Below are 240,834 nucleotides of genomic sequence, written 5' to 3'. Positions count from 1 at the left end.
ACTTGGGCTTCTGAAACTACACTAGCCCCTTCTTATCAAGGACCTAAAAGATTATAATAACTGTCTAGTAGATAGTTCTACCTAGGTAGAAGCCAGTACTCAAAACTTGAATCCTCACTAGCTCTCTGATCTGTCAGGACCTCCACTCATGCATAAAGTTAGCTTTGATTGTCTGATTGCCTCCCCACACACCAAAGGCCCTGTCAGACATTACACTTATGGCACAATGACTGGGTTAATTGCAACATAAATTGTAACATGCCACACATTCAGCCAATTTATGGTGCAATACAATGGCAAACCAGCCCTATAACATAGAACATCTTTGTGGCTGGTTTGCATTGTGCTTATATCCCAGATTCAAGGTTGCCTTTGCCACTGCCCCATCCTGAAAACCAGATGATTGCCAGGATAGAACGTGAGTTGCCACAGGGTCAGGTATACAGCTGCCCCATGCCTGATCCATTTTGGCATCTGGGGCCTGGAATTATCACCTACAATTTCTGGAGGCAGCCAGAACAGGGGCTACCTCTCCCTGTTGAAAGGCACACCAGTGCAACCTAGAATCAGGGAACTGGTTCCCCAATGCTGGGTTGCACCAGTGCTATTGGCATCCTGGCAGTCATAAATTTTATCAAGTCACAATTGTATCTCCAGTTCCAAAGATCTTGTGTCCTACCAGGTCAGATGTGCGTGGCAGGACACACAATTCTTGGGTTTGGGCCTAAAATTCCTCAGATACCATTTGCTTGGTCACATTAATGTCTGCTTAGAGGCCTTTAGTGTTTCTTTTTTAGTATCAAGTTCACAGCTCCCTCCCTTAGTGTTTCTATCCAAAGTGATCAGCAGATGAACTAGTGTCTTTTTACTTGGTTTGGTTAATAAGAAGGCCAGTGAGGCCCAGATTCACCATTCAGGTTGGGGGTAAGTTTTAGTCATTTTGTTACTGATCTGTATTGTCATTAGGTACAGTACAAGGCAGATGTAGGTATCCATGGTCTACATGGGCTTCAGTTCCCTTACATCACCATTCTTTTATTCCTTGTTTTGTATATGATCTGTGTCTCTGAATCATTCAAATGTGTCCATGCACATTGCTGGGGTTATCTGAGAAAAAGGTAAATGAAAACAATACTTTGCACTTAGCATCTGAGAAACTCTGTCTTACAAATATTAATAATGAAACCTCACAACACCTAGTAGGTATGAAAATGATGTTGTGTTAATTCAGGAAACTCTGACAGTTCTGTAGTAGGTTTTATATTCTCTACAGGCTGCAGTGGTAGAGTGTGACATGATCAGAAATGCTTTTTGGAGACATTTGTATGCTAACTTGATACACTATTTGGATACTAAAAGGCAACATCTTTATGTGTGTTCTCTCTCTCTCAAGTTGCGGACACACAAACCAATTGTTATGGAGTAATTTATCCTGAATTTTACTGTATAGTACATTTTTACTGCATAGTAAGGAGCTTTCTCAAGATGGTTTCCTACAGCACATGCTATTACAGCAACTGATCACAATGTGGAGGGGAAGTGGTTTGCATTGAACACATGGCTATCTCAGGATGAAATAGAGTAGAGAAGTGGACACACAACCAGTACTCTGGTATATGGTTACTTCTCATTTTTTGAGGAGTAATGTTACTCTGGAGTGGAATGACTGAAACTGGCATAAGACTGTGTGTCATGTGTGCCCTCTGGTTTTACTGTGGAGAAAAGTAAATTTATTGTAGCACACATTGTGTATCCACTCTCTCACATGAGCAACTTAGGTATCTGATCTATTTGATCAAGCAGTGGGATAGCCAAATCGTAAGGATGGCCAAACTATTCTCTTTTCCTCCATCTATTAAGAAGTCATTAATAGCAAGTGCTTTACATAGATTTTGGAGTAGGAAATCATATATTGGAACCTTAGTTCTGAATTTCTAAGGCAGAGCAAACTAGCCTGTGAAAACGTAATGAACCACTAAGTTAGCGACTACAGGAATCGCAGCTGGCTTCTTGCACATGACAATAGTGGGCTCCTGGAAGAAACAGTCTGTTCAGCCTCATCTGATGCTAAGATCAGTGCGAGCTCACTTGCCCATCCCTGCTCGTCCACTGGCAGGGACATTAATTTTCCAAGTGACATATTTTGCTGAATGCTTCTCTCTCTGGATTAGGACACTTGAAACATTATTTTGTTCAGGGCTAGCTTCCAGCTCTCCCATAAAGGATCCATTAAAAATGTACAGCATTTCCAGGCCTGAGAAACCCACTCATTTAATTCAAAACCAAACAACACTGCCTTTTACACAGAGAATTTCCTGCTGAAACCATGGGCTGTTTCAAGCTTTAATGAGGCGCAAAGCTGTTTTGTTGTGAGAAAAAAGGGATCCAGTGATGCATACATTGGATACACTGGCTGATGTAAGTGACTCCAGTAGTAGCAGAAGCTGGCTACTTTGGCTAGTAAATAAACAAGATAATTTTACAGTGTAAATGAAAGGTTATCAACCAAATGTTTATTGGCAGGTACAGGTTGGATAGAGGAATCGTGCTTTCCCCAGACTATCTTTTTAATAATTTGGTGCAGGCCCTTATTAGGGTAATGAAATACGTGCATAACTTGGATCACCAGACTAGACTGTGTAGTTTGTTCCTTACTTTTTAAAACATTGCACTCATCATAACTACTTTTTTTAATGAACATACTTTATGCAGGTAACCACTTGGTCTCATCAGATTTTGTTGTCTGCTCTTACAGCTGATTTACCTGGTCTACTCTGGCCTGTTGCAGCCTTGCTAACAGATTTCCCCTCTCCTCCTTTAGTTGCTGAAAAGAAGTGCTGCTTTTGGATATGCTGGGTTGCTATAGGGAGAACAAGGCCTGGGGCAGAAATGGAAGGACAGTAATGCTCTAACAGGCATGTTTGCTTTTAGGGTTTGACCTATCATTTGAAATAGTGTGATCTAATGGATGGGACACTGGATTAGAAGCAGAAGGCCTTGGAGCTATTCCATACTCTGCCACTGACTAGCTGCATAACCTTTGGCAAGGCACTTTACCTCTTGCCCTTTGTTTGTCTGTTTGGGCCAGTACTCTGTCTTACAGCGTGTGTATGATGACACACGGTGAGTTGCCATTTCAGTTGGAGTCTCTAGAGCAGGGGTGGGCAGTTACCTGGGCTGGAGGGCTGCATAAGGAGTTTTAGTGAGCTGTTCTGGGCTGTGTGGGGAGGGTTACTGATCTGGCCCAGGGCAGTGGGGGAGGGGCAGTTGATCCTATCTGGCCCTGGGCCCGTCTATCCCGCACTCACCGCCAGAGGCGCTGGACAGAATGGGCGGGCGAGATGTCTATAGCCTGGGATGCCCATGGACAGGGCACACTTGGCTGTGTGGATGGAATGCGATTACAGATGGGCAGGGAGTGGTGTCTGGGAGCAGGACAAGGGGAAAGGGGGCCAGGATCATGAGGTAGCGACAGTGTGGAGCTGGGGCCTGGGGCAGAGCCACAATCTGCTCCCTGCACGTCCCTGCAATGGGTGCTGGTTCTGTGGGCAGGCATGGGTGGGGAGCAGATTACAGCTCTGCCCTGGGCCCCAGCCCCATGCTCTCACCACCCTGTGATTCCAGTCCTGGCACCCAAACGCCACTTCCTACCCACCTGTGGCCCCAACCCATCTGCCTGGCCAAGTGTACCCTGCCCACAGGGGTCCAGGGCCAGGCTCCATGGAGACCCCACCTGCCCATCCTGCTCTTTCTGGCACTTCCAGCAGTGGGTGCGCGAAGGATGGGCCAGGTCCAGGACCGGCAGCAGTGGCATGGGCAGCAGCAGGCAGGCAGAATGAACTACGACTGCAGGGGCTGCTGGGAAGCAGAGTCCATTTACCACATGCATCAGGGCCCAGGCTGCCCTTGTACCTGGGCTGAGTGGGGCTGAGGGACCTACTGAAGGCCAGATCCAACCTGCAGGCAGTATTTTGCCCACCCCTGCTCTAGAAACTGTCATGTAATTTCTACAACTCTAATCAGTTTTAATAATCCTGCATTCCTGGAGTATGACAAACACCCATTGACTTCACTGGAAATCTTGGATGCACTTAAAATGTGCTTTGCGTGGACAGCTGCCATTTCACAGTAAAGTTTAAAACCCATTTTGTAGGAGAAACATTCTGCTTGTAGATCATTATTTGTGTTCCTTCTTGATGCGGCAGGACGTGGAAACAGAATTTTAACAAAGTTTATTTTGAAGCAACCTTCTACTATCTTCTCTTAGGCGGTTCTTATGGGAAGTTTTCATGCGTCAAATGGAAGAGTCTAGCTTTACTGGGTTTTTTTAATTTTACAGATTATTTAAAAATATATTTTAAGTCATTAAAAACTGGTAAGTAATCTTATCTTTAGATCAGAATTCCCGAGTCCGGTTTACAGGGTTTAGCATAAGAAAAACTACAGAAAAAAAATCATACTTGCATGCAAAACAGTTTCTATAAATCGGTTTCAATTTTAAAGAACCAGATATTGTTTAAATAAACCAGCTCCCACTCTATCATCCTTAATCCCTGGCATGAGTCCTTTGCTTTGTGGACACCTCCCATAGTCTACATAAGAGAGGTAGTCTGTATTCCATTCCGATGCACTGACCTCTCTCTCATGAAACCGTCAAAGCTGATGCCTTATGAGAGGTGATCCTGAAGAATGAATGTTCCTCGTATTCAGTGGTGTAGGTCATGCATTATATCAGATCCAGTAAATTTTTTAAGGAGTAGGATTTTCTATTGAGATGAGAACGTTCTTCTTTCAGGTTTTTCCCATTAACTGTAATGGTTATATGAAGCTCAAGTGTTGCAAACACTTAAGCATGTCATAAGTTCACTCATGTTAGTAGTGCCATTTAACGTAAGTGAATGAAGACATCAAAGAATTAAGTGTCTGCAGGTCTGGGACCTTAGTGATCACATAGTATGCAAAAGCCTACTCTAGCCTTGAGAGATTACAGTCATTTTGCAGCCAGACACTCATCCCTCGGGATGGCCTTGCAATTGATGTTTTGCACTTGGACTCGAGGATCTGTGCTCTATTTCCTGTTCTGCCATAGACTTTCTGTGTGTGCAAGTGTGTGGCCTTGGACTAATCACGACATGCCTGCCCTATAGTTGCAGATGTGCTGCCTTGTCGCATGCTTGGGTATATGCAACTACCTTTAATCTACCTAGCCTAGGTGACAATACCTGTGAAAACTCAGAAAAAAAGGCTTTTGTTCAAGTAAGACCAACCAGAACCAGTGTGCTCAGATCACCAACCTCGGTCATCATATCTTTGCCAGTGTTGGTATCCAGCAGAGTAGATAGGATCTTTTGAGGTAAGGTACAGCCCTGAGGCAGGCCTTTCCCTTGCCCCCAGTACATGGAATCCCTTGGGAGCTTCTAACTGGGGGTGGGGAGGGGGGCGTGTTGCCCTGGGCAGGAGCTGCTCTTGGGATGAAGTGCACCTTGCATGGGAGATAAGAATCTGATGGGGTTGGGTCTGCGACTAGTGTTAGGTGAAATGTTGCCTCTGGCTACTTATTGGCCCACAAACAGAGGGCAGACCAGAGCAATAGCTCCTTTTTCCTCCCTCCCTCTGTATCCAAACCCTGGTCATGCTGCCTTGATTCACGCCAAAACAAACATGCCTATCCATTCTGCAGTCTCACCCTGAGTGCCTGTGTGCCTCAGTGACATAGGGATTATATCTCTTCCCTGACCTCCCAGGGACAATGGAAGGATCAGTTTATGAATTTATGGGAAGTACTCAGACAGGTGGCTTTATAATACTTAAGAATTGGTCAGTACATGTAAAATGTTCAAACTGCTTAACACTGCTCCTATTGGTGCAACAGCAGAGTGATTAAGATGTCTTGCTACAAATCCAGAGGGCCTAAGTCAGATGTGTGTGTGTCTCTTTTTTTTTTTTAATCTTCTAATGGAAAGTAGCTGCAGGACTTCAGATATTCCCTACACTCCATTTTAGCCCACAAGAGGTAAAGGCTGAGAGATTAGCTCTATTGCTAGCTATTGCCTCCCTCCCTCCCTCCCTCTTTGTCAGTTGCTGCAGTCCTCTCTTGGTCCTTTGTCCCTGCTGCTGCTGTCTGCCAAGGGTGAGACAGGCAGGTGAGTGGAGCACAAGGGAGGAGTCTGGTGACAGGCTCTAGCAGATGCATGTTAATAGATTCCCCAGCCTGTCACCAGGCATTTGATTTGATTCGCTCCAGCCCTCTGGGGCTACTGTGTAGGGCCTGGAATGAGGATGATGCCATTGTCTGCTGCATCTGGGATGGTGGCTGCTACAGCTGCTTCCACCACTGCTGTCTCAGCCACCATCGCCTTCCCTAATCTATCACGGCACTTTGCACCTTTCCCCAATGCCTGAACTTCCTGCCTAATAAAGGTGTCCGTGTTTCCACGGCAATATGAGAAGGAAACTGCCAGTCACAATACAATGCAAGTGCTGCACGTTTCCAGTCTTCCCTGATGTATTAGACTGCACAAGGAAGACGCTAAGCAGGTAGCTTTGTAAATATGATGTGTCTCAGTACAACAGCAATTGCAGTCTGATTGCAATAAACTGGTTCCAAAAAACGTCTTGTGTGCAAATGAAAATGCTCAATTCCCTAATGCTGGTGGCTTGGAAGTATAAAGTGTGGGAAATTGCTCCAGCATGAAAAGAAATAAGAGCGTGCAACCAGGATAAAGTAGTTTTTATAGTGTTATATGGTGACCCAGTTTGGAATGTGAACAAAACAAATAACCAGATAGGGATAAGAGGTTAACCAAATACAAACTGGACCTCTATAAAAGGAACAAATGCAGATTATGAATAAACTTTGTTAAAGGTGGTATGTATGGTAACAACAAAATAAAAAGTTAAACAAAGAAAACAGGCTAAGTCATAATCACCAAGTCCTTGATAGTAAATGCCGTGCTACATATGGGATAGTTTGCAGATTCATTAGATTCTCTCTTCTGTTTTCCCATCCCCAAACACACACACACACTCTCTAATCTCCTCAGGGAGCTGTTCCAGTATGGGGAACCAAATGTGCATGGGGGAGGGGGGTAGCAGAAGGAATAATATGGAAAAAGGATGACAACAGAGAGGGTGCTGCCTGCTGGGAAAGGCATCCAGGGCAAAGCTCCTGACTGCTGGCACCTGGGGCATCAGATTTTATTTCTTACAGAAAACATAGTAAGTAGGTTTTCCAAAACCTTTTTTAGAAAATAACTATGGTGCCAAGCATTTTGCAAACAATATTGACAGCATTCTGTGTCTCTGGCAGCAAAATTTTGGATTTATTCATTAATTCCCCCCCCCTTCCATTAATAAATTGAAAGCTGAAATAACTGCAGAAATAACCATTTATAGGCTTTTTCCTGTCAGAAGTAGGAATTTATACAATAAGGAAAAATGTTTGGGAGAAGCAGCTACTTTCCATTGGAAGATAAAAAATAAAAAAAAAGATGTGGGTTGAATGAAACATTTCCACAGCTTCTGTTTCATATAAAAGACACAGATGTGCAAACTCTGGGGCAGGTGGACTTTGAAGTGAGCAAGTTGGCTCATGGGCTTTCCCCAGATGGAAAGGAAAAAAGGACTAAGGCCCTAATCCTGAACACACATGTATATGCCTAACTTTATTATGGAGAGCAATCTATTGAATACACAGTAGTACATGTAAATATGCATGTAAGTATTTGCAGGATAGAGGACTGTTGTCAAGGTGATCTAAACCAATTTTGATATATTCTGATTTGTGTTTTGAAGATCTGCATGCAGAATGAGAAATAGGTCTTAGAAGTATGAACCCTCTTTAGCCATTAAGGCAAGTGTTGACTCTGAAACCTAACAAGGGTAATGTAAGACTCAACTTTAGCAATTTCACTGGTAACCATGTAAATAGAAGTATTCATGTAATGTACCAGGTCCTCAGCTGGTTTAAATGAGCATAACTGCATTCAAGCCAATGGACGTATGACAACTTTCATCAGCTCTGGATCTGGCCCAAAGTGTTTATCCCATGTTACTGGATACCACAGAGTTTGTGTAGCAGCTGCTCTTGTTATGTAAGGCTATGGGGTGTGACTGCAGAGACCAATCACCAGCCTGTGTTTTAGAAAGAAGGGTGTAGGCTGGAGGGGACAGAACAGGCCCTGGCTGGCAGAAACTTACACCAGGCTCTGATGGCTGTGTTATGCAATGTTTGAATGGCAATAAAAAAGCTGTTAAAGATTGGCTGCTGCTGCTTCCATAAGAAAATCAGCACAGAAATTAGAGATGGAAATGACTGTTCTGTCAGATCACGCAGCCCCCAAACTGGAGGCTGCCCTCAATTGCAGTGTCGCTCTGTGGGGGTGAGTGGAGTATGGCAAAAACAGGAAGAGCAGCTGGTAGGCAACGAGTAGTGCAAGGCTGCCAGCCCTCACAATTTTATCATGAGCCTTGTGGTATTTGATGCTGCCTTTTCTTTTTAAAGCCTCAGTTACTGATATCATGGGATGGTATCCAAATATCAGCTTTTACTTACAAGATGAGCAGTACCGTGGCAAGAAAGTTTGGCACCTGGGGTAAAGTCCGCAGCGACAGCCTGCCTTCACCCCGCACACAGATCCAGGGGGCACACACTCCCCTGCATGCTTGCCTGGGAGTGCATGCAGCAGCAAGAGCCACCCTCTTCCCTCCCCCTGTCCCCCTCCCAAATAACACAAGCTCCATCATGCACCCCACCCCAGCTTGGCAGCACCTGTTGGCATCCCTTCGCTTCAGCACCTGGCGCGGTTGCCTCACTCGTTCTCCTCACCCTTGCTACGGCACTGAAGGCAAGTTCCTGGTGGGGAAAAGTTTGAAAGTGTGTGCCATAAAGCCTGAAAAAGACAGCAAAAGATTACATTATTTTAACTCTTTTTTAAATCATGCTTATGATTTGGGGGTTTGGGCTCATGATGGTTGAATGCTATTGCTACATGGTCATCAGTTAGGCTAGATGACAGCTACACCTGGCTTGGGAACATTATAGACGGTCCATCCTGTAACTTGTGAGGCTGAATACTATCTGCCTGAACATTTTTACCCTACTGTCAGATTGGTATGGATTGCAGTTTTTTTCTTCCTTCCTCCATAGCAGAGGGGGTGGCTCCCTACATGGGAATTCTTGATCATACATTAACAATCTTTTACCAAACCTTTTACAAGATGCTGCCATGGTCTCCTTGTTCTAGTTGTGGAAGGTTTAGTTGTGGAAGAGGTTACATCTTATGTTGTGTCAGGATTTACGGTAGTTTTACTAAGACGTTAGATTATGGATGGTTTAGGATGGGTTAGGTGGGGATGATCGTGCCTCAGGGGGTTGGACTACTAGATGATCCCTGAAGGTCACTTTGAGCCTTACTTCTCTGATTCTGCAGAATTGGAGATTTTCAACAGCTGTCTGACTTCTGTGTACTTGAGAGTATTAAAATTTGAAACCTGTTTGCCCAGGGTATGACAAGTTGAAGCAGCAGAGGCCCACTTCAGTTGCAGCTGCCAGGGGAGTCTAAAGAAGAGTCTTGAGTTGTAGATTCCAGGGAGTGGAGTGGAGGGAGTATGAGAGCATTGCCAGCAGCTGGCTGAATAGATGATACCTGGAACAAGCAGCTTTTCCCCCCGGGGACAGGTTCAGCCAGATGACCTTCTCCACTTTACAAGATACCAGTAATACTAAAGAAATATGTGTGTGTCCTTTTGGTGAATGAACCATGAAGCTTCAAGATAAGATTCATGTGTTCTACTACTTGGATGTTTCCAAGAAGAAAACATACTCTTGCTTTCACCCAAACCCGGAGGATTTGAGGTCAAGTATCACATCGGGTCAACTCTTTTAGAATATTAATTGCTTCTGGTACATGTTCCACTATGGAAACGTTTTTCTTGCTTAGTGACCAGAACAGAATTCTGGGAGAGGGCTTATTTTGTGCAAGCTTATATGGATACATCTTGGATTTGTGAACAGTCTGTTTTCTGTCCTGAATCTGAGCTAATCAAAACACTGCTATTGCTGGACTACCAGCTTAGCCTTTCACCTTCACAATGCATGTGGTTCTTGATCAAAAAAGCTAACTGTCAAGAAGTTGATTTTTGAAAAGCAGTGCCAGTTTTTCTGGTAATGATTTTTCTGTGCTGCCCTGAAGACACATTCTGTCTTCCTATTGGTTCTTTGAAACTGTCCGTGCTTACAGGATTCTGTAATTAAAAAACAGCTGGATGCCTTTTGCTCTGATTTAAAATCATGCTAAATAGAAGAAGTTCTAAATTAGTTGTAGGATTGAGCTCCAGACAAGTTTCCAGTGCAGCCTTCTGAGACACAAAGGTTGTGCAGTTCTGCTGTCCTCCAAGAAGCAGCTGCTTCCTTTCCATCACAAGCCGGAAGTGGCTTGTACAGAACAACAGTTACTCATCAATATTTCAATAAACTTCTGTCATTAATGGAAGAAGAATTTGTTCTAAGAACAGAGGAAACTCGCTGCTAGGGTAACATTAAAGTAGTATTGTCGTTAGGAAGAAGTAGAAAGAAAAGTTATTTTCCTTATTAATTATTTACTGGTCAAATCCTGGCATGTGATCAAAGACTTGCAGAAATGGAAAGCTACCAAACTGATGTATGTCCATCATGTTGCCTTTAATATTGACACTTCAGTTCAGGAACCCAACTCCTGGCACTGTAGGTGACTCTAAAAAGTGTGGGAGTTTAAATTACCTTTTACCATTGTTTCATAATTTGCCAGTTCTTCTGGGTATTGAAGTACAGAACATTTTCAGACCTTCTCTAAGGAGTTCAGTAAATCTTGTACCATCTCTCACTTTGTTTGCCTTGCCTTCCTCTCTGACATTTCAAGATTTTTGTTTTACTATCATGTGAGTCTGCAACTCGCTAGCTAATTTTTGGCTAAAGCTTTAAGTCACCTCCTCTAAAACATACCTACCAAACACAATCAAGATTTATACTGAATGAGTTTTAAATGGCATTGCTGTTTTCAAGCAGTGTGTAGGCAGAATGTGGGTGAGTGTTTTTGTGTGCTGGGTATTTTCTGAAGGTCTGTGAAGCATGAGGCATAGCTGAATGATTGGTATTTTCTTCAAATGATGAGTGGGTGAATCTTGAATCCTTGTGCTGCTTTTATTTTCATTAGAATTGTGTGGGTTGACAACATGACTCAGTATTTTCTCTTCAGATGCAAAGATCACACTGTCAATTCTGGATACGCTTTGGGTATTTTCATGTTAAGAATCAGGAAAATTCTTATTACAGAGCCTTTGCTTGCTTTCTGGCTGCTTAAAGTAAAATGGGTTTGAAAAATGATGAAAAGTGGGAAAAATGTTGTGAAATGTGCAAACATACTTTGGAAAATGATTTAGACTGATTAATTCTTTCAACTTTTCCCTGGAAATATCAAAATAAATGTTGTTTTCTGAAAAAGGTCCATAATTCCTGATTTTACTAATTCTACTTAATGTTCCCAGCTATTAATCTACCTGTTATTAATCTACCTCTTAATTTACTCAGTAGATCATCTTCAATGTTCAGAGGTGACCGCTTATGCCTGTCTGAACCAGTTAGTCTCTGCCTGCCCTGCCTTTTGCCTGATTGCAAATTAACATGGCTAACTACCATGCTGCAATATTTATGTGTAACCAGTGTTTCCTGCCAACCCCAGCACTACTATCTAGGGTAGGGGTGCTCAACCTCCAACCTGCAGAGCTATGGCATCTGGTGCGTGAGACTCCCCATGGGTCAGGAAATGTGGCAGCAAGGGAGCTTTGGCAATACCACCACCCTCCCTCACTTCCAAATTGCCTTCTCCTACAGAGCCTGGTTGGAGCTGAACTGTGCTCCCTTCTCCCATCCCTCCACTCACTGGGGCTGGGCCATGCACTACCCCCTCTTCTGTGGGGCCCAGCCACGCCCCCTTCCCAACCCTTACAAGGCTGGGTCAGGGTTGGGCCACAACCCCTCCCCTCACTGCCACCCCCCGGGGCCTGGGCTATGCCCCCTCCCCTTCCCCCCCATATGGCCGGATTAGGCTTCACCTTGCCTGCCCCAGGCACCAGATCAGGACTGTGGCCTGGATTCAGCCTGAAGACAGACCAGGCACTGTCCATCCAGCCTGCCAGGCAAAAAGGTTGGGCACCACTGATCTAGATGCATAAGGCCTAAATTCTGTACACACTTTCATTGTTTCCTTTTCTGCTGTGAATAAAATACATGCATAAGCTATTGGAAGATCAAATCCCATCTAAGGACCACATCTAGTTTGCCTAATATAGTTGCTCAGACTTTTTTTGTACATTGCTGTCCTGCAATTATATTTGTACTGTGTATTTAATAAAATTGTTAAATATCAGTGCTGATAAGTACATTTATTGAAGGTGGCTTTTTGTAAGTCATATATTGTATGATCTTTGCTTTCTTTAAGCTGCTGAATATTCATGAATTACGCAGCTTGTTTAGTTGGAATCTGACAGAGAGAAGATAGCTGTGAAACAGCAGAGCTAGAGGTAGCTGGGAATATTTTATGCCTCCTTTGATTTCCCCCCCCGAAAATAAACTACTTTCTCCCTCTTTCATCACCCCCCCATCCTTCAGAAAGTAACTACACATCGGATTTAGACAGCATTATCTTCTTATCCTAAGTTACAATAACAGGAGCAAGGAGCTACCATGTGTAGTAGTATTCAACAGCCCTAAATTTGCATGATAGTCTTTTCACAGTTAAGGTTGTAGCTAAGTCCCTTATAAAAACCTTGTGGAGTTGCTAGGGGGGCCTCTAAAGTTTGTAAAGTCAATGTTGTAGCAAAGGGTGGGATAGCAGGGTTTTCTGCTGAGTGCTAAAATATACTGCTTGGGTTAATATGAGCCTTGCCTGGTCCTCTGCTGTTTAAGTTCCAAAACTATTGTCTACCATTGGCTGAACTGGACCCCAGTTAATACCACCCCAGCAATAAATGCTGGTCACTCCTGCCACGCAATAAATTAACATTATGCAGCTATATTCTGGTAAATCAATTTATGGTACCCCCCCCCCCACACACACACACGCACACAGTCCTTCTCCTGAGGGACCAAGAGAGGCTAGCTAGAGAGTTTCCACATACAGAGCTCTTTGCCCTGATGGTGACTACATTTTAGAGTTTGGGGGGCAGGGTCTAAACAGCCCACCCTAAACCAGGAAGAAACAGATTTAGGATCAGAAAAATCCTGACCTTGACTTAAGGATCAGCTAGCTCATGGCACGTGCAAAGTTGTGGGCCGAGTGCCCTGTGGGCCACATGCCTGTAGGCCATAGCAAGATGAGTCACAGGGTGCCCAGGACTGCATGCTACATGGACAGGCTCTTGCTGCGCTGTGTGCACCCTCTTTCACTGCAGTTCTGTGCACTTGTGGCCCCAGTCTCATGGTGGTGCATCCCTCTTCCCGCACAGGATGTGGATGAAGGCCCCACCCCCACACAGTCTTCTGCTACGTAACATTTGCTTTTTATTTCAGGGAGTTTCAGTGAGAGTGTCCCAACTGCTGGGTTCGTAACACGTCAACTTTACGAAAAAATTCGAGCAAAGCTAGTTTCTGAAGGTGCTGGAGAGACAACTGAGAGTGGGAATCTCTGGTACAGACGTCTAGGATTTTGAAAAGTGGGGTGAAGCAGATGCAACCAACACCACAGGGGTATCTGCAGTCTCCCCCTTTTTCCCCCTCCAGCTGCTTGCACAACCCCTTCTCTCCCACCATCTCCTCACTTGATTGGTCCCATGGCTGCCTCCAGTTTGAGCTGTTCAGGCTGGAGGCTCCACTTTCTCATGGCCCTGGACACCTGGGGTCCCTGTGGAGTCTGAGCCCTAGAAAGTGAGCCCACTGCGGGGGGGGGGGGGGGGGAATGGGACAAGGTATGGCTAAAGCGCCTAGACCAGTGTGAGGGGGACACTTGGGGGATGGGTAGGGAACAGCTGCAGAAAGGGGGGACCTACCCTCCACTATCCCCAGCTGACCCAGGGCCAGAGTGTGTGTTGTGGGTGGGGAGGGAGTCCCAGTGCTGCTTCTGGCCTGCTCCCACTGAAATCTTCAGGGAACAGCTATGCTGGGTGGGACACAGCCAGGGAAACCATTTTAAAAACATCTTCATGTGCTGCATGTTTTGTAAAAAGATCCAACTCTGAGGTTTACAACTTAACACTGCTGTTTTGTTAACATGTCTTATCCTTTTCCTGTATTTACCTTGTCATTAGTTCTGATTACCAAGAAACATGATTTTCTCTTTTGTTGTTGTTTGCTTAAAATTGCTTTGCTGCACAATTTCTTCTCTGGCATCACCATCATCAAGGTCTGCCACCCTACGTAAATGTTAGCATTACCTTGCTTTATGATAACAGCCTGAAGATATTTATTCTGTAATTTTCCTTAGCTGAACAAAAGATTTTTTTGTAGGTTCTTGTTGTGTATGACACAGGATGCAAAACAAAAGGTTGGACTGATGGCTATTTTATTTTACCTATACTTGTAGTAGTAGGCACTGCAGCACATTTTATTATTATTACTGTACTGTTAACTTTCTATAATTAGGGTGTAAGAAAAGACCAGGGGGGTAGGTCGCCATAGTAGAATCATAATCCACAGCCCTCTTGAGACTCCAGCTGCCTACTAGCAGACTGAAAAAATTGGTTTTGCAAGCAGATGGAAAAGCAAGGCTAATAAAAATACTTTCTGGGATTTTCTAACTGCTTCACTGTCAGGATGGTAACAACTGTAGGAAACAGGTGATTCCATGGAGGCTGAAATATCTGGATTTAAACAAAATATTCCTTCCCCAGAGTGACATATCAGATGTCAATGTTCCTTCTGTGCTATGAAATCAAGGATAACTGTATGGTATGGAATAACTCTGAAAACATATGTAACAACAGTTATAACCATTAGTCATTATAACAAAGAACAGTTTAACTATTATTAAACCAACCCAACACCACAAAAGCAATAAGCTTCTCTTGGTCCTTATAAATCAGATATGCCTCAGTTGTTACAGACCTCTAAAGAAAAGCGTTTTCCCAAACCCATTATAGCCCTATAATGATCCAGTTGTGGTTTGAGGAGTTAAAACAATCCCACTTGGCCTTGTGAGCTCTCCAAAACATGCACAAAGATAATGTTGTTTCATTGATTTTTCCATGATTCCCCCTTGGTTCCTCAGCCAATTTCACTGAACCCACGTGATGAACAAATAATAGTTTGACAGTTTAGGAAAATACTCCCTTGAGTCTCTCCAGGTTCCATACCCAGAAGAAATAAAAAGGACCCCTTGGCTCCTAGCAGCCACTAAGAACCGATGACTGGAAATTGTGTTTATGATCTGTTCAGCGACATAGGAGAGGAATATTGTAGCTGTGATGGTCCAGGAATTATGCAAGTGGCAAGACTTTCTTGGGGTATTATCTTTTATTGGATCAACTGTATAGTTGGGATCGAATTAGACAGGATATGAATGTAAGACATTCTTTACTAGGGGCCCTGATGAAGAATGTCTTGCATTCAAAAGTTTGCCTAACTCTATCCCAACTATACAGTTGGTCCAATAAACGATACCACCCTAAGCCTTTCCTCTTGCATAGGAGAAGAGGACAGGGGAAGCATTAGACACTCCCCAAGCAGGTGCCACTGACAAGCTTCAGGTGGCTTCGCAGAGGTCAGTCTCCCTTCTGCAAACAGGGTGGAAGAGTTTCCCTGGGTGGAGGAAAAAAGGTCTGGAGCTTCCCAGACATCGTCTCCTTTAGTTCTGTTTGCTTGACCCTGTTTATGTGTTTGTCTTCTCTGCTTGTTGTCAGCACTCAGCTCTGGACATCTGCACTCCCCAGGATGGGAGTTTCAACAAAGTTTCAGATTTTCACACGGCATCTGTATGTGGGAGCAGAGTAAGGAGCATCTATGCCACCGGTAGCAGATATATCTATATCTAAGATTGCAACCGGTTTGTATTTTCTGAGGTTCTAAGAGGTTTTTTTGTTTAAAAATATACTGTCCTGTAACATAACATACCCAAACCATGCTTATGGGCTTCCAACTTATAAGTTTTTTTTAGATTAATATTGAACAACTCATTGTGTTGTTGCAGTTCTTAAATTGTATGAAATATTGTAAAACCCTGTGCATTTAAAGCAAACACATCTATCCAAAACGTCCTGTTTTGCTGCTGCTTCTCTGAAACTTATTCCAGACCATACACTGTATACTACTTTCTCCTATAACTTCCTCCTATTTCAAATGGTTTCCTGAGATATTAGGCAATCTGAAGCATTATGAACACACCACAGAAATTTGCTCTCTTCCTCTCGTGTATGGTTTCTGGGGAGTAAGGGAGGGATCATATGCACTGGTTCAAAAACAAAACAAACCCAACCAACCAACTGAAAACCAAACAAACAAAAAAACCCAAACCCAGGATCTTTTGTAAACTGTAACAGCTTTCCTTTGCCCTAGAAAGAAATGCTTAAGAAAAACATTAAGATTATATCAGGAAGAAAGCCAAAGTGCCTGGCGTCAACCAGGGCTGCATAATTATCGGACTTCTCTGGATAACAATCAGGTGCTGCTTATAAAATCCTGACACAGGGGCAGAAGGAAAGATGGATTTTTGTACCTCATTGGAAAACAGAGGTGTAGAGTGGGCTGAGGTTTTTAAAATTGGTGTATATTATCTCATTTCTGTGTGTTACAAAGCAAAACAAAAAATGCTTGATAAATGACAGGGAGGTGGCAGTGTCCTTCCTGGGCTGGTGAAGTCCTTCACCTTCCTTTGGAAGGTGGTTAGTTTCACTGGTACTTAGCAGAAGCATCATAGGTGTTGGCCATCCCTTGATGTGAGAAGGATTTCTACCATGGCTCATTGATGGCTCTTGAGGTGACTTAGGAGGGACCACAGAAGTTGCAGGTCTTTCTGTGGGGAAGAATAGGCTGGGGACCAGGATCTCTCTCTTTCTCCTTTGGATATGTCATGGAAAGGCCTGATGGCACCAGGCTTAATTGAAAGCTTCCCTTCAGGATGGGATGGCAGTAACTTCCCAAGCACAAATAAAGTCCTGAACTAGGACAGTGAAATAACAGCTGTGTATTTGGAGATGCCACTTGACACCTTCAGGACCCTAACCCTAGACTATGGCCCTGGGGGTGGTGGGGTGGGTATGGAGAATGAGCTATTTGTGCTTATAGAAACTTTTGTGGAGTCCCCACTTCGCTTACATGCAGCCGCTGGGCGCCTTTGTCCCATGGAGGGATGTGCAGTTCATTGCACGATGAGGAAGAGGGGCCACTTGTTCCTCCCCACCTTGTCCTCTCTGCCTCACTGCCCAGGAGGGCCAGGCTTGCCCCTCTACTGGCCGGGCTACACATTCATATGAAAGTGGGATGGAAACCAGCACGGACAGAGGTGTTACACCCTGTCAAGCACAAACTTTGTAGCCCCGTTGGCTTTTTTAGAGCGGCCGGTCCTTTTTATGGCATGATAATTACTTTGCCCAAGTGGCCAGTCTAACATTTATTGCAGGATCACTAGGCAATCGCATCGCGGGTAACAGGGGACTCGTGTAAGGGCTGGGGGAGGAATCCTGCACTCCAGGTGTCTGGCTGACAACCGCCTCGTGTGTGTGCCTGTGTGCGTCTGACAACCGCCTCCCGTGTGTGTGACAACCCCGTCCTGTGCGCGGGTCTGACAACCACCTCCCGTGTGCATGTGTTGAACAACCACCTCTCATGCATGTGTATGTCTGACAACCACCTCGTGTGTGTGTGTGTGTGGGGGGGGGGGCTGACAACCAGTGTGTGCCCCCGCCGCCCTGTCCTCGAGAGGTGAAAAACAAAGTGGGGCGCTTCGGGCGCAGCCGGAGGCCGTCGGCAGTTTCCGGCCGGCGGCGGCGGCCCCCCACGGGGTTACATAAGGCGGCCCCGCCGGCTCCAGCTTTCTGTGTCCTCACAACACCCCGCGCTTACGCCCTCCCCCCGCCCACCCGCGCGTGACAGCTCTGGGCGAAGGGGCGGGCCGGGCCATTGGCCCCGCCTCCCGAGCGCCTAGGCCTGTCCGTTCCGTTCCCGTCCGGTCCTGTTCTGTTGGGGGCGGGGGGGCTTTACAGCACGTGCTCCAGGCTCGGGGCCTCCAATCCGGTGCGGCCGGGCCCGAGGCGCAGGCGCAGTGCGGGGGCCGGTTGAACAGGGGGGAGGAGGAGGAGGCGGAGCTTTCCCCCCAGACAGTGTTGTGCGCCGGCTGTGGCGCCTCCCCGAGCCGCGCGCTCGGGGGCTCCGCACGCGCGCGGCTGCCATTGGTGCCGCGCGGGGGCGGGGCGGGGCCGCGCGGGGGGGGGGGGCAGCTCGGGCTAGTCCCGGAGTTCTTTAAAGATGGCCGGAGCGGCGGCGGCGGCGCCCGTGTACTGCGTGTGCCGGGAGCCCTACGACGTGAGCCGCTTCATGATCGAGTGCGACATCTGCAAGGACTGGTTCCACGGCAGGTGGGTGCGGGCCGCGCCAGGCCGGCCGCCACAACAATGCCCCCCCCCCTTTTCGCCCCCCCTCCCCGCGCGGCCGTTGGGCAGAAGTTGTTGCCCCCCCTCCCCCGGGCGGGGCCTGGCGGGGGCCGTAGACAAAGGCGCGGCGGGGGGGTTCGGGTGATTGACAGCAGGACGTTTAAATCCCCCCGTGAGCGACAACAACAGCCCGGCGAGCAGGCGCGCGCCCCCTGCCGGCGGCGGGCCGGGCCGGGGCCCCTCGCAGGTGCGGGGGTCGGGCCGGTCCCGTTTCCGCGCCTCGGCCACCTGCCCGGCTCGTGCTGCGAGCCCGGGGCCGTGGCACCTTGCCCTGGGCATGGATCTTCTCACTTCGCCGTGTGGTTTTATCACGCTGGCGAATGGCACCGTCTTCCCTTGGGCTGTGCTCAGCTGTTCAGGGCAAAGGCTGCCTAGAAAAACAAACAAAGTTGGTTGGCACTGTGATTTTTTTTCTTTTGTTTTTTAATTTTTTTATTTTTTTTTAAAATTCTGGTGACTTGCCCTAAGTCTGTGTTAAAGGTTGTTGCCTAAGAAGACAAGCAGTCAGTGTGCTTTAGGCAGTATCTCTTACTAGACAAGCTAAACAGTTGCAAGGAAAAAATGTTTCTTTTTTGGGAAGGTTTTGGGCACATGTGCCCTTCCTCAGGCAGAGGAGGTTGCAGAGATGGTCACATGGCCAGCAAGGTTGTTTGGGTAGATATGATCTCTGTGGTTGGAGCAAAGTTCCCTGGAAGCTCTCAGGCACGAGCACTTTTCATCAGGCGTAGGGAGACTGCTGTTGTAAAATCTCCAAGATCATAAAATACCTCCCAGGTAGGAATGAAAAAGGTGGATGGGGGCACCCTGAAATATAGGCTTTTGAGGTTTCAAGTGTGGGGGGGGAAAAAGATGAAGTTTTGGTTGTCTGTTTAACTGGAGTGGTTTAGCACAACTTTGTTGTTGTTTCCCCCCTGGCGGAGCAGGAGGCAGGTGTTCTCTCCGAGCTGGGTTGTGTTTCAGGAGACTGTTAGCTGCCAAAGGATTATGATGGAAGATGAAGGGACAAAAAAACCTTTCGCTCCTCTTTGCATATAATCTGCTAACAGGGGAAAAAAAGTTACCGGCCCCATGAAGTAACTGTTTCTTTGTCTTGCTGGGCTGATTGGGATACTGGTGGATTAGGGAAAATAGCAAAAAAACCCCGATTTGTAAGTGAAGCTAGAGGCATGACAGCCTTTTATGTCATTTAGTCACACAATGTATGCCCCCTAAAATTAAAATTCAAGCTGTTTGGGGTATGTACTAATGCGGTTACAAATTTCCAAACAGTGTAAGTGATAAATTATAACTTTTTTTTTCTAGTATACAGTAAATTGCAGATCTTTATAATTTCTTGGTTCTGAATATTTACCTTAAATTGGTTACTGGTATACTTTTAAGGTTTGAGTTATTGCATGCAAGAACTGAAGGAATTAAATTTACCTATTTCTGAAAATTTGTAAAGAAGGAAGTGTTGGCTGAGAGCATTGAACCACAGTCTCTGAGCCAACTGGTTGTCTCTGCCCTCTTCGTACCTTTGTCTTTCTGTCGTTAAGGTGGGAATGCTGTGAAGTTAATATCTCTACATTGCTTTGACAGCTTTAAATTTAAGAACATACACAGCAGTTTGTCTGTATTCATGGTGCCCTCACATCCTCTCATGTAACAAAAACCAATAATGTTTAATATTTTAGCAGAAACCCAACCAGACAGATATCTGTAGAAACCCTTTCCTTCTCTTTAAAAGCACTGTAAAAATATTTTCTGCATGGCCAGAAGGTCCCCAAATGTGATATTTCAGACCAAGGTGAGCAGCAAGCAGATCAAAGAAAAGTTATCTCCTTTATTTATTTTTTAATGGAAATGGATCCAACTTGGATGCTTCTGCTGACTGCAGTTGTGCTAGTATAGCTTGGGGAAAGAGAGAATCTCTTGGGAGGTCTGGCCACTTAAAGTTTTATAGGTGATAACCAACAGCTTAACTTCACTCAGAGCCCAGTGGGCAGTTCATGAAGATCCTAACAAAATGTTCTGCTCAGTATGCAAGCTGGTGTGTTTTGCACTGGATTTGAGTCTCCAAGTAGTTTTAAGGTACAACTCTATGCTTAGTGCTGTGTAATAGTCTAACCATTGATTTAAAGCTTCTGTACTAGTGCAAAGGTCTAATTATATTTAAGATGCTGTTTTTAATTGCTGCATGGGAAAACTTCCCCCCAATCTAATCTTTAATATGTTCTCTGGGTGAAGCCAGAAACTGCTCTTTGCAGTCTATCTTGAGGTTCTTGTGTTCATCAGTGTGGCATGTGAGTGCTTTATTGTGGGTGTTGGGTACCTGTACTCCCTTCCCTGTGCGGGTCCAAAGCGACCCAAGTAACTGTCTGTTAAAAGAGGGTGAAAAGCCTTTCTCTTGTCTAAACTATCACTAAAGATTTGACTTCTACATTGCACAAGCCTTTTCTTCTGAAAAAAATTTCTACACTTTTAAAAAGCTGTGTTTGGGTCCAATTTTGATTGATTGGGTGCTTTCGAAAGAATTGGTTTGAGGCAAATGGTCAAATGAATCGAACAAATGTGTTTACCTTTGTAACATTTTATTTCTTTTGGCTACTTTTTCATTTAAAAAACTTCCTTTTTGGTGTCTCTGGTGTATAGTCTTCCTTTATTCCATTTGGCATGCAACAGAGAAACTCCTCTATTTTACCTACTCCTATAACAACATCCAGCTGTTAAATCTCTTCAGTGGCTGTCTACAAGTATTTGAGCTCCTTGACTTTTTTCTCATACCCTTACATACAAACCAGTTGTAGTTCATCCTTATCTTTTTGCCCATGTTGTCTTTTTACTTGTCATTCTACCTGGTGCACTGACTTAACTGCCTCTTCTTTTATTTTCTATGACTTTTTAGTGCAGCAGCTGAGTGCCTGAAACTTCTTTTTGAACTTAATCTGCAGTGTCAGCATCTTCCTCCACATAGTTTTGTAGTTAGTAGGGTCGGAAGGGACCTGAGCAGATCATCAAGTCTGACCCCCTGCCATCGCAGGAAAGAGTACTGGGGTCAGACAGCCCCAGCAAGGTGATTGTCTAGCTTTGTCTTCAAGACCCCCAAGGTAGGAGCCAGCACCACTTTGCTTGGAAGTTGGTTCCAGATCCTAGCTGCCCTGACCGTGAAGTAGTGCCTCCTGGTGTCTAATCTGAATTTACCCTCTGCCAGCTTGTGACTGTTAATTCTAGTCACTTCTGCTAGTGCTCGGGGGAACAGGGACTCCCCCAATGCCTGCTGGTCCCCTCTGACTAGTATCTTTTCTCAAAACACAGTTCTGCAAGGCCTATTCAAGTCCTATCCTTGTCCCTTAAGGTTTGGCCTGTTTTCTCAATGGTGCCTGCCACAACAGCTCTATCTTTGTGTGCGTATGAACAGCATAGGCTTCCCTTGTTCTTCTAGCATCTGGTCACCTGCTGTTGTGGTTCAGTGAGCCATGTGGGAGACCCGGTTCGATTCGTGGAAATGCGTGTAACTATAGCCATTGAGGCACCGAATGTCCAGATTTGGTCTGGCCTTTGGATACCGTCTTAATGGTGTAAAGCAGGGAATAAAAGGTCTGGCCAGTCTCCACTCCTCCATACTCCTGCCAGGCATACGCGTCAAAGGTCCTAGTGACCTCTCATACATAACACAGTGATCCAGAAGGATCAGTGGTTGCATACTACGGTAACTGTTTGTACCTCAGAGGTATAGGTGATAAATTTCTTGGAACACTGAATTCATTTTTTGTCTACATTGTCGCATACATCTCTACTACAATAGAAACAAATGGCTACATTATGCAATATTCCTTTTGGTCTTTTTCCTTTGAGTTTTTTTTGCAGTTGAATAATTGAGAAACTGTATTGGGTATAAAACGAACACAAACAATTTAGTCACAAATGACTAGATTTTAAGTTACTGTGCCTGCTTCTGAGTTTTTTTTCCCTGTTGGTTTGTTTGTTTTTTGCACTTTACTGTTCAAGTTACAGTGAGTCTCACAAACTGGATCATGGGAAACAATTTGTATGTTAGCTTCTATGTGAAGTAAAACTAAAAACCAGTTAGTAATCTTTCATTCAGAAAGAGGTGGAAAGGTGTTCTTAAGCTGACACTGTGTTCTTTGAGCTAAGTGGTTTTCATGGAAAATTTCAGTAGCTGTATTAGAAGGAAAATTACTTGTTGTAAATTGTCCTAAATGGATACAGTTTTTTTGAAAATCCTTGTGTTCTCTTTGCTTTTGATCCTAATAGTATTGTGTGGTGTCTAGTTATCCAAAAAGAGCCTTGGTTACTACCAATTTGGATTACTTCAAAACAGGAGCTGTTTTATGTTTGTTTTGGTGGCTGAATAAATGCAGTTTAATTTTTAACTCTGAGTGAAACCTTTTAGTTAGGCTTGGGGCATATTTTAACGTATAGGTCAATTTCAAAATGAAAGTATCATCTTGAAATGAGTAGGGCTTAAAAAGGTGTGTGTAGGTCCCTGGATTTGGCAAAAACTATGCAGCCCCCATAACCGAATTTAACATTCACCAAAAAACCCCTCACCTTTGCCAAATACTACTTACATCTGGACTTCTGTTTCTTTCGGCTCTAATTTAAATGTTAACATTCATATCTGTTTCAGTTGTTCATGTTTTCACAAGTAGAAGCAGAACAGTGACTGCTTTAAAATAAAAGATTTGAGTACCTTCAACAGGTCCTAATGTAGCAATTTATCTAGGTTACCACTCCAAAATTCTGCCACTTTATTATATCTCTGGTCTTTACCAGGTGCTCTAGTAACATTTTATATGAAACAGGAAGGTGGTTAATATATTCTGTTTACTGAAAGTGCAGAAGCCTATCTCTGTTACCTTAAATTGATATATTTTTTTTTGTTTTTTGGTTTTTTTTTTTTGTTTGTTTAAGGACCAAATTAATAGAGATGCTTCACGTTAACTTTAAAAAAAACAAAACAAAACAAAAAACTTTTATTAAATGGTAACTTTGTCTTGTAGTCCTGAGGATGGATGATATCTGCTTTCAGAGAGAGTAATATATTCTGAGCCATTAATTTTAATGCAATCTTAACCTCAAAACCAGGTTTATTTATTTCTGCGGCCATTAATCTCAAAGTACCTTGATAACTCTTGAGCAGCTTAAAGATGAGGGGTTTTTTTATTTGTGGTTCAGGAGAGAACATACAAGGATTATGATAGTTATTTCACCTGAATTCACTGTCCAGTGTAGGATACTAGTCATCAGAATGCAGGTAGGTATAAGTGTCTGTTTAAAATGACAGGTCCATGTATTGTTTTAGGGCCAGACCTAGTTTTGCATTGGAATGACCTACATATTAGCATTTCAGCATCTAAAATCTAGCATAGGAGAGTGATGCACTTTGGCCATATTTGGGCACCTTATGCAGTCAGTGGAAACATTTGGATACTCCCAAAATGTGATCTAGTTTGACTGAGGTTATGTGCTTTTATATAGAGTACAGAAAGAGGTATACATGTTCTGGAGCATATTTACCTGACTAAGGTTGCACATTAAGCGCCTTCGATCACTTCAGAAGTTCTGCTTCTAAAGTAGAAACATGTGTGACTGGTGAGTCTGGTACCTTTGCCTTAACAATAAAGGTTAGAGCATGTGCCTAGGATTTGGGACGCACATGATCTAGGCAGTCCAATTTGAGGATTTAAATCCATCTCTACTTGCTATTTTTTAAATCGGAATACAATGCTGTCTGTGAGTTGGACATCCTTGAAACACACTGAACTGCTGAGGTCCCTAGCAGACAAGTGCATAATCCATTTAACTGTATCACAAAATGCTGGTCCTGTTTTGTTTCCTCTCATTTGTAATCAACTCATTTTCTGTATAATAAGTTAAGTGCATAAACAGTTCAAGTGTACAGGAACAGTGGGCACCACCGTCTAACTTGTGGCATACTTTAAGTCTATAACTGGTGAAACTGGAACAAATAAAGAGCTTTAATTAGGTGCAAATAGCTTAGTGCATGCTATTGTTGTAGTTAATGAGCACTGTCTACCCTGAGTTTGGCTAAGTGTATGTTCTAGGTAAGTGCATTAGTTGCAGGGCCAAGATTATACACTTAAAATTTATTATAATCCTCATTGCCATCTAGATAAGTTGGAATACTTTGTTTTACTTCCCTCTCTCTCTTTGATGCGCAGTAATTTTATTTAAACATCAAATGGGTCAGTTAGATTAAGAGTTCCTTTTGTTGTTGTCATAGATGTGGGGGTCTTGTCACTTACTATCACAAATTCATTATTTTTACATCTGTGAACTATAGAGGTAGCTGGAGTCCAGGCAGGAAGAGGGCCGTTGTTGCTCAGGATAACAGCGCATATGAAAACACTTAATTGTCTTTCATATAGTGAAAGTGTAAGATTTGTAAGTGTAGGATTTACAAGATGTGGACTTTTAACTGTCAGCAGGTGCAAAAAAGGTTCAGAGGACTTGTTTGTTTTCAATTAGTGTCAACTATTGAATGTTTAAGTTATGCATTTCCTCTTCTAGCATATAGTAGCAAAATGGGTACAGTCTTGCTATAGTTTCGTTTTTGTACAGCGTTTGCTTTGTTCACTGCCAGTTAATTATGCTTGTAGGTCTTTGTGATTTCTAACACTTTGTATTAGTGAAAGACTATTGGGTAGAATTCTTTTTTCACTATATGAAAGACAGTAGAATATGAGGTCTCTGTTTCTTTTTTTATATGACTACTTGCCCAAGTGTAGTAAGCAAACTACTCTACTTATACTTCCTTTTGAAGTGAAGGACTGGTGCATTAAACAGCTTTGACTAATCTGTGAAGACTTTCATATATGCAGTACAAATGCTTGGAAGTTGCTGTTGCATGGGCCTAAACAGAATTTTTTAATGAACTTTAGTGACAATTCAAGTAAGCAGATACAACAGTACTATTGCCATTAACCTGTTAGTGACAAGTAGGAACTATTAAACTCTTAAATCTTTTGGTGAGTTTAGATTTGCTAAACCATATCTCAGTTATTGGTCTTTTTCTCTCTCTGCATTGTGACATTGGCATATGAATATAGAGAATTCATTTAATTTTGGAAGCTTTAAGTGTCTTCATATGCCTGCTTCATGTTGGTAACAGGGATTTAAATGGTTAATTATCCTTCCAGGTCAGTTCTTTTTGAATTGAATTAATATTTAATACCATTTTCTCCGTTACATTGGCACTAAGTAAAGTAGACTTTAAATTGGTCTTTCTTGCTGTAAATGTTCATTCTTGCTCAGTAGGGCATAAATGCTGATGTCTGTCACAAATGCAAAAAGCTTCTGCAGAAATTCTTCATTTTTCTAAAAGCCAATGAGAATGAGTTTTAAATTTTTAATATGTTGCGGTATTAAATCTATTTATTTTCATTTGAAACTGTCAGCTTGACAGACTGCAACTAGTCTGCTGAACTTGGATCATACATTTAATTATGTTGCCTCCATTTACATTAATGTTTTATTTGACTGACTTAAAGACAGTTTCACTGAATGAAAGTAGGGGCACAGAAAGGTGATATTTGAAAATATAAACTTTTATAGTACCTTTTTAGACATGGGATAGATCTGGATCATTCCTTAGAATCAGCTCTTAACACTTTTCAAACTGACCTTCTTGCATCTATAGTTTTGGGGTAGTGCTGTTGTTCTAGTGGACTAAAGGTTAAGGCAAAATTGGGTCAGTGAGAAGTAGGCAAAAGAATTGCTTTGTTGGGCTACCCAGTTCTTGTAAAACTGTAGCATACCAAAGGTGTCGGTTCCAAGGTTTGCCTTGACAGTGACAGTACCAGAAGCTTTCCAGGGGTCGCACAGCATGTCTTTTTCTTATTTATACAGGAGCCAAAGCTGAAAGCAGTTGGGTAGCTCCTGTGTGAGAGAATTTTAAGTAAACAATTTAGGACATAAGTGACTTGGGCACTTAATTTCAGGGTATATGGGATTATATAATTGCAGAATTAATTTGGATCTGTATACATGGATTATCCCAACCTAGTCCAAGTAATCCCAACCTAGTCCATGTAATGAGCAGCTGTGTGGCAAAATGGTATTAAATTTATGGTCTTCTCACTGTTGCTGTTCTCACCTGTGTATTGCTTAGATTTTTTGGGGGCAACATACCAGGTCCTTAACTTAACAAGATAAGCTGTTCTGATTCCTACCTCTAAACATAGGCAAAATAGTCTGACCTCCTGAGTTCCCCTGGGAGATTGTGGGAAGGCATTCTGTAGTTATCAGCACTCTGCAGCAAGAACGCAGGCTGCAGTCACCAAAATGGGTAGCTTATTTAGCTGGATGAAGGAGATACCGCCATTTCTACCTTGTACTCCACAGCCAGGCTAGGCAGACTGATTTAAAAACATTACCAGATCAAGTGAGGACTTGGGTTTTCCCTTTAACTCCACTCACATCTACACAAGTTAGAGAACACGTTCCATTACAGAGTTTAACCCATAGGTGCTTTCTATAATATAGACCTCTGTTGCATAAGTAGTTGCTAGGAATACTGTGTGTTCTAATTTTGTTTGTCTTTTGGAAGAGAGGTATATGGGGGAGCCTTGCAAGAGATGAGAACTAACAGTCCTTTGCCATCCTCCTCATGGTAATGATTTTACTTAACATTTAAAAAGAATTCTGCCACAGGCTATTGATTGAATAAAATGATATGATTCTTTAGTCTAGTGCTTTATTTTTTGGTGATGGATACTTATATGAGACCTGCATCCACAATCAGAAGGCTGGATTCTGATATAGTTAAAGTCAATTTCAGTACCGGTACTCAAGTCTTTGATTTTACTTTTGCTCTTGCTCTTACTCACTTATCAGAAAAAAACAAGTTATACATGCTACTGCTTGTGAGTGCTTCCCTTCCTTTCTCATTCTCTCTACCCCTGGAGTGTTACAAGAATAAACAGTTTTCTTAAATTCTTTTCCTTGAGCAATTATATACACTATAGGACCTGGAAGTGCAGAGTTTTGGCACATGCCATGGTTTCCACCCTCCTCCCCCCTGACAAGGGTCCCGATTAATCTGCTTTGATATTTTTTTTGCCACAAAATAAACCAGATTCTGCAGAAACTAAGCTTTTATTTTAATGTATGTAAATTTTTAGTACTTGCAATGGTGAAGAAAATTTTCCTATTTGAGCAATGTAACCAATTCCCTGTTAACTTCCTGAGACCTCATAAAACCTAAACCAATTATATGTTGGCTTTTAAGCAACAGCAGGTAATGCTTGTAGGTTTTTTCAGGTTTTCTGGATCTATGAGGCTGATTTAGGGGTGAACAGTTTACTTTGGAAAAACTTTATTGAGGCTAGGAACAGACATTACCTTTGTCCCTGGATAAGATGTGCTTGCATTTATTGCCCTTCTAATTTGGGTATAGTGAGTGGCTGAATGCAGTGCTGCTTTTCTGCCATTGGTTCAATGATGCAAGCCCAAGATAACTATACAGCTGTACTTTGAAATATCCTGGGATAAACTGTTACTACATCTTATCTGGGAAATTTTTAGGATTTTTCTTGGGACAATGAATATGGACGGCTATAGGACTGCACTTTGTCCCTAGGGCAAAATGGTTTATCCTGAGATAAGTGTGATGCCTCTTTGCAGCCTGATATCTGGAGCCTTTTGAAAAGTCACATGTTCAATTACTTGGGTTGCAGACTTTAGGCTTTTCTTCTTTTTCTAGTCTAGAAATTGGTATACTATGTTTCATCGCCTAGAAAGTAATTGTTATAGTTACTATAATGTCTGTACTAGGCCTTATAGATTTTCTAAAGTTATGGGTATCAATTGTTAAATTTGCAGGGGAGAAAAAGACCTCGATTATAATTAGGACTAATGGATTTTATCCAGATTTTAGTTTCTGGGTCAGGTTATTGTAGAGGAGGAATATTGCAGTATTTTTTTAAAATAAAAAATGAAAATAGTCTGAACTATCTTGTTTATATTCTTGCATAATAGAAAAATATTCTCTTCCTAGTGAAATTCTCAATGTGAACCAGATTTGTATTTAATTTTAGTGAAACTAGGAAGAGATCAGTCAGAATACCAGTTATAATGGAAAGTTAAGTTTCAGCCTTTGCTCTGAATTTCTGAAAGCTAAATGAAACTTGTTAGACAAAAGCAGAAGGCTAAATGGGGAACTTTATTTATAGTGATACAAGATAGCCAGTGATGCCTCTAGTTAAGACTGCTGAACAGTTTCTATTAAGATCCGTTTATTCATTTCCTTACAACCCTGCCAAAGTGTTTGGACTGAAATTTATATTGGGTGTCTGCCTTGGGCTAAGTCTTTTTGGGAATGCTTACTTAAATAGCCAGGTCACATCTAAGAACGAAGTTGCCAGGGCTTAAAAATGCCTGCAGCAGTTTGCCAAGAAGCTCAAGCATCTTGATGTTTTTAGAGCAGTGACTTGATATATAAAGCAAGGACATTTCCTTGGATTGTTTGTAAAAACCCACCCATGTTTAGAAGAACTTGTTATTATTTGAATATGCTCAGAAAATGTTTATTAGAGGCTGGCAATAACATTCTAATATTTCTGTACTGACTATGCTCTGCTTTGAGAGCCCCATGTAAGATGCAATTCAGCATCTGAGCTGAACTTTCCTTGCAGCTACTCCTTGTGTATGATATTGGATTCCAGAACTGAAATCTGGAATATTTTCCTGCTTTTACTGTTTCCATTGCAGATGCCCAGGCAGAGTGGAAGATGGGGGGCGGGGATGGGCAGGCTCTGGGTATGGATGAGAACAAGAGCAAAAGAATGAGAAATACTGAAGGGGACAGTAACAAAGGAGGGTGGATAGCGTACGGGAACAGAATGACTTGAAGCTAAAAAAGCCTGCTTTCTCCAGAAACTAGAACAGGATTTGAATTAAGTCTAAACATTTATCTGCTGTCAACACTTAACTTCAAAACCCAGTGGTAAGATGTGTTGTCCCCTTCCCTTGCCTGGTTCTCTTGAAAGGCAAGACCATTAAAAGACATCAGTTACTCCCTTAGGTGAAGTGGGAGAAATCGACACTGGATTCATAACTTCTAGTGCTGCTGCTAATGTGTATAAGAGTTGTGATGGTTTGTTTGCTAAAATAGTTTCCCTTAACACACGCACACGCCCCCCCCCCCGAAACTTGCAGAACTAACTAAAAACACTGAGGTTGTAAAGTCAAGCACTCAAGTTTATAAAATGCCTGAATTAAGGTTGCTTGTGTGACCTTAATTTGGTCCCTTGTGCATATATGTCATAAGCCAGTCTTTGATACGATGGTCTCATACTGTATTTTTTTTTTTTTTTAACAGAAGCCTGGCCTTTTTCATTGCACATCATAGTTATTGCTCAGGCAGCAACAGTTTTCTGAAGTGAATGTGACCTTTCATTCTTTGAGTTAGAGTATGGTGAATAAGATGGGACTACAGGATGAGTGATTTTGTAAATTAGGTAGTTAAATACTGTGACAGATATAGTAACGGATAATTCAGTTCTTCAGTACTCGATTATCTGCCACCAAGTTCTCTGTAATGCCTGTTAAGTCATTAAGTTGTCATGTTCACAAGTGCCCACTGTGTGTGTACCTAATCTCTCTTTTGGATGCATGGCTTAAATCACTTGGTTTCTGACTCAGAGAAGTGCTGGGCACGCATAACTGCAAGTGAAGCTGTATTTTGGACTTGTAAAATACTGTATAGAATACCAGGTTTTCTGGAAAATTGTGTCCTAGGCAACTCAAGTTGGTAACATGAAGGTAATGGGCACTTGATATCTTATTTTCCCTTTGTATCCTGAGACTGATACCACCTTGGGGGTGATGTGAAGATAAATCTGGCAATGATTGTGAAGTATTTAGATACTGTAGTTATGAGTACCATAAAAAGGGAAATCAATAGGTCTTTATTTAGTGAAGGGGTTGGGTAATGCCTAATAAATAAAACCTGGGGTTGTATACTGCATATAAACAGAAATATTAAATAGCTGTTAATTAATGAACCCCTTTGCTACTTTATAGTGAAAGTAGCATGTGGCTTGGAGATAGGAAGAGTGGTATGGATTAAAAAAAGTGACTAAAGAATGAATCGTGCATACACATAAGGGACCCAAGCAAAGGTTCATGTGCGACTTCAATTCTCATGTTTTCTAATTCTCTTGAATACCTTACGATGCAATCTGAGCACTGTAATATTTTATAATTTAATATGCAGCTATGGATGTTCCGAGTTAAGAAAAGTAAAAACTGATTCATGTGGAAGGCTAATTTGGGCAATCTCTAAGTTTTTAATGTAGTATTAATTATATTGGTGGAAGAAACATACTACCCCCAGAAGAAAAACTAGGGAAATCAAATTATCATCATTTAAAAAAAAAAAAAAATCTCATGCAGCATCTGTGTTTTTCCCAGTGCCTTGTTAGCACAAACAAATTAGCTGAAAGATAACTTGTGTTCTAAAGTTGACAATTAAAGCCAGGTTTGAATAAGATAACAATCCCATATCTTGTATTCAGTGAATCATTGAATTCATTAAAGTTCTGTGTGAGATCAGTGACCTCCAAAGCTGTATCTAGGAGACGCTTATGGTTAAGGCTCTGGATAGCAGATTCTCATGCAAAGCACTTATTAGCTTTCACTAATTATTCAGGAGGAAAACTTTTTGGAGAGCCTCTTGATATAGTAGCAATGTCAGCAGAGAAAACAAAGCATTCTCTACCATCTGCAAAATAGAAAAGGGCCTTTAAGCCTTATAATAAAAACAGACATCACTTTCAGTTGAATTCAAGCTTAATATGAATCCAGTATTTGCTGGGTCAGGGGGGAGAGGAGGAGTACAAACTAGAAAAAGACAAAATTCAATACATCCAGAAATAACACATGAATTATTCTGAGTACTCAAAGTTGGCATGTTTGTAGTTAACAGGTTGTTCTGGTTATTAAAGAATAGTATAATGGAAAGTTGTTTATATAACTGTTAAACAGTTTTTCTTTCAGCCTCAAAAAGTGGTAGATGTAGTGTGCTTTCATTGCTATACATTTCAGATTAACTTTAGAGGAAGCCACTTGTTAAAATAAGATAGGACTAGACTAAACAATTTAAGAATTTATAAGCAAAAGCTGTTTGAAATTATTAAAATATAATTATAAAATATAATGGTGTAATAAAAATTGGATCTAAATAATCCAAATTGTGTACCTGCCCTTTTATTGGTGGGGATGGAAGAAGAAACCTTGTGAAAAGGTTTCACAAGGTTCTTCTCTTAGCTTTGTGAAAAGACATCAAACAACCTCATCACAGAGGGGAAAAAATAATGACTTGGGAAGGAGCACCTAATACAACAAGGCTGTCCAGATTATTTAGACAGAGGCCTACCTAAAAAGGTTTAGTCGGACGGTTATTTACAGTACCTCTTGCCAGAGACACATAGTATCTCTTGGTCTCACTCATACCTTCCTGTGTGCCTTTGACATTTCTGACTTGGAAAGTAATGCGATTCTAAGCAGCTCTTCAGCTATCTCTAATCTACAAACAGGCTGCTTAAGTTCTTGGAGGCAATGTTGTTTAATGGGGATCTCTGAGTAGCTGAGATCCATAGGGGTATGGTGTGTAGTCAGATTGGCACCTCTTGTAAGTTTGACCCCTGCTATTCTTTAAAAGAATGGAGGCCATCCCTTTCTTTCAGGTATACCACAATGTATCCCTGCAGCCTCCTTAACTGACACACTGATTCCCTTCCCTCTGCCTGATCTGCTGCTCTGTTTTCTGCTTCCTAGCCTGTGCTCCTTGCCCAGTGTCCCTGCTCTGTCTGCTGCTGTGCTGCCTGTTCCCTCCGGAGCGTGCTCCTGCCACATGTACAAGCTACCCGTGCCACTTATGATACAGGTGCTGTAGTCTGGCCACCTCTGCCCTAAAATATCCAGTAAAATAGTTTTTTCTCTTGTCACTGTCAAACTTCCTGAAGTCACAGAACCCCTTTATATCACTTCTGCAGTGGAATACCTACTCATATTCTAAAGACTGATGTAGAGCCAGGAGGCTTGCTGCCTCCTGCCCTGCTCTGCCATTACCCCTGATCTCTTTAAAGAACCCTTGATGACCTGTCAAAGAACCCCAGGGTTCTGTGAAACAGTTTGAAAAACACTGGTTTAGTAGAAACACTAGCAGCAGGTACTGTATAGAAACTCAATTCTGCAGGGGATGACTCATACATTTTCAAATATCAAGACTCATTACAACATGAGAAGCAATATTCTGTTTAATATTAAAGTAAAATAGGGCTTGAAAAGTTAACACCACTGCCTACTAATCTGAAGAATAAATCTTCTTGCTTAAATTAAGTCCATATGTGCCCCTGCAGTTTAAAGGAATAAAACGTTTATAAACTGCAATTATAGTGTTATCAACCTTAACATTTTTTAAGTGTACTGTTACTTATATTTAATCTACATTTTTTTCCTGGCTTCAGTCCACTTATCTCTCTTGTCTTAACAGATGCATCTTTTTAGTGTGCTTGTCTTTTTTTTATCTTTATCCCTGTTTTCTGTTCTGTTCTCTTCCATCTACCACTATATTCTTTCCTTTTCCCTCTTTGTTCCTTCACCCTTGGTTTTGAGTTGATATAATTGTGTGCGTTTACATGTGGAATAAGACATACAGATATGAACACCTTCATACTGGTGTAATTGTGTGCACATTAGGGAGATGGTACTATTTAATTACTGCAGTATAATTATAGCAGTAAAACTTGAGTGTAGACAAGGCCTAGCCCTTTGGCTAGTCTGTATAGGATGCTTAGTTTTCAGTAAGCTAGGACATGAATTTACAGTGTACAATCTACTCTCCCCTCTACACGAAGTTACTAGTGTAGAATAAAATAAGCTTCCATGTACTAAGTACGTGTACACTGCCTCCTTGCACCATAACTTTGCATCCTAGCTTACTGTGCATAGAGCTAAATATAGACAGTCAAAAAGCGTGAGGCTGAAATGAGTCAGTCTTTGCAGGTTAGTCTAAACTGAACAGATTGAACTGATCAATAAATGAACACACACTCGCTTTTGATTCAGGAAATGGAGCCACATGACTGCAGTGGCTCATGCCAGAAATAGCGGGGTGCAGAGCACACTTGCCAGCCACTGCCAAAGGGGAGGAAAGACAGAAGCCCTCCAAGACTTCTCCCCCCACTTCCCTGCTGGAGTGGAGGGGGTGTGGCCAGGCCCCAGCCCATGCTCTGCGTGGGCAGAGGAGGAAGGTAGTGGCATTAAGTTCATAAAAGCGTGAACAAGAATAGTTCTTTCTCTGAAGAACTATAAACACAGCATGGGCTGTGTACTTGCTTATTCTTCCTGCTGCTCCTGAGGTCTTTGGGATTTTCAGTCCAAAATCAGAGCAGCAGGACTCTGCAGGGTTGCTTGTTACTTCCTCTTCCTGCTTCCAGGTGCCTCTGGGATTTGTAGTCCACAGTCACAGCCAGCACCTAGTAAGCCAGCAGGTCAGGGCAGCTCTATAGTCGGGGGAAGGCAAGTTTAACTTCAGTCTCTGGTCCCAGACCCCAGCTGGGGCTAGCCGGGGGGGGGGGGGGGGCAGTGAGCTGGCCAGTGAGCCAACTCTCACTGTGCCAGCTAGGGAGCTGAGGAATGGAGCTAGCCCTGCTCTCTGGAGCAGATAGCACAGCCCAGCCCAGTGCTGCAAAGCATGCTGGGGGACTGATTTTATCTTGATTGAACCAGGAAGGGGTCTGGGACAGAAATTTAATAACTTGGCTTGCCCTAAATCAGTTAAGTCTGATACTACATTCAACCAGGTTTATTTTAAACCAGTTTCAGCCATTTTGAAACTGATTTATGTGCACTGAGTTTCTGTTCTGTTACAGGTTTAAACCAGTTTCTGATCACTTAAATCTGTTTGTGTAACTTCTGTCCCTAGCCCTAGCAAGTATATCCAAGAAAGGATCTAGTAACCTATGGTTAGGTCGGGGGTTCTTATCCGGGGGTATATGTTCCCCCAGGGATAGCTAGAAAGGTTTTTGGGGGTACATGCAGGCAGGGATGGAGCATGCCCTGGGGTGCGGCAGTGATTGAACCCTACAGACTTGGGCTCCTTCATTCACTCAGTCTTCACAGGCCCATGTACCTTGCATTCCTTCCTGCATAGTGATGCAACTTAAACAGAAGGGGTGGAAAGTGTCCTTACACCAGCCTACTGTGGGGCTGCTGTGAGCCTCACAACCTTGGTGTTATTAGCACTGCTGTAACCCAGTGTGCTACAGTGCATTGACTACTTGTAGTTAAAGCAGCTGACAAATAGAACCAATGTGGAATTCTTATACTTCTTCATGACTAAGAAGACTATATATTTTATGAAAAGGATACCTCCTGGAAAAGTGCTTGGAATGCTGGACAACAAGCAAAGAACAATTTTTTTTTTTTTTTTTGAGGTTCACAGGTTTTAGTTAAAGAAAAAAGCTATGGGGAGATGGATAAATAAAGTGTAAAATGGGGGAAAGAATTTGGAAACACCTTTGAAAAAAGTTAGTATTTTCTTAAGTTGAGAGAGTGTAAATTACCTGGATTTCAGGTGGGGGGAGTTTCACATCAGAACCGTCTCCACAAGAGCTCAAATCATGTACAGCAGAAGCATGAAAGATCCAGATCTAGCCTGTGGGTTGTCCCATGGAGCCCTACCACCTGGCCTGCAGTGTTGCCTGCGCATCATGGACTAGTTTGTGTGCCACATGCAGTATGTGCTGCCCTTGGCCTTGGACCCACATTCTGCACATGGTGTATAAAGCCAATCTGGCTCAGGCTGCATGTGGCATGAGAACTGGAGTCGGTATGCACTGGGCTGGTCAGGGACATGTGGTGCCTGTGCTGGACCAGCCCTGCACACTGGGTCTGTGGCTGATTTGGACTGAGTCCACAGACCAGCCACATGTGCTGGATAAAGCATGCAGGGCCACTCTGGCATGGGTGCCACCTGCTGCATGCAGAGCATGGGTCCAGGTTAGGCTGCATGCTGCATATGGTGTCAAGTCCTGGCCCTGCACACTGGATCCAGCTAGACTGGATCCAGGGCTGGTCTGGAGCAGGCCTGTAGACTGACCCCACATGCCAGATACAGTACATAGGGCCATGGACCAGTCTTTAGCTTGAGGGGCTGGTGTGTGCCACATGCTGGGTGTAGGGCTGGGGTTAAGGAGATGCAAGCAGCACGTGGGGCCAATCTGGGGCGCACATCGCATGTGACGTCTGCACCAGACTGACCTGTGGGGCTGGTCTTTGGGCCTGATGCAGACCGGCCCTGCACCGTCATTCTGCCTGCCCATTTACCACCCTTCACATAGGGAGTTTTGGCCTGAAGAGAGAATCCCTGAACACAGGTTGGTATATGAATGCAAAAACATTCAGTGGAGGTTCCTGCAGGTGGGGTCTCCAATGCAACAAGGGCCAGTCCCATTCATGTCAAAGCAATAAGGGTAGTTTGAATTCCAGGTGCTGTTTGATAACCAGACAGTTTAAAGAATGCATAATAAGTTGACTATGATACTGATTTGTTCATGCGTTTGAGCTGTTGTGTTGCTGCATTCTGAACAAGCTGCAAGGAGATCAGCTTCCCCAATAATCTAGGTAAAGGAATTACAATAACTGAACCTTGAGTTTACAAGACCATGCATTGCTGCTGTTGGGCTGTCTTAAGATAACGGTATAACTTACGTGAATGTTGTAGGTGAAAGTCATATTTCAGACCCATGTCTGGGACATCCAGTTCTGTGAATGGGGAATGATGATAATTAAAAAACAAACCAAACCAGAAAACTGACTTTCAGCTTACAAATAAATCACTTCAGCTTGAAGAGACACGGAAAGGAGTATACCATCTTGTTAAAAATGATACCAAAATAACAGTGCTGCTTTCTTTTCAAGGTTGAGGAGGAGATAATTTTGAAAGTGGTTTGGAAATGTGGCTTTGAGCTATGTAATTTGTGCAGGCTATAGCTTTATTTATCTTGCGACATGCTGGTGACAGCATACATGCTCTTGTGACCTCGAGGCTCAATTATTGTAATTCCCTTTTCACTGGGTTATCGGAGAAGCTGATTTGCAGCTAAGAGAGGTGTTGATAATCACTGGGAACCATGGCTCTACTGTCCTGGCACTTGCCTTAAGTAACTATGATGGACAGTCAGGGTGCATTTTTTTTTTTTCTTTTTTAAATTGAGACCATTTAAATCAGCCATGTAAATCATGATTTAAATTACCGAGTGGAAAGCTTCAGTTTAAATAATTTATTTTAATCAACTCTTCTACTTGTGCTTTGGCTATTTTTCTAAAGGAAGGTATATTTTCATTGGCTGACATAACCATAAAAATATGTAGGTTTTGGTTTTACAGTGAATTTGGTACATCTTTTTCCTAAATAGGAGAGTGGGATTATAATAGATTTACTTAAGCAATTGCAACTTAATAGTTCAGGTTTTTTATTAGTAAAAACAGCGCTATATTAGATAATGGTGAATATGCTGTTTATTACTAGATAATTAACTTCTCTCACGCTTTTGCATTCAGCATCTGCATTGTCATGGTAGAAACAATGTGTAACTGCATAAACACTTATTTTTATTAAGCAAAATAAATGTGTTGGATACATTAAACTTTCGCTGAAAACTTTCACATGTGTAGCTAAACATTTGATTGAAGAAGGGATTAGCCTGGAAAAAACTTGAAAATGTGCTTAAGTGCATGTAACTAGAATGCAAGTTCCAATTCATCTGTCTATTGAAAATGAGACAGTTTTCTAAGTTACGTAGATCAGAGATGCTTAACCTTATGGCTCTGCAGGCTAGATGAGTGGCCCACTGTGAGCCAGATCAAGCCAGGATTGGGCCTTGGGGCTCAGCACTGCCCCCAGTTGCCCTGTACACTGGGATTGGGCTCTGGGGACCCAGGACAGCACCCCTTCCCATGTATGCCAGGTTTGGATCCCAGCGGTCTGGTGCCACCCCCTCTTGCCCCCATCCAGTCCTGCACGTGAGGTACGGTGACTGCTTGAGTATGCAGGGTCTAGGGTTTTCCATGGATCCAGAAGTTTTGCAGCTGGGGAGCCCCACGGGCTGCATTCGGCCTGCAGGTGGGGTTAAGCACACCTCATGTAGACTGTTTCTTAAACGTTTACAGCTAGTAGATATCATGCCTTCTCTCACTATGTTGACGGACTAGAAGGAGACATGTTTTTCATGTTTGTTTTGGGGTGTCTTAAAATTTCCAATCTATTTCTCACCTCTTGACTGAATTAGTCCAAAATAAGAAAATTTATTCTTTCTGTGTCTGTGGAAGAGACCACATCTGTCAATGTAGTTGAGGCCTTGTAATGACTAGTGCCATTTTTTTTTTTTTGTAGCCAGCAACACAGGATCCAACTTTTTTAATATTCAGTACCCAATTTGTTTGTTTATCTAACTAGATATAGATAGAGGCAGAGAGGGAGACAACCTCACTGGAGAGGGAACAAATAATGACTTGGGAAGGTGGATTATTCAAACAGAGGCCTACCCAAAAAGTTAATTTTTTTTTTTTTTTATAGCATTTCCTGCCAAGTAGCATCTCTTGGTCTTACTCATTCCTTTGAAATTTCAGACTTGGAAAATAATGAGATTCTAAACAGCTCTTCAACTATCTCTAAGCTACAAACAGGCTGCTTAAGTTCTTGGAGGCAGTGCTTTTTAATGGGGATCTGAGTAGCTAAGATTCACTGAGGTATAGTTTCGAATTAAGCTGCTTGCAGATGTGTAAAAAAAACAACAAAAACAAACCCAAAAAACCAGTGCTTTACTTTAAACTCAACATCTTCCCAGCACTTGCTCAGAAGAGGCAGCACATGAGTTGCACCCAGCTTTCCCACCGCCTGTATAGATCAGATGCTTTAGTGGGGCTTTTTTAGCACTTTTATCTGATAGCTGATTGGATCAGCTTTAGCTAAAGCACCAAAAAGTCCTGCTGAAGGACCTGATCTCTACAGACGCTGTGGAGCCAGGTCAAAGTAACCTGCTGCTGTTTCCGATAAAGTGCATTTTTGTTTGTTTGGTTATTTCATTCGTTTTTCCCCCTCTTCACCCCTTCTGTCAGCACAGTGAGTCTCAGTTTCTGTCCTAAATCTGATAGTCTGCTGGTAAAAATGACTAATCTCTCTTCCCCTAATTGGATGAATAACCCCTGTATATATCTGTATGTGTAAGCACACATCTACATAATTGGATAACAAGACCAATAATAAATCTGGTAATACATCCAAAATTTAAGATTTATATTGACCCTGGTCAAGAAAATCTGAGGACTCCAGATATTGCTAGTATGTCTTTCTCTTTTAATTTCTGAGTTTTAACGAAAAGATTCAGGTTAAGGCTGAGTAGTAATTTTCGGGGGCTGATCTAAATGGAGATATTTAGGCCAATTGAGGTAGATCAATCAAGTGTGAAGATAGTGCATGATTGCATTAAACACAATGTGGATGTTCCAAATTAGGTTTATGTGGCTTTATTTTTATTTTATTCTTGGAGGGGTTGTGGGTGGCTTTTTTTGTGAATGAGGGTCTAATTGTCTTTTGAGATGTTGATATCCTTCTCTTTTGTAGTGAGGCACTGATGGACTCCACTAACAAAACCAGTGTGTCCACAAAAGATCTTATTCTTTAACAGGGTAAAAGTTTTTACTTGCATGGTAGCTGGAATATCTTGCAATAAGTTCAAGTTCTTAGCTTCTTGAGCAGAGAGCAATTTTTAAAAAATGCCTAGTAACATTTGACACATTTATATTAACTGTAGGCACACACAACAATAACAGAAAACTGGAGCTTTCTACATCGTGTTTTAGTTTAGGAATCACTGGTGGGTTATATGAGCCAGCTACTGAGGCACAGTCTGGTTTGTCCTTTCTTTTTAGGTTTCATTTGCTCAACCGTAGAAGCATGTTCATTGGGAAACTCATGAAGCAAGAGCAGCCTGGTGTCTTTTCCTAGAGAGGGCCTCTTATTGCTGACAGAGAATTTGTAATCAAACTTCATAAACTGTTAAGATTTTTACTACTAAGAAGCTTTCTTTGGCCTGAGGGGAACTGAAACAAGGAAGGGGTAGAGGCAGTTTTAAGACCCTGATCCTTCAAGAAGAAGGTGGAGACAGCTGAGAGCCTGCTATTTTGCTCAGGTTTATGCTAATTGCAGTTGCCTCATTTGAGATGGAATATGAATTTCTCACAGGTCAGGATTGGTATAGATCAAGGGTGAATCAAAATATGGCTTGTGGACTGGATCTGGATGGCCAAGGGATTTTATTTTAGTCCCTGGTGGGTCACTTGGCTCCACCTAGCCCATGCTTGGTATGCAGCCAGGGCTGCAGTGCATACAGCTGGTCTGGCTGCCCCGGGCACACAGCAGGCTTGGGTGGCACAGTGACTGGACTCCTCTTCCCAGCAACCCTGGTGGTGATGGCTCCTTCTGGCTGCTACTATTGCCTGTTGCCACCACTTACTGGACTGGCCCCTGCTGTCTGGGAACCCCAGGCTGTCCACCATTCACTCGCCACCAGGGGTGTTGAAAGGAGTGGGCAGGTGGGGTCTCCATGAAGACTGTCCCAGGACCATCATGGGCAGGACAGGTTCAAATGGGCAGGTGGGATTGGGCTGGGGGTGGGGGAGGGGACAAGTGGGCCGGGCCAGGATCATGGGGTGGTGACAGCATGGAGCTGGGACAGAACTGGGTTCTGCTCCTGGCCTGACCCAGAAGGGAGGTGGAGCGTATGCCCATGTGCTAGCCCCTGTTGTCCCCTTCCCAGCATAAGCACATGCTGGCAGCCCTGATATAGCATGGCTGTAGAGTGGCATAGCCTAGCAGCTTGGAAAGCCTATTGTAGTCATGATTAGTCGGGCCCTGCTTCTCCTGCTCCCAAACACCTCTCTGCCCACCCATGGCCTCATCCTACCTGCTGAGCTAAGTGTGCTCTGTCCACGGTGATCTTGGGCTGGCCTCCACGGAGACCCCACCTGCCTGCTTTATCCAGTGCCCCTGCACTGTCTAGTAATTTATCACTTAAGGTAGGAGTGGGCAGTTATTTTGGGCCAAGGGCCATTTACGGAGTTTTGGCAAGCCATTGAGGGCTGCATGACAGGCAGCCAGGGGCAGATAAATATTAATTTTATAAATTTTTTAGGGGCCCCCTAGGCTGGATAGAATGGCCTGATAGGCAGCATCTGGCCCATGGGCTGCATTTTGCCACCCCTGACTTAAGGAGTATTGGTGGCCAGGGGAGAGAGAGGGAGGGGAGTGCTGATCTGGCTTGCAACAGCTTGCCAAAACTCTCTGCCTCTCTGCCGTTGCCCCTCTGCCACCCTCCTTCAGACTAATTTGGCTAACTGTGTCTCTGCTCACGGGTAACTTGCTTAATCAGTGCTGTGCCATTGGGAGCGTATTGGAAAAAGATGGTACTTTTGTGTGCCGTTTTGGGGGGGGATGGGGAGAAGAGGGAGTCACCCTTTAGTTTTCTAGGATTATAATACTTGGTGTAAATAATGGCTTTATGTTTACCTATCCAGTGTTTCGATTAATTTGTAATATGTAATATGCCAGATCTATAACATAACAGCAAAAATTACCATTCATAAAAATGATTCTGAAAGAGACTGTGCTGGTAGGCAAGAAAGAGAATGGCAAAAAACAATTTTATCTAATTTAGGTCAACCTTTTATTAATGCAGCAACATGATACTGTAGTGATACCACTCAGTTAAGGTGGTCTAGGTCAGTTGGGGTCAGTCTTTTTTGGACTGCCTTCCCAGTACCATTCCAAATCCCTTTCGCCTGCCCCATCTGTTACTCTGCTTTCAGCTCTCTGCACCCCAGGCTGTCCACAGGCTTATCTGTTGCTGTGTTCCCTGCTCTTCTGATCTGCTGTATGCCACACAGACAAGCTCCTGGTGTCAGAGGCTGGCCACTCTTGGTCTGATTATCTTACCTGTGCATTTCAATTTCTTATGTTTGGATTCCTTTTAAGTTTATCTTTTGGCTCTTAATTTTTTTTGGATTTATCATGCATATTTAGGGTATAACTTGAACATACATGGGGTAATTTACATTAAATTAGAGATGCATGCTTAAGTTTAGCTCCAGTTTAAACTTTAATCTTAAGTGCACATAATAGCCAAACTTCTGTACTGTGTTTTTCATAAACAGTGATGGTTAGGATTGTGCACATGTACTTTGACATATAAAGGTTTGGGATGAGATGTTGAAGTAGAAGCTCTAATTCCCTTGGGTCCCTTTTTAATAACTTAAGGAAAAGTCCATTATAATGATAAAGTAAACCAACTTTCCCTCAAGACTCTTCCCCTAAGAGCAGCATGCACACTTATAAATCCAGTACCTTTTCTGCAAACAGGTTGAGCTCAGAGGAGAAGCAAACTAGTATACAAAGTTAATATAATATGTTCCTGTCTGAGCAGAGAAAGGTAGGTAGTTGTGTTAGTCTGAAGTCAGGCGGAAGAGACTATGAAATAATGGTTTGTATTTGTGTTGTATGCAAATTGCTTTACCTGTTTGATAGTCTGCTCTGTGCATGTCCTTTTATAGCAGATGATGAAGTAAGGGCTATTGCTCAGGGAAGCGTATACGTTTCTGATTCAGTTAGTTTATAAGGTGCGTCTCTGCCCTGCCTCCTGATTCTGTGATATTTTTTTGATGTCATGATAACTGTGTTAAACAATAGCCATCTGTATTTACGTGTGCACACCTTAAAGTTCTGGAGCACAAATTTCTATGCTTATAATGCAATCCCAAAACCATAGTTACTCAAATTAATAGTGCCAGACCCGGACTCCACTCTTACCTGCTACAAAACCAATCCTGTGCTAAGGACAACAGAATCCCTCTGATCATCACCTACTTTTTGCCCCCTGTTTTATAAGTTACTCTGTTCCCCTGCTGTAAGCTGCCCTGAGCCTCTGTTGGGAAGCATAGCATATAATCAAATTCCATAATTTAACATATAGAGCACCTTGGACACATCATTAATGCCCCTCCCCCCCCCCCCGGAAATTACAACAATCTCAAGCTATCCTTGGGGGGACAAGGCAGTTCTGGTTTACAGGTAGCCCTGCAACCTCAAATATTGTCTCTCCAGTAACAGACTATCTAATTCTAGCTGTTGCCAAGCCACCAGGTCTTGCCACAGATTCAGATGCCGGCTGTGCCCAGTTCATGTCAACAGTGGAACAAAACATGGTTTATAACATCTGAGGTTCATTCAGCTGTTCCTGTACCAATGTCGTGTGCCATCACCTGCTTACAGTGACTCTCTTTTGTCTGTATTGGGTAGATGGGGCAGTCTGTGCATTAAAGAATAAATTGACATCAAGTCCAGAAATCCACAGAAGCCTGACAGAACAGTTTAACCTCTCTGGACAGTCCGTAACTGTCCTCAGAAGTAATCTGCGGACTGGAGTGTTAAGTAAGGTTTCAACAGATAGTCCAGGTAATGGGATAAAAATCCATACTAGCTTTTATTAATCCTTATCCCTCTATGGGTTAATTGCCTTGTTTATTCCTATGGACCTATTCAGTCCTCCTGTGCCTCTTAGCACTCCCCCCCGCTCTTCTTTGTATTTAAATTGGCTTCTCTTCAGGCCCCCTGCTTTCTTCAAGTTTTTAGCATATCACAAAAGAGATGCCTATGAAAGCTTCTGCTGCTGAACCAGTTTGTCTTAAGGTATTATCCTGCCCTGCCTTCTATCTGTATATACATTGTTAGTTTGGTGGCTGTAATTGTTTTGTTGTACTTAGGGTTTTTCACTTGTATTATATTAAACTCTCTTATGCTGTAGTTTAGAAATTGTGTAACTGTGGTCATATTGTATGATGTCATAGTTTTATTGTTTTGGTCATTGTTTCTGTTTAGGTTTGTCCTTAGGTTTCATAATTTTCTCTGACAAGATACTTGAATTCAGGTTCAGTGGATCCCCATTTTGCAAATACATATCACTCCGTTCTAAATGTTGAAGGTTAGCTACTTGGTAGATGCACAACTTGTACTACTTCTCCTGCTACTTTTATAGGAAAGAAAGAGAAGAGCAGCAGTGGGCAGGGGAAATGATGGTGGGAGTGGTGGTGGTGGTGGTGGCAGGAGCAAAGCAGCAGCTGGATGGAAGCATGGAGCCTGTGCTGGTGCCCTGGGGCTGGGGCTAGCTGGGACCCAGGTTGGGACAGCAGGAGCTCAGAGCCTGGGCTGGTGGGGGTGTGGGGATTGCCTGCAGTTGCCAAGTTCTCGACTCAAGCCACGTTCCCCCATCATACAGATGTATCCACAACCCCCACACCCTTCCAGCCACCCTCTTCCTCCACAAACCCCATAACTCCCAACCCATACCCTGCTTCACATCTACCTAGACCCCACCCAACTCCATACCCACACCCTCCTGCACACCTCACATATACCACCCCCCCACAATATACAAGAGTAAGACTTCATTTTTGAGCTATTTTGTAATTATCTCTATATACATGTTGGGGTAACCGAACACCGAGTGAATTGGGCCCCAAGGTCATGGTGGGCCGGGGTGGCAATTGGAATACGAACAGGTGGGATTAGCGGCGGTGGAGTGTGAGCTGTACGGGAAGTTTAAACAAAGATGATTTATTTACTCACGCTTGGGAAGTGGAGGCTCAGATATTTCTTCAGTTACAGTATAGCGAACAAAGGGGTCTGTTGGCCCATGGGGTTCACTAGTGAGCCCTTGCTTTCTACCCCCTGAGGGATAGGTGCGGCTGCCCACTAGCTAGTCCCAGGGCTGGTCAACAGCTCATGAACGGGATAACAAACAACAAAAACTGTAACGTAGTGAGTTGAGGAACGGGGTCGTGACGCCAGTCCAAAAGACAGTCCATAAACCGAGATCGGAGATGAGAAGCCAGAACGAAGTAAGCCGAAGTCAAAATCGAAGCCAAACAATCCCGTAACCGAGATCGAAAAGACGAGTTGCTCCACCCGCCGCCCGCAGCCTCTGCTCACAGGATCGTTCTCTCCCTGTGAGACAGTCCCTGCAAAGGCAGCCTCTGCTCACAGGATCGAGCACAGTCTCTCCTCCAAAACACACACACACTACCTCACCACACCCGGGTGGCGGCTCACAAAACTTTTATAAGAATTTAGTGGCCAATCAGAACGCTCTTCACAGAGAAATTTCTAGTCAAATTACATCGTGTGAACTGAGCATGTGCGTTAGATCAGATTACCTCATGCTCTGTGATTGACAAGCCTCCAGGTCACCCAGAGGGCACATTCTGGGGGCCTGTCAGTAGTTTCAACTCCCTGTGATGGCAGCACCAAACTTAAGATTTTTCCTTGACAATACGTAGAAGAAACCCACCCAAATCAGGACAAAGTTTTTAAAATAAAATTAAAATATGTTACTGTAGATGTTTAACTTTTAGTATATAATTTAGTTTTCTTTCCAGTTGCAAGATGGCAAACCCCATTCTCAAAAGGAGTACTTTTGGGGGCAAGGGGAGGGACTTCTGGTGGCAAAGGTCATGGGTTAGGGATGGGATTTATGGTCCCAAGATGGTAACCAGGGCTACCCTTGCAGCCCTTAACAGCTCACCAAAATGTGCTAAGTGGCCCTTTAGCCGATTATAAATGCCCACCCTGGTCATAAGAGATCCTTATTACTAGTCCTGCAAGTTAATCTTGCAGCAGTCAGAGTTAATGTGATTATTTTTGGTGGGGTCCAGGCACATGAAAACATGGTTCCTTCCCTAAGATCTTAATACTTAGAAGAAGAAGGGTTATTTACAGACAGGTGCAACTGTCTAAATCAGTGATTCTCAACCAGGGTGCAGTGTCACCCTTGATTTTCTTAACGGTGCCACAGGGTGCTGATTAGCTAGACATAATTCACAAAATAAACCCAGCTATTTCAAATATAAATTAATTGTGTCAAATACGGTCTGGACCTGTTGTGGTCTTTCAGTGTTTTTTTGCAATGAAGAATTGCTCTATTATTTTTCTGTAATAAATGCATGAAAGCTAACAGCTGGCATTTTCCAAGGGATGCCATGAGTCCAACAAGGTTGAGAACCACTAGTTTAGAGTCATTTTTCTGGCATCCATAAAGAGCCTATTTGAATTGTAGTTACAGGTAAGAAACTTTTTTTTGGTGATGGATATACATAAATAGAAATACTAATGGCCTCAAATACATTTTTACTTTTAGTTGTCTGTGTGCTTCATTTGCTTGTCATAGGATGACCTAGTTCATTGCTCTTTGTTGACAGTTTTTTAAAGAAATGAGACAAAGTGCAATCAACACATATTTCTGTTATCCTTGATAACTCATATATAATATAATGTTTGGAATTACACTGGATGTGGTAGGACAAAGGTTTGACTAAATACCTTCCCTCCTTTCCTCCTCAAAAATAAAGGAACCTTCTTTTTGGTTACATTTTTGCGTCGTACTAATAAAAAGTTACTTTTTATTTTCCTCTGAAACCTTTGTTTTCAGGTTATTTTGTCAGTCGGCTCTAGCTTCTGCTTAAGGTTTAAATGATGCAGATTATTGCAATTCAAGAGGGGTTAAATTGTTTTAGACTTGCCTATAAATTATTAACTTTTAATCGACTTTCTTTTTCTCTTTGGATGGAAATATTTGTGTATGACAGGAATTTCTAAAATCTATTTCTCACTCTCTTCTCTGTAGTGTTTTTTTTTTTCCCCCCTAATAAAGCGCTTTAATTTCTTCCTTGAAAGAGTGACAGATTGTGACTTCTATAGAATGTAGTTCCAGAGCCATTTGGTGGCTTGAGATAGTGACATCTTTAGCACTTCTATTGTTTTAATCTTCAAATATTGCTTACTTGGCATCCTTTTGACACTTGCAAAGAATAGATTTGAATTAATGACTAACCAGAAATCCATGGGACCTGCCAGACTGACTCTTTGCTTCCACCCCTGCAAGGAGAAAAGTGCTCATATTTGCATTCTTTTCTAGGAAGAAGAGTGGGAGGGGTTATTCTTTGCTTATCTTGCAGTAGTTGAAAGCCAGGTCTGGTAATAAAGATACTAAAATGCTCATCTGGCATGTACAACCTAAGTACACACATGGGGGGAGGGGTGTGTGTGGGGGTTGGGTGGGGGGGGGAGATCCTGTCATAGGAAAAAATACAACATTTTGCAAATACATTTAATAAATATTTTACAGAGGAGATCTATGGATATCTTTTGATTTGAAACTTAATGCCCTATATTTTAAAAAGGTATATTCCAATGTTTAATGTGTATATCAGTTGCAAACACAGGCTGTCAAAGCTGACATTTTTCCCCTCCTTTTGTTTAGCAACATTTTTGAAGAGCCAAAATTAGTCTATACACACCTTTTTTTTTAAAAAAAAAAAAGTTTACAATAAACTTTGAAAACAAATATCGCAAGTATTTTGTTTCCATTACATAAGATCTTCGGTTTTTGATAATCTTTGTAAGAATATGAAAAGCTTTTAAATAAACCCTGTACCTATTTTAGTCATGTTTTTTAACATTTGTTACAGGGAATAAGGAGATATTTGTAATCAGTAGCTAGCACTTTTCACTGTGGAAACCGTTTCCTGGAGACTTCATTTAATTGTGTCTCATCTTCTGTTCTGTGCCATGTTTCAGTGGGCAAAAAAGTTGTCCTAACTATTTATAAAACTTTTTATATCTTTATTTCTTCAATTATTTATTGTCAAAGAATCAGTTAAACTGAATAGAAGTGTCCAAAAAAAAAAAAAGGGCTGATCGCTGCTCTTTGATGCCTTGCTGACTAGAGAATCTCTTTATAAAGGAATCTGCTGCATTCTTTTTAACTGTTTCTAGTCATTCAGATTGCAAGGGAAAAACCTTGGAAACATGAACAGCCAGGGTAAACCCAATGTCTTGGTGTTTGAGCTTGCAGATCTCCTCAGACGGAAGTCTTTTGTATACATGGATATATATAATTTTTTTGTTTTGCTTGTGTCCTATACTTGTAAAATTTAACTTATGATTAATTGAATCTGTCTGCACCCAGGAAACCTTTGCTGTTTCCCTGACCAAAGGCAAAAAGGATGGAGGGGTCCTAAATGACAGACTGGTTTCTTCTTTGCAGCCTGTGGCAGCAAGATAGAAATGCTGCTGCTTTGCCTGCTTCTTTCTGTATTTTGCTAGCATTACTGTTAGCTTGTTAGCATTCCCAATTAATCTTCATTCTGTCCATTGGCTCAGGAGAAAACACACCTCTTTCAGTCACTTAATTATAGGTTAGAACCCCAAGTCTTTGAGCAGGGACTCCAGTAGTTAAGGCTGAAGCAAAACTCATGCCATCCAAAATCCGCAACCTCCTTTCTCCAGCTTCAAGCACTGCTGATGCTTAAACATGGGAGTTCCAGGATCATCCTTTATTTATTTAAACAGCATTTCATATGCCACTTCTCTGTACATCCTTAACCTAGAGAGCTCTGTTTAACTGTTCATCTTCAAGTGCTTTATGCAAGTATCCTTCGACACACAAAGGAAGGGTGTCACTAGACCCGAAACCTTCATTCTCAGCCTATGAATTCCGTTGCAAGTGGTTTAACTCAGACTGCCTGCGGTACACTGAACAGGTGGCTCCAGTCCCAATTACCTGCCTCCATTCTGTCCTTGATGACAGAGGAGGGTTGGAAGGAGAACTGCTTGCAAGATGAACAGACAGATGCAAGTCTTTTCCTGTGTTGCCTTTGGACTGCAGGCGTAAGTTATCCGTTGTCTCGCTTATCTTGGGCTCAATGTAAAAGGTTTTTCTGGCATCCAGGCACCAGTCCTTAAGGTAAGAACAGCTTGCAGATTTTAGTAGACATCACTTTCTATGTACTGAACATTTAGTACTGGTGCTATTAATACCTGTTCCTTCTGTACCCAATATATTGGAACCATGTTCCTCAGGATCTACTATATTAGTACTGAGTGAGTCTAGCTGTGAGCCAGAGGTTGAAGATAATGGTAGGCTGCACATTGATGTCCAGATTTCAGGTAGGTCTCTCAGGAAGAGACTTAATTTCTTGTTTATTTAGTGAACATGCATTTGTGATTGGATGGCTTTGCCTTTAAAAGTGGCATATACTTTTTCCTTGTCCCTGTTCATATGCAGTGGGTAGCTATAAGTGGCAGAAGGGAGGGGCTCAGTCCCCGCAAATGCCATGGTAGCCCAGCTGCAGGCTGCTGGAGCAGGGGGAGGGGCTTGCCAGGATCGCAGCTGGCCCAGCATGCCAGTAAGTTTCTTTTGACTGCCTGGGCTTGTGGGAGGCAGATCAAGACCCCCAACAGTGCAGGAGGGAGTGGAGTAGGGGCAGGGGTGAATCATTCACCCCTGCCCCCACTCTGCTGCACTGTGGGGATTGTCCCATGACCTGTCCTGGCCTGGGCCCCAATCATGGGGAATGCGGACCCAGCTGGGCCGGGTCATGGGGCAGTGGAAGCCAGCAGCTTGTCCAGGGGTGTGAGTGGGTGACTTCCACCCCTGTGCGCACCACAGGGGAGTCAGGGAGTGGGGCATGTTCTTCTCCCCCTGGCTCCCCTGTGCTGTGCCCTTGGACGAGCCACTGAGTTCTGATTGCCCCATGACCTGTCCCAGTCGGGGCCATGCTCACAGTGAATGGGGCCCCAGCTGGGTCATGGGACAATTGGAGCCTGGTAGCTCTTCCAGAGCTGTGGTGCAGGGTAACCAAGGGGGAGGAGGGTGTGGCCCTGATCTTTGCATGGGGCAAGAGTGGGCTGCAGCTGAGCTCCGCCTGCTCCCCCCTCCACACCTCACTAAAGCCTTTGAAAGTGGTGCCATGTGCCTCGCTGCTTGGCTCGCTTGTTGATGGGGTGCACACGGTGCTGCGCCACTTTCAAAGGCTGCAATGAGACGTGGAGGTGAGGAGCAGGAAGAGCACAGCTATAGCCTGCCCTTGCCCTGTGCAAAGATTGGCTCTCTGGCGCCGTGGCTCTGGAGGAGCCACTGGACTCTTCCCAGTGCAGGGTGGACATGGGTGTCCCGGTGGCTCCATCCCCTCTGGCCCTGTGGCACAGCTGAGGCTGGCCCCGCTTGAGGTTTATGGTGTGGGACTGGGGCCTGGCCAGGGCCGGTGCGGAGAGGCAGCCAGAGAAGGTGAGGCACTGGGGGCGGGTGGATGCCGGTGCTGGGCAGTGACCGCTGGTACAGTTGGAGCGGGAGCCATAGGTACGAATTTTAATAGATTTCATAGATATTCGGGCTGGAACGGACCTCAGGAGATCGAGTCCAGCCCCCTGCCCCAAAGGCAGGAAGTCAGCTAGGGTCAGAGGACCCCAGCAAGATAAGCATCCAAATGCTTCTTAAAGGAGTCCGGAGTAGGTGCTTGAACCACATTTGGAGGAAGCCTATTCCAGGCCTTGGGGGCTCAGACAGTAAAGAAGTTTTTCCTTATGCCCAGCTTAAAATGGTCTTGGAGGAGTTTGTGACTGTTGTGAATGTCTGTTCACCCTTGCGGCGCTCTGGTGAACAGACTTTCCTCCAGATCCTGATATACACCCCTGATGTACTTATAGGTGGCCACCAGATCACCCTGAGCCTGTGCTTTTCCAGGCTGAAGAGTCCCATTACTGTCAGCCTCTCTTCATAGGGCCTATTCTCCTGTCCTCTGATCATGCGCGTGGCTCTCCTCTGGACTCTCTCAAGCTTCTCCACGTTCTTCTTGAATTTTGGAGCCCAGAATTGGATGCAGTACTCCAGCTGCAGCCTCACCAAGGCTGAGTACAGTGGGAGGATGACATCCTGGGATTTACTTGAGAAGCATCTATGGATGCAAGCTAGAGTTTTTTGTTTGCTTTACCAGCTGTGGCAGCAGTTAGGCTCCAGAGCAGCGAGAGATGCACAGGTGAAAGCCCATTGAGCCCCCACTTCCCCGAAGCCCCCCAGAGACTCCCCCCAGCCACTGCAGAGCTCCCTGTTGACCCCCAGCACAGCCGTAGGTAAGCAGGGCTGTGGTGGGAGGAGGTTAACCCCTTAGTGAGTGGGAGGAGGCAGCTGAGTGGAGCTGGGCCGGGTCTTGCCCCTCCCAGGCCCCTACTTTGCCCAGCCCCCCAGGGAGCCATGCGACCGGAGCTGCATGAACAGGCATGCTTGTCTGCCGGCATGCAAGTTAGCGCAGAGGTTGTGCAGGAGGGTGCGCCTGTGAGCCCCTCCCAGGGTAGACGGTCCCAGCTGTAGCCAGCCTACCAGTGGCATGATGCGGATGGGCACGTACTGCACCTCCTGGGTCCCCTCGGGGTCTGCGGCCCCTCCTCTGGCACCTCAGAGACGGCCACCCAGATGGAGCCCATGGTTCCAGGCTCCATGTAGACGGAGCCTCTGGCTCTCGGCTGTGGGGGCTGCCTGTCCCCTTTTCAGGCTCTGGTGGCCAGTAGCATGGCCATATCCCCATGTGGGGTCTACTCCCTTTTGGGGTCTCTGGCGCACCAGCTGGAGGAGCTCCAGGTCGCAGTCCAGAGACTGCTGTGCCATCAGGGACTGTGAGCAGGAGAGAGACTTCTGCTGCCAGATCCTTCTCCCCCAGGAGGTGGAGGGTAGACCACGGTCTCCCTCCAGGACAAGGGAGGACTTTGGGACCTCCCACTTTGTCCAGACAGGGGCATGGACCAAGGTGGTCAAGGGTCCTAAGGCCCGCCACACCAAGGTCCCTGCCCCGCCGGAGCTCAGCAGCAGGCACACACCTCTTGTTGCTCCAGCAGAACCTGCTGAATTGCCAGCTCCTGCAGGTAACACGGTTTCAACTGCAGCTATCGGCCCTGCTCTCCCCATGACAAAAAGTAAGGTGTTTGTTGTGGGAGACTCCATCCTGAGGGGGTAATCTGCCCTGACCCCTTAGCCTGGGAAGTCTGCTGCTTCCCAGGGGCCCGCATCTGGGATATTGCAGAGAGGATCCCTAAGCTCCTCCAGCCCACAGACCACTATCCCATGCTCCTTATTCATGTGGGCATCAATGACACGCCTTGGAGCGCTTCCAGCCGGGTCATGAGGCACTACAGGGATTTGGGAGTGGGGCTAAAGGGTCTGGGGGCACAGGTGGTGTTCTCTTTGATCCTCCCAGTATCGGGCTATGGGCTGAGGAGGGAGAGGAGGATCCGCATAGTGATCCAAAGACTGTGGGACTGGTGTCATCGGGAGGGCTTTGGCTTCCATGACCACAGCCTGCTCTTTGGCAAGAGAGGCAGTGAGCTGCTCAGAAGAGATGGCCTTCACCTCTCTCCCCTGGGGAGGAGGCTCTTCTCAGCCAGATTGGCTGACCTGCTCCACTGGGCTTTAAACTAAGCCTGCTGGGGGGTGGTGGGACTACTGCCACTGCTGGTCTGCTGAGCAACCCTTGCAAAGCCAGCAGGCCAAGGCACTTAAGGGAGCCCACCCCTGCCCCAGCTCTGGTACAGTCTGTGGGCAAGGCAAGAGCCCCCAAGGGGACACTCACCTGCCTGTACACAAATGCCAGGAGCTTGGGGAAGAAACAGGAGGAGCTCGTCCTCCTGTTTAATGCAACTAATTATGATATCATAGGGATAACAGAGACCTGGTGGGAATCCACCCATGACTGGACCACGGGTATAGATGGCTATACCCTGTACAGGAGGGATAGTGTAGATAAAAGGGGGTGGGAGTGTAGCTCTCTATATTAAGGAAAGCTACGTGTCCCTGCAAGCTGATATTGGTGAGCAGGGTGGACAACTGGAGACCCTCTGGGTTAAAATTCATGGGGAACACGGCACAGGGGACACAATGGTGGGAGTCTACTATAGAGCTTGACCAGGAGTTTGCCCGGGAACTGGCTGAGGCCGCATGTTCCAGGACCATGGTTGTCACGGGTGATTTCAATTACCTGGACATCTCGTGGGAGGATCACTCAGCAAAATCCGAGCAGTCGCAAAGCTCCTCTTGTGTGTGGATGACCTCTACCTGACTCAAGAAGTCTATGGGCCAACAAGAGGCAAAGCACTGCTTGACCTGGTACTAGCTACTGGGGATGACCTAATCGGCGACCTAGTGATCAATGGGGAGCTGGGTGACCGCGACCATGAGCTGATCACCTTCACCATCTGCTGTAAAGCTGGCAAGTCAGTCAGCAACATGAAGTCCCTGACTTCGGGAAAGCTGACTCTGACAAGCTCAGGAGGCTTGTCTGAGGCCCTAAGGAACCATGACCCCAGGGAGATGGGAGTTCAAGAAGAGTGGTCGCTTCTCAGGGAAGCGATCCTCAGTGCACAAGCTAAATCTATTCCAACACGGAGGAAAGGCAGCAAGAGGGCACAGCAGCCCCCCTGGCTCTCCGGGGATCTAGCTAACCTCCTGAGGCTAAAAAGAAAGGCCTACAAAGGTTGGAGGATGGGATTCACCTCCAAGGGGGAATATTCTGCGCTGGTCCGGTCCTGCAGGAAGCAGACCAGGAAAGCCAAGGCTGCAACTGAACTCCAACTAGCTTTGAGTATCAAGGACAATAAAAAGTCCTTTTTTCAGATATGAGGGGGGAGCCGGAGGAAAAGCAAGGGCAACATTGGACCCCTGCTAAACCAGATGGGGCAACTGACAACTGATGCCCAGGAAAAAGCCAACGTATTAAATGGGTACGTTTGCGTCGGTCTTTCATCAGTCCCATGGGACGCCCATGCCCGCCATGGGACAGCGCGGTCTGGATGAGTGAGATCCCCTGCCCTCCATTAATGCTGACCTCATGAAGGAACACCTTGAGAGGCTGGATACCTTCAAGTCAGCCGGCCCTGACAATCTACATCCCAGGGTACTCAAGGAGCTAGCGAGCATAATAGCCCAGCCCCTGGCACGGATCTTTGAAAACTCCTGGCGCTCTGGTGTAGTGCCCGAAGACTGGAAGAAGGCCAGTGTGGTGCCGATCTTCAAGAAAGGGAGGAAAGCAGATCTGGCTAACTATAGGCCCATCAGCCTGACTTCTATCCTGGGGAAGATCTTAGAAAAGTTTATTAAAGAGGCCATCCTTAATGGACTGGCCGACGCCAACATCCTAAGGGATAGCCAGCACAGGTTTGTTGTGGGTAGGTCTTGCTTGACCAATCTCACTTCCTTCTACGACCGGGTGACCTATCACTTGGACAAGGGAGAAGAGATTGATGTCATACATCTTGACTTCAAAAAAGCCTTCAATCTGGTATCCCATGATCACCCCTTGGCAGAGCTGGCCAGTTGTGGCCTTGGGTCCACCCAATCCTCTGGTTGGAAAATTGACTCGGTGGTCAGACCCAGAGGGTAGTAATTGATGGAAGTCACTCATCATGGTGTCCTGTGACCAGTGGGGTCCCCCAAGGCTCTGTCCTTGGACCCATATTGTTTAACATCTTCATTAATGATGTGGACATTGAAGTCAGGAGCGGACTGGCCAAGTTCACCGATGACACCAAACTTTGGGGCAAAGCATCCACACCAGAAGACAGGTAGGTGATCCAGGCTGACTTGGACAGGCTCAGCAAATGGGCAGATGAGAACCTGATGGTGTTTAACATAGAAAAATGCAAGGTTCTCCACCTTGGGAGGAAAAACCTGCAGCATCCTTTTAGGCTCGGCAGTGCTACGCTGGGTAGCACTATGGAAGAAAGAGACTTGTGGGTCGTCATTGACCACAAGATGAACATGATCCTGCAATGTGATGCTGTTGCTAGTAAAGTGACCAAAACGCTGGCTTGCATCTATAGATGCATCTCAAGCAAATCCCGGGACGTCATTCTCCCCTTGTACTCGGCCTTGGTGAGGCTGCAGCTGGAGTACTGCATCCAGTTTTGGGCTCCACAATCCAAAAAGGATGTGGAGAAGCTTGAGAGAGTCCAGAGAAGAGCCACGCACATGATCAGAGGTCAGGAAAACAGACCTTATGACAACAGGCTGAGAGCCATGGGGCTCTTCAGCCTGGAAAAGCGCAAGCTCAGGGGTGATCTGGTGGCCACCTATAAATTTATCAGGGGTGATCACCAGGATCTGGGGGAACGTTTGTTCACTAGAGCGCCCCAAGAGATGACGAGGTCAAACGGTTATAAACTACTGCAAGAGTGTTTCAGGCTGGACATAAGGAAGAACTTCTTTACTGTCTGAGTCCCCAAGGTCTGGAACAGCCTGCCATCGGAGGTGGTTCAGGCACCTGCATTGAACACCTTCAAGAGCAAATTGGATGCTTATCTTGCTGGGATCCTATGACCCCAGCTGACTTCCTGCCCTTTGGGCGGGGGGCTTGACTCAATGATCTTCTGAGGTCCCTTCCAGCCCTAATGTCTGAAGTCTATGGAATCACATTAATGGCTCATGTTCACTTTGTGATCAGTCGTGACCTGCAAGTCTTTCAACCATGATGCTAGCGACTGTAGCACTGCCAAGCTTATAAGTGTGCTGCAGTTTAATGCGCTAACTTAATGCACTGTAATTGGTGTTACTGTGTAGTAGTGCCAGTGTACATTGTTTTCTATGTGATGCTAATGCAGATTAGCATGGCTCTTGCTGTGACTTGCTAATGGGCAGTAGAATTGGTCTACTGCATTTTTAGGGTCTTTTGTAGACGTTCCCTGAGTTGTCAGAAAGTAACCTTGTGTTCACAAAAAAACACGGAGCAGGGGTGGGCAAAATCTGGCCTGCAGCGGATCTCTTGGTCCCACCTGGCTCAGGCAGTGTCCAGCTGTGGCACATCCTGCTGCCCTCTGGGCATGCAGTGGGACTAGGGTGGCTCCATGGCTGGTCTGCCTTTCTAGGCAGCCCAGGTGGTGGCAGGTCTTTCTGGCTGCCACTGCTGCTGGACCAGCCCCATGGTACCAGTGGGGATCCAAGCTGCACAGCCCCAGCTCTTTGCCTGCTTTGGGCTCACCCACCCAGGCTCAGCAGCAGCACAGGACAGAAGCTGTTGCTCAGTGTGGGGTGGGGGTGGGGGTGGGTGGGAAGTGGCCCCTCCCCTTTGCCGCTGCTGGCTGTTCCTGCTGTAGCTGCCTGGAGCCTGCGCCAGGCTGCTCCTGTGTCTATGCCACCATCACCACTGCCTCTGGGCTGCCCAGCTGGCTCAGGCTCTAGGCAGCTGCAGCAGGAATGGCTGGCAGTAGCAAGGAGTGGGAGCAGTTTCTGTCCTGTGCTGCCGCTGCTGAGTCTAGGCAGGTAAGCCTGGAGCAGGAGCAGGTGCAGGGCTGGGGCTGTGCAGCATGAGTGCCCACTGGTACCACAGGACTGGAAGAAGCTGGTGTCACCTGGGCTGCCTAGAGAGGCAGTCTAGATGCAGAGTCCCCCCCAGTCCCACTGTGCGCTTGGAGGGGCAGCAGGACATGCCATGGGCATCATTATGGAGCAGGCATGGGGCGGGCTGGGTTAAGGCTGTGTTCGGGTTTTGGCTGCTCTGTTCTGATGGGGGTGAGTCTGAAGTGGGCATGGAGTGGGGCTGGAGTGCACGGTGTTAGCAGTGACAGGGAAGCACCACAGAGCACATGGGCTCCTGGCTGTTGTGGGGCTGGGATGGGTGCTGACCGGCTTGGGGGAGGCATGCACGGGGGGTTCCTATGCACACCCCACCATAACCGCACTCTCCCCCATACAATCCCACACTGCACCCCCCCCACTTGTCTGGGGGGAGCCCTACTCACTGATACCTCCCACCCTCTACCACACGCACGCAACCACACGAACACCCTCAGCTACCCTATCTCTCCACTTCCCCCACAAAATACAGGAGTAAGACTTCATTTTAATCTATTCTGCAGTTACCTCTATATACACCACACATTGGGAGAAAAATATATATATTTTTAATAAAATTAAAATGTTATTGTCAATATTTGGTATTTTGTGTGTGTGTATGGAGACGGGGAGATATGGGGCAGGAAGAATCTCTCAAGCTGTTGGGTATCTTGTCATCTTTTAGTGCCTGACAGGTTTATGATATCAATAAATTAGGTGATTAGAGCTTACAAAATATGTGGCACACGGCGTTTTCACTTAGTGGTCATGTCCTAGTATGTTACCAAGAAAGAGCAAATTGTTTTCCAGGGGTTTGAGTGCATTTACGTCCACTCCACTAGGATTGCTTCTAGTAGTTTATAGGTCAAAGCTGAAGGGGGTTCCTAAAATTCACACCCAGGGAGAAAGGCCAAAAGAAACTAAACCTAGTTGGATAAAATGTCTGCCAACATGGAGATGTGCATAACTGAATAGTGTTGTCTAAATATGGTTATTTGAATTGGGACAAATGGTCTTGGTTTGTGGACAAATTATTGCAAGAACATGGAAGGGCATTAAAGGCTTTAATGACCAGGGATCAGCAGAGAGCCTGTACTACCTTGTAAGTACATGCTGCTGTCAGCACAGCTATGGCTATATTTAAGATCTTCAAATCTCTGGTACTTGGGGATTCCGATGGAGATTCAGACCACACTTTGGTGACCTTTTCCAGGGCAATGACTTTGATTTAGAAGCTTGAAGGACTTCAGGGTGCCTGTGTACTTTCTGGGCTTGTATGTTTGAGCTCCACAAAAGAAAATAATGTAAGAAAATATGACTAGTCTTCCTTCAGGCAGCATCTGTTTGTGTACTATTACCTTCCTTCAAGCCGCTAAGGCAGAAGTAGAGGTTCCAGTGACAATGACCCATCACATCTTCCTTTTGATGTGAACAGACAGTGAAGAGCAAATATGTCTTCAATCAGGTGGCTGATTTGATGTCCCTGGTGCAAGAGCTCTAGAAATTCACAAAGGTGGCTTTATCTGATTTTTAGTCTCTTCTTATTTCCTTTTCCCCATTCGTCTCTAAGAGATTTATTTATTTTTTTTCTCATGGGAAACAGGTACAACTAGAAGTGCTTTCTTTTCTACCGCTGCAGCTTTGAGTAATGGATGCTGTGCCCAGGTCCCCACGTTCTAAGGAGGTGTTTTTTAGTCCCCAAAAATAATTTTAGTCACTTGTCATGACCAAATTCATTCATGGTTTCAAATTCAGGGTTGTGACTCTGGCCAGTGTATACCCTTTGTTGGTACTAGTTTGCAGCTCTCATCCTTCAAGTTGCCTGTTTTCACACCATTCTTTCTTTTGTCTAAGCCACCGGAAATACCTCAGAGCCCTGCTACAAATCTTTCACTAGCAATACATGGCTCTACCCAATAATATTTCTGTAGTATTGAGGCCATTCGCCCACTTTTTGGCCTTGTATAGAGTAGCAAAGTAGGCCTGGGAAGGACCTCAAGAGGCTAAACGCAAGATCATCCCTATCCAACCTATCCCATGGTTTTCCACATTGCAAGCTTAAAAGCCAGGGCCGTTGACCAAAGCTGGTTAAGGTTGATTCTTAAATTGGGGATATTTTCAATTAGGCTTAATTGAGAGATTGAGGGAAACAACTGAGAACAGTTGTAGGCCTGTTTAGTTATTTGAGGCATTTGAGAGAATAGCATAGATAATTTGAGAGGTGGCATTGCCTTTTGGAGGCTTATTATTTATAAACTAAGATGCAACAACAGAGCCATCAGGCTGTTCTACATCAGAAGAGCTGTCAAGACTTTCTTGCAGGTTAGCACGTACTGATTTAAAAAAAGTTGGGGCCAACACTACTTTTAGAATTTGGTATCTTGCCAAACCTTCAGTAAACCTTTTAGCATAACCTTGGAGGACATCAGAGGCTTTTTGTGCTACAGTATCTTTCAGCATCCTGTCTAACATCCCTATGGCTTGCAATATTCGCAGAGGAGAGTATCTGCTAACTTAAAAAAAGGTTGAAGGGAAATTAGCATTCTCAGTGCCTATATAAAAGGGAAGGTCATTGTGTGTCTATTAGATAGACCGGACACTCCTTTCACAGTAGTCTTTTGACTCTCAGGAGGCATTATCTAAGCCAGTGGTTCTCAAACTTTTTTTTTTTCCCCATGGACCACTTGAAAATTGCTGAGAGTCTTGGTGGACCACTTAATAAACTTTTTTTGTTCCAATCTCTGTTGTCAGAAAAAATAAATCAAGTGCAGGGCCAAGTACAGATATTCTCAATTGTTCCGCAACCTTTCTGCGGACCACCTGAATGGAGCTTGTGGACCAGTGGTGGTCCGTGGACCACAGTTTGAGAACCTCTGATCTAAGCCTTATTTATATTTGAGTTGAGTAATCCACTGGAGGTCTGAAACTAGAGGCAGGACAGTATGTGATGATAAAATCATTAAATGTGGGAGGGGAGGTTGTCAAGTGAGGGGTCCATTTATAATCCTTCCAAAAAATATTGAAATGGGTGGTACTAAACAATACACTGTCAAGATTTAAATAGACTTGTAATCTTAGTCTTCTGTACGACCCCCTCATTAGTGGCATGACTAGTTTTGGGGATTATAAAGACTATAATTTGGGTTGGATCAGTTGTGGAAAGAAGTACCTAGGGATGAGTATAGAACAATGTCTGTGGAATCATCAAAACTAGGCCTGTAGCTTGCGTTTGCATTATAACTATTCCAGATAAAATCTGGTTTGTTAGGATAGTCTTCCTCTGTGGTCTTTTCTTTAGTTGCATGTAAGGTCATCATAAGCACATACAAACACGCACTGCTAGTAGAAATGCTTCCCAGATGATTCCTATTTCTGTAGTTCTGTAGGATTTATAATAGCTGCTGCCATGCAGGTACGGAGTAGTCCGGAAACTCTGCAAAAATCCCAATCCAAGATGATTGTGGTGGGGATTTTTGCCAGAAAATGCTTGGTGAAATATCACTAGGGAGGAAATCTTGTTAGTGCATTTTTGGCAAGAGGGCTCTTGGCAGCAAAATTCAAGTGCAGCTGTTGCCTTGATTACCTTCACCTCCTAGATCAGGGGTTGTCAGCTGGGGGGTATGCATACCCCTGGAGGTACTTGGGAAGGCCCCAGGGGGTATGTGGCAACACTGTGGAGAAGTGGGGGGCTGGGGCCGCCAGCACTTTGTGCTACTGTGTGCTATCAACACTTTCGGTTTCACTGCTGTGCAGGTGTGTGGGGATTCCCCCCCTCCCTCCCCATTGATCCGCCACCAGGGGACTCCCTGCTTCTTGACTAGCCACTGGGCATACACTGACCAAGAAAGGTTGAAAACACCTGTCCTAGATTATGGCAATAAAGGTTCAAACTTTTGTGCTACTTCTTACTGGCCTTGCTGTAACCAGCAAGAACATGTGTTCACTGCCCTACCAGTTAATTTTGTGTTATGAACTGCAGCTTTTGCCTCCAGCTGAACCAAACAGTGTGGGAGTAGTACAACTAGGGGTGGGCAAGTCGGCTTCTGGTGTTGATTTTAGAGGGGGCACCTGAACGGTGGCCCTCTGGGTAGTCTTTGCTGTGTCAGCAGCAGCTGCCAGGTAGCAATAACGTTCTGGTTGCTTGTGTCCAGGGTGTGAAACAGCATTAAAAACTCTCTTTTTTATGCTATCCTGGTAGCTAGTTTGGAGAGTTGGTCTCCTTTTTGCAGAACACCACAGGCTATTTTGCTCACTTTTTGTACAAGGTGTTTGCTTTTAGTTGCTCCTCTTACTGCAAATGTTACCACCCTTGCTTCTGTACGCGCACACACGCACGCTCTCTTTGTCCTGGCCAGCTCTGTTTTGCTGCTTGCTCTCTGCTTTTGGGTGTTCTTGCTTGCTTTTGTGACCTTTTCCTTTAGAGTTCTTCTGAAGCTCCCTATTTATAGCACTGACAGCAGACAGGGAACAGTGTTTGCCTTCACTGTATTTCAGCCAAGCTGTCTTTCAGCCAAAGCTAACTCTGTGTACTGAGTTTCTGGAGCCATCCTAAAAGGTTGTGTGGAATAGTAAATAATCTTCTAAATCTGAGGCAGTGAGAGCATTTTATTTCTTGCTATGCCTAACAAATTTTTTGCTTTAGTTTTAGACTACCTCTAGTGTAAAGTTGCAGATCCTGAAGTAGAATTATGGCAAAATTAGCTGTTTTTTTAAACCTGTTCAAAAGCAAAAAGCTGCACCCTGTGGAGTTTTAACTGTGATTGAAGAACACACACATTCTATATAGAATTTCTGGTAGAATGTGGATTTGGTTAACCGCTGTTGAAAGTGCAGTGGATAACAGACACAACTGTTTTCCTCTGAGACAAGCCACAGATCTTTCATTAAGCTATTATGTTAGTTGACAGCCCTTCCTGGTTAACAGCAGTCCTGGACCCGTTCCTTTCCTTATGCTCTTTAGAACTCACTTTTTCTGCCATGATTTGAGCTGAAGTGGATATTAAAAGTGATAGGCATATTCTATAAATATCGGTACACAGTAACCATCCTGTGGATTATGAATATTTTAAGACGAGGACAGCTGAGGATTGCAAATCTGACTGGCAAGATGATGGATGTGCTACAAATAAAATATCCAGTAAAATATGCCAGTTACCATACCATCAAAAACTAGTTGTGTTTTTCAGTATAGATGTCTCCAAGTCCATCAAAGTAATGGGATCTCTCAAATAGATTTTATTTTTAATCTGCTTTCTGGCTTTGATCTTTTAAGATCCATGTTTTCATCCTTTTCTCTGCAATAGACTAGAGATCTGTAATGGATCTTCCAAGGTTGCTTCCACCCTTGCAATGTATGAACCAATCTATTATAGACATTATTATTTTTTATGTCTTTATTTTTTTATTTTATAATGCTTAGAGCTGAAGTTTTAAGACAGAATTGAATAGGAATTAGGTGAGAGAGTGGGATGACTGTTCAAAACCATACTTGTATATGTGAATATTTACGGGGGAACTTTGGACAATTGCTTGTCAAGTTTGTGATTGGTACACTGACAAGCAAGTCAGACCTTTTGGTTTTTAAGGGTGTAGTTCAATATATTGTTCAGGCTGTAAGTATTTGTGTTGACTGGTGCTAACCAGGGTTTTATTGGTTTTATGACTTAAACTTCAAAAGGTATTTTATAGGCTTGATATTGATTACTATTAAGAAATTTCAGCATGTAACCATGGCTCTCGGTAGAAGTGAAATAATCAATAGAAGATGGAAGTAAAATATTCAGCTTTTATTAAATTGAAACGGGTAACTTGTGACTGAATGTGGTAAAGGGTGCCTAGGAAGTAGTGATTTTTATGGGTATTAATTAACTTTGATGGTTGTCTTCTTGACAGGTCAATTATGGCACCACCCGCTTGGGCTATTCTAACCAGTTATCTTTCCTGCTTGGTGCCAGGGGCTGGATCTGATGATCTTCTGAGGTCCCTTCCAGCCTTACAATCTATGAACCAATCTACTATAGATGTTGTGTCTTATAACATGTTGCTATTGGTTGTTGGAGGCTGTGTTGCATTATATTGCCTAAATGTGCTACCAGCCTATTTTACATGTCAGTAGTATCAATAAATCTAATGCAACTAGATTATTACTATCACAGATATTACTCTTGTTCATCTTATTAACCTCTGGATGTAAAAAAAAAAATCCACATTGTTTTAGTGTTCTTAATGAACAAACAAGTCTTATTCTTTGAGGGTGGGGGGGGGGAACAATTTGGCAGAATTTGATGCCTACCAGAAAAAATAGTTTAAAGATAATCGGCAAAGTATTCTAAATAAACAGTGCCTCACTATTTAGTCAATCTCCAGTGATTTTGAAACTTTTGCAAAATATCACTGGCAATAGTTCCTTTGATATCTAGCTACCTTGAACAGACAGGCTAATCTTTTCTTCCCCTGCTGTTCTTTTAAATCCATCATTTTGTTGATATCCTTCTAAGAAAGGAAGTAATACATTGTAACATTTAGTCCAGATACCAGATTATTTCTAAATATCCTACTGTTGGTATTTTTATAACTAGTATTATAAAATGAACAGTGCCACAAATCCCACTTTTATCTTGGAAAAAGTATATGCTACCTGAGTTAAGTCCTTCAAATGGTCCTTGAAATGTCTACTTTTTCTTTTGAAAGAAATGCACATTTTCTGGTGTGATTTTTTTTTTTTTTTTTGCTCTTTAAACAGCTACTATTACAAAGGAAAGAATTAGGAAAAAATGAATATTGTACCTTATTTCCTGTTGATTATTTGAGGGAATAGTCATCCATGCGCTTTTTTGCAGTATACAAGAAGACACATGCTGCCACATGGGAAGCAGTAAAGCTTCCTTGATGTTTTCTGTAAATTACCAGCACTTAGACTTCAGTAATACAATTTTTTTCTGGCTTTGCTTTTATAAAGAGAATTGCTTTAATTGCCCTGCACACCCTGTTTCCTGTAATTAAGATCAAAGCTCTGATGTTTGTTTCTTTCTGCAGCTACCTTGTGGACTCTGGTTAAAAGTTTGAAAGAATCTGTTTCCCTTTGGTTATTTTATCAGATACTTTAAGTGGTATTCCCGGTTACATTTTGAATCCATGATTTACACACTGTTAAAGTAGTTATGCAGATGTTCAAAGTGACAGATACCGTGTGGTAGCTTTGGTATGCTGTCTTGTTGAAGTTCTGAATGAATAGAGCTATAGTCTGCTCTATTCAATGTTGTTAGACTAATTTTTTGATTGTGAGAATGAATGGATTTATACTCTTGACTTTTTTTTTTCCCTTGTTCTCATTACTAATTTAATTTTTTCAGTTGTGTTGGCGTAGAGGAGCACCATGCTGTTGACATTGATTTGTACCACTGTCCTAACTGTGCACTTCTTCATGGAACCTCCTTAAGTAAGTATTAAGTGTTCAGAGTTTAAATTTGAATTACCATATGCTTTGCTTTTTAATTGAAAATTTGAAAAAGATTATTGAGAAGAACTTCCCAATAAATGTGATTGTTTAACAGGCTATGTTTAATATTAAACTGAAAAAAAATAGTTAAGAAAAATAAAAAAGCTCTGGAAGGTAACTCGATGCCTGGAGGCAGGTGTGTGCGCAAGCATGTGGATAACCCAGTTGTTATATTTTATAGTTTTGTTTGATTAAAGCAAAAGTAGAGAAATTTTTACAAGAGTAGTTGAGTGCCCAGAGCCAATAGGGAGAGGTACGTATGGTGAAATACTTGGAACTTGGGAAGGATTGAAGATCAGTTTCTACTTTCAAATTGAAAAACTCTGAATTAAAAGAAGAGCCCAGCAGGACCCATGTCTTCCCCTTCTTGCATGAATGACAGGATTTACATAAAGGCAGTCCAATGAAATGTTGAGAGCTACAACCTAAATTGGATCTCGCCACTTGTGTCCTCGGAACTTTTGTTCATGCTTCCTTGCGTTCCAGGGTTTGATTTGCACGTAAATTTCCACACAGGGTCACATGTAATCCTGTAGCTTCTTGGAAATATAATAAAGTGCCATTCAAATTGGCAGCGGAGAGTTCTTTTCAGCCCCATTCTCTCCTCGTGAAATCCATTTGAAGCATAAGTCATAAGTGAGTGGAATGCTGGAAAATCTCCCTTCTGGTAGTATTTGATGTTAATGTCAGCAATAGAAGCTAACACTATTACCTTCGTTAATAGTAAACCAGATGAAAATACAGCTTTGCTAAAATAACCGTGTGCTTAGAGTGGAGAACAGAAGTAGAAAGAAAAAAAAATTAAGAACTGTTTCTGCCAGTAGATGTCAAATGAATGTTATTCCATTCAGCTCCTTGACTTCCCCTGGATGTTTAGCATCTATGCCTAAATGAAGCAAGATGAAAATTATTATAGCCTTTTCAACAGTGAATTATGGTTTGTGTTCTTCCTTCAGAAGTAAAGGAAACATTCTGTATGCAGTACACTTCTAAGCTTGAGTGAAGTGCACCATGTGTGCAGTTTGCCTGATGTTATAGGCATTTCTGGTCACAGATGAATTAGGTTGAACCTTATCAGAGTAGCTGAATTTGTTTTAAACTACATTGATTTTTTTTTTTTTTTTTTTTTTTTTGCTACATCTTGTCTGTGTTCTTTCAAGGTATTAATGAAATGATAAAGCCTTCTTTTTTAAAGAGGTAAATATGTCAATTTTTTGAGAAGTAAGTCTGATAGATGTGCTATTGTATATTGGTTACTTAATTGTGTGGTTACATTGGCTGAAGAATCATTTCCCTTGTTCTTCACATGAGCACAACTAGATGCATGGAGTTTCTGCAGAGTGAAAGAGGAGATGTGGTATTTGTGTTTTAACAAGAAAATTAAATCTTCACTTTTATGAATTTGAAGGGAAGAAAATATTTTTTTCACTCTTTTAATTCTAATTTTGTGGAGGTGGCAGTGGGCAGTTGTCTTAAACACTGAAACAATAATTTTTCCCTGTGTTAGGTAGCATTGGATAAATGCTTCAGTCAGTTACTTCCTACCTTGTAAGCCTGACTTCTGTGCAATACGACTTTTAAATTTCTTGTTAGTGTGTTATACCAAAATTTGTGCGTAGTATATGCTGTTACACAGATCAAATCTTAGTATTGTACAAGTTTAAATATTTTGGTTTTTATAAACATTACTGTTTATCAATCATGGCAATTTGGCAGAGGATAGATGGATAAAAGGAACATCATGAGGTTCTTTAGGAGAAGTGTCAAGTCCTGCACTTGGGACGGAACTACCCTACGCACCAGTACAGGCTGGGAAGCGACTGGTGGGACAGCAGCTCTGTAGAAAAGGACCTGGGGGTAGGGCTGTGCGAAACAGCAGCATTCCCTTATGATGTTTTGATGGAACAATGTTCCATTTTTAATTTTGTTTAGAGTCAAAACAGCTGGCTTGTTCTGTTCCGTTGAAACAGTTCCCCCTTTTGACATTTTGCCCATAGGATATAATGGGGAAGGACAAAACAGCCTATAACTTTGTAATTTCTGCCCTGATTTGGATGAATCTTGCAGGTCTGCTAGCCCCTTCTGAGGGCATGAAGCCTGCCAAGTTTCAAGGAGATGAGTGCAGGGGGTTTGGAGAAATGGCACCCCAAAGTCTTGAAAGCAAAACTTGCATCACGTGTATGTGTTAAGCCACAGCAGAGTCAAAACTGCAGGCATCCTAGCCCCTGTGGAGGCCACAAAGCCTGCCAAATATCAAGGAGATAAGTGCAGGGGTTTGGGAGAAACTACCTCAAGCTGAGGACAAGCAAAACTCATGACATGGGTGACACTGTCAAGGCATAGCAGGGTGAAAGCTGCAGGGATGGTAGCTCCTGGTGAGGCCACAAAGCCTGCCAGCTGTCAAGGAGATTGGTGCCAGAGTGTTCTGGGCCCTCCACCCCTAGCTGCTGACAGGCAAAACTCATGACATGGGTGCTTGTGCAACTTGATTTTTTTGCTACATCTGGTCTGTATTCTTTCAAGCTAATAATGAAATGATAACGCCTTCCGTTTCAATGAGGTAAATGTCAATTTTTTTTGCATCTCAATTGATGCATTTCCAGCAAAACTAGCCATCTGCACCAATCAGGAAAGACAACTGGGGGTCAGGTGGCCCCAGCAAAGTGACTGTCTGGTCTCCTTTTGAAGCTTTCCAGGGTAGATGATCGCACCACCTCTGGAGGGAGCTTATTCCGGTCTGGACACCCTAGTTGTGAAGTAGTTTTTCCTAATATTGAGCCCGAAACTATCTTCCAGGAGTTTGTGACCATTACTCGTAGTTTTCCCCAAGGGTGTCTTGGGGAACAGTTGTTCACCGAGCCGTAGATGTAGGCTTCTGATATAGTGGTAAGCTGCTACCAAGTCCCTTCTTGCCTTCTTTTTTTTTCAGGATGAAGAATCCCAGGTCCCTCAGCCTTTCCTTGTATGGCTTGCCATGCAAGTCTCTGATCATATGTGTGGCCCTTCTCTGGACTCTCTCAAGCTTTACCACATCCCTGGTAAAGTGCGGAACCCAGAACTGTACGCAGTACTCCAACTGCAGTCTCACCAATGCTGAGTGGAGCAGGAGAATCACTTCTTTGCAATGATTTTTCTGGTTTTGCTGGGGATGCATCAATTGATGCATGCCAGAGTATTGATGGCCCTGCTGGCTGCAGCATCACACTCCTGGCTCATGTTCACACTGTGGTCAGTTATTACTGTGGTCTCAAGTTGCAGCAAGAAAAGTTTAAGTTAGATATTAGGAAAAGCTTTTTCACCAGAAGGGTAGTAAAGCACTGGAACAGGTTACCCAGAAAGGCTATGAAATCTTCATCCTTGGAGGTTTGTAAGACCTGGCTAGACAAGGGATGATCTAGTTTGGGAGTGGAAGGAAGGGGGGGAGGGAGAAGGTCTTGCTTTGAGCAGGCACTTGAACTAGATGGCCTCCTGAGGCCTCTTCCAACCCTAATTTTCTATGATTCAGCCCTGGAAATAACTCAGGCTAGCCTACTTGTTTGAGTGTATTGAATTAAAAACCACAATTTTTTTTTTTTTTTTTTTAAATTTCAGAATGGGGGTAAGTCTGGTATTAATGCATAACTGGATGGCAATGAAACATGGGCATATGTTGAGCTTGAGGCAGTGGGACAATTTAATAATCTAATTCACCAGTAATATAATGGTAATACAGCAGTATGTATACATTAATACAACAGGTAATTGCATTTTTTTCAGATCTCTTCACTTGAATTTATTTCTGAATCCGTGTAGTTATTATATGGCTTGCAACATGCTGTCTCAGCACTTGCAGCCAGGAGTGCATGGCACATTAACCTGCTTCTGCACGAGCGTGCTGGTCCCCAGTATCCTGTCTTGCACTAGCAACTTGTTATCCAGAGGTATTCTGCTAAAAATGGTTCAGGTGTATTTTGATAGGAACATAACCATTGTTTACAGCTTGCCAACCACATTGGTCAGCTGATGGTAATGATGGATTAGGCTTTGATATTTGGCTTGATTTACATGTTGCACAAGAGAGTTGTATGTAGGCAGAAGTTTATCCAGAGCTTTTCCTTGATGGAATAATTTCACTCTAACGTCCAGAAGGGTTGTCAAAGATGTTGATGACTGATAACAGCAACACAACAGACTCTTCTACACAACTGTACAAATCCTTATCAACATTGGGCCTACATCCTAGTTCTATCCAATAGATGTAGATGTTGAATGAACGCTTTCTAAGGAGTTTTCTTAGTGTGATCACTGAACTGGCTGGTGGTGTCACAATCAGTAATGCTGTGGAGTCCAGTTAGAAATGTGTGGACTGGCTCAAGCAATTCTGACAATATCATGAACTAGAATGAATCTCTTACTAGGTTGCTTCTCTTTATCCAGACCTTGGGCGCAAGATTGTTATAGAATGGTGTTTCTCAACCCAATCTTATGAAAGGGTCAAACTTAAAAAAATGGATTATCCTTTAAAGGAGAAAAACATGGGAAATCGTGGGTTTTTCCCTTGCAGATTGGCAGAGTTTCAGCCTGCAAGGGGTGCTTGGGGTCCACCGTACCCTACACACTGAGTTGGGGGCAGGAGGCAGTGGGTCAAGAGTGAGGCGCACTGCGTCAGGACTGGCCATCGATGTTTGCAAATGGGTTCTGCTACAAAAAAAGGTTGAGAACCACTGCCATAGAAGAAGGACCACTCTATACATGTCATTGCAGGAAAGTACCAGATAGGAGTATCTCTGACTGTATGGTTGCCATGTAAGAGCATTCTTTTTTCCACCTCTTGCTGTGAATGAAGTTGTGAAGGGTCACATGAGTTGTAGTGCTCTGCTTTTCCATCGGCGAAATGATTACCAATTTGGAAACATTGGCACAATTCCTTAAGAAGCTTCTCACTTCGAAAATTTACTAAGTTTTCTTTGTTTGCTGGTAAGGATATGAAACTACTCCATGATGCCAGTAATGTAAGAGACCTGCTGCTAATGATTCTATGGATTAGCCTAGTATCTTGAGTCCTTAACTGAGTCATTTCAATTGCACCTTGTGGAATAGTTGGCAAACACTTGTTGCAGAAAGGAATCGGCCAAATCTCCAAATGTTCATGCTGTTTTCAGGTTTCCTAGTCTCTGTACAAGAGCCATGCCTTTGATAATAACAGCTGATTTCTCAGAAGTAGTATCTGGCAGAACAGTTACTGTTTTATCTCCAATTAAGATCTGTGACAAGGCTTCCCTGTTGGCCACACTGAGTGTTTTTTGGGTTTAAAAAGTGATGCAGGGTATCCAGACAGCTCATGCTGTAGGAGAGAGTCCACATCAGACCTTCTATGCGCTGCAGTCGCTGCAAGTAGCCTTTGCTGGATCTTTGCATTCTATGTCTGCGTTAAATTTTTCTGCGCTGCCCCACAGTTGATGTTACGTTCTTGAAAGTTTTCAGTTTTGATTTGGTTATGTTTGCATAGAAGCTCTTGTTAACATCTGCAGTAAGACACTTCTGGATAATGGTGTTCACGATCTCTCTCCCTTTGTCACGTGCATTCAAAATGTCTAAGTCCAAGTTCTCACTTCATTTGTTTGTGTGGTCAGAAGACATTTACCACCTTCATCTTCTATTAAATGGCTATGTCTTTCGGACTGTACTCATTTTTCTGTGTAGAACCGGCATGTACTTCATCAGTTGCTTGATGCCATGCACTCGCTTCAGGAGAGAGAAGAATATCTTTTTGTGCAAACCCCACGTGCAAATGGGAATAAGAGACTTGTTGTTTTCTGTGCTCCTCCTGCCTGCATTCAGGATGGTAGGATGCCTCAGTAGCTATTAGATCTTCAACACCAATTTGGCAATGCAACACTTCAGTCTTCTCTGTCAGCTTTGTGTATTGCATTCACTGATTCGAGTGACAGCACTTAACTCGGTCTCTTTTGATTGGAACATTTCTGGCTGAATATGTACGTCCTCCAGTGAACTGCTAGAGTAGACTTGCTTGATGTCCTAGTATGTTCTTTACTTGATATTGATAGTTTCCCTTTCACCTTCTACCTTGCATGACTTTCTTAACACTCTCTCAATATATCCTTTGTGTGAAATCTAGCAAGAATGGTGCCAATTGAGGCTTTTGGAATTTTGTAACATAAGATCAACACCACTTGATAGTCTGTCAAGAATACTGCCATAACAAATGTCAAATTCAGCAACTGTCCTACATTGAACGAGTTCCTTATTTATTTGCATAATCCCCGCAGGTGCACTTTGGCTAATCATTGGCTGAGAACTTACCTTGAGACCTGATCCAGCTTGTTGATTCCAGGTTGTACTTCTGTGCTTTGCTGAACTTAGTGGTGCTGTCGGCTCCATTGTGACACTTGTTTAAGGGTAATAAGGGCAAGTTTGTAGTCAACAATCTCCATCAACTGTTTTCATGTCTAGGTAATCTGAAACGCAACACAGTTGATGTAACAATTTTGCAAGCCTTTTTGGGTATCTAATAATGAAGAAAACTGTAAATTCGTAGCAGTTGTGTTGGAATCCAGTATGACTACCACAAAGGAGATGGTTCATACAATGTTGGTTTCATCATTGGAATTAATTTTCTAACCCTAGTAGGGGCTGAAATATTGACCAAAATGTGAATTGACAGCAGCCATCTTGGATTCCACTACTTACCATATTTGGCAACATGACTTTTTTTTTTTTTCTGACCCAGGTAGACCACCTCTACCTGAAACACAGCTGCTGCTTGTGGCAATGAGTTGGCCACAGGGTGACACCTTTACTTTTTACTGTATTATTAAGCCTTTGAGTTCCTTCCCATTCCCCTTCCTCCCCCAAAATTAACTGTTTCTGACCTTTTTTTTAGCATATATACTTGTTTATCCCCAAGAGTTTCATGAGCACTTGCACTGTATGGTAAAAGCCCTATGCATCCTATGCAATTTAACATCAGAAATTGCTCTCATGGCCCTGAAGTCTTGCGCAAACTACTCTTATGCTCTGGGATGACTTAAATTCATAGGTGCTTAGCCAAGCACCTGAAAAGCCTATCATATAATAACAACAACAACAACAACAAAAACTTTTTTCATTTCTGTATCTTCATATATTTCTTCAGCAAGGCAAATTACTTTGTCAGTAATTGTATGTTAAGTGACTGAATCTTGAAACACCATTTGATAATTGTGATATTACACAGTAAGTTGTCGGGTTTTTTTTTCTTTTTTTTACCCACAGATTGTTGACCTTAAGAGATTTGTTATAGTGCCTGGAGTGACAATAAACAGACTTTTTTTTCATTATTACATGGGGAAACTGATCATTGATGTTGGAAGGTTTGATAATAGACTAATTGCGATATAAAGAGGGGTGATATTATTTGGGTTCTGGGTTTGACTGTACTTAAAAAACTAAACAAAACAAAAAAACCCCAAAACACAAAAAACAACAGAAATGCTGCTCTGTGTTTGAGTCTAAAAGATCAAATTTACAAATACCGGCAAATTGCTTTATTTTTCTTGTTTCAGACAGAATTAAATAGACCTTTGGTAAGGAGAGCACCAAATACACATGACTGCTTGGAGAAGCATCTGTGTATGTAGGGGGCCCAAATTTTCAAGCCTATGCTGCTAACTTGATGATGTGCAACATTGTGGGCATGCAGTTTGAACATGTGAGGTTTTTTTTTTTATTCTCAGATTGCTTCTGAAAATTTGGGACAAACATACCATGTAGACCAGTAGATCACTCACTGCAGATGCAGTCCAGTGGGAGGGTCATTGTTGTGCTAATATGAAGCATTAAGATATGAGTAATAGGGTGGTGTGAAGCTTTGGGTGCTGATTCAATTCAGAGGAGATTCAGCCCAGTTTGGCGGCTGAATCTCCAATTCCAAATTGAATTGGGAGACCAATTAAAAAGGTCCAAACCGATTTGGTGATTCTGGCAGTCCCTGCTTGCTGCTGCTGGGAGCTGGACCCAGACTCTGTGCTGGTAAGTAGGGGGAAGGGGGGGGGGCTGAAGGAGGAGCGAAGGGACCATGGAGGGAACCCTGCCAGGCCCCCTGAGTGCCTTTCTGACCCCAGCCCCATCAATAGCTGCCCTTCCCAGTCCTAATATCCTGGCTTTCACCCCCCCCCCCCCCCCCATCCTGCACTCACTGACTCTTGCCAGGTGGGTGTGGGGGCAATCCCCAGTGCCCCATGCTGCATGTGGGGCTCTGCCATGAGCCTCCATCCCTTGCCTGTTTGCCCAGCCCCAGTGTCCTTGGTTTTTTTTAGCCCTGCACTCACTGGCTGCTGCAGTAGCCTTGGGGCTTTTGGGGACTTGTGGCAGAGCCCCCCCACGCAGCACAGAGCAGTGAGGGGGGCAGTGGGGATTGCCCCCTCCCTGGCAGGAGCTGGTGAGTGCAGGGTTTTTTGTTTTTTTTTAAAGTGCTGGGATTCTGGGGCCAGGTGGAACATCCATTGACAGGGTTGGGAGAGTGGGTAGGGGGTGGAGCCTGTTTGATTTGGAGATTTGGCCAACCTTCGGCAGCAGCCAGATCTCCAAATCAGTTTTGGCTGAATCGATTTGGGGCAGTGACTTGAATCACTGTCCCCTAAATCAGCCAAATTTAAATATGAAGTGAATACTAGCTACTTTGCACAGGCCTAATGAGTAATTAGTAGCCTAAAAGGTAAAAATGAAGTAAGCAGAAAGCAGGGCAGAAAATGACTGATTTCAGAGGCACAAACTCTTGTAGATAATGGCATACTTCATCAGATGCTATGAGTGGATTACTTCAAAAAGGTAATGCAACATGTTTTCTAGTGTACAGTAAAAGCTGAGTTATCTGGCACCTTAATAGCCTACATGCTCTATTAACGGGCATGCCAGCTTGTAAGGTAAAAGTGAAATTGGAAGCGTCTGCTGTGGCACTTCTGGTTTCACTGAGCCCCCATGGCCCCGGGCAAAGCATCTTCCCTGTCCTGCGGGGCCTGCAGGAGGGGCAGTGGCCCATTATATCTAAGCCTGTTTGGGCTCCTCGGTTAACTGGCGTAGTTTGTTAACCAGCACCCCCTATGGGGAAATTTTTTTTTTTTTTTTAATCTAGCTTTGGTGCATATTAACACATTCTTGTGTGTGTTGGGGGGTGGGGTGGGAATTAATCTTATAAAATACGGTGCATTGTGCAATCTTTCCTGTTCCTACTTGTTTTGAAAACTTTAATTTACGCTTTTTGTCATTTTCAAGAGCATCTGTAACCTTTAGAGGTAAAAATTTAATGTTGAAGCGTTTGACTCCAGGATCTGTAGCTTTTTTAAAAGAAAAAATATAATTAAATATGGCAACTGTTGGCAATACTACAGATGTCTTTCTTGCATCTTTTTTCCCCATCTTATTTCAACTCCTAATCGGATCCCATGTTATATGACAGGAGAAAACAGCTGATTATACCACTGGAGATCTTATGCAGGGATTAGGGTCTCATAATACAATCAGCATTTATGAACCCAGTGCTAAACACTGCACTTTGTGAGAGGCGAACAAAAAACATGAAGAGGAGGATATGCAAGAATAGTATAGTTTGTCACAGCGGGGTCACTGTCCTGATGTGTTGAACATAAACAGAATTTACAAGCTAGCTCCCTACTTTACTGTGCATAGGTAAACTTCTGGTTGAATTCACCTAGCTTGTTTTCCTGTCCCACTTCTAACTCTGATTTTTTTTTTTTTTAAATTTTTTTTCAATATTTTAACTTTTTCAGTGTTTCATATAAAGGAATTTGTTCAGTGAAGTTACTTAGTTTCTCATCTGCTTGTATATCATTCATTATATCCAAGCCATACTGGATTGTAACAACCATAGAAAATTATTTAACAGACTAGTAAACAAGAAACTTCTCTTCATACTGCCTTGTGTTCTCAAATATTCTTCTTGTGGATATATAAAGCACCATTTCAGCTATCAAGTGGTATACTAAAGAATTAACTGAAAGAGAATTTTACTGGTAGCTGTCAAATATTTTAAAAGACCTATTTTTAAACAACAGTTCTGCATCGTAAAATTAAAAACCCTATGCAATTGCTACATTTTTTTCAGCTGTAGTAGATTATTGTATCACGCATTTGATGACTTTCTGTATGTTGTAAATCAGGATTAGCTGCTAATTTGTTACATTATCACATATTATTTATGATTAAGGAAATGGCTTTAAAATGTACTTCATAAATAAACAGGTAAGTTCAATTATTACCAAAAAACATTTGAATAGCTTACCCCTGAAACTAGCTCTACAACCCCGATTTTTAGTAAGTTACTACAAACATTGTGTTTTAATTGAGCCAATTTATTTTCCTAAGCATCTTTTAGAAGGTACAGTTTATTAGCTCTGCAGAAAAGAAGATATAATTAGGAATAATTGCCTGTCATGTTTAATGGCTGGGAGATGTATATTAAAAAAAATAGTTGTCAATCATTGGTGGACAGTAGCTGGCATTGGCAATAGTAGAAAATTCTATAGTTAAAAAAATCCTATCTCTAATTGAAGCGCTACAGTATTTTACAATTTTGCTAAAATTCATTGTAGTTTGGATATAATGAAACTTCTTTGCATGTTTGAAGAGCCTATCTTAAATGTATCTCATGTTTTTAATGAATTTTGTTTTGCTTGGGATTGTAAATGTAAGAACCTGTAGTATTATTGTATTTCAATCAGGACTGTCCAACTTAGTGGCCAGAGGGCCTCGTGCATGGGTAGCACCAAGAAGGGCTGTGTGCTGCGGGAGCTGCGCCAGCACAGGTCATGGCTCCCCTGGTCTCAGGTGTACTTTTTGCTGTACTGAGCATGTGGATACTCCTCCACATAGGCTCTGTGCACAGGTGCCAGTGACTCGGCCGCACCTTTGGCGCCCTAGGCATGAGCTTCTGTGCTGCACTGCACTCTTCTGGTATCCCATGTCGTGGGCTTCCCTGGCACTGCAGGCTGTGCTGGACTGGTCTGCTCCACACTGTGGCCACAGTGGGGTGGAAGCCAGAACCTGTGGTTTCTGCTGCAGCCAGAGCACTTTGTGGAATGGCAGCCAGGTGAGAGCTCAGGGACTGCAAACTGGCCCCTTGTGGGCTACCAGTTGGACAGCGGTGGCTTAGATTGATATCTGTTTTATCAGCCAGATAATTTTGTGTCTATTTTATGACCTATTCATTCATACACAAAAATAATACTAGCTCTTTCATTGCCGATATGCTAAGTTCCTGCTTTGCATTAATTGTTATATTAGAGATGATCTCGGCATGTATCTTGGAACAGCTGCCTTTTAATAGCAGGTAACAAAATAGCTGAGCTTGGTTTGGCGTAGTTTTTCATTTTTATAAGTAATCCAAAGATAAAACATGGATAAGCCTGAGGCTTTAAATTTTTTTTTTTTTCTTTCATTTTCCCTTAAGTGGTTAATGGTACATTGGAGGTACCATTAAAGGTGGCGATAACCTGGGGCTGAGTTCATCAGAAGTTCCTTCCAAGCTGATAGATTAATGATCCTTTTTACTGAAGCACGTGGCTGGAAATTTAATTATAGTTCTTAGCTTCATGAATAATAGGCGAACGCAGGAAACTCGTATTCATCTTAAATGTTCTACATTGTCAAATTCACGGATGGGCAAACTTCCTTCTAAAGAAAACCACAACTTTATATATAGTCTCCCTCAATTACCATGTGAAGCAATTGATAGACATTAAGTATTATTCATAAAAGGATGAAATGAGGTAAGTGAGACAGGGTAAGAAATAATAGTTTGAATTAGTCGGACTGAATTTTCATGTTGCTCTAGTACCCAGCAGAATGTGATTATAGTGTATTGATACTAAATGAATACTAATATTAAGTGGTATTTTCTTAAAACAGAGGACTGATGATGAGAACCTGAATTATATTCCTGGACCTATTATACATTTAGACATGGATTCTAATCTGCCTTTAAAATGTCTAAATTGCACTTTTAGATATCTACAAATATCCTTTCAGTGACCATAAAAGCACTAAAATGCATAGACTTATTACATGCCCATGTTTTGGACTGAAAAGGTTCCCAGCCACCTACAGTTCTATAGTAGTCTGTGCTCAGAAGCCATCAGGTTGCCCATCTTTGTGTCCGTGTCTAACTTACATGTAATAATATTGGTTGCAGTCTAGTTCTGTCTAGATTTTTCTGTTGCAGTCTAATTCTGCATAAACTGATGACTAAATCCTTGGTTCCTTATGTGGAGGGAAAAACCACGCGAAGGGACTGTATGTGTGTACACATGTGGGCTTTAATGCGCAGTAGCCTATCTTACTGTGCCTTGGAATGTCACAACAAAAACTGCTACCGTGCAGTAAAATTAGGCTACTGCGCATTAAGCGTTGCTAAAAAAGCATGCGTTTTTGCTACTGCACATTAAGGCAGCCTAATGTGTATTTAGTTAGTACCTCATATTAGATGTACTAAATGTAATGTGTTTTCGCTACTGAGCATTAACGAATGTGTAGCTATACCCTGTTTGAAGCTGAGATCGTGCATGCAGCTTAGTGACAGGAGGAGGAGGACTTGCTTATCTTTTTGCCGTGGTAATCTAGTGCAGTGATTCCCAGTCAGGATGCCATATCACACAGGGGTGCTGTGAGATCATTTGAGGGGTGCTGCAAGATGTGTGAGGGGTAAACCAGATAAGGGCACCCTTGGGCTTTCCCTGCCTTGTCACTTCCCTGCTCCACTGCCTAGCCTCTTTGCGGGCTGGTAAGCACTATAATAAATTGGCTTTTGAAATGGTGTGTTCTTCAATTCACAAAAGTCACAGAGGAGTGTCTTAATTCTAAAAAGGTTGGTGACCACTGGTCTAGTGGTTAAAACATTGTCCAGGAAGTGGGAGACCTGAATTCTAGCCCCTCCTCAGCCTGAGGACACCTGAGCCCATCTCTCTCGCTTTCTACGGATCTGCCTAGTCTGACCCTCTGTTGGAACAGTGAATTTGTCTTTGTGACATCAGCATTAACTAATTTTAAGTTTTTTAATCCTTTAGTGAAGAAGAGGAGGAACTGGCACAGACATGACTACACAGAATATGATGATGGTTCCAAACCAGTCCAAGCTGGAACAGGGACGTTTGTTAAACAACTACAAGCTCGTTCATTCCCAAGGTGTGGAAACTTACTTAGATGTCAGATTGAACGGGCCAAAGCCTTGGGTGTTGAATATGTCTGCAAGCCCCATCCCCTTATCAATACTCCAGCCTCATCTGCTTCCCCGTAACCCACCAGCTCCTTTCCTTCCTGAGAATTCAAGTTTTTCCATTTCTTCAGCATTTCAGGTCCATATAAGTGCCTCTTAGTCACTATGTTGTAACTCATTGTTATGCCCATGGAGTTGCTACTTCCTACTTATTACTACAAAATTACTGATTTCCTAATGGAATCTATTGACATTGCCTCAAATCACTTAGAAGTCCCTAAATAATTAGCAGTGCAGTTCTTTCAGCATTCTCAGCCTTCCCAATTTTTTTTTTTTTGTTGGGGGGGGGTGGGAAACGACACTTACATATTATTCCCCAGTTTCTGTCCTGATAGCATTTCAGAGAATGATGAAGGAAGAAGGCCACAATGTGTTTTTTGTTGTTTTTTGTTTTTTTAATTATCCAGAAGATAATGGTTAGCTACTTCTTTAAAGCATGTTTTTTTTCCTACTGTACTTTTGTGATCATTATCCATAAAACTGCCTTTCTCAAATTCTCTTAAAGTTGTGACTTTTTTAATTCTTCTTGTATATGAAAGTATTAGCTTTAAATGTGTTGTCTTTTTAAAGTTTTACTACATGTAATCAGTAGGCTTGTCATCCTGTTGAAAACTTAAATTCACAAAACTGGATCCATTTATTAGCCTTGTTTAGATTATGTCTGCAACTGAAATGTGAGGTTCTACTTAAGTGAATGTATCTTCTGCTAATTTGTTATTCAAAAAGATGTTGCATTTCAGTGCTAATGCCTTTATTTTCAACCCCCATCAGTGCTGATGAAATCATTTTGAAAATGCATGGCAGCCAGCTAACACACCGATACCTGGAGAAACATGGATTTGATGTTCCTATAATGGTTCCTAAACTAGATGGCCTAGGGCTTAGACTTCCTCCTCCTACTTTTTCTGTTTTGGATGTGGAACGCTATGTGGGTAAGGGTCTCCGCAATATGTATAAATGCTCTAAATATATGTTGATTTAAGTAAAGTGCAAATACTTGCACAGCTGTTAATAGCTTCAGGGATGTCAAATGTATGTGGTCTTAGCTGAACACTTCTTACCAGAAGACCAGCAAAGGATAATATTAAACCTCCAACTTGGATTTTGTTTGTTTGGTATAAATATGATAAAGATGCATTCAGCTCTCAATACTCAATTTTTCAGTGGATGATACCAAGTAAATGTGCAACATCTGTTCCTTCTACATCATGCCATAAACACTAGATTATGGGGTTTTTATCTGGATGGTTCTCTTGCTTGGTGAGCAAACAGACCAGTGTTTTTGTACTAGCAATACATTAATTCTTGAGGTGGGGCCAGTCTAAAATTTTAATAGCTTAGGTCCTGGGGCAGTTAGTGTGCAGCAAGCTATATAGTGTTGGCCTTTACAGTAAGGTGGCTGTTCCAAAACTGATTCCCTGTATGAACATTGCTAATACATACTAAATACGAGAGAGTACTTTACTTATAGGCACAGAGACCCAGTTCTATAACGGGGATCTCAGGACATCTGTACTCCCTGTTGCAGAACCAGGAGCAATGTCTCCCAGGCTCCTGATCAGCCCAGCAGGGGTCCTGGAAACTCTGATTTTGTTTTCTGCTTTTAGAAGAGTAGACTGTAGAACAGGGGTAGGCAACTATTTGGGCCCACAGGCCACTGGACCCAGCCTGTCTGCCCGTGACCTCACCTCAGCCACCGGGCTGAAGACCCAGCCCCCATGGGTCCCACCCACTTTGATAGATGTCCGGTGGAAAGGACAGGGTGCCCAGGCAGCAGGCCTGGGTTCAGTGGCAGCAGCAGCAGCTGGAAGGAGTTGGCGCCACTGAGGCTGCTGGGAAGTAGAGTCTAGCTGCCACATTGCTCCAGCCCCACTGCGCATCTGGGGGTGGCGAGATTGGAAGCATGTCCCATGGCCCAGGCTGCGCACCGCCCCCCCCCCCCACCCCAAGTGTCTTAGTGGGCCAGATTTGCCCCATGGGCCGTACTTTTTTTACACCCTTGCTCCAGCAGCACCTGATCTTTGCAGCCGAGAAATCCACCAGGAATGTAGTTAATGTTTCTTCAGTATTCTTTTTTGGATTTAGTAAAATTTGTTGAACTTGAGACTATATTTGGATGAAACGTTTTGGGTTAAGTGAATTGACACTTTTCCAGTGAAACTTTTGTCAGAAATTTCAGTCTAGCTCTGTTCATAATTGTTATCCTGGACGGGTGGAGAAGGATGGGAGTCAGAAACCCAAAGGGCTACATCCAAGAGGATTTGCTACTCCATCAGGCCTGCTGGCAGTCCCTGACCTCCAGAATACCACATGAATAGATGGTGAAGGGGTACAATGAAACTGAGCCCCCTGCAATCTCGAGTTTACTGTATAATGCGATACTTTTGAGAGCTCTGTGCATGCACTTTTTCTTTGCTGATGTGAGGGAGGTAGCATACTGAAGTGAACTAAAAACTAGGACTTTTGCCTCTGTCAGCATTTTATAATGGCTCTTGAATGTAGGAAATACGTAGTGTTGGATGTTGTAACCATACTATAGATTACAAACGAGCTGTTTGCCTTGATTGACTGCTCAGTAGAATGGTTAGCACGTCAACTATTTTGTCATTTGAATTTGGTTGTTAGGTGCCAGAACAACCAAATTTTGGCCTGGCCCGGTTTCAGGTTCAGGTGTGACATTCTAATGCCCCATATGGTATGTTCCTATTACTGCAGCTGTGAAATAGGAAAGCTGTCTAGATATCAAATACTAGAAATGAATTTCAGTGTTTAATTGTTTGTGTGTATGTTTCAAGATTTGTAAGTTACTTGCATTTGGTGCTCTTAATAGTGTTAGTGAATACTTTGCATGTGCAACTGACTTGGTTGTATCTGTCTTTGGGTAGTGTAACTTATCTTTTTATACCGCTTTCTTGTTAACCCCCTTCACAAGGCTGACTTTATATGCTAGCAGTGACTTTTGCTGAGGATAACGATATAGGAATCCCTTTAGAGTTTACTGTTCCACAACCTGCCACAGGGATTGTTATTGGGATACATTATATTAATGTTGTTAATATTAATTTAATGTATCTTAATGTCTTTTATCTCGACTGAAACTTGATAGTTCCTGACTCTGTCAGTTCCGCAGGTTTGTCATTAAAACTACTTAAACGTGGGCCACAAACCTAAGGAAACTTAAATATATGTGTAACTTTATACATGTGAGTAATTTAATTCAGTGGTGTTGCTCAAGTGCTTAAAGTTTCATGTATGTGCTTAAGCATATATAGGACAGGGGCCACAAGCTGTATTACTTTTTTAAAGAGATGCATGTTTTGAGTTCAAGAACTTGGGTTCTATGCTGATGACCAATAGAGCAATAAATCTGTCTTCGATAACTTCCTCTACACTTTTTTTTTTCTTTGAGTGACAGAAGCCACAAAATGATATATAAACTAGCCACAGTCATATTAGGCTCTTCCTTTTCCCTTTGGTTTACTGCCAGTGACTTGTTTTAAAAACATCTAGCTTCAGTTATATCCTTGAGCCAACAGTAACCATTTAAGCTGGAACTAGATAAGATATGGGGTTTATTCTTATCCGTTTCTAATCTGAATAGATGAGAGTAGTAGAAATTGATTATCGTATCTTGCAAAAAAGTTTAAACATCAATCTTTTAAAATGCTAAATGGATACTTGTCTACAATGAGATTTAAGAGTATTATTTTTACAGGTGGTGACAAAGTGATAGACGTGATTGATGTGGCAAGGCAGGCAGACAGTAAAATGAAGCTTCATAATTATGTTAAGTATTTCATGAACCCTGATCGACCAAAAGTATTAAATGTGATCAGTCTGGAGTTCTCAGACACAAAGTGAGTAAACTATTTTGAAGTCGCTTGACTTGGATTCCTGTGAAGTAAAAAGTGGTTTTTCACTAAAGTAAAGTTACATGTAAAAACATAATGCAATGGTTGGAAAATGGGTAACAAATGTTGGAAGTTATAAGTGAGTTTGATTTTGGAGACAGTGTGACACCAGGATACAAATACACATTTTTACAACTTGAAGTTAGTAACCTTGGTTTCAGGAAAGTTTAACATTTTAAAAGTGTCAGTTTTTAGTAGTATGTGCTTGTTTTGGATTTTACTTCCCTTTTCCTTTTTTTTTTTTTTTTTTTTTTTTTTTTTTTTTTTTTTTTTTTAGGATGTCTGAATTGGTGGAAGTCCCTGCCATTGCCAGAAAGCTTTCCTGGGTAGAAAACTACTGGCCAGATGATTCTGTCTTCCCTAAGCCTTTTGTTCAAAAATATTGCTTGATGGGAGTCCAGGACAGCTACACTGATTTTCATATAGATTTTGGGGGCACATCAGTTTGGTACCATGTTCTCTGGGTAAGAAGGCTCTTCATTTCTGAGCATTTGGGGAAAAAAGTGCAGCCCAGCATGTAGCTTTCTGCCATGAAAGAAACCTGTGTTTGGGAATTTCTTTGCATACTTGAGTGAAATTGTTTGCTTGGGAGGCTGGGGGGGCGAAGAAGAATTACTGATGATGCCACTATTTTTAAGCATTCTATCTTAGCTGACCTCTAGACCGAAACTAACAGTCTTGGATCATGTTACTAGGCTAATGGGCACTGTACTGATGATCGTTTGGCAGAAAAAGATGTTCCATGATCTGTTCTACCCCCACTTCTTCCCTGTTTCTTCCTCCTCTCTTTTCTGTGGTTATGTATGTGCCTTTTAACATTTTTCATAGAACTAAGGATTTTTCACACTCTGCTAGAACTTCTCTTAACGTCATTTTGCAAAACTCTCTGAATTGCAGCACCTATCTAGCAGAGGATGACTGGACACTAATTTCATCCTGAACTATTAAACAGTTCTGTAATGTGGCATTGTTTGTTCTGCAAAACCAACAGAGTGGAATATACTACACTCAGATTTTGGTGGATTGAGGAGTGAGATATTAGTGTTGAAAAAACATGGGTGATACTGCAGTGTGTAAAGCTTGTGTCAAAGTGGATAATATTATTATAAGGCCACAAGTCCAGCCTAACATAAACGCAACTTATATAAAGGTATCAGAAGTTATATGCTATACCTCATATTGAACTATTTTGTCAATAGGGTGAAAAGATCTTTTACTTGATCAAACCTACAGATGAAAATCTGGCTATTTATGAATCTTGGAGTTCATCAGTCACTCAGAGTGAAGTATATTTTGGGAACAAGGTGGACAAATGTTACAAATGTGTGGTAAAGCAAGGACACACTTTATTTGTTCCAACAGGTAAGATTTTTATTGTTTCATTTCAGAACTTGGTATCCTTCTATATTTCCTCTTATATTTTTATCTGCAGTGAATTCATGATATCATAAGAGATGCATTATACGTTCAGTATTTAGATGTTATCCTAAAATGTTAAGGAATCAATTATCATATTTATTCAAATCCAAGATGTGGCTTTTTTCCCCCATTTAATGCTGAGGGGTTGGAGGTGGAACCCTTTGGTCTTGGATTAGAGTATGAGGTCGGGAGTGGCAGGTAGATGCTCCACAGCCCCACTGCTTCTGCCTCCAAGTCCTACTCCCCCACCATCTACAACTTGCCTGTTTCCCCTACTACCTTCCCCCTGCCACTGCTTTCCCTGTTGTAACGGTGGTGGGTGGGGGATGAATTTTAAGATGGCTGTCCACTACTTAGATTCTGTACATCAGTGGTCACCAACCAGTGGATCTCAATCTACTGGTAGATCTCAGAGCCTCTTGTAGTAGATCTGAGGCTGGGGTGGGGTCTGAGTGCCCACATGCATGCACATGCTCCAGCCCAGCAGGTCAGCCCATGGGGGAGGGAAGGGGCGGGGGCTAGATCAAGGCCCCCATGGTCAGGGCAGGAGCAGGGGCAAATTGAGTGGGGCCCCGCTGAGTACGACTGACCTGCTGGGGAGGTGTGCCCCCAAATTAATTTTTTCTCTCTCTGCCTTGATCTGCTCCCCCAATCCCTTTTCTTCCCCACAGACTTACCTGCTGGGCAGGGGGTGGTGGCAGTGCACAGTAGATCTTGGGTTGCTTTTAAATGCCAAAGGTGATCTCCTCCTGTTTGAAAAGGTTGGAGTTCACTGCTCTACATGGAAAATTATAACACAGTTTTATATATTTTCTCTGTCTGCAATCTAATTACTGAGGGGTTGTCTTAAATTCAAGCTTGTCATTGATTCGGGTAAATATGGTAAATTTTAAAAAATGTGTTTGAAATACCTAGTCTGAAAAGGCAGAATATTAGCTCTGAATCCTAAAGAATATGTAGTCTCTTAAGAAAATGTAGATAATTTGCTTTATGCTTTTGTTGCTTGGTTAATTGTGATGGTGGCAGGAGACCTGACAATAGCAAGTTTAATTTGAGAGTGGGGGAAATGAGTAACGTTTTCCACTCCATACAGAGTACATCATCCAACATGTATGCATTTGGAAAGTTCCCAAAATTGAATTCTTATGTTGTAAGAGATCATTGCTGTATTATCAAATTTAACTTATTGTTTAAGCAGATCGTGAGACCCTATGTACCCAGCTTCTGTTCCATAACCAAAATAACACTGTATAAGTAGTGCTGTCGGTATTGTATAGCATAGAGGTCATTCGGAATATTTTTAGGATTGCTAGTGTTCTTCTGCATTAGTTGTCCATGCACATACATGTTCAGCATCATTGAAGTTCTCCCAAAAAATAATGAAAAGATGGCTAAACTGGGTTTGAATTTACTTTTCTGTTTGTAGCAGGAGGATGCCTATAGAAATAGGCCAGGGGTTGGCAACCTGTGGCACATGTACGTGGTACACGAGGCCCTTTTGCTCGGCACATCACAGCCCGCCCAGGCTCTGGGCAGCTGCTGCTAGCCTTGGAGTCTGGGCTGCTTGCAGTCTTCTGGTCACCTGCTGTGAGCAGCCCAGGCATGCAACCCTGGCCCTGCTGCCACCTCCTCGGCAGGTGCGTGCGCACCTCCATCACCATAGAGCCCCACCAAGGCTCTGAAGCCTGATGCAGCTGTTTGCAGCCTCCCAGCTGCCTGCCACAGCTGGCCTAGGCTTTGGGCAGCTGCAGCAGGTGGTGGGTGGGCTGCCAGTAGCTGTATTGAGCTCCAGAGCCCTGGCACCAGCTTCATGTTTGCAAGAGCAGCACAATTATTTCAGGGCAAAAGGCAGGGAAGGGGCTGGGGCAGCATTGCCCAGGCCTCTCCTCTGCCATCTGCCCAGAGGTGTGTGCAGCTGCCGCCAACAACAAGGACAGGCCCCTTGCTGCTTTGCTGTGGTCTGCCCCTGCCATGCCAAGTTGAGGCATGGGTTGAGGTTGGGGTGTTTTTGGCACTGGCCAAAAACATTGCTGATCCCTGAAATTGGCTTTAGCTAGCTTAAATGTTCATAGCCTGTGTACTTTTTTTTCTCCTGCCTGAATACTGTAGCTTCCTCTTATTCCCTTCTCTTGTGCCCTTTTTGTCAAAGTATAAGATCAGCAAATGGCTGGAGGTTAGAGTTAGGAAAGTTTGGATTAGAAACGAGCACAGTTCTAACAGTAAGTCTTTGAAAATGCATATCCAGGATTTTTTGGATAATCTGTCACTAGAAATATCTGTGTTAGGATTTGGATTTTTTTCTAGAAGTTTTTTAAGCTCTGATTTCAAGTATGGCTGTTGAACTTGAAACGGGAACTAATAGATGGAAGTTGAACTGCCTGTGTTCTATTGGAGGCCAGGGTAGAATATTGCAATGGTCTCCCTTGGTCTTCAAGTGAATTAATTTGGCATCTAGCACAGGGTTTGTCAACCCTTATTAGCTAATTGCTGGCAGGACCTGCCATATACTTCAAGTTATTCCTCAGAACCTCAAGTTTGTATAACTTTCGCATGATAATTCTAAGTGCATCTAAACATTTTTTTCAGTGTTTTGTTAACGACCTAATCTTTTTCATGTGAAATCTAGATTTTTAATTCACAGAATTGTAGAAAGGTAGGGCTGGAAGGACCTCAGGGGGTCTAGTCCAACTGCTTGAGGCAGGATCCCTGATTTTAATAATCTCAGACAAGTGTTTGCCTAATGTGCTCTTAAACTTAACAAGATTTGGAGATTCCTCTACCTCGATGAAGCCTGTTTTTTAAATGTTTAACCACTCACATAGTTAGAAAGTTCTTCCTGATATACAACCTAAATTTCCCTTGCTGCAATTTTAAGACCATTGTTCCTTGTTCTGTCCCACTCCTTTCGGCCACATAGTTTATCTTCGCTAGTTTTTTTAGAGCTATCCTTCAGGTGTTTTGAAGACTTATCAAATTCCCCCTCAGTCTTTCTCTAACTAAATAATCCTAGATATTTTAGCCTTTTATCATAAGTCAAGATCCAGACCTGAGGAAGAACACACTGTTGCAGAGCTTGTTTAATATCTTTCACAAGTATACAGTTGGTCCATTAAGTGAGATCCAAAAAAAATCACAATACTCCCAAAGTACTCATAAGCATGGATCTAGGTTTTCCATTTGCCATGGAAAACCAGCATATCAGGGCCACAAAGTTGTGGGAGGGACAGCCACAGCTGCACCCGGGTTCTGCTGAGGTGAAGGGAGCAAGGGGAGCCCTGATTTTTCGATGATAAAAACAAAAACCCAAAACAAAATGAAATGCCAGAATTTACAGGCATTAGAATTTTTTTATTACAATTTTTGAGACACTGATAGGCATCCAAACTGTAAATATGTCAATAAAATGTTATATTCAACTGATACCTACATATAGTTGCATTTCATTTTAGTTGCAGAAACATGTGGATTTTTGGGGGTTTTATTGGAGGATTTTGGATTTTTAAGCAGAAAACCGGGATCCCCGCTCATAGGTAATAGGTCTGTTTCCCAGACCTTGAATCATTTTTGTGCTCTCCACTGGACTCTTCAAGAAATATATGGACAAGTTAGAAAGTGTGGGGTCCAAAGCTGCCCATATTACTCCAGGCAAAGCCTCACTGGTGCAGCAGAATCCCTTCTCTTGACTTGCACCCAGTGATCATTAATACAGCTCAGTGTGCTATTGGCTTTCTGCAACAAGAAGTCTTATGATGGTTCATATTCAACTTACCATCCACTGTAACCCCCAAGTCCATTTTTTTTTCCAGTAATGCAACCTAGCCAGTCATTCATTCATTCAATTTCAGACTACTCGTCAACTTGGTCAAAGTCTTTTGGCACCCTGACCCTACCCTCTAGTGTGTTTGCAAGTCCACTCAACTTGGTGTTGTCTGCAGACTTGCTAAGTGTGTACTCAATCCCATCCTCCAAACTGTTAAAGACATTAAACAATACTGGGCCCAGAGCAAGTCCCTGGGGAACCCTATTTGATAACCCCTCCCAGCTAGAAATTGAGCCACTGGCTATTTTTTTGGGCATGATGATCCAACTAGTTACAGTACTTTCTCAATAGCAAGCTAAGGATGTACAACCTAAAGTAGGGGTGGGCAATTATTTTGGGTGGAGGGCCACTTAAGTTCTGGTGAGCTATTGAGAGCTGCATGGTTAGTCTGCCCTTTGACAGTTGCCCTGCTCCCTTGTTGGCATCTTGGGACCGGAAGTCCTTCCCCTGGGGCGGGGGGGGAATGGATGACCCAAATATTCCTTTTGTGGGGGGTTGCCATCTTAGAACCAGGAAAAAACCAAATCATACACTAGAACTCAAACACCTACTAGAACATTTTTTATTTTATTTTATTACAGAAAATATTTTTGTTGTTATTTGTATTTGCATACTGTGTATAGAGGTGATTGCATAATAACTTAAAAATAAATCCTTAGTTTTGTATATTGTGTGTGTGGTAGGGTGTGTATATGTGTGGGGGCAGGGTGTGGGTGTGAGGAAGGTTGGGGGTGTGGGGACCCCCCTACATGTCCCGCATGGTGCAGCAGCTGGGCACAGGTGCCCAGTGGGGCGTGCCTGCGGCCAACACATCACATTGCAGCAAGGGGTGCAGCCTCCCCTGGGCTGTCTATATTGGCAGTGCTCCCTGCTAGCACAGCAGAAGAGGGAAGCTCTGGAGGCTGGAGCCCATTGCCTTCACCACCGGGGCTGTGCTACAGAGGAAGGAAGCCCCAGGTACCTTTGCCTAGTGGGTGGGGAAGGCAGGCAGCTCCAGCCCATGGAGCTTCTCTCCTGTGCTGTGCAGCCCTGGCAGGGAAGGCACCTGGATCCAGCATGTGGGGTTTTCCTCCCATGCTGTGTTAGTGCAGGAGCTGTGTGTGTGGTGGAGGGCACTGGCAATACAGGCAGCCTGGGGGAGGCTGCATGCCTTGTAGCACTGGCTGGAATTGTGCCCCGCTGGGCACCTGTGCCCTCCCTGCTGCTGCTGGTGCTGCCACTGCCTGCCGGGGCTGCATGCTATAGGTGACTGTGGGAGCGTCCCTACAGCCGCCCACCCTAGCTCCGCGCTGCTGCCAGCCCCAGCCCCATGCTCTGGGCTTCCTCCCAGCTGCAGCCTCATTCCTGCTGCTTCCCTACCTGCTATCCAGAGCCAGCAGGAGACCTGGGAAGCAGAGCGGGTCCCTGGGGTCTGCAGCAGCAGCTCCACACGGAAGCTGTGTGCTGGCTGAGCTGGCCCTTCCACCCATGAGGGTGGGAGTAAGGCCAATAGGATATGTTTGGGGGGCAGGTGTACACATGGGCGCCTTGCTCCCACCCTCGTGGGCAGAAGGGCTGGGCAGGGCACAACTTGTTGGGTGCTTGGCAGGCCGTATTTTGCCCACTCCTGACCTAGAAGAATGTCATAGGAGAAAATGTCAAAAGCCTTGCTGAAATCAAGATGCATCACATCCACTACTTTTCCACCATCCATAGAGCTTGTCCCCTTGGTATAGAAGAAAATCAGCTGGTTCAGGGGTGGCTTTTATTTTTGATGAATCCGTATTGGTTATTCCTCATTACCTTATTCTCCTCCAGGTGCTTAGAAATAGATTCCTTGATGATCTGCTCCATGAGCTTGTTGGGTATGAGGTCAGACTGACCTTTCTTCTGGGCGGCTAGAGTCATTTGAATATAGTCTTAAAAATACTTGTACAAGGAGTGCAGTCTTCCAGTGGTATTACAAATGGGTATAATGAGTATAATTTAAAAGTTTGGGGTTTAATGTAATTAGTTTTAATGGGCTATTTAGAGTGGTGGCATTGGAATAATCAATGGACTTACTTCATTCTTACGTGAATATCTTTAGTAGCTGTACCAACTTGTTTACACATTGGACAGATGCGTCTATCTGAAAATTGTATTTCTAGGTGTCACTTGTAACAACAGTAATTGAAAGAGGTTTTTTTTCTTTAAATTGCATTTGCTTTGTACATCAGTTTAAAGTCAATTTCCCTTCAGTTTTGTGGCTTTTTTACAAAGTAGCAGAAAGGGAAATTTTGCTTTAGTAGTAAAATTGTGATCTTAAAACTAAAGAAATCCTTAGGGTAGAGAGAGACACTATTGAAATGACTTCTAACTTCTCTGTTTGTTTTGTTTCTTTAAAAAGAAAGGAAAATGGGCTGGGGAAGGGCAAAGTAGATCTTTAGATTGACATTGACATTGTCTCTCTTCCTTGCATTTTGGTGAACATTTTTTCCTCGGTGGCTCTGAATAACTTTTAGGTTTGTAAATCCATCCCTTCTCCTCCTCCTGATCAATGTATAACATTTTGTAGTGTGTGCATGTTAAGTTTTCTGTTTTTATAATTTCAGGGTGGATTCATGCTGTGCTCACATCTCAGGATTGTATGGCTTTTGGAGGAAACTTTTTGCACAACCTCAATATTGGCATGCAGCTCAGGTTTGTCTTAACTCTCTCTTTTGACTATACTCTTCCCTCTAAGTAGGAAATTCTTTTTGTTAGGTCTTTCATTGTGCTTTTTGTATGATGTCAGATAGTTACTGGCTCTGATAATGACAAGACTGACTTTTTTTTTTTTTTTTCTTAGCTTGAATCAGGACTAGATTTTTGTAAGTTGCTTCTACAGGAGCTGTTTTCAAAGCAAAATAAATGTTTTGCACACATTTAATTGTATCATAAAATCAGACATGCTGTAATTTGGAGATTACTGCAAAAGAGGTAAACTAAAAATGGTGAAGCCTGGCTGTGTAACACAAAACTGAAAAGAGGAATGTTAAGTCAGGACTGCCCTGAAGGCACATGTATCTGTTGTTGTCCAACATATGGAGCTGTCTTCTAAATATACCGTTTTTATTCATTAGAGTGGAATCTTGATCAAATGCTATTTAAAAAAAATACCAACCACATTGGATTTGTATCCTAGTTTTATGATGTCTTAACTTTTTTTTTTATGGTTCTTGTACTTGTTTTGCTTGATAAGGTGATTTTTATCTCTCTAAATCTTGTCTCAATTGGATAATACATTGGGTGATTCTAAAAATACAACTAGAATAATCTTAAATTTATTTATTTAGGTGTTATGAAATGGAGAAAAGGCTAAAAACCCCAGATCTTTTCAAATTCCCTTTCTTTGAAGCCATCTGTTGGTTTGTGGCTAAAAACTTACTGGAAACTTTGAAAGGTAATTCACTTGTTTTGGTAAGATTTTGAGTATTTGTTTGTTTATTTATTTTCACTTTGAAAGGTCCAGGTTCCCAATCTCATGATCAATGTACAATTTCTGGAAGTTTTTCAAGAGAAGTTGGCTTTAATCCTTAATTGGGGAAAGCCAGTGCAGTATCTTTGCCAAATCAAAGAGATTTTGGTAAACACTACACTGTTACCATTCTTGATTTATTCTTCTTTTTAATAAATCATGATTATGAAATTACTTTGTAACATAATGGTGTCTGGTAGAACTCTCAGCTTGCAAAGTTGAAGACTGTCTAGTGATAACTCGCATGTTTTTAGGTATATGAATGGAAACTTGAAAATTGTTTTCAGATGCAGACAGTGAAAATATTTTTTTCTTAGAACATTCAGTTTGAATACCCTGGGTAACTAAGATCTTAGGGCAGTTCAACCTTCCTTGGATAGCTTGACCTTTTATTCTTCTCTTACCACTAGACTTCTGTTGATGGGGATGCAAGTACTGTTTTAAAAGATGAAAGTCATAGATGGCAATTTCCTTTAGATGCCGTGGGTTTGCCATCACTTTCCACCTGAAGGGGAGAGGGAGACTTAATTCTGCTTGGGAATAAAGTCAGATAATCGGGTCATCTTTTCCTCCAAATGAAAATAATGTTAGCTGAACCTTTATATGTTCCCTTTTCAACTGAACAGGGCTATTTTGATGTGAAAATGACACATTCATTCCTTATCAGATTCTTTGGAGGTTCCAGTTGATTCATTCTTGAAAGAAAAAGTCTTATAAAATGTTCAAAAAATTGTATCAAATCTAGGGCAGATTACTTTTTCAAATTTGGTTCATCATTCTGGAACTTCCGTTCTGACTGGTCTGATGCTAAGATTTAAAATCTTCAAAAGTACCTAAATGAAATCCCAGTGAAAGTAAGTGAGATTTAGGCTTTTAAACTTTTGAGGAACATTGAACTGGTAGGGGCCTCCTGGGCCAGAGTCCAGTCCATTGTGATTGCAGGTAATTGTTGACTGAAGGAGTCCCTAAAAAGTCTTATGCACATTCAAAAACTTTACTTAAGAACTTGATCCTAGCTGATGGAATAGCAGCTCCAAGAACTGAGGATTGGACGCTTGAGGACTGTATTTAAAGAGGGATCCAGAATCCTTCTCCCTTACTCTGTATTGAAGTGGCAAATGTTCTTAACTCGTATTGGCCCCACTTTCTCGTTTTTTCTTTTTGCAGAAGAGCAGCCATAAAGAGTGGAAGAAGGGTGAGGGGGGGGACAGGACATGGATAGGGACAGATGCTTCTCTTTCAGTAGAAAGTAACGTTCTATCTATAATGTTATTTATGGAACTAAGTTTTTTATCAAACCTGTTTTCTGTAGCACAAATCAGTATGACAGTTGGGTTTTGCTTGCCTGTTCTAGGAACAACCTTGTTCGAGCCTCTCTTAAAGGTGGATTTTGTTGAACCTGTAGGAAAGAAAATCTAAAGACTTTCATAGGCATAATAAAATTTAGTTGGCCATAATATATTATCTAGAAATTCTATGATCCTCTCCCTGAATATCCCTGCAATGGACTCTGGTTTTGTGGGTAGGGTCATGCAGGGAACAGATTGTGTCTCTGTTCTGTCACTACCTGGTGATCTTGAAATCAGTCCCACTGGCTTGTCCTGCTCGTGCCACTTCTTGTGGCCCCATCCCATCCATGTGACCTGCCGACATGGGTCCCGGCCAGTCTCCGTGGAGATACCAGGATCTCTGCAGTGACAGCGCAGGGCTGGTGCCCAGGGCAGAGCCACAATCTGCTCCCTGGCTTCAGAACCAGTGCCTGTTGCAGAGGTTTGTGGGGAACGGATCGTGGCTCGGCCCCAGCCCTGTGTTGCCACGGCCCCAATCCCAGCCCTGGCCTCGCTGGCCTGTTCTGATCCCAGATGCCACTCGTAGCCCACCTGAGGCCCCATCCAGCCATGGGCAGAGCAGAACCATTTGGGATGTTTTGGTGAGCTGTTGGGGTCGGGGGCGTGTATTGCTAAGCCAGCCTATGGCAGCTCACCAGTACAAGCAGTGTTCTTTTGTTCAGACTCTGGGATCTAGGCACTCGGTTTTAGGACTACTGATATCAATTTTTGTTGACATTGTAGGCTCTGACAAATCTCCTTGGGCTCAGTCATTTTAGTTGCATGTTCCTGAGGGTACTCTTTGGAAAGTGATGGTGAATGCTTCAATAGCAGAGGTATCAGACTGGTAGGGCTGGTAAGGACCATAGGAGGTCATCTAATCCATTTCTTACTCAAGGGTGGATCACCTCTGTCCATGTTGTTCTAAAAATGTGTACGTCTAACCTCTTAAAAACTTGTAAGAGTGAAATGATAAACTCAAATGTGTTTTTAGTCTGTGTTTGTAGGGAGTATGGATTTGTATAGGTGCATGGCTAAATGATGTTGTTGTAGTTTTTTCTGACTGCTGTATTTTTCACATAATATCTATGCATTTCAGTGTCTTGTTGGGACTTCTGTAAGCACCTTCCATGTGAATTTTCTTGGAAAATGCTGGTGCATCCCCCCCACCCCCAGCTCCTTTTAAACAAATTCCTACACCAGCTGCATGATCAGTTTTCTGGTTGTGTGATGTTACCAGGTGTTGAAATTTAGGAGAATCTCTAGAAGGAAAATCATTTCTTTCCAAGTTTGATGGTTTTGAGTAAAATTCATCCCTAGCCTGTCCCTTAATTAAGAAAATATGTTTTTGAAAACAAGCTGCAAGTTGAGCTCCCCTCAACTTTGCAGGTACTGGTTTTGTCCACAGGGACCCAACTTACTTCAGCTCTGTGCATATAAGTGTTTTTAACTGGTCTGAATCCTGGTTTTGACAGATGTCTATCTGTTAATCTCTTACGGTTTCCTGCATTGGAGATTTGGGAGGATCTGATACCTCTGCTGCTGCGGGACTCTAGTCTTCTGGTTCCCCGGACTCTTCTTAGTGAACCCATGGGAAGAGAACTGGTTCAGAACAATTGTTCTGGCTGTGTCTACTCTGGGCAATAATAATGTACAGAGCTTCTAGGATATAGAATATGGTTCTGCCCCAGAGGAATACTTAGCTAGTGATTTTCTTTTCAGGATTTGACTCGTCACAATTTTTGAGAGTAATTGACTAGTTATCTGAGTTTGTTCTGGTACCAGTATATGCATCTAAAGCATCTATGCTAGAAACTGATAGAAGTCTAAAAGAATGTTAGTGCTTTTGATTTTGTGTTCTTGAGTTGTACAAAGTGCTGTAGACAAGAGAGAAAAATGCTTTCCCCCAGGGCACAGCTGGGTATCTCTTACCCTAGCATGAGTTGGAGATTAAAACCTCAGTAATTAGAGGAAAGATTAGTTGGAGCCAGGAATTGCAATCTGGATGCCTGAACTTTTGATTCTGAGACCTACTTTGATGAAAGATTTACCTTTTTGAAACTACTTCCTTTACAATCATCCTCGTATCAAGGGACGGCCAACAGCAAGATATATTTCCTGTCCTAAAATACAGATAATCATGGAAGGCGACAGACTGCCAATACATGTCATATTTTTCTTTAGTCATTATTTAGATGGTAGTGATTGAAATGAATTGGATTTATGTGAGATTGAGGCCAGTGAGTAAAAATGTAAGAGCATGTTTCTGTATTCCATTAAAGTCCTTCTTATGTAAGAATGATGCATCGTTGGATTTGGGGTTCTTTTTGATCTTTTTGCTTCTTTGTAGGTCAGCAGTGTAAGTGAGAGTAGTAAGATTCGAGAGGAATCGCTTCCTTTATAGATGCATCTTGTTTTGCTGTTGTTATCTTGTGGCTCCACAGTGATGGGGAGATTGAACTAGCTCAAGAGAGAAAGAGAGCACTACCTTTTGTTACGTGGCTGGTAACTTTGTTCTGAGCCAGGAGCCCAGGTGGGAGAAAACATTTTAAAGAAACAGTACTACACATAATGGCTAACAAAAAAATATACCATTATCATGACTATGGCAATGAAAACATACTTTTCAGGGGGGAAATGAGAATAGAGCTTAAGTGAAAACTTCAGTAGTAGGTTTCCATGCTAAAGCTAATTTGTATAGCTTGCTGAATAAGAGAGAGGGGATTTTGTGGTACTGTAACTGCTACGGTAGGTGGGAATGCTGCTGTTCCACAGTTATCAGAAACTTTTAAAACTGAAGCTTTTGTTGCAGCTTATGGACCATTGCTTCTTCTGACACTGTCAAGAAACAGTCATCATCCCAGTTTAGGAGAACAAAAAGAGATGCATAGTAGCTGAAAAGAGTTCTTGGCTAGGAAAGGGGGAAAAATCTAGTAGCTGGCCTAATATGCTATCCAATGGAGTGGGAACATAAGGAGCCCAGCAAATCTGGGCTAGATGTATTCTCTCCTTTCCCCCCATGAATATGCAACTCCCAGCAACTCTCTCATTATCACTCTTCAGTCTAAAATGAGGTGGGGGGGGCAGGGAACTCATCTTCACAAGCACATCTATGGAAGGAGGGGGGAAAAGAATACCGAGCAAAGAGGGATAAGTGTTGCTCTTGCTGGAAGTCCCTGCATTAATTGTTAGGATGTTGGGAAAAGTTTTGGAAACAGTAGAAGGCAGCTAACTTGAAATGAGTGAGTTCTGTGACTTGAGATTGGGGACTGCAAGAATTGGAGGCATTCTGGGCAAAGATTGCTTGTCCAGATGGGATTACAGGGAGAACAAAATATAGAAAACCTCTGCTTTTCTTGCATGATACACTAGAGATTTTTAGTGTGAACCATGGCTGTGGAGGTTTTCTGTAAACCTGTTCTGTAGCCTGTTCTGTTCTATGTTGCCCATAGGAAGGAGCTGGGCAGTGCAGCCCTTCACTCAGCAGTAAATCTGGGGGGATGAGGGACAAGGGGATGGTTCCACTCCTCCCTCCCAGGAATTTTTGTAACAGTACATCCATGCTTCTATTAGCATATCTGGGGGAGAGGTGATCAGAGCACCAAGCGTGGCTCCCAGGGAGCCTGCATCAAAGGGCTGCTGCCTTTGGGGCTGGTGCTACTGCAGCAGTTGCCTTCAGAGAGCACAGACAGATAAGACTTCTCTTCTTCCCAATCCCCACCATCCCTTTCACACATTTTCCCCAGACACTGAATGAGCTTAATCTGTAACACGTGGCATAACTAGCTTGATTCGCACAGTGAAAATAGATTTTACATATTTTTATCTTTATTTAACCGCCCCCCCCCCCCAAAAAAAAAACCACAAAACAAAACAAAAACAACCCCTCATACTTTTTTGGTATGACAAGTTCAAACACAGTACTATATTTCATTCATATTTGTTGCACATTTCTATAGCTTCACATAGTGGTTTCTTTGTTGGTTAAGAGAGGTGTGTCAAATTTTATTTTTACATTACAGTGTGTTTTAAATTGAAATTTTTGCGTCCTCCTTTTTATTTCTCTTTTTTTTTCTTTTTTTTAAAGAACTGAGAGAAGATGGTTTCCAGCCCCAAAACTACTTAGTTCAAGGCGTGAAGGCTTTACTTACTGCTTTAAAGTTATGGATGAAAAAAGAAGTAAGTGTAAGTGGTTTTGTTTATCTCTTTGATCTTACGTTTTCACAGGGTTCTAAAAATGCAAGAATGTGCTTTTAGAACTTTGTTGCTGTTTTATGGAACTTGCTTCTGTTAATAAATACTGGAAGACCATCTAGTAATTATGGATGGATGGTTTGGGAGGGAACTGTTTGAGGTGGTTTTATGTTGCATGCCATTAAAACCATGCCAGACCAGTGACAAACTTGTTATATTTAGCTTCCGGCAATACACTAGTGAGCACATTAAGTATCACTTTATTGCAGGAGAAGAACATGATTAGATAAAAATCCTAACATGGAATATATGGTTCTGATCAGATGTTCATTTGTAATACTACATTTTTTGGGGAAATTTTGTAGCACCAACCAATTTGATATAGGTAAATTCATAGTGGGAGATGTCCCTGGCTGTCCAGTGAGCCTTGGCACTGTGATTCACTTTTCTTTTCAACTCACAGGAAGTCAGTTAGGGATGAGGGGGCAGGTGGGGAGGGCAGGCTCTAATGCTGGTTTCATTTTAGGAGGTGGGGACTACAGAAACTCTCCTTTATCTTAAACATGGAATTTATGAATTATAGTAGCCAAGCACATGCAGATTTCCCAACTACACTACTACCCTACAAGATTTAGACATTGCCTCTACTTTGGGAGAGGCACAGAGTAGTCTCCCCTTCACTCCTGCCATGGCATTTCCTACTTGTAGAGCACTGACTTTAGAAGGACTTGGGACACAAGCGTAGTCACCTATGAGTTTCTGATTGGTGACCTTGTTTTCTATACTACCTTGGGGTTTTTATAGGGTAGTGGCTATTACATTTATCTTACAAAAACGTCCCTAGTTCTAAACTGGGCAGAATCAGCCCCTTGCTTGGTGTGTTTCCTCCAGCCTACCTTGATGATAATGCCAGAGATGCTGACACAACAGAACTAGATATTTTTGGCATGGCAGGAGGCTCTGGAAGGTAGGTTCCTGCCCTTTTGTGCAGGAAGGACTTCATTGTGTTCGCAAAGGCTGGTGCTGTGTGGTGATCTGGGAGCTGGCTCTGCATCTGTGGGGCAGTAGAGTTTGGGGTGCCAGACAGACTCCTTGGAGCTGGGGGGTGGAGGGGAAGTGGGGAGCACAGCTGCCTGGGATGCTGAAGGACTGAAGCATGCCTATGGCTTCCCTTAACTAGACAGGCAGTACATGCGGTGCTGGAAATAGTTGTACTGCTGTGAAGTTGCTGTTACAAAGAGCAAACATTTATTTGCAGAGCTGCTATATTTTTTCCCTGTACTTGAATGCCTGTACACTCGCTTCTTGGTTGTCGTTTTGTTTGCCTCATTGGTATCTGGTGTACTACAACTGTTACACTTGTTTACAGAAATGGCTTGTCTACATGCTCTTTACTAAACCATTTAGACAGGAAGGCAATAGTAAGGAGGAAGAATGTGTAAGGTCAGAGAATAGGGACCTTTCCTCCTTGCGGGGGATAAAGTGATAGCATTTCCCCGCCCCCCAGGGCAAAGGTATCAAACTTACCTGCCCCTGAGGGGTGCAGGGCTTGTACATGGACTGGATTGAGCCCTTGGGGCTGGATGAGTGTGATACCTTGCCCATTAAGTGACCCTTAATCATCCTTAAGATGAATGAGATACCTTGAACATATAACATCATTATGTCCTCTCAGATTTTTTTAAATGTCGTAAGGTCTCGTGTTGCACTCTACAAGCTGTAAAACAGCTTTTCTGGCTCATCCAGAAATGTAAATATGCAAAGCAGCTGCCTAGTGATCAGTTTATGCCTTTATTCAGCATTACTTTTGAATGCTGAGTCTGAGCTGGGTCTGATTTTCCTTGGAATCCAGTTGTTTTTAGGTTTGTTACTACTAATTACATTCCCCAAAATGGGGTTCCATACTGACTGGACTTAAGGGAAAGAGGTTGTTTACAGTACTAGTTGTTGTAGTTTATTTAAGTAGATTGTCAGTATAGCTTCAAATCCATTGGGAAGATAAAAGTACCAATATTAATGTCCTCTTGCAAGCAAATACCCCAAGCATTGAGGTGAAGATCATCCAACATAATCAACTTTGCTGGTTTGGCCATGTCATCGAGATGTTCAACTCCAGAAGCAAGTTTTATTCTCTCAGTTCAGTCAAGGTGTACACTGAAGAGGAGGGCAGAGAAAGCACTTCAAGGATGTCCTGAAAGCCAACTTGGAAGAATGCGCCGTTGACATCAACTTGTAGGAAACTGTTGCCCAGGATCACTCCAAATGGAGGAAGAGTCTGCTGCAGGATCTCAGTACTTTGAAACCTTACACCAACAAAAGGAGGTGGAAACATGGAAGCAGCAGAAAGTGTCAGGGACTGAATTGAGAATCTGGACCCACCCACCCTGCACAGAAACACATGCCTCAGTTGCAGCAGCGTCTGATCCCAAGTTAGCCTCATCAGCCATCTTTGGACCCACAGATAAAGACAATCATGGAAAACAATCATCCTTGACCTGAGAGGGATTGTTAAAGAAGAAAAGTATAGCTTTGTATTCACACTTCAGATTCCTTGATTTTTAAAATGCTGGAGGATAGATGATGGTTTCACTTTCCTTGAATACTTTGGGACCAAACATTCAGTGTTGTTGTTAGGCCACACTCTTTTTGCTTTCTAGAGCTCTGACAGCTCCAGGGTATGTGTGTATATATATAATCACACTGTCAGTTTCTTCTAACTATTTAAGGACTTTTAATTAAGATATTTTCTTTGGATCTGGACTTTTTGTAGTTCTGCTTTATGCTACCTTTGAGTTGATCTTAATTTCTTATGTTATTTTTTTTCACCCTTTGAATATAGCTTGTAACAGAACATGCCTTTGAAATTCCAGACAACATTAGGCCTGGGCATCTCATAAAAGAGCTTTCTAAAGTGATTCGTTCTGTAGAGGTAAGAATAAAAGTCTTTGCTTAACAACACAGCAAAATCTAGTCATCTTGTATTATATTGATGTTTCTCTTTATTGTAGGAGGTGCAAATATAAAACTGCCACGTTTACCAAAATGTTTCTTAAACAACCACTATGAGCCAAAAGAATGTCTTGGTAATTGTAGTTTTAGAATAATTGAATTTGAGGATATCACTTCCCAGTTTTTTCCTGCTAATTTTTGGAGGAAAGCCAGTAAGAATTTTTTTTGATGCATCAAACTGCCAATATTTTGAATTAAAATGATAGTAATGTGATTAATTATTTGTGTTCATTTTTCCTCATAATTTAATATAATTTGGAGAATAAGCTAAAGTCAAAATTTATGGTTTATACCTGAGAATCTCTATATTTTTTGAGGTTTTGTTTTTATTGTTAATGATTTGTCTGGTTCCCTTCTTGCCTATTCTTTTGTCTAGGGTTGTTGGTTTTTGTTTTTTTTTTTGGTCCAGTGCGCCACCATTTTTCTGATTTATTTTCATCACATGCTTTTTCTTTTTGTTACTGATTGTGCTCCTTTTTACTACTACATCCCTCATGATTTAAGATGTCTAGTCACTTTGAAATGCGCAGAGTTTTGGGGATAGAATAATACTGGGAACTTAGGGAAATTGAAGTGACTCTGTGTTATACAGTGGCTGTGCCCAGAATTTCTAGGCCATAGTCATACATAGTGATAGTGGCTATTGTTAAACATTAATGTTATAGGAGCATCTAAAGGTTCCAATCAGAAGAGGAGTCACTAGGAACAAAACAGAAGAATATACACAGTGCTTCTTTAAAGAACTTACAGTTTTGTTTTGTCTCTTACAATTTTTAATTTTAGTGGGTGAGATGAGAATCTATATTAAATATGTGGACTTGTCACTATAAGACCACTCTGATGCATTTATTTTCAATTTAAAGGAGGAAAACAGCAAGCCAGTTAAAACTCAGGGAATTCTTGGTTTGTGCCCAGCATCACGATCATCACATGAAGCAACCTCCCCTCATCATTCCAGACGAAAGGTGAGGAAACTGCGAGACCATGCTACCAAAACTCCTTCTAATCTGGACATCCTGGAGCTGCATACAAGGGAAGTACTTAAAAGGCTGGAGATGTCCCCATGGGAGGAGGTAAGTATTACATTTCATGGAAGAAATAAACAAAAGCCCAGGAAGTTAGAAATTTCAAGCTGTATTAGGAAGGTGAATAAAACTAGGATGTGTAAAATGGGATAAGCATGTTACAATGGCACTGAATAATGATTGAGTGGTACATGTTGCCTTAAAATATTTTTCCCTTACCTGGTATCATATGAGAAAATAGGATCTTTTAGTTATCTTCTATTTTTATACCGAATGGGTTTTCTGAAAGTATTGGGACTATTTAGTTCAGATTTTTTAAGAGGAAATATATACAAACATTATGTAAAATAGTTAATTAGTTCCTCCCATTACTATTTATAATATAGCAGCAAGAAGTATACTGTAGGAGCAAGAAGGATTCAGCTGAACACAGTAAAGCATCACTGTTTACATGTGCACCTGGTATGAGGGTGCAGTAAATGAAGTAACTCTGCCATATCTTACAGCGGAGTAAGTAACTGCACTGAAATCCATGTGTAGATGGTGATGGGCTGGCTGGGGCATGAGGGTGCTAAAGTGTGGGGACTGCCTATTGCCAGCCACACAGCTTTGCACTTCAGCACCCTTGTGCCCCAGCCAGCCCCTCCACCACCTGGAGCTTGGGACTAACACCCTGGTACCACCTGCCAGCCCAGGGCTGGTTTGTCCTGGCTCAGATTGCTGCTGTCCTGGGCGCACATGCCAATGCTACACTTGGGAGTAGTTTATTTTGGCTCAAACAGGTCTGGAGTTTATTGCTTCACCTTTTAATTGCAGTTGTAGACGCACCCAGAGATGAATAACCTGTGAAGCTTTTTTTATGATGTAATTGAAGCAAAAATACATTTCTAAAAGTATTTTCCTTTTATTTCATTAATAAGAAATATGTTTTATTAGATGGGGCAGGGCTGTTGAACCACCACTTCCGTGGATCACTCAGTCGCACAAGCAGGGCTGTTGGCATGCAATGGTAGAGGCAGCTGGTAGGGCACACAGGCCACATGCTGGCCCTTTGCATGATGCAGACCATGCAGTACCAGTTTGACAGCCTTGAGGTAGGGGAAAATAGCATTTTTAAGGGAGTGTAAATGCTTCTGTTTCAGAAAACTGTTCCACATATACCATAATGCCAAATACCTGGTAGTATTTCACCTTCCTCTGAAGCATTTTCAAATTGCTACTCTGAGAGCAGGTTTCTGGGTAACATTTAAGAGGCTTTATACCAGTTGCAGTGGGCAACTCAGTTTTTTGGGTTTGCATCAATTTGTTGCTATTCCTATGTGTCGGGAACAGTGATAACTTCTAGTGGAAATTGTTTTATCAGATTGGTCTAGAAAAATTTTTTTTTTTTTTTAAATAGAGGGTAGTTTACAATAAGGAGGTACCCCAAAGATTGATGGAATGAATTGCATTAAGACTGGATTCCTTGTATCCATACTTGTCCTAATCAAGTCACTTCAGTCATGGATAACTATTTTGACCTTTTTTTCTGCTATGTATTAGAGGTTCAGTGTGAACTTGAAGACTGGGGACTCCTGTGGACTATTGAGGTCGGGGAAAAAATATTTAAACTTCCTTATTTGATTTGAGGGAATAATAAACAGCCCTTTTTATTGTCCAGGATACGGGAAACTCTAAACTGAACGGAAGATTTAATAAGCCCTTTCAGCCATCTTCTACAGTACCTGAATGGAGAACAAAGGACAATGATTTACGCCTTCTGCTCTCAAATGGAAGAATTATCAGGTATAAGAAGCTGTCTTGTGAATATCTAGGGTTTTGAAAAGGTGTGTGCAGGTGGTGTGGTGCATCATGATATAGCACAATACATTTATTTCTCCAATTAAAAATGAAGTACAAGCTTTAGTAATAAGTTAGGAGCCTAGAGACTGTTGTTCAGCTTATGATCCAAGAAAAGAACAAATATGACCGAGTCTGTGGAGGTGCTGACTGCTGGTTCCAAGCTGGGGCAGGCACCTGGTGCCAGGGGGTACAGGTATTATCACCCCACACAGTGTAGGCATGGATACATGTGTTCCCTGCACCCCAACCTGTGGGTCCCCCAAGTACTCCTGTTTAGCCCCCAGATGCCCCTAATTGCCATTTTATGCACTGCCCCTATCATGTCAAATGCCCTGTGGCTCTATTCTGTCCTCTGCTATTCAATATATCCCCATGTTTGGCTCTATCCAGTTGTGGCCCAAACCCATCAGACTCAGTCTGCCCTACTGAGTCCTGTATTGCCCTCCATCACTGCCTCCATGAATCCACTACACCCTGCACAGACTAGTTCCATCGTGACCCATCACCACCTCCCTCATGCCCCACTGAGTCTCCTCTGCTCTTCTGAGAAATCAAACCTCACTGTAGTCCTTCATACCTTCTGGGGCTCCTTTCACTCATAATCTCTTGCCCCCTTCACATACCAGTTCATCCCCATAGACCCTACAACCTTCCAGGCTCCATCTACCCCTCATATCCTCACTTCCATATCACCCAGCCTCCCTCATCCCACACTCCTCTATACTATAGGCTCCCCTACCCACAAAAGCCTCTGGGTGACTGTGACCTCCCCCTGCCCCACCAAATAGGCACCTCATGGCTCCCAGCATTCTCTTCCCCAAACCCCCTTCCCATACAGTTCCTTCTGCCCCCGGCAGATGGGGGGTAGGTCTATAACTGTACCCCACATATATGCTTTTGCCTCCTGTCCTCACAGCATGACAATAGCTGGCCTCCACTGCCTTCCAGCATCATCGGAGAAACAAGCATTTGGGATCAGGGGAAACTACCCAGAGAGACCATCCACTCTTGATCCACCCATGGCTGGCTTTATGCTGTCCTGTTTGTACTACTGGTTAAGCTTCCCACAGCCTCCATCTGCTGCAATGAATAACTCAGGAAAGGGACACTGCAGAAACGTAACCAATGTCTTTGCAACTCCTGCGGACCTCTGACCACTATGCCAATATGCAGCTCACCTGCTTTTAGCCCTGCCCCTCCCTTTCCTGTCTCTGATTTGTTGTTCAAATCCTCTTGTATTTTATTTTCCTGGCTCTTGCAAGAAAGATCCATGCTGGGAACAGACTGGAGAAGGGGATCCATTTACTCCCCTGTACTTTTTGTTCTGGGAGTAGCAAAGAGGCACTTGGATGTTATTTTGGGAAAGGATAGGTATCTTGCATAGTCCCTGGGAACAGCATTACATTCAATTGATTGATTAATAAATTGTATTGGAAAGTGACCTTCAAACTGTAAAGAAATGCACAAATTTGTTATAGAGAAGTAAACATTCCAAAAAACCATAATTTTCATTTTTAAAAAGCAGAGTTAAGTTTAACATGTTCAAAGACCAGTATACAGAAGGAACATGAGGTGGTGTTTTTCTCAGAAATATATGCTGAGACAATTGGTTCACAAATAGAAAAGCAAAATGCAAAGTCATGTATTTTGCGACATGGCGATTTTATAGTCAAGAAAAACGCATGGTAATGGAGAAGGAAGTAGGCAAACGGTGTGAGAGAATTTTGTGCCCTCCGGTTCTGCTGCCTCTCTACTGTTGTGCTTTCAAAAGAATATTGCAGGTAACAAGGAAGGGGAAAAAAATCATGTAAGCTTTTGTTCAATTAATAACTTCTTTAAATTTTTTTATTTTTCTTCTGAGGTAGAGATGAAAGACAACCATTTATGGATAGGAGTGTTTACACAGCAGATAGTGAAGATGATGATGACAGGACAAGATCAAAAAAGACAAGGGCTATCAAGATAGAAGATCAGACTTCAGGCTTGGAAGGAGAAGGGAATGGAGATGCTCAGAAACCACTAAACAGTAAGCTTGCTTTTGACAGTCTAGTACTTTGGTGATCAGAGGAGTCTTACTATTCTACTGTATACCTTTCTGTAATGGAAAATTTGCCAGTGAGCCAAGTAAATGAAAAAAAATGGTACACCGATATATCGGATTGGTACCGATAATGTTAACTTTTTCCTTTTATCAACTATCAGCTTTTTTTTGGCTGGTGTAGTTGATAATGTATAAATAAATAAAATATGCTTTCTGGCTGGGGCCCCAGATGCCGCGTACATGTGCATGGCTGTATGTGGCCAGGAATGCAGCCTGGCAGTGTATAGAGCAGCATCCTGCAGGTAAGTCTGTGGAGGGGAGCAGGTGTGGGGGAGGGAGGGGCTGCATGGGGGGTAGAGATTGAGTCCCTCATGATGATGGAGGGAATGGGGCAAGGGTGGGACTGGGGGTGCTGCCCAGCCAAGGTGGTGAATGGGACTCCAGGGCCAGGGTGGGGAGTGGGATGGAGTCATGGAGAGCTTGTCTGGGAGGGTGGGGCAGCTCCCCACACTGTGCGCATGTCCCGGGGGAGGCATGGGGGCCTCTTGCCCCGGGAGCCTTGGGCCCCCTGCCCACCCAAAAGTACTGGGGCCAGTGAGTTGTGCCTCCTGCTGCTGGTTGGGCTGGGGACGTGGTGTGGCCAGCGTTTGGCTCCCAGGGCAGAGGGAGCAGGGCAGATGGCCCTGAGCCTACAGCAGGCAGCCCGCTTCTGCCCTCACCCTGCTCAGCTCTGCTTCTAAAAGCTTGCACACACTTAAAAAAAGGGTGGTGGCAGTGCTTGAACTAAAGCTCATTTGAAAAGCTTTAGTTCAAGAACTGCTGCTGCCATTTTAAGCTCTGGGATGCTGATTTTCCCCCCCCCCCCCCGGATGAGCTGCTCATGGTTCCTTCCCACTCCCTGCCCCAGTGTCCTGTTCACCACTTTGGCAAGGCAGCACCCCCAGGCCCAGCTCCAGCCCCTGCCCCACTCCCTCATTTACAATGGGGGCATCGATCTACACCCCACCATGCCTCTTCCTTTCCACAGACTTACTGGCAGGGTGCTGTTCTGCACACTGTCAGGCTGTGTTTTTGTAAATTGGTTACTGGATTGGTATTGGTTGCTATGCCTAGTGAATAACCAGATATCGGTATCAGTGAAAAAAATCTTTATTGGTGTACCCCTAATAAAAAGCATGGAATGGAGAAGGCTCAAGATTTGTTTTCAAGATTTAAATAAAGTTTGAAATGTGCATCATTCTCATTTTAAACCACAGCTCTCTAGCTGCAGTATAGGTTGGCATAGGGGAAGGGTCCTTTAATGCCACTGGGATCATTCCCTCTGTGCCCCAAATCACCCTGCTTCCCCTCATCAGTTCCCATATCACCCCTTCCACCCCTGGATTGCTGCCATACCACCTCAAGCAGCCTGAGAGCAGTAGTGGAGGGGGTCCCCCTTCCTGCCTGCTCGTAGGCTCCCTGTAGCTCTTGCTACCTTTGCACACACAGATCCAGCCCCCACTGGGCTCCACATCTGCCTGGCAGCTCCTTGCTGTCCCCCACCTCCCGATCCTCCTGTTCAGTCACAAAGCTTGGCGGTGGCGTGGGTATGCAAGAGTGGCATGGTTTGCAGGGACCCCAAGAGCAGGCAAGGAGGAGACAGTTTCTCACCAGTATCTCCATCACTTCTGGGCTGATCAGGGTGGTAGGGCATTAATCTGGGGTGGAGGGGGTCAATAAGTGGACAGACAGGGCAATTGGGGTGGCAGGGGTGTGATCTGGGGGTTGAAGGGGGCAATTAGTGGGTTGGCAGGGCTAATTTTTTGCAGAAGTAGCAGTACCCTGGCAGCTCCCGATCCACCCACTCTCCGTTTCCTTCTGTCCTCTTTGCGATGCCCCCTCCCCCGGCTCTCCTACCCCACCTTTTATCTCTTCTCCCTCCCTCCCCACTCACTCATTCCCACCCAGCTGTTGCCCAACTATTCCCAGCTGTCAATCCAGGCCTGTAGAGGGGTGGATAATAGCTAGTTCACCTGGGAGCAGTGCCTCTTGGGATACTGAAGGACTGTAGATTTGTGGCTTTATCTTGGGTGAATACCCAGAAATTAACTTTTAAATAGGTGGCACAGCTCACATGTAATCCTTGCCTAAAGTGGTTTATCTTTAAAGATGGCTAAAGGCACTTAGCATTTCAATTGTTAATGAGCCTTAATGTGTGTTCAATTAAGTTTTAAGTGCTCTTAACATGATCTAATTATAATTTGTAACCTCACCTAGAGATTACAAGATTGGAGTATCAGGAACATATAATTCTAGAATTTTCATTAGTGAATAGGTCATTGCATTGCAAGCAAGCACATTGAGAGTGTTCAGTATAAATAAAACTTTTCCCAGATTAGCTTTTTCTCTGCTTTAATGAGAGTCCCTATCCTGGATTATTAAGCAGGATGTATAAAGCACCTTGACTCTTCTTGTTGATACAGTATTTTAATCTGAAAACTGTTCATATCAACCTAATAATGGATATGATCTCCTTTCATCTTTCTGCTACTTCATGGGCTTCCATCAAGGCTAGGGACAGACATTACACAGAAATCGGTTTAAGTGATTAGAAACCGGTTTAAACCTGTAACAGAACAGGTGATCAGTGCACATAACCCACTTTGAAAATGGCCGAAACTGGTTTGAGATTAAACCTGGTTGAATGTAGTATCAGACTTGACTGATTTAGCTCAAACTGGTTTATGCAATGTCTTTACCAGACCCCTTTCTGGTTTAAGGTAAACCAGACTCTTGTAGCATCCTGGCATGCTCTCTGGGCTGGGTGGGACTTTCTGCTCTACAGCAGAGCTGGCCCCTCCCCTCTGCTCCCTGGCTGGAGCTCTGGCAGAGACTGCAGGCACAGCAGGGTCTGCATGGATTTCCCCGCCCCCCCCCCAACCCACACTGCTCAAGCAGGAATCCCATCCCAGCCCTATGGACCCTAGGCATGTGGTATGCTAGTTAATGCTGAGAGGTCTCTCCAATTCCACTGAGACAGGCAGACAGAACAGTGACTGCTTGGGGCTTTTGGGAACTAATCAACAGGTCAGCTGGTAAGCTGTTTAAGAAGAGTTTGAACTAATGGAGGGAGGCTATTGTTTTGCTGATGTGGTGATATAAACACTTATCAACTTTTGGCTGGTTTGCTTGCCTGTAGATTGAAAAACTCTGTATTATCAACAGAGGCATGCACTGCACACCTCCCCTTGCCTAAGAGTGCTAGCAGGGGTCTGGGGTCTGGCAACACTCCTGGCCCTTGAGCAGCCAGCAGGGAAAAGCCTGGGGTGGTGCAGGCAGACCTTCCTGATCAGAGGTCCTGATGGGGCCTGGCCACCCTCCCCCCATCTTAGCACTGTAGAAGGGAATGGAGGGCTGTTCCACCGCACCCCACCGCCCAGCTTCTAGCCTGAGCCACTGCAGGCATGTGCCTGAATTTCCTCAGTCCAGAGAGAATCTGTATGGTTACAAATTGGTTCAGCCTAGCCAGGTTAAACTAACCTGCACACATTGAATCATTTCAGGCTCACGCTTTTTCAATGTCTGTCCCTAGCTCAGATGTTTAGTAATGGTGATCACATAATCTATAGCTATGATATCATTGTATGACAGTTTTTCAATAGCAGTAATTCTGCACAAGAGTAAGTGGTGGTTCAGTAAATTTATTCATGTCTTTGGAGTGTTGCATCCTTTCGTAATGGCAAGAATTCTTGTGGATGATATCTTTTTAATGGACCAACCACATGGTTGGGATAGGCATAAGTAAGCTTTTGGGGCATTTATAGATGTGCTCTGGGAGGTGAGGTGGGAGAAAGTGGGGCATTTTAATTAGCACAGCTCTGAAAGCAGTGTTAATTAAAGCACCTGGAGCAAATGAGCTTTAGTTTAAAGTACACCACTGCCATTTTTCAGCGTGGGGACACTGATGCATGTGATGCTGGATTCTGCTGGAGCGGCAATTACAGCACGTTGGAGCAGCCTCCCTGCACATGTATAGGAGTCCCTGGGTATCATATTATCTTTCTTCAAGCCTTTGGGGGAGGAGAGGATGCCTCAGTTAAGTAGCAGATGGAGCAAAAGCTTATGTAAAACTCCATATGTAAGAAAAACAAGATATAGGAGAAATGATCTTGTAATGAACAGGCAGGAGATGCAGTAAAAAACTGATAATGGAAGAACAAGATTTGTTTAGGAGGGTTTGGAGGTTAACTAATATTAGACAGATTATAACGGCCCATTTTGAAGTTATTACCTGTGTTAAGTCTCTGGTACTTTAATGTCCAGTAAGCTAATTAATTTATGTTCCCATGTTTGTCTTATAAAGGTAACTGAGTTGATTTTCTTTGAGGACAAGATCTGTGAGGGCAGACGGGGAGTGTTTCGCTTCCCTCATCACCCCTGAAAAAATGTTTTCAAACCTAGTGTTTGTTTGTTTTTTGGTTGTTTTTTTTAAGCGATCATTCATTCTGGTGCACAGTTGTTTACTTGCGTTTTGTCTGGTTTCACCCACACAGTTGTAATGGGGGCACTTGGTGCGCCAGGTGAGGTATACCACTTTCTGGGATACGTGTGTATTATCCATGTATTCTGATGGTTTTCTTGTTGGTGGATCTTGACTTGTGGCAGTAGAAATGTGTTGACAGGTCAAATCACCTAATTTAATTTGGTGACAGATCACCTAATATTTGTTACTGATTTAATAAGTTTCTCCCCCTACAGTGTTCTTTGAAAGTGTGAAATCAGAACTCAGGAATGGATCTTCGGAATACTCCGATATATCTGATTCAGAAGAATCTGAGCCTGATTGCACTACCCAGGTAAAAGCTAGAGAAAGTCATGACAGTTCATCAAATGAGAATTGAAGCTGTTGTTTTGTTTTATTTTTTAATTGTTCATAATCAATTTGGACAAATATTTAAAAACAATCTGCTTACCTAATTCTGCTGCCTGCCTGATTCACTATCCATTCTAATGGAATGGTGAACGAAAATTGTTTTGAGCAATGTCTGTCTGTTCTCAAAAGCCTTTGAAAGTTTGTTCATATAGGAATTGTGTATATGGTAAAAAGGACCATAAATGCATCATGGGCTCTAATAAGGAACGTAGGTAACAGCTGGCAGTGTTTGCTTGAAATGCACTTGGGACAAGGTCTTGCAAAGATAGGTTTGAGTGACTTGGACTGACTCATTGAGGCAGGTCTTTTGTTCAGATGGGATAACAAAGGGCAGGAGATGGATGTGAGTCACAGAGGATCTGGGATATAGTTTTGAGCAGTCTCAAGTTAAGAACTCTAGAATATAGTATGGATGGGGAAAGATTTGAGCTTAGCTGCTTTTTTTATAACACAGGCAAGTATCAGGAATTGGATTTAGTTTTAGTATTAGCAGTATATAAATGGAAGTAGGTTGGGAAAAATTTGTATTTCTTTGGTTTCCTTAAGCTTGAGTACCCAGTTCCTATTCAGCTAAATGGGCATTGGTGCCTAAATACCCTTTTTGAGGCTCTTGTGTAGTATACATGTTCTTTCAAGACAATGCGTTTACGCTGAACACATTTCAGTGCACTGAGTGATACCTGTAATCAGTAGTATAAATTCAGCATGCATTCAATTGTTTTCTGCCATTATGGAATCAAGCAAGGGATATTGTTAATGTTAGAAGTGTTGTAGGCTATGGATATACACACTCATTGTAGAGTAAAAGGAACAGGGACTTGCTACATGTCACCTGCTCTGCAGCAGCTGCCTAATCACATGATCTTTCAGCATGGTAAATGGAATCTACACTGTAGCATTCTAGCCCATAATGTGTGAGTTGCTGCCTTGTGACTTCCATTTTGCCATGAGGCAACAGCAAGCATGTGGGCAGTTACCAGAGTACAGTACAATATGGGTAAGGTGAAATGAATATCAAGTGATGGATTATTTGATAAAGGTGAGCTGGATATAGTTTAAAGGTCAGTTTCCCTTTTAAAAAATATTTTGGGCTTAAACAGCCTCCCCTCCCAAATAACAATTTTTATTTGGGGTTTTTTTCCTAGGGACTTTGGGTCTTGGCTGTATTTTCCTGAAACTTGGTTTCAGACTTTCTTGCTGAATTTTATTAAATCTGAGCTACAAGATCTCTATTACTGTGGTCATGTTATGGAACTTATGTGCACTTTTTATTTATGAAAACTGGATCAATTCAAAGATTTAAAACTTCTGAGCGTAGATTAGAATACAGTCACTTTAAGATCCATGACAAACAGTCTGTGTACTATTTTCCCTTGTTCTAGCAAAAAGATTCCTCTGCAGAGGACTCAGCAAGCTCAGGTGATGAAGAGAAACAGGAGGTGACATCAAATTTCAAGGAGGAATATAAAATAACAAGGGACCTCTGTCAAACTACTCAGAAGCCATTTAGAAATGAAACTCCAAGTAAAAGGTAAGTAAAGTGATGCAGGGAGGCTTATAAATTGATCTGAACTTTTCAAAGTAAAATTTTTGTAATTTTTTTTAACATGAAAGTAAAATTGATAAATAGATTTTAGTAAAATTTAAAATTTCCTTTTTCACTGTCTTAATAATTTTTTCCCTTAGGGAATGTCCTACCTCGACGAGTACAGAGGAAGAAGCTATTCAGGGCATGCTTTCTATGGCAGGATTGCACTATACCACATGTTTACCAAGTCATACGCAAAGCACAGACTGCACAGATAAAAGAACCTCTCTTCAGGAACACAAAAGCTACCCCAGAAGTAGACATAAGGACAGGCAGCCGTCCCAGAGTCATAAAACAATGGAATGTGGTAGGTACTTATTAACCATCACTGCTACTCTTCATTGTTTTGCTAGGGCTAAGATTTTCAAAAATAAATGCTTAAAGTTAAATTCCTAAATAAGTGTAGGCTACTTCTGAAAAATCAGTGGGATATAACAGTGCTCAGAACTTTGGAAAACTGGGAGCCTAGTTTCCATTAGGCCTAAGCATTCACTTCAAAAGTTTCATCAGCATTTTTACAAGAGTCACACTGGTGTGGATGAATGAACTAAAAGCTATAATCCCCTCTGGGGGGCAGAGGGGGTGAGCTAAATGCAGTAGTTCATATGATCTCCATGGTTCTGCTTTCATGGTGTGCCTCACTAGATATTCTTAGAATTCTCAATTGGCTTGATGGCTTTTAAGTGTTCTCTCTCTAAAAGGCACATATGGCATTTTCCTGAAGTCTAGATGTAAAGGCCATGCAGCTATTGGCAGCTTTCATATACTCAAGGGATGAGCAGTTGGTGAACCCTGGAAAGTGCTATATCTGAAGCAGCTGACAAACTAAAACTCTACCTCTGAAACACAGGAAAATTCAGAATTTATTGCAAGAACAGGCATTCATTTTGTCCTCCACAGTATTTTGATCCCTGTAGAAGATAACTTTGGAGAAGAAGAAAGTACTTCAGACTTTGATTATTAGGAAGCGGATTCAGAGGACATCTCTGTATCCCCATATTCCACATTTATAGACAAAGATCAATACATGACTAAATCCAGGTCTTGTCCAGAGCTGCTGGACCCCTGGAATGGCATCAATAATTGTGTCTTTAAGAATGAATTATCCTGGAGAAAATGTCTTTGAGCTAGAAAGAAATATGTAATGGAATTGAAATGGTCTATAGAAACAGAGGTTTTGTGGGGGTTTTGTTTGTTTTGGGTTTTTTAATCTCAAAAATAGAATTTAGGATAGAAGCATAACATTGTGTACAGATTGGAACTGGAAATGCTCATTGCTTTTGTGGTTCAGCAGTGCCTCCAGGTGGATGTGGAAGAATCTTTTGTGGGTCCTGGAAGTTGCATTCCTAAATTGTATCAAAGTCTTTGGGCATCAGCAACGGCCTTTTAACATCATTAGAATTAAATAACCTGTGTTTATTTTGCACAAAATCACTCCACGTTTGTAGTAATTGGTTTCTCTCTTGCAAATCCCGACTGTCAAATTTGTTGACTTCTACAGGGATCATCACAGAATTCTTGGAGGATCTCAGCAGTAGGTCTGCAAGGAAAAGGAATCCACAGCATCCTTTCTTCAGTTATCTGTTTACAAAGACCAAGTTATATTAATTCAGTTCCTTCAAGAATAAACATTATTGATAAACAACAAAAAATTGTAACCAGTAGGTTCTATGACTTGCCTGGCTGTGTAGGTAGGGGGAAAGAGAGAATTCACTTCCCAAGGAGGTAATCAAAGGCTATGCCTACATTGAAACTGTTTCAGCAGAAACAAAGTTCTAAATGTTGTTTTTTAAGACTCCTTGGGATGCTCATCTTGCCTTGATTCTTACTGCTACAGAACTTTATTCTTTTCATTCATCTTTGGGTATCAGCCAGTCTGGAAAAACAAAGTAATTCCAAAATAGTCTCATTACTTTTATTTGTTAGGTAAAACCACTACTTTGTAGAAGAATTTGTACAGAAAGAACTTATTTTGGTCACAAGCTTGGGAGTTGATATTGGTTAAAATGGTTCAGGCATAATAATTCTCTCAGGGCTGTCAAAACCCCCCCCAGCAGACTGACTAGAGTTCAAGGCATTTTGATTAAATCCCGAGGAGTTTAAAGAGGAAGGCATCCTGGGAATTACAGAAAACTGTAGTGACACGATTTCTCAATAAGGAAAGAAGTCATATTAGCTTAATTTTAAAAAAGCAATCCATTTTCTAGCATGGAAAGAGATTTCTTTTCTGGAAAAGCCTTCACATTTAAGGAAAAGGACATGGCAGCACAGCATGACTAACATGTACAGATCGGCTAATCAGAAGGGAAGAACTGTGTGGCTAAAACTCCCAAGATGACTTGCCAAGTATGAGTGCAATTAATATAATACATTTTAAAAAAAGTTACTTCTCTACACAACAGGAAAGTTCAGTGTCATTTCAAGCACTAAAATCTGATGAGTGAGGCCACAGGTGTTCTCAGAAATGAGAAGGTAACCTACCATATAGTTTGTTTTTTTTCCCACATGTCTTTTAGCCAAAATTAGAAATAGTGTCAGAGTGAAAGAGATGTCAGTCCTCTAAGTAAAATTGCACTGGCCAAGAGGGCTGTGGCTTCCTAGCCTGATGCAAATTTTGTTCTTCTCCCATCCCACACTTGACTTTTTTCATAGCTAAATCCTGTCAGCTATTCAAACCTCAGTTGAACTGAGGTCCTAGTGTAGCCTGGGACGTGAGGTGTTTGGTTTTTTGTTTTTTAACAAAAGCCAACAGTGTTAGTTTTCACTCTCCTGCACAGAAATGTTGATTCTTATCCTTGGGGTAGGGCCTCTTTCCTTTCTTGTACATGTACAGCACAGCAGCAGTTAAGTGAAACCAAACAAGAAGCTAGTGTTGAATGTGAATTAGAAAAATAAAAAGCTTGCACCTCTGTGTGGACTCTTAGACTGTGTGCAGATAAATGAGCACATGTCTGTTGTGGTATCTCAAAGCAGTTTGAGGTGCCACAGGAGGCACTCCAGGAATGAAAAACTGTTCCATTTGTAGTGCAGACTCGTAAGTTTGAAACCGGGAAATCTGATAACAAAAGAAAACTCAACAAAAAAGTGGCACAGGCTGGCATAGAGACACCTGCATAGAGATGTCAGGCATAGAGATGCCTGATGGCAGAAAAAAGCAGCACATGCGGCAGGCATAGAGACTCTGACTGGGTGCTAGAATGTCTCTTTGGTGGACCCAGCCTGTAGTAGCTTAGGGGCATGATCCTGCATGCACCTCTATGCCTGCTGCTCCAGCACGCTGTCTCAGTATGCTGAAGGAAATTGAAGTAGGGCAAGGCTGGCAGCAGTGGCGTGGACACAGGCAAGCAGGGACATGAGGGGATGGGACAGGACAACTGTGTTTGGGGGAAGGAACTGCATGGGGGTGGGTCCCCTGCAGCAGCAGCCAGCAGTGGGCCATTGTGTTTGGTCATGGCCTGCTGCAGGCATAATCCCCCCCAGCAGTGGCTTACTCCCCCACAAACCATCCCCCCCACCTCTACCCACATACCCACCCATGAAACCCCCACCGTCCACCCACAAACCCCACACTCGCATCCTCCCCACATCTCTCCCTACAAAACTCACACCCTGCATGTCTAGCCACCAGCTGGGACAGGACCTGTTGGTGGGAGCCACAGCTGCAGGGGCGACTGCTGCACTGGAGCCCTGACCCATAACCACACCAGTGCTTGGACATGTGGTCCCAGCTTGGGGGGGCTCCTAGTCCTGGGAACCACTTGGGGAGGTGTGATGGGCAGGGGGGATTGAGGTGGCAGCAGGGTCTATGGATATATATGATGGTCCAGGGGTGGCAGCAGGCGTGTGTGTGTGTGTGAGAGAGAGAGATGGAAGTAGGGGATTGGGGGGTGCTCTAGGTAGGAGAATCTGCCGGAGACAGGCTTGGAGTGCCTTGCAGAGCAGCCTGTGTAGGGGGAAGCTGTCCCGGAAGGAAAGTCATGAGCCTCAATCAAGGGTGTCCCGGGAAAGGCATGGGGATTGCTGGGGTCTGGGCACAGGGAGCAGAAGGGCCACAAAGCAGCAGGTGGAACAGCTGCAGCTGGACCCATGTCCTGGTGCTGAGATGGAGCTGCTGCTGGGAGGGAGCGAGTAGTAGGTAGGCATGAGCTGTGGGTTAGGAGTTGAGGGGCACTGATGGGGCTGTGGTTTGGGAGTGAGGGGCAAGGGCAGGGCACTGGCATATCAGTGCTGCTCAGTGCCACAAAGCAGCTGCAGGTCCAGCTGCAGCTTGTCCCCACATCCTGGTGAGTGAACGGGGCAGGGGCAGCTCTGTTTTTTCTATGATAAAAACCAAACATCAAAATGTAAAGATATTTAGAACTTATTTCATTATGATGGTAGGCTTCCCAATTTGCTTTAAAATTGTAAATATATCAAATATTGCCCAGCTGATTGATCAGTCTATTTCTCTCTCTCAGAATAGTGGTGTTTCATTTTAATCACAGAAGAAAACAGACTTTGGGTATTTTAATGAGAGAATTTGGTTTTTTTGTCAGATAATTTGCAGTTTTTAAAAAGGGAATGCCAGGGACTCAGCTGGAGGGCAGATGAGGTGGCTGATCTCCTGGCCATTTGGGGCCAGGAGGACACACTTCAAAAGTTCAAAGATGGCCACCACAATGAGCACACCTTCTGGGCAATAACTACCCAGATAACAGAGCGGGGGCAACAGAAGACATGACAGCAGTGCTGCCTAAAGGCCAGCTGTGCAGGCATGGCCCATTGGTAGCTGGCCCACAGGTGCAGGCAGCTCTGCAGTCCTCATACCATGGCCTAAGCGGCTGTGTGGTCCCTGTCTGGATCTGGCAGGCATGTAGCCATGGGGCTGCAAGTCCAAGGAGGCAGATGCTGTCATAGGTGGCAGCAGGTCACAGCGAGACGGCAACCCCCACTGCCAGATCTGCTACAGTGGGTAGGGGGGCAGGGGTCACGCCAGGTTAGAGTTGCTTCAGCAGTCCAGCTGGCACAAGGGGGTAGTGTCCCCAGATACCAACTAGCCAGGCCTCAGAAGTACTTGAGGGCAAGTAGCCCTGAGCTGCTTGCCAGGGCAGCTTTTTATACTTCTGGGGCCAGCACAAGTGCTGGCTTCAGCCTCTAGCTTCCCCTGGCTGAAGATCCAGGAGGAGCTGGGCAGGGTCCATTTGCCCCACACCAAAGTGAATGTTCAGGCACGTGTGCTGAGGCGCAAATTTGTGCCACTGCTACTTGAGCTGCTGCAACATGTGCCTGCATGTGTGGATGTGCCTTTAAAATGGTTGAAATTTATGAAGAAAGCATCCATCATACATTATTTGATAATATAGCAATGAGGGCACACTGCCTATCAGTATTTTTGGAACCATGTAGTTGCTTTCATCCTCCATTATGTCCTCTGGACATTCTGCAGGAACTTTGGTCTATTGGAAACTTGGAATAGGTATGGAGAGGAAGAAAGAATCTTTCACTGTGTGCTGAGGGGGCGGGGAGGAGCAAGTTCTGTGGAGCAAGTTCTGTGGTGAGTGAGTATATTACAGGTGTTAGCATTACCAGGTAAATCGCTAGGAAATTTGTCCATGGTTCTTTTCTTTCCACGTCATTTAGTTATTAACAACTTCTTTCCCTGGGTCACACTTACAGGTTTCAAAGTTTTAATCTTGTTAAACATCTCTTTAGGTAGGCCCACGAAGGAAGAAGAGAGCGACTTGGGTACGTCAATGTGGGCTAAGCAGCTAAATGAAGCTTCCAGGATTACTCCTCAGGTAAAAAACAAAACGAAACAAGACAAAAATTTTATGCCCTTGTTACAGAAAAAAATATGCAGTTGTCAACTGAATGCTAGACCAGTAAAACTGGAAAAGGGATCTCCTTACTACACATCAGAATTACTGATTTGATTATTATGGAGCTAGTAACTGATGCCCAGACATGGGATATATGTGCAGAAAAAAAGCCTCTAAAACTTTGAATGTACCTATGTACTAAAATGATGAAGTATGCACTTGAAATAGTAGAAATATCCACTTCAAAGTTCATTACACAGAAAATGAAAAATACCGTGAAATGTAAATATAAAAACATTCACTTTGGTACTCATCCATGTAGACTAGAAAATATTTTGTTCAAAATATTTGGGTACATTTTAGGATATGCCTATTATTATGTCCTTTTACTTACCTGCATAATAATTTGATTCACCATATGTAACTAGTATTTCTTTCAGGTTTTCTCATGTTAATCTATGGTGCTTCTCAGTCAAGATGAGTTTGTGCACTGAGAAATCTCTTAATGCCCCCAGATGTTACAAGGCAAAACTTGGAAACAGGAGCTAGTATAGCTGGTACTTTATTCTGGGAATTCCAGACCAGTATCATTCAGCTAACAGTGCTTCATGTTCAGGGATGGTTCTTCAAAAGTCTTTGCAGTTGTCTGTCTTGCTGGCTGGGGTCACGTGGAGCAAAATTGAGATGTTCTTCAACTTATTTGATTTGGTCAAAGTAATTATGTATTGAAAAATGCCACATCTCAAGCTCCTTGCTTCACCTCTGATAGAGCAGGTGAATTTGACTTTGTCATTGCAAGCCATTTATTTATATCACTGAAGGAGGGTGCTCCACCACCATCAGAACTGCTGCTATTTTGCCTGTCTTTGAAATACTGAGCATAAATTAGGTATGCAGTTAGCCAGGTTCCCCCTAGGTTCTGGTGTTAGGGGCATGCAAGACCATAAAAACTGTCATACTGGGTCAAACCAATCAGGCAAGCAGAACGTCTTTGTAGTGGTACTTTTACAAACGCTTTCAATCTTAATGGTAAGAATTGACAAATGGAAATTTGAAGTCTGATTTGTTTAGCAGCCTGAGTGAGGCCATGCGCCAAATGGGTAAAATGTATTAGGTGTGGACAGAATGCCTGCAGCGCTGTTGCTGCTTTCAGCATATAGACTGCAGCATATGAAATCAGAAGATGTGGTTTCTTTTTCCTGCTGGCTGTAGAGTTAGGCTGAAGTAAATGTATAGTGTCATTCATAAAAAGATGCTAGTCGCATGATTTGTCTTCTCCAATACTCTTTTGAAGTCAAAACGTGAGGTTTTCTAGGCCCAACAGTGAGTTTTTCTAAGCATCAAGCTGGCAATATAACCAGAACGGCCAACTGTAGTCTCATCTGCGGTAATCCAAATGTGATTTTTTTTTTCCACCAGTATCATTTTAAATCTCCTCTAATATACAATTAAGGTATGTGAAGATATTTTTTTCTTTATCATAAAATCATAGAGAAGAAGGGCTGGAAGGAACCCTTCAGAGATCATGTAGTCCAGCCTCCTGCTTGAGGCAACATCATCCTCCTCCAAACCATCCTATAAAATCCACAATCTAAACTGTACATAAGACTAGTGTCAACCCTGACACACAATGTAGACCTGATGCCTTACCCTGCCACAGGTAACACAGGGGAACCATGACAGTTGATTCATTTGGAACATACTGATTTTAAACAGTATTTTCCAAAAACCCCACAAAAAGATGGATTTAGTTCAGGGCTGTACAAATTGTCCACAGGCCTTATGTGGCCTGTAAGAGCCAGCATGCAGTTGTCTATCACACAGTCGCATGGGGGAGGGGGAGCAGGGTGGCTGTGCACTGCCAAGAGGAATTCCAGGGGTCTGACCCCACAGCATATAACTGGCTGCAAGGGTGTTGAAGAGCCTTAATCTAGTTCAAGGAATAACTGCATACTATGGCTTTACAGGGGGCAGCAGCAAAATCACATCTCCCTCTGAACCATATAGTTGGCCACTAAAAGATCGCCAGAAAAGTCCTTGCTGCTTGTATAAAATATAGAAAGTGTTGGGATTATTATGTACATGGTAGAAGCAGGCATAATGAAGTGTGAAATTATATTTGTCTTTTGCAAACCCTGGAAAAAATATTTCCCTTTAAAATGCATAATTGCAGTAACATCATCATTATGCACTAACCACTCAAATAAGCATATATAGTTGCACTATAAAACATACATATTTGGAGCTGTATTGATCAAATAGTATTTTAGTCAAAGTTCTGATAGCCTGCATGCCAAGGAGAAGAATATGCTTATTGATGACTCGCGTCTTTTTCCTTTGTTCCTGAATTTTTTCTGTTTCCCTAGTCATCTCGGTTATATCTAAGTATATTTTAAAATTGTTACAGAGGCTTACATTATTATCTTTTAAAAAAAAAAAAAAAAAAAAAAAAAGTTAATTTAGTGTTTGTGAAAGGTGCCAGAGAGAGGCTGTACAGTCGCAGAGACTTGCAACGTAAAGTAATTTCTAGTTTTCCCTCATATTGCCCAGTTCAGCTTTGTGGAAGCGCTCCCTCATTCAGCTGCCTTGTCATCTGTACTCAGACTACCCACAGAGTTGCCAGTTGTGCCAGTAATGTTTGTGATGTGAACACTTGCCAACTGAGAACTGAACAGAGACTGCCAAAGTCATTTTGCATAGGCCACTTAATAGCCAGCATATGGGAACATCTTTGAGTTCTTAATCTGGGGTGGATTTAGGCCGGGGGCCTTGAGGGTAAAAGGTTTTAAATCTTATTCTCTGAGCTTTCCAGTATCTCCTGGCATCTTAAATACTGGGTATCATACCTCCTAAAGCTTATTTTCACTTGAAATGTTAGCGATACTTTAAATTGCAGACTACCCATAGTAGTTAATAGCTGTGTTTTAATTGCATGCTCTTTTGGTGTTCTGCAAGAACATGGTAATTACATGGTATTTCTCAGTTTTGTTTTTTTTTAGTTCCTGATTTAGAATTGGCGCTCTGTACTGCTGAATATTGAAGACAGTTTGCCAATTTAAATACTTAGTGGCTGTGATTTGCATCTTTTATAGTTGGAAGCCATCAGTTAAACCAGGACTATTTTGTTCCCATATTGTCCCTTACATCAGTGTTTTGGCCTGCAGCAGCTTCTGCTGCTTCCAGCCTGGTTCAGGAGCCATTCCCACCCTTTGCTTGGATGCGTGTAGCATTTGCTGCCTCTCCTCCCCAAAAGCAGAACATGCATGCATGTACAAAGTCTCCTGGCTTTGCTAGCTGAACCAATGGTTCTAAGGGGCAGATCACTCTTGTCACTGCTGTTAGTGATGCTTCTTGTCACGACTGCTAGTGCAGATAATTAGTAGTGTTTGAGTGATGGTATAGACGTGATGGTCCTGAAATGATGTAGAAAGTAAGGATTTCTAGTGACTTGAAGGAGAATTTCTTGCACTTGGAAGCTTGTATAGCTCTATCCCAATTACACAGTTGGCTTTAAATTACAGGGGGAAATACATACTAAAAGAGGGCAACATTCTTGGTGGACCTATATCTTCATTCAAAGATACTTAACTTGATCAGTATTAGAGTAAAAAGAATTACAAGACAATCGCATCTAGAAATTATAAATTTTCATATGGGACTTCCTTCCCCCACCCTTGTCTGCTCCAGGATACAAGTAAAGCTCAGAAATATATTAAGAAGGAAAGTGCATCAGAAGCCAGTCACAAGGTTCAGGAAAATAAAAATTTTATGCACAGCAATGGCTTGAGCTTCCAGCATGGCAAATGTATGCGAGACTCCAGCCTGATTCAAGGGGAGTGCCGGCTGAGTGATGGCAGCCTCAGCCCTGACAGGCCATATGGTGAGACATCCATGTCTCTACCTCTCCACCCAACCAAGAGGCCAGCATCAAATCCACCCCCTATCAACAACCAAGCAACAAAAGGTAACCTTTGTCTCTATTGCCCTTTCCCCATAAAAAGCTTTATTTCCTCTTTTGATTCATGTATACATTTCAGAAAACTGACTTGGAGCAGAAGCTGCAAAAAAAGAACTGATATAGACATTGAGTATCATCTTTCAGGCAGGCACTTTTTGCTGTACACAAGGTATCAAGTAGGAGTTTGAAAAAAGAAAAAAAAAGAAAAAAAAAAAAAAGAGGGATTTTAATGAGCCATATATCCTGTTTGAGCTTTTAGTAACACTGACTGTGCTACTAACATCTAACCTCTAGATAAACTTTTTGGAGGATACCCTTTTTGTATGTTTGTTTATTTTTTCCTTTCCCATGTTTTTATGAGTTGAGATTTATGAAGTGCAAGACCTCAGAAGGTATTTTAATGGCCTTACTACTTGTACAATTTACTCAAGGACTACAAATACAAGAGAAGAATGTAATTTGGATAGTTCAGAATAATGCATCTTTCTGGCTTGCACTAGGAATATACAGTCAAAGCTGTATTTACTTATATTCCATGTGCTCCTAGATAAGATGTATGCTTTGTTTTGGGAAGGCAGAATCAACACATGACTTGGTAGCATCTTTTGGCTGCTCAGCCAAAAGCTACTGCTGTTTTGGCAGCAGCTGCGAGGGGGTTTAACTCCTAGCTGTAGAACTGTAGAGAGAAGGTAAATGATGCTGAGGAGTGGACTCCGTCCCTCCTTCACATGGCACAGTCCCCAGCAGCCATTTCCATGTTCCCATGCTGCCATTAAAACACGCACCTTAGTTTGGGAGGTGGAAAAGGTACATGTGATAAATAAAGCGAATACTGTATGTGTCCTAATGCTGTCTGTAGCTTCAGGAAAATAACTGAATGTCATAATTGAATGCGTCTGTAGCATCCCAAACAAGCAGACAGATGAACAGCAATGCAAGAAAGTAATTAAGTTGTAGATCTCACTGATGAACTATATTGCACCTTGATTTGTCTCATCTTAACTACTTTTTTAAGAAATGTAACCAGTAACACTAGTTTCAATATTTCAGGCAAGCGTCCAAAGAAAGGAATGGCAACTGCCAAGCAGCGCCTTGGGAAGATCCTAAAGCTCAACCGAAATGGCCATGCACGCTTCTTTGTTTGATGTAGCTGCTACTACTACTACTGCTGTCTTTCCTACACAGACCAGTATTGAGGTCAACAGAGCCTGGAGCTGCTGCTGTTCCTCTGCCTGAAGCAAACTTGCATGTACCATGTAAAACACTGCCTGATGAACAAAAAATCCAATGCTGCATTTTCACTGTGCCACACCTGCTCAGCAATAACCATTTGGGAATGGGGAATCTTTAGAGAGACGATGGACTGGGAAGCAGTCTCTCATCAGGGCTTGAATATTGTTTTGTTGCTGATAGTGTCTGAGCTAATTCATGAGGGGAGGATTATGAAGGTGGTTTATCAATAATTTATTTGACAGTTCTTGACAACCTTTAAATTCATTTTTAAAACTATTTATTTGGAAGACTTTTTGAGGGTTATTAATTTAGATTTCAGAATGTGAAGGTTTTAATTGTTTTTGATTAATGTATGTTTGGTGCAGTGGAGAGCCACATTAATGTTGATTAGTCTGGACTCCCAAATTTGATATTCAGGTTATAGTCTTAAATAGGGATGTGATGCATTATTAATTATTTTAAATTAAGGCAAATGGAATTGTATTGTATTTTTTTTTCCTGCTCTTTAAGCTATTGGCTGAGCTTTTATTGACTTGTAAGGTGCATGTCTCTGCCAATTTAGTTAATTTGACCTGCTTTTCCTACTATACAAAGGTGCTTCTGTCTGCTAGGAGAACCCAGTTCAATAGCTGGCATGTCTTAAATTGCACCCCTTTCCCCAGTTCTTCCTGATTTTTAGTGGGTTTTTTTGTCCCAGACAGGGTGGTGGTGATGATGATGATGATGATTTTCCCTTTAAGAATAAAATAAGGAAATTCCCAGAAACTTTTATTTATACTTAGTTTAAATGTTGGTACTAAGAGCAGCTATATATTTTTCGTAGGGGTGGTGAGAGAGTGTGATGCAACTGGCTAAGCTTTTTTTTTCAGAATAATTGTTTGGGTTGAAAAAATAACTTTAAAATTTTAAATTGCAGAATTAAGATTTGGCAAATGACTTAATGTGGCACGGAGGGAGCACTACTGTTGGTGAAAACCAGTTGTGTTTAAAAATACCTTTTAATTGAGGGTCTAAGGAGGTGGGAGAATGTGCACTGCTTGTGAGGCTGCACAGAACAGCCAATTCAAGTCTTTAATGGTGCATATGTAAGTGTTGAGTTGAGTAGCATGCTGATCTCAGTATAACCATTTGTGTCATGCTTTACACAGCTGATAGAAAATGCCAAGTCTGAATTACATGTAAATAACTTTGTTTTTAAATTTGTATTTTTCTGTAATATAAAATTTAAATTATTTAATTTTTTTTGTAGGTGGAGAGGGAAATTCCTTTACTTGATTCTGGGAAAAGGGCATTTTGCAGGGTCCAGCCAAAACTAAAGCTTAGGCTAGAAATACCCACTGGGATTTTGTCTGAGGGAGGACAAAGCTTGTTTTGGCTACCAGATCTTTTGAATGGTCTTAATTACACTTACTATTTTGCCCATCTACCTTTTTTTTTCTCTTGCTGTCTTTAAAAGCAAATTCAGTTAAATTTTTCAGAAATTTACCTGTAGTCTTAGATTTCTATATACATTCAGATTAGAATACAAATAATACCCTTAAAAATATATAGAAATATATTTTATCAGGTTTTCCTGATTGAAAAGTGATAACTGTTTAGCACATTGTCATCCCATTTTTGAATTGTGAAATAACAAAATATAAGTTGGCTATGAATAGGTCAGATAGCTGGTTTGAGTTCTTCCAGGATATGAAGATTATTACCTGCTTCTCTTTTCTCCTGCTCTGCTTTTAAATTACATTATCTTCATTTTTATAATGGTTTGCATGAAAACTAATTGACTTTTTTGTTGATCCATGGCCAACTAACACTTTAAATGAGTTCAAGCTTTCTTTGTCAGTCTGTAATTTGTTTCCTCATTATGCACTGGTAACTTTTGTTCAGGTGCTGGGAGAAAAAGTAATGAGAGATGCTCACTGGTTATGAAGAAGCAGAAGATGGAAAGCAATTACTCTGCTATTGACTGTAACTATTTGTTCTCAGGTGATGATGAATTTTCCAGTCAGCAGTGGTCAATAGAGAGTATATTTTAACCGTCTTCTGTTATATTTTCAAAGAAGCATGTAAAGCTTAATTGATCTGTTTATACAGTCTCCAGGAAGCCGGTTCATATTAGCTGGGCTTTGAGCAACTGTTCCATTTTTAGCATGCCAAGGCAAACTGCTTTCCACTTATTGTCTGCCTACTTTTATTATACTTGCCTTTACTTTACTTTATTAAGTGCATGAGCTATACCGGATGCAGGTATTTCTGAGGAGACCTCAAGCAGAGCCGGAGAAGAATAGAGACTGATCTTTCCTTAAAGATGTAGGTGCTGAGAGCACTACCTTTATGAAACAGAAATATGCCATTAGGGAATCTGGAGTTGAAGGATGTTTTGGATATAGAACGTAACTTTCTGCTGTCCCTAAGGCTTGGCTTTGGCAGATTTCCCAAACCCCCACCTCCTTAATTATCAAAGTTTTATATAGTGGTACCTTACTAGTGGAAAAAGTACTTGGCTGGACCCATACATATTTAATACCTGTTTCTAGATTTTGTTGTTCCCTTTCTTTTCTGTCTTCCTCCTTTTCAACGTGGCTTTCCATTGTAGTGAGTATGCTAAACTCTCGTCAAAGGCTGTCAATAGGCCTAGGTTCGTCTCCTTTCCTTTGTTTCATGCTTCCAGCAGAAGTCTATCTTAAAAGTTTTAGACTTTTTAGGTGTGGGGGAGGGAAGGGAAGGGGTGGGGATCTTAGGAATCCATTTAAAAGAAATTATCTTGATAGATGGTAACAAACAAGTCTCCTTTTGATAGCTTCACGAAGAGGATGTGGTGACCTCACTTTTTTGTGTCTTTGTGTATTGGTAAGTTTTTTTGTGTTCTTAAAGAAAACACTATTGCACCACATTGTTTGTAGATAGGCTGAACCTGGTGCTGTAGTTTTGGAAAGAGATCCCCCCCTTCCCCCTATATTTTTCCAGTATTTCACTTCTGGTGATCTGGGGGTGGGGGGAGGGGGCGTTGATAGGGGAAGAGCACTGACGGGACAACTGGGACAGAATCTTCATATGAAAACTTGTTTTCAAGGAGGATATTTTCAAAAAAAACAAAGAATTTGAATTTTTTTTAAATAACTACATTTAACTTTATCTGAAACTTTCTAATGAGAGAAAAGTAATTATATGAAATGAAATACGTTGTAGTTCTACCCTTTTCTGTATTCCCAAGGTTTTGTAATTTTAAAAAAAGAAAAAAACGAGATTGGGAAACCACCTAGAAATTATATCGGACTTCCAGCAACTTCCCCTTTTCTCTCTTTACTATTCTTGCTAATAAACCCTGGCTACAAGGTAGCCCTTAATGACCTCTGAGGTAGTTTACCTATGCAACCTATAATATTCCACATGAAGTCATTCTTGAAGAAATCATTTAAAACAGTTGGATTTTCAGAATTAACAATTATTTTCTTTTAGATCAAAGGTGGGGTTTTTTTTGTTGGTTTTTTTGTTAAAGCTGAAATACTTGCATTAATTTTAAGAGAGCACAGTGTCATGGTCACCTTTTTAGAGAGCTTCAGCTTTCCCCCAGCTTTGTTCTATGGCATAGGCTGCCTTCATTCACCAGGACATTGTCATAAATGTTGAAACATTTTTGTAGGAGTATAAATCTGGGGCTGAAATGATACTGGTGGCTAGTAAATGTGGGATCTGAGTAAAGCCAAGGCTAGAACTTACTGGGGAGGTAAAATCCCATAGCTGGTGCCCCTCCTAACCTTCCTGCCATCAGAAATCTTAGTGTCTTTTTAAAGCTCATTTCATAATACTTCCAGACCATTAAAAGCTGTTCATGGCCCTGGGATTGAGTGAACCCAGAGCTGTTTTATTTTGCAGAAGTATAAATGGAACCAAGGACCTTACTGTTTGTGATTTAAACTGGATTAAAAGCTGCAAGATCCATTTATCCAGAAAAGGAAAAAAAGAAAAAATATAAACCTACTTCTGGGTGCAAAATGAGTGCTGAGTCATGCAGTGGGTGGGAAATACAAGTAGCACTGATCAGGAAATGTATATGCTTCTGCAGAAGCTCTATTTCCATTTTGAAAAGGACTTTTTCTACTTTTAATATAAATTAAGCCATAAGAGTTTCATGCTGTGGGAAGGGAGTGAAAGGGATCACTTTAAGAGATTATATTAATATGTATTATCACTTCTGCTGGGAAATGTCTAACTTTGCCATGCTTTGCAGATATTTCTTTTTTTTAAAAAAAAAAAATCCATGAAATTTGAAAAATGGGGATAGTTCTTGGCTATATTTACTAATTTTATAGTGATGTTTTGCTGGCCCATTTGTCTTTTCCCTCTCCCTTTTCTACTGTCATAATCTAATTTCTATCCTTTTTTGAATGTCCGTGGAAAATATTAGCTTGTCTGTCTGAATAGAGGTTTGTGTGTGTGTCTTCCTTTTTACAGAAACGCACTACTGTGTTGAATATTTGGCTGGGAAATGGGATGCTGCAGCTTTAAGAGCATTTTTTTTCAATTCATAACAGTATTTCCCATCCTCTTTTGCCTGCAGGCAGGGAAAATGTATGTACAGTATTTATTTTGTTTCAATTTTACTTTAAATTTGTAAGTTTCTATAAGTAGCTCACATTGATTATTCTAGGGGAGGACAAGTGGCTTGTTTAAATTTGTATTTGATATTCATAGTTTCCACTTTCTGTACTTTAAATATTGAAATTAAAAAGTTGTATTACATATGTTTTGATTTTAGCACTCTAAAGTGTTCAATTTCTTCAGGTTTTGCTTATTTGCTTAAGTGTAAATATAGAAAGCTGTACAGGATGTCTTATGAGGAAAAATGCTTAATTCTGTTTCTAGTTCTGATTTCTGTGCCCTTTATTTGACTTTTTGATTTTGGTGAAGACTTGCTCAAGAACAATGGGAAGAACAACACATTTTGGTGCTATACTGAAGTGTAAGCTTGACTTCCAGTGAAGCATCCCTAGTTTTCCATCACCTTGATAAACTGGGAGAAATGGATCTTATTTGGAAGGAAATTACTTCCCCTTCTGCCCTACTTTTCCCATTCTTGTTTTACCTATTATATTTTTGTCAATTTTGCTTCAGTCTTTTAATGACAGAGAGAGAGAGCTACTCTCAGAAAAGTCAATCTGTGATGGACAAGGTTCTGTTTCACATCCTCTCCTTTTCTCCATTACCCATTTGGTTTCATTTCTCTGGATCAGAGTCGGTCTCTCTACTAATCCTCCCTGCAATTTGTCATCTTTCAATTTGCAGTTACTACTGGGCCCCATTTTGACTGTGACATTAAAGCGCCTCTGCCGGCAACTTGGAAGAGGAAGTACTATTGTGTTGCATTTAGATTTATTGTAATGTTTTCTCCTCTTCTGCAGATAGTGCTGATCAATTGCTTCAGGCCCGTGTTTGGGGGAGGTATACAGCCACTGGTGATGGGCATGGTACTGTATCAGAATCTTTGGTAGATAGCCTAGCATTGCGGTCAGAAGAACAGATTGGAAAAAGATGTTTCCAACTAGAACACGAGCATGTGAGAAGCAGGATTTGTTTGGTAATAACTTCTTATTGGACAGTATTTCAGTTGGGAGAAACAAGCTCTTGGGCACAAGAATGCCTTCTGATATTTTTTTGGGGCATCCTGGGTATTTTTACACATGCTTTGGGCAGCATGGGGGTGGTGCTTTAATTAGGAAACTATGCCAGTTAAAAGTGCCCGAGTGTCAAGTGTATCAGTGTCGCCTGTACTGAGAAATAGCTGTGGGGTGCTCTGAACTAAAGCTTATTGAACGAACGTTAACTCTAAGTGCCCTGATGCTTGTGATGTGGAAGGCTGCTGTAGCATAGTAATTTCCGTAATTAATCGAGTCTGCTCTGACGCATTGGATTTCCAGCGCATCGGCACTGGCTCCCTGCACCCCTTGTGCCTGAAAGTCTGCTTAATATTTCTCTCAACTAGAAAGCTGGTCCAATAAAAGATGTTGCCAAATTCATCTTGCTTCATGAGTATCTTGTTTAGCTGCGTGAATTCTACTGTTCTGAGTTCACTGAGAGAAATTTGTTATGGGTGTCAATTAGGATCCCAGTGTGCTAGGTTCTGAACATACACAGAACCAAAGGCGCTTTGTCTGGCCCAGACAGTTTAGTCTCATCCTAAAACAACAATCCAAGTATAAAGCCAAAAAGGTTCAAAGGTAAACTAACAAACCCTTTGGTCCATATGTTTTGTGTGCCCACCTGACTTTGTGGAGCCTCTCCCTAGTGGCTCTGGAGCATGCGCTAGGGGTCTGTCGCGAGGACGGCTCCTGTTGTCATGACGCAGGGTTGCATGCTCCGTGGGGGATACCCTAGGACTCGCCTGCCACATCTTGGGTGTTATGTTCAGCAGAAGGGCCATGCGGAACGCACCGTGCATCGTCACTAGCTGGTGTTGCTGGTGCTCCACCTCCCCTACACCCCAGCCATGCGCCAGCCTACTGGGACTGCTGAACAATGTATGGTTCAGCTTCACCTTGATGTAGTGTCCCACTCTCTCCTGCCACTTGGGTCCCCTGGTGTTGACAAGGGTTTTCGCTCCTGCTACCCAGGCTTGCCTGGGGCAGTGTGATGACCTTACGGATGGGCCTCGCTTCTCCATGTTGGGGTCTCCTGAGTGGCCCCGGCCTGTTCAGCCTTTGGAGTCAGCCCAGTAGCCCTTCTTGGGCCCCTGGGCTTTGAAAGAAAAAAAACGAAACAAAAGGAACCAAAATTCCAGGGAGAGTCCCTGGCCTGCTCCCCACTCATGAGTCCTGCTTTTGTTGGTTTCGCTGTCTGCCGGCGTTTTCCTCATGGCCGACTCCCTTGTCGCCAGTGGTGGTGTGGCCCTTTAACTTGGGCCTTGGGTCCTCCTGTGGAGTCCTGCTTGGGTCCCTCCTTGTGGGTGTCCGCGTTCTTTGCTTAGCCTGGGGGTGGGGGGGTGATTCTGCAGCTGCCTCCCTGCTGCGTCCCCTGTATTGTTTTCCTACTGCCAGCTTTTATTCCGACTGGCTGGCATTCTAGGATGACGCCATTGGTGCACACTGGCCCCAGCCACAGAGAAAAGCAACTGATGAAGTACATGGGTGCTTCACACCTTTGCAGCTCATCTGGCTCAGCTGTGCCTGGAGGGGGGTGAGTATGGCCTGTCCTCAGGACTTTTCTTTTTATCACTGCAGCAGGTTATCTCTGCTGCAACCCATGTGAGGGAAGGGGTCTCCCGCCCCTTTCTTATTGTCCCCGTGGGACATTTTAAAACAAATTTTCAGGGCAGAAATTGCTTCTGAGCACCCTGTCAGAAACTGTTTTCATTTGAGTGGAGAAGGAAGACCCTGGTACCACAAAGGGGAGAGGAGGTGGAATTTTTTTTTAAGCAAATAAGATTGAAAAATCAAATATTTTAAATGTCTGCTGGTTTGGTTTTTTGTTTTTAATTTTGGCAAGTGCATGGTTCAGATGACTTTTTCTTAGTGTTTTGGTCAAGTAAACATCTAGTACAGAGCTGTGTTCAACTGGCGGCCCTTACAAGCATCCGGCCCGTGAGAGGTAACTTGCAGTTCCCACTCCTAGCACTGCTTCCTCCATCACTCTTACTGCTGTTGATAGAGTAAAGGGCCTAGAAATCCTATCTTGCACAATCTGCCCCCAGCCCTGAGCGCAGGGTGTAACAACATGCCCATGGCACAGAAGGGGGGCCTGCATAATGCCATGTGTGGCCCCAGCCATTCAGATGTTGGACAGCCCTGAGTTGTAGAACACTTTTAGAAATGTTGTGTAATTGCAAGAAGCCTAAAGGGAACACAGCCCTGTCCAGTAACCTTCTATTTTAAAAATCATTTAAGAGCTCTTTTAAGTGGGTCAGGGATGTTGTTGCAGGTGCAGTGTTCCTACTAAAGAGCCTGGTTGGGTTTCTCACCCTGAATGACCTTTTGTTTTGAGTTTAAAATAAATCTGCAGAGAGACAGGAACTGCTAGAGGCAGTCTCAGTGAGCTAAAGTCTCAGGACTGATGGAGTCAACTACGTTAGTATTTGGATATGGTAGTTAATGTTTTTAAGTAAACACGTTTTTCCTAACATAGACCTGGGTTTTGTAACTGCTGCTGGTAATAAAGACTTGGAGTCGTGGGACATGTCATCCTGCAATTTTCTCTCTAAGTGATCTTCGACTGTAAGCTTTTACTGGTGGTAAGTAATACATGCACACTCCCAAAAGAAAGTTCATGAGAGCCAGAGAGGAAAAGCTAGTTGACATTACATTCACTTTAGTTTGCTGGAGGAAGTAATGCATTAAAAATGACACCTAGTTAGTAAATAAAATATTAATATAACTCTTTTACAAGTGGGAAAAGTCATTGGTGATAGTTAGTTACTAAGGACAAGGAATGAAGCCTTGTTAATTTGTATGGTTTCACTGGAAGGCTAGCTCCTAGGACAAAATACTTTGTCTAAAATACTACCTAAGGCCTGAGTTCTCTGAAGCCATAAATGCTGCCAACTTCTAAAGAATTAGTTTAGATTTGATATCTCTATTTATCTGTACTGTTCTTACTGTATTTGTCCTGGTCTTGGAAACACAATAGTCTAGGGAATATGCAGGCTAACTAAAAGTTCAGTACACGAAGTCTGCTCATTTGTGATGGCTTTGAATGTACCACTGAAGTATCGTACTACCTCTTACTATTCCCCAAAGGTAACTTCTGAGGAGAACAAGTTCCCCAGTTTTATTTGTTGCAATGATTTGGGGGGGCGATGCCTGCCTACCCCATGCTCAAAAATTCAGATTTCTTTCAAGTATACTTCAGTAATTTTGATCGAAGTGTACACCCTGCTGGTAACTTGTGAAATAACAAGTTTTTTTGTTTTGTTTTGTTTTTCTGGGGGGGAGTAATAGAAGTTAGCAGAACTCCTGAGAAGTGCTAATCTGGTCTCTGAGAATGGACTCAGAAGGAGTGTTTAAAGAATAAATTCACTAATTTTAATCAGCACTTTGGAAGAAAGGCTAAATCTCATTCTCATGCTGATATTTAGTTACTACAGAGGTTTCTTATACCTTGTTTTGAAGCCTACACTACTGATGTATCCTGTGGGAGAATAGATGCCTTACTAAATTGACCCTGCATCTGATCCAGTCGCATTTTGTTATGTTCTGGAGCATTTTGTTATGTTCCAGAAACTTTTAGACTCAAATAACAATTACTTATGCAAGCCCTTTTTATGTAGGTAATGTGCCTCTGCTTAGGGACAGGTAAGACTCATTTCCCCATAGTGTTCTGAATCCTCAGAGGCTGAAGCGGCCGAAAGAACATCTTTACTACAAAGACTGAAGACTTTAAGGAGGGATTGGCTAGCTGAGATATGGAGACATACTAGGGAACAGCTTACTTCCTGGTCAGTTCATATTCAGCTCATTTTAGTGGGGATCAAAAGTTACTTGCACCTAACACAGCAGGTAACTGTGAAATGAATAGATCACATTCCAAATGCTAGGGGACAGATGTGCACATCATAAAACCAGTGCCAAAAGTGATACTAAATTGCCACAGTCCTAGGGAGGAGACCAAGCATTAAATGGGACATGGCATCTAGATTAAATTTTCTCCAGATCAGGGATTGCAATTTTAGATCACTGCTCCTTGTCCTGTCCCACAGCCACAAGGAACTATCTGCTCTATCGCCTTCATAACCACCATTTCGGTATTTGAAGATTGTTATCAGATGCTCCCTCCATCTTCTCTTCTCCAGGCTAAATAATCCCAGTTCTTTCAGCCTTTCCTCATAAATCAGTTCTTTTAGATCACTAATAATTTTTGTTGCTCTCTGCTGGATGCTTTCCAATTTCTTTTGAAATGTGGAATTCAAAACTGGACGCAATGCTTCAGGTATGGCTTGACAAGGGCTGAATGGATTGAAAGAATCACTTTACTTGCAAGCAACACACCAGGTTGTATTAACAGGAATGATATGCTATTGTTTTTTTTCCTTTGCATCAAGAACACGTTATTGGCTTGTTCCTTGTAGTTCATTAACTTGCAGTCCTTTTTCTTCGATACTGCAGCCTTAGTCAGTCATGCCACAATTTTTGTTTGTGCCTGTGATTGTTCATTCCTAGGCACAGTACTTCACATTTTGTCCTTGAGTTTTCATTTCAGACAATTTTTCCAATATGTCAGTGTCATTTCTGAATCCCAATCCTACGTCCACAGTGTCTGCAACTCCACATAACTTGTCACTGTTAGTGTACTGCCTATAGATGTTCCTTGTGTGGTTATCCAGCCAAAGTGTCTGGAAAAATGTTTCTTACTCCACAGGTGAGAGCAGACACTCTGAAGCACTGACCTGGTAGGACATGAGGAACCTAAAAACTTTGATTATTTTTTTGGGAAAAAATAAAGTAAAACTGGTCTTGGATGCAACCCATTTAAAATACCTTCAGCATATCCCTTACACTTAGTCTCTTTGACTGATTATTTTTTCTGGTTTCTTTAAACAGAATATAAAGTTCCAGTTTCCAATGCAGCAGTACTGAGCAACCACCATCATTTGGAAGATTCACCTTTGATTCTTTAGATTTCCCTAAATCTAATTTGTTAGGCTTCATGGGCAGCAAATATCCCTGCACAAATAATGCCCTCCAGAATACTGTTCATCATCTGCTTGGTTGTGAGGTGCAAAGGCTTATAGGAAAGTGACCTACATTAAGGCAATTTTTGGCTTTGGAAAACATGAAAACTGGTTTTGGCTAAGCAGAAGGCAGGTAGAGATGCACTTTATAGACTAAATCAAAAGTGCATAAGCTTTTGTGACCTTAAGTTCACTTCATCAGATCACAGCTTCTGAGTAGCAAAGAATGGTGGATGATGGGTGAGGAAGAAGACAGGAGAATTTTTCAAGAAAGCAGGCCAAAAAAACATGGGGAGAATAAAGAACTGACAGAGCTGTGAAGAAAGATGCAGGAGCTCTTAAAGGAAGCTAAAACGGCTATGACAGGAACTAGAAGAGACAAATCAGCAGCTGCAAAGGTGGTTTAAAAGTAAGATGAAAATCTTTTTAGCATAAGTACCATGGGTAGAAGAAAACAAAGAATGGTCCATACATTAGTTTTCTCATGGTTTTTACTTTCACTTTTTGGGGGATGCCAATGTTTTATATCTGGGACTGATTTTACTGAGGAGCATTCTCAGAGCCCAGGGAAGAACTGGTTTCAAAGTTAAAAAAAATAAAAACAAAACAAAAAACCCAACACCAACAACACAAAACAGAAAATGTTTAGTGTCCCAAGACCTTGATATCTAACCTGTGTTGTTTACTGACAGTTACCATTCTCTGTCAGTCACAACCATGAGCAGACCTGTTTTTGAGTAGCCAGGATATTTTCCGTCTGAAAATAGCATTGAAGGAGATACTGAGTGAAAGAAAAGACTGTCAAAGAAATAGTACATCTATTGGCAGCTAATATGAACTGCCGTATTGGAACATCTGGTTGGTGTTTGGCTGGGGTGTAAGGGGAGGCTGGAGCCCCAGGGGAGATGAGTTGCATATATACTTGAAGTGAATTCTAAAAATGGGAACACCTCCCAGTACCCAGAAGTGACAGCAAGTTGCAGCAGGTGAGTATGGGGCGATAACTACTGTTAGATTCCGCAAAGATGAAGCCAGTTCTTCCTCTGGGCACAGCCCAACCGTGTGAGATCAAAAACAAAGTTGTTTTTTTTTTTCCAGCGGGCTCTGATGCCCAGGGGCTCCCAAGCAGGGGGATATCTGACTTGATGAGGGATACACTGACACATTCAGGAAAGGAAATTTTAAATGCGGTAGTAGCAAATTTTGGATCTGGAGAAAGCATATGATAGTGTGCATCATGACTTTATATTTGTAGTGTGAAGGAAAACTGGTTTCCTGGAGAAATTGGTAGGATGGATAAGACCTGTTATATAGCAAGGCAGAGAACTGAGTGCTAATAAATGGACCATCTGAGCACAGTCTTTAAAATCCAAACAGGGCAAGATGAGAGTGCCCATTGTCACTGACATTTGTTTGTATGTGGAATGGAGTTGCTGGTGCAAAGAATAAAGAAACTTGAAATCGTAAGTGTGGTAACAATACTAGGAGGCGGGGAAGGTAAAGTGTACGCTCTATATGGTCAACATCAATGTAGTGGTCAGAGAAAAATTGATTGATTGAAAGGGTACTAGACCATACAACAGAATATGGTGAAGTGACTGGGGCTAAATTTAAACAAAATGAAAAGCACTATAATGGGAGTGAAGAAACTGGAGAGACCTAGAGAAGTTTGGACTAGAAGTAGTGGAGGGAAAGATGAAAAAATGTTAGGGATTTCAATTGAGACAGAAAGGAAAGGAAACAAAGTGTGGGGGAAAGGTGACCAGTGAAGGTACAACAAGTATTATGGTTGTGGATGGCAAGGACACTTCACTGGAAAAATGGCTGTGTTCCTGCAGATCATTTTGTACACCAAAATTATTTCTACCATCATGATGGCAGGTAAAGAAAGTACAAAAGAAAATGTATATTATTTTGGAAAACGAAAAGAGAAAAGTCAGCCAGAGTGGAACTGTATAAAGTAAGAGACATTGGGGGATGCCAGATATAGGGTTGTTCATTTACACAAACTACATAAGTGCAGTGTGTAAAATGGCAACAGAGGGGGAAGGGAAAGTAGCATGCTTTAGCTGATTTTTGGCAGGTATGGTTGTGAGAAGATGGAATGCATGGCGGGGGGTGCTCTTAGAAGAAGCCATGAGCATGGCAACTTCCTATTCATTACATAAGAATGAAAATTTTTATGAGGATGTACAAAATAGGAAAGGTGGGGCTGGAGGTCCTGAAAGATTGCAATGGCTGATTTAAAAAAAAAAAATGATATGTGCGCATACAGACAGGAAAGCATCAGTTGGGGACCTGATAGTTTCATAGTAGTTTAGGATCAGAAGGGACCTGAACAGATCTAGTCTGACCGCCCCCCCCCAATTCTTTTTTTTGAATTTACCCAAGGTAGGAGCAAGGACCACTTCCCTAGGAAGCTGGTTCCAGATCCCAGCCGTCCTAACAGTGAAATAGTGCCTCCTAATCTCTCTAACCTGAACCTATTCTCCAGCAACTTCTGGCTATTGTTCCTGGTCACCCCAGGTGCTGCTGGGGGCAATAGGGCCTTTCCTATTTGCTGCTGATCTCCCCTAACGAGTTTATAGGCAGCCACCAAATCCCCCCTCAGCCTCCACTTGCTGAGGCTGAACAGGTTCAGCTCCTTCAGCCTTTCCTCATAAGGCCTGCCCTGTTGCCCTCCAACCAAGGGGGTGGCCCTCCTCTGAACCCTCTCAAGGCAAGCCACATCCTTCTTAAACAGCGGTGCCCAGAACTGGACGCAGTACTCCAATTGTGGCCTAACCAATGTCACAGAGAGGAGAAATATCACCTCTCTGGACTGGCTTGAGATGCATCTTTGGATGCACAACAAGATGTGGTTGGCTTTGCTGGCTGTGGTCTGGCATTGGCGGCTCATGTTCATCTTGGAGTCAGTAATGACTCCAAGATCCCTTTTCGCCTCTGTGCTCACAAGGGGGGAGCTCCCCAGCTTGTATGTATGCTGTGGATTCCTTCTCCCCAGGTGCAGCACCCTGCATTTATGTACATTGAACCCCATTCTGTTACCATTCACCCACTTCTGTAGTCTGTCTAAATCTAATTGCAGCCTCTCTCTCCCTTTAAGCATGCCTACCTCTCCCCACATCTTAGTGTCATCGGCAAACTTGGAAAATGTGTTTTCCACCCCCTCATCCAAGTTGCTGATGAAGATGTTGAACAGTGTAGCCCCCAGAAGCAAGCCCTGAGGGACCCCACTATTCACATCCCGCCAGGTCAAGTATGACCCATCCACCACCACTCTCTGGGTGCGCCCCATCAGCCAATTTTTGACCCATCCAACTGTGTAGGCATCAATGCCACAGTCGCTCAATTTATTAATGAGAATGGGGTGAGAGAGAGTGTCAAAGGCCTTCTTAAAGTCCAGAAAGACTACAACCATGGTGACACCATCATCCAGGGATTTAGTTTACCTGGTCATAAAAAGCCATCAGGTTGGTCAGGCAGGACCTGTCTTTGAACCCATGTTGATCTCCCCTGCTGGCTCCTCACAGATGTGATCCTTGATAATTTTTTTCAAGGATTTTCCCCAAGACCGATGTGAGGCTTATGGGCCTAGAGTTTCCTGGGTCCTCCTTTCTCCCTTTCTTATAAATGGGGACCACATTAGCTAGTTTCCAATCTCCAGGCACTTGGCCCATGGACCATGATCTCTCATACAGCCGGGCCAAGGGCACAGCAATGACCCCTGCCAGCTCTCTCAATACCCGTGGGTGGAAGGCATCAGGGCCTGCAGATCTGAAAGCATGCAACCCTTCCAGAAGGTCCCTCACTACATCTGCGCAGACCTGAGGCCTGGCAGTGCTACTCCCAAGATTGCCCCTACCTGTGGTGGGAGAGCTGTCCTGGTCCTTGTCCAAGAAAACAGAGGCAAAGAACTTGTTAAAAATTTCAGCTTTCTCATCTGGCGTAGCCACAGGATTACCATTTGAGTCTAGCAGGGCCCTGTGTTACCCAGCGTCCTCTTCTTACTCCCAATGTATTTGAAGAAGGACTTTTTGTTGTCCTTAGTTGCTAGCTGGAGCTCCATCCCCACCTTGGCCTTCCTAATAGCTCTCCTACACTCACGGGTGAAGGAGGAGTATTCCTCCTTGGTGATAGCCCCTTCCTTCCACCGGGTGTACACCTCCCTTTGGCCCTCAGGCATTCTCGAATGCCTTTGCTGAGCCATGGGGGCTTCAGAGCACTCTTACCCCCTCCTCTTTCTCTCGATGACTGTCACACTCTGAGCCTGGAGGATCATCCCCTTAAGGTACGACCATCCCTCATGGACTCCCATATCCTCTGCCTTTTGGGCCCTCAGTGCCTCCCCCACTAATCTCCTAAGTTTGTTGAAGTTGGCCCGTCTGAAGTTGGGGGCTTTAGTCTTGGTATAAGCCCTCAACACCCTGTGCTGGGTGGTGAATTCCAGCAGGCGATGATCACTGTCACCCAGGTGGTCAAGGACCTGCAGTCCCCTCACCAGGTCATCCCCAGTGGCCAAGACCAGGTCCAACAAGGCATCTCCCCTAGTGGGGCTGTGCACCTCCTGGATAAGGTAGAGGTCCTGTATTTCAGCTAGGAACCTACGCGAACTGTCAGACCTGGCTGACTGCTCCTCCCAGCAGATGTCTGGGGAGTTTAGGTCCCCCATGACACTGATGTCCCTAGACCTAACTGCCTTCATCAGCTGTACTGAGAAATTCTGATCCAACTCAATCCCTTGGCAGGGTGGTCTATAGTAGACACACACTATAAGAGCTCTTTCACCTTGCCCCCCTTGAAGTTTGACCCACGGTGCCTCTGCCTGACCTTCCTCTGCCCCAAAGCTAATTCTTGACTATGTGAGTTGCTCTTTGACATAGTGACCCCGCTCCCCCACCTTTCCTCCCAGTCCTGTCCCTTTTATATAGTGTGTATCCCTGAATGCCCACTGCCCAGTCATAGGTAGGATCCCACCAGGTTTCTGTGAGCCCCACTAAGTCTGGATTCACCTTACAGAAGGGCAAGTGCAAAAGGTATAGAGGGAGGTAGGTGGCTGATGAATGACAAAGGGGAGCATGCTGATCTAGCATGGCTGATCGTTTGAAAGATGTTAGTTAGGGAGGTACAACATGGATGGAGTTTAGTGAGAGCAGGTAAGTGTCCAAGGGAGAGGTGTGGCAATGGAGAAATGGTGGGATGTGTTTTGGAAGTGTACCTATGCAAAGGTGGTGCAGGAAAGGGTATGTTGTTTTTGGGGCACTACAAAAATAAGCCAGTCCTTAACAGAAGAGATGGTATTGTATGGGCTCATACCAAAGAGGCTTGAGGAAACCATATTAGGGACACTGTTAGAAAGTGTTAAAACCAGTTTATGGAAGGTAAGAAAATTTGGAGTTTTTAAGGGGTTGTCTTGAAATGGGGCCACATGAACTGAAACACTACATTGACTGGGGTGAGGAAACAGAAGAAGTGGAGGAAAGAGAGCTGGATGCATTTGTTTCACTGAACCAACATAGGAAGATTGGGAGGGGTGGAGAGTTTCAGGTGGTTACTAAGGTAATAGGTTTTTTATTTTTCATTTTTGGCTGCTTTTGAGGGAGGTTAATGAACACTAATTCTGTAAGAATTTTTTTGGTGGGAAGTTGACGCATGTTCTTGTTACAAACTTCCATGTATAGAGTTGGATTTTGGAGAGTTGTCTTACATTAATCTCCATCCCAACACTGCAATGGTGCAAGCAATAGCTAAGGGGGCATGCAGTAGATAAATGAATTGGCCTGACTCCTACCCCTTGCCATCTGCCTCCCCCCACACTTGCCTCCCTTGCCCACTGAGAATGCTCAGTGTCTGGGCCCCATTCCTGTCCCTCTAGTAGGTTCCCCGGGGCATAGGAGCTGTGCACACTTTAGGTTGCTACTACAACTACAATTGCGATTGTGGCTGGTGGGGAATCAGTCACTTTTTGACTGCCTCCTTCCCCCCACCCCAGGCCCAAGTCAGCACCTGGGAGCTATTGCCTTGTTTTCTGTGCCCTTGTTACAACTGTGATGATGAAGATTGGTTGTAGATTTAGAGCGTCTGATTCCTGCACAGTGAAGATTTATGTGGGAAATGGTGAGCTACCTTGCTGATGGGCACTCTGGGAAATCTTAAAATGCGAAGATTTGAAAAAGGTATCCAGGTTGTAGTCATATTGGTCTAGAGGAAAAGGCAGTCAGGAATCACAGTAGAGACGATATCTTTTATTAGACCAAGATTTTTGCAAAAAAATCTTTAATTGCAAGCTTTCGGGCACAAACGCCCTTCATCAGGCATTGGAGAAAAGATTGTAAAAGTTCTCCTGTGTAGAAATGAAAGTTCATATTTCATAGGATTTCACAGAGCAGTCAATAGATTGAAAAGTCTTCTGGGCAGTTGGTTCATAGCTGGTATGTGAAAAATATTTGGAAAAATACGTTTTAAAGTTTTTTTGTTTGGTTGGTTTTTTTTTTAAAGGCACAAAAGGGAAATTGGAATTCAGGCAATGGGAAGTGGGTGCCAACTACTTTTTCTGCCTTTGAAAATTTACCCCATTTAATCTTTTTCATGTGAAATGAGTGAAAACTCGTCCTTCTCTTTCTACTCACAAACCTACGGAGATTAGAACCTGAACTCCTCACAAGACGTAAGATAATATTAGCATTTGCAATCAGTCAGAATGGGGAGGCATTGTGCTTCGTGCTGTGGATCTGCACAGGTAGACACAGGCACCGGCACCATACCTGCGGGTTGGGGAACTCCCCTTTTGTCAGCGCGGAGGTGGAGGGGGATCTGGGGGTCATCGTTGGCTCCGGGATGAACATGGGCCGGCAGTGTGGAGAGGCAGTCAGGAAGGCCGACCGTACCTTGGCATGCATCCACAGATGCATCTCGAGCAGGTCCAAGGAGGTGATCCTCCCCCTCTGTGCGGCACTGGTCAGGCCACAGCTGGAGTATTGCGTCCAATTCTGGGTGCCGCACTTCAGGAGGGATGTTGACAGCATGGAGAGGGTCCAGAGGAGGGCCACTCGTATGATCAGGGGACAACAGGGCAGGCCCTATGAGGACAGGCTGCGGGACCTGAACCTGTTCAGCCTCCAAAAAGAGAAGGCTGAGGGGGGATCTTGTGGCCTGTTATAAACTAGTCAGGGGGGATCAGCAGGCATTGGGGGAGTCCCTGTTCCCCCGAGCACCGCCAGGAGTGACCAGGAATAACGGTCACAAGCTGCAGAGGGTAGGTTTAGGTTAGATATCAGGAGGCGCTACTTCACAGTCAGGGCGGCTAGGGTCTGGAACCAGCTTCCAAGAGAAGTGGTGCAGGCCCCTACCCTGGGGGTGTTTTAAGAGGAGGTTAGATGCACATCTTGCTGGGGTCATTTGACCCCAGTACTCTTTCCTGCCATGGCAGGGGGTCGGACTAGATGATCTGCTCAGGTCCCTTCCGACCCTACAAACTATGAAACTGTCCTTAAGAGCTCCATTTGTACATGAAGTGATGCACTGATTATGTATGGCCAGCAAAGGCAGGAAAAGGAAGGATATCAAGGGTAAAGAAACTTGTGCTATCCAGCTATTACTCAGCTTGTGTCCAAGTCACCTTTAGGTAATATGTGAATTCAGTAGCAGCATAGGCGACTGGTAGGGGGTGCACAGGGGTGCACGTGTCCCCCTGACAGCTGACACCGATGCTGTCTGCAGGGCTGTTGCCCCTGTCCCCCAGATTCAGGAGGCACCAGACACTCATGAGTAGCATCCTTGCAAGTTTGTCCCTTGTGCTGTTCTACCTAGGTGCCCCATGCCAGACTCTGATTATGCTGGCAAGACTTTTTGTAAATGGATAGTGAAATGCACTCAGTTCAACCGGCTCATTTTATAAGCAGTTGCTAGAATAGTCTGTTGGCCTGCATAATGTATAGGTAAATGGAAGTTCTCATCAGTGCTTCTTATTGATGAACAATTACCCCCACAATAAGGCTGTGCCCTAATTTTTATGGCTATGCTCTCTCCTTCCCTTATCTTGGCCTTCTGTTATGTGTTTCAGCCTTTCAGACTGTAGGTTGTTTTGGGGCAGGAACCATTGCCAAGTACGTACAGTGCCTAACGCAATGAAACCTGACTTGGCTGAAGTCTCTAATCATCACCACAGCATAAATATCCGTGAGGGGTTTTTTTTCTGTGACCCTGGTCAAGCATGATGAGTAGGAGAGGTGACTGAATTGATTCTTTAAAAATGGTAGGTTTTCTCTGCCCCCAGGCATCATCCAACATTAAGGAAGCGCTGCTCACCATTACTAAAAGGGCAAGCAGAGGTGTGTTTCCTTGAATATGTAGGAGAGGAGGCCAGTGTCCTTCTCTTGAGGCCACAAACAACATCCTGGTGGGTAGAAGTGAGTAAAGCTGGTCAGACAAAAACTAAGGTGAAAAATATCAAAAGAAGTGAAACATTTTTTCTTTCTGTACAGAATTTTAAGTGAACTTCTTTAGTTTAAAAAAAATTTTTTTTAATGGATAAAGACCCCTTTCCCTTCTTATTTTCCATATTTGCTCACTTCCCCTAATAAAAATATTTGTCTTGCAGAACTATGCTTTTAATTTTTTTGTTTGGAGAGGAGAAAAGTTTTTGGTGTTTTTTGTCTGAAAACTTTTGACCAGTTTAAGAAACGGGCAATTAGATACAGTTTTCACTACTGATCACCACAAGAGGGAGCTCATGATACAGTGAGAGGACCTGCTTGGCTCTAACATTTTAGAGACCACCAACTTTAGCTTTAATGTTAATGACCATCCTGTTTAAGTAGAACCACAATGCATGGGGCCATACCCTTCCCTTAAGCTTTGAGTGCTGATGTTTGTCATGTGCTGCAAGGAATAAAACCACAGCAGCCAAAGATCCTCTGAGAAGGGGGTCCCCCAACTTTGGCAGCCCAAGCGTTGATTGCTTAGATGGCTGAAACTTGTTAAAGGATATTTGGGTACTTGCACCAGTACTGGGTTGTCTTTTATTTACTGATTGGCATGAATGTTCTAAGCAGCTCAATGGCTACTGAGAGAGTATTTTGAATAAAAGTTTGAACAGTTCTTATGGGGAAAAGACAGACCTTCACCTAGCAGCTGCAAACATTCCTCCATTCAGAGCACCAAAGCAGGACAGAGCAAGTAGGACTGGAACTACTGATGTAATGCTTTTGAAAGATTTATCTGCAGAACTCTAGAAACAAAGGAAGAACCCATGTTTAAGGACCAGAGATGAGAGGGATGCATGCAATCCAGTGTCTATGGGCATGTTGCTAAAGATGTGTATCCGAACTACTTCAGAGAACAGAAGGGATCTCTGTCAGGGTCATATTCTCCCCAAACCATCGGCTTTTATTGCTTGGTCCTTCCCATTAAAGGTGGAAACAGACAGCCTGCCTCGGGCCTCAGAATCCGCAATCTGTTCTTTCCTTTAATAAATCTCTGGCTGCTTTCCAGTAGTGCTTGAAGATGGTCCCAGATGTGAAGGCTTCCCTCTGCTCCACTGAACATATCTGGTGTAAAGGAAAAGGGCCATACTCACCACAGGCACAGCTTCAGAAACCAGCACGTCCTCTGTTGTCAGGACTGAATAGTAGGAAACATTAGTCAGGAGGTACCCCAGAGTAACAGTGACCAAGGACAGTATCAGTCAATGGGATATTCCTAGGATAGAATAAAAGCAAGGCTTTCTTTTACTGCATCTCTCTTCTACCATTCAAGTTTACCTTGTTCTCTTATGAATCTGGTGCACTTGGCTAGGAATTTTCTGATGTATTTTCCAGCCCAATTACCGGTGCACAGAAACCAAAGCTACTCGGAAAGGAAGGGCTTGGAACAATTTTTATTATGAAGCTGTTGATGTGTCTCGTTTGTTTGTTTTGTTTTTTATATATATATACTGGAACAGTTGCTTTTCAGTTCAGAATGAATTTGCTCAAAAATAATAAACTAAATGTGGTAGAATTGTTTAAATTTGAAAGACAAAAGTGCCAATCAATCCAAATCTGAACTGCTTTGGGGTGGCTGGTTCATGAAAGTTTTCAGGATTTCAACGTTTTTGATTTTGTTCAGCTCTGGAGCCTGGCATTGCAGCCTTGTGCTAATGATGTCGGCGCAGAATTGGGAGACTGAGGCCATGGTAAGTATTGTCCACAGTTAAATTCCCCTATGGCTTCCTGTGGTAACATTTGTGAATGGCAGTTTAGACCACTTTCCTGAAGGGGTCTTCACCGTTTCTGGGCACACTTGAGACCTGTGCCAGATATCACGCTTCCTAACTGTTAAGTGGGAGTAGTTTTCCTTTTGTCCTCTTTTGATACAGCATGAAACTCCTGAAGACTTAACCTAGGCTGTAGCACCTACCTGTAGGAATCTGATTGTTGAGGGGAAATAGTTGCAGAAACCTGAAATAACTGAATATGTTTTCAAGCCTTAGCTACTACAATGATTAGCTTTAAAAGGAAAATCAGAGAAGTTTTAGTTGGATCAGTCCTAAATTTCTCTTCTCCGCTCTGAGTTGCTGTCCCCCAGCCTTGCCCAGTTCTTCATATGTGATTGACAATAGATTGCTGCCTCTGTCCTCCTTTCAACCCTTACTGAAGTAAGGGCAGACTTGAGCCACGGTATACAGTGTATTATGGGTCTAATCTTGTCTAAGCATAGTTATTCAGGGACTGATCTCGTAGGTCAATTTTTGTTTCTTTTAGCAGGAAACTAGAAGAAAGGTTGTGCCTCCAATCCAACCAAGTGTAGTCCCTGTTTTGTGGTGTTTGGTAGTGGGGAGAATGGTATCTTCTGCTGAACCATCAGGTGTGTGCCACTGGCAAAGCCAGGCTACGTAACATCTGATAGACCTTGAGTCTGTGCTAAAATTCTGGTACATGTATAAATGAATTCGCATGCAAGTCAAACCTCATTAGGAAACGCATCCCAGCTTCTATGCATCAAATGATGAAATTGCACCATTTAGTGCTCTATTTCTGATGCCTACCAGAAATGAATCTGAGCAGCTTGCTGTGGTGCTCACCTTTCAGGGTTTACAATTTCCTCTGTTACAAAGTTGACATAAAACCTGGAATTAGAAAAGAAGAGTGTCTGGACTGCTGATCTTAGTTCCTGTGCATGGTCTGAAGAACTGAGACAAATAGATTATCTGGTTATCAGTGTGGGATACCCTTTCTTGCACTGTATGCCTTTTATTAGGAGACTTTCTACAAGGAAGGAAAGCAGTTTCTTTGAAGGCTTTTGACTGAGGCAAAAACCTCTCACTAAGGTGAAAAAAAATGTTGGGACTTGAAAATGCCCTGTTCTGCTCCCTGTATCCCTCTTCTCCCCTCTAATGTGGTTTTTTTTCTTTTTTTTTTGGTTTTTTTTTTTTTTATATCCAGCCTGGAAAATCTTTGGCATCTTTTGTTGGGATATGCATTAAAACATTACAGAGGATGCTGGAGTTAAAGTGCTCTTTGGAAATACTGAGAAATACTTCACTTAACACCTGAATGCTTGTGCAAAGGGGTGGGACATCTCAGTCCAGTCTCTAGAGGACAGATAAATCTGCTGTGAGTTGGCCATTGCTGCTGTGGCTCTGAGCTGCAGATGAAGCTTGATGCAAGCTCCATAGTACAGTATTCTGACCTCCTGCTTTGCTATTTGGCTTCCATTAGTAAATTGAATAGGCAATGTCAGTATAGACTGAAAACATACCACCAACCATAAGAAAACATCCCAGAGTAAAAAGCAAGAGGCAGCTTGTCCAGAGTCCGCAGACTTGGGTCAAAAGCATCCTGGAAATTCTCATAGTGACCTAATCAAGAAAGGATTGAAATACAACATGTAAATGTGACGGTCTTTTGGAAGAGCTATGCAACAAGGAAGATGTGCATAATCATAGCTCTCTGCCATTACAGAGATAGTTTTAACATCCTAGGGATCCAGTTTCAAATGACTTATTGCATACCATAAACTTGAAGTCAGAAGGTAGATTAGACTTCATAGACTTAGTCAGGCTTAGGTTAATCTTTTGCATAACGCAGGGTTGTGAAATGTCACCCAATCATTCCTGCAGCCAGGCTTATGGTTAGGTTTATGCATGGCTTTTAGAAAAGCCATTCCATCTTGATTTCTTTTTTTTTTTTTGATGATGATTCAGGTGGTGACACATTTCAGTAGTTGATTATCCTCACTGCTAAATGCATACCTTACTTTCTTTCTGAATTTGCCTAGCTTCAGCTTCCAGCTGTTAGATCTTGTTATGCATGTGCCTGTTACTGATGAGCGCTACTATTCAACATCTATCTGCAGTGAGATATTTTGTTGTGTGTGGGGCTTTTTAATGTAAGCGGTGTATGTATGATCAGTCTATTCTTGGAAATCTGCTGCAGGCAGTCACCAAGAGCAGCTTTTTGCCATAAACAGACCAAGTTGCACCATCCATGAAATAGCATGGAGTGTTTCCAGACTCTCGTCTGGCATGAATGACTAAGTGGGGCATATGTAATTTGGCCCCCTTGACCCTATTGTTTCTGTTTCAGATAGGCTGGACATATAATGCCTTGGGCAGGTGACTAGCAATTCACTTAAGAGGCCTTGGCACGGATCTGGACAGTACTGGCAGATGAGATGACAGTGCATAGGGTGGGGAAATGTTAGGCTGAGAGTAAGCTTTTGTGTTTCTGGTAGTGCCTGAAATCTCAGTCCCTTTCTCATTCTGCTCTTGCTGCTCCATCTCCTTTCTTTTGTTTTAGCTCTCCCTTTTCTGTCTCCTGCTGTTGCCCCATCTTGCCTCACTTAACACAAATTTGCAATTGTCTTACCTTCAGCAATGGTCATCATTCCAGGGACAATAATCATGCCAAGAGTGACCATCTTGATGTCTGTGAGAGTAATCTGTATATTTGTAGACCAGGTGCCACTCCAGCAGTTGCGAGCAATTATTAGAGCTGGAAGAAAAGAACAACAAGGTTGTACATATGGACTAAAAACAGACTTCTCAGAGTTGGGCAAGGCACAAAGTAAATGGCAAGGTAGGGGAAAGGCTTTTAGTACAGACACTGGGTTTGGATCCTTCCTTATTTTATCATGATTGGTGATACTCAGTGGACAATAAGCACAGCAACATGTTAAATTTCTCGAGGATACCGAACTGGAGCATACTGCAAAAAAAAAAACCTGTCGCAATAGAAGTGATGCAAAGAGAACTAAAGAAACTAGTAACTTTGACAAGACTTAACCAAAATGAGAAACAAACGGGAAAGGCATGTGCTGCCTGAAATAATCCCAGATGAGGAGAAAAGCCAGGCAGGTTTCTGGGCAATAAATCTTATATAAGTCTGTAGTGCAATGTATTGTCAAAAATACCTTCATTTATTTGCATCCCAGAGGCAGCTTTCCCAAAACAATTTAGCTTTCCAAAATTGGAATACTTGCCTTAAGCAAGGAAGCTGATTTTATTTTTGGCTAAATAAAAAAATAAAGCATCCTGCTTTGATTCCTGCTCCACTCAAAGTTTAAGACCAACTGCCTGGCAGGAGCAGAGGCATTTCTATTCAGGCAGGTGAGGGAGTCGATTGACTTCAGTTGCTTATTGCTCTTCACTCCATAGGTGTTAACAACAGTTTGTCCTATTTAATGGCCTTGACCTGAAAGGCACTAATCAAGCTAAGCTGTTTTTGAAAGTTTTGCTGCTTGTTTACCCCTGGCCTCTTCTATTTCACAGCCTTACTGACTTTTTTAAATTTGTAGATCTGCCTGTGGAGACCAGACTTCAGCAACAGTTATAGTTTGAGCTTCTGACTGAGCAGGAAAGGAAGGATGAATGAGTTGAAGATTAGTCTCTGCCCCTGGTCTATGCAGTCAGAACTCTGGGAAATTCTTTCTTTATTCTGCCTTCCCAACAACAAGGTTTCTGTCTTATTTGGGAGCATGTTGTACATAAGAAAATATCATATTCAGAGCCAAGGACCATCTGGCTTTTTATGCAAACAAGCCTCTGGAAGGATGAAAGGAACAATCTCTCACCATGGACCTGAAGAGCATAAGGGGAAATTGCTAATTGAACAGATTGTTTAGTTTTATGGCATCACCTCTGGGTTGTTCTTTTAGAGAGCCGTGCAGCAGTATTTCCTATGTTGGGGATCTAGATGAGATGGTCTGACAAGCTATGCTAGTCTTTTAGGTGCGAGTGCACGAGTGTGTGTTTGGAAGGGGGCTAGGTGGTGGCCTGCTGTGATTGAATGTTATAACCAGAGGGGAAAAAGGGTTTGACTCTTGTCACTTATGGTGGAGATTTTCAAAGACACAAAAAGAAGTGAAGTTTCTGTTCCCCATGGGGACAAAAAGAAGTTTGGACATCTAATTCCTGTCAGTTCCCTTGAAAATGAAAGTTTGTATAGACTGTCCTTGGTCCTCTAGAAGACTTTGAATATGTTATTTGTGCCATGGGAACACCCAGAATGGGGCCTCCATTGTGGAAGGCACTGTACAAATGCATAGGAAACATTACAGGGGCGTAGGTTGTAGCTGTGTTGGTCTAAGGACATAGGCAGACAAAGTTCATTTAAGTTGGTCTAATAAAAAAGATCAGATTCACTCAAAGAACCTTGTCTGCCTAGTAAACATTACTGCCTTTCCCCAAGGAAATTAGTCAAAGAAAGCAGGGAATGTGATGGAAATAATGGGAAGGTGATAGTTTGAGGTTTAATTAAATATGTAAAGCTCTGCATAGACTTTATAGAGTTGGAAAGAAGTCATCCCTGTTGACTTGTGTGGAAAAAGTAGTGAAAAGAAATGACGGATAGTGCCAGGAGTAGCAAGCTGAGCCTGACGTGCCCCCTTTCCAAACCCGTCGTGCTGGTTTAATAGATTTTCTGAGGGTTATTCACAGACATTAGTGGTGGTGACCAGCTTCACAGCCCAGGCAGGGACATGGCAAGAAGGTAAATAAAGAGAGGCTCAGTTAAGTAATGACCAAAAGCTAAGGATGTCACTGCAATATTGGCAGGACTGAAATACAGAATAAATTCAGGGGGTAATGAGGCAAGCTCAGTTTTCCTTCACCCACCTTCCATCCCATTTCCCACCCCCCACACATGGTTTCCATCCTCCCTTCACACGTTCTTGCTTCTATCATAACCATTACTTAAGGGGACAGTGACACTAAAATATAAGGAACAAAAGAAGTTTGAAGCAGCATTTGTCATTTTGCATTTCCACTCACATTTTCTGTCTACTGCTCTGCCTTCAAGATGGCACCATATCTACACAACCCTCATAAGTGAAGGGAAAATAGAATGGGATTTGGACAGAGACTTGCTGACTTCCTGGTGGAGTCGAAACCTGGATATATGATACTTGCTGAACTGTGTATTCCTGTTCCTTTTCTTCCTCTAAATGGGAGGAATTGGGTTTTATCTATCTGAGAAAGACTGTGTACATTGGTTAAGTTTCTCCTGATAACACTGGAAGCTGAAATATTTTCTTCTTGCTCTCTGTTTTTTGGACTTCTCTGACTGCTCTAGCAATGTTCTTCAGCTCTGATCTGACATGGCCCTACATGGAGCAGTTCTCCCCAAGGCCCAAGCCTACTACTTCTGCTGGTAACTTTTACTAACTATCTAAGTTTTGCTATCTATGTGGCCTCTGTTACCATAGTAGTTGATGCTTAATTGTTTCTTCTCATTCTTCTCATATGGTCAGCTTGGGGCAGTGCCATTGTTCCCATGTCACAAGTGGAGAATGGTGGCCCCAGGAGTGACTTGCCAAATATCATGGAGGGAGTCTGTGGCAGACCACGGAACCAAACTTAAGTCCCCAAGTCCCAGGCTAGTTTTTTTACCATTGAACTGGATGTTTTTTAGGAACTGGGGAATTGTTATTTCTAACGTGTTACATTTAAGGGCATGGAGCAATTAGCTTGACTGATTTGATTCTTTGTTTGTTTTTGATCTCAGCTTTATGTAGGAGGGGATTGAACTGGTGGCCCAGAGGTGATAACCTGAATGTTCCTTCTCTCTCCTATGGAAAAAATTTGATGTACAGATCACCTTGAGCTTCCCAGTGAACTCACTGTTTTGCAAGGGCCATTCTATTTTCTGAGCTTAATTTTCCCATACTTTTTGATTGTGCTTAACTGTATTGATACAAATTGCACATAATGGGGTGACACATGATGCCTATGAAATAAAAGGTACTATTGTATGCCATGGTAGTAGCCACTTCCCTACTGCTGCTCCCCTTCCCCACCCTGCTTTTCGCTCCAAGGGACTCCCCTCTGCTCTAGAAGAATCTCTCAGGAACCTGCTGATGGGTGGTACTGTATAAAAGTCTAGACAGATGGCCAACTACTGATGAAAGGGTAGTTCAGACTCTATTTCCGTGCAGCCTGTGACCTCTCCTTTTTAATGACAGTGAATACAGGGAGAGTTAACAAGCCAAGTCATCTTTATACTTTTTGTACCATTTGAGTAACTATGTCCCAGCACTGTAGGGGTCAGCTGCATAGGCTGTGATCTCATCCTCCTCAGGGCAGACAGCACCGCCAAGCCCAGATGTGCTGTGCCAGACGTTCCTGTTCATCTGGCAGCCATTTTTTGGGGGGGATGGGGGAGGGTACTAAATGAAGGAGGCCATGTATCAAATGGATTTCTAAGGGGCAGGGGGCCTTTTCCAGAAAACTCAATTGAGTTTGCAGATTACAGAGAAATACCGTCTGTTTCATTATCATACTGCAAGCTGTTCCTTGTTTTCATTTTCATTCCTCATCAGGGATTTTCCACTACTTTTTTTTTCTTTTACCATTTCATCCCCCCTGCTCCCTCTTCATTTCCATTTCTCAGGTCCCTCTTCTCTCCTCCTGCTGCTTTCCTTCTATCCTCTCTTCAACCATTTGCAAGTCCATGTGTTTGCCGCAGTGTTGCATTCACCAGCTGGTTCCTTTAGCTGTGCAGCTGGAATCTGCCCCAATTAGAGAGAAAAAAAGGAGACTCCCTCTGAGCACAAAACAAATGAACAGAAAACCTCATCCTGCAACAATTTACTACCCCTTCTCTCCCAGCACCCTACAGAAACCAGGCTGTTTTTACCAGATCATAACAAATTCAGCCCACAATCGTAAGAAGGCAGGCAAGGCTCCAGGGGTTTCTAGGAGATGGATATAGTGTCCCCCTGATTTTGTAATGCTTGTTCCAAGCTCTGCATAAGACAAAGCACCTAGAAGTGTGTGTGGGGGGGAAGGTGGTGCTTACCTCTTTGTGTTTGAGACCCCATCCAACACCTCCACTATATAAGCATAAAATAACAACAACTCCTGCCCTGAAGATCATTGGCTATGGAGCGACAAAGGAAATATTATAAGACCGCTTTCTTACTTAGGAAGACAGAGAGGACACGACTCAACCAAGCTCTCACAAAGTCAATGATGGAACCCCAGGTTCTACCACTGAGGCCACATCTCCCACGTTGCAGACCAGTGTCTTACCAAGGAAGGTTGATCTTGCATTTAGGTAGGAAGCAGCTGCTACCGAGGACTGGGATCTAATAAGTGCAGGAGCATGTAGAAATATACACGCATCTCACAGTCCTATCTAATATTTTGGTGGGTGTTTCTTTATCCTAATGAGCCACGTGTTCGTGCTGCAGGAAGGATAACTGTGCACTTGGCAGGGGCATGTGGTATGCTCCCCTGCACAATCTACAATGGTCCTTTATTCTTTTAAGTCTTCAGCATGCACTACAGAAATAACTTTTTTTCTTCTCAAATGAGGGTGGATTTCCTGTGTTTGGGTCTTTGTATGGTATTTTTTTTAATCTTCTCTGTTGAAGGGTGTTTTGGGACACAGCAAGTTGGTGATTGTGTCTACAGGCCCCAGGCAGGGAGCTGACAAGCTGTTAGGGCAGTTGTGCTCATCATTGGAATCATTTGCATTTATTAGATAATTTCTAAAGTGTAAGTGGCACTGTGCAGCTGCAGGGCCCTGAGCCAGCAGTGGGGTTCATAAATGTGGTGTAGCATTCCTGAAGCAGCGGTACAATTCATAAGCTACCTTCAGGGCCCCAGGAACATAATCCCCAGGCTTTTTAGCTCGGGTTGAAATATCCAGTGCCTAATTCTGTCCCCTTCCTGTGGCTTGCCGCCTCAACAGTGGTAGTAATGAATACTTTACTGAAGAGCCTCTCTTCTATTAGTACTCCCAGTTCCACAAGCTTCCCTGGCAGCCCTGGGGGCTACTGAATTGATATATTATTTTGGGGGATTATAGTTCAAATCTTTGTGAGGTGAGAAGCAAAAGTGTGTAAGGTTTTTGGCTTGCTCTGCTTCCTAAAGAGCCTAATCCAAAGCCAGCTGACATCCATGGAAATGCTCTCACAGACCTCAGTGGGCTCTGGTCCAGGTCCAGAATTGTTACTTTATTAAATGGCTTCACTTTGCAGGTGTAATATGTTTCTAATGTAGGGCTTCTTGAACTTTCAGACTTTCTTTTTCAGTTAAAAATGTACTAAACCAAGCTGTTCCATTTTGCCAACAGCATGAGGTTGCTCTACATGCCATGGAAGAGGCAAGCAGAAGCCCTTCTCCCTGTTCACCTTTGTTGAGGCCTTCTGCACTGTCTTATCTAGGATGATGACCACAGTATTCTGAAGTGGGACCAGGGATGGAGCCATGGGAGTTGCTTGAACTTTGGTCCAATGTCCCAGGCATCTGGTGCAGAATGAAAATCTGTGCAAATCTTGCAGAGCTTTCTACTCTCTTCACTCTGGGAGTCTTCTAGCAGCTTGCAGGGTGCAAACCACACTTCAAAACTGATAGTTGCTGAAACAGCAATGAAGTGCTTCTTGTTTATTCACACAGCCATCAAGCCTCAGATTAGGTATTTCATTTTTTAGCCTGATTCTCCATCTTTGTATAGCTATTTTTGTTAGTTCAAAGTGAGTATTGGATGGTACTGAACTCCCCCAGCCCACCATGGGCTCTGCTCTGTCTGTGCCATCTCCAGGAGAGGGGCCAGGGGAATGGGGATCCGGGCTCCATGCTCTGGTCTCAGCAGCTGCTGCTTCCTGTGGGTAGCAGCTGGGGCTTAGGCTGGGGTGGTGGGGCAGGGGGCTGTGGGCCCTGACCATGGGGCACCTGGGGAGAGTGGGTGCTGTGGATTGGGAGCCAGGGGCACCGGCAGTGTCAGAGGGCTGTGGGTTGGGAGTGAGGGGCACCTGGAGGGTGTGGGGGGCTGCAAGTTGGGAGTGAGGAGCCATGCTGAGGAAATGGGATCATGCTGAGTAAAAGTTCAGGAAGCACTGCCATGGATGTTAAGAAATGAAGAATCATTGCCCCAGTCTTTGACTTCAGGGCAAAGGGCTATTCCACCATGCCGCAAACTAGATAGGGAAACTGACTTGACCGTGGCTATTCTGTGGGATGCTGTGTCTGAGCTGTGATAGAAGTCCAGCTGAGAGAAATTTCTTCTTTCTCCAAGAAATGGTGGAGGGTGGTTCCTGTTTAGCCAATAGCCCAGTTGTTAGTGAACTCACTTGAAAGGTGGAAAATCTAGATTCAATTCCCTCTTCTATAAGGGATCTGGTTTCATTTCTGTCATGAAAGTGCCCTGCCCAGTATGGTCTTCAGAGTGTTTTCTCTCTCTCCTGTTGACACAGTTTCCACACATATAAAACACTTGAGGAGCTTTGAACATCTAAAGTAATTCTTATATCTTGGTTAGAGCATTCACCTGGGAGGTCCTAAAGTCCCAATCCTTCATTTCCATTGCTTGACATTTGTTAAAGATGCCTAACATGGGATTGATGGGATAGGATGAAATGCTTCTTTTGCCCCAAAGTAAATACTTTGCAAGTCTTCCCTTCAGCTCAAATTGAATTTAGGGTTTTTTGGGATGCTGGTGGTGACCAAACAAAAAATATGTAAATCATTTGCCCAGCTTTAGTTGCAATACAAGAGTCTTATAGACCAGGGGCTGCCGACCGGGGGTATGCCTACCCTCCAAGGGGTACATGAGAAGGCCCTAGGGGGTACACATGGGTGGGCAGGGCTGGAGCACCACCACTCGCCATCCCTGCTGCCGTGCAGGTACCGCCTGCCCAGCCAGATGCAGAGGGTGGGAGAAGCTTGTATGCAGTGGTTGCTGCTCCACTGTGTTCAGCCACTGGGGGTAAACTGATCCAAAAAGGCTGAAAACCCAGGTTCTAGGCTATGATTTCTGCTATCGAGTCCCCCTTGCTACCAGACTCCATACTGACTATTAAAGAGAGGCACCAAATCAGCTGTTGGCATAGGGCCAATAGCTGGCATGAAGATGCTGTAGCTCTAGCACCATTTGTGGAAGGAACTGTTGATACCCAGAAATGACCGTAGGTGCAAACCCATCTTGTTACCAAGTGGGGTGCCTTAGAAAATTGAGGTGTCATGCCTACAATGCCATGACTTAATCATTGTGACCGATTTTTCTTTTTTAATCCCAACAGTCATCTAGTTGCCTTTGCAGGGAAGTGGGATGGAGACTTTTGCATTTAAAAAAAAAAAAAAAAAAACCGAAAAGAAAAATTTGATATTAATCTTGGAATACCTAGAATCCCAAACTCTTGGGCTTGCTGAATCAGAAGACTGAGCCCTGAAAACTGGCTCCTTCCCAGCAGAGAAACCCAGGCTGGCCATACAGTTCTTGCAGCTTTTTGATATGGAGCCAGGATTTGAATTGATAAACTCTGGTCCTATTTTTTTTTTTAACAGTATATCAACAGACTTGACCATCTTCAGCTGGTGTTGAATCAAGATAGCTATACTAACTTGTGGAGACTAGATTTGCACCCATCAAGGACCTATGCTATTGTATTCCAGTTTATTTTTCCAATTAGTTGTTTTGTAGTCTCGTCACAATTTATTGCTGGTATTTTTCCTGCACTAAAAATTTCACAGCAGCTGTGTACCTTTGGAATATAGACATGCACGTATTCTGAATTTTCTAACCACCTCACTGGTCCTTGCAGGAGAATTTGAAGAATGACTTGCCAAACATGGAGAGGATCCCACATGCCAGCCAGACTATCAGGGACATGCCCACATTGCCAGAGTTTTTCACCTTTTGGAGTATTAAACATGCCACTGTCAACAACAGTGCCAGTGCCTAATGCACTGGCCCTCATCAGGGTGATCTGTTTCCTCAGGAAAACTGCCTTGCCTTCCTGCTTCTCTTTCATGTCTGAACTCTTCCTGGATGGTCCCATTACTCTTTCTGTCTTCTCTGTAGAGTTTGACAAGCTCAGCGCTTCATGAGAGGTCTGCATCTAACCCTCCACTTCAAAGGCTAACACAGTTGTTTCAGCTGTTTTCCCAACCCCTGTGTACAAGCTCCCTCCTTCTGTCCCTAGCAGCCTGCCCATGTACAGCTTTGGATAAAGTCCATTTGCAAACACAAAATAACCCTTAGGTGGAAGGAGATGCGAGTCCTGAGGAAGGAAACACCCCAGTGCTTCTGAGAGAGGTTGGAGATGGCGGGGAACAGAATCTGGATGCCCAGTTTGGTATAGACAGGGTGCCATTCTGACACTGATGAAATAAACTTCAGGAGTGTTGGACTTTATGTTGCAGTGATGCAGCCTAAGGCTTGTAGCTTTTCTTTTTGAGTTTACACGGATAGTTTAAAATCTGTACCAAGCTAGCCAAGATTTTATGGTATACTTAAAATCAAGACTGTGTGGCATGAGATGTTTGTCATAGTGGATCAGAATCCTGGACCTGCACTCCTGATGCCAGCAATGTGTGATATCCCAGGCTTCAGAGGGAAGTTACCTTCCCTGCAACTCCCAGAATGTACTCACACTTTTTGTCTGTACTTGAACCTACTGGTGCACCTGCCTTGGTGCTGTCCCCTTGCAAAGGTGTGATGCACTGGCTTATTCCAGTTTCAACCTAAAATGCCAATCAGCTTGACCTCAATCCCTGGTAAGATTCTGGAGAAAATTATCAAAGAGACCTTTCTTGATAAGCTGGCTGATTGGCAACATCCTGAGGGACAGCCAGCATGGGTTTTTAATGGGTAGGTCTTGCCTGGCCAATCTCATCTTATTCTATGACCAGGTGATGTATCACCTGGATAAGGGAGAAGAGATTGACCTCATATATGTTGGCTAGGGTGTTGAAGGAGTGAGCAGAGGTTATTGCAGGGCCCTTGGCACGGCTTTACGAGTGCTCGTGGTGCTTGGGCCAGGTGCCAAATGATTGGAAGATAGCTAACATGGTCCCCATCTTTAAAAAAAGGGAGAAGGGAGGACCCAGGTGACTATAGGCCCGTCAGTCTTACCTCAATCCTAGGGAAACTCTTTGAGAAGATCATTGTGGAGCACATCTGTGATGGGCTGGCTTCAGGGATGATGCTCAAGGGCAACCAGCATGGTTTCATTAGGGGCAGGTCATGTCAGACCAGCCTGATTGCCTTTTATGATCAGGTCACAAAAGCATTGGATGCAGGTGTCACCGTGGATGTAGTCTTTCTGGACTTCAGCAAGGCCTTTGACACCGTTTCCCACCCCATCCTCATTAAAAAAACTGGGCAACTGTGGCACTGATGCCTACACAGTCAGATGGATTGCAGATTGGCTGAAGGGTCGTACTCAGAGGGTGGTGGTGGATGGGTCATATTCGACCTGGGGAGAATTGGGCAGCGGAGTCCCCCAGGGCTCGGTCCTTGGGCCCATGCTGTTCAATTTCTTTTATCAGTGATTTGGATGACGGGGTGAAAAATCAACCTGTTTAAATTTGCTGATGATACCAAAATTTGGGTCGAGGTGAGCATGCCAGTAGGGCTGACTATGTGAGGTCACAGTTGGCAGGGCTAACCAGACCTTGTCGTGCATCCACAGGTGCATCTCACAATGGTCCAAGGAGGTGATCCTCCCCCTATACGTGATGCTGGTCAGGCCACAGCTGGAATACTGTGTCCAGTTCTGTGCACCCCACATCAGGAGGGATGTGGACAACATTGAGAGGATCCAGAGGAGGGCCACCCGCACGATCTGGGGACAACAGGGCAGACCTTACAAAGAGAGACTGCGGGACCTGAACCTATTCAGCCTTCACAAGAGAAGGCTGAGGGGGGACCTGGTGACCATCTATAAGCTCATTAGGGGGACCAGCAGGGTTTGGGAGAGACCTTGTTTCCCCTAGCGCCCCCTGGCATAACAAGGGATAACGGCCGTAAGTTGTTGGAGAGTAGGTTTAGATTAGACATCCGTAAGAACTACTTCCCAGTCAGGGCAGCTAGGATCTGGAACCAACTTGCAAGGGAAGTGGTGCTGGCTCCTACCCTGGGGGTCTTTAAGAAGAGGCTTGATGCCTACTTGGCTGGAATCATTTGAGCCCAATTTATTTCGCCTGTCCAGGCAGGGGGTCGGACTTGAAGATCTACAAGGTCCATTCCGATCTGACTTCTGTGATTCTATGATATATCTGGACTTTTTAGAAAAGCCTTTGATCTGGTGTCCCAGGATCTCCTTGTGGAAAAAATTGGCCAACTGTGGCCTCGGTTACACCACAGTCCAATGGCCGGGAAATTGGCATCAAGGTCAGACCCAGAGACTGGTAGTCGATGGAAGCAAATCATTATGGTGCTCCATGACCAGTGGTATCCCCCAAGGCTCTGCCCTTGGGCCAGTTCTCTTCAACATCTTTATCAATGATGTGGACACTGGTGTCAAAAACATACTGACCAAGTTCGCTGATGATACTAAACTTTGGGGCATAGTGTCCACACCTGAGGGTAGGCTAGTGATCCAGGATGACTTGGATAAGCTTAGAAGGTGGGCAGATATAAACCTGATGACCGAAAAATGCAAGGTACTCCACCAGAGTGGAGAACCTACAGAACACTTAGGCTCGGCAGTGCAATGTTCGCTAGCACCATGGTTGAAAGAGACTTGGAGGTCATGATTGACCACAAAATGAACATAAGCCACCAATGTGATGTCATGGCTGGCAAAGGAAACAAAGCTCTGGCTTGCATCCATAGATATTTGTCAAATAAATCTCAAGATGTCATCTTCCCGCTCTACTTGGCCTTGGTGAGGCCACAGCTGGAGTACTGCATTCAGTTCTGGGCTCCACAATTCAAGAAGGATGTGGAGAAGCTTGAAAGTCCAAAGGAGAGCCATGGGCATGATCAGAGGGCAAGAGATTAGGCCTTATCAAGAGAGGTTGAGAGACATGGGACTCTTCAGCCTGGAGAAGCACAGGCTCAGGACCTAGTGGCTGCCTATAAGTACATAAGGGGTGTGCATCAGGATCTGGGGGAACATCTTTTCATCAGACCATCCCAGGAGATAACAAGGACCAATGGTCATAAACTCTTCCATGGTCATTTTAAGTTGGAGATGAGGAAAAACTTCTTTACTGTCCAAGCCCCCAAGGCCTGGAATAGACTCCTTCCAGAAGTGGTGCAGGCTCTGGACTCTTTCAAGAAATGTTTGGATGCTTATTTTGCTGAGATCCTTTGACCCTAGCTGACTTCCTGCCCCTGGGGCAGGGGGCTGGATTTGATGATCTTCAAGGTCCCTTCCAGCCCTAATGTCTATGAAATAGCCAGCACCAAGGAATTTCTCTTGGGCTTTCCCTGGGGAAGCTCCAGCAGTGTGGCAAAAATGCCTGTGAGACACAGAAGCCCATGCATTAAACTTCCTTGTCTAGCCCTTGCCTTGATGATCATGAAAAAGCTAGATATTTCCATGTGCCCTGAGCAACTAGGACCATGAAGCCTGGTCCAGTCTATTGTGCAATATTGTATGCAAGGAGAAAATCTTTCTGGGCTGTCTATAGCAGTCAGATTAACCCCAAAGCTAATGAGATTTGATGACCTATGTCATAACATATATCATCACAAATGCAGTGCTTGGCCTTCAAGTGATTCTGTCCTTTATTAACTCTGAATAAGGTCTATTAATCTCTGCTGGCTGTGAACTCTCCCAGCTGCTAGCATGCTGTGTTGGAGCACTGTTGGCATTTCCTTCTATTTGTTCTAAGTTTACTTGGTATTAATGATGCAATTATGCTAACAAACAAAGGTCCAGGGAAAAATAACAAAATGAGGAGAAGAGATTCCAAGGCAGAGACCAGGCAAAAAGGGACTAGCGACAGGACTGGGGAGAGCAGTACAGACAAATTACCTTTTGAAATCAGCCCCTTAAAATGGAGAAGGGACCCACCATTGAAATATTACATACCAGGTCTTCTCTTTACACCTAGTTTTCCATATGCTCAATCTCCTCCCTCTCTGTTTCTCCCCACCATCCCAAGCCAGTGATTTCAATTAACTTTGGATCAGGCATGAAGTCTAGAAGATAATGTTTAGGAGTTTGTATAAGTGGAAAGAGAGAGAAAGAGACTATCTCCTTCAGGAAGGAGAGTGAGTCTGTTTACTTCCCTCTGACTTTAACTGGAGGTGTGGGGTGCTTGTATACATGATGGGATGAAAATGTAATTTGTGTGGCTTAATGGTGTCACACATTACACATGCGCCAGTTTGGGGTGTTTTAAATGACTTTGCATTATTGTAAACTAAACAGCATCTGGATGTTAGTTTAGTTTGTATCGTTGCAAAATGTCAGCTTGCCACCTGGCTGTGGGGAAGGTGGATAGGCTCTGCAGAAAAAAATGACTGGGCCCCTTGCTGTTTCTGCCTTCAGCAGGCACCTGGCTGAAGGCAGAAACAGCAAGGGGCCTGATCCTTTTTTTTTCAGCGGAGCCTGCCCACCTCTGGTGTCTGACGGCTGAACAGCCCCTGAGCCATGGAGGGCCCTAGTCCTTCCCTCTGCAGTGGTGGCAGCACCTTCTGTGGCTGCCCAGGAAAATTGCTAGCAGGCTGGATGGTGCCCCAGCTCAGAGTTGGCGCCCAGCCGGATCCAGCTCTTCCTTGAGCCTGCCGTGGCTTCCAGCGCCCCATGCACTGTCCTTGCCTCCTGGGACCACCTGGGAATGGCCTGCCTCTGGGACAGAGCAGGCAGGCAGCAGGAGGGTGTCTGGGTGTGCTGGTGGCTAGAGAAGGTGGTGGGGATGCTGTACAGGATGCTGGAAGCCCAGGTGGTCTTGGGGAAACTTGGGTTTGGCAGGCTTCCAGCACCCTGTGTACCATCCCTGCCACCTCTTCTATGGCTGTCAGCACACTCAGCTGACCTCCTACCGCCTCCCTATGCTGCCCATTCCTGGGCAAGCCAGCCCATTCCTGGGCAGTCCCAGGTGACAGGAAGGTGGTAGAGACAGTGCATGGGGTGCTGGAAGCCCTGGTGGGTTCAGGGAAGAGTTGAATCAGGCTGGGTGCTGCCTCCAAGATAGGGCAGCACCTGGCCCACTGGCAGCCCCAGGGAGCACTGCCATTGCAGAGGGATTGCCCGGGGACCCCCTGCTGCTCAGCCCACCAGCAGCTCGCTCCCCAGGCACGGGCAAAAAAAAAAAAAGTGTGTGTGTGTATATAGCCCCTTACTATAACATGTCAGAAATTGAAATGGTGGCTTCAGTTAAAATGCCACCAGTTCACTTTAGGGGGCATAAAATAAAACCTTGGGGATTAAACCCCCATCATGTGTACAAGCGCCCGGGGTGCTTATACCTTTATGAACATCTGACCCCTTCCCGCTTCCCTTCTCTCTTCAGCTCTTTCACACTGCATCACTTTAACTAAATCAAGTTCTAAGCAATTTAGTTTGGGATCTTATAGGACACCTGTGTATAGTGATCCCCAGGTTCAATAAACATAGGCACATCATGAATGAGAAGAACTTTTAAAACCTGTTTAAAAGCTTTATTGTAGAGCAGTAGGTTACCTTTGCAGATTCCTTTTGTCTTTGACTGACTAGCTTAACTGAAAGACCAATCCCCAATTCCCATCCTTTGAAGTCGTAAGTAAGGGAGTGTCTCCAAATTGCAACTCTGTCACCACACTGAGAGTTTTGAATGGAATCATGGTTGCCTTGGCTTGATATAGAGCTTAAGCCATGCAGGCTTTAGTTTACAACTTGATTCCTGGCATTTGATTCCTTTCTGGCAGTGTTGATTACACTGAAAAGTAGGGGTGGCTTAGAAACACACCTGTGTAGATGGTTGTGCAATGTGAGTTTGCTTTCTGGTTTTGTCTTGTAGTTTCACAGTCACTGGGGAAGCAGCACAGGCGACCTGCTTAGCCTGCATGGACAGAGTGCCTTGTGTCACTCAACAGGAGTGCTGTACAATCAGTATGGAGCACTGTTGAGTGGCTGCAGGGTCTTGTCTCCCAGATCATGTAGAGGATGGGGAGGCATTTTGTGATTTCCACTTTAAATATGGAGAATGGGGAAGTAGAGATTTGTCAGAGCTCTTTTGGAAAGGTGAAGGGGCCTTGGAGCACAGAAGTTTGCATACTGGCTCTGCAAAGGGGCCGTTTAGTCCAAGGGCCTCCCTCCAAGTATGGCCACTGCAGGCTGCTTCACACAATGGCATAAGCCAGTAATGTTCAACACTTTGGCCCTACAGGACACAAGAATGGTGCAGGGCTAGTTCTTGGGCCAGATTAGATTCTGCATTGCAGAATTAGGCCCCGCACAATCCCCTTACACCTGGATTGGGTCCTGGGGCCCCACACTGACCCTTGTATGCTGGGTTTGGGCCTCTGATGTCCCATGCTGCTTCTGTCCAGCCCCTATGTACTAGGATAGGGTAGGCAGGGCAGCCTGGGGGCCAATCTAGTGCATGGGGCCAACCCCGGCATCCCCGGATAACTTCCCATCAGGGGCTGGATCTGGCCCATGGTTTGGGAATTGAGCACTTCTGGTGTAAGCCATCCCACAGTAGGGCAGTCTTATCTTAGTATTGCCTAGGGGGAACTTCTATCTAAGTTAATCAGGTTTTTGTGAAAACGAGAGGCCTGCTCCCAGAAAGATTAAAATACTCCCCTGGCTTGTGGAGTCTCTGATGCATAGCCCTGGTCTGCCATTCTCTGATGTCCCAGGGAAGGGTCCTAACCATTCATTGTGCTACAGAGGCACATTATCTCACAAAATAATTATTTATGCAAAGTGGAATAGCTCCAACAGGAGAGCCTAAGCGACCTGCCCTACCATAGCCAATTAGTTGAGGCTTCCACCAGGGGTATAGAAGACATAGTCCTGTGGTGTTTTTAGTCTTTGTCGGGCAGTGCTGGAACCTGAGCATGTATTATCTGTTTCTCAGTGACTATCCTTACCATTATGCTATCGGCTTTTCTGCTATAGCTTGCTGTCTGGTTTTGACCAGAGATTCCTTGTTGAATCTAAATGAGGATCCTATCCTGATGAAAGATGAACCAAAACAGATATGGTGCTGCAAAACTGCGTTTGTTTTGGTGACTCAGCATTTGCCAGTGAAAAGCCCTTTTTATTTTATTTTTTTAAGTCAAAAATTCCCACCCGACCTCCAAGTGGAAGGGGCAGGCACCTTTATATTTTTGGTGAAAAAGCTCAAAATGGTGAGAGATGGATAGGAAATTGTTGCAATAGAAAAAAGGGGGAGCAATGGTTAGAGGATTGCTGTAAAAGCCAACCTTAAAACATTTAAGTAAAATAAAGGAGGACAGTTTTTTAAAAAGCAGTACTTATGTTACCTCATCCTCTGACCCCCATTCCGCTCAAACCATGGAATATGGTTGAGTTTTTTGATTTCTCTTTAAGTTCACTTTTGTGTCTTGCTTCCTTTGTGGCAAAACAATACTATTGTAATGTGGTTTTACAATGCTAAAGGAGGGGGAGGAAATCTTCCACTGGAAGCTTCAAGTGACATTTTTAAATAATCGTGAAGAGGTTTTAATTTCCCTCTTAATGTGGTCTCCTGTCTGTGCTATTTATTCTATGGAGTAGGGACTCGGTGAAGTCCTCTCCAATCCTTGTCTTGACTCACAGCTCCTAGTGCAGATCTCCATCTCGGTCCTAGTCCATCAGTCTCTCCTGTTGTCGATGCCCCTTCCTCCTGAACTAAACACTTCTTATGGCATGTGAGGCAAAATGTCTTAGTTCATTGAAACTGGAAGCCAAAAACTCCTAAATTCTAGTTTTGGTTTGCAACTGGTTTCTATGTGACCTTGTCAAGGAATTGATCTGCTTTGTGCTTCAGCCCATGTCAAGTAATGTTACTGCTGTTTTGTTACCTTACTAGAAATGGATTCTTCTTCAAAGTCCTGATGATACCAAGCACTACTTTTGTACCCGAGATCCACCAGCTGTTGCATACAAGGAAAATCTTACTCCTGGTACTGCATTTAGCCCCACTGAAGGACCTCATGGGGTTCAAAATAGAGAATTTCCCATGCAGAGAGAGAGAGAAAGCAGGGAGCAACTTGCATGAAGGCATGATTGTGAAAAGCATAGAGCCAGCAACAGCCTGTGAAGTGCTGAACAAAGCTTCAGAGGGTTAATCAGAAAATGTGCTCACTCTAGCATAATTTGTGTTCTCGGCTTATTTTTAATAAATGGATAACAGCTGAGCTCTGAGGCCAACAGAAAAGAGGCAGCCTACAGAAATCTGTTCTGAGGAGGAGTTTAGCCTGAATACAAGGTAGGTGTCGTAGCGAGGGAATTAGTACATGTGTACATAAACCAATTACGAATTGGGCCTCTGCCTTGAAGCTGGGGCAGCAAACAGAGGTGAGTGGCTAACAGAGGTTACAGGGTTTTTTTTAATGACTTGTAGGTCTGGATCAGGGTTATCAGGCACCACGTTTGAATTGAGCAGGATCTAGAGAAAGCCCAGAGAGGTAGATCAGTAGTGGTTTAGTCAGATTAAAGGGGACCTAGTGTAAAATATCCCAGGCAGCCTCATGTTTCACTCTAGAACATTTGGCTTTGAGTGAATCAATGAAAAAAATTGGAGCTAGATAAGAGGCTACTTTACAATAAAAATACAGTGCAATAGAGTCGGGGGTGTGATTTCTCAAACTAAGAAAATGGGGCTGTCCTGGAGAACGTGGGACCAGGTGTGCTAAGCCGATAGTTGATCCTTGATGGGATTCTGAATGTGGGACAATGAGATGCACAAACCACTTTTGGCCTACCGGGGGTAATGGGTTTTTGTTCCAGATATGTCTGGAAGTAGTTTATGGCAAGACCAAGCTCAGGAGGCTGGAGTCTTCTGTCTCTGCAGTGCCTTGGTTATTAGCAGGGTGAACTTCTTTCTGTTCCTCTACAGCATGTATCAGTTGTTTTGGAGATGAACCACCTTCCCACCCTTAGAGCTGGTCGACTTCCATGACCATTCAATGCTTGGGAGGTGCCAGTTGTAATGACTACTTTTGTTTGGTGGTCACATGTCCTTTAAGGCTTGGGCTGAGACTACCAATGCACTTTCTGTGAGCCAACAAACAGCTGTTAGATGGTAAGAATTGTTAACATTGCCTTCCTGGCTCTGGTATGAATCAAACTTGGTTCAAGAGGGGATTTCTCTGTCAGGGCTTAGGCTGCACTGCTTAGCACTATGTGAAAGATATAAACTGTCTTCTAATTGTATATGGGAGTGCAGTGATTGCTTCTTTTGGACTGAAGCAGTTAAAGGAGTGAGCATTTCAGAAAGAGTTTGGTTTGTTTTGCTGCAGGATCAGTCCCCTCTTGGGGGTGTCTCTGCTGGAAATATTTAGCTTTATTTTTGTTTGTGTGTTTGTTTGTTCTGTCTTATTCCTTGCAGCTAAGAAAACAATTTTGTAGTGGAACAAATCATCTGAGTTCCACATATGAGACCTGTTCTGGATCATGAAAGCAGCTTGCTACTTTGAGTATCAGCAAAAATGGGACCAGTCACAAAGTCCTAAGGAGAAGAACAATAATTTCAGTAAATGCAGAACTTGTCACAGCTCCGAGTTGCATTAAAGAACTGCTGTGATAGAACTGGAAGGCTAACCTCTGGAAACTTGTAGAGATGGCCTAGGCGTTTAGGACTCTTTCTTTTTCTCTGATCTTTTTCCGCTTCATTTTGGAGCTTGGGACACTTCAATCAACTTCCGGAGCTTTAGATGTCTGTTGTAAAGAGACGCAATATTTCTCTGCCTCCTAGGGATCCTGAAAATCTTGATGCATCAAAAATGTTTGGGAACTTTTTTTGTAGAGGCAAGAGAGCCTAGTAGCAAAGAAACTTAGAGGCAGGACCTATAGAAGTATAACGTAGTAGCATATTTTCATCTGGCATGCTCCTTTTTCATTTCCTTTTGCAAATCTATTTGAGGGCAGAGCATTTATGAAAAGAGATGATATTAAATAAGTATGGTAGAATATTAATGAAAACAGAACTTTAAATTTATGGAAATGAGAATTTCCTGCAGAAATCTGATTCAAAGTGTAATACTTAGCCAATCCAGGAACAGAAACATCACCATGGAAGCCATATATGTCCAGTCAAATTTGATCAATATAGCTAGCCATAACATAGTGAGTATTTGTAATGAATTGCTTGACATATTGGGTTTAATCAGGATTTTAATATTACTTGCAGGGGAAAATTTCTGGCAGCTATACAGACATGTCAGAACTTTTGTTGTGAAGCCAAACTTCATTTACTTCAGTCTCTAGCTAAGGAGAGGGAGATGTCTGGAGCCTCTCCCAGTCTGGATTCTGAGTTAGTCACAGGCTATAAAGAGCTGTGTACCAAGAGATGTTGCATGCAGAGCTCTGGTATAGTGGAAGCACAGGAGATGCCCAAGGACCAAGGCTGAGTAGATTGATGCATGTCAAGAATTATTTGTTGTAGTCGCTTAGCTGAAAATCTTCATTAAGATCGAAAGTTAAGAAAATTGCAATTAACAGGCATAAAGAAGTGAAATCTCTTAAAGAGATGATCCATAAAGAATTATTCATTCAACCTCGGATCACATTGGTTTTATTGCTAGCATTTTGTACTGCAAGCTTGCATCTGATTTAATGGCTACTGTTCTTTTCAGTTTCTTATCTATGGCAGTAAACCAAGGGAGCATATTTGTAAAGAAAGAAAGCTGAAAATAAAGCCTTTTCTTCAACCTTATTTCTTGTATACAACAGTCTCATAAACAAACATTGAGTTTCCAAATGGATTTTCTAACTGGGTACACAGAATACAATGTTACCAGTCTCGTTAAAGCTTATCTATGCTACTTTAATGCAAGTAGTTAAAATTATTCCCTAGTATCTACAAGATACATTTAGGAACGTAATTAGAAACATATAGATAATTTTAATGGAAGAGTGACCTTGTAGATGTGTCACTGAGCTGGGATACTGGAGAGCTAGGTTTAACACTGCCTTGCCACACATTTCCCATGCAACTTGATGCAAACTATGTAATTGCTTTGAATTTCAGTTCCCCCACTGTCATTTGGTGATGATGATGATGATCAGTCATCATTGACGGTCCCTCGAAGTCAAGGATGACATCAGTCAGGTTTGATGGGTCCTCAGGTGATCGAGGAGCCCGATTCTGGATGTACATGTTCTTCAGTGATGTCTGCATGTTGTTGTGTGGGGGAGTGGGATTCACAGCCCTGGCTTGGTTGTCATCTCCTTCCTCCACTGCCTCCATTCCACCTCAGTATCAAGCCATTGGGCCTCGAAGTGGCACATGCCTTGGTGGACCAGGTGGTGCCAGGCCAAATGGCAGCAGCTTTCTCCTCCCAGTCATTGGTGTCAATGTCTCTGCTTGAGGGCGACTGTGAGCGTGTCTTCTTGTACTGTTTTCTTTGGCTGCTCTTTGAGCATTGGCCAACGGAGAGCTGGGAGAAGACAATCTGGTGTGTCCAGTTCTCAGATATCCAGACATAGTGGCTCATCCATCAAAGTTTGATTTCTCAAGAGCAAGGCTTCAATGTTGATGGACACAGTTTTGTGGAGGATGCTTATGCTGGTCTGGCGATCCTCCCATTTGATTCCCAGGATTCAACACAAGCACTGCTGGTGAAAGCTTTCAAAGGGCTTAATGTGGCATTGGTAGATAGTTCCAGGCTTCACTGCAGTAGAGAAGGGTGGTCAGCATGACAGCTTTGTAAGCCAGGACCTTTGTTAACTTCTGAAGATCTCTATTTTCAAAAACAGCTGTTGCAGCTTGGCACAGTTGACCCAGTGCTGGACTTTTCTCTCAACAGGCTACCATCAATGCAGGTGTTTGCTAAGATATGGGAAGTGTTCCACATACTCCAGAGCCTCCCAGTCTATGTAGATAGCGCAAGGGATGTTCAGCTGGGCTGGGGGGCGTTGGTGGAGAACCTTTGTCTTTAGCAATGTTCAAGGACAGGCCAAGTGTCTTATGAAACACTGAAGAGATCTAGGGTCACTTGCGCATCCTGTGCGGAGTTAGCCATCACACAGCAGTCATCTGCAAAATGAAGGTTGTCGATGTCCTTGGTAGTGAGTTTTTTGTTTTTTCCCAGAAGCACCCAAGATTGAAAAGCTTCCTGTCCAGTTGATACTGATGCTGGATAGTAGATCATCTCAGATGAGGTGGGTGATGACTGTTAGGTAGATGGTGAACAGGGTGGGGGCGATCACACAACCTTGTTTGACCCCAGTCCGGGTGTGGAAGGTGTGTAATGATGGATGAGCAAACTGGGGCACCAGCTCTAGCTGCCCACTTAGGTGCATAAAGGACAGCTGCTGCTGCTGCAGTTGGTTCAGCCCTGGCTGTGATCTCCTACCATCATGGCCACCAAGGGTGAAGACCATGGGTTTTATATCACTGGTGATGCTTCATTTTTTCCCCCCCTACCCTTACCCTGTTGCCTGGCTGGAATAGAAGCATTTCAGGACTCTTCTCTGTGTGTGTGTGTGTGTGTGTGTGTGTGTGTGTGTGTGTATGCATGTGTCTCTCTAGAATGGTACATCTCCATTTCCACTGTCTTGTAGGCAGCACTATGGAAATACAAATAAGAAATGTTCTCCTTTTACTTTTCTTTTTGTTTTGTTTTGTCTTGCTGTCTTCTCTGTCTCCACCCTGTTACCAGATTTGCCCGACACTGTGGGGTGTGCTCATTTATTAGGGCTAGGGTCTTGGTAATTTTATTAATGTGCTGCTTGTGTTACTTGTGTTTCTATACGGAGCTGTATCTCTCCCTTCTGCAAGCCCTCACCCCCCAATGGAGCTATCTTGCAGGATTCAGTTCAGTGGGGCTGGGTTCCTCCGGTCTCCAAATCAGTCATACACACAAACACACAGATTAACGTGACATGCCTGACCTGGCTGACATCCTCATATGCCGAGAATCAGTTCATCAGAGCAACAATAACTACAGTCAGACACAAGCACACAGTTAAACAGAAGTCCTCTGAATCTGGCTGGGTGTCCAGATGACACCTTCACGGGCCAGCATTCAGTTCATTAGGGCACGTCTGAGCCAAACTGGGTCAATCGGCCTGTACAAGCTGATCCCTGTGTGTTTTGAACTCAGCACGTCCCAATCTTTTAGTCTCTTGATGAGCAGACCCCACAGTATTTCTGGGCTTCACAGGGATCTTTAGCTTAGGTAAGGGGGGCGTTGCTACACAGCAAGTGGGGAAAGAGAAGTAAAGAAGGCAAAATATACCCAGTTACTACCAGTTTAAGTATAAAAGTTATCTATTGCTAAGTAGATGAAATATATATTGACACTAGTAGTGACAGACATGCAAAGGGAAAACAAACACAAGCAGTCACAGTGTACCCTGGTTTCACTAAGTATTTGGGGAAACTTAGCTCAAGCTTAACTAATACAGTTCAAGTTCAGAAATCTATGTTTAGAGGGAGAGAAGAGAAAAGAGAGAGAGAGCTGGGATCTCACCAGTCCAAGGCATTCGGGTTGCAGAGCTGACAGGTTAAAGTTTTCAGCACGATCCTTGAAGGGAGATGATCTTCCTCCTGCAGCCTCTCCAGAAGAAAGTGAATGGTGTCAGCACCCCTACTGCTGCTGCTTCTACAGATTTTTATACTCTCAGTTTAGTTTCTTTCAAGCATTGTCAATATTGTAAATCAAATGATGAACATGGGCCGGCAGTGTGGAGAGGCAGTCAGGAAGGCCAACCGCACCTTGGCATGCATCCACAGATGCATCTCGAGCAGGTCCAAGGAGGTGATCCTCCCCCTCTGTGCGGCACTGGTCAGGCCGCAGCTGGAGTATTGCGTCCAGTTCTGGGTGCCGCACTTCAAGAGGGATGTCGACAGCATGGAGAGGGTCCAGAGGAGGGCCACTCATACGATTAGGGGACAACAGGGCAGGCCCTATGAGGGCAGGCTGCGGGACCTGAACCTCTTCAGTCTCCACAAGAGAAGGCTGAGGGGGGATCTTGTGGTCTGTTATAAACTAGTCAGGGGGGATCAGCAGGCATTGGGGGAGTCACTGTTTCCCTGAGCACCGCCAGGAGTGACCAGGAACAACAGTCACAAGCTGGCAGAGGGTAGGTTTAGGTTAGATATCAGGAGGCGCTACTTCACAGTCAGGGTGGCTAGGGTCTGGAACCAGCTTCCAAGAGAAGTGGTGCAGGCCCCTACCCTGGGGGTGTTTTAAGAGGAGGTTAGATGCACATCTTGCTGGGGTCATTTGACCCCAGTATTCTTTCCTGCCATGGCAGGGGGTTGGACTAGATCTGCTCAGGTCCCTTCTGACCCTACAAACTATGAAATGGTTTTGATGTTTTTATGGATAGCAGATACCTGTCTTGGCGTTTTCAGAAACACCCTTTTTATTGACAAGGGGTTTTTGGATATTTGCTTGCTGTGAACAAGCCTCAGCTTAGCATGACTTTTTAGATCTTACTATAGTCTTTTAACAGACTTAAGGCAATTGTTGGGATGTTCATAACCTGTTGTGGAGAGGACTTCCACCAGTCGTCTCGGGAAAAGTATGACAACACTTGTGGACAGGGCTCTAATGGGCTGGACGCTGTGATGAACCCTGTACCATTGTTCAAATGTTGCCCATACCCTCTCTGACTTGGTCTGTTGCCTCAGCATTCCCTAACCCGGGAACTGAGTTTTAGCCAATTAAGTTTACATAGGCCTCCCATAGTGGGACCAGGGAATGTATGGCCCGAGATGCCTATTAAACTTACTTTTGCTTGGAGTTGTGTGTGTGTGGGGTGGGGGGGAAGTCCTTTGTAAATCCAGATTAGAACTGGTCTGATATGCTGAGCTGGGTGTAAGGGTCGATTAGCATTTGGAACACAGCTTCTTTATCATGCAGTACTCCCCCGCTTCGTTGATCCCAGAATTTACTGTGGTCTCTGCTTCAGGTTTTCTGTTTAGGTTGGGGGGGGGGGGTGAGTCTTTGTGAGTTGGACGGTCTGTGTCCTGTGTCGGGGTTCTCCAAGAACATGGAGCTGACGGGTAACAACCCCAAGCTACACACCTGATTTCCTGCTGTGAAGAATGAGTAAAATTGCAACAACCCCACGTGCAATAGGCCCAAAAGGCTGTAAATTTACTTGAGTTCTCTCATGCAAAGCTACCGTGCTTTGGAATGAGGATTTGAGCTAATCATGGACCGAAAGGCTGAACAAAATGCAGCTTTGAACATTTCCTTTATACTAAGCACATTGTGGCAGTGCTTAAGAATATGCACAAGGATTAACATCTCTGTTCTAATGCGTCAAGTACAAGGGACTGAACTAGAAAGCAGAATGTGAATGGTTTCTCCAGACAATATTTAGTTATAGGTATGTAAAGTGGTATTCACTGGTTCTGTTTTTCTTTTTTCTCTCCCAACAGATTTTACAATCTTGAAGTCTCTGGCACTTGATCACTTTAATTCCAGATATTTCTGGCTGGGAATGGTGCAAAGGACCATGAGGACAAACTTATAGTGTTCAGAGTATTAATCTGATCAATCTATCGATCGCTTTATCTATTTTACTTGTGGAATGTGAGCCGTCCGAGAGGGACATTCTTTCTCTGTACATCATACTTTCTGTGGATCCCAAAAAGTGATGAAAACCTAATGGATCATTAAATACGTGTGTTCTGTTTTAAACCAACAAACCAGATAAGTGCACTTGTTAAGCTCTTAGCAATGATTTTTTTTTTTAATTACACATGTTCAAAGTGACAACTATGATTTTGTGACTCTTTGACCAGTCGCATGTTTTAACATCTTCTGCAATTGCTCCATGGTTCTTTTTTCAGCTACATGACAGAGAGCTCTTTTTAAATTAGCTAGATACAGAATAAGACCAATTGCTTAATAACATCAGCTCAGGAGTCTTGGGGGTTCTTTCCCAACCCTCCAGTTTGAGGGAGCGGACACTGTCAGAGATCTAGGGACATGAATTTCCTTCTGATAGCCAAAGAAGAAGATCAAGAAAATAACTATCCAATCCTGGCCTCTTAGCTTTAGTTTCTCAAATGATTTTGAATCTGGATGCATTCAAGCTGCTCCTAAACTTAGTTGTAATAAACTAGGTAAGTCAAGTCTTCCCAAAAATATGGGTCCAGTATACTACTAACTAGCTCAAGCAAATGTGAAATCTTTAGCTGAGGAGAAGGAAGGGCCAGTGGTGAGAGCACTAGAGTTAGGTTTGCAATCATAAAGGTAAATACTGAAGAAGCTGTGCTCTTTCTGGGCCACCATCCCAGGAAGAAATGATGATTTCTTGTTATGTTGGGGCTGGTATAAGGAAAAGAGGAGAGACAGATTCCTGGCCTTCCCAGCCTGATTGGGGGAGAGTCCAGAGGAAGCCTCCCTACATGAGTTACCTCCCTGAGGTTACTTGGTCCCTTGGCCTGCAGTCCTGATCTTGATGCTCCAAATACCACAGGAATGATGCCCCCTCTGTATTAGTTATATGGGGGAGGCACCTGCCTACTTAACAGCATGTTTATAATGCTTCTTAAGGCTTCAACTAGAATGTGTGCCCACATGTGCATGCATAGCTTTAAGTGCTAGCGCACACACATCCAGATTTCAAGCAGATGCCACTTTTAAATCACTCGTGTCATCCTGGGTTATAAAAAGTGTGCTTGTATAAAATTAATCTGCTAAACATTGACTTGAGAGTAGAGCATTTAGGTGGAAGAAGGGTTAACAAGTATGTGCCATTTAGTCAGTGGTAACCTTGAGGGGCCTAGCCAGTACCTGAAAGGGTTGGGGAACAGCCTTTCCTCTAAAATTTTGGGAGTGGTGTTTTGTAAGTCAGTCACACTCCAAACAACTTCATGATTCTGAATCTTGCTCACATTCTTGTGTTGATCTACTTAATGAAAACACTGATTGATTTTGATTCCTATTGTAACCATGATTTGATAACGGTGGTGTTCATTTTAGTTGGTGTAATTAGTTTTAGCTAGGATTGTAATTGGCCTTAAATTTTGTTTGCCAATTCATTTGCAGTAAATCCCATAAACAGTGTGCATAACTTTTTTATTTATTTATTCAGTTTTTTTAAGATGGTCTCAAAGGGTCCACTGCCCTAGAAAGCTAGAGGAAACCTGAATAAAGCATCTGAGTGCGTCTTGGTCTCCAAATTTTTATTCATGACCACAACAGTAATGGGTATAAAATTGCATTGAGAAATAAATAGCAAAAAATAAAGATCCCTTAAACTAGCATCAAATGCAAGGTCTTTTTCTTTGTATTTTTGGTCAAAGGAAGGTCGCAATCAGTGAGAAGTCAAATTTTATAAACTGCTTCCCAAATTTCTAAGGGTTTGATGAATATGATTTCAGTATTCAGATGGATCTACGTTTTGTAGGTGGAGGCTTCTTCCACTCAAAGTATAATTAATAACAATGAGAAAAGAAGTTAGTCTGTTGAAAGCCTAGTTTTAATTAATTGTTAAAAAGAAAAAAGTGGGAGCTTAATTTCATCTTCTTTCCTGCCCTCAATAGAGCTGTTCTAAATATTTTTATACCAAATACTTAGTAAATATTTTGTATAAGCCATTTTGTACTCTTCTGCATTAAAAAGAAAAAGTTCTTCTGGCCAAGATTTTCAAGGATGGCTGGTAATATTGTTAGGCCTTGATTTTTTTTTTTTTTTTGTTTTTTTGGGGTGCATAACAAGAAATATCTTTAAAAGGCTTGACTTTTAAAGGGTGTGTAGTCAGCTTTGTGTGAAAATGTGGGTCCCAGCAAGGCAACTAAGGCTGGTTGCATCCACAGCTTGGTGTCCAAAATCATCAGAGAGATTTGCAAATCTTGTTCTTTGCAACTGCTGGATGCACAACAGTCAACCAACCAACTCTATTCCCAAAACTGATGTGAGAGATAATAGGGGTATATCATGTACATCTAGAGTGTGTTTAGTCAAAGGCACCCTATGAGTAGGGAGTGTCGACTCAGCAGGCTTTGATGATTATTGTAAGACCTCTTTAATAGTTGTCCCCCCCCAAAAAAACTCCACAAAACCTTGTCTCTTGTCTTCTACCACAGGTAAGCACTGTTGACAGTGGGATTGGGAAGTGCCCTTAAGGTAGCTTGAGTCGCAACTTCATCTTCAAGAATCCTATCCCCTTCCCTAGAATTGGAGAGACCATGGGAAAAGCCAAGAAAGAAGAGGAGGCTGTGTTCTTGAGGAAAAAGATCACTTTGCTGAGAGCTTTTTCACTCCTTATTGGCAGCATGGTGGGCAGTGGCATCTTTATCTCCCCAAAAGGAGTGTTGAGAAACTCTGGCAATGTGGGTCTCTCCTTGATCGTCTGGTTTGCCTGCGGGATTCTCTCTCTTTTTGGTGGGTGATGAGTTTCTTTGGTCTTCCTTGTAATTTTTTGGTAGATGGAGAAACTAACAAAACTTTTTCATCCCAGCATTTGATGAAGTAAATTGCTGCCTGATAGCTCATGCCTCTCTGAACCCAGTTAGTCTCTAAGGTGTCATCTTTGCTTTATCTTCTGCCTAGCAAATAATTTATATCTGTGATAAAGGCCTCGCTTTGCTTCTCAGGGGAAGATAAAGTGGGAACACAGTATACAAAAATAAATCCTGTCATCTTGGTGCCAGAGAACTGAAGGTCTAACATCTGTGCAGTTCTAGGGATTGCTTGTTCAGTTGGATTGACGATGGGAACTGAGGCGTAACTCACGGCTTCAGACCTTTTAATGTGGAGCCATGTGTGGGCTGAGACATAGGAATTGTTCTATTGAAGACCCTAGAGGTAGGGGTGCAGTTGTGCTCTGTATTTATTTCCTCATGTGACTTCAAAGTTTTTCCACCTTTCAGAGCTTAACAAAACCAAACCAAACCAAAATAAAACAATTAAACCTGGACAATTCCATGTGAAAACAGATTCTTATTGTAATGCGGTTGAAAGTTTTAAAAAGCACAGGCAACAGCATCTTATGTCATCTACTGTGTATAACTTCAAATGACTGGATCTGCTGTAAAACAACCATATTATGTTCATAGAATGTGACTAGTTTGAAGCTGTAGAAAAAGTAACTTTGGATTTTTGTATTGTTATATAAATTAAATTTTACACCTCTGAATTTTTTTTTTCCTTTTGTATTTCCCCCCTCCCCACAACTCATTCATATTTTATTTCAGTCTGTCCGTTAGTAATTTCTGTTCACTCAGTGTAGTCCTCTTAGTTAGCTAGCTCACGTGAATAGATGAGAAGCAAGGATTTTTCATTACATCTTTTATTGGATCACCTGTATGGCTGTGGGAGTTGTTGGGCAAGTTTCTGGACATCAAGTGCCCTTCCTTTGAACTGACAGAGATGCAGGCAACAGCACTGGTGAATGGTCATGCATTGAATCTTATGAAACTTCTCAAAGGTGATTTCTCCTCTAGAAGCTATATTAGCAACAAGTCTGGGGTACTCGGGCCAAGAGTCATGCTGCTTTATTAAATATTGTTTAATCTAATCTTTTTGCTCATGGATGAAATTCACCTACATTATACAACAAGAATTTCCTTTGAGAGAGCGCTTTTTGTGCAGGCTGGTTGTAGCTCTGTTTACTTCCCATCTAGCCTCAAATGGGAATGGTTAAGCTCTGCGGTGCCACACGTTTTTATATATATATTTTTTTTCTTGTTTACACATTTTGAGGTGAGATTTGTATGTGGTAAAGCCTAGATCTAGGTAAATAGTGGAAAAGAAAAACTCTGTAGGCAAGTCGAAATGTCCTCCAACATGCTTTTTAAAATTAATTCCACTGAGAAGCTTTATATCATTTAAACCAACCAGCGTGTCTAAGCAAAATAAAGCACCCTTGGTTGAAACCAGCATTATTATTTCTTTTTTTATAAGTGAATTTTCAAGAAAACTAGTAACTAAATTCTTGGGGAAATTCCATGGGACAGTTTAAACACTTCTCTATCTGAATTTTTCCAGGTGCCTTGTGTTATGCAGAACTTGGAACAAGAATCACCAAGTCTGGAGGACATTACATCTATATTCTGGAGACGCTGGGACCTTTGCCAAGTTTCTTATTTCTTTGGGCTGAGTACTTTGCTATCAGGTAAGATTTGTTTTTTGCCACCTGCAGGGAGGTATTGGAAGTCATAGGCTTATATACTTAAAATGCACGAAGTGAGAAAGTACTGAAGCTACTTTGTCTTGCAGTAATAAAAGGCAGAAGGCAATATGCACATTATATTTACATGGGAAAACAGCCCTTTTCTTTCGACTATTTTGGTATCCTTATTTTATTATCTTGGTAGTGAGGTAGTAATGAAGAATAGCTGCTAATTTTATTTTAAATCCTCCATTTCTGACACTTTTGAACTTCCTCAGTTTCTTGTGTGCTGAAAATGCTTTGGATTTGGTCCATCCTAGAAATAAATACTGTTTTAGAAAGTAGGAAACGTTGCTTTCATTCATATTTTTGTCGCGACTCAAGTGAGATCAGTTTTAACATTTTCTGAATCGGTTTCTCCTTCTAGGCCAGCGAACAGTGCAGTGGTTTCTTTGGCATTTGGACGCTATATATTGGAGCCATTTTTTGCACCCTGTGCAGCTCCTCTTCCTGCTGTGAAGCTCGTGGCTCTTCTGGGGTACTGTAAGTATAAATCAAGATTGAGCCCAAATGATAATATTTGAGTTCATGTTTTGGACTCTTCCCCTGTAACTCATAGGTGCCTTAGATCTAACGTTTGGGCTCATCACATTATAAGGAAGACTTGTGGAATTTGCGTTCTGTTTTAAATTCTAAGCCACCCAGAGAGCTCAGGGTAGCTTTTTTGCATCCAGGTTTCTGGCTTGGGTACATCTTATGTGTAAAGGTTTGCTGAATAAACCTGGTGAACAGGTCTCTAGATGGTGGAGCTGGCTCAGAAGTAGAAGTGGTTGCAGACTGAGCACAGGTATCAGATTAACAGGAAAATGAAAGCTGTGTGATTTGTCAAGGAGTTTTAAGCCTTCTTTTTACTTGTGATTCAGTGTTGCCAAGGAGTTCTGTAAGGATGGGGTCATACTGGAAGACGAGCACTGGAAAAATCTGGACCATGCATTCTGTTGCTGGGAACAGACATTGTGCATATGGGTCAACAAGCTCCATCAAACTTATGGGCATGTGATTCAGAGTTATCCGTGTCAATTAATTAGTTCAGTGGATAGGTAGACGCGTCCATACTTCCTGAGTTGTAGTAGATTCACTTGAAGATTGTGGTGAGGCAGAGAAGTTGAGATGAAAAGTGCAGTGATGGATTATTCCAGCAGTTAGGCACAGATAATATAGCAGGCATTGTGAGGGGAAACTAACCAAATTGTGCTCCACTCTCAAGTCTGTAACCTCTGCTTCCTTTTCAAATGTTATACTTCAGGTCATGCTATTATTATTATTATTATTATTATTATTATTATTATTATTATTATTATTATTATAATAATATAACACCTGTCACTGAAAATTCTTCCCAGGACCCAGGGCAAGGAGTGTTGCTGTGTCTGTATTCAGTATGCTCATGAAAATAGATGGTGACAGTGGGGAAAAAATATGAGAATAACGTTCTTGGTTTAGAATCCCAGCTATGGATGCAATTCATTGGCTTGTCCTTCTCTTCCTCCAGATATAGTCCTTATCCTGAACTCTTGGAGTGTCAGCTGGAGTGCCCGGCTTCAGACTTTCCTGTCTGTCATCAAGCTTACGGCTCTCGCACTCATCATTGTGCCAGGGATGATGCTTCTGGCTCAAGGTATGCCAGCTCAGCTGTGATCTTGAGGGCAGCATTCATTATGGTGGTAGTTCTCACCCTTTTGAGACTCAAGGCACACTTTGGAAAATGCCAGCTTTTAGCTTTCACTCATGTTTTGACTGTAGAAAAATAATAGTGCAATTCTTCTGTTGCAAAGAACTCAGAAAGACCACAACAATTCAGAATGTTTTTGACATGGTTTTCGACAGCTATTTGAAATCTCTGGTGTATCATGTTTGCATGTAACAGTGCTAACTTTGCATGGCAGCCTAGAGCGATGCAGCACTCTGGCTGAGAATCACTGTATTAAGGACTTGTCTACATAATTTAAGCTAAGCCACAAATGTTCCACATATATCTACCATATAGAATGCCCAAATTAGTAGTCATACCAATGTATATGTTTAAATATGCACCTTAGCTTATACTGATCCAACTTTCCCATATAAACAAGCCATGGTGTTCACACTCAAGGGATAATCGGCATTCTTTGTCCTTATGCTGTATCTTCCAGTGAAGAGAAAACAACAAAGGCATCAAGATGACTGTTTATATTTCTCTCTCATGTCTGGATTTGTTTTCTCTGAACATGAAAAAACCCTTCAAGCTGGCAACATTTCTGAAATGAGGGGTTGTTCTGCAGGCAGAAATCCTCAGCCACTATTGCTCATAACACCTTCAAATGACAATCTGGAGCCCCTGGCGCTATCCCCTCGGTAGGAGAAGCAGTGCCAGTGACATCTGGGAAGAGAAGTTGCTAAAAGCTCCAGGAATTACAGGTTGCACTTAATATGACTTTAGACGATTGTAAAAATCACTCATTAAGATATCACCACCAATAAATCCTTTGTATGCACCAACATCTTAGAATGCCACAACAGGGGCCAGCGTCACTTTCTGTTCAGTTTTCTTCAGATGAAGCTTCCTTTCCAATTGATTCTTATTTTCATAAGTTTCCTTTTATTTCCTTTTACAGGTGATATTTGTTTACTTCCTTCTCTTGCATTTTCTTTTCCCCTTTTACTGTTTTACTTCCAATTATTTTACTTTCAGAAGCACTTGGGCCAGTATTTGCAAACTTGAGTGCCTACAGTTAGCCTGTGAACTCCAGAATTAGATTTCCAGGAACAACGATTTTTTGTAATACCTCTTGTTGGACCAGCTGTATAGCTGAGAGAGCTGTTGGGCAACAGAGGTGTAACTTGAAGTTTTGGCTCCTGGGCTGGCACTGGGGAAGGAGCACTTGCCTCCTCATGCAGGTTGTGATAGCAGTGGTGTTGGTGTCATGGGCTGCAGCTTTCTTGACTCAAACTTTTCCAACATGGGCTGCAGTGGCAGCACAGGCTCCCTGCGGGCTGCCGTTCTGATGCCCTCTTTGAACTGACACCTGGGGATGGTGCCCTGGTTGCCCTGCTCCATGTTGTTATGCCACTGTTGGACAAGTTTTGGGCATTGACTACACTTCCTCAAGTCTAAAAGGCAGACACAGGGTGAGCTAGAGGTCAGAAAAAAGGCTCCATGTAAAAGCAGTTTGCTTGGAGAGAATAATTTCCAGGGGAACTAGGATTTTGTCCTGGTTTAAGATTATTACTGCAGCTACTACAATATAAATATAGGTGTAGGTGATTCGCTATATAGGCTACCAAAGTTTGTAAATGTTGGGACTTATTTTCTTTAATTTTTTAATTCTTTTGTCCCTATATAGCTCCTCTTCCTTGGAGCTGGAACCATTCATCTGTCTCCCTCTCCTTCCTAGATTTTGTGGGGTTTGATAAAACGTGACCTGCATTCAAACCCTTTCTGAGTGTGGTTTTCATCAACAAGAAAGGGTTCATTATCCTTTCTTTCCTCCTCTTTTCCTTCATTTCTGTTGGAAATAAAGCAAGACCTGCATTGACAGTATTGTTTTCATTTGCTTCCTTTTGAAAATGGTGGGATCTGATAAAATGAGCCAGTTTTTATTTTTACATGTGCGAGTCCTCTGTCTCTTTAGTCTTCTCTCCCAACGATCAGCAGAGTGATAGTGGGACGGGGAGGCAGGGACAGATCCTCTCCAGAAGCAGCTGCAAAGGAGAACTGGCTCTGCTTTTTCTTGTGCTCCCTGCCAAAGTTCTTCATCTCTCTTTTTCTTTGTTCCCATGTTTTGTACCACAGGGAGCATGGGTCAATGCTTATATGGAGGACTGGGGAGTAGCACAGCAAGCTGCCTCGTTGACTGCATGACAGTTGTTAGCTGCCTCATTGGCTGCATGACATTAAAATAAAGTGCAAATCTAGCTGTGTGGGGTCCAGTGATGAGAGAGTTCAGGCCAGGAAATGTTATGTCAGTTCTGGGAGGAGGTTTTCTGCAAGTGGAGAATAGGCCAACTGGGGCCTCCACAGCACCGGGATATGTGTGAGAGAGAACCAGTCCTTGTTACTGTCCTTTAAAAACCTGCCCTGCTCACTTAACCTCAGGTACTGCCCAGAACCAGATGAGTCAACGCAGCTAAGAACTAACCTAAGAAGGCAAATCCAAACCATCAGTCTCTAGGGTTGTCTGAGGCAGAGAAACTGAACCTTGTTCATATATTTATCTGACCACTAGAGATAGCATCTCTGTTGCCATTGCCCTGTAACCCTCTGCTAATCTCCTATTTAGGCCACACTGAAAATTTCCAGGATGCTTTCAACAGTCAGTCACTGGCTTTGGACAAGCTGCCCTTGGCTTTTTATGCAGGGATGTTTGCGTATTCGGGCTGGTAGGTATGGTCAGGGTCCTATAAAAGAAGAAACACTTTTAAAGGTGCTCCAGGCCCGTTGTTCAGAGTCTTCCATAACCTGTCTGCTTTCACTCTGCAGGTTTCAGACTAGCTTTGTGCGGGAAGAACTTGTCCGACCTGAACGGTAAGATTAGCGGGACATCCTGTCAGGGAAGCTACTGGTGATGCACTTATTTCACAATAAGCTACAAATTTATATGGGAAGAGCGGATGACTGCTGGTTCTTCTCACTGCTGATAGTGGCATCTGCTACCTGTAGCAATGATGCGAGTGAAAAGAAGATAACAGCTCTGCTTATTATCTCTCTCTCCTCCCTCCGCCCCCGCCCCTTTTTTTTTTTAGAAATATCCCGCTGGCAGTGATCGTGTCTGTGATTACTGTAATTGTAGGATATATGTTCACCAATGTTTCCTATTATACAGTCCTGACAGCAGAGGATGTCCTGGCTTCCCAGGCTGTGGCTGTAGTGAGTAATATGCCATTATTATTTTCCTTCAAAGGGATCAATTTACTCTAAATGAATGGAAGTAGGGATGAATCTAGGAAATGGTTTTTGTAGCAGAGAGGCCATCAGTGCTGTTACTTCTCTGAAGTATCAGGAACTTGTAATATCTTGCAGTCTTGCTGCTGGAAGTGAGGAAAGAACAAGAGACCAAGATGTCAGTGGGAGAAGGGAGATGAAACTTGGGATTACCTGATGTTGCATTTCCAGCTTCCCAGTAGACATGCATCTAGCTATTTACATTAAGTCAGATATTGTATAGGGGTTAGCACGGTGTTTCTGAAGCCAAATATGTTTTCCCTTTAGGGTTTTGCACAACGTGCTTTCCAAAGACTTACCTCAGTGATTCCCATCCTGGTTGCTCTGTCCTGCTTTGGCACCATGAATGGAGCGATCTTTACGTTTTCCAGGTCAGACTCTTGTGATTATTTTTGAAAATTATACTTATTGATCTGCTATATAAGCAAGAAGAGGGAGACCCTTAATAACAAATCTGTTGACTGCTCACAGGTAGGTACAGGCAATGTTTCCAGAATGAAAACCTCCACTGCTTTCCGCTGGAGGCAAATCTCCTGGCAAGCTTCCTTTTTTTTTTTTTTTGTGTCTTTTGTACTTGCCAGTATAGGATGATGGTACCAGAGCTGTTGTCTGTTTTACTGCTTGGATGGTATGGGACAAATCAACGGATATGAAAGGCAGGCTTCATAATATAAGTCATCCAGAATTGTTCATTGCAGTAGGCTGAAGTAAAAGAAATAGTATGGGAAATATTCCCTGGTAGGATTTAACTATGCAGGGATTTCCTCTTGAGGTAAGAGGAGTCCCTAGATGGACAGAGATGCTTCATGGCTCCTTTCTCATAGTATTTAGCAAAATGGACGGGGATAGGCTGCTCTACATATATTTCACTGTTGGCCAAACTGGCTGCTGGCCAGCCTCACATTAGGGAACCACAAAGGCAACAAAGAGCCAGCTTTACACACAACCCAGCTGCTCTGGGCACTGCTCCAAGCCAGCTGAAGATCTGGCACTGTATGTACAGATTTAAAATAAATAGATGTGGGAATTACTCTTTGTTACTAATTTGTTTCAGAGAAGGTATAGAAGGTGAGAGCTCTCTAGTGTTGCTTTTCTATAAGTAGCAGACATCTCGCAGGTACCCAAATCTAGGAGTCTTAACGTCTGGTGAGAGTCTGTTATGCTGGAGCAATTCCAGTTTCCCCTGTGTATCCAGTGCTGTGGTGTGGGACCTTTTATAGGAATATAGGGCTAGAAGGGGCTTCTGGAGATGCTGAGTCTTTCTGCTGCTGCAGGTGCCATGTCATATAGTCTGCTTCCTGAAGCAATCAAGCTCTGTTCGAAAAGTAATTAGACCTTTTGACGCCACTACATCTATTAGAAGGTGTCTAAGATCTCTTAGCTTTGCTTAGAAACTTCTTGATTTTTTTTTTTCCAGCCAACCTGGCTAATTGACACCTTCTTGGCTATCTGTACACAGTTGCACTTGACACCTCTATGGGTGTGGGGTGTGCAATTGTTCTGGATTGCTGGTTCTTGTTTCTGGCTCTCCATGAGCAGTGCCAGATTTAGTCCAAATGCTTTGCCACAGGTACCTTGAGATAATTTTCTGCTGCAGTTTTTGAAAAATGGTCTTGCTGAATGACCTGTGAACATAGTGCTTATTGTGGCCTACAGGATGAGAAATAGACTGTGAAGTGTCGCCATTTCTTGGGCACATTTGGGAATTTTTCAGAGAGTTTTGGGCACTTCATCTTTTTATTTTTCAGAATCTCAGAGAAGCTATTGCTTCAGGGACCAAAATGCAAGAGCTGACCTGGGGCAGAACCCAATACAGCATGATGTAGGGACCTCCCAAAACCAGGATTTTGCAGATTTGATAGAAATCATAAAATCCGGCATTGCCTGCAAAGTATGCGGGGGGGGGGCGCGAAGGGAGGTGCAGGGAGATAAAAAGAAAACTAACTGAAAAGAAAATGCTGGCTCTCCAGAAGGAGCCAGTGATCTTCATGGTGCTGTGGCCTAGCTGTGCAGCCTGCCAGGGGTGGGGGTTGCCCATATGAAGAGCAGCCCAAGATGTCTGCTGCCCCACCCCTTGTCACGGATTGACTGAAGAGGCTGCCTATAATGTGACCTTGCCCCTCTCCACCAAGTGTAAGCAAGGGATGGGACCCCATGACAGACAGCCCTTGCAACCAATCAATGGCAAGGGATGCAGCTGTATGACAACCCTTGCAGCTAATCAGGGCAGGGCCATTGGGGCCCCTTGACCAATCAGAAGAGTGGGGGTCCCTGCTGTGATCAGCTTGTGTAAATGGCGGTCAACCCTGCAATCTCCCTATGACCCTGGCCATCTGCCTTCTCAGGCCAGGTAGACCCCTCAGCATGATCAGTGTGGACAGCCTTCATGGGTGGTGTCTATTCCAGCTATAGCATTTCATAACTTTTTAGGGGCAGTAGGGACCTCAGTAGATCATCAAGTCTGACCTCCTGCCCTGGGCAGGAAAGAGCACTGGGGTCAGATGACTCCAGCCAGGTGCTTGTCCAGTCTCCTCTTAAAGACCTCCAAGGTAGGGGAGAGCACCACCTCCCCTGGAAGCCCATTCCAGATTTTGGCAACCCTCAGTGCAAAGAAATTTTTCCAAATGTCTAATCTAAAACTATTGTCCATCAGTTGATGGCCATTGTTCCTAGTAACCCCAAGAGGTGCCCTGGTAAATAGTATCCCCTATTCCTTGCTGTGCCCACCCCCCCCCAACCGATGACTTGGTAGATGGCCACAAGATCCCCTCAGCCTTCTTTTGTGGAGGCTGAACAGATTCAAGTCCCTCAATCTCTCCTCATAGGATCTTACCTGTAGGCCTTTAACCATACAAGTAGCCCTCCTCTGAACTCTCTCAAGAGTATCCACATCCCTCTTGAAGTATAGTGCCAAGAACTAGATGCAGTCTCCAGCTGCTGTCTTACCAATGCCACGTAGAGGGGAAGTATCACCTCCTTAGACCTGTTCATGATGTACCTTCTAATGCATGAAAGTGCTGTTGGCTTTACTTATCATGTCATTACATTGACAACTTATGTTCATTTTGGAGTTGACTGACTCTGAGATCCCTTTCTGCTGCTGTGCTGCTTAGAAAGTCAGCTCCCAATCTGTAGGTGTGTTGGTGATTCTTTTCTCTGTAGATGCAACACTTTGCACTTACCTTTGTTAAACTGCATCCTATTCTGTTCTGCCCACTTTCCCAACCTATTCAAATCCACCTGAATCTGCTCCCTGCCCTCCAGTGGCTTTACTTTGCCCCATAATTAGGTGTCATCTGTGAATTTGGACAGAGTGCTTTCCACACCTTCATCCAAGTCACTGATGCAGATACGGAACAGTACTGGTCCAAGGACTGAACCTTGGGGAACTCCGCTGCCCACTTTTTTTTTTCAGGTCGAAAACGACCCATCTACCACCACCCTCCGGGTGTGTCCCATAAGCAAATTCTCCAGCCACCTGATCATGTAATAATCTGTCACAACCGCTTGATTTGATTTTGATCCCATTTATAAGAATGGGATGCGACATTGTATCAAAGGCCTTTTTAAAATTCAAGTAGATGAGATCTACTTCAACTCCTGCATCTAAGCTTTTTGTGACCTGGCCATAAAAAGAAACAAGGCTAGTCAGGCAGGATCTACCTGCTATGAAGCCATGCTGGTTGCCCTTCAGCATTATTTTTCCTACTGGACTTTCACAAATGTGATCCTTTTAATACTTTTTTCAAAGGTTTTCCCAAGGGTAGAGGTGAGGCTAACTCACCTATAGTTACCCAGATCATCCTTCCTCCCCTTCTTGAAAATAAGGCCCACATTGGCCCCTTTCCAGTCCTCTGGGACCTGTCCTGAGTGCCATGCATGCTCAAACAGTCATGCCAGTGGTTCTGCTATGACACTGGCCAATTCCTTCAGCACCCTTTTAAGATCATCTGGGCCCGATGACTTAAACATGTCTAGCCTCTCCAAATGCCCCTTCACTAGGTCAGCACTAACTGTTGGTGGGTTGGAGTCCCTCCTTGTGCCTGTGTATAGCCCCTTTGGGAGATGTGTCTTTATCCGTGTTCAGGAATACAGATGCAAAGAACTCATTTAGGACCTCAGCTTTGTCTCTCCTATCTGTTACCAGGTGCCCTAGTATGTCCTGTAGGGGTCCCATGTTGCCATGTGCCTTCTTTGTAATCTCTCTGTACCTAAAGAAGGACTTGTTGTTGTCTTTAATTTTCGTTGCCAGCCTGAGTTACACTTCTGCTTTGGCCTTCCTATCTGATTCACTGTAAGTGCAAGCCAAGGAGGTATACTTCTCCTTGGTGGTTACCCCCTACTTCTACAGTCTGTATGCCTCTCTCCCCATGCCCCACCCTAGGCTTTCCTAGATTTCCCTGTTCAGCCAAGTGGGTTTCTTGGCTCTTTTGCATCCCTTTATGTGCACCGGGATGGTCTCCTTTTGTGCCTAAAGGAGCATTCCCTTGAGGAATGCCCACCCTTCCTGGACTCCCATCTTACCAATGCTCTTGCCCTTCAGTGCCTGGCTTAGTGATCTCCTGAGCACATTGAAGTTAGCCTTTTTTGAAGTCTAGCACTTCTGCCCTACTAGTTATCTTTCCCACCTTTTGCCAGATAGTGAATCTAGGGGTCGCTATCCCCTAGGTTACCCTGTATCTTCAGATCACTCACCAGGTCATCCCCTGTAGCAAGCACTAAGTCCAGTAAGGCATTTCTCCTAGTGGGACCGTACATCTCCTGTGTTAGGTGAAGGTCCTGTATGCTGGTTAGGAATTAGTGTGAATGGACAGATCTAGCGGACTGCTCCTCCCTGCAGATGTCAGGGTAGTTTAGGTCACCCTGACAACCATGTCCCTTGAGTGTACCGCCTTTGAGAGCTACCTTGAATTCCATGTCTAGCTCATCATCCTGGTGTGATGGTCTGTAATAGACCCCTACTGCCAAGACCCTTTCACCCTGACCCCATTGTATTCTGACCCACAGTGCCTCAATTTGCCCCTCTTCTGATCTCATCTTGATTATTGAAGATGTGTATTGATCTTTAACATAGAGAGCAATGCTCCCTCACCTCTTCCGTACTGTATCTCATCTGTACAGCCTATATCCCTCTGTGCCTACTGTCCAGTCATAGGTAAGGTCCCACCAGGTTTCTGTTAACTCAACCAAGTCAGAGTCTTTGTTTGCAAGCCTTCTGCTTGTTCCCCATGCTCCTAGCATTAGTATAGAGACACCTAAGCCCCATTATGGATGCCTGTCCAACTGATAGTGCCTCCATTCTCCAGTGTAGATGCGAGGGTCAGGTGCTCAGATTCTTGTGTTATTCCTTGTCTTTCTCCTAGGACTCTGTTTGTGGCTTCCAGGGAGGGTCAGTGGCCTCCCCTCTTCTCGATGATCCACATACGAAGACATACCCCTCTGCCAGCTGTTATGTTAATGGTGAGGTGAAGAGTTTTAAAAAATTGAATTTCTGCCATGCTGGCTTTCTTTTGGGCTTGAAGTGGTGGTTTTGATTGAACAGGCATTGAGGTAATTTTGGGCCTTGGAAAACTTAGAACTGAGAATTGCAGAAAGCATTTTGCTGATATATACTCATTTAAAAAAAACTTGCATTGACTGCACATGGCAAAATATTAAGTCTACTTAGTGACAGATGTGGGATTTGAACTCAAGATCTCTTGGCTTCCAGCCCTAGGCTTAAAACCTCATTGCACATGTATTTTAAAACAGAGGTGTCAAACTCTTCTGGCCCTGCAGGCTAGATGAGGGTTGTTGGGCTGGTCTGTGGGCTGGATTGGGCCATGCCAGAGCTAACATGTAGGGCTGATCTACTGGGGGCCACATGTGGCATGTGCTCTGTGCTGCTCCCCTGTGCGGTGTGCAATGTATGTGGCCAGTCCAGCCCTGAGTGCAGCACACACTAGCCCCAAGACTTGCTCTGCATGCTGTGTGGGGCACCCTGCCATACCTGCCCTGTGCACTGGCTCTGGGGCTGGTCCCAATTTAGGCCCAGATGCAAAGCGCGCAGTTGTCTGGTGGTGGGGCGCCCTGTGCTGTCCTCATGCAGCAAGTGCAGAGGGAGCCCCTGGGTGGGGCTGGCTTGTGCTAAGTGTGGTGTGTGGGGCTGGCCTAGCTACATGTGCAGCACAGGGGGCCTGATCCAGACCAGCCCCAGAGTCAGTGCACAAGCCAGTCCAGCACACGTACCACATACAGTGTGCTTCCTAGACCAACCTGCCATGCTGTGTGCAGTGCTTGTGGTGCTGGATCCAGCCCTCACACCAGATCAGTTCTGTGTATAGCTTGCAGGACCTGGGGTTGGTCCAAGACCCACGAACTCGATCATAGGGTGCCTCAGGCCAGATCTGGTGCGCAGGCCATATGTCTGACGGTCATGCTTTAAAAGGATTGGTGTCACCATCTTTAAAAAAAAATCATCCTATAAAATTCTCTCTACCCTGGGTTCCAGATGCTTCTGGGTATAATGCATACCTCTTATCTGTTACAAATATGGAAATTTCAGGAGTTAGGAAAAATTGTGTGGAATGATTTTTTTTTTTTTTTTTTTTTTTTTTAAATGTGGAAAATATTTCAACAGTTGTGTTTGTCTGATGATTGTTCATCATCTTTCTAATATCGTAGATAGTCACCTTTGATTACATGGATGAAAACTTGTCTTCATATACAGCCTTCCACCTGATTCATTTGCATCCCAAAAGCTAAAATCCCAGCACTAAAATCATCCAATACTCTAAAGCTCCACGGCCGTTTGACTGTAAATAGGAGTTTCCGGTTCTCATGTTTTAAGTAGTCAAAGTCTGTGATACAGGTTTAATGCATGTGTTTCATTTCTACAATGATCAGTTCCCTCTGGTTACTGTTATGGTGTGTGTTGGAGATATCTACCACCTACTGAACTTCTTCAGCTTTTCCCGATGGCTCTTCATAGGGCTAGCCACACTTGGGCTCATCATCCATCGCCACCGTCACCCTGAGCTGCCCAGGCCCTTCAAGGTAATTCATGACAGAGTTTAAGAAGCCAGAAGTGTTTGGTCTCACTGCTATTTAAAAGGGTTTCTCTCCAAAATATTCACTGGAAGCTAGAATGTCACATGACCTCAGTTCCATTTCATCTTGGGAAAGATTTCTATTCCTCTCACCCAGTAAGATGCAGGGGAACTCTTTGTCTGGCGAATATCCCACTAAAATGCCCAACTAACCTGGTTTTTGATAGCTCAGGTAATAAAGAGCTTTTGCCTGTGTATGTATGGACAGTCAATTTTTCAAATAGGCAACATGCTCCAGCAAATAGAACAATGCACTGGGAATCAGGAGATGGGATCAGGATAGATACCCTCCATTTTGCTCTGTCATGCACACTGGAAAGCTAGTGTCCAAAGGCCTCCCATGGGGGTTTTCCCTTGTTTTTTACCATAAAATCTCACAGAAATGAGTACAGTCGTGATCGCTTATATCAGGAGTGTAGCCAAAGCTTCCTCCTGAACTTGGCTTGACCTTAGGCTCCTGCTCTGCAAGGTCTCTTTTTCCTGGCTCCTCTCTTCTCTTTCTCCTCCTCCTGCGGGACACTCCACCTGTGCTTATATCCCAACACATATGGCTGAACACTAAAAAACACCCAAATAGCCATCTCTCCTACTCACTCCATTTCAAACTTTGAGAAGTGGTTAAAAGCCCAAATTTGCACCGAAAAGAATGAAACAAAACTTTAAAGAAAATCCAGTATCATGAGAGAGCTATTTGGGTACGTTTCAGTGATCTCCTTCATATCCACTGTAAGTTTGAGGAAGATTTTTCTGAAAGAGAATAATGTAATATGTACAGGTGCTGCTCTCTAGTGGCCATAGAGAAAATATTTTACTTTTCTCCTTGTTCTCTTTGTTTATATAAAGCAGTGGGGACCAACCTTTTTGGCAAGTGCCACATATTAGCCCTGTGATGCCCCAAGTGACACTCCAATCCTTTTCCCCTGCCCAATCTGCTGCTCTGCTTTCTGCTCCCTGCTTTGTGCTCCCTACCTGAGCTCCTGCCCTGCTTGCTTCTCCCTGCCCCATTGGCCACTGTGCTGCCTGCCCCTTCCTGGTCTGTTGCATGCTCCACACATGCTGCCCATGTCACTTGTGATGCTTGTCCCACAGGTTGATCACTCCTGATATAAACCATTGTAATTGTACTTATTTGTGTAAAATTTTATCATAAAAATGTGAAATAAAACAAAGTTGCACTTATACCCCTTCTTGAGCAGAGATGCAGTACTGCTGGTAACTGGACTGGAATGAGAGCCATGAATGACCTATTGTGTATGACTGCTGGCATCTCTATTACCACCAGCAGCTTAACGGCATGAGGGAGACATAAGTGATCAAGCTTGTCCAACTCCTGACCACTTTTCTTAATGTCTGTGGCAGATTATATTTATGGTTCCGTCATTCCTTATTTAATTTAGTGGTATGTAGGTTGGTGATGTGCTGGTCCTGGGCAGTACAGTTTTGGAAACGGAGTAACACAAGGCCATGAGTTGTCTGGTAGTTTATAGCAGTCACAAAAAGAAGGATAAAATGCCCCCATCTGTGAAAGATTACATCCAAAACTAAAGCTGTTTCTTGAAGGGAGATTTTTTGTCCTAGGTGAGTGATCAGATTTCATCAGGGGCCATGCTCAAATTTCCTCCATTAAAGATTGTACCAAAATAGTATCTGGTGGAGGCTGTATCTACAGCCCAATTATAAATTTGCAGTTTTGTTATTTGTCTGGGTATTCTAATTTATCCTGAACTTTAGCAAATCAAATGCCTTAGGATGTTTAGAGTGCACTGATGCTGGATAACTGCCTTTGTTTCCTATTTTGAAACAATGGCTGCTACAGATGGTGCTACTAATTGGAGAGTCTGCTTTATCTTATTTGGCTCTCAGGTTACAAGGCAAATTCAAGGCTGGTCAAAATGAATCACAATGTTATTCCACGAACTTAAGAATGGGTTATGTTACCTAGGGTTTTGGATTTCCCATTAGCAGCTTCAGCAGATGAGTATTGGTAGCAAGCAATCCATAACAAATTCAAAGAGTAGCTTAGACTTGATGGACTTCTTGCTTCTGTATTCTGCTAATTACCTTGTTCAGTCTTGTCTTTTACTGTATAGCTGAAGAATTTTGAAATGGCTACCTATGTCTACTTATGTGACCCATTAAGGTCTTCCTACTACAGTAACAGAAAATTTTGCTATATTAGAAATCACATAGCCTGTTAACTGGAGATCGACTGTACTGAAAGATCAGACTGGCCAGATTTACTACTTTTTCTCCTTTTCTAGACGTGAAATTTGAATTATTCATGAATATTCCTGTGTGCAAACTAATGCGGTGCTTGGATTTAAAATGGCCGGCTATAACCGAAGAGATTTGTGCTCTTGTCTTTAGGTTCCCCTCTTTGTTCCAGTCTCCTTCACCACCATCTGCCTCTTCACAGTGGGAATGTCTTTCTACTCAGACCCTGTCAATATCAGCATTGGTTGTGTCATGGTTTTGAGCGGTTTACCAGTCTACTATTTGGTGGTCCGCAGGCCAATGCCAAAGTGTTGCCATGACCTGTTCTGTGAGTATAGGTTGGATGAAAGGGATAAATAGCACGAAGTATTGAATTTTACTCAGTAGTGGTAAGCCGCTACATATTTGAGGCTGTGCATGCTGGTGTTGAGTTTAGCACAATTATCCACTTTAATAAAAACCAGAGGTAGATCCAGTCTGTATTGTTTGAATCCAAATTCATAAGTCCCTAAAATTCAAGGATGCTTGAGTAGAGTTTCAATGTGGGCATATATCTGTGAAACTATAATATGATCTATGCATAGGTAGTTTTTAAAGTCTGAGGAAAGGGTTGGTAGGAAGACAGCTGTAGGCAGACATTGGTGTACTTGTTGGTCATGAAACATCAAGATTTTGTCTTGATAAACTGAAAGATGCCCATATACATATGTGGCTAGGGATTTTTATATGCAAACTGACAATATTTCAGCCAGCTCTATTTTAATCCTGCATTCTGCTTTCCTCTGCCTTGATTAACAAGTAGGTTGGATTCAGTCCTGTTAACAGCCATTGAAAAGAAGTAGGCCTCCAGTAGGAAAGGCAGTGGAACCGGGTGTTATGTTAAAGGTGGACAGTCTGAGATAAGATTTCATATTTATTGAAAAAAGTCATTTTGCTCCACACAGTACTTCATGTGATAGCACAGTTTTCAATTATGTCTAAAGACACTGCCTTGAATTAAGCATTCTTCCCTTTTTTTTCTATTCATGTTGCAGATTATCTGACATTCAAACTTCAGGTGCTGCTGGAAGTCATCAAGCAGGAAATTAGAACTTACTGAGAAGAACAGCCTGCCTTGCTGGAGATTGTATACACTACAGTGGGTCGTTCAGTAGAACTTGCAAGTCCCATTTCTCAAACTTTAGATTTAAGAAGAGGCATCCTTAATGTTTTAGTCACTGAAGTACAACTAGGTGATCTTCAATTAAAGGAGCACCAAAACTTGGTAACTGGCATCTAGACCTCATTCCTTTAAGACCATTGGTGCTGCAGAACAAGCAGGAATAAGTACTAGAATCTTTTCTCACTTAAATTAGGAAGGTGACTTGGAAGGTCCGAGTAGGAAGATGTGATTTTTATAGAGCTGCTTTGCAGAGAAGAATTGCATTTTAAACTAATCTTGAACTGAAGTTTGAGTCAAGACCTGGTCTTTTAAGAAACAATGAGAATGGTGGAGCACTTGAAAATATATTTTAAATGCAAGCTCACTCATAGGCTTTGAATGAGGGCCTACATGCTCATTTTAAGTATTTCCTCTTACTAGTATTTAGCAATTTTAGAGCAAAAGGAATATAGCATTTGCAGAACAATGTACTCCACTCAAACCCTAGGAAATGTATTAGCAAGACTTTTAAATAAAGAAAAGATTTCAGATGTGGTTGAGAATCATTTTTTTTGGTTGAACACTGCCCAGTCTCAGAGAGAGGAACAGGTTGTCAGGTATAGGGGAGCTAGCTGCACCTCTGACCTCAATCTGAGTGTACCTCCCCTTCGCCCCCGCCCTTCCCCCATGCCTCAGATATTTTTATTTCTCTCGCTCCTATGATTATCCTGCTCTTAGGCTGAGTTCTGCAGTACCCTGCATACCAAAAGCGTTTCCCCGTGGGATCACTACCTGCCATTCTTCCTTTGAGGAGTTTATGACCAATAACAAATACAGTTTCTAGACAGTCATCTTAGAAATCAGAGCATTGTTCAATCTTAAGATGTAGGATCAAAGTAAAAGATTTAAGAGGAATATGATATGAAGGCAATAATGTCTGCATGCGTGCTTGTCTTGCCTTGGATCATAGACCATGTGTAAGTGTTGACAGCACTACTCCGCTACTGCTGCTGGGCCCTGGCTCTGGCTAGGCTGTAGCCTCACACCTCACAGTTGGCACAGAAAATGTGATGCCGACATCTGGGATCCTGCCATCCTTTGAATTGGGCCTTAGGGAGGCCATACTTTTTCAGTCACCCCAATGCTAGCGGCAGGATCCTTCCTGTCTAAAACATCCAACCAAGCATTTGTCTAACGTGCTCTTAAAATCCTGCAGACACAAAGGTTCTATAACCTCTTTGGGTAATCTGTTCCAGTGCTTAAACACTAGTATACTTAAAGAACAAAACCCAAAAAACTTCCCTTCCCCGCCCCAAACAATGAACTACCATCCTCTTTATAACAAGCATTTTTGTATTTGAAGACTTATCAATTCCTCCCATCTTCTCTTTTTTTCCAGAATAAATTATCACAGTTCTTCCAACCTTTTCTTGTATGCCATGACTGGGGTCTGAAAAACAAGTCTTTCTCTTCTGGGCTCTTGTCTACCCCTTTCTTATAACATGGTGATCAAAACTGGAGGCACTACTCCGTTCAGCATCTGTGAGACTTCACCTAAAGTTGAAGAATTACTTTGAGTGATTTACATATGACACACTTGTTAATACATCCCAGCAGGCTATAGATTTTGCATCATTTTGCAACAATACTTACAAGGCTGACTCCTGTTCAACTTGTGGCCTTTTATCCTACCCAAGTTCTTTTCTGCAATTCTGTAACCTATTTTAACCTCAGTTTGAATCTCTGCATTTGATTTTTATTTTTTTCCTTCCAAAGTTAGCACTTTGCACTTTTACTTACTGAATTTCATCCATTTTATTTCTTACAAACTTTAAAAACATAATCTTATATTCCAAATTGTTTGTTGCTCCACCCATTTTGGTGTCATTTACAAATACAGATTTCCCTTGCTTTATGCTGTACGTGCATTCCTGGAAAAGGCGCATAACTCAAATTTGCATAAAGGGAACCCACTTTACAATGTAAGAAATAGGGATATGTTCCAAGACCTCAGCTGTATTGACCCCCAGGCCCATTTCTACCACTTTTACAAGGCAATTTTGGTACTTACCAACAGCAGACAGTATACACAAGCACAGGGCACTATCATAATGGGGATGGCACTTACAGAAACACATGGCACAGAAAACGAATTAGGAGAACAGATCCACACAGGAGACCTATATTTTGGTGTGTTACTCCCACAGTGCACTGCACAAAGCAGTTGATTGCGGGCTTCCACCACACCAATCACATGAGAGTGAATTTACTTTGCATATAATTAATTTTTGGTGCAAAATGGTCATCGCATAGGAGCAAATTCACACATACAGTACCTGCACAAAGTGAGGGAGATCTATATAGGCATCCAGTTCCATCTTCTGTACTCTGTATTGTCCTCAGGACAGACCCCTGCACTTCAGTAGCATAATGATGGGTGGGCAATGCCCAAGGGGACCATATGTGCTGGTCGGGGGGAAGGGGGTGGGATTGTTGTCTCACCCTCCTGACTCTGTTCCCTGCATACACACCCTGCATCTTCGGTACAACAGCCCTGGTTCTGGCTCCTGCAGCGGGGAGATCGGAGCAGCAGTGGCAGCACATGGCATAGGAGTGATGGCTGGAGGTTCACTGTTGAGAGGAGAATGTTCTCTCCTTTTTTAGCCCTCCCTAATTGGTGTTTAAATGGCCACTTGACCTATGTGTTGGTGGTAAAACAAAGGAGATGACTGTATTTTCCTCCCTGCAGCAACAAACCTCTGGTTGCTGCCCTTGTACCATGTGCTGCCATTGTCCAAGGAGCGGTATTGGCCAGTTATGTCCCTGCCCCACTGCTCTGGCTCTGAGCACAGTTGTCCTCCCAATCATGTGCCCATGTGTTGGGTCCAGTTTCATCTGGACTATGTTGAAAGCCTTGCTGAGTTCAAAGTACACTACATCCACGGCTCTCCCTCTATCTGTCACTTTAGCCTAGAAGGAAATCAGGTGGGTTAAGTATAATTTGCTCTTGATTGATCGGTCAGCTGTTCCTTATTGCTTTCTTATTCTCTATGGCAGTGGTTTTCAACTTTTTTTTTTTTTTTTTTTTAAGGAGTTATATCCCTTCTGGTGGTGGTGGCCGGATGGGGACCCAGGGAGGTAGCAGCGGCAGCTGGGCATGGAGCGGGGGAGCTTGCATGCGGCGGTTACATGGGGTGGTGGATGGCAGCACTTGTGTGCAAGCTTCCCCCTGCCTCCCTGGTCTGGCCAGCTGGGCCGTGCCTGTGTGGCCCGCAGAGGGGAGCTGCTGCCCTCCCCCTAGTCCTGGTCCTGGGAGGTGGTGCCATGGGGTGGGGGGTGATGGTGCTTTATCCCCACCTGCCTGCGTGTATCCCTTAGCACCTTTCCACATACTCCTGGTTGACGGCCCCTGCTCTATGGTGCTTAAAAATAGCTTCCTTGATGATATGCTTCATTTTCATTTCAGGTTCCTAAAACAGACTGACTGGTCTGAAATTCCCTGGAGCTCCTTTGTTCACTTTTTTTTAAAGGTGGGCACTATATTTGCCTTTTTTCTGGTCTTCTGGTACCTCACTTGTCTTCCATGATTTTTCAGAGGTCATAGTCTCTAGTTTTGCAATTACCTTGGACAATTCCTTGAGTTCTCCAGGATGAATCTAATCTGGCCCAGGTGATCTGAAAACACCCAGCTTCTTTAAGTCATCTCTAACCTGTCCTTTCCCTGCTCTGAACAGTTTATCTAATCCCCAACCTTTACTGACAACTGCTCGTCATCTGATAGTTGACTTTTTTTGTGAGGATTGAGGTTAGGGTTGTCAACTCTGACTGAAACTATTCTAGATTCTCCCCCTACCCCCAACATAATGTAATACCAATTGTGCTGTTGAAACCCATTCACAATATCAATTTCCCGGGTGGCTTTCAGTAGTCACCAGGAGATTGATGCCGATTCCGGTAAACTCCCGGCCAATCCAGGAGGGTTGGTGACCCTAACTTAGGTAACCCCCACTCATTAAACACTTCAGCTTTTGCAGTGACATCCATTATTAGATTCTTTCCCTGTGTCTCTCTCCCTTTCCCCTTCAGTAAGGGACCTACATTTTCCTTGCTGTGTTTTTACTTCTAATGTACTTACTGAATACTTTTTTGTTGTTGTCTTTTCTGTCTCACTAGCTGTAGCTGCTTGTCTCTGGGTCTCCCTGACTTTTGTCCCTACATGACTGTACCATATCCAGTCTTGGTAATCTGGCAACGCTTCCACCTTTTGTAATATTCCTTTAAGATTAGGCCAAGGCTCCTTTTGGATGATCTCCCATTTACAGGTTACAAATTAGTAGCTACATACAGGAAAAACAAACTGAAGTTCATTGATTGAATGACCTGTCTGAGAGCACTCCCCAGATTTTTCCTACATTGAATGAGGTAGTCTTTTGGTTCCTTAGCTGGTCAAGAAATAACTTGAGTGAAGAAATTACTTCACAGTGTTCCCCCCCGCCCCCCTCCCCCCCCGATTTGAAAAAAAGTCAAGAGTGACAATATCTTTGCCTGCTGACACTGGTAATCAATGGGATTCAGTGTGTTGGGAAGAGTCACTGCCATGGACCACCTCCATTTTGATGAAAAGCATCACTTATTTAATGTCTGTCCAAAAAACAAATATCAGAACTGGGCAAATCCAAGCATTTCATTTTGTTGCAAAGTCCTTATTTTAGAGGGCTGTTCTCAACCTGGGACTGGAAGAGTTTCCTTAAGCCAGAATGCTTTGGTTAGAATTGACAGCTGGCACCTATCGAGTCCAGGTGAATCTTTTTTACCAGTGGCTTCACCTATCAGAAAATAGACTAAATTTGACACTTCATATTTCACTGGCCAAATAAAATGCTAATATTCGTAAAACAACGGGAATGCTTTATAAAGGAACTTGAACAAGCATAAAACATTAGAGCTGCAACTTTGAAATGCCTCATAAACCTTGAGTCCTGTTGGCTATTTTGTACTGTGCATGCCAGATGCATTAATGACACAAGCTAACTAGCCTTTCCAGAAGCTCAGGCACCAGAGATGAGTGAACTTCAGTATTTAACGTGAGCTGAACATGTATGGTTAAGGGCTTGCAGGCCAAGCCCTACAAGAAGAGACTAAGGCACCTGGACCTCTTCCGCCTCCGCAAAAGACGGTTGAGAGGCGACCTTGTGGCTGCCTATAAATTCATCATGGGGGCACAGAAAGGAATTGGTGAGGCTCTACTCACCAACGCACCCTTGGGGGGCACAAAAAATAATGGCCATAAGCTAGCAGAGAGCAGATTTAGACTGGACGTTAGGAAGAACTTCTTCACAGTTGGGGTGGCCAAGGTCTGGAATGGGCTCCCAAGGGAGGTGGTGCTCTCCCCTACCCTGGGGGTCTTCAAGAGGAGGTTGGATGGGCATCTGGCTGGGGTCATCTGAACCTAACACTCTTTCTTGCCTATGCAGGGGGTCAGACTTGATGATCTATTGAGGTCCCTTCCGACCCTAACATCTATGAATCGGGTAAAACACATTCTGTTTTTATGAGTTCAGTTGAGTATAAATGTGAAAATGTATTTGAACTTGCATTGACTACATAGCAGGCAGAGGTATAACTAGCACATTTTGTACCCAGGGCAGAACCATGCTTGGGGGTGGGGAAGATGATTACCTGCTTTGGGAAAAATCCTGTGGGATGAGGAGGGGTCAGTCTACCTGATGTGCTAATGAATGAGGGATTGTTCCCTTCAATCAAAGCTGACTCTGATTTGTGTTCTGTATAAAAAGTCACAGCAAGGATTCACCAAGGTCCTCATGATTTATGGTGTCCTTGGGTTGAAATCCTTTCCTTCCTACCCTCTGACTGCCTTGAAGAGTGCAAGTAGGGGATCTATCTTGGTGCTCAGATATACCTCTATTATTATACAGCATTGCCATTCTTGAATATTCAAATGTGAGATTAACCCAGTGGTTTTGGTGTTTTTTAAAAATTTTTATTTGTTTTGTAGCTTTGGACCTGTAGTGTGCATTTAGGTTATTTTTCAGCTTTTCTTGCTCCTGGTGCTGTTCTGCTTTTGGCAAGCCTGATCCACATCTCCTTGTTAATAAGCAGCCCTGGGGGAAGCACTGTTAGAGTATAGGACTTGGAGGAGAAAGAAAACAAAATGAGGCCAGGAGGGAAAACCTGCTGATGAATATTCCTCATAACAAAGGAATGAAAAAAACATGGGGCAACAGCTATAATAGAAGCAGTTCAGCGATCCAGCCTTTTATTCGAACCCCTTTTGAGGGGCAAAGGAAAAGAGGCGTAGGGTGCTTGTACATATGACAGAGGTTTAGTCCCCTAAATTGAAACAGTGCATTTTTAATTGTGATGATTAAAACCCACTGTTTCAATTTAGGGGCTTCCATCACTGTTACAGCAAGGAGTCCAATCCTTTTTTGGGGGGATTTGTTCTTTGTTTGTTTGTTTCGTGGAGCCTGTCCGCGTTCCCATGACTGGGTGAGCTGCCAGTGGGACTTGCGGCCCCTTAGCTAGAGAGGGCCCCGGTCTTTCCCTCCATGGCAGTGGTGCCCCCAGAGCCGCCTACTTCCAGGCTGGATGCTGCTCCAACTCAGGCTTGGGGAAGAGTTGGATTGGGCTGGGTGCTGCCTCCACCCTGGGGCAGCATCTGCCCACTAGCTGCCCTCCTGGGTGGCTCCAGGGGCACCACCACCATGGAGGGAAGGAGCAGGGCCCCTTACAGTTCAGGGGCTGCTCAGCCTGCTGGCAGCTCACATAGGCAGGCTCTGCTGGGGTGGGGGAGGGAAGCAGCGAAGGGCCCAATCTTTTTTTTTTTTTTCCCCCCTTTCGCAGAGCCTGCCTGCCTCTCCCATGGCTGGGGGCTGAGCTGCAGGGGGCCCTGGCTCTTCTGTCTGCAGCAGCAGCACCCCCTAGGGCCACCTGGGTGGGCAGCTAGCAGGCAAGTGCTGCCCCAGCTTGGAGGCGGCACCCAACCCGATCCAACTCTTCCCTCAGCCTGAGCTGGGGCAGCATCCGGCCTGCTAGTAGCCCACCTGGGTGGCTCCAAGAGGCACCATGGCCGCATAGGGAAAGAGCCCCCCAGCTCAGAGGCTGTTTGGCCTGCCAGTGGCTTGCCCTCTGTCCGTGGGGGTGAGAAGCTGTTAAAAGGCTATAAAGTTACAAATAGCTACATTGCAAACTAAACTATATGTGGATGTAGTTTAGTTTGCAATGTAACGAGCTCACTTAAATTGTTTTAAAATAAAACAAAAACAAGGAAAAACCCATATGTGTCTAGTGTGATGCAATTAAAGTGCAAAGTGGAAACAGAAGCAAACTTAAGAGAAATATAGACTCCCGGGAGAAACAATCTGTAACACAGAAAAGGAGGATGGAGAAAGGTGGACAGAAATGAGCAGAAAGATAACATTCAAATGTATTGAAAATGCACTGAAGAAATTCTTTGTCCTTAGAAAAGAGGAGGGAAAAGAGAACTACAATAAGACAATTTCTAAAAATTAAATTAATTCAATCACTTTCCCAATGTAACTTGTTCAAATAAAATATTTCTACGCCCACTGTAACAACTGTGAGCATTGGTGATGCATGGGGGGGGTGCATTCAGATGCACGTGCACCCCCTGAGATTGGCTGTGCACTCCCTGAGAGAAGCGCCGGCAGCATTTCTGGGTTGCCGCTGGCACTGCTACCAGTGGTGGCGATTTACCTGAAATCCTACTTGTGCTTTGAGTCTGGCTGCAGGTTTTTTTGGAGTCTTGTCTGCTTTCTTAAAGAAAGTGTCCAAGGAAGTTTGGACAGATGTTCTCCAGGGAGATGGGAGATGCAGCAAACTTATTCGCGGGCATGGCATCAGGTAAGATCAAGCATTGTAAAGTTGAAACTGAGGTCAGAAAGTTGAAACAGGGTGTTAATTTACAAACATTGTAAGTGTGAAATGTAACTGGAAACACTGTAAGTCGAGGACTGCCTGTATTTTCTTTCTTAAGGTTATTATCAGCTCTAAGTTCAATTATTGTCTTCGTGAAATAATACTTATGTTTGTGTGCATTAGTGAATTAACTCTTCATTTTAACAAGGAGGTGTGGTTTTTTTTTGTTTTTTGTTTTTAATGAAGTGGAATTTAATAGATGCTGGATAGAGGTGGGGGGAAATCAAATTCCCTTCAGACTTATTCCACTGGCTTCACATCCCTTGAAACTCCCCAGCAGGATCCTAGCTCTTGGGTGCTATGTCACTAGCATTGACTTTCACTGAGTGAGGGCACTGTCTTGAGCCTTTCCTGAGTTAGATTTTAAAGTATGTTCCTTTATCATCTGTAATAAAGGATGTGCTCTGACTCATAGGTCTGTTAGAAGCAAAGTGTTGGGATTAGTGGCCTCCAACTCTTCAGGGGCCCGGGGGGATGCTAAAGTGGCCCATTGATCAGGTACTTACGCAAAGCTTGAAAAGCATTAAAGTTAAAGCTTGTGAAAATAATAATTACTGAACGTGATTTCTTGTTGGCTTGAAGAAGACACCACGGAAGTTGCCTGAGATTGCGGATTAGGTGGATAAAGAAGAGCAGGCTGTCGAATAGTATTTCTAGCTACTGGGAAAGTGTGTACAACCTCAAGCAACTAAACTAATTAAAAAAAATGCAATGTAAAAGAGAAGCATGATGCTGATAAATTTAATGCTGCCAAAAGATTAGTGGCTGCTAGGAAATAGCTGCGTTTGGCTTTGGAATGCTTGTAGAAGAATGAAATGTAACAAGATTGTTCAAAGAGGGTTCCAGAGCATGCTGGGTCAGTGAAGGGGGGAGGAGCTCTAGACTAAAACAAGCACAGGTGTCAGGCAGTAAGAATCAAATGGGAAAGATGGATGAATACCAGTTCATAGGAGTGTCATTTTAGTGCAACCACTGATAGCGGCAGTAAAGTTTATGGCCCATTTCTGAGTTTTAGGGTCTGGTGGTAGCCTGCCGTACTCCTAAAATACACTCTCTGGGTAGGGGCTCTGTGTTCTTTTATGCTGGTGTAGCATGTATCATATTGTAAGAGATGCAAGGAATAAGTAATAAAAGGAAACATACTGACCTGTGTGCGAAGGGTGGGAGACAGTTGCTATAAACCTTTTCCGCCTCTACCTCCTGTTAACACGATAGGGCACATGCATGGCAGGAACTAGCTTCTATTTTCTAAGCTCTACAATTTTAAATAGAAAGGATTTCCTAGCATATGTTGATGGAAAATGTGGGGGGGGAGGCAGAAACATATGGACTTTTAGTTTTAGTGTGAGTGTGAGCAAATTAGGCTGGCAGATTTCCCCCCTCCCCTAAGTTTGCAGTTTTGGTTTGGTTGAGAAAGGGTTAAGTAAAGTAGTTTTTGACCCTGAGACAAGTGACTAACTTCATTTCCTGGTTTGAAGGATGGTAGGAGGGGCTTTTTAGCTTGAAAAGAGCTTGACTGAACGGTTTAATAGGATTTCTGTAAGTTGCTAAGTCTGAGGAGGCAATTTTGGTCGAGTCTTTTTTAGTTTTTCTTTCAGGAAAGCAAACAAGGAAAAAGGTAAGGGATTGAATCTGGAGAGCACATGGACTTTGTGTTTAGTAAGGGTTGAGAAGAACATTTGCTGGCAGCAGGTAACTAATCTGAGCTATCCCCTGAGAAATTGTCTTTGTTTAATGCTGCTTCTTTTCCCCGTGTGTTCCATGTAAGAAGTATGCTGCCAGAAAGGTTTTTTTTGTGTGCTCAGTTATAAATGGGGTGGGGTGGGAGGATGTCTTTGATTATAAATAGAAAGGCTTTTGCTAAAAAATGAGGCAACTCTAACCAAATGTCCCCCAAAATTAGATGGTCTTTTGGTAAGTCTTTCAGGGGGAGGAAGCATTTCTAACTTGTTTTTCACTTAAGTTAGCAGGTGGAGAAACTCTGACCCATTTTCACTTTCGCTTTTGAAATGCATCATTCCCACTTCAATGGGCTTTGAAAAAGACATTCAAGTTAACAAATATTGTGCGAGTCCCCTGTAATGGGATTTGTAAAGAAAATGAATTGTGATCATTATTTTAAGAGTAGGCCTTGTAGCTCTTACTGTAGGTTAAGGTTGAAAAGACAACATCGGTGAAAGAAAGGACTTTGTCAAAAGGAAGTGAAAGCCCAGAGTCCCCACCAGTGGCTTCTAATTATTAGTTCCTGGATTTTTTTCAGACTTGACCTTTGTCCTCTCAGATCTTCTGTATTCAGACACAGACTGGAAACTGCACCCTTCTTTCCCCATGCCTTCCTTTTGAATATGAAAGGTGGGGTTGTCAAAGCCAGGTAGGGTATTTGAATGTTCTGTTCCTTCCTGCTGAGTTTGGATACTCCGTTCCTTAGGTGTGTTCGAAAGTCTGAGCCAGAGGCTATGAATTTGTATTCTAAGCAGGTGGGTAAAAGCAATCAGGACTCATAGTAGAGATATCATCCTTTTATTAGACCAACAAGATTTGTGCAAAAAAAGTTGTTTAATTGCAAACTTGGGCACAAACTTCCTTCATCAGGCATTGGAGAAAAGATTGTAAAAGTTCTCCTGGGTAGAAACAAAAGTTTCATAGTTGGTAGGGTCGGAAGGGACCTGAGCAGATCATCTAGTCCGACCCCCTGCCATGGCAGGGAAGAGTATTGGGGTCAAATGACCCCAGCAAGGTGATTTCTAGCCTTGTCTTAAAGACCCCCAGGGTAGGAGCCAGCACCACTTCTCTTGGAAGTTGGTTCCAGATCCTAGCCGCCCTGACAGTGAAGTAGCGCCTCCTGATGTCTAGTCTGAATCTACTTCTGCCAGCTTGTGACCATTATTTCTAGTCACTCCTGGTAGCACTTGGGGGAACAGGGACTCCCCCAGTGCCTGCTGGTCCCCCCTGACTAGTTTGTAGGCCACTAGATCCCCCCTCAGCCTTCTCTTGTGGAGGCTGAACAGGTTCAGGTCCCATAGCCTCTTCTCATAGGGCCTGCCCTGCTGTCCCCAGATCATGCGTGTGGCCCTTCTCTGGACCCTCTCCATGTTATCCACATCCCTCCTGAAGTGCAGCGCCCAGAACTGGACGCAGTACTCCAGCTGCGGCCTGACCAGTGTTGCATAGAGGGGGAGGATCACCTCCTTGGACCTGCTCGAGATGTATCTGTGGATACATGACAAGGTGCGGTTGGCCTTCCTGACTGCATCCCCACACCGCCGGCCCATGTTCATTTTGGCATCAGTAGTGATTCCAAGATCCTTTTCTGCCTCTGCACTGACGAGAAGGGAGTTCCCCAGCCTGTAGGTATGCTGCTGGTTCTTCCTCCCCAGGTGCATCACTTTGCACTTGTCAGTGTTGAATCCCATCCTATTCTCATCTGCCCACCCCTGTAACCCATCTAGGTCCGATTTGTAACCTATTGCTCCCTTCTAGCGTGCCCACTTCCGCCCACATCTCAGTGTCATCAGCAAATTTGAACAGGGTGCTATTTACCCCCTCGTCCAAGTCACTGATGAAGATGTTGAACAGTGCGGGCCGGAGGACGGAGCCCTGGGGAACCCCGCTGCCCACATCCCTCCAGGTCGAAAATGGCCCATCCACCACCACTCTCTGGGTACAACCCTCCAGCCAGTTGGCAACCCAACAGACTGTGTACGTGTCAACACCACAGTCCCCCAATTTCTTAATGAGAATGGGGTCAGAGACCATGTCAAAGGCCTTCCGGAAGTCCAGAAAGACTGTCCACTGCTACCCCTGCATCTAAGGATTTGGTGACCTGGTCGTAGAAGGCCACCAGGTTGGTCTGACAGGACCTGCCTCAAATGAACCCGTGTTGGTTTCCCCTAAGCATAATCTCCCCTGCTGGCCCCTCGTGGATGTGTGCCAGAATAATTCTCTCAAAAAGCTTACCCAGGATCGAGGTAAGGCTAACTGGTGTATAGTTCCCTGGGTCCTTCTTCCTCCCTTTTTTGAAGATGGGAACCATATTGGCCCTTTTTCAGTCCTCTGGCATCACACCAGAACACCACAAGTGCTTGTAAAGCTGTGCCAGGTGTCCCGCAATGACCTCAGCTAATTCCCTCAGCACTCTGGGGTGGAGATCATCCAGACCAGCTGATTTAAATACATCCAGTTCCTCCAGAAGTTCCCTGACTAGTTCATATTTCATAGGATTTCACTAAGTAGTCAATAGATGGAAAACTCCTCTGGGCAGTCTGTTCAAGCAGATGGGTATGCCTTGAATGTGTAGGTGCATTAATTATAAGAAAATACAACACAAGGGATAGTGAAATGCCAAGGTCTAGAAAGAATATTAGTAGTTTTTGGCACCAGAAATTGGAGTGGTAAAGTTAAAAGGGCTAGGAAAACTTTCTTCAAATACTATGATGAGCTGTCATCTTTGGTGACTGGCTAGACACTGCTCAATTGCTGGACTTGGTGGTTAGAACTGGAAGATGTGGGCTTTATTTTCAGTTCTGTTACTGGCCTGCTGAATTAATATAAGTCACTTCCATGCCTTGGGCTTTTTTCCCCATTTATAAAAGGAGGGGAATGGCATGTACCTCCCCTGCAAAGTACTCTGATATCTACAAATGAAACGCACGGTGTAAGAACTGAGTGTCATTGTCTTCTGGTAGCCAAGATATCTGAGCCCAAGTAAAAACCATGGAGCCAAAAATGCTTGAACTTGGTAGAAGTCTGGTTTAGATCCAAACTACACAATTTACTTTTATGTAATGGGTATAGCTCAATAATTCTGATTTGCTTTCTCCCCAAATATATGTTAAAGAAAACTAGATTGGGACCCAAATTGTGGAACCTGGGGTACATCTCTGTTAACACCACACCAGACCTATCAATGCAATAGCAACACTTGTCCAGTCCTGAGCCAATCTTACGCTTTTATGTCACTTAGCAGGTGCTTCCTCTTCTGACCAGGTGAGAAATAAAGACAGAACTAAACCCAAAATGCACAAATATGAGCATCTCTGGACTTGAATCCACAAACTATATCATGGGGTGGATTTTGATTTTGGCTACTCTTTTTTTTTTATCAGATAGATTCTGAAAGTTGTATGTGTTTGCATGGCTAGATTGAGGTCCCTCACACTTAACCCAGGTTCTCTTGGAAGTGGCACGCAATTCTCTTGAAAGTTCCCTCAAATCAAGTCTTCCTCTAGCACCTCATAGTTCTAGCTTTAGCTGCTGAAAGAGCTCCTGCCAAGCATGCAGCGTCTTGGTCTTTTGCATGGAGCCACTCCTTGCCACAAGGTCTATTCACCTAACAACAGAAGTGCTCAAACCCCGGCCTGTAGGCCAGATTCAGCCCCCTGCTCTCTTATCCAGTCCAGTATTTCTCAACCAGTGGGTGGTGACCCAAAAGTTGGTCACAAGAATATATGAAAGGGTCATGAACAAACTTTAAAAATGTTTTCTCCTTTGAAGAGGAAAAACAAAAGAAACCATGGTTTTTCCATTGCAGGCTGCCAGAGTTCCAGCCTACGAGGGGCTGCTTGGGCCCCCCCATACTCTACACATCCTCCCCCTGCCCCATGCACTGGGGGGCTGGGGCCAGAGGATGGGAGTAGCGTGTCGGGAGTTCAGGGCACTGGGTAAAGACTGCCTTTTGTTTACATATGGATCCTGGTACAAAACAGGTTGTGCTGCATGTGCAGGGTGATGATGGGATGTGCATATGGGACTGGGTGGAGGTAGTACAGGACCCTTTGGGCATGATCCTGGTGCATGGACTGGCCCCGTGCCTCTTATCTGGCCTGCAGGGCCAAAAGGTTGAGCACCATTGCCCTACAACATACCTTGTTTCCCATCTCATCCCAGCCTGTTGAGTCTATTCCAAGTTGCCTGCTCAGGCTAGAAATGAAGTGATGAAGCTACACTTGGGGCACCCCTTGCTCATGTTCTGGAAATCAATTTTCAACTTGATTAACAGTAGCAAATGGGGGGCATCCTCGAGATAGATTCACCACTTCAGTTCTGGTTTTGGTGTCCAAGGAAAGGGACTCAGTGGGCAGGGCCTGCTTAAGAGTATCCCTCCTTGTCTCTGTTGCTCAGCAGGTAAGAGTCCAGTTGAATTGTTCTTGTTAAATCTGGATATTTTTCTTTCTCTCGTTCTAGAGTTCAGGAGACCTCCAGTAGTTGATCTGCTCTTCCGTTTTGCATTGACATCTTTCTGCGCCTTTTGTCGTGAGCCTTTACTTTACTTTATTGTCCAAATGGAGTATGCCTGGTACTGGCAGGATGAACATGGAGAGTGGATTGAATATGGGCAACTGGTAAGCCTCTTCTGCTGATGTCAAACCATCTGAGCCTGTCTCTCTAGAGGGTTGTCTCTGTTTTTTTCCCCCCTCCAAACAGTGCATGTTAGATGTTGCCCAGAGGTCTTTTAGTGCTTCCTAGATATATAACTACACTTCTGCATTTTTTAACTACCCTTCACAACTTTGCTAGCCAGCTTCCAGCATGACTAAAAATTTCCAGCTACAGCTGGTTACTTTAATTAAACAAAAAAAACCCCTTTTTAGCAGAAAGTAAGTGCCCACTTCCCATAAAAAAATCTTGACTATGCTGAAAAATAATTTTACTCACAATGACATTACTATAGGTCATAGGGGTTATGGCAGGGGTGGGCAAAATATGGCCCATGGGCCAGATCTGGCCTGCCAACTGATTTATATCCAGCCTGCAGGTGGGTGGTTGCAAACTCATGGGATCCAGTGCACAGGCAGCCAGTGGCTCTGGCTGCTGCATGGTGCTGGGTGGGCAGGGCTGTTTGCCTGCCCAGGGCTGCTTCCAGCATACTGGATGGGTGCTGGTGTAAGTTATAGATGCGGCTAGCAGGTGCTGGGGTTGGGGTGGGGATCAGGGTGTGCTACAGCTCTGGACTGAGTGGGGATTGGGGTGTGTTGCAGATCTGGGTGGAGTGTGCTTCAGTCTGGGGCATGCTACAGTTTCAGGTGGTGTGATCAGATGGTGTGGGGATTGGGAAGAGAGAAAGAAAGAGAGAGAGGGTGTGAGAGAGGTGTGGCCTGTGAGAGGGCAACTTCTAAAATTCATTAAGTGGCCCACTAGCCAAAATAATTGCCCACCCCTGGCTTAGGGAGTTTTGGTGAGCTGTTGCAGGGGGGACAGGGTGCTGACCTGGTGTAGCAAGGGCTGCTGACCTGGCGCACAGCAGGTCACCAAATCTTCCCAAGTGGCTTTCCAGCCTAAATAATTGCCCACCCCTGGGTTATGGTGTTTGTGCTTTATTTTCTATTTTTCCTCTGTGGGCTGTGCTGTTTGTGGACTAAATCTTCCATGATACCCCACAGCCAAGGACTCCTACAGTGCACTTGTTTTCTTTCCCAATGGGCTGCATTACAAACCCTAGGTTTCTTTTGGAGGGAACACTTCTATTTGTTAAGGATGAGTTCTTGGAGCAGGGTATGGTACACCACCTTCACTGAGAGCATGCAACATGGCAGCATATTGGTTCGTATCGTAGGGTTAGGCCTATAATGAGTACAGTGAGAAATTTGCTACTTAGCAGGATGTAATGGTCAAATTTAATTCCCCTAGTTACTCACTCAGAAACTTCACCTTTACAACACATTAACACTGGCCTCATAAATGTGACTACTCTTGTATGTATGTCATATTCATTGTAGTTTTGTGCCTTGCAAAATCTACTTTGTAATATGTTAATGGAGAAATACTATTTGCAATTAGCATAAACGGGACAAAATCTACTTCCACAAGGAATTGATACCTGTGTGCTACCAGCTTGTCAGCCCCGGTGACTGCTGCCAGTGGTGCATTACAGGAGATACAGTTTGGGCCAGATTGCTCAGCCCGCAAAAGGTGTGGGTAAACTGAGAGACCCAGACTCCAGCTCCTGTGACGTTTGGTGACACCAACGTGATTGTAAATACTTGTTTTTTTTCGGATATTCCACTGAAGAGTCAAATCCATTTGCTGAAAATTTGATCAGATTCTTTAAAAATGGAACATGGAAAGTAGCTATTTCCCTTCCTTGTTGTAAGCAGAAATGTGGTGGGGATGGCTGTGGTGTTGATATGTTCAGAAGGAGACCCTTCTTCCTCCTCATAGTTTTTAGAAATCCAGTGCTCCTTAACCCACTACCCTCATCTCTTTCCCTCTCTCCCCTTAGAGCTGATTGAAATCTGTCAATCCAGCATGATAGAAGTAAAGATGACCTTTTAGCTTGGAGGAAAACTTAAGGCTGTTCTTTAGGAATACTGGCCTTTAAAACGCTATGAATGATAATAAAAATAATAATAAGCTTATGTCTACCGGGGTTTACCCTGCCTGTTGGCCTTGCCTGTGTGAATCCGTTTTATTCATTCTATTCTAAACCTCCTTTGTTCACTTTACATTTCTCAGGTTCATAAAACTAGACTGAAAATATTTCTTTAGCTTTATGTAGCGGTTGGAGGGACATGTTAGGCTGATGTTGTGCAACTGTCCACTTAATGACTATTTTAAAGTTCAAAATCTAGTCCGTCATGAGTGGACACCTCTATGGAAATAACTTTCCCATTTCTTTTGTTCAATAGCAATCGAATCATAGTGCTGCTACAATAACTTCTGAGGAACTCGAAGAGGCCTTCCTAAATAATCAGAGAAAAACGGTTTTATTTAAAGCAGGTTCTCAGTACTACGAATTAAACTTTCAAGGTAAGGTTTGTTTAAGTTCTAATATACTACAAGGTAACAGGCTTTTTTAACATAGTTTCATTCATGCTAACTCAAGCACTCATAAAACACTTTTGGAGAAGTGGAGTGATGAGTGAGTATTTTTAGTGTGGCCCTCTCCTTACAGCACCAAGGGGACAGTAAAATCCTCAGACTTCAAGTTGTAATGGTAGAAGTACAACTGGAAGTTCTTGGGTGTGAGAAGAAATAAAAGATGCAGTAAGGCTAAAGCTGGTCACACAAATAGAGGTTTAAATGGAAAGGGAAGGAACTGCAAATCCAGAGATACCTTTCTGTAGCATATCCCGTTTCTTTAAATAGATCCAACTGGCTTTCCAGTGGCTTGAATCTCTCTTCCTGACAGGAACAAAGGGAGTGTGGCTTCCAAGTATATATAGCAATTGATGTCTTTATCCTTCTGGTCTGATGCACTGCAATAGCCACCCAAAAAAAACAAAACAAAAAAACAATAAAAAAAAAAAGCTTTTCTTTTCTCCCCTCCCCCTAAACATAGTCAAACATAGTCACAATCCTGTACTGACAGTAGGAATGGACTAACAACCTAATGGATCTTTGTCTTGGTTGAATAATTGCATAAGGAGAAAGCTATTTGGTAAGAGAAAGTGAGTGGGGAAAGACACTGGGGATAACCAACTCAATCTCTGTTTGGATTGAACTTGAAAAAGTGTGCATAGCGGTAACACTATTGGCAATAAAATGTCAGAAGTAAAAATGGAACAGGAAAAAGAAAACTGTGAAATCATAGACATTAGGGCTGGAAGGGACCTCGGAAGATCACTGAGTCCAGCCCTCCTCTCGAAGGGCAGGAAGTCAGCTGGGGTCATAGGATCCCAGCAAGATAAGCATCCAATTTGCTCTTGAAGGTGTTTAATGTAGGTGCTTGAACCACCTCCGATGGCAGGCTGTTCCAGACCTTGGGGACTTGGACAGTAAAGAAATTTTTCCTTATGTCCAGCCTGGAACGGTCTTGCAGTAGTTTATGACCCTTTGACCTTGTCATCCCTTGGGGCGCTCTGGTGAACAAACATTCCCCCAGATCCTGGTGGTCACCCCTGATAAACTTATAGGTGGCCATCAGATCACCCCTGAGCCTGCCCTTTTCCAGGCTAAAGAGTCCCGTGGTTGTCAGCCTGTCATCGTAAGATCTGTTTTCCTGACCTCTGATCATGCGCATGGCTCTCCTCTGGACTCTCTCAAGCTTCTCCATGTCTTTTTTGAATTGTGGAGCCCAAAACTGGACACAGTACTCCAGTTGCGGCCTCACCAAGGCTGAGCGCAAGGGGAGAATGTCGTCCCGGGATTTGCTTGAGAAGCATCTATGGATGCAAGCCAGTGTTTTGGTTGCTTTACTAGCCACAGCATTGTATTGAAGGCTCATGTTCATCTTGTGGTCAATGATGACCCCAAGTCTCTTTCTTCCGTAGTGCTAGCCAGCGTAGCACTGCCGAGCCTATAAGGATGCTGCAGGTTTTCCTTCCCAAAGTTTCATAGATTTCATAGACATTAGGGCTGGAAGGGACCTCAGGAGATCGAGTCCAGCCCCCTGCCCAAAGGGCAGGAAGTCAGCTGGGGTCATAGGATCCCGGCAAGATAGGCATCCAATTTACTCTTGAAGGTGTTCAATGTAGGTGCTTGAACCACCTCCGCTAGCAGACTGTTCCAGACCTTGGGGGCTCGGACAGTAAAGAAATTCTTCCTTATGTCCAGCCTGAAACGGTCTTGCAGGAGTTTGTGACCGTTCGACCTCGTCATCCCTTGGGGCACTCCGGTGAACAGACGTTCCCCCAGATCCTGGTGGTCACCCCTGATAAACTTATAGGTGGCCATCAGATCACCCCTGAGCCTGCGCTTTTCTAGGCTAAAGAGTCCCATGGCTTTCAGCCTGTCGTCGTAAGATCTGTTTTCCTGACCTCTGATCATGCACATGGCTCTCCTCTGGACTCTCTCAAGCTTCTCCACATCCTTTTTGAATTGTGGAGCCCAAAACTGGACGCAGTACTCCAGCTGCGGCCTCACCAAGGCCAAGTACAAGGGGAGAATGACGTCCCGGGATTTGCTCGAGAAGCATCTATGGATGCACGCCAGCATTTTGGTCGCTTTACTAGCCGCAGCATCGCATTGCAGGCTCATGTCCATCTTGTGGTCAATGATGACCCCCAAGTCTCTTTCTTCTGTAGTGCTAACCAATGTAGTACTGCCGAGCCTATAAGGGTGCTGCAGGTTTTTCCTCCCAAGGTGGAGAACCTTGCATTTTTCGGTGTTAAACACCATGAGGTTCTCGTCTGCCCATTTGCTGAGCTTGTCCAGGTCAGCCTGGATCACCCGCCTATCTTCTGGCGTGGACGCTTTGCCCCAAAGTTTGGTGTCATCGGCGAACTTGGCCAGTCCACTCCTGACTCCAATGTCCACATCGTTAATGAAGATGTTGAACAGTATGGGTCCCAGGACAGAGCCTTGAGGGACCCCACTGGTCACAGGGCACCATGATGAGTGACTGCCATCAATCACAACCCTCTGGGTCCGACCACGAAGCCAATTTCCCAGCCAGCGGATCGTGGTGGAGCCAAGGCCACAACTGGGCAGTTTGGCCAAGAGGTGATCATGGGATACCAGATGAAAAGCTTTTTTGAAGTCAAGATATATGACATCAATCTCTTCTCCTTCGTCCAGGTGATAGGTCACCTGGTCATAGAAGGAAATGAGATTAGTCAAACAAGACCTACCTGCAACAAACCTGTGCTGGCTGTCCCAAAGTGGAGAACCTTGCATTTTTCAGTGTTAAACACCAAAGAAGAGGGCTCCACACAGGAACAGCATAAACAGAAATGGCCCCAAAGTGTAACACTGGGGAAATGCATTTGGAGGGGAGGCAATGGTTAGAGCATAGCATAGATGTGTTCTATAACATTTCCCCCCAGTGATCACTCTCAAGATGACCAAGGTTCTTCTGATTTTTGCTGCATGAATATTTTTCCAGATATGGTCCAGAAAAATCTGCATTATCAAACTCAAAGAAAAGTCTGCAGGTGGCCAAAGTTTGTGTCATCTGGACATAGCAACAAAGGATGGAGAAGGTACTGAATAATACATTCACTATTTAGAATTGCACTGTTAGTGTTGCTATATGAAGGTGCTCAGTGGGAAGTCTTATAATGTCTCATTTTGTATTTAATTTGCTGTCTAGATTAACATTAGGTTGTGTTGTGGATGTGATGGTGACTTTTGTGAACTCTACACTACTTCCAGGACAGGGACTTAATGTGATGGAGTTTCTAGCCTTCAGATAGCTAGGGGCTTTTCTGGGGTAGTCCCCAGTGACCTCGCTCAAGAGCTCCTGTGGTAGATATCCCTGGAGTGGTCTCATTGGTGAATGTTTTGGTTTGGAGCAACAAACGTTGCTGTATTACAACTCTTTACACAATGCATTTGGTAATGGAGTTCCAGAAAAATCTCAAGACATTTACTGAGACAGCTGTGCAAACCATGTTCACTGAGATAAAAAAAAAAAAAAAAAATCAATCATTTATAGAAAGTCTGCTAATTTTATGCTAGCTGTTAAGTAACTGCTAACGTATGGTGGTAGGAAGAAACTTTCATTATAGAATAATTCATCCATAATTACTGACTCTAAGGTATCTCTGAGATGGCAGATGAGCAAAATGCTATGTCAGTTTTTCTTTTTATTATGGCCGTGTAGAGAGAGCCTCCTGATTCTTCTGGCATTCTAGCAACTACCGTGGAGCTCTGTCTAAAAACATTGCCAACCACACATGAAGTTTAAGCAACTTCCCTGCCTTTGCTACCTTATCTAACCAGTGCTTTTAATGCTTATTATAGAATGCCATTATAATATGCCTGATGCCTGTAAACATCTAGCTTGTCTCAACAAGGTGAAAAGTTAAGTGGCATGAAAAGTGACTATTGGCACAAGTTCTTGGATCGTGATTGACATGAAAGTAGCAAAGCCTCATAAATTTTGTCTGCAAACAGGCAGTCAAGGACTGCAGCTCCAGCTTGCCCGTTTCCTCCCGACTGGGACCTCTCAGCTCTGCCTGATGTAGGATACAAGGTAGTTTTTTTCACTTAAGTACTATATGCATGTAAGAGTTTATTGTTTTGTTGGTTATTATGATATGTTATGGTGTTCCCAGGTTTCAAAAGAGTTGCTAGAAAACTGAACTATAAACTGGAACAAAATTGTCTGTTGATTCATCTGAGAAGGCTTAGGCAGCCTATAAGTATATAAGGGGTGGGTATCAGGAACTGGGAGAAATGTCTGTTCACCAGGGCACCCCAAAGAAAGACAAAGTCTAATGGTCACAAACTGTTGGAAGACTGTTTTAGAGTGGACATAAGAAAAAACTTCTTTATCATGTGAGTCTCCAGAGTCTGGAATAGACTCTTCCTTCCCCCTACCCCTGCCCACCCCAGCAGTGGTGCAAGCACCTACTCTGGATATGTTCAAGAAATGTTTAGATGCTTACCTTGCTGGGGTGATCTGACTCCAGCTGACATCCTGCCCTTTGGGCAGGGGGCTGGACCCAATGATCTTGCAAGGTCCCTTCCATCCCTAATGTCTATGAATCTCAAATAGACACGTGTCCGTTGGAAACTAGCTGATGGCTACTTCATTCCACATGAGTGCACTACTGAACAATCATCAGATAGTAATGACTTGGGTCGCTATTGACCTGATTTGGATGCTAGTTGATTGAAGCTCAGGATTTCTCCAAGGTACCTTGTCCTTCTCCCCCCCCCCCCCCGGCATTTTTTTCCCCTGAGGATTATTTTTAATACAGAATTATGCAGTATGGTGCATTTTAAAGGAGGATCATGAATTCACTTGACATTATAGAAAGACCTGTATCTCAGTGACCTTCATGAGGGTTTTTTTTTTTTTTCAAAAAAAAATCTTCCCCAATGGTTACAAGGTTGTGTAAGTAATTTGCTACAATAAAGTGGGGTACATCTATATAGAGAAGCTAGTGTGGAGATGCAGAATAGCTGTTTCTGCGTAAGCACACTTATTCTGCACAAATAGTATAGAAGCTGCTTTGTGCAGCTTAGCTTTAGGTTACTCTCCAGTAATGGCCCTCTTGATTCAGAATAACACTAACTTCTCTATATAGAAAGCCCTCCAGGGTTAATATCTTACAGCATGTGGGGAGGTGGGCAGAGGGAGAATACTGCTAATAAATAAGTAGAGGTAGACTCTGGGAAAAATTGACTTTTGATTGTAGCTTCAGGGTGGTCCATGTCTCATGTGATGTAGCTGGAGGGATAGAGGGTGGGTAACTAAGAACGCTCTAACTCCTTGAATTCTTTGTATTGAATACTTTCAGTTGGTAGATGTCAGTAGTACTGCGAGTGAATACATGCGAATCAAGGACCTGTTTGAGAAGACGATGCAAAATTATTATATCCACAAACTGCAGAGGATTCAGAACCCATCACTGTGGCAAGTTTTCCAGTGGTTTGTATCCACTTTTAATTCATTTTCCTGGTGCTAGTAGAGCCGTTTTGATAATTTTGGGGCTGCTTCTCTTGGATTCCCCCGGTGCCAAGCAGGACAAATATTTCTCTTCTCTTACCCAAACGTAAGCTGTGGTGAATCAAGATTCCTTTTATTCTCTTCTCCATGAGCACATGGTTTTGGGTTTGTTTGTGACTATTGATTGAGGGTTTTACTAAAGACTTTTACCAAATCTTTGCAAGTCATTCCTAACTTACTTTTATAAAACACACACATGACACAGTTGATTGAGTACAGTTTCATAGCTTTTCAAGTTCTCCCGTTTGAAAAGGATGAAGTTCCTATCTGCCTGTTTCTCTATAGCTAAACTTTGTGTTTGGATGGGTTTGTGTTGATCCACTGGAATTAGTAATTGGGACTTGACTTACACTATTTCCATTTTTTCCTTCCTCCAGCTAAATAAATTGGGGTGAAGAAATAGTTTCTTTTCCAGTGGAATTTCTCAAAACCTTTTCATTCAGTATGGAGTAAAAACAAGGCTTCAGCATCACAAGAAAATGGAGGGAGGCTGACCAATCTTCCGCTTCTTACCTTCATTAGAATAGCTGATAGCTTGGTAGTTAAAGCACCTGCCTGGGATGAGGGAGAATCAGATTCGAGCCCCTGCACTGCCTAATTAAGAGGGCCTTGACTTGGTTCTTCCATATCCCAAACGACTGGGATATTTATTGCTCTGGCATAGGGTATTTTACTTCAGGTATGGCCAAATGTTCATTTGAAGCATTCCAAATCCTGCTATGATTTGAAATGCTTCAAATTTGCAGTGCTTTGGTACTGTGGAGATTGTGTGGCGTCTGTCCCCCCCACTCCAGAGTGCCATAAATGGCTGTGCAAATGTGTAGTGATTGTGCCCTCCAGTCGGGGCAAGAAAGCAGGGATCTCAGCTTGTCTTGGACTCCAGATGTTTCGAAGGATGGTCAACAGGAAAATGCTCATTGACTGTCCATCTCACTGTCCCTTCCCTGCAGCATGTGTGTATAGGGGAAGCAGAGTACTGTGGCATGCCAGAGGACTGAGCAACCCCCTACTCCACTGGACATGCAACTCCATTGGAAATTGTATGCATTGCATGAAGCACTTCAGAGGTTATTTTTTTTTCCAAGGGTTGTATCTGAAACAGTTTGGACATTTTTATGTTCTTCATCAGGCATAAACATCTGCATCTATGCTATCTGTAGCATTTCAAAGGCACTTGGAGTTCTTTGCGCCAAGTACCTGTCCATACCCATGAATAGAAATTCCATCTTGGAGTTTCTAGAAATGTTTACCAGTGGCAGTTGTAACAGAATTGCTGTGTTCCTGCAAGAGGGTAGTTCAGCCAAGCTGGTGCTGGTCATTGGGAGGTGCTCATTTTGTCAATACATGACCTAGTTCTACCAGTGAATTTTTTCCAACTTTTGTTGAAGCTTGAAATTCCTTTGTGAAATACAGCCTAATATCCAGATAGAATGAGATAAATTTACAAAAAGCCTTGATTGAGGGGCTGGTAGGATGAGTCGAATTGGGATATGTGCATTATTTTTAAGCAACAGGGGAAAGGAACTGGAAAAGAGATAAATCAAGACAACAGGAAGTTTCTGCTGTATGTTTGTGTTGGGGGAGGGAAGGAATTCAGCTGCATCAATGGATACCTACAGCAGCAGAGCTTCAGATGATCTTGACATGTTTTAAAAATCTTAATGATCAAGTTAATAAGCAAGTATGATGGTTCTAATAGGAAAAATGGTTTAGGAACAGGTGTTGATTTGTCCCAGGACACTAATGTCATGGGATTGAGGTATACACGCCTCACCCTTCTAATCGGGATTTAGTGAGTGGCTGAATCCACTGCTGCTTTCATGCCGTTGATTCAATGATGCAATACTAGGATAACTAGTCAGACACTTAGCAATGTACTTCTTATATCATGAACTTTTTTGTGATTTTTTTTTTTTTAAACCCTGGGACAAAGGATATGAATATTTGAATGACTGCACTTTGCCCCAGGATAACATGGTTTATGCTGGGACAAAGTTGACCCCTGTTCATAGCCTGGAACAAAGGAATCCGAAAACTTGCAGGTCCTGGAGGCTGTGGTGGGGGGGATTAGTGCCTGAAAGCATACCTCTGAAAGGGTGCATGTGGAAGTGTCTCAGTCGCACTTCAGCCATTAGCCTGTCGGCATTATCCCTCCAGGAACTGAGCAAGCATGTGTGTGCTGGAGTGGCTCACCATTTCAACTTTTAAAATAACTCTCTATCCTTTCCCCTCAAAATAGCACACAGCATTTCAGGAAAATTGCTTTGTACTAGCATTCCCAGGTAAAGCTCCTTTGGGAAGGGTTTGGCTAAAATTTCAAAGCGTCTTTTCCCAGTTACTTGAAAGTTGCATCCTGGGATGGCTGATGGGGAGGCAGAGGCTCATAGTGTCTAAGCAAGTAAGGACTAAGTAGACCTTCTGAATCTGGTTTTCTTGACTTTATAGAGAAGAATATTTTAGCAACTTGAAGGGGGAGATAAGGGAGAGAGCATGGAGGACATGATCTTTATAAAAGTCAGCTTGTTTTACTCGTACTACTATGGAGAGTGAAAGCATGAACCAAGGACCAGGGAATTAAAAAGGCTCAGCAAAATGCTCTGGAAGGGTCTCTAAGGGTAGAGGATGAGAAACTATTTGCTCTGCCCAGTCAAGTCCAGGGACTAAAGATAAACAAGGAGTCTGAATGGGTTATATTTTGCTTAAGGACTATTTTCTCCTACCTGAAGCTTGACATCATTTGTAAGGGCTTTTCTTTGAGCATGATGTATGTGTTGTGCTTTTGCATATTTGAGGGGTAAAAGTGACGCTTGTGTGTGCTGTGAAATTGGAAGGAATTATAGGGAGCAATGAAGGTTTCCATGTCTGGAAACTGTTATATCCATTGGGGCTACATTGCCAGTCCTTATTTTGGATACTTCAACAGGGAGTGACTTCATAAACAGTTTTTAATGTTGGTAGACTTTATCAAAGTCTGCTTCAACCACTTTTTACAAAGCTCTTTGAACTTGAACATACAAATTGGTGATATTACCTGAGCTGTAAAACTCTGATCTGGATTTGAATCTAAATTTTAAGCATGCTCTGAACTTGTGACATCTGGGATTCTTGGTTCTAGCTTTGTTTGAGTTGAAGAAAAATGTTGAACTCACTGAATCCCAGCATTTTCCCTTCCCTTCGTAGCGGGAGGTGGGATCTGAATGGCAAATGCAGCATTTAAGTCTTCAACTTAACACCAGTTTCTTCCAGGATTTGCACTTAAAATTGTGTTAATAAACATGCAGAAGCTGTAGTTGTGCTGGCTAACATGAGATGGTCGGTAACTGAAAGCTGCCTAAAGACAAATATTTTCTTCTTCAAAATACTTTCTATAAATAATAGAATATGCACATCTGGATCTGGACCTATAACTAACAATGATAGGGATGGAGTTGTAATTAGCAGGTGAGGAATGAAAAGATGACTGCCTTGGGTGGAAAAAAACTAGGCAAGCTATTTCAACTGGCTGGTTGGAAAATTAGAAAAGCTATGGAGGATATTGTGTTTCTACCTTTGAAATCAAATGTGAAAAAAGGCAAACCTAAATGCATCCTGTGAAAAGCCTTGGAAAGGTTACTAAAACTTTTCTGATTTATTTGATTCACACTGTTTCATGCTGAAGTTGCTTCTGAGGACTTCAGAGCTGGAACCATTTTGCAGTATGCATGTGTATGGTATCCAACGCAAAGGAAGAACCTCTGTCTATTTGGAGAGGGGAATGTATGTGTGATGAGGTCAAATTTCTTTAATATCTTTCATACATGCTAAAATGACTTTTGCAAGGATAGAACTGAGGATCTCAATCTGGCAGAAAATAATCAACTTCTGATCAACACAGATCTGTACTTTTTTCTTATTCTAAGTGGTGTCTTCCTATCTTGATGGCTAGGATTTTATTTTTGCCTTAGTCTAGAAAGAACAAGCAGAAGCTTGTCAAACTGAATGGCCACCTAGAAGGTTAACATCCTTAGCAGGGCTGAGACAGGCTGTACAAGTATCTTGTGAGATGCTCTATTAAGAAGGCAAGCACTATGCTATGAGTAAACAGGGTCTGTATTCTGCAAACTGTTTTGCATGTCACAGTTCATTCTTGTGTGAGGTCAGAAAGAGAGTTCTCTGAACTGGCTTGCCTAGTCTGGTTCCAGTACCTTTAGAGAGCTGGTTCGGTCAGGTCTGGATGGTGGTCTTTCTCTCACTGTTTTAAGCTAGAGAGCTACCCAATACCCTGATAAGGGGGTTGTACCACCACTCATGGGAACACCAACCTGAGTCCTGAACACCAGTTGCATTGGCTTCAAAGTAATTCTCCTCTGGGCATATTGTTATACATTTGTAGTGTAAGGGATCCATGGGATGCAGGAACAAAACTTGCCATCAGTTCTGTATGCTCTGGTCTCCTGTCATCTCTGGAGAGTGACCTTTATTCCTTATTTTCTTTTTTTGTATTTAATATGGTGAAGAAGTAGGCAGACTGTTGTCTTGTTGTTAGCTCTGATTGATCAGGAAACCCCTGAAAGAGGTGGGCTGAGGAATGCTAAGATTAAACCCAATATCTTTCCAACTTTGATGTTTAAGTTTCACTTGCAACATTGACTAGTTCTTTTCTCCACTCAAAAATGGATGGCGGGGTGTGTGTGTGTATTCAGCTGCTGATTTCAGTCTTTTTATCCTTAGGCAAAAGGAGCAGATGAAGAAGATCAACAGACAGGAGGATGTAGATGAGAGGCTCTTGTTCCATGGAACAAATACTTCCCATTTGCATGCAATTTGTGAGCAGAACTTTGACTGGAGAATCTGCGGGGCTCATGGAACAGCCTATGGAAAAGGTAGAAGTTCATAAACAGCTTATATATTGTGAACTTCAAACGCTTGCCAGAATGCTGTGACATGCTCTAGTACCAAACAAGTCCATTTCTTATGGACTGGGCTTGCTTCTGTTGCCTTGCATCTGCTACAGCTGTTCACATTAGTTCAGGATGTGCAATACTAACAAACAGGTAGCAGTTTTATATCCATTTTGCAAAACTTAAAAGACTATATGAAATGAAGGGCAATTGAAACAAACTGCTTTTTTCTAACTTAAAGGACTTAGTCTTCCTTCTTGAACTTGATCATTTCAGCCTTGCTCAGCAAAGGATCTTTAAAGCAATTGCACTTAATCTTGTGCGCACGAAAGTCTTCCTTTTTTTAGCAAAGTGGTTTATCAGCTTTTCAGTTTGGCACATCCAACCCTACCTTTTTTGCACCGGCGTTTTTACTCCCAGATGCAAGTTCAGCGAATGATGAATCACTGTGGTCCATGTAACTTGGCTACAAGTATCAGGAGCTCTGGTGATGACTTAATTTGAACACTGTTGCTATTGGCCTTTGTGGTTTTTTCTGTGTTTCCCCTTAAACTCAAATGCTGTCATCATGGTCTATCATGGCATAAGATCCCATTTTTGGAGTATTAACTCCAGCATTTATAGTTGACCATGTTTTTTTTACCTGTGGTCATGTAGAAAGAGATCCCTTTCATAGGAGCCTTTTTAAAAAAAATACACGCACAGAAATTTTGAGGTATCCGGGTGTTCTCTCTTTTGATGCAGTTCTGATGGGCCTCTTGTGTCTCTCATTGGAGTCTGTAGAAGTTTGGACACTTGCTAGGCCTTGTCAGATTGGTTGTACTCTGCACAGAACTGGATTTGGCCAAAAAACTTTCTAAATGCAGCTACTTTTTGGAGTACTTTTGCCAAAGTGAAAATTTTCAATAGGGGCAAGGGAAAGAACAACATCAAAATAAGCCAAGGTCTGGTCTAATGTAAGTAAGCTGGGTTTTTTCCCTACTTTTACCAAATTTACACAAGTTCAGTGCCAGTGGGGATGCAGTTATCCTGTAGTTTATTCCCCTTCCTGTATAAAAGTAAACATTTCTTGTATTACTGAGGCCACATTTAGGGTTGTACTGCTTTTGACTCTTAGGCTAGGTACAGGCATTCAAAAAGCTTGAAGCAGAATTGATCTAAGTTGCATGGTTTTCTGTAAGTGGCATACTTTAGTGAACAGAATACACATTTTCCGTGGGGGTGGGAGAAAATCTTAGACTGGGTTCTGCCATTTTTAAACCAGTCTATATGTGCCAAACTTCTGTTCTATGCGTATAGACTGGCTTCCAATCACTTACACCAGTAAAAATGTAATTTCTGTACCTGGACTTTAGTGCTTCAGTTAAGAGCAGGATGTGGCCTATGTGTTTTTAAAGGAGAATGCATGTTGTTAAGCCAAACAATTGTTGCATTACTTAAGCTATGTCTGCAGTGTCATAGAGGTGTGCTGGACAAGACTGCCATCCCAAGAAAATATGTTTTACTGTTATATCTTTTTACTGATGTATGTTTTACACAATGTAAATGCAACCCTTCTGTTAGGCTCTGAACACCATTAACAAGGGCTGATTTTCAAATTTAAGGGCATTTTTAGATGTGTGTGTGAGACAGCACTGGGCACTTTGGAAAGCAACCAGCTCTGCCTTGTATGCATTTGTATAAACAGCAAAATGCACATCAGTGATGAGAAAATGGTGGCGGTGCACTTTTGAACTAAAACGCATTAAAGGCGTTTTTGTTTAAAAGCGTGCCGCTGCCATTTTTTCAGTGCTGGTGTGCATTTCACCCATTTATATGAATACATGCGACACAGCACTGAGTGTGTCAGGTCATGTGCAGAGCAGACTTGATTTAATTGAGCCTTCTCGAACGTGCCAGAGATGTCGCAGCACAAAAGTGTATGTGTATAAATGCCCATTGGGTTTAACATCAATGTTTAACAGTTTTTTACTTGACTGCAAAAATGATTTTAGACCATGCTGCCCCCACCTTGGGAGTCTCTTACTTGCCCCTACTCCCGGGAGGGAGTATGGGGGGGGGGTGCACTCCACAGTTTGAAAACCTCTGGTCTACATGGTTGCAGTCATATACCATTTGATTTGTAGTGTAGACACATTGTCTATATAAAAAGCTTTGGGTGAAAAGGGGGTTTAGTTTTAGCTAAATACTATTAGAACTTGGTCATATCGGAGAAAAGGTATATATTGCATTAAAAGGCACTTGTTAAAATGTTTCAAATAAAAATATCAATGGTTAATACTTGGATATTTTTTGTAGAAAAGTCTAAAGATTGCATTCTTATCCATGCCTGTTTTCTGATTCCTAGGAAGCTACTTTGCCAAAGATGCTCATTATTCCCATGGATATTGTGACCCCAACAGTAGCCACAAGACCATGTTTGTAGCTCAAGTGCTAGTGGGAGACTTTGTTCAAGGAAATACAGAGTACCTGAGGCCTCCTTCCAAGCCAAAAAATCCAAACCGTTTTTATAACAGCTGTGTTGACAATCCAGAGTGTCCCTCGGTTTTTGTCATTTTTGAGAAGCATCAGATTTATCCAGCCTATATAATAGAATATGTTGAAAGGAGCAGTTGTGTGATCTTGTAAGGGACAGCAGTGATTTATCTAAATGGCAACACTTAAATGACTTTGCACATTCCACATTTTTAAGAATATAGAATATATTGCAGTAGATTGTTGCGACAGACTCTTCTTTTGGATGTTTAAAAAAAAAAACAACTTGATTTGCAACCAAATGGAAGCAGCCAACCTCAAAAGACTGACCTCTTGGTATGTGGCTAATTACACGTGACTAATACAGCACCTGCTCTCAGCTGTGCTGGTGGGTTAGAGCGAGATGTAGGTGAGGAATGCAGGAGACCACATGCCCCACTCAGCAACTGAGTATCACAAGCTGAAAACACTCCCAATGTGCAGTGGAGATGAGGCTAGTCTTTCCTGCCTCCAGAAAAAGACTAGCACCTACATCAAGCCACAACCATTGGTGCGTATGTAGGTCTGCTCAAAGGAGAAACAAAATGTGCATTAAGCTCTTACTTCATTGAAGTTCTATATGGGAAAGTTTTTACTGTGTGTTTTTTCTTCTCGCCCTTGCTGTTCTAGCTAGGTTAGGATTCTTTCCATAAGACAAAACATGCAGTATCCATAGGCAAATTTCCAGGACATTCGAGTCCTAAAAACAGGTTAGAATAACAGACCACAGCACTATTCTGTCACGGAAGACTGGAATATTTGTTGGTGTTTCCTTGAACTGAGGAGAGTGGTGGCATCTGCTACTGTGTCAGGAGCAGATGTCATATTTGTGACATTGCTCACATCCAAGAGATGGCCAGAAGCTGAACCAATGGTTCCTTGAAATCTTTACTCCAATTAATTTCTACCATTGACAGAGACTGTCTTTTTCAAGAACATGATCCACTCTTTTGAATGGAAAAGTTCAGCCTTTCAGGCAAAGCTAAGTTGTTCCATAGCCACTAACAATGTAGCTGGCACAATTACTTTTTTATTGATGGAGGAGAATCCTTAAAAAGGATTTGAGCCTGAGACCAAAAGGATTCAAGACTTTATGGCCTGTTTCAATATTCAATGCTCAAAAGCTTAATTTGGAATAGCACCAAAGATTGGATTCAGTAACATAATTCCAATTATGTCCTTTATAGTATAATTTTTTGTTCCTGGTTTGGGAAGACCAAAGGACTGTAGTTTGGTTTGGTCTTTTTTTCCCCCTTTTTTCTTCTAATCCCTGCCTTCCCCCTTTTTTAATCTTCTCTCCGCTTTTTTATCTTCTAACTTTTACAACAGAATAACAGAAAACTGCTTTTCGGTTTAACATGGAGGCCAGGATGGTTCCTTCCCTCATCCTTCCAATCGTTTCATTTTAGGGGAGAAGGACCACAAATATTTAAGTTGGAAACCCAATGACTTCTAATCATAATTGCATGCAATAAAACACCACTAAGATGGTAAAGCCAAGTCCTTGAAAACCAGGGGAAGTTAAAATTACTGGTTACATAGGCAACTTTGCCAAATTTTGGGTAGTTCCATAGTCCATCCCTGCTGTTGCACTGAAAGTGTGTGCAAAGTGGTAAGCAATTTGCATGCATATCGTAAACAGCTACGTGGAATTTGGCAGCTATGAATAGGGAGAATGTTTACTCTGTATATAAGAGGCAATAGACAAATTAGGGAAATTTTCTTTTCTTTTTTTTTTTTTAAATGGATAAAATCTACTGCTAAACTTGCTTATTGCAGAGGGCTTTTTAACATAAACAAATACCAAGTTATAAAACCAAATGTGACCCTCACAAACAAGTCAGTTTACTCTTTAAAACTACTATAATTGGAGATGACTGCATGTATGGTTTGTCAAATCTTTGTCCTCTTCCCTCCCAGAACAGATTTACAATTCCCAGCAAGTACAGTTGTTGTGCTGAGTGGAACTCTCATGAGCAGGGATCCTGGTTTTCTCTGACTTAAAGAATACCCCATTTTCAGTTTAAAAAAAAAAATAGTAACCCCAAACCCACACTTTTCCTTGATGTAAATGAAACAACGTGAATCTATACCAGGATCCCTGGTCATGAGTAATTACTTGCATACGAGTCCAATCCTGGAAATCTTTGGTTTCTCATCTGGCAAACAAGCATGCTCTTGCTTAAATGTACAACTAGGAGCAGCCCTAGTAAAATCAATGGGTGGGCCACCACATGCAAGCACGTGCACTTGCAGCAGCTCAAATAGAAGTGGTACAAATTTGAGCTGGGGCTTTCTGCCTCAGAGCACAGGCAGAAAGCCTGTGTCATATGTGCTTTGTTGTGGAGCAAATTGTGGCACTTGGGGCAAAATAACACCGCCTGGCTTCTCCCAGATCTGAACCTAGGGGAAGCTAGAGCCTGGGGCTACTTGTGCTGGCCCCAGCAGTATAAAAACCTTCCCTGGCCAGCAGCTCGGGACCACTTGCCCTCAGGAGCTTCTGAGGCCCAATCACTTGGTATTTGGGGACACTAGCCCCTTGTGTCAGCTAGACTGCTGAAGCACCATCCCAAATTCACTTTTTAAAATACCCCAAAATCCACAGTCTTCCACAATTGGAACAAAAGAGAGAGGGGGGGAGGGGTGGGAATTGGTCAGATGGGCAAGGTTTTATTGCTATAGCTACAATAAAAGCAATTTGCAAGCCTACCAGTGTCTCTAGCATCATAATAAAATAAATCCTAAATATCCATATGTTTTAATGTTTGCTTTTGCTTTCCTTATCACATGGTGGGTGTGTGATTGTGGGGGATGTGGGTGGGTGTGGAGAGAGGTGGGGGTTTGTAGGTCAGTGTAGGGGGACTGTGGGTGTAGTGTCTACTTAGGAGGGGTGGGTCCCCTGCCCCCCACAAGGCAGAACCCCCCCCACCCACACATACACACAGCACATGGACCCTGCCTGAAGGGTCCCAGCTCCCCCACAGGGGTTACAACTCCCCCCTCGCCCCCCTCAGCTCCCCCTGTAGGTCTCCAGCCCCCTGCTCATCTCCAGCCTTGGGAGGCTGGAGATGAGCAGGAGAATGACTGGAAGGCTGGAGACCACAGGGGAAGTCTCCAGCTTGTCTCCAGGGGCTCGTCTCCAGCCTCCTGCTCCTTCCCCTGCTCATCTCCAGTCTCATTCTCGTTCTGCTTGTCTCCAGGTTTGGGAGGCTGGAGACGAGCCCCTGGAGACAAGCTGGAGACTTCTGCTGTCTCCGGCTTCCTGCTCATCTCCAGCCTTAGAGGCTGCTGCTAGTGCCGGTGAGTGTGGGAAGGAGGCAGAGGGAATGAATGGGGGGCTCAGGAATGAACGAGGAATTGGGGCCAGGTGGGGCCTCCCCCGTGGCCCTCCCCCCTCCAGCCCTCCCCAGTGCCTTACTTACCTGGCATGAAGCTGGGTCCAGTTCCCTGCAGCTTGCACCACTGCCTGCCCCATGTGGACAGGCAGCGTGCTTCAGCACCAGGGAAAGGGCCAGCCATAGAAATGCTGTGGCTGGCTACCAGAGCATCTCTGTGGAGGACCAAGCCTCCAGTTGCTTCAGGGCATGGTCCAGGACCGTGCCCTGCCTCGCTTTTCCCCCGCAGGGTATTGTTTGACCCCTGGATATCCAGGGGTCTAATTTTGCCCCAGTGCTGCAAATTTGCAGCATGGGAACATTTTTTTTGTTTCCACACATGCCTTTTGCAGCATCTCAAAGGGGTTTGAGATGCTGCAAGAGGCACGTGCGCACTCGTTTGGATGTGCCCAATAAGGCTACTTGTGGCACAATGGAACCTGGACCATTCCAGATAGTTTGCAGTCTGCATAGTTTGTGAACCACCTTAAGGACAAGCTACTTAAATGGTTCCTGTGGATTTTAATTCAAGGGACACAGCTGGACTTCATCAGCTGGACTTCCTCAGCAGTCCTACATAACTGCCCAGAGAAGAGGTACTTGCTGAAATAAAAGCCATAACAAACAGCTGGAGCCCCTCAGCAGCCCTGTGCTGCTGCTTCTGGCTGTGCATACCCCAGATACTTAGCAAGCTCTTATCTTTGCAGGGGGGTAAGGAACCAAATTCTGAGAAGCAGCTGGGTTGTAATGTAGCAGCTTTAAACATATGCTTAAGGGTCTGTAATACTGGGGACATGGAGGCTATAAATTGTGTGTAAAACATACTTCAGTTAAAAGAAAGTTCTAATATCTTCACTAAACGGTTTATGTGAATTTCTCTCTGACACATGTCATCAAGCACAGCAAACACTTCTGTCCGAGCCGTGGCCAAGAACACAGTCTTCTTTCTTCTTGCTCTAAGTTTTCACATGTTCAGAAACTTCCTTTCCAAATATTATCTAACTTTGCCATCCAAATAATTTATAAGGATGTTTTCTCTCAGTATGTGGTAGTGGTTTGGTTTGATTTGGTTTGTTTATCCATATTGTATTTCTTAAATGGCATTCATTTGGATAGTTAATTTGGAAGTATCATAAAAATCTTTCAATCAAAAGGATAATGGAACTGAGTTTAATGGGGCCATGCAGGCAAAAGCAAGAATGCCATTTTGTCTAGAACCTCCACGTCCGTCAATGCTTTCCAGCAGGCTTTCATATGGGCGCTGCATCATTACAAGTGACTCTTGCTGAATGAGATCAGCTTTTGAATGGAGAATGTTACTTCAAGCATTATTGAACCTTTTATAAATTAGGCCCTTAGAGAGGAATCAAATTTCATTTATGATGAAGGGAAGTTGTTCCTGCTAAATGAGAAACATTGCTGAAACTTTGGAATCAGTGGCCTCTATCTGCAGCTCAAGGGGAGATGATGTAAAAAGCAGTTTGACCAAATACTTAACAAAGTGTAAATGACACTGAAATTCAAATGGACACAACAAATATTGAAAATGGCTTTGGTTGATCTGAAGATATTGTAGGTGATGAATCTGAGAAGCTGGGAGCATGACCGAAGCTGGCCATAGGTAAAATTGGTTCCAGCTTCAGCGAAAGCACCATGTGAATTCAAATTTGCAATGTGCTTAGACAATGGAAAATGAATGCGGTACATGCAATGCCTTCATATGGTGAGTAGCTTTTCTGGGAAACGTACTATATTTATTTGCATACCACATGCACCTTCCCTGACAAAAAAAAGTATCCTTCCAAAATTGGTGTGCATCTCTTACATGCTGAAGCTGATATTCTGCATAAAATAGGAGCATCAAGATGCTATAAGATAACTGCTTCTTTTCCTTCTCTTTTCTCCAGTAGCTGCATGGAGGGAGGGACAGTTGTGGGAGCGGTGGACTGTACAACAGTGTTGTCACAATGTCCTTTGTTTCCTGCTCTACCCAAAGTTTAAAACAGCAGTAGCATGTATATTTGACTAGCACTTAGGGAGTCAATTGACTTTGTAGCTCATTATACGGGATTCTCTCTAATTGCTCTTCACTCAACAGGTATTAACTATCTTCTCTCCTTTTTAAAGTTCTTGATGTTCCATTAATCAAGCTAGCCTTTCTTGGGTAATTTTACTGTCCATTAGCTGATCCTGGTCTCGCTTGTCTTATTTCACAGCTCTGAAGACTGTTTTTATCTCTTTTCAAAATCCTAGCTCCACCCACAGATTTTTGCAACGGTTACAGTTTAAGCTTCTGGCTAAGCAGGCAAGAGCTGGTGACAATTCAGCTGTGAAAGGGTTAAGACCATAGTTTTTGTGTGGGGGGTTTTTTTTTGTTTTGTTTTGTTTTTTGTCTGAGTAGGAAAGGCAAGATGAACGAACTGAAGATTATGTTCTGTTGCTGCTCTTTGGGGACATAATTCTGGAACTTCCCCCCCCCCCCTTCCTTCTGCCTTTCCAAAAAGTTGTATGTCTTATTTGGGGTTGTGTGGTATATAAGAAAATACGGTAATTGCTTCTGGCTCTTTAAGACTGGGATAAAATATGGACACTCTCAAGAAATGCCAAAATTTAGTACCTGGAGGGGTGAAAAGAGGTGGAAAATCCTGGAATATCAGAAGGTTAGACTGAAACAGGATAACTAATACTTAGCCACAGGAATACTACTTAGGTATCAGTAATGTAGACAAGCACCAGTAAAAATTGGTAATGAGAAGCTAGAAAAAGTAGCACACTTTAAATACCTTGGAGAAACTACTACAGAACATGCTGCATCAGAAAAAGAATAAATAATTTGATTGGTGTTACTTGCATTTATTTTGCTGAGACTTTGGGAACTGTACCAACCTAGTTTTTCTATGGACTTGGAAGATGTGAATTAGGTGGGGCCTGTACCCTTGTGAAAAGTACAATTCTGGACAAAGACTTATTTCTTTCCCTCACCATCTAGGAGTGCTACTTGCCGTGTTCTGTTTCTTTTATTTTGCTGACTAGGCCAGTTTGAATGGCCGCGAAGGTCTGCTCCAGAGCAAGCAGCAAACAAAGGGTGCTTTGTTGCTTGCTCTAGCCATACTTCTGCAACTTTAGCATTAAGTTTTTTGAAAGTGGTCAAGGCTGGCAATAGGTTAACCAAAACACATTATTCTTGCAATAGGGTTCTAGCTGACTACATACAAGTCAGTTGCTATCAAAAGGCAAAACATCAGCTGCTATTATCAAAATGCAAAACTTTTAGCTGTTGCTACACACTTTCAAAAAGCAGTTATTCATTGGCCTAGTCTAATATTATTGGCTTGATGAACAGATTCTTATTCTACTTTTCCACGCTACTGCTTATGATTTAAATACAAACTTATTGATTTCTGTTTGTATACCAGCTTAAGCATGTATACAACATATTCACGACTCGGATTTTTGCTTGGTCTGTAGTCTGTACCTCTTAGTGTGGTGTGTCCATCACTGACCATGTTCACAGCCTACAGTACATAACTAAGGACTACCTAAATCATGGTAAAACGAAGGGTTTTTCATGGCCCGCTTGCAATATGCGGAGCTGATTTTGCAGGCACTTAGTAGTAGTGGCCCTGTTGATTGGTGGAAAGGCTCCCACCCCTCACCACTGATTGGCAGAGAGGCTTGGGGTGGAGGGAAAAGGGATGAGGGGGTGGTTGCCATCTTGATTGCTGGCTGCCCTTCATACCACACCATCCTTTGGCACTGATTGGCAGAGAGGCCCTGGCTGGGGGAAGGAGAGATGAGGGGTGGCTCCCATCTTGTCTGCTGCCCTTTGTACTGCCCCACTAGCAGTGAGGACTGTTGGTTTCCACTGGGGAGCCAGCATTTAATTTAATTTTGTTTTTGATTTTGCAGATTTCACAAACAATCCTGTATTTCACAGTTTCTGCAAAATTTGTGAAACCATGAATCAAGTAAGTCCCTATACATAACTCAAAGGTCTTGTCAAAGTCTGGTTTGGCTAGGACAGGATGCTTGATCAATGTTTCCTTGACCCACTCAAAGCCCCTTTACCCAGGTTCTGACCAAGCCACCTTGTCAAGCTTGTGTTTTTTACACAGGCCAGTAATTGGATCAACAATATCACTGAGTCCTTGTATGGACCTTCGATAATTGCCTTCAGTAATAACTTGCAAGCCCTGTGGAAGACTGGACTTGTTTTTTGGTTTGCGGCATGGGCCAATTTAGGATAGTTTGCACCTTTAAAGGGATCAGTATATATTTCCCCCCACTGAAACTGGTGGCCCAGAGATTGCACCTTGGCTGCACCCAGCTGACACTTTGAAGTTCTGACAGCTGAATGTGCCTCCCTTGGCTGGTGGCCCACCCAAGTCTCTCTAGTACATCTTCCACATGTCTGAAGTGTTCCTCCCAACTGCCCCTGAAGATGACAATATCATTTATATCAGCACAGGTAAAGTTATTTACCCCGCTTATACAGGGGTGGGCAAAATGTGGCCTGCGGGCCAGATCTGGCCTGCCAGGCCATTCTAACTGGCCCATGGGGCTCCTAAAACATTTAGAAAATTAATTATTCTCTTCCCCTAGCTGCCTGTCAAAGATAAGAAAGTGGCAGCAGCAAGACCCGTCCAGCCCTGCCTCACCCCCAGCCCTCAACCAGAAGTTTCTGCCTAGTAGAGCCTTCTGGCCTGGGAACCTATGGCTGTTTTCTGCCTCCCTCCACCTGAGAGGGAAACTCATAAGAATGGGCAGGAGGAGTGGGGGCAGGAGGGGAAGGGCAGGGTGGGGTGGGGGAAGATCACCAGTGCACGCAGCGGGAGCCAGCCTGGCTGGCACTGTGCAGTTCCCAGCTGTGTGGCTGGGACTGCAGGATGCAGCAGGAGTGAGCCCAGCCCAGCCTGGCTCAGTCAGGCCCCCACAGGTCCCAGCTGGCTCCTGCTGCATCCTGCTGTCCTTGCCATGTAGTAGGGGATTGTGCGCTGCCAGAGCGGTGGGTGTGGGGTAGAAGCAGCGGTGGCAGGTGGGGAAGGAAGATAAGTAGCAGGGGAAGCACAGTGGTGGTGGGGAAATGGCAGCAAGTGGGTGGATGGGAGTGAAGTGTCTTGGGGCCAGGGCCAGGGGCAGCAGGAGCCAGCTGGGAACTGGAGGCCAGGCTGGCTCCTGCTGCATTTTGGGGTCCCTGCCATGCACTTCTGGAGCAGTAGGTGGGTGGCAGGAGGTGGAGTGACAGGTGGGTGGTGGGGAGCAGTGGTGGCAGATGGAAGGGAAGGGAAGTGGTTGGGAAAGGGCAGCAGTGGCAGATGGGCAGAAGTGGCAGCAAGTGTGCAGGCAGCAGCATGGGGCCCATGCCAGTACCCTGGGGCCAGAGCCGGTAGAGGCCCAGGGTAGGGCAGCAGGAACATGGATCCTGGGCTAGCAGTGGTTCTCTGGAGCCGGGCTGGCTCTGCCCCTCTTCCTGCTGGTGGCCCAGCCACAGGCTGTCCTAGGGCTCACCAGGACTGTGCACTGTTGGGGGTCTCTGCCTGCCATGAGTGCTCCAAGGCCTTGCCACCGGCTGCTGCTGTTGATGGCAGGAGCTATGCACAATGAGGGAGGGGTGCATACGTGCGTTTGTAGGGGTTCTCACACGCATACCCCACCATACACATGTACCTCCCCTCCTCATACCACCATATACCTGCACAGCCCAAATACACCCACATCCTCCCCTAGATTCCATATACACACATACCTACACAGCCACAGCCACAACCAACCCTGTACCCACCCCCATACCCCCCACATCCCTCCATACCCCTCCCCACAATATACAAATTTAGACTTAATTGTAAGCTATTATGCAATCACTTCTATGTACACTACAAAAATGCATATAAATCAAGACAAAAAAATTTTTAAAAATCAGATTAATGTATGTTTGATTTTTAGAATATAATTTTTTTCCTGTACCAATGTGGCAAACCCCCCTAGCCAAAAGGAGTGCTTCCAGGGGCAAGGGGAGGGACTTCCAGTGGCAAAGGTCAGGCGGCAGGACTTCCCTTTCCAAAATGGTGAGCAGGGCGGGGCATCTGTCAAGAGGCAGGGGCCTTGTGGCCCTTTACAGCTTGCCGAAACTTGTTTAGTGGCCCTCCAGCCAAACTAATTGCCCATCCCTGTACTAGTACATAATTAATAAGTCTCTGGAATGTTGTTCCTGCATTCATGAGTCCAAAAGGTAGTACTTCAAATTCATCACAGACATGTATGAAAGCAGACTTCTTCTGAGCTTTCTCCTCCAAAGGCATCAGCCAGTACCCTTTGGTTGAGTTCATGGCGTTGAGGTATTCTGCTCTGCTTAAAATGTCCAGTTGTTAATCTATAGGGTAGGCATCAGGTATGATGATTGCATTGAGCTTTCTGTAAAATGCACAGAATTTTCTACCATCATCCTTTTTTGGGACAATAGCCATAGGATATGCCCAGGAGCTGTTTCATTCTATAATAACCCCCTGCTGTAATGTGGCCTTTATTTCCTCAAGGATTTGCTCCTTTAGGTTGCTTCAGGTGTGGTATGCCCAACTTCACTGAGGCTGTCCCTCTTTCATGATGATTCAGTAAGTCAGTCCTGGCTTGTTTGAGACTATATGTTGATATCTGAGCAGCTTTCATGAGCCCTGCTTTGGCATCTGAATTCATAGATTCATAGACTGAGGCTGGAAGGGACCTTGGAAGATCCCTGCACCAAACAGGAAAGACAGCTGGGGCCAAGTGATCCCAGCAAGGTTTCATAGTTTCATAGTAGCTAGAGTCGGAAGGGACCTAGGTAGATCATCTAGTCCGACCCCCTGCCTTGGCAGGAAAGAGCACCGGGGTCAGATGACCCCGGCAAGGTGCTCATCTAACTTCCTTTTAAAAATCCCCAGGCTAGGAGCCTGCACCACTTCCCCTGGAAGCTGGTTCCAGGCCCTAGCCACCCTGACTGTGAAGTAGCGCCTCCTAATATCTAATCTAAACTTACCCTCCGCCAGCTTGTGACCGTTATTCCTGGTCACTCCTGGCAGCGCACAGGGGAACAGGGACTCCCCCAATACCTGCTGATCCCCCCTGACCAGTTTGTAGCAGGCCACAAGGTCCCCCCTTAACCTTCTCTTGTGGAGGCTAAACAGGTTCAGGTCCCGTAGCCTCTCCTCATAAGGCCTGCCCTGCTGACCCTTGATCATACGAGTGGCCCTCCTCTGAACTCTTTCCATATCGTCCACGTCCCTCTTGAAGTGTGGCGCCCAGAACTGGACGCAGTACTCCAGCTGCGGCCTGACCAGTGCCGCACAGAGGGGGAGGATCACCTCCCTGGACCTGCTCGAGATGCATCTGTGGATGCATGACAGGGTACGGTTGGCCTTCTTGACTGCCTCCCCACACTGCCGGCCCATGTTCATCGTGGAGTCAATGACGACTCCAAGATCCTTTTCCGTCTCCGTGCTGGCAAGAGGGGAGTTCCCCAACCTGTAAGTGTGGTGCCGGTTCTTCCTCCCCATGTGCAACACCTTGCACTTATCAGTGTTAAACCCCATCCTATTCTCATCCGCCCACCGTTGCAACCTGTCAAGGTCAGCTTGTAGCCTATTGCACCCTTCTAGTGCACCCACATCCCCCCACATCTTAGTGTCATCAGCAAACTTGAACAGGGTGCTTTCTACCCCGTCATCCAAGTCACTGATGAAGATGTTGAACAGCGCAGGCCCGAGGACCGAGCCCTGCAGAACCCCACTGCCCACGTCCTTCCAGGTCGAGAAGAACCCATCCACCACCACCCTTTGGGTGCGGCCCTCCAACCAGTTGGCGACCCATTTGACCGTGTGGGCATCGACACCACAGTCTCCCAGCTTTTTGATGAGGACAGGGTGAGAGACAGTGTCGAAAGCCTTCCGGAAGTCCAGAAAGACTACATCCACAGCAACCCCTGCGTCTAATGATTTGGTGACCTGATCGTAAAAGGCCACCAGGTTGGTCTGACAAGACCTGCCACTGATGAACCCATGTTGGTTGCCCCTGAGCATGCATTCCCCCGCAAGGCCCTCCTGGATGTGTGCCAGGATAATTTTTTCAAAGAGCTTACCCGGGATTGAGGTAAGACTAACTGGCCTGTAATTTCCCGGGTCCTCTTTTTTTCCCTTTTTGAAGATAGGGACCACATTGGCCCTTTTCCAGTCCTCCGGCACCTCGCCAGAGCACCACGAGTGCTCATAGAGCCGCGCCAGGGGTCCCGCAATGACCTCGGCCAGTTCCTGTAGAACCCTAGGGTGAAGATCGTCTGGACCAGCGGACTTGAACACGTGCAGCCTCTCCAGAAGTACCCTAACTAACTCCTCGCTAACCCCTGGCCCAGGCGTGTCTCTCCCGGGGCCCGAGGGGGGCCCAGCAGGGAGGTGGCTGAACTGGTCCCTACTTAGGAAGACAGAGGCAAAGAAATCGTTAAATATGTTAGCTTTATCATCTGGCGTGATGACTAAGTTGCCCATCGTGTCCTGCAGGGGCCCCACATTACCCGGGACCCTCTTTTTACCCCCTATGTATTTGAAGAAGGACTTCTTATTGTCCTTAATCCGGGAAGCTAGTCCTATCTCCATCTCTGCCTTGGCCCTCCTGACTGCCCCCCTACATCCTCGGGCGACTGTAACATAGTCCTTCTTGGTGATGACCCCATCTCTCCATTGGGTATATGCCTCCCTTTTAGCAAGGAGACATTCCCGGATGCTCTTAGTGAGCCATGGGGGTTTATGTGCCCTCCTGCTCCCTTTGACCCTTGTTGGGATTACCTCCCTTTGGGCATGGAGGATCGTCTCCTTAAGGAGCAACCACTCCCCTTCGACATCTGATTCCCTTCCCCTCTGGGTCCTCAGCGCTTCCCCAACGATCCTCCTTAGCTTGTTGAAGTCAGCCCTCCTAAAGTCTAGGGCTGTTGCCTTGCTGCAGCCCTTTGCCACCTTACGCTGGATGGTGAATTCCAGCAAGCGATGATCACTGTCTCCCAGGTGGCCCATCACCCGCAGCCCCCTCACCAGGTCATCACCCGTGGCCAGCACCAGGTCCAACAAGGCGTCTCCCCTGGTGGGACTGTGCACCTCCTGGGTTAGATGAAGGTCCTGCACTCTGGCTAAGAACCGACGTGAGCGATCAGACTTGGCTGACTGCTCCTCCCAGCAGATGTCTGGGAAGTTCAGGTCCCCCATGATGACCACATCCTTAGCCCTCACTGCCTCTGTGAGCTGACCTAAGAATTCCTGGTCGAGCTCTTCTCCCTGGTTGGGAGGTCTATAGTAGACTCCCACCGTTAAGTCTCTCTCCCCTGGACTGCCTTTTACTCTAACCCAGAGCACCTCAGAGTGCCCCCCCTCTACCCCCTTGCTAATTAACGAGGAAGTATATTCCTCCTTGATGTAGAGTGCTACTCCTCCACCTTTCCTTCCTATCCTGTCCCTCCTGTACAGCCTATAGCCCTTGACACTCACTGCCCAGTCATGCGATGAGTCCCACCACGTTTCTGTGATCCCTACTATGTCAGGGCTGGTGACAGCTAGGAGGAGGGCGAGTTCCTCCTGCTTCTTCCCCATACTTCGAGCATTCGTGTAGAGGCATTTGAGGCCTCCAACGGTTGTGCCCACTGACCTCCTAGTCTCAGCAATGCCCCGTCCCCCATCACTTACCTGTTTCTCCCTTTTGACCATTGGTCTGGGCTCGCTGGCTGTTGCTGGGCCTGGTAGTTCATCATCTCCTCCGCCCTCATCTTCCCCCTCCCCCGACGAGCCTAGTTTAAAGCCCGCCGAAGGAGGTTCACCAACCTGGAAGAGAACACACGCTTACCTTTAGGGGAAAGGTGGAGCCCATCCCATCCCAGCATGTCTCTCATCACGATGTGCCGGTCATGGCTGAGGAAGCCAAAGCCCGCCTCGAAGCACCATTCCTGTAGCCTCCAGTTGGTCTCCGCTATGCACGTCTCGTGACGTCTGCCTCGACCGCTCACTGGCAGGATGGAAGAGAAGACCGCCTGTGCGCCCATCTCCCTCAGCACGCCTCCCAGAGCATGGTAGTCCTCCATCAGGCGATCAGGGGCTCTCCTGGCCGCATCGTTAGTACCCACATGGACGAGGACCATGGGGTAATAATCAGTGGGCTGGATGATGGACTGGAGCATCCCCTTCACATCCTGAATCTTCGCTCCGGGCAGGCAGTAGACCTCACGTGCTGAGGGATCCTGGCGACAGATGGGGCCCTCCGTACCTCTCAGGATGGAGTCACCAATCACGATGACGCGACGCTTCCTCCTCTTAGGCCTCTTGACTCCCGCTGCCCGCACAGGACATTGTGTGCGCAGAGTCTCCTCCCTGGAATCTTCCACTGTTCCCTCCTCCTCCAGGGCTGCCAGGGCCTCATATCTGTTCTCCAGATGGACAGGAGGAACTGGTGCCGCAACATGGTTAATAGCCCTGGCGCGGGAGACCGTCTGCCACTCAGCAGTGGAGGGCTCATCCCGGGCTGCCCTTTCCTCTGTCGTACCACCCTGCAGAGAAAGAAAATACCTATCAATTTCCTCCTCTGCCTCCCGGATTCCCCTCAGCCTGCTAACCTCCTCCAGGAGCTCCCGCACCCGCTCCTCCAGGGTCCTAAGGCGGATACCTACAGGACAGGTGCAGGAGTCCCCAGTCCTTGCCCCCCCAGACCTTGCCGGGCAGTTCCCGCAGGCCAGGGGGTTGGAGGACAGCAGCCCCCCGGAGGGCTCTGTCTGGGTGGAGGCCTCGGACAAGCCCCGGGAAGGCCGCGCCCCCCGGGCAGGGGCCCTGGCAGAACTCCGTGTCGACACCATCGCAGGAGTTGCTGCCCTTACTAGCAGAGCAGGGGTCAGCCTCTGGGCCCCGCCTGCTCACCCGCCGGCGCGAACGCTGCCGCAAACGCCAGCACGCTCTTACAGCCCGCGCCTGTTTGCGCGGCTCGGGAGCGTGGCTCCCTACCGGCTCGGCTAAGAGGGACCCGGGGGGCTTCCCCTCCGGATCCGGCTCAGCTGCGCCGACCCCTCAGTCCCTCAGCCCCACTTACCTTAGGGGGATCAGCTGCTGCTGCCCCCTCAGCTGCTCCGCTCGCCGCCGCCGCCGCCGCTACTGCTGCACTCTCCTCCGCTCCGGGTCCAGGAAGGAGGCACATGTGTGGGAAGGACACACGTGCGCCTGTGTCCCTCTTCTCCCCACTGCTCCTGACTGCTTCCCCATGACTTGGTGTCATCCACGAACTTGGCCAGTGAGTTCTTCACCCCCACATCCAAATAATTGATGAAGATGTTGAATAGCACTGGACCAAGCACTGACCCCTGAGGGACACCACTGGCCATTTCTTGCCAAGATGACATAGATCTGTTCATTAGGACTCTCTGGGTCCTACTTTGCAGCGAGCTTCCTACCCACCTAACTGTATCACCGATAAGCCCACAATCTTCCAATTTTGTTACAAGATCATTGTGGGATACACATAGACTTCTTAATGACTTTTTCCAGGATAGAACTTAGGCTAATTGGCCTATAGTTACCTGGGTCCTCCCTTCTCCCCTTCTTGAAGACGGGCACAACACTGGCCCTCTTCCAGTCCTCAGTAAACTCTCTGGAGTGCCACGAGTTTTGGAAGAGTTCTGCCAGGGGTTCTGCGATGACTTTAGTCAGCTCTTTCAGCACTCTCAGATGAAGTTCATCTGGTCCTGCTAACATATGTCTAATTTTTTTCATAGTTTCTAGGGTCGGAAGGGACCTCAGCAGATCATCTAGTCCGAACCCTGCCATGGCAGGAAAGAGTACTGGGGGTCAAATGACCCCAGCAAGGTGTTCATCTAGCCTCTTAAAAACCCTCAGGGTAGGAGCCTGCACCACTTCTCTTGGAAGCTGGTTCCAGATCCTAGCCGCTCTGACCGTGAAGTAGCGCCTCCTGATATCCAGCCTAAATCTACTCTCTGCCAGCTTGTGACTGTTATTCCTGGTCACTCCTGGCAGTGCTTGGGGTAACAGGGACTCCCCCAATGCCTGCTGGTCCCCCCTGACTAGTTTATAACAGGCCACTAGATCCCACCCTCAGCCTTCTCTTTTGGAGGCTGAACAGGTTCAGGTCCCTCAGCCTCTCCTCATAGGTCCTGCCCTGCTGCCCCCTGATCATGCAAGTGGCCCTCCTCTGGACCCTCTCGATGCTGTCCACATCCCTCTTGAAGTGTGGCTCCAGTACTCCAGCTGTGGCCTGACCAGTGCTGCATAGAGGGGGAGGATCACCTCCTTGGACCTGCTCGAGATGCATCTGTGGATGCATGACAAGGTGCGGTTGGCCTTCCTGACTGCATCCCCACACTGCCGGCCCAGGTTTATCTTCGAGTCAATGATGACTCCAAGATCCTTTTCCGCCTCTGTGCTGACATGAGGGGAGTTCCCTAACCTGTAGGTTTGGTGCTGGTTGTTCCTTCCTGGGTGCATCACTTTGCACTTGTCTGTGTTGAATCCCATCCTATTCTCATCCGCCCACGCTTGTTACCTGTCTAGGTCCAATTGTAGTCTGTTGCTTCCCTCTAGCGTGCCCACATCCCCCCACATCTTAGTGTCATCAGCAAATTTGAACAGGGTGCTATTTACCCCCTCGTCCAAGTCACTGATGAAGACGTTGAACAGTGCGGGCCCAAGGACCGAGCCCTGCGGAACCCCACTGCCCACGTCCTTCCAGGCTGAGAAGGACCCATCCACCACCACCCTCTGGGTGCGGCCCTCCAGCCAGTTGGCGACCCATTTGACTGTGTGGGTGCCTACACCACAGCCCCCCAGTTTCTTGATGAGAACGGGTTGAGAGACAGTATTGAAAGCCTTTCGGAAGTCCAGGAAGACTATGTCCACTGCTACCCCTGCATCTAATGATTTGGTGATCTGATCGTAAAAGGCCACCAGGCTGGTCTGACAGGACCTGCCACTGATGAACCCATGTTGGTTGCCCCTAAGCATGCAGTCCCCAGCTGGCCCCTTGTGGATGTGTGCCAGAATAATTTTCTCAAACTGCTTGCCTAGGATTGAGGTAAGACTAACTGGCCTATAATTTCCCGGGTCCTCCTTCTTTCCCTTTTTGAAGATGGGAACCACGTTGGCTCTCTTCCAGTCCTCCGGCACCACACCAGAGCACCATGAGTGCTCATAAAGCCGTGCCAGGGGTCCTGCAATGACCTCAGCCAGTTCCTTTAGAACTCTAGGGTGGAGATCGTCTGGACTGGCTGACTTGAATACGTCCAGTCCCTCCAGAAGTTCCCTAACCAATTCCTTACTAACCCTTGGCCCAGGTGTGCCTCCCCCGGGGCCCGAGGGGGGCCCAGCAGGGAGGTGGCTGTTCTGGTCCCTAGGAAGACGGAGGCAAAGAAATCATTAAACCAAGTTAGCTTTCTCATCTGGTGTGATAACCAAATTTCCCAACGTGTCCTGCAGGGGCCCCATGTTACCCAGAACCTTCTTTTTACCCCCATGTATTTAAAGAAGGACTTCTTATTGTCCTTAATCTGGGAAGCTAGCCCTAATTCCATCTCTGCCTTGGCGTTCCTGACTGCCCCTCTGCATCTCCGAGCGACTGCAGTATAGTCGTCCTTGGTGATGTCCCCTTCTTTCCATTGGTTGTATGCCACCCTTTTGGTAAGGAGACATTCCTGGATGTTCTTGGTAAGCCATGGAGGCTTGTGTGCCCTCCTGCTCCCTTTGTTCCTCATTGGGATTACTTTCCTTTGGGCTTGGAGGATCATCTCCTTAAGGAGCGACCACTCTCCTTGGACACCCGACTCCCCTCCCCTCTGGGACCTCAGCGCTTCCCCAACTATCCTCCTTAGCTCATTGAAGTTTGCCCTCCTGACATCAAGGGCTGCTGCCTTACTGCATGCCTTTGCCACCTTGCGCCGGATGGTGAATTCCAGCAGGCGATGATCACTGTTGCCCAGGTGGTCAAGCACCCGCAGCCCCCTCACCAGGTCATCACCCGTGGCCAGCACTAGGTCCAACATGGCATCTCCCCTGGTGGGAGTGTGCACCTCCTGGGTTAGATGGAGGTCCTGAACTCTGTCTAAGAACCTATGTGAGCAGTCAGACCTGGCTGACTGCTCTTCCCAGCAGATGTCCGGGAAGTTCAGGTCCCCCATGACTACCACATCCTTAGACTTCACTACCTCTGTGAGCTGACCTAAGAATTCCTGGTCAAGCTCTTCCCCCTGGTTGGGTGCTTTGTAGTAGACCCCCACCGTTAAGTCTCTTTCCCCTCGACTGCCTTGTACTTTAACCCAAAGCACTTCAGAGGGCCCTTCCTCTGACTCCTTGCTAATTGATGAGGATGTGTATTCCTCCTTGATATAGAGTGCCATGCCTCCACCTTTCCTTCCTATCCTGTCCCTCCTGTATAGCCTATAGCCCTCGACATTCACCACCCAGTCGTGCATTGAGTCCCACCACATTTCAGTGATCTCCACTATGTCTGGGCTGGTGTCAGCTAGCAGGAGGGTGAGTTCCTCCTGCTTGTTTCCCATACTATGAGCGTTTGTGTAGAGGCATTTGAGGCCTCCTGTGGATGTGTGTACTGACCCCCTTGTCCCAGTGTTGCCCTGGCCCCTGTCGCTTACCTGTTTATTTGTTTCTCTCATTGGTCTTGGCTGGGCTGTAGATGTTTTGTTTTAATTGATCACATGCCAGTTCTACAGAAATAATAGGAAGGTGGTCATTCTTACCCTGCTCATTCTGTACCCTAGCTGGTGTGGTTTTTCCCCTTGGCCCAGTAAAAGACTGAAGCAAAGTAGTCATTCAGGAGTTTAGTTTTCTTCTGAGTGCCAGTAAGCAGCTCTCCTAATTGTTGAGGAATGGCCCCACTCTCCCATTTGTTTTCTTCCTGTTCCCCATGTACCTAAAGAAGGACTTCTTGTTGTCCCTGATTCCAGTTGTTAATTTTAGTTCCGTTGCCGCCTTAGCCTTTCTCATCTGTTCCCTACAAGTACGGGCTATACATTGTTGTATAGTCCTCAGATTAAGCTCCTCCGATAGATCAATAGTGGGTGCGTCTACATGAGACACTTACTGCTTATTAGACTAATTAGCCATGCAGTAAACATCTCGGTGTCCACACATGCACCCATGTTATGGCTGGAGTAAACTAATTCACTCTGCAGTAGGATAGTACTAGTATTTACAGTAGTAAAAAACTCCACAGCAGTGTACGTGTAGATGCTACTCCAGCTGGCTGGGGCATAAGCATGCTTCAGTGCATGGGCTGCCTGCTGGCTAGACCCACAATGAAGACCCCCACCAGATCCCTTGCCAGCCAGGTTTGCTCTGACCCAGCTCCACATGCTGCACTCCCAGGCACGTGTTCAAGCAGCAATAAGTTTTGGAGTGCTTTGGAGTTTGTTTCACATTAATTGCACGTGTAGAAGCACCCAGTCTTTGAGATTTCCTTTCAACTCTCAGCAAGCAAGTCAGGCAAGGGAAAGATCTGTATGTCCCCCTCCCTCCTGCAAATCATACCCACAGCAGGCTTTTTACTATGATAAGCTTTCAGTCTGTTGATATGTACCTTTTACCTTCTGGTTAGACTCTGAGTTTTCCTTACCTGATAAGTTCTCCCATAATGTCAAAAGGTCCCTCCTATAAGTCCTGCATCTTGTGGCATTTTACTGGCAATAGGACTAAAACCAAACCCCTTTATCAGATGAGCCCTCACAGGTGTTTTATCATACCACATTCTGTGACTCCCCTGGTTTTTAGCCAGATTCTGATGCACCAAATCCATCATAGCTCTCAGATGGTCTTGGAAGCTCTGGACATATATACAACGACTAGTTTATCCTCTACCTCCACCCTCCCCTACATGCATCTCAGAATAGGTTAAGAGGACCTCAGACCTGGTGGCTGTATCAAATGAAACAAACCCTATGGATTCCTGGGGTACTTACCAGTAGACAAACAGCACATATGGCTAGAGGTCTACCCAACTTGAGCAGGTGGCTGGCCAATTCTGCAGGCAGATCATAGGGTCGGCCATCATTTTCATGGGCTTATTGTGATGTCCTCTCCCATATTGTGCCTCTGTTTGGCTGAGAAGCCCTGGTGGCCCTACCCCCCACCTTTAATTGGTAGAGGGGGCTATCTGCTTTATGACCCCACCCTTCATTGTTTATTGGTGGAGAGAGGGAGAGCTGCATGATAAGCAGCCCTTAGCGAATAAGCGGTGGCAGCCATTTTGCTTGTTCAGCTTTGTGTTGGCAGCCAGCTGCATGGCTGGAAGGATTGCTGGCTCCCACTGGGGAGCCAGCATTTTATTTTTAATAAGTTTTTTTGGGGGAAGGGGGTGAGGGTTCTGCAGATTTCCCAATTTCTGTGAGTCATGCAATTGTGGCTTGAGTAGGTGACTACATATGGTAACATTGCATCCCAGTCACCAGCCCTCTTAGTTGTATATGCTTATAACATAGACTTGAGAGTCTTATTACATTTTTCTGCCAAACCATTAATCTCTGAGTGGGAGGGTATAGACTTCAGCTATGTTACCCCTGCACAATTTCCACAATTCTTCATACAGAAGCAACATGACATTTGCCCTCTGTCTGAGACTCTCTTGGAAGGCTCAGCTGGGTGAAAATGGTAAATAGAGTGTGGGCCAGTCTCAGCTTCTGTGTTTGGAAGGGCAGCTGCTTCTGGGAATTACGTAACAGAGTCTACCACCACCAATATGAACCTCTTCCTACAGCAGCAGGATAACAAAGGAATGCACCCTTAAGAGGCTTGAAGCCATATGGAAAAGATTCAGATTTTGGCTGGCTGCATTTGACCAAGGGGTACTTCAGGACAACTGGTGGCTCTCTGAAGGACATGTGACTATGTGAGACCCCAGATACAGTGACCTTCTGGAGTAAATCAATCAATGGTGTTTACTGAAAACAATGACAACAGCAGCCATGCCAAAGCTGAGAACTTGGTTGACCTTACCCATCTAGGGTGTTGCAACAGTAGTGCTTCCTATCTATCAGGCTAACTGAATGGTCCAAGGTGCTGTGTTCAGGTTGAAGTTTTCTTTGGACACGTGGGTTTGAACCTCACTCCTGATAATGGTCTCTTCTGTTCCTGGATTCCAGTAGCAGACTCCCTTGCCATTAGTCCTTTCTAGGAAATGCCAGAAGCAGTTGTTTAGGTCAATGGATAAACAACAGCACAAGGAGTTGATGTCAACCAGATGACAGAGCCCTGCTAGCCAGGTTTTCCTAGCTGATCTAAAACTACAATACTAAAACTGTGAATTGGAAATGACTGTGGGAAGAAAGACAGATTTTGAGTCAGGAAGCCCAGGTTTGACAAGGAGTTTCCTGCTGTCTTGTCCACACCGCTGAAAGGAAGGCAGCTTTTGGCTTGGAAAGGTGCTTTTTCCTTTAAGGACAGGAGGGAGTGGATCAAGCTGAGCAGAGGAACCCATTTTCCCCCCATTTGACTGGTCCCCTACCCCCATCATCTCTCCAAGTGAGGTATGGAAACTCATGGCATTGGAGAAGACATTTGCTTCCTAAACAGTGTCCAGAGCTGCCTCAACCCTGGAGCTAGGCACAATGCCATAGTCATGGAGCGGCCTGTCATCTCTTAAGCTGCCAGCTGCCATGTCTCCTACTCAGGTCTCCTCTGGAAGGACAAGAAGAACACTTGGGCAGGACTGGGCCAAGCCTTCCCTTGGCAGCTGGCACTCCGTCACCCTTGGGGCTTTTCACCCTGTTCTCCACAGCCAGGCAACTGCTCCCATCCATCAGGTGTCTCAGACATGGCTGAAAAGGAGTCCTCTGCTAAGGGGCCAGAGGTACCTGCGGGGAGCTGGCAGGGATGTCTTGTTCAGAGCAAATGCATGGATAGGGCAGAGTCCCCTGGGACCTAGCCTTCAGGTCCCATGGAGCCCTGGCCTTAGCACTGGGAGCTGAGCAGGATGGGGGATTTGCTGAAGAAGTCAAGGGTTGCATATGCTGAGGGATTGCTGAAGCAATCTTGCAAGGGGCGGCCACTTGAGGCTGTCTTCCATGTGCCCAAGGAAACCAGCCCCCAAGTTGCGCATTGGCTTTTCTCATCCACTTGCAGCATCTGGTCTAGCGGGTTTGATTCTGTGAGGCCACACTTGTCACTCATGGGGCCCTCCTGCCCACGGCACGGAGAATTCCCTGGTCCAGGGGCCCTGCAGTTTTTTCTTTCTGTGGACAGATGGGTTTGTGCTGAGGACATTTCTCTTCCCTTGCTAGAGGTAGTAGATATAAAGCAGAGGAACTTGTGTGTGGGTGGGTGGGCGGGAGGGGGAAGCAGGTTCTCAGCTGTTGCTGTAGGTGCCATTGGTCAATATATTTGGCAGTTACCATAATGGAAAAGCTGGTGGTTTGAGCCCACCCAAGGATGAAGCTTTTTCTGGGGCCCGCCTTCTTGGCAGAGGGGAAGCAATTGCATGCAGGGTGCTGGGAGCTCCCTTCTCTGCTCAGCCTCCAGTCGAGCACAAAAACCTGTACAGATTTCTGTCGCTTTATGCGGGTTCTCTAAACGTGAATTCGCTCTTATGCAATGACACTTTTTATACCAAAAATTCATTATATGCGAGGTAAATTTACTCTTATGCGATCGGTGTGGTGGAAGCCCACAGTCAGCTGCTTTGTGCAGTGCATTGTGGAAGTGACGCATACCAAAATATAGTCTCCAGCGTGGATCTGTGCTCCTTGCTTGTCTGCAACACGTGTTTGCTGTAGTTGCCATTCCCATTATGATAGTGCCCTGTGCTTGTGTGTACTGTCTGCTGTTGGTGAGTACCAAAATTGTCTTGTAAAAGTGGTATAAATGGGTCTGGGGGTCGGTGCAGTCAGGGTCTTGGAACATATCCCTATTTGTTACATAGTAACATGGGTTCCCTTTATGTTAATTTGAGTTATGTGCTGTTTTCCAGGACCCCATGTACAGCATAAAGCGAGGGAAACCTGTAGCATCTCCTGCTGCTTGGATGCAGAGATTAGTGCCCCCTCTTCCCCCCACCCCGCAACTGCTAGAGTATTTACAGCACTTTCCCCTCCAACCTCTTCTGCCCACTCGCATGCGCCTTGACAAATGGGGGAGAAACATCTCTCTAAACCCCTCCTGTCTGACAATACCCAATCTTTTCCCTTTGCAGAAAGGGAGAGGAGGCAAACCTGCAGTGTCAAAAAAAGGGAAGAATGGAACAAAGCAAAGAAAGAGAAACAGAATAGCTACTTGATCCTGGCAGGGGGAAGAGCATGCAGGCAAGGCTGCCCACATCTCCTCCTTGTTGGGCAGAAGCACCTGCTTAGCTTTTAAGTGCCCTTGCTGATAAGGCTGGCCAAGCTTTTTTTTTCCTCCCTGACCTAAGCCACTCTGGCACTCTGGGACCTCCAAGCCTCCTTTTTCTAGTCCCTATTGGGTCCATCAGTTATAGCAATAACTAAAATATAACCATGCTGGATAAACTTAAACTTAAACTGTGAGCCTCCTGGCTGGATAAGTAACTTCTTACCCCACTCCTTTAACCCCCTTTCACTTGGGGCCTTCACTGCAAGCAGCTCTTGACAAGTCCTCCCCACCCCCCGATTCATTTGGACATGAAGCTTTTCTGTCTTTTTCTTGCAGTCACTCCACCTGTGTCCATTTCCAGCAGAGTCCCTACCTCCCTGCTAGCTGGGCCAACCCATTTTGCTCAAAGTCCTGGGATTTTAGACTCCCTAAGCCCCATCCCCTTTCAGGTCAGGTGATTTTTTTTTTCTTCCACCTCTGTTTGCTGGTAGTGCTCCTCAGGCCAATCATTAAATTCAGAGGGAACGTAATATTATAGATACAGCTGTTTTCCTGTTGCCTCCAGACTCTGCCCCACAGGCCCAACGGCAGCTGGGCTGCCCCTACCGTAGTCGCTCCCCGCTTCGGAGTATTTTATGGCCTGCTTTCCAGCAACCATCTCACTCTAAGCCCTGTTTCCCTGACTTGACCTAGGTGTTCCCTGGTTGTGCTGGCTTGCTTACTTCCATAGTG

At 43.9% G+C, this 240,834-nt stretch overlaps 3 protein-coding genes and 1 pseudogene across 12 annotated transcripts; 3 read left to right on the top strand and 1 right to left on the bottom strand.

Moving 5' to 3' along the window:
- Positions 1-18,334: 18,334 nt before the first annotated feature.
- KDM7A (lysine demethylase 7A) lies at positions 18,335-126,230 on the top strand. 6 transcript variants are annotated; one of them, XM_090043280.1, is made up of 21 exons: positions 48,636-48,703; positions 63,260-63,345; positions 74,852-75,170; positions 76,464-76,581; positions 77,444-77,604; positions 80,388-80,529; positions 80,861-81,047; positions 81,783-81,945; positions 88,396-88,483; positions 89,119-89,225; positions 94,716-94,813; positions 97,662-97,751; positions 98,695-98,904; positions 100,517-100,641; positions 102,564-102,724; positions 107,477-107,574; positions 109,034-109,182; positions 109,338-109,550; positions 114,935-115,016; positions 118,725-119,001; positions 120,046-126,229. In XM_090043280.1, the coding sequence occupies exons 5-21, from the start codon at positions 77,466-77,468 to the stop codon at positions 120,138-120,140; spliced, it is 2,424 nt and encodes an 807-aa protein (XP_089899406.1). In that variant the 5' UTR covers positions 48,636-48,703; positions 63,260-63,345; positions 74,852-75,170; positions 76,464-76,581; positions 77,444-77,465; the 3' UTR covers positions 120,141-126,229. The 6 variants fall into 6 exon arrangements, with proteins under 6 accessions (XP_089899401.1, XP_089899402.1, XP_089899403.1 ...); XM_090043275.1 differs by lacking the exons at positions 48,636-48,703; positions 74,852-75,170 and adding an exon at positions 18,335-18,540 and having other exon boundaries at positions 120,046-126,230; XM_090043276.1 differs by lacking the exons at positions 48,636-48,703; positions 74,852-75,170 and adding an exon at positions 18,336-18,540 and having other exon boundaries at positions 94,716-94,807; positions 120,046-126,230.
- A 2,037-nt stretch (positions 126,231-128,267) lies between these two features.
- Positions 128,268-190,356, top strand: LOC149866292 (cystine/glutamate transporter-like). Of its 3 annotated transcripts, none has more exons than XM_090043272.1 (13): positions 128,268-128,449; positions 167,598-170,553; positions 172,159-172,285; positions 172,710-172,825; positions 173,835-173,960; positions 176,602-176,701; positions 176,802-176,846; positions 177,065-177,188; positions 177,531-177,634; positions 182,627-182,723; positions 184,149-184,298; positions 186,719-186,893; positions 187,600-190,356. In XM_090043272.1, the coding sequence occupies exons 2-13, from the start codon at positions 170,358-170,360 to the stop codon at positions 187,662-187,664; spliced, it is 1,425 nt and encodes a 474-aa protein (XP_089899398.1). In that variant the 5' UTR covers positions 128,268-128,449; positions 167,598-170,357; the 3' UTR covers positions 187,665-190,356. The 3 variants fall into 3 exon arrangements, with proteins under 3 accessions (XP_089899398.1, XP_089899399.1, XP_089899400.1); XM_090043273.1 differs by lacking the exon at positions 128,268-128,449 and adding an exon at positions 130,748-131,294; XM_090043274.1 differs by lacking the exon at positions 128,268-128,449 and adding an exon at positions 149,650-149,784.
- Positions 139,037-152,206, bottom strand: LOC149866293 (cystine/glutamate transporter-like; annotated as a pseudogene).
- A 2,434-nt stretch (positions 190,357-192,790) lies between the features above and the next one.
- Positions 192,791-220,075, top strand: LOC149866291 (protein mono-ADP-ribosyltransferase PARP12-like). 3 transcript variants are annotated; one of them, XM_090043268.1, is made up of 9 exons: positions 192,791-193,237; positions 195,479-195,590; positions 201,849-202,006; positions 204,290-204,410; positions 207,427-207,523; positions 208,440-208,518; positions 209,792-209,922; positions 214,711-214,862; positions 217,228-220,075. In XM_090043268.1, exons 2-9 carry the CDS (start codon positions 195,536-195,538, stop codon positions 217,506-217,508), a joined length of 1,074 nt encoding a protein of 357 aa, XP_089899394.1. In that variant the 5' UTR covers positions 192,791-193,237; positions 195,479-195,535; the 3' UTR covers positions 217,509-220,075. The 3 variants fall into 3 exon arrangements, with proteins under 3 accessions (XP_089899394.1, XP_089899396.1, XP_089899395.1); XM_090043270.1 differs by lacking the exons at positions 192,791-193,237; positions 195,479-195,590 and adding an exon at positions 197,032-197,357; XM_090043269.1 differs by lacking the exons at positions 192,791-193,237; positions 195,479-195,590 and adding an exon at positions 197,033-197,283 and having other exon boundaries at positions 217,228-220,074.
- The last annotated feature ends 20,759 nt before the right edge of the window (positions 220,076-240,834 follow it).

The sequence above is a fragment of the Crocodylus siamensis genome, chromosome 4 (assembly GCF_052110815.1).
Source record: "Crocodylus siamensis isolate JL-2025a chromosome 4, ASM5211081v1, whole genome shotgun sequence".
Classification (NCBI taxonomy): domain Eukaryota; kingdom Metazoa; phylum Chordata; order Crocodylia; family Crocodylidae; genus Crocodylus; species Crocodylus siamensis.
Note: the sequence above shows the minus strand (reverse complement) of the source record. Positions and strands in the feature narration are given on the sequence as shown.

What these genes read in the sequence shown, in the direction of transcription:
- KDM7A (XM_090043275.1), top strand. Translation starts at nt 18,431, where the DNA reads ATGGCCGGAGCGGCGGCGGCGGCGCCCGTGTACTGCGTGTGCCGGGAG. An exon ending in CTTCCAGGATTACTCCTCAG is followed by an intron (nt 115,017 to 118,724) that starts GTAAAAAACAAA and finishes TGTCTGCTCCAG; the next exon opens with GATACAAGTAAAGCTCAGAA. An exon ending in CAACAACCAAGCAACAAAAG is followed by an intron (nt 119,002 to 120,045) that starts GTAACCTTTGTC and finishes TCAATATTTCAG; the next exon opens with GCAAGCGTCCAAAGAAAGGA.
- LOC149866292 (XM_090043272.1), top strand. Translation starts at nt 170,358, where the DNA reads ATGGGAAAAGCCAAGAAAGAAGAGGAGGCTGTGTTCTTGAGGAAAAAG. An exon ending in GATGATGCTTCTGGCTCAAG is followed by an intron (nt 173,961 to 176,601) that starts GTATGCCAGCTC and finishes TCTCCTATTTAG; the next exon opens with GCCACACTGAAAATTTCCAG. An exon ending in AGCTGCCCAGGCCCTTCAAG is followed by an intron (nt 184,299 to 186,718) that starts GTAATTCATGAC and finishes TCTTGTCTTTAG; the next exon opens with GTTCCCCTCTTTGTTCCAGT.
- LOC149866291 (XM_090043268.1), top strand. Translation starts at nt 195,536, where the DNA reads ATGTTCTCCAGGGAGATGGGAGATGCAGCAAACTTATTCGCGGGCATG. An exon ending in GGATTGAATATGGGCAACTG is followed by an intron (nt 202,007 to 204,289) that starts GTAAGCCTCTTC and finishes TTTGTTCAATAG; the next exon opens with CAATCGAATCATAGTGCTGC. An exon ending in TGCCTGATGTAGGATACAAG is followed by an intron (nt 208,519 to 209,791) that starts GTAGTTTTTTTC and finishes GAATACTTTCAG; the next exon opens with TTGGTAGATGTCAGTAGTAC.